Source organism: Petromyzon marinus, unplaced genomic scaffold, assembly GCF_048934315.1.
Source record: "Petromyzon marinus isolate PM22_M1 ecotype Great Lakes invasive population unplaced genomic scaffold, UKy_Petmar_22M1.pri1.0 PM_Scaffold_7, whole genome shotgun sequence".
NCBI classification, from domain to species: Eukaryota; Metazoa; Chordata; class Hyperoartia; order Petromyzontiformes; family Petromyzontidae; genus Petromyzon; species Petromyzon marinus.
The window spans coordinates 621634-909991 of record NW_027423677.1 but is presented as its reverse complement, the minus strand read 5'-3'; the positions used below and the strand labels follow the sequence as shown (position 1 = coordinate 909991).

Sequence of the window (288358 nt, the reverse complement as noted above, 5' to 3'; positions counted from 1 at the left end):
ATCACACATCCAGCGGCACGCACGTCACACACCGAGGAGCACGCACGTCACACACCGAGCAGGTTGCACAGGTCTCCTTTATCAAGACAAACGTGGAGCAGATTACAACTACAACTCTTCTATGCCTGTCACAATGCCCCCCTCTCCCCCCCCCCCAGTTTATGGGAGGCCGCGGGCCTCACTCCCCCCTTCGCATCAGGCCCCCCTAATAAATGGTCCGGTTGCATTGTGAATGCACCACTCGAATGACGTGCAGTACCGTGGCGCACTGTAACGGGCTCGTGATTTACTCACTAAAATTCAATGTAAAAAAATAAAAACGATCCCAAGACATTATTTAAAATAAAGTATGGCCATCGTGTGTCAGCATCACAGGCGAAAATTGGCATGTAAAAAAAAACTTCACTGCGAAACACTCAATTGGGATTGCTTGCAGCAAACAGCACCTGACCTGCGTGCAGGTTAGGTGCTGAATAACCGTGTGTCACACAGAGAACAGTTGCCACTGAGGGTGCCTTTTCAAATGCTTGAGATGAGATGTGATTATCGAGTGTAACTGTGCACACTTAAAAAAATTTATAAGCGAACTATTATCGTTTCAGGTGGCAGGGTTGTGCAGCGGTGATCTTTGACCCTCGCAACAAGAAGGGCCTTGGTTAATTATCCGACTGGCACTTTGCGGAGTTTTCTACGTTCTCCCCTTTGTTCTGTATGGGTTATCCAGTTTGCTCACGTAGCTAGAAAACACACTATCACAATGTAACTGGGTATTGGCCAAGCATCCCAATGCTAAAGTTACCTGCAAATTACTTCACTGGGATGACACTCGGCAGCAGAGCCGGATGATGGCATTGCTGGGGCCCTATGCCATTGTCAAGCTTAAGAGGCCCCTTCTATGAATGCCTGTATATTTTTGTCAGCAGAATGAAAATAACTGCTTTGGAAAGTCTTTTTTTCTCACCGATCTTAATTTTTTTTAACAATTATGTTAAAAATCGAAACCTCGTGTCCATTTCTTGTTTCGTATTTAGAGCCCCCCCCTCTCTTAATGCGAGGCCCTAAGCTGTAAGTGTAGCCAGTGTGAGCTCGCCTGTGATGAATCACACGTATAATTGTGCACTCTTATTTTCTATGGGTGGCCAGGATAATTTATTATTACTTAATTGAATGCAATGGTGATCAGGGGATTGGACCCAGAGCCCCACGTACACAGTAGAGTACAAGGGAACGCCCACAGTACAGATTTGAGCTGACCTCCGGATTGAGAAATTGAACTGTGTTGTGACGTGGAGGGTGTTTCTGAACGCTATTGTGACCGACCCGTCCCGACGCGAGGAGAGAGGACAGGGTGGACCGGCTGCATGAGCATACTCTCCGGCACTGCACAGCACAACATCGCCTCCCTACTGCAAAAAACTCGGCAGGACCCTCCTGAAAATGAAAGTCTTCGGAATCAGTGAGGCCTGTCCTTGGGGGGACAGGCGTAGTCTTGGTCGTCAGAAGCGAAGATTTGTTTCTCCATATTAAGTTGTATCCCCGGGTTACCATAAGGGCTGGGCGCTGCAAGCTTAGCTTCTGAGATCTGATGAGACTGGCCGTTTTTTAAAAGGTAATTTCGGCATCTGGAGCCCAAGCATGCAACAACTTTATGCAACTTTTTGGTTCTTTCGGTAAAGTCACGTATAATGGAAATAAAATAATAAAAATGAAACGTAATAAAAAATAATTCTCACGACGTTTCGGCCACAACACAAGTAGCCTTCTTCAGGTGAAGGAACAGAACTGTCGGGACGACAGCGCTTCAATAACTACTGCTAAAATTCGCAGCGTCTTTTAAGCTCGGTGGGAGAGGTAACGTGCCTTGATAAAGGAGTTTACACATCAAACAGGAGAATTTAGCATTGAAATAGCTGTGTTAAAGTGTTGGATCAGCATGGTGTTAAAGTCAGAAATTATCATGTAACTGGGATATTAGCATGATGTTAATGTGAGGGATTAGCATGCGACTGGTCACGGAAATAGCTATGTTAAAGTCAAAGTTTACATATCAGCAGAGGCATTTAGTATATGGACGCTAAAGGACTGCAACTACCCAACTATTATACAATAAAACTGATGTGAAAAAAACTAAGTATAAACTACATCAATACAATAAATGTACTCAATATATTCTTCAATAAGTTGAGCTATAAACATAAAGTAACTGGGTATACACTACACTATATAATGAATACCATATAGTAAACGAATTAATAAAACTAAAATATAAACTACATCAATGTTATCAATAAACTCTACACTCTCCAATCAGCTGAGCTACTAACAATAAGTCATTATACATTACAATGCCATATGGCGAAAAAATGGGTGGCGGTTTTTTCCTTCTTTCCAACGTTAGCACCACGGAGAGCGACGAGCCTCGTTCAGACGGACGAGTCCATCCATGCTCGGAACGGAGGAGGGGGGAGAAACAGCCACGATGCGCTGCTCTGTCCTGTGTTGCGTTACCACCATGCCATAAACTAGACTACTATACATTGTAATGTTATACCTTCCAATCTAAACTACATTGTATAATATCGTATACACAGCACAATGTAAGCTCGAACATTATGCAGTATATTATTATGTCTCCAACTAAACTTTTTCCTACATTACACGACTATACACCGTAATATACACTACCATAGACAAACCCACCCTTGAATTATACAATGCGTTACTTTACACTACCCTATACTTTAGACTGTAAAATGTTAGACTTGTAATATTACGCTATGTATTATTCTACCAACCCAACTGTATACCACACTGCTGTAAATTCACTATACAATTACGATACTACATATTGCCTTATGAATTATGTTAAACATTACAATGTTATACTATTTATTATTATATAACATGCTATAAACCATACCATTGACCGTCGTATGAAAGGTATTAAGAGGCAGTGCCAGCGAATGGACTGCGGTCTGAAAGTCACCATAAAATACAATCAATTAAGAACCAAAATGGTTTATAACGTCTTTCCAAAGGTAACTAAGCCAGAATCCATCTCCTCGGTTGAAATTGTCTCTGTGTTTGTATATGTAGATGGCCTCATGAACGAATCTCTCATGGTAGCCGGATGGCTTGAGAGAACCTCCGTCTTGGAGAAGTCAATGTCATGTGAGCCCACTGAATTATAACAGTGATCTGCCACGGCTGAGGTGTTCGTCCTACCGTGTTTCAAGTCTGCTTTATGTTCACGGATGCGGTCCGAGATATGTCGTTTGTTTTCTCCAATGTAACTGCTACCACAGAGGCAACTTAGTTTGTAGACGCCCGGGTACTGTATGTCTGGAACCACATCTTTTACAGACGGAACCAGATCACGGATTTTATGTACTGTGTTGAATTGGACCTGGATCTTGTGTTTATTCAGGATTTTGGAGATATTTTTTGTGACCCCCGCAATGTAGGGTAAGGTGATGGTTTTGAATGGCTCCTCAAGAGGATTCTTCTTCATGGCTGGGGTGATGGCTTTGCGGATTGTGTAGTCGGAGTAACCATTAGCCTTGAGAGCTTGGTGTACGTGCTTGAGTTCACTGACAATGTGTTCCTGGTCGGAAATGCATTGGGCACTATGGTATAGAGTCTTGATGAGGGAATTCTTCTGGGATGGATGGTGGTGGGAATCCGGTTTTAAGAAAGCATCTGTATGGGTAGCTTTCCTGTAGACAGAGTGGCTCATTGAACCATCAGGTCTCCTTTTAATTAGGACATACAAAAAGGGTAGCTTGCCATCTTTTTCGACTTCCATGGTAAATCTGATGGCTGGGTGTATGGAATTGATGTGGTCGAGGAATTGGTCTAGAGCAGGCCGGCCATGTGGCCAGATGATAAAAGTGTCATCCACGTACCTCTTCCATAACGTCGGGCGTAGAGTGGCAGTCTGGATGGCATCAGTTTCAAATTTCTCCATGAAAACGTTGGCCCCCGTGGTGCCTCACCACAAACGTGGGGCCCGGTCAGCCGCGTCGACTGTCATGATCGCGTACAGGTGGTGAAACTGCCACACATGAACCATGATACCTTGCTGATCTCGTGTCAAGGAGAATAAACCAGCAGCCCGTCGTTAGCAATGGGAATGATCGGTAAGGGAACACATTGGGCTCTACAGAGGCACTCCACTATTATAAACCACTACTATATAGTAAACATTGGGCTCTATGGAGGCCTGTCGTTAAGGGATTACTCGTTAACATGGGGTGGTCGGTAAGAAGGGTTCTATTGTATATAAAAAAGTTAAAATATTTAATAAGTTAATAGAGAGTACTCAACTGAGATGGCAGAGGAGTTTGCTAAACTCACAATACAAAGGCCACTGTCCCAGCCTCTGTGGTTGGACCATCTCTAGCTCCACCCACCTACCTTGATGCACCTATCTCAAGCCTTTATAAGACCTTGTCTCAGCAACTTTCTCTCTCACCTGACCTGAAGACGATTGCTTGTGTTGCGATCGAAACGTCGTGATATTTTTATTATTTTTTATCTAGGTGGCTTTACCAAAGGACCCATAGAATATAATCATAAACAGGTTACGTCCTCTACATGGACCCCCCCCCCCCTCATTATTAATCATGAGCAGGTGACGTCCTCCAAATGGACACCCCCCTCCATTGATAATAATTAGCGGGTAACATCACTCCACATTGGGGGGGGGGGGGGGGGGGGCGAAGTGCCTCCTCTCCCCTCCTAAGCGTCAACTTATAAACTCACTACAAAGGCAGAACCCTCACGTAACGCGATCTCCATAACGCTATTGAGACATCTAAGTAAAAAGAACGTCATGATGAACAAGGGATTATAACATTTAAATGAAATAGGTCTGTCACCGCGGCCTTACAAATTGCACACAAATGGATGCAATGAATATCACTTCGCGGTCTGCTTTGCGCTTGCAAGTTTCAGATTTACTGCAATACACCCATGCTTGGACGGGCAAAAGGCTAGTAAACAAATAAAATCCTCGCCCGCTCCCCACCACGATATCACACAATGATATAGTACTTCCTTGTACAGTATACCCAATAAAGACCAAATCTAATCCCCATGATAGGTAAATTGATATACAGAGCTTGCCGGCGATAGATCTAAACCACGAACTATGAACTCGTGATATTCAAGGGTCTCCCGTATTTGGAGTTTGCATGTTCTCCCCATGGTCACGTTGAGATAATGACTGCTATGAATTTTCACATAAGCCACCTCGTTGAGCAATCATATGTGGCCAGGCTGCTTCTGGAAAAGAGCTATATATCTCAGTGGGCCTTACCTGGTCAAATAAAAATAGGTTGCTTACAGAAGTTGAATGGATTGCCACATCACAGGGATGTGAGAAATCGCAGCATGGAGAGGGCTTCATCCAGCAGTGGATTGAGTGTTCTTGTTGAAACGTGTGTATTTAATATTTCTCTGATGTTCTTTTAGTCTCGTGCTGATCATTCGTCCTGTTTGCCCAACATAACATTTGCCACAAGTGCAGTTAATCCTGTACAAACCTTCTGTTGATAGCTTAGGTAATACATATTTTATACCAGAAGTCGAGTTCAAGAAACATAAGTACGTTTTTATTTCAACTGAAATGTATATATACATATATAAATATACATGTCCATACAACCACGTCTCAATGTCTATGTCTGGGAGAACACGCTAGTTTCTCCCTCTGTGGAGTCTCCACCACTTTTCTTTCTTCTTATTTCCCAGCTCCTCGTCTTGGTGCTCCTTCCCTCTGTCTCCTCCTCGTTCATTCTCCTCTTCATCTTTCTCCAGCTGCCGTGTGCAGCACATGAAGCTCCAAATTGCCCAACGCCAGAAACTGTTCTTTCTCTCTCCCTTAGAAGATGGGATGTGCTTAATCTCTTTCTTCTCTTCCTGAACACTCTCTGCCCTCCAAGGTTGCTCACATCTTCCTTCCTCATTCACCACTTCCTGCTTTGTATCGTCTTCAATCGTGTCGACCTCCTTCAGCTCTACCTCATTTGCCTCTAACTCAATAGCTCCTACTTCTTTTGCGTCTACCTCTATTGCCTCTACATCATTCGTCTCTACCGAAATCGCCTCACTCTCCTCCACCTCAATATCCCCTACCTCCACTTCTACCTCAATCACCTCTACGTCATTCGCCTCTAACTCATTCGGCTCTAACTCCATAACCACCTCCTGCTTGGCCTCTCCCTCAATCTCCTCTACCTCTTTTGCCACTTCCTGGATGGCATCTACTTCATATGCCTCAACCTCATTTGCCCCTTCCTGCTTTATCTCCTCCACCACGTTCTCAACTTTTTTTGCCATTTCCTGTTTGGCCTTTAGCTCATTCGTGTCTACCTCATTGATCAAGACCTGCATGGCCTTTTCTTCGATCGTGTCGACCTGAATTGCCTCGACCTGTTTCACCAATTCCTGCTTTGTATCTCTCTCAATCCCTTCTACGACATTGGCCACAACCTCTTTCACCACTTCCTGCTTGGCCACTGCATCTACCTCAATCACCGCTACCTCTACCTCACTCGCCACTTCCTTCTTGGGCTCTACATCATTCCCCTCTCCCTCAATCTCGTTTTCCTTCATCTCTTCTACTTCCCGAAATTTCATGTCAGTCCTTCGTAGCTTCCTATTCCTACGTTTCCTCTGAACACCATCCTCTCCTTCTTTCTTTTTCTCCACAACATTATCAACTTTCTTAGCCACTTCCTGTTTGGCTATTCCCTCATTCCCATCTACCTCACTTGCCTCTACCTCTTTCCCTAAGTCCTCCTTGGCATCTCTCTCAATCCCTTCTACGACATTGGCCACTACCTCTTTCACAAAATCCTGTGTGGCCACTGCATCTACCTCAATCACCGCTACCTCTACCTCATTTGCCTCTACCTCACTCGCCACTTCCTTCTTGGGTTCTCCATCATTCCCCTCTCTCTCAATCTCGTTTTCCTTCATCTCTTCTACTTCCCGAACTTTCATCTCAATCCTTCGTAGCTTCCTATTCCTACGTTTCCTCTGAACACCATCCTCTCCCTTTTTCTTTGTCTCCACAACATTATCAACTTTCTTAGCCACTTCCTGTTCGGCTATTCCCTCATTCCCATCTACCTCACTTGCCTCTACCTCTTTCCCTAAGTCCTCCTTGGCATCTCTCTCAATCCCTTCTATGACATTGGCCACTACCTCTTTCACAAATTCCTGTGTGGCCACTGCATCTACCTCAATCACCGCTACCTCTACCTCATTTGCCTCTACCTCACTCGCCACTTCCTTCTTGGGTTCTCCATCATTCCGCTCTCTCTCAATCTCGTTTTCCTTCATCTCTTCTACTTCCCGAACTTTCATCTCAATCTTTCGTAGCTTCCTATTCCTACGTTTCCTCTGAACACAATCCTCTCCCTCTTTCTTTGTCTCCACAATATTCTCAACTTTCTCCGCTACTTCCTGTTTGGCCATTCCCTCATTCCGATCGACCTCATTTGGCTCTACCTCTTCTGCTAATACCTGTTTTACATCTCTCTCAATACCCTCTATGACATTGCCTGCTATTTCTTTCACCACTTCCTGCTTGGCCACTGCTTCTACCTCAATCACCGCTACCTCTGCCTCATTCGCTAATTCCCGCTTGCCATCTCCTTCTAACACCTCTACCTTATTCAACTCTACCTCATTCATCACATCCTCCAAAGCCACTGCCTCAATCATCTCTACCTCAATCGTCCCAACCTCCACCACTTCCTGCATGGGCTCTCCCTCACTCCCCTCTCTCTCAGCCACCTCTTCTTTCACTGTCTCAAGAACTTTCTTCTTGTTCTTGTGTTTCTTCCTATTCCTACGTTTCCTCTGAACACCATCCTCTCCCTCTTTCTTTGTCTCCACAACATTATCAACTTTCTTAGCCACTTCCTGTTTGGCTATTCCCTCATTCCCATTTACCTCACTTGCCTCTACCTCTTTCCCTAAGTTCTCCTTGGCATCTCTCTCAATCACTTCTACGACATTGGCCACTACCTCTTTCACAAATTCCTGTGTGGCCACTGCATCTACCTCAATCACCGCTACCTCTACCTCACTCGCCACTTCCTTCTTGGGCTCTCCATCATTCCCCTCTCCCTCAATCTCGTTTTCCTTCATCTCTTCAACTTCCCGCACTTTCATCTCAGTCCTTCGTAGCTTCCTATTCCTACGTTTCCTCTGAACACCATCCTCTCCCTCTTTCTTTGTCTCCACAATATTCTCAACTTTCTCCGCTACTTCCTGTTTGGCCATTCCCTCATTCCGATCGACCTCATTTGGCTCTACCTCTTCTGCTAATACCTGTTTTACATCTCTCTCAATACCCTCTATGACATTGCCTGCTATATCTTTCACCACTTCCTGCTTGACCACTGCTTCTACCTCAATCACCGCTACCTCTGCCTCATTCGCTAATTCCCGCTTGCCATCTCCTTCTAACACCTCTACCTTATTCAACTCTACCTCATTCATCACATCCTCCAAAGCCACTGCCTCAATCATCTCTACCTCAATCGTCCCAACCTCCACCACTTCCTGCATGGGCTCTCCCTCACTCCCCTCTCTCTCAGCCACCTCTTCTTTCACTGTCTCAAGAACTTTCTTCTTGTTCTTGTGTTTCTTCCTATTCCTACGTTTCCTCTGAACACCATCCTCTCCCTCTTTCTTTGTCTCCACAACATTATCAACTTTCTTAGCCACTTCCTGTTTGGCTATTCCCTCATTCCCATTTACCTCACTTGCCTCTACCTCTTTCCCTAAGTTCTCCTTGGCATCTCTCTCAATCACTTCTACGACATTGGCCACTACCTCTTTCACAAATTCCTGTGTGGCCACTGCATCTACCTCAATCACCGCTACGTCTACCTCACTCGCCACTTCCTTCTTGGGCTCTCCATCATTCCCCTCTCCCTCAATCTCGTTTTCCTTCATCTCTTCTACTTCCCGCACTTTCATCTCAGTCCTTCGTAGCTTCCTATTCCTACGTTTCCTCTGAACACCATCCTCTCCCTCTTTCTTTGTCTCCACAACATTCTCAACTTTCTCCGCCACTTCCTGTTTGGCCATTCCCTCATTCCCATCGACCTCATTTGGCTCTACCTCTTCTGCTAATACCTGTTTTGCATCTCTCTCAATCCCCTCTATGACATTGGCCGCTATATCTTTCACCACTTCCTGCTTGGCCACTGCTTCTACCTCAATCACCGCTACCTCTGCCTCATTCGCTAATTCCCGCTTGCCATCTCCTTCTAACACCTCTACCTTATTCAACTCTACCTCATTCATCACATCCTCCAAAGCCACTGCCTCAATCATCTCTACCTCAATCGTCCCAACCTCCACCACTTCCTGCATGGGCTCTCCCTCACTCCCCTCTCTCTCAGCCAGCTCTTCTTTCACTGTCTCCTCCAGAATTTTCTTCTTGTTCTTATGTTTCTTCTTATTACTACGTTTCCTCTGAACACCATCCTCTCCCTTTTTCTTTGTCTCCACAACATTATCAACTTTCTTAGCCACTTCCTGTTTGGCTATTCCCTCATTCCCATCTACCTCACTTGCCTCTACCTCTTTCCCTAAGTCCTCCTTGGCATCTCTCTCAATCCCTTCTATGACACTGGCCACTATCTCTTTCACATATTCCTGTGTGACTACTGCATCTACCTCAATCACCGCTACCTCTACCTCATTCGCCTCTAGCTCACTCGCCACTTCGTTCTTGGGCTCTCCATCATTCCCCTCTCTCTCAATCTCGTTTACCTTCATCTCTTCTACTTCCCGAACTTTCATCTCAATCCTTCGTAGCTTCCTATTCCTACGTTTCCTCTTAACACAATCCTCTCCCTCTTTCTTTGTCTCCACAACATTCTCAACTTTCTCCGCCACTTCCTTTTTGGCCATTCCCTCATTCCCATCTACCTCACTTGCCTCTACCTCTTTCCATAAGTCCTCCTTGGCATCTCTCTCAATCCCTTCTATGACATTGGCCACTACCTCTTTCACAAATTCCTGTTTGGCCACTGCATCTACCTCAATCACCGCTACCTCTACCTCATTTGCCTCTACCTCACTCGCCACTTCCTTCTTGGGTTCTCCATCATTCCGCTCTCTCTCAATCTCGTTTTCCTTCATCTCTTCTACTTCCCGAACTTTCATCTCAATCCTTCGTAGCTTCCTATTCCTACGTTTCCTCTGAACACAATCCTCTCCCTCTGTCTTTGTCTCCACAATATTCTCAACTTTCTCCGCCACTCCCTGTTTGGCCATTCCCTCATTCCGATCGACCTCATTTGGCTCTACCTCTTCTGCTAATACCTGTTTTGCATCTCTCTCAATCCCCTCTATGACATTGTCTGCTATATCTTTCACCACTTCCTGCTTGGCCACTGCTTCTACCTCAATCACCACTACTTCTGCCTCATTCGCTAATTCCCACTTGCCATCTCCTTCTAACACCTCTACCTTATTCAACTCTACCTCATTCATCATATCCTCCAAAGCCACTGCCTCAATCATCTCTACCTCAATCGTCCCAACCTCCACCACTTCCTGCATGGGCTTTCCCTCACTCCCCTCTCTCTCAGCCACCTCTTCTTTCACTGTCTCCTCCAGAACTTTCTTCTTGTTCTTATGTTTCTTCCTATTCCCACGTTTTCTCTTCATACCATTTCTCTCCCCCACTTTCTCCATCTCTTCAATCTCGTTCTCAACCTTGTTGCTATTCTGATATGTCTGCTTCACATCCTCATTATTAGTGCTGACTCCTGCCTGCTGCTGCTCTTCTGCCTTTTGCTGCTGCTGCTGCTGGTGGTGGATGATGAAGCTCTTCAGCTCAGTGCTGTTCTGGAATTGCAGCAGCTCCCGCTGATATTTGGCCTGCTGCTGTGCACAATGATCCAGCAGGATCATCTCAAGCTCCAGAATCTGGCGCTTAGCTTCTAGTCTTGTGTCAACGAGGAACCTCTTTCGCTGCCCCTTCGAGCGACGGTCTGGGGAGTCACATGGGGAGGAGAGAGCAGCACCACAATTGATTCGTTAATGGGTATTCGAGTATTTCCTGTATGATAATAGGTTTTTCCCATTTTTACTGGCAACAAAACAGGTGTTAAGATGTTAAAACACCAAACTGAAACCTTTTACAAGGAATCATGTCTGCATTCACCATGATGCTTGTGGTCAGAATGCAAACAAAAAAACATACTCTGATAATATATGCATTGTCCTTGAAACTGATTGGTCCACACCAGGGACAGCTTTCTTTTGAGCCTCGTCTCAAACCGTGTTAGACCAGAGGACGCCAAAAGGCGTATTTCCTGTATGTTATTTTGGTAAAGAAACTTGGCACCATTGACAGGAATCTAACTTAACTTGAGACCGATGTAACAATGATAACACTGTAGGGAGGTCTGGAGGTTGACTCATGTGCCGGAGACACCTCCTCCTCCAAATAACTTCATTAGGATTATGGGCTGGTTGGGGAGGCCATATTAAGTTTGCGAGGTCTGGAAACTCCAGGGCAAACATAGATAAACTTCCGTTATCTCAGAAAAAGTAAGATGGATTGATGAGCAAGCTGTGGAGGTCTGGCTAAATTTATAAGATGTCCATTGTTTCACAAGAGAGAACATGAATTGGATAAGAAATACACTATTAATTCTTATACACTGGTCCATTCATACAATTAGTATATTAGTGGGCTACGTTAGAGAAGATAAAGGGAGGAGAGGAGAAGAGGAGGGTGCCCAAAGGGGCCAGAGAGCCAGGGGCAACCCTAATGTTTATGTTGGCTGGATAGCATGTGCTCCCGTGCATGTGAGGTTGCTCTCAACAGAAGTCATTCCTTGCACGAGAATGGCTGAAACGCTGAGTAACCACTCAGAGGTATAGTGGTTAAGCAGTGGAGACGGTATAGTGGTAAAACAGTGGAGATTTTAAAAGCAAAGTTTAAGATTTGCATTTGTCAATTTATATTGAGCCGATACATATGGCAAGTGAAATTAAGAAGACTTAAAGTGAGTTTTGCAGAAAGAGAGGATACATGTGTGTCTCTTGGAGAAGGAAAGGCATTGCTCAAAACTGTGCTGCAAGGTCATGTGCCATGAATCACATGAGTTTAGAAAAAAACGTGACTGTAAACCAACAAGCCTGTGAATAATTATCATGGTGAAGACACCTCTATACGTTGGATACTGAAGGAATTCCATCGTGCTACACATCGTCAAAGCCCGACAAAACCTGACATTCGAGAAAGAAGTACAATTGCATCGTTCTACACATCGTCAATACCCCACCACATCTGGAAAGTCACCAGCTGCATCAAGCACCTGACTGTTGTATTGTTCGAAAGACACTGTGTGTAACGACTTTACATCTGCCGGCACTGCGGGTTTCTAAATGCCTGCCATGTCACCTTCTCAACACTAGCGTCTGAGACCGTCTGATACAGACTGAAAGCTTATTTCCTTTGTTGCACTGTTTGTCTTTTCATGAATGTCATATTGTGCACTGGGTTATGCCTTATTAACCTAAATTCTGAATTTAGCTATTCATGTATTTCTATTACAGTATCACATATTCTTTGGACCAAGTGTCAATTGCCTATTTGATGACTGGTACTCTGATTCTTATTTTTACAAATCAGGGACTTGTTTTAATAAAAATGTGTCTGTGTGTGTGGTTGAACGGTGTAACAAATCCATGCGTTACATGTGTAGTGTTGCAGCGCCGACCTGGTCAAGGCCTATGATACAATCAGTAGGCCAGGGCTCTGGATTGTTACTCGTATTTCCGGAGTCCCTAACCCTCTGCTCACAATCATTAAGGACCTTCACGATGGTGGGCAGGCCCGGATAAAGTTGCGTGCCCGGGAGTCAGAGCAATTTCCTGTTTACAGTGGGGTGCGACAGGGATCTACTCTGGCTGACACATTATTTAACATCATCTTCGACCACATAGTTCGAGAAGTTTTTTTTATGGCTGTACCGGTGGATTTTTTAATATTTGCTACAGATACAATGGGAGGCTGATTGATGCCTGGGTGAGGTCAAGGGATGGCTCCCTACTGGTCAACCATGTTATGTACACTGATCATTTGGAAGTTGATGCTCACACTGAAAAATAGTTGGAGGTTCTGCTGCTAAGCCTGGAGCGTGTGACAAAGAGGTGGTGCCTTACCATCAGCCCCACCAAAACTAAGCACCCGCCTGAGTATTTTGTGTAATTTAATACTCCGCCCCCTCAACTACTCTTGAGTGATGGGGTAATTGTAGAGAGAAGTTTACGTACCTGGATAGTGTGCTTATGCAAAAATTCTGGTTTGGCAGCAGACGTCTCACTCCGAATAGGTCAAGTGGCATATTTTCATCAGCTTCGTAACACTTTGGGGTATCTACCTGGTCTGTCACTCGACACAAAACGCTGGGTCTTCTTGGCCAATGATAGAATAAATAAAAAATCTGAACCAGCTTTACACTTTCAGACTGGCCTGCCTACGATCCACCCTGGGTTTAACTAGGCTGGAATGTGTGAAGAGCTCACAGTGAGCTCCACTGGTGGGCAGGGCTGCATTGCCTGGGTCATGTAGCCTGCTTGCTCAGCCACCGCATGCCCAAGCAGCCTCTGTTTTTCCAGATAGAGGGGGCTAAATGGGCGTGGCACGGCCTGGAGAAGAGATGGACTGATGCAGTACAGAAGGATATGGAACTAAGTGGACTTGCCAAAGACTGGTACCACTGGTGTCAAGATCTGCCTCTATGGAGGAAGCTCGTGAAGGATGCTTATGGGAAGTTGGTGGCAGTTGCCGTCAAGCAAAAAAGGAGGGTGCGAGGAGCGACGCTCACAACAACAGACGGTGCACTGGATGACTAAAACGCAGCAAGTTGGCACAGTAGGATGCAAAGGTGGTGCGTCTGCCAGTCATCTCAGTCAGTCAACCCATCGCACTGGGGTCTGTCCCCTGATCTCCTGTCGGCAAGCCTTCGACACTTCAAGTGGCCTCGGAGTGCACCAGGCCTGGCACAAGCGCCATGGTGACGTCTCCGTCACCTAGTGGCGAATGAGGGCTGTTGTTGTTATCTGAGTCGGTTAGGGGCCTCCCCTAGGTCCACTCAGCCTCAAATAAGTATCTGATACGGTGTGTAAACATCGCCACTTGGGAGACAAAGACGGACAAGTGTGGTGCTGGCAACCCACCCCTCGTGTGCGGTGCCGGCCGTCATAGGTGCTCACTAACAGCACTTGCTCCTACAGTGTTTCAAGGCTATACACAAGATTTCTGTCTTTGTTTGTGTCTATGTGCAGTGTCTGTATGAGTGGTTGGGAGCAGTTGTGTCTGTGGGGATCGACCTGAGTTCGATTCCCATTCACAACCATCAGTGACTAATAAATAAAACCGGTCGTGTGCCTCCCCTACATCTACTCAAACTTAAAATAGTACCTCGTGCAACGTATAAACATCAACACTGGGGAGACAAAGGCATCCGGATGCGGTGCTGACCACCCACCCCATCATAGGTGCTAACTCGCTAACAACACTTGACTCAAGAGTCTGTTAAGGCTATACGGGGATCTGTCTTTGTATACAGGTGCATGTGGCTGTGTGTATGTCTGTGTGTGGAATTACAGTACTCACTTCCCGTCGGCTTACTCATCTCTCCACCCTGCAACAAAATCACAGCAGCGCACGTGAGACTCTAATCATATCACAGCTTACAACCACCACCACCATCATCATTACCGTCCTCATCATTAAACATTTCGAACAGACACACATTCACATATAGATGTTCTCTCAGATTAATGTTATCCTGATACAGCGCGCGTGTGGATGTACTCACGGAAGACATCGCCTTGAAGGCAGAACGAGAAGTCACGGATGGTCACGTTTTGTCAATAGATTTCGTTAACTGTGTTAATGAAGTGTTCAACCTCACAGATGTTTGTCAATGAGGTTTACCAAGTAATTTAACCGCGTTATCGATGTTCACTGACGACGTTGTCGAAGTGTGCTCCCGAATGCGATCTTTAAGCACACAGAGCGCGCGTCCACCTCCGTCTGTAACGATCGACCGTTGCTAAGGAAGTGACGTCACTTGTTAAGGTAGCAAACCCCGGAAACCACGTGGTCCACTGTATCCTCCAGGCCTGATTAGTTACACGACTGTCAAATTTTTACTTTAAACTTTCGTAACTTGCAGGAATTCATAATGTTTGGTTCTTTCGGTAAAGTCACGTAGATAGAAAATAACATTTTAAGTGAAGGCAAAAAACCCACGAGGTTTCGGTGGCAACACAAGCGGTCTTCATCACGTGTTGCGATCGAAACGTCGTGGGTTTTTTGCTTTTATTTTAATTTATTTGTATTTTATTGTTATTATTTTCTATCTACGTGACTTTACCTGAAAGAACCAAGAATATAGTAACGATTGTACCCTGGTCGCCACGGATGAAGAGGCCGAGCGGGCTCGGTTCAACTGTTGCCAGGTACCTCCACCACTTAGCTCGCAGCACACACACACACACACAGTGTCCACTATGTAAAAATCAGGCTAAACTAAACCTTTCTAGAAGTTACTAAAATAATGCTATAAAAACAATGCAACAGTGATCATAAGAAATGTGATTGAAAGTTAACAATAGCGACATATATAACATTACTAAACCTAGCATCCTCCGCTAGCTGCTTGAGTCAATCCATAATAGCAGGAGTAACAATTATGTATTAACTGCGAATAACCCAATCAATAACAGATATCCATTGTAATTTACATCAATACATTACCCCCCCTCCCCCCCGTCTTCGTATCGGATCTGCTTACAAGCGACGACGTCACATTTATCCCCCGTCTACGTCTATTAAAGACCGAAACAGGGGAAGGATTTCACCACAACTCTGGCTGCTGTCACCTGACGAGGCGGGTTGTTGTTGTAGTTACAGGCGAAACGTCACGGTACTTGAATTGTAAATGTTGTGGGTTTACTCTCCAACACACCGATGTGCTGAATTAGTCACTAATTGGCATGTTTTGTTTACGTGACAAACTTGACTAAGATTTACGCGATCTAACCCAAACAAACAAAAACACCCTCTAATAAGTAAATATTTGTATTAATTCCACGAATGGACCTTGGCCTGGGACTGTGCGGATTGAGAAGTTATGGATGCAGCTTCTGTTTGTGCTGCCATCAGAATGATCAATAAATAAATAAATAATACACACGGATTGGTGACTACAGTACTAGACCCCCAGTGCTTTTATATTTAAAAGTGTATGTGCTTTGTGGTTGCTTTATTGCGCGTGTGTACGTACTGTGTAACACTTGTTTGAACGCAGGTGATGGGGTTGTCCATGTTGGGTGTCATTACAGCCAAAAACAAGCAGCAGTACGAAGACCAGGACGCCGTGGCCGACCATGAGGACGGAAATTGGCCTCGCCCGGTCACAACGTACGACAGCAGTACAGGTTTCCCTCCACACATGCACACACCTACGAGTTTCCCACTACAGAGACGAAGATCCCCCATATGGTCTTAACAGACTGTTGTGGCAAGTGCTGTTCGCAAGCACCAATGAAGGTCGGCATGGTATACCAGGGGGTAGGTGACCAACACCACACCCGGCCGCCTTTGTCTCCCAAGTGGAGACGTATTACACACACCGCTCCAGGTATTCATTTGAGGTTGAGTCGACCCAGGACCAGTTCAGATAAATAATCGTTATTGGTGTTGGCCATGAGCGGAACTCTAACTCGCATGTTTGCAGGTTTCGGAGCGTAGCTTACTATCCACTGCGCCACTGCTACCCTCACATAACGCACACAGAAACAACACACACACACACAGGGACCCGCACGGACACACATGGACCTGCTCAACATTGAAATGTGCAGCCCTTGTGTGGCGGCCTGCGTTGAATTTGGGCGTTCATCTCGTCACCCATACAAAAGGTCTCGACACAATCAATGGCAGTCCCCCTTGCCCTGCCTGGCACGCACATCGGGCCAGTCACCCCACGCACAGCGCACACAACGTGCGCGTCGCGTATGCCAAATCAAGAGTCGTCCCCGAGTGTCCGGCAAATTGGACCGACTATCCCGGGCCCCGCGCTTCGGGGGAGGCCCCACGTGTAGACATCAGTGTCACATGTAATGCTTCCGGTTTAGTTTGAAGGCATCGGGGGGGGGGGGGGCCCACGCACCCCCTATGGACGGCCCTGGTCAAAGCACACGGCAGCGCGGAGCACGCGCGTCACGCGCACGGGCCACGTGCGTCACGGGTACGTGACATCTACAAGGCAAGCACCTGCATCGTGTGGTCATCACTTGTAAGGCATGCCCTTTGTGCATGGGACGTGCGTAGTGTGTGCAACACGTGGCACATGTATGTCACACATGCGCATCGCAATGTGATGTCATGTGTACGTGGACATTTGAATCGCATGTAGCTGTCTGGTGGGCAGGACGGATCTACGCGTGGGCAAGTAAGGGGGTGGCTGAGTAAGACTGATACGGAGACACGTCAAGCCACACACTCACCACACACTCACCGGCACACTCACACACACCACATTCACCGCACACTCACTTACTGGCACACTCGCACACTGGCACTCACTGCACACCCACACACACCACACTCACCACGCACTCACTTACCGGCACACTGACTGCACATTCACACACCGCTCTCACCACGCACTCACTTACCGGCACACTGACTGCACATTCACACACACTCACCGCACACTCACCGCACACTCACCACGCACTCACTTACCAGCACTCTGACTGCACTTTCACACACACCGCACACTCACCACGCACTCACTTACCGGCACTCTGACTGCACATTCACACACACTCACCACACACTCACCGCACACTCACCACGCACTCACTTACCGGCACTCTGACTGCACATTCACACACACTCACTGCACACTCACCACGCACTCACTTACCGGCACACTGACTGCACTTTCACACACACTCACCGCACACTCACCACGCCCTCACTTACCGGCACTCTGACTGCACATTCACACACACTCACCGCACACTCACTTACCAACACTCTGGCTGCACATTCACGCACACCGCACTCACACCGCATTCACACACACTCACACACACTCACACCGCACTCATTCACTCACACACACTCACTCACACACACTCACACACATTTACACACACTCACCGCACACTCACACACACTCACTTACACACACCGCACACACTCACACTCACCGGCACACTCGTGTGCAAGCACACTAGTGAGCTTCCACAAAATGTGCTACACATTAGTGAGGCCACACCAAAGAGCACACACCAGCAGGTTTACACATCAGTGAGCTTACACACTAGTGTGCACACACAGTCGTTAGCTTACAGATTAGATAGCGTACACACCAGCTCACCAGTGAGGTGAGCTACACATTGGTGAGTTAACACACCCACCTGTTTGCGTGTGCAAAGCTCTTAACCCTAAAACTATTTTACACACGCACGTGCATACACACGCACGTGCATACACGCATGCGCATATGAAGGCATGCATGCACACATACGTGCACACAAACACACATGCACGCACATGTTTAAACATATACAATTCCATGGCGTTGGACTTGAGACTCCCAGAAGTGGAATCAGGACTCCTGAGCATGCGATATAGCTCAGTGGGCCTTACTTGGTAAAATTGAAATAATTTAGTTTCAGGATGTAGGGTTCTGAAGATGTTTCATCTTTCAGTCCTTTCTGACCGTTTGAGTGTGGGTGAGTGAGTGACAACTACGTATGCATTTTTTGTTATTACAAATACAAGCATTTCCAGCTATTGACATGAAATATATTAACTCTGGAAGATGATGGTGATACAGGTGGTGGGTAGCGGTAGTGTAGCGTTTAGCACGCTGCGCTATGCACCCGGCGACCCGAGTTAAATTCTCGCTCATGCCCAACGCAGGTAACGACTCTCTGAACCGGTCATGGGCCTCCCCTAGGTCGACTCAGCCTCAAATGAGTACCTGGTGTGGTGTAAACATCACTACTGGGGAGACAAAGGCGGCCGGGCGTGGTGTTGGCCACCCACCCTTCGTGTGCCATGCTGGCCTTCACAGGTACTCGCTAACAGCACTTGCCCCAACAGTCTATTCGGGCTATAAGGGGGTCTTTGCTTTGGTGGTGATGATACAGATGGTGATTGATTATACAGATGGTTGGGATGATGATAATGATACTTTTGGTGATGATGGTGGTGATGATGGGACTGTAAGAGTGGTCCTTGAAGATATTTACTGTGTAATATTAAGACACACTAATATAAAATGTAATCATTAAAGCACAATATATAACATTTGTAATTTCTGTTGAAAGCATGTGCTTATAATGGTCACGTGTATTTGTACGTGGTTGTGCATGAATGCACGTGTTTTTTATTTTCTGTATTAGGTGCTTGACGACAGCACTTGGCCCAACAGTCTATATTGGTTGTACAGCAAATCTTTGTGTTTTGATTTACGAATGTTCCATTCACGAAATTTAGTGAAAACGAAATTGACAAATTAAGGATACTTTTCGACTTACGAAATAGAATTTCAGCGGAAACAATATATCACATGGCACGCGCCATGAGATCATCAAGCAAGAAGCTGTCATCCATCCACGACAGTGTCACGGTATCCCCATAGTGCAAAAGTAACGCCTCGTCACCTCTCCAGTCACTCCAACATGCAGATATTTTGGTGAGTTCCTTGAAGATGTTAATTATTTTTGTTTTAAATTGATTATTATTCAACCGTTGTAATATTTGTTCTCTATTATTTTTTGCATTGTGAAATATTGGTGTTTATTTTGGGTTTATAGTAGAAATGACTGTCTGAAACACATCGCAAGTTTTTCGTATTCAATTAATGGGAAAAGCCATTCCGATTTGCGATATTTTGTTTTACGGGCGTTTTTAGAAGAACGCATCCCTTTCGTAAGTAGAGGCATACATGTACAGGAATCCATTGCCAACCGCTAATTTACCAACCACGAAATTTTAGTAAACACGGATTGACTACTGGACACCTGTTTACTAACCACGAGCATCTCGCTTTGAGTATTCGCGAGTCGCGCCGAGTAGTGAAATCAAAACAACACGATGTACCTTATGGGGGGGGGGGGGGTTCTTGTATTTGTTCTTGTATTTGTACGAGCTGTTGTTTGTTTATGTTACCGATGTTTACGGGGAGCGTTAGTGCAGCGGGTTAGCGAGCTGTACTATAAAGCCATAAATCCTGGTATAATTTCTGCTCATGGCCAACACCAGTGGCAATTATCTGAACCATTCCTGGACCTACCCTCGGCCTCAAATGAGTACTTGGTGCATTGTGAAAACATCAGCACTGGCAGAGACAAACCCCATATGCTGTGCTGGCCTGCATAAGTGCTCATAACGGCACTTACCCAACAGTCTGTTACATGGGGGGATCTTAGTCTTGGCGTGTAAGTGAGAGTTTGTGGACTTTGCATGTTCTTCCCCTGTTGTGCACGCGTTTTCTCAGGGTTCTCAGCTTTCAAAAAAGAACAACCAATTCTAACTGTAAGATATTACCTGCAAATTACTTAAACAAGGATTACACACCGTGGCAACATCGCCCCCTTCTGTGAAAGCTGGACAGGACCCTCCTGCAAAAGAGTGAGACTTCTCTGAATAAACAAATGTAGCACGGCAATCTTTGAGATAATAAAAAAAAACTATTCACCCCTAGAGTGGACAAGGTAGCGAGGGCGATCCTAGCAAGCGAGGGAGCTGTACTCAGACGGAACGGACGACGGCTCCCAGCCGACCTCTTCGCCTTTGTCGATCTTGTCATCGTTGGAGGCCGGTCTCAGCTCTGCGAGGATCGCCTCAAACGTGGGTCGCTCTAACGGCGCGTGGCTCCAGCAGCGGTGCATCACCTTGCGGCTGTGGGGCGAGGGGAGGGTGCAGTGAGGGTGCGAGGAAGGCGAATCGCGCACAAGCTCGGACTGCGCTTTCACCTCTTCCAGTGTGCGTTCGTTCTCAGAATGGTTGAATGAGTGCCGATGATGTTAATGACGTCAGAGGGGGATGAAGGGGGTCAGGTGGCGAGGGGGGTGAGGGGGGGGTGAGTAGGTAGAGGGTCATGAAGGCATAAAATATCTACAGAATGGATTCACACAGCGGCGTCTAAATGCCACTGCATCTCCATACGTAGTGCAGAAACACTGATCATGTTTATCTTGTAGAGAGAAGCAGTCTGTGGGTCTCTACAGTGAGGGAAAAAAGTATTTCATCCCCTGCTGATTTTGTACGTTTGCCCACTGACAAAGAAATGATCAGTCTATCATTTTAATTGTAGGTTTATTTGAACAGTGAGAGACAGAATAACAACAAAAAATCCAGAAAAACGCATGTCAAAAATGTTATGAATTTATTTGCATTTTAATGAGGGAAATAAGTATTTGACCCCTCTGCAAAACATGACTTAGTACTTGGTGGCTAAACCCTTGTTGGAAATCACAGAGGTCAGACGTTTCTTGTAGTTGGCCACCAGGTTTGCACACATCTCAGGAGGGATTTTGTCCCACTCCTCTTTGCAGATCTTCTCCAAGTCATTAAGGTTTCGAGGCTGACGTTTGGCAACGCGAACCTTCAGCTCCCTCCACAGATTTTCTATGGGATTAAGGTCTGGAGACTGGCTAGGCCACTCCAGGACCTTAATGTGTTTCTTCTTGAGCCACTCCTTTGTTGCCTTGGCCGTGTGTTTTTGGTTATTGTCATGCTGGAATACCCATCCACGACCCATTTTCAATGCCCTGGCTGAGGGAAGGAGGTTCTCACCCAAGATTTGATGGTACATGGCCCCGTCCATCGTCCCTTTGATGCGGTGAAGTTGTCCTGTCCCCTTAGCAGAAAAACACCCCCAAAGCATAATGTTTCCACCTCCATGCTTGACGGTGGGGATTGTGTTCTTGGGGTCATAGGCAGCATTCCTCCTCCTCCAAACACGGCGAGTTGAGTTGATGCCAAAGAGCTCCATTTTGGTCTCATCTGACCACAACACTTTCACCCAGTTGTCCTCTGAATCATTCAGATGTTCATTGGCAGGGAAAAAAGTATTTGATCCCCTGCTGATTTTGTACGTTTGCCCACTGACAAAGAAATGATGAGTCTATATTTTTAATGGTAGGTTTATTTGAACAGTGAGAGACAGAATAACAACAAAAAAATCCAGAAAAATGCATGTCAAAAATGTTATAAATTAATTTGCATTTTAATGAGGGAAATAAGTATTTGACCCCCTCTCAATCAGAAAGATTTCTGGCTCCCAGGTGTATTTTATACAGGTAACGAGCCGAGGTTAGGAGCACACTCTTAAAGGGAGTGCTCCTAATCTCAGCTTGTTACCTGTATAAAAGACACCTGTCCACAGAAGCAATCAATCAATCAGATTCCAAACTCTCCACCATGGCCAAGACCAAAGAGCTCTTCAAGGATGTCGGACAAGATTGTAGACCTACACAAGGCTGGAATGGGCTACAAGACCATTGCCAAGCAGCTTGGTGAGAGGTGATAAGAGTTAAAGCGATTATTCGCAAATGGAAGAAACACAAAAGAACGGTCAATCTCCCTTGGTCTGGGGCTCCATGCAAGATCTCACCTCGTGGAGTTGCAATGATCATGAGAACGGTGAGGTCGTGGATGGGTATTCCAGCATGACAATGACCCAAAACACACGGCCAAGGCAACAAAGGAGGGGCTCAAGAAGAAGCACATTAAGGTCCTGGAGTAGCCTAGCCAGTCTCCAGACCTTAATCCCATGGAAAATCTGTGGAGGGAGCGGAAGGTTCGAGTTGCCAAACGTCAGCCTCGAAACCTTAATGACTTGGAGAAGATCTGCAAAGAGGAGTGGGACAAAATCCCTCCTGAGATGTGTGCAAACCTGGTGGCCAACTACAAGAAACGTCTGACCTCTGTGATTGCCAACAAGGGTTTTGCCACCAAGTGCAGAGGGGTCAAATACTTATTTCCCTCATTATAATGCAAATCAATTCATAACATTTTTGACATGCATTTTTCTGGATTTTGTTGTTATTCTGTCTCTCACTGTTCAAATAAACCTACCATTAAAAATATAGACTGATCATTTCTTTGTCAGTGGGCAAACGTACAAAATCAGCAGGGGATCAAATACTTTTTTCCCTCAATGTATATGTGCTTTCTTGAGCAGGAGGACCTTGCGTGCGCTGCAGGATTTCAGTCCTTAACGGCGTAGTGTGTTACCAATTGTTTTCTTGGTGACTATGGTCCCAGCTGCCTTGAGATCATTGACAAGATCCTCCCGTGTAGTTCTGGGCTGATTCCTCACCGTTCTCATGATCATTGCAATTCCACGAGGTGAGATCTTGCATGGAGCCCCAGGCCGAGGGAGATTGACAGTTCTTTTGTGTTTCTTCCATGATGCGCACCAACTGTTGTCACCTTCTCACCAAGCTGCTTGGCAATGGTCTTGTAGCCCATTCCAGCCTTGTGTAGGTCTATAATCTTGTCCCTGACATCCTTGGAGAGCTCTTTGGTCTTGGCCATGGTGGAGAGTTTGGAATCTGATTGATTGATTGCGTCTGTGGACAGGTGTCTTTTATACAGGTAGCAAGCTGAGATTAGGAGCACTCCCTTTAAGAGTGTGCTCCTAATCTCAGCTCGTTACCTGTATAAAAGACACCTGGGAGCCGCTTTCTGATTGAGAGGGGGTCAAATACTTATTTCCCTCATTAAAATGCAAATCAATTTATAACATTTTTGACATGCGTTTTTCCGGATTTTTTTGTTGTTTTTCTGTCTCTCACTGTTCAAATAAACCTACCATTAAAATTATAGACTGATAATTTCTTTGTCAGTGGGCAAACGTACAAAATCAGCAGGGGATCGAATACTTTTTTCCCTCATTGTATGTGAGGAGTCTGTGGGTCGCAACAGCACGTACGTCTGGAAGTAGGACATTCCAGACTAAGAGGGTTCATAATGGCCGTGTCAACGAGACTGAACCAGCCAGCACAACTCACTGCTAATAACACATCACATAATTCACCCTTAAGCAATTGTTCAATCAATTAATTAAATCACTACAATTAAAATCAAAGAATATCCCAGAACAAACACTTCGCACTCTCCTCCGTCAGCCACCTGCATCGACAATAGAAACGCATCAGTCCAGCAGTGGATAAAACCTGGTGTGGGAGGTATGGGGGGGCGGCTTACACTTGTGGTGGACAGCAGGGGGGTGGCTGCATGCAGTAGCCATCGCAGATCAAGCGGTAGAACTTGTCATCGACTGCCATGCACCAGGGTAAGGGGCCTCTCCTACACCCACACACATCACACATCCAGCAGCACGCACGTCACACCGAGGAGCACGCACGTCACACACCGAGCAGGTTGCACAGGTCTCCTTTATCAAGACAAACGTGGAGCAGATTACAACTACAACTCTTCTACGCCTGTCACAATGCCCCCCTCCCCCCCCCCCCAGTTTATGGGGGGGCGCGGGCCTCACTCCCCCCTTCGCGTCAGCCCCCCCTAATAAATGGTCCGGTTGCATTGTGAATGCACCACTCGAATGACGTGCAGTCCCGTGGCGCACTGTAACGGGCTCGTGATTTACTCAATAAAATTCAACGTAAAAAAATAAAAACGATCCCAAGACATTATTTAAAATAATGTATGGCCATCGTGTGTCAGCATCACAGGCGAAAATTGGCATGTAAAAAAAAACTTCACTGCGACTCACTCAATTGGGATTGCTCGCAGCAAACAGCACTTGACCTGCTTACAGGTTAGGTGCTGAATAACCGTGTGTCACACAGAGAACAGTTGCCACTGAGGCTGCCCTTTTCAAATGCTTGAGATGAGATGTGATTATCGCGTGTAAATGTACACACTAAAATAACGAAAAAATTCTAAGCGAACTATTATCGTTTCAGGTGGCAGGGTGGTGCAGCGGTGATCTTTGACCCTCGCAACAAGAAGGGCCTTGGTTAATGATCCGACTGGCACTTTGCGGAGTTTTCTATATACAGGCAAAATATACATGCCTGTATATTTTTGTCAGCAGAATGAAAATAACTGCTTTGGAGAGTCTTTTTTTCTCACCGATCTTTATTTATTAAGCAATTATGTTAAAACTCGAAACCTCGTGTCCATTTCTTGTTTCGTATTTAGAGATCCCCCCCCCCTCTCTTAATGCGAGGCCCTAAGCTGCAAGTGTGGCCGGTCTGAGCTCGCCTGTGATGAATCACACGTATAATTGTGCACTCTAATTTTCTATGGGTGGCCAGGAGAATTTATTATTATTTAAGTGAATGCAATGGTGATCAGGGGATTGGATCCAGAGCCCCACGTACACAGTAGAGTACAAGGGGACGCCCACAATACAGATTTGAGCTGACCTGCGGATTGAGAAATTGAACTGTTTTGTGACGTGGAGGGTGTTTCTGACCGCTATTATGACCGACCCGTCCCGACGGGAAGAGAGAGGACAGGGTGGACCGGCTGCATGAGCTTACTCTCCGGCACTGCACAGCACAACATCGCCTCCCTACTGCAAAAATACTCGGCAGGACCCTCCTGAAAATGAAAGTCTTCGGAATCAGTGAGGCCTGTCCTTGGGAGGACAGGCGTACTCTTGGTCGTCACAAGCGAACATTTGTTTCTCCACATGAATTTGTATCCCTGGGTTACCATCAGGGCTGGGCGCTGCAAGCTTAGCTTCTGAGATCTGATGAGACTGGCCGTTTTTTAAAAGGTAATTTCGGCATCTGGAGCCCAAGCATGCAACAACTTTATGCAACTTCTTGGTTATTTTGATAAAGTCACGTAGAATGGAAATAAAATAATAAAAATAAAACATAATAAAAAATTAAATTCTCACGACGTTTCTGCCAAAACACAAGTAGCCTTCTTCAGGTGAAGGAACAGAACTGTCGGGACAACAGCGCTTCAATAACTGCTGCTAAGATTCCCAGCGTCTTTTAAGCTAGGTGGGAGAGGTAAAGCGCCTTGACAAAGGAGTTTACATATCAAACAGGATAATTTAGCATTGAAATAGCTGTGTTAAAGTGTTGGATCATCAGGGTGTTAAAGTCAGAAATAAGCATGTAACTGGGAGATTAGCATGATGTTAATGTGAGGGATTAGCATGTGACTGGTCACGGAAATAGCTATGTTAAAGTCAAAGTTTACATCTCAACAGAGGCGTTTAGTATATGGACGCTAAAGGACTGCAACTACCCAACTATCATACAATAAACCGATGTGAAAAAAATAAGTATAAACAACATCAATATAATAAATGTACTCAATATGTTCTTCAATACGTTGAGCTATAAACATAAAGTAACTGAGTATACACTACACTATATAATGAATACCATATAGTAAACGAATTAATAAAACTAAAATATAAACTACATCAATGTTATTAATAAACTCTATATACTCTCCAATCAGCTGAGCTACTAACAATAAGTCATTATACATTACAATGCCATATGGCGAAAAAAAGGGTGGCGGTTTTTTCCTTCTTTCCAACGTTAGCACCACGGAGTGCGACGAGCCTCGTTCAGACGGACGAGTCCATCCATGCTCGGAACGGAGGAGGGGGGAGAAACAGCCACGATGTGCTGCTCTGTCCTGTGTTGCGTTACAACCATGCCATAAACTAGACTACTATACATTGAAACGTTATACCTTCCAATCTAAACTACATTGTATAATATCGTATACACAGCCCAATGTAAGCTCGAACATTATGCAGTATATTTATATGTCTTCAACTAAACTTTTTCCTACATTACACGACTATACACCGTAATATACACTACCATAGACAAACCCACCCTTGAATTATAAAATGCGTTACTTTACACTACCCTATACTTTAGACTGTAAAATGTTAGACTTGTAATATTACACTATGTATTATTCTACCAACCCTACTGTATACCACACTGCTGTATATTCACAATACAATTACGATACTATATATTGCCTTATGAATTATGTTAAACATTACAATGTTATACTATTTATTATTATGTAACATGCTATAAACCATACCATTGACCGTCGTGTGAAGAGGCAGTGCCAGCGAATGGACTGCAGTCTGAATGTCACCATAAAATACAATCAATTAAGAACTGAAATTGTTTATAACGTCTTTCCAATGAAATTTTGATTCAAAGCTTTCGTGACTGCAGTAATTAATATGCTTAGTTCTTTCGGTAAAGTCACGTTGAAGGGAAACAACAAAATAATAAAATATATATAAAACAATAAAAATTCTCACGACGTTTCGACCATAACACAAACCAATTCCTCAACCACATCAATTCCATACACCCAGCCATCAGATTCACCATGGAGGTCGAAAAAGATGGCAAGCTACCCTTTTTGGATGTCCTAATTAAAAGGAGACCTGATGGTTCAATGAGCCACTCTGTCCACAGGAAAGCTACGCATACGAATGCTTACTTAAAACTGGATTCCCACCACCATCCATGTCAGAAGAACTCCCTCATCAAGACTCTATAGCATAGAGCCCAATGCATTTCCGACCAGGAACACATTGCCAGTGAACTTAAGCACGTACACCAAGCTCTCAAGGCTAATGGTTACTCCGACTACACAATCCGCAAAGCCATCACTCCAGCCATGAAGAAGGATCCTCTTGAGGAGCCATTCAAAACCATCACCTTACCCTACATTGCGGGGGTCACAAAAAAGATCTCCAAAATCCTGAATAAACACAAGATCCAGGTCCGATTCAACACAGTACATAAAATCCGTGATCTGGTTCCGTCTGTAAAAGATGTGGTTCCAGACATACAGTACCCGGGCGTCTACAAACTAAGTTGCCTCTGTGGTAGCAGTTACATTGGAGAAACCAAACGACATATCTGGGACCGCATCCGTGAATATAAAGCAGACTTGAAACACGGTAGGACGAGCACCTCAGCCGTGGCAGATCACTGTTATAATTCAGTGGGCTCACATGACATTGACTTCTCCAAGACGGACGTTCTCTGCAAGCCATCCGGCTACCATGAGAGATTCGTTCATGAGGCCATCCACATATACAAACACAGAAACAATTTCAACCGAGAAGATGGATTCTGGCTTAGTAACCATTGGAAAGATGTTATAAACCATTTTGGTACTTAATTGATTGTATTTTATGGTGACTTTCAGATCGCAGCCCATTCGCTGCCACTGCCTCTTAATACCTTTCACACGACAGTCAATGGTATGGTTTATAGCAGGGGTGTCCAAACTTTTGTTTCCCGAGGGCCACATACAGAAAAATATACGAAGGATTGGGCCACTCACTAGACGTGAGGTATACTGCCTCACTTCTCATGCACTAATATTGTCAAAATCAATCAAATGCAGGTAAATTACGTTTGATTATTGAACATGTTTGAAGAAAAAAAGCCTCCATCATAGCTCTTCATTAGTAGATTTAATTTTATTTTTTACAAAAAGGTTGTCAGGTAATTCTCTCAGTGACAGCCTCAGATTGGTTCTTAGGGTGCTGATCCCCCTTCATTGTCCATATGAAGGGAGAGACAAGAAGACAAATAGCGGATGTGGATATGTCAAGCTTATTACACAAATAAATTATTGGGCTTGTTAACACATCAACTAACGTTTGTTAAAAACATTGTCATCAACTTTAATTGACTGAATTTATGAAGTAATTGGGCTTATTAACAAATGAAAACGGTGTGTATATTTTTAACTCACCTGTAATGGGAATAATGTTACACTCAGTGGGAGCAGTGATGCTGCGCTTTGGTCTGAAGGATAGCTGGCAGGTCAGGAGTAAGTTTGGTGGTTGAGATGCGAAGGACGTCACGGAGATGGCTGTCGGTCGTTCTGGTTCTCAGCCTGCTTTTGTTCAGCGTTAACAGAGAGAATGTCTGCTCACATATGTATGTTGAGCCGAACAGACTCATCATTCGTTTTGCATGGCGTCTCGTCAGAGGAAACTTGGCCTTTTCCAAACTCCGGTAGAAGTCAGGTAGGGAGAGAAGCTGATGCTGATTCTTCAGAGAATCATCACACTGAATTTCGATCAGTTCTAATTGCAGACTCTCCTCCACTTCTTTTGCATCCATTGAAAACGGAGCCGCAAACAGTGTGATTTCCTTCTCAATGACAGAAAAATCTTGGAAGCGCTGACTGAATTCTGTCATGAGAGATGTGATCACAGACACATATTCTCCCATTTTTGCAGAGAGCTTGGCATTTGGAAATGCGCATTGATTTCGGTCAGCGTGGGGAAGTGCGCTACATTGAAGTTGCGCAGTTGTGACTCGAAGAGACGGAGCTTCGCACGGAATGCTTTCATGTGCACATACAGCTGTGGTACCAGCTGCTCTTTGCCTTGTAGTCTCTTGTTCGGGGTGTTGAGATGATCAGTGAGATCAACTAAAAAAGCCAGGCCTGCCAACCATAAAGGGTCACTGATCTCATGGAGAGGTCTGCCCTTTTCTTTTAAAAACTTGTCGATATTTGATCTCAGGGAATAAAACCACTGCAGCACGGAGCCGCGACTGAGCCAGCGCACTTGAGAATGGTAGAGTAGGTCCCCGTATTCAGCATCGACATCAGAGAGGAACGCTTGCAATTCTCTGTGGTAAAGCCCTCGGGCCATATTTTTTGACATTTTTCACAACTGTGTTCATCACATCGCCAAGCTGGTTTATCTTGGCACAGAGGGCTTCTTGGTAGATGATACAGTGCATTTTAACAGTCTCACCTCCGCTCTCCTGCACCTTGGCACTCACCATAGAAGCCATTCCTTTGCGCTCGCCTGTCATTGCTGGAGCCCCATCCGTTGTAATTCCACACAGCTTGTCCCATTTAAGTCCAGCCTGGTTAATTGAATCTGACACAGCTTAAAACATGTCCTTCCCAGTTGTTGTCCCCTTTAGACTCTGAAGATCAAGCAGTTCCTCCATAATGCAAAAATTCTCATCAACTCCCCGCAAAAAAATTAACAGCCGTGCAGTGTCCGTGGCATCTGTGCTCTCATCACATGCAATCGAGTAAAAATCGAAAGCACAAGCTTTATCTGACACTTGCTATTTTAAGTTAGCCGACAAGTCTTCAATTCGCCGCACAACCTTATTTCTGGACAACACTAACATCGTTAAAATCCTGCAATTTCTCCAGGCACATTCCCACGACTTTAGTGAGGCACTGTTTGATGAAGTCACCGTCTGAGAAAGGTTTCCCGTGTAGGGCAATGAGTTGAGTTACTTCATTGCTGGCTATTGTTGCATTTTCTTGAGCTTTGTTAGCACGGAAAAAAAACCCTGCTGCTGCGTTAGCAGGCTAGCTTGCCATTTGCTTTACCTTCTCTCTCCGCTCGGCGCCAGTGTAGGACGTGAAGGTCTGATGTTTCGTTTCATAATGCCGTCGTACATTGTACTCTTTCATCACGGCAACACTCTCATTACAAATCAAACAAACACACTTCCCCTTGGTTTCTATGAAAAAAAAATCATTTTTCCACCGAGTCTGAAATTTTCTGCACTCGCTTGCAATCTTGCGTCTCTTCGGTTCCGGCATTTCTGGTGACCCTGAGCAAATGTTTTCTACGATTGCTTGCTTTGTGGAGACGCTGCCTTGTTCAAGACAATAGCGCTATCTAGTGTTTAAATTAAGAAATGCAATACAGTGGGCCATAGTCCATTATATTTTTAAACTTTGATACGGGCCAATTAAAAATGGATGGCGGGCCGCAGTTGGCCCGCGGGCCGTAGTTTGGACACCCCTGGTTTATAGCATGTTATATAATAATAAATAGTATAACATTGTAATGTTTAACATAATTCATAAGGCAATATATAGTATTGTAATTTTATAGTGAATATACAGCTGTGTGGTATACAGTAGGGTTGGTAGAATAATACATAGTGTAATATTACAAGTCTAATATTTTACAGTCTAAAGTATAGGGTAGTCTAAAGTAACGCATTGTATAATTCAAGGGTGGGTTTGTCTATGGTAGTGTATATTACGGTGTATAGTTGTGTAATGTAGGAAAAAGTTTAGTTGGAGACATATCAATATACTGCATAATGTTCGAGCTTACATTGGGCTGTGTATACGATATTATACAATGTAGTTTAGATTGGAAGGTATAACATTACAATGTATAGTAGTCTAGTTTATGGCATGGTTGTAACGCAACACAGGACAGAGCAGCGCATCGTGGCAGTTTCTCCCCCCTCCTCCGTCCCGAGCATGGATGGACTCGTCCGTCTGAACGAGGCTCGTCGCTCTCCGTGGTGCTAACGTTGGAAAGAAGGAAAAAACCGCCACCCATTTTTTTCGCCATATGGCATTGTAATGTATAACGACTTATTGTTAGTAGCTCAGCTGATGGAGAGTATATAGAGTTTTTCGATGACATTGATGTAGTTTGTATTTTAGTTTTTTTTATTAGTTTACTATATGGTATTCATTAGATAGTGTAGTGTATACCCAGTTACTTTATGTTTATAGCTCAATTTAATGAAGAATATATTGAGTACATTTATTATATTGATGAAGTTTCTACTTAGTTTTTTTTCACATCGGTTTATTGTATGATAGTTGGGTAGTTGCAGTCCTTTAGCGTCCATATACTAAATGCCTCTGTTGAGATGGAAACTTTGACTTTAACATAGCTATTTCCGTGACCAGTCACATGCTAATCCCTCACATTAACATCATGCTAATCTCCCAGTTACATGCTAATTTCTGACTTTAACACCCTGCTAATCCAACACTTTAACGCAGCTATTTCAATGCTAAATTATCCTGTTTGATATGTAAACTCCTTTGTCAAGGCGCTTTACCTCTCCCACCTAGTTTAAACGACACTGCGAATCTTAGCAGCAGTCATTGAAGTGCTGTCGTCCCGACAGTTCTGTTCCTTCACCTGAAGAAGGCTACTTGTGTTGTGGCCGAAACGTCGTGAAAATTTTATTTTTTATTACGTTTTTTTTTAATATCCATTCTACGTTACTTTACCGAAAGAACCAAGAAGATGAATCCCTGCAGTCACGAAAGCTTTAAATCTGAACTTTACGCAATTAATAATCATAGTGTAAGATAAGACTACAATCGTTGTCTGCTGTGAGGATCTTCTGTACTCAGGGCCCCGAATGTTTGTGGCAAGTGAAAGTTTGTCTCAGCAAAATATAAGATTTCTCACAGTAGCATACCGTATGACCACACGTCGCTCTGCACCTTGTAGAGCCCATGGAACATGCTTTCTGAAGACATCCACTTTACAGGCAGAGGCACCTAATGGACATGACCGCATGGCCACAAGCACAACAACAATACGTTCGGTAAATTCAGTTCAGGCCGATGCATCGCGATTCGTCATACGTTTTTTGCGTCAGGCCACATTCATCTGGCCAAATTAGCGTCATCTAGCCCTCCACTACCCTGAAGGGTTAAATGTGTAGTGACATCACGGGATGTCACTGTGTAGTGCCGGCCCTAGAGAGGCACGGCGTGCGGTGTATTGACATCGCGGATACCACTATGGTGTGGGTGTAGTACCGGCCCTAGAGGGGCTCGGTCAGCGCTGATTGATCCCGCTGGATGGCATCACGCTTGGCGTGCAGTGCCAACCCAACAGGATAGGGTGTGGGAGTGCCGGCCGTAGGAAACGGGTTACTAAATGCTATGGCACTCTGGTTGACCCGAGAGGACACGTGACCGGTTAAGTCTACAAAGGGGCCCCAAGTGGGGTCTAGGGGTGGTCACGTGGTCGGGGTCCAGATCCTGCTGCTCGATGATTCTTGAAGGTGGTCGTGGCCAAGGGCGGAGCCAGCCACGCCACAGAGAATATAAGCTGGGTCCCCCAGAGGGACCGGCGTTGTTGTTCATCCTGAAGAACCTTTGTCTACGTCTACGTTCTACCGAGTCTCCAACACATGGACTGGGACCCGAGCTGTGGTCCCGTTCTGTCGTAGCTAGTCATGTTGTAATTAGTGTAGTTAGCCTGGTGGTCACCACCACAGGTTCTTATTCTGGGCCAGTTACCCCGTGTACCACATGGGGTGGGGAGGAGGAAGGGGATTTGTGAAATTGCCCCATATTTTGAACTGTCGGCAGAGCAGGGAGATTGAATCCAATTGCCAACCTCTGGATTGCAAGTCCAGGGTGGGAGAGCCATTGCACCACCGTGTGTGGCAGCACCCCCGCTCTTTTTTTCTTAGGGGCTGTGCAAAATAAAATAAAAACATTGAGTACAATGAAAGTGATGGGCCTTCCATTCCGATGATGGTGATGACATTGGCGATACTGATAATGATGCTGATGATGCTAAGTAAGGTGAAGGACTCACTTTGCCCTTCACCACGTAGTTGGGGTCAGTCTGGACGTTCCGTGCCAGCCCAAAGTCGCAAATCTTGGCGATGTGTCCATGCGTTACCAGCAAATTCCTCGCAGCCAGGTCGCGGTGGATGCACTAAAAAAAAGAAAAAAATTCCCTGTGTGGCCTTCAACAAACTTGGGGCAACTTCTGTGAAGGTCGGCCACGGTAGACGACGGGGTGGGTGCCCAGCACCACGCCCGGCCGCCTTTGTCTCCCCAGTGTAGATGTTTATACACCGCACCAGGTACTCATTTGAGACTGAGTCCATCTGGGGAGGCCCATGACCGGTTCAGATAATTGTCACTGGTGTTGGCCGTGAGCGGGAATCGAACTCTGGCCATTGGGTTCGTAGTGCAGTGAACTAACCACTGAGCGACCACTCGCCACCCAGACAGACATATTAAGGGCAACAAAGACGTGCACCACAGACACAGTCACATACAAAGACACAGTTAAACACGCACAGTCACAGAGATACAGTTAAACATACTCTTTGGTTCTTTCGGTAAAGTAACATAGGTATAAAATGAAACAAATCACGACGTTTCGGGCGCAACACAAGTGTCCCTCATCAGGTGGGAAAGCATGATCTGCTGCTGAGGCAGACTGTTTTAAAAGGTTTGAAATAGGTGTAGCCTAAGGGTCATAAAGAAGTGGGCGGGGCTAGTGATGTTAATGTGAGAAATTAGCATGTAAATGTAAGATCGGAGAGCGGCCTCCTCGACGAGGGCTTCAAATCAAGACAGTTAAACACGCGCAGTCACACATGGTCAAATTGAAACACAGAGGTGAATTTCCGGAGGTTCTTAAAGATGGTCATGGCCCTGTAGGGATAGAGACAGACAGGCACGGAGATACATACAGAGAGACACAGAGACAGGTTAAAATCATCACGTATTTTCATCATTATGTTCCACCACTCTTTTAACCGAGGAGAGAGGCTCACTGCTGATTCACTCCTCTCGCGACTCACGTTCTTGTGAGCGAGGAAGGCCATACCGCTCACGACCTGCTCCGAGAAGCTCGGGAGGTTGTCCACCCCAGATGGAGTAGAGTCGCTCACGATCGCTTCTCTCTCCGACGACGACGCGTCCCAGCCTGCGGCGCACAAGGAAGCCCGGACGATTCAGAAATGCCCTAACTATAGAGTATCTATAGTAGATCATCGATTATTCGGCGGCTACGGGGGGAAGGGGACGCCAAATTTTTTAACAACGCCGGATATTCACTACATAATAATTTTAAAAAGCTAATTTTTTGCACATTCTTGCATAGCATTGTTTTTAAATGTTGTGAATGTTTTGTTGTCTTTTAAATTAGTTTACTATATGAAATTGGTGTGAATAAACATACAAATACACAGAAATAAATATCCTACTGTAAAATGTAACCTATTTACTGTACCGTACTTACCAATCCAATCTCGAAGACTCTGAATGGAGTGATGTATATACGTGCAGTATTGTCATTTTTTAAAGTTGTATTTAGTGTATAATGTACCGTCCGTAATATTTAACACTGAAATGAAGTCGGTGGCCGCTCTGGTTAATAACGCGGTCTTCTTCGCAGTAGACACAGTTAGAGCGAACACGTACATGATTAGAAAAAGAGAGTCGGCCAAGTGTTGTGTGGTGTAATTACCCAAATTTGAGAAATTTACTCGCAAATTATTCCATCGGGGAAGCTGCCTAATAACATCACAAACCCACTTTGCAGGGTAAAGCCCGCTTGCAAGGCTGTGGCTGCACAGGGGCAGCTGCCCCCAGTCCATGGAAACTGGTACTGATGTAGTTTACGAATTGCCATGGGCGGCATGGTGGCACATTGGTAAGTAACCCTTGCGCCTTGCAGCAAGAAAGCTGGGTTTGATTCCCGACTCGGGCGCGTTTCGGCGTGGAGTTGTCATCTTCTCTCCCCCTGTTCGTCAGAGTGTGTAAGTGCAATGAAGTGTTTGAGTGAGTGTGTGAGCGAGTGAGTTAGCGTGAATGTGTGAGTGTGTGAAGATTGTATGTTCTCCCCCTCTTCTGGGTCTCCTCCGTGTTCTCGAGTTTCCTCCCATAGTAAAAAAAATACCCAATACAACGAGTCTGGCATTGGGCAAAACATCCCAATACTGAAAAATCACCTGCAAATTACTCAATTGGGACTACACAGTGACAGCAAAAACTTCGCAGGACCCTCATGAAGAAGTCTTGAGTTTTTGCACAGTAAACAAATGTAATAATAAATCTTGACTTAAAGCTTTTGTAACTGCAGGAAGACATTCTTTGGGTCTTTCGGTAACGTCACGTAAATAGGTTCAAATGAAATAACCAAAAATAACAAAAAACTACGACGTTTCGATCACAACACAAGCTTTTGTCATCAGGAAGAAAAAAAGAGAGGGGGACAGCTGCTGAGGCAGACAGTCTGCCTTATCTCAACCGGTGTTGTCCCTATCCTAGGTAAACTCTGTCTTAAATGAGTACCTGGTGCAGTGTGTAGACATGAGCACTGGGGAGACAGAGGTGGCTGCATGCGCGTAGTGCTGGCCACCCACCTCCTCGTGGGCCACGCCGCCTAACAGCAGCACAGTCTGTTAAGGCTTATTTGGGTGATCTTCATCTTTGTTGTACGCTTGTGCCATCTTGTGTGTTCGCTGTCACAGATTCCAGGCTACAACCCTCCGGAGTCCACCCCATGGGGCTCCCCTTCTCCCCGGCCCAAAAAACCCAGACAGTACTCGTGCATCATGCATGCGGTGTCAGCAAGAGGTAAGAGGTGCATGAGTGGGCACACACTCTGGGTTTTACATCTGCAAAGTTAGTTAAGTGTACAGTGTGCTCGCAAGCAGAGGTGAACAATAAAAAAAAATCAGTGGCGGTTATGAGAAACGCTACCCTAAAGTAATGGGCGGTTTGCACTCTGAACTTGCAATCCAGAAATTACTGGTTCGTTTTCCCATCGCAGCGTTTGAAACAGTGGTGCAATTTTCTTAAATTTACAATTTTTACCTTGCCAACCAGTACAAACAGCCAGGTGAGGTGTATAAGCGTCACTATATATGAATAGTTTAGGATATCTTATGCTCACAAACTCACCCGTTCACGCACTCAACCACCAACTCAATCTCACTCAAATCACCAACTCACTCTCACTCAAACCACCAACTCACTCAACCATCAACTCACTCAACCCACCATCTCACTCAAACCACCAACTCACTCAACCATCAACTCACTCAACCCACCATCTCACTCAAACCACCAACTCACTCAAACCACCACCATCTCACTCAAACCACCAACTCACTCAAACCACTATCTCAAACCACCATCTCAAACCACCAACTCACTCAAACCACCATCTCACTCAAACCACCATCTCACTCAAACCACCATCTCACTGAAACCACCAACTCACTCAAACCACCAACTCACTCAAACCACCACCATCTCACTCAAACCACCATCTCACTCAAACCACCACCATCTCACACAAACCACCAACTCACTCAAACCACCATCTCACTCAAACCACCATCTCACTCAAACCACCATCTCACTCTAAAAGGTTGAAGGTTAAGGTGCAGGCAGCCCTGAAAATATATTGGCTCGTGCCACTGCAAGCTCCCTTCTGGAGGATATGTTGTTGAGCCAGACGTTTGGAAGAGGTGGGAGTAACCCACATTTTACCCCACCACACACGACCTGCCGATGGACTACCCATTGACAGTGCTGAGTGGACAACGGCAGGGCCAGTGAGGGGGGATTTAAGAAACGGTTCAATCACCTGCCGCGCTTGGAGGATGAACCGGCGGCATTTGGGTTGCCAAGCCCAGTGTGATAACCGTCACATTATGGCAGCATCATAATCTGAATATTTTTCCTGGATCAATCCGATGAGCTATAAAGCTCTTTTTCACAGGTGTCCAGCACCATTTCATCATATGGATGAGGGGTTCCTGAATCAGGTGAGAGACAGATTTGTCCTCCTCTACCAGGTGAGGTCAGGCAATTTTACTTCTCACTTCACTTCCTCACCTCAACTGGTAAGGTAGGAAAATCATTGCTCCTGAACTAGGTGAGAGCCCAATCAGGTGTGACCCGTGGTGCATAAGGGGACCACACCAATGATAAAAAAAATACTAAACTATTTTTTTATTTTCTTGGTTCTTTCGGTAAAGTCTCGTAGAAGATAAATAATAAAAATATAAAACAATACAATTCTCACGACGTTTCGACTGCAACACAAGCAATCATCATTCCTTCTACGTGACTTTACCGAAAGAACCAAGAATATGAATGCCTGCAGTCACGAAAGCTTTAAATCAAAATGTATTTTTTTATTTATTTACCAAGGTCACATCTATAACAGCAGCCACTATACCTGACCAGTGTTACTCATTTCTACTGTTACCTATTATTATGATTAGTGTGTGGACCCACCACAAAATTTCATACTTAACTTGCAGCTCATCAATCTTTGTAATAGCGTAATCAACCAGACTAGGCGTTAATTGTGTTTTGACCGACCGTCTGTGTTGCTTTATATGGTTTCCAAATTTTGCTAAATACTGTTTGTTTGGTATGCTTCTCTCTCTGTATCCCCTGTTGTATCTGTGTTAGTTTCCCCCTACTTGTGTGTCTGTATATACATATGGGGTTATGTGTTTCCTCTCTCTCGTAAATTTAGCTCTTCTGTACCTGATGATGGCTGCTTGTGTTGCAACCGAAACGTCGTACGCTATTATGTTATTTTATTATTTCTTATTTATACGTGACTTTACCGAAAAAAAACAAAGAGTAATTCCTGCAGTCACGAAAGCTTTGAATCAAGTCTGTAGTGCCTCTTGTTAAACAGTGCTTCAGTTAAACAGGAAAATTAATAAATCCAGCAGGCATGACTTGAAAAGTAACACATTTACATTTTGGGTGGCACTCTAAATCGTCCGGTAAATCGTGTCGCCAATTATAATTTCTGCGTTTATCTGCGCGTGTCTGTGTACCCCCAGTGGAGGAATACGTGCGCAGCTTGCTGGACAACCCTGAGTTGATTGACCGTCTGGCACTGGCCTCGGAGCAGGTGAGACTCCGTATGCGTGCATCAGCTCTGCCCCCCCCTCATATTTATGGTGCGGGCCTGTACCCTTGTCCGACCCCTCACTTCCGCGTTGCATCCAGCTGCCTCACTGAAGAAAGGGACACTTGCCTTGCGCTGAGTACGACGTTTCGCTGGTTGTAATCGCCAGGGAAACGATATACTCGATTTGTAAGTGTTGTGGGTTTACTCTCCAATACACTGGCGTGCTGCAGTAGTAACTAATTGACACGTTTTGTTTTACGTAACAAACCTTACTAATTGTCTGTGCCGGGTTAACTACGCACATTTACGCGCTCTTACCCAAAAAACCTTTATTATGGATAATATTGGTCGCAAAAGAACACGTGTTAAACAGCTCCCGTTTAGAACGTCTCATCCTCACCATCAATGGTCAATCAATCAAATAAATCCTAGATTTATAACGTGGCATATTTACCAAAAAGCAGAGACGGAAGGGTGAAACTCTAGAGGTAGCTCTATGATATCCGCTTTTGTGGAACGTTCTCTAACACGGATGGCCGTACTGCTCTGAGATAAATCAGACTGGATCCTTCGTCTCGTTACGTGATGGCGGTTGCAAAATTGTTGTTGACGCGTGCATGTGCCGTGCGTGTGCTGTGTACGTGTGCAGGATGTGGTGGAGTCCCGGGTAATCTTCCCCGAACATCTCCCGCTGTCCCAGCTGCAGCAAGGTGTGCGCTCCGGCCGGTTTGTCCAGGGAACCTTCCTTGCGAGTCGTGAGAATTACCTGGAGGGGACTCTGAGGGTGCGAGGGGACGGTGACAGTGATAAAGAGGTACACGTTTCACAAGCCTGCGTCTGGAAGGAACAATGCTGTCCGATCGTATCTGTGTGAGTTTTAAAAACAAATTTATAATTAAGCAGTGGCATAGCGTTCTTGGCATGAGCAGTAGCTCTTAACCTTTACTGCAAGGCTGCAGTAAAGGTTAAGAGCTACTGGGCTAAAATATTTGTATTTTGAACGTCTTTTGCACCCTACGTAGGTGTCATAGCCTGGCTCCTGCCCCCCCGGCCTGTGAGTCTTGGTGCAGTTGCACTGCCTGCACACTCGATAGCTACGCCACCACAACTACAGTATATACGTTAATTGTGACTACTTTAATAATAGGGGTTTTCCCTTTTTTTTCTGGCAACAAAACTGAAACCTTTTACAAGGAATCATGTGTGCATTAACCACAATACTTGTGGTCAAAATGCAAACAAAAAACACACTATGATAATATATGCATTGTCCTTGAGACTGATTGGTTCACACCAGGGACGGCTTTCTTTTGAGCCTCGACCCAATTGGTGCGAGACCAGAGGACGCCAAAAGGCGTACGCATATATTGCAAATATTATCAGTGTGTTTTTGTTTGCATTTTGACCACAAGTATTGTGGTTAATGCACACCTGATTCCTTGTAAGAGGTTTCAGTTTTGTTGCCAGAAAAAAGGGGAAAAACCCTATTATATTTTGGTACTGGCAAAGGAGGTCTAATGATGGTTGTGACTACTTTGTTAACAAAATGAATGGTCTATTTCCACCTCCAAAATGTAACGTTAAATAACAATTAGGTACATTGGCCCTTTGTTGGAAAAAAAAACCCAGTCTAGAAATTGCCCTACTTGAACATATGTTACTGAAAAACATTGGTTTCAGAAGATTCATGGGCTCATAGTCCTACATTTTAAATTGTTTATTCGTGGTATTAAAACTCTTGTACAGTAAAACCTTGGATTGCGAGCATAATTCGTTCCGGAAACGTGTTTGTAATCCAAAGCACTCGTATATCAAAGCACTCGTATATCAGTTGTGATCACGTGACGCTCGGCAGTACAAAGCTGCTCGTATTGCAAGACCCTCGCTCGTTTATCAAATTAATATTTATTAAAAATTTTGCTTGTCTTGTAAAACACTCGCAGACCAAGTTACTCGCAATCCAAGGTTTTACTGTATATGCTGCTCTCTAACAGCACTTGGCCCAGCGGTCTGTTAAGACTATACGGGGGATCTTTTTTGTCTGCGTGCAGGTGTTGATCCAGGGGCTGCAGCATTTAAACCGCGCGATGCACGACGACATCGTGTGCGTGGAGATGTTCCCCGAGGAGCGCTGGGTTGCCCCCTCCTCGCTGGTCCTGCACGATGAGGGCGTCGCAGGGGACGTTGCAGAAGAGAATGGAGAGGATGTGGTGAGTGGAGCGTCAACACTGCCGAACCAAAATCAAACCCAGACACCTGCAGTGTGCGTGTCTCTCTCCCCGTGGTCGCATGGATTTTTCTCAAGGTCCTCCGGCTTTTCCCTCCACAGTTACAATCTGACATGCACTTAGAGTATGTGGCTGCTATCAATTTCAAATGTGATAAGATACTTCACTGAACGATCATTTGTGGCCAGGTCACTTAAAAAGAGCTATAGAGCTCTCAGGGTCCTTACCTGGTAAAGTTATTTAGTTTATAGTTTTTAAATAGTTTTAATATAAATTTTGATTTAAAGCTTTCGTGACTGCAGTAATTCATATTCTTAGTTTTTTTTCGGTAAAGTCACGTTGAAGGGAAACAACAAAATAATAAAATATATAAAACAATAAAAAAATTCTCACGACGTTTCGACCATAACTCAAACGGTCGTCTTCAGGTGTGTTGGTTTGCATAAATGTATTTTTAACGGCGCATTTATTTATTTATAAAAACGTTAGCGCCACGCGCAACGATTTGGCAGTTTATTAAGGACTAGCCCATCTATATTCTGAAAAGAGGAGGGAGGATACGACATTTTTTATAATGTATGCTGTCTGAAAGCCACTGTAAGCGTGAACAATCAATTAAGACCTGAAATGGTTTATCAAATCTTTCCAATGATTGCTAAGATAGAATCCATCTTCTCGGTTGAAATTGTCTCTGTGCTTGTATATGTGGATAGCCTCATGAACGAATCTCTCATGGAAGCCAGATGGCTTACAAAGAACCTCTGTCTTGGAAAAGTCAATGGCATGTGAGCCTACTGAATTAGAACAATGATCTGCCACGGCCGAGGTGTTGGTCCTACCGTGTTTAAGGTCTGCTTTGTGTTCACGAATGCGGTCCGAGACATGGCGTTTGGTTTCTCCAATGTAACTACTACCACAGAGGCAACTTAGTTTGTAGACACCAGGGTATTGTATGTCCGGAATCACATCTTTTACAGACGGAACCAGATCACGGATTTTATGTAATGTGTTGAAACGGACCTGGATCTTGTGTTTATTCAGGATTTTGGAGATCTTTTTTGTGACCCCCGCAATGTAGGGTAAAGTGATGGTTTTGAAAGGCTCCTCAAGAGGGTTCTTCTTCATGGTTTGAGTGATAGCTTTGCGGATTGTATAGTCGGAGTAACCATTAGCCCTAAGAGCTTGGTGTATGTGCTTGAGTTCACTGGCAATGTGTTCCTGGTCGGATATGCATTGGGCTCTATGATACAGAGTCTTGATGAGAGAATTCTTCTGTGATGGATGGTGGTGGGAATCCGGTTTCAGATAAGCATCCGTATGGGTAGCTTTCCTGTAGACAGAGTGGCTCATTGAACCATCAGGTCTCTTTTTAATTAGGACATCCAAAAAAGGTATCTTGCCATCTATTTCGACTTCCATGGTAAATCTGATGGCTGGGTGTATGGAATTGATGTGGTCGAAGAATTGGTCTAGAGCAAGCCGGCCATGTGGCCAGATGACAAAAGTGTCATCCACGTACCTCTTCCATAAGGTTGGGCGCAGAGTGGCAGTCTGGATGGCGTCAGTCTCAAATTTCTCCATGAAAATGTTAGCTATAACTGGAGAAAGGGGGGAGCCCATTGGGGTGCCCTCAGTTTGTTTGTAGAAAGTTCCATTCCAAGTGAAGTATGTATTGGTTAAACAGTGTCTCACCAGGGGGGGTACCTCAGTGTTTAGTCCTTGATGAACCAAGTCTTCAATGATTGCAATGGTGTCAGGTACAGGAACCTTGGTGAATAAGGAAACTACATCAAAACTGATAAGCAGGTCGTCTGGGGACAGGGAAATACCCTTGATTGTCGATACCAGGTGAGTCGAATTTTGTACCACAGAGGTGGTCTTTCCAGTGAAAGGACGCAGGATTTCAGACAAAAAACGAGCTAGTTTGTAGGTGGGGGAGCCGATAGTAGAGACTATGGGACGAAGGGGTGTATCTACTTTATGTATTTTTGGTAAGCCGTATAATCTTGGTAGCCTGGCAGCAGAAGGTTTCAACGAAAACTGTTTAGATTGATCAATTAATGCGGTTGAATCAGAAATTATTTTGTTGGTTTGTGTGACGAGGCTGTTGGTGGGATCTCTTTTTATTTTTGTATAACTACCATCGTCGAGTAATTCTTTAATTTTGTTGTTGTATTCTATTTTATCCATGATGACAGTAGCATTGCCTTTGTCAGCTGAGAGGACTACAATATCATTCCTCTTTTTTAATTTATATAATTCAAAACGCTCATCTTTGCTGAGGTTGCTAGCTGGCATCTTAGCGTTTTTGAGGGTTGCAGCGATTTCAGATCTTGCTACGTCTGCAGCGATGTGACCCAGGCCCCTGAGAGCAACGTCTACTTGGGCAATTATATCATTAACTGGTATGTGTTTAGGTGTGACTGCAAAGTTTAGACCTTTAGCTAAAACGGATTTCAGACTATCGGAAATAGAACTGTTACTGCGATTAAATTACGACTTTGTTAACGTCTAACTGTAAATGCACCGTTTAAAAATAAATTTATGCAAACCAACACACCTGAAGACGACCGTTTGAGTTATGTTCGAAACGTCGTGAGAATTTTTTATTGTTTTATATATATTTTATTATTTTCTTGTTTCCCTTCAACGTGACTTTACCGAAAAAAAAAACTAAGATTATAGTTTTAATATAGTTTAAACAAAGAATAACAACAAAAACTCAACCACTTCAAGAGAGACCTTAAACATAATGAACACCGTGTGACTAGACAACAATCCACATTAGAGATGCTGTTAGCTTGATTTTGCGTTTATTAAATGACTTTACATTACATTACTTCAAAATCAAGTCAGGAGTGCTAATCATTTCATCCTATTTTTGTATGTACGTAGGGGTTATTTGACCATACTTCGATGCGGGTTGGTGAACGGGGGGGGCATAGATCAGGAGCATAGAAGGACAGGACAACAGTTCATTTTGCTGTACTGCGCTCTGCTGCCTGCCATTTTGGCGCAGAGCCTATACCACCTGTTATGCATATCCAGGCTCAACACGGTGGCGCTTCCACGGTCTGAGCTCCTTTTTAATGTTTATTTTAATTAACTTAATTAGAACTCAAGAGATCAGGACATGTATCATTTGCGAGAGTGACCTGGGTCACAGGGTGGCCTCTATATTGAAAGCTAATTTCTTTAGAACTGCTTTTTGTATTTAGATTGTTGTCCTTTCCGCGCACCTCCGATTAGCATGGTTGGCTGTGTACGGTGCGAAATAAGTTCTACATGCATACATACCACAGTGACAAAATGCAAAACATAATAAAGTACAGCAATGAAGTTAATTGAAATTGGCACGAAAACAACCGTGGTTTATGAAAAGTCGACAATATTGCACAAACATAAACAAGTGTTAGATATTAAATCGCATGTAGTGCAAGTTGGCTTGGGCAGATTATTTATAGGCTGATCATTGCACAGTTATACTTATTAAAACGTTATGTAAACATTAAACACATATAGGGTGACTGATGTGCTAAGCAGGTAAGAGAAAATGTCAATCAGTGAAATCATAAAGAATCGAGAGATTAAGCATCAAATTGTGAATTAGATGGGAGGGTAACCTTTGTTGTAGATAATATTGGTCGCAAAAGCTTACGCGTTTTTTTTTAAACGTGTGGTATCTGATGGGCGTGTTCCGGTTGATTCTATCAATCGCCAGAACTGTTTTAACTTATAAATATTTACGGAGGACTCCTCACTGTGATCTTTTGTCATTTTAACAAAGCGTCAGTCTCATTATTGACATTGATGAGACACAGCATGAAACCACATCCGCAGGTTAAGCGCTATTGTTTTGGATTGCTCCTTCCCCTTCAAGCCAAATTGTATTGTATTATGCAGTGAGTTGGTTAAAAAAATAGTTATTTCATTATTTCAGTGTGTGAGAGAGACGCTACTGTGGTGAGTGCTCATTTGAGTTTGCGTTGTCATCTCCCGGTGCTATCCCAGCTGCTGCTGCTGTCGTCGCTCTTGCTTAGATTACGCAACACGATGTTTGTCCTTTGTTTTGGTCTCCAGCTGAAAGCCGAAAGTGGGAAGATGCGTCGGCCCACTGGCAAAGTGGTCGGCATCATCAAGCGGAACTCGAGGCCGCTGTGCGGCATGCTCATGCCCAGCCCAATCAAGGAGGTGGGCTGATCTGCATGTGTGTGTGTACGTGTGGGGAGCGGTAATGTAGCGGTTAGCGCGCTGCGCTACGAATCCTGGGACCCGAGTTGGATTATATTTATCGCTCATAACCAATAAACAGCGCCAAATGTCTGAACCTGTCTTGGGCCCTTCCCTAGGTCGACTCGGCCATAAATGAGTCTCTGATGTGGCATGTAAACATCAGCTCTGTGGAGACAAAGGCGGTCGGGCATGGTGCTGGCCGTACCCACCCCGTCGTTTGCCGTACCAGCTTGAATAGGTGTGTGCTGACGGCACTTGCCCAAACAGTTTGTTGAATGCCTTACTGGGGGCTCTTTGGGCGTGTTGCAGGCCACCCGCCACCTGTTCACGCCCGCGGACCGCCGCATGCCACGAGTGCGGGTGGAGACAAGACAAGCAGCGTCCCTGCAGGCCCACCGCATCGTGGTGGCCATCGGTGGCTGGCTGCGACACTCCCGCTACCCGAACGTACGACTGCACCGTGACGCCCCGGACGCCGTGACACCTCACCCGTCTGTCCCGTGGTCGGCATCGTCGGGCTCATCCTTCTGTCACTTGACGCGCGGCCACGCGGCTCTGTATGCAATACAGCCGTCGAACCCAAAACACGAACGGTGACACGGTGAATTGGAAGTCAGAGTGGATGAAGTGGCACCACTGTGATATTTTTTTGTTTGAAAGCATGGCAAACTCACCTGTGATTCAACCTAGGTTATTAAGGTGTTGTAAGTTGATAGTCTCAGCCCAGTCACCAATAACTGCACCAAAAACGATATTAAATTTGGTCGTGCACTTCGATTGTTTGATTTCCATCTCTGAGAAAACTACTGCGTTTGACTGCCATGTGATGAACATTACTTTGATTGGCAGAGTGGTTGGATCTTAGAAGTAGCTCTGTTATGTCTGCTCCTGTGGGTCGTCCTTGACCACGAAGGGTTTGTATAGATTGCTTGTCTTGTGCGATACCATTAACACAATGAGAAACAAAATTGGTGAAAAGTTAAATATATTGTTAAGATGTATTCTTTGGGTTGTATCTTTGTTTAAACAGATGTCGGTTAATATTCTACATAATGTACGTTAGGTACAAGGTTGGCATTGTGGTTGTGCTTTTCATACCTATTTGCCACTGCACAACCGAGCGACACCATGGCTGGCACGGTTTAGTAGGCTGCAGGTTGTTTATCCACTGCAAAAGCGGATCCATGCCATGGACGGTCAATGCTTTGAACAAGGCTAGGCACGTGCAGATGACGCTGTGGTGCCACGTTCCCGCGGTGTACTGACTGCCGTCACACAATTAACGTGTCGCTAGCCCCGCCCCTGGCCCTGCTCGGCCCCCGGATATATTTGGATGCCTTGTGGGGCCAGCATACTACGGTTTGGTTCTGGTTCGACACGGCAAAAAGCCAGTGGGTGACCACAGACACTTCGAGAGATCTGCACTGTCTGGGTTCCAATGTACCAGTGGAAAAGGGATACCGGTGACGATTGGCCACGTATGTGCATATGCATGTTGAACTTCTTCCGTACCATACGTAGACAACCGTGCTAATCGTCGGTGTGCTTGTGCAGGGCCATTTTGTGCGCTCTCTGGGCGAATGTGGGGATAAGGAGACGGAGACGGAGGTGTTGCTGCTGGAGCACGACGTGCCACACCAGCCCTTCAGCCAGGCCGTACTTGCATGCCTGCCCCCTCCCACGTTCAGCATCACAGCAGAGGTACGCATGAGACGTGTGACGATATGTCAATTCATCGAATGAGTTCAATTCTTACGCCTGCGGTGTGTTGGTGTGTTCGGTCGTGCATGTGAGAATCCTTTACTTCAATGTTCTTTATTACAAGGCCCACGGGCCACTGGTGGCCCCTGGGTGGCCTTTGGTGTGGCCCATGACGTGTGGCCCCCGACGTATAGGCCCCCGACAATAGACAAATGCGAAAACACCCCCCATCATCATCATCGTGCTGTCAAACCGCAATAGTTTCAAGATGTTTGGCCTGCGTAGAATACCTTCTAGAGGACCTCTCTGGAGCTCTCCCTCCAGTCGAGGTCCTTCCGCTGCACTGTCATGAACGAGAAGCCACGGGGCTCTACACCTTTACCGCAGACCGTATATAGAAAAGCCGTCGACCTGAAAGAAAGTCGATGGCTCGGACACATCATCGTAAGAAGAGAGGAAATTCACATCGGAGGAAGGAAGGCGACGGACTTATGGAAGCACCAGGGCGGAGACCCGAGAGGCAGGCCTCGAGAGATGCGGATCAAAGTGGTGAGCCAGGATGTGGAGGACTCTGCAGTAGCCGTGGAGATGGTCCAGTACAGAAATGAATGGAGCAAGGGGACTACAAACTTTTTTCCTATAACGCTGTACTTGCGTTCCTGAAGAACACCGAATTGTGGAAAAATCGCATAATAAATAATATAGGGTAAAGCACAGTCCGCGATAACACGTGAGATGCGTACGCAGGCTTAACAAAGACTTTGGGTACGTGAGTAGCATCTAGAAGCATCCAGAAGCATCCCGCCTTGTGTGATGCTACACCGAGGCAACCGTACAACCGCTTATTCTGCCTCGCACAACGCAGTTCTGTTCACTCGATCGCCTTTTATCCAATTCGCATCCATGTTATGAAAAAAATGTGTTCCCTAATGCATTCATCGCATTATATCTAATTCACGATATGAAAACACGCAGAGTTATAGGAGAACGGACTGTACTTTGAAAATATTCAGTCGCCTATTGAGAAGATAGAACGCCATTAGAATGAAGTTGGTTTACCCATGTATGGCTCACCCTGTGTTTTGTTTGTTGTAAGGCAGCGTTTTGTTGAACCTGGTGCTGTGTGTGTCCCGTACAAGGACCAGGCTGGCAGGGAGGACCTCCGTGCGTTGTCCATCTGCAGTGTGGATCCTCCAGGCTGCACAGACATCGACGATGCCCTACACTGCAAACCGCTCGACAATGGGAACACCGAGGTATTCATTTGGTGGTGGTAATCGTGGTCACGGTCGCGGTAATTCGTGCCTATTCCTTTCATGGTTTTGTCAATGCTAGCGGAGGTGACAAGGGGAGTTTAGTGGCACAATGATAAGTGCACTGCACATTCATCCTGTCAAGCTGGTTTAGTTCCAGTCATGGCTAACACCAGTACAGAGTGATATCTCAAAAAACTGCCCAAGTTCTCCCCTTCACCACATGCATTGACCATCGTAATAAAGCAAGGTCAAATGACAATCGCGACCCATTACGGCATGGAGAAGCCCTCATCCTGCAGTGGATTGACAAAGGGGTGGACAATATTCCTGTTATTAAGTTTCCAAACATTGTTGCCTTAGTGCCCGTATTCTTGGTCTCTGCTCGGCTCAGGACTGACTTCAACATGGCTCGGTTCTGGCTTGATCTGCTCCGTTGCCTCCAAAGAAGCATAAGTGGCTCAGCTGTGCCTTGGCTCAGGCTTAGCTCACGGAAATTCTGAGCGTGGCTGGGAGCATGCAGAGATATACGAGGAGGCACAAGAGACACAGAGGCTCAGGGCTGGAACCATGCTCAGAGGCAGCTCGGGTTTTAAGCGTTGCTTTGATGTGGATTATTGAGAATTATAATCATAATATTTATACTGGAGGAATCCGATGAGCTATAAAGCTATTTTTCACATGTCCAGCAGAGGCGGGTAAGAACGTTACAACAACAAACAGTACAAAAACATAATAGTAGTGCAAAGTACAAGAAAGATAAACAAATAACCCAAACACAAACAAATACAACGAAACCATCCCCATCCTACCAGGCAAAGCCCACTGAGGTATTGATTTATTTTTGATTAGTGACCTGGCCACAAATGAATAGCTCAACAAAGTGGCCCATCATTTGGACATTTATAGCAGCCAAAATAATAGAAATAATCTCAATGCATGTTGCGCGAGAGCCAAGCCTGAGCCAAGCCATGGCTAAGACCCCACTGGCCTAAGTGTCCACGTCACTGGCCGAATGCCTGGTTCACAATGAATGCACCAGGTAGTAATGGGTGTGCATTTCATTTCACATTATTGTGCTTTGGTTGGAGTGGCTATGGTGGAGGTTATGCATGCATGTGGAGTGAGCGACTTCCGACAGACGTCTAGTAGAAGGCGTCTTATTTATTAAAAGCACACAGGGCGATACACTTCGTAACGCGGCTACACCTAGGCTGTACAAACACGCAGCCCATCTGCGTCCTGCGTAGCTACGCTGGCTGGTTAACGAGCGTAGCGGCGGAGACAGAGCTGCTCTTGCAGAAGAACCAGCCACGTGGTCGAAGACGAAGAGATGATGACGGTAGCGACGCAACCAGGACCCAGACCCCACGCTAACAGCCCCGAAGTTCTGATTCGGTGCTCTTTATATCTGCCTGGAGTGGCCAAGCTCCACCTCTGGCCACGCCCCCTTTCTAGAACCTTCTAGGCCCTTCGGGATGGTTCCCGGAGCTTCTCGACTGACTCCGCCGTTGACCTTTACCCCAGATACGCCCCTTCATAATAAGGCATTATGTAATGCAGCTATAACCTTAATTACCCTTACAGGCCGGCAGGTATCACCCTGTCATTACACATCCATGCATGTGAGGGTGGTGACGGTGTATTAATGTGTGTTCTAGGTTGGGGTACACATCGCCGATGTGAGCTACTTTATCCGGCCGGGGAATGCCTTGGATGAGGAGGCATCTCTGCGTGGTACCACAGTTTACCTGTGTGAGAAGGTGAGATGTGGATTTCTTCTTGCCACAATATCAAGTGTTTTACGACCTGCCGATTTCATCTTTTCATTCTTAACTTTACGACATGATGTAAAATATTATGATGTAACGATCATTGAGGTACCAGTTTCCCCACAACTGTAATTGTATTTGACATTTTCACCACATTTTTTTGTGTGCTTTTCAGTACTTCCCGTATGAATAACGATAACTTAAAAATGAATTACAATAAAAAAATGTGCAACAACAATGCTAAATATATCTCATGATGTTTTAAACGAGTTGATTTTTGCGGATTTCTTATCATATGATGTACCGTGACATCATGAGCGGCAGGCTATCGGCGCAGTGGTAACACTCGTGCCTTGCAGCAAGGAGACGCTGGGTTTGATTACTCAACTCTTGTGCCTTTTTGCTTGCAGTTTTGTTTGTTCTCCCCCCTGTTAGTGAATGGGTTTCCTCTGGATTAATCAGATTTCCTCTAAATAAAACCCATACAATCTTTACTGGCATTCGCGAAAACATCTCCTTGCTGAACAGTTACCTGCAGGTGACTTAATCATGTGTGGGTTTGCTTGCAAAACACTCGTTGAGTTGGTGCATATGTATTTGCCAGATTGTGTTTATTGACAGAGAAGTTGTTGCGTTTGTGTTTGTGCGCCTGCAGAGGATTGATATGGTGCCATAGTTATTGAGCTCAAACCTGTGTTCCTTGAGATCCAACGTCGACCGGTGAGATGCACCAACAACTGTTAACTCGCGAGTGCGCACATTGCAACCCATACTCAGCAGCTAACGTGCGTTGTTGCCAGGTGCACATGTAATCCCATGATGCGTGGCACTGTTAAAGTGTCATTGTACAGATCCACACTAGCATGTGTACATACATAAGCAGCCAAACCAGGATGGCACAATGGTAACACGTGTCTCACAGCAAGAATGGCTTAGGATTGATGCCCGACTTGGTTGCCTTTCCATGTAGCTTTTGTATGTTCTCCCCCTATTTAGCATGGGTTGACTCCAGGTTATCAGGTTTCCTCTCATCGCTAACATAAACGTGTTATTACTACTATGATCCTTAACCAAGAAAAGCCTCACTGAATCTCATAACTTCGGTAGGGTACTGCAAAGCTTTTGTAGTCGAACAATGGTTGCTACATATATATTTCAGTTGAGTAATTTGTAACAACCCAAACCGGTATTTGGTCAAACATCCCACTGCTGAAAGAATGACTCGACTACCAAAAACTTGGCAAGACCCTCCTGAAAAAGAGTCTCGAGACTTTGCGAGGCTTTCCTGAGTGAACACCCTGCACCACTCCAATGACGACGACTCCGCCACTCGACGGTGAATGGCGACGGTGCATGTGCTGTGCGCGTGCAGGCTGGCGTTCTCGTGCATATGGGAGATGACTCCAAAGGCTGAGATCGTGAGCACACGTTTTACCAAGAGCATCATCAATTCCAAGGTGATTTCCCCCCCACAGACGTTCAGTTTTTGTAAAACTCTCGTTTGCTTTCACGTGTATTGTATCGGTGCCTTGCTATGTTAGTGCAGTTGAGGTTTCCGGATGGCTGAGAGGTCAGAGCGTTGAGCTTGCACCTCTGGGTTCACAAGTGTAGCGAGATGAACCGGGTTCACAAGTGGTAGTATGTATGTTGAACTTCTTTTGCACCGTACGTAGCCAACTGTGCTAATCGGAGGTGCGAGGTAGGACATGAAAGTAGTGAGTTGATGGTCTCTGTCCAGTCAACAATCACTGCACAAAACACAGAACATACCAATTCGTCACGAGTACAGCACACCGGTGTGTTGTACCAGTGACGAATTGGCCACGTTCTGTTTATGTGACAACCCTTACTAGTCCACTGTGGGGTGGTGGCGGGTTTAACGACATATTTATGTATTTACACAATCTAACCCAAAAAAACCTGTATTATGGATGATATTGGTCACGAAAGCCTACGTGTTAAACTCACTGCACAAAAGACCACCAAATTACATTGCACTAAATTTGGTTAAATTCCAGCTTTGAGAATTCAAAAAATATCAATTTTGCTGTCTTTGGGTGAGCGTAACCCTCAGTGGTCATCGGGAGCCACGTAGACATCTGTTGAGTTCTGGCTTGGGCTTGGATCAGGCGTGGGCAATGTGTAATTGCGAGGACCCCATGGTTCACCCGTGGTGTGTTCATCGTATCCCCGCAGGCGTCTCTGACATACGCAGAGGCTCAGCTAATGATGGACGACGCCGGGCGGAAGGACCCGGTCACCAGCAGCTTGCGTGGCCTCCACTCCCTGGCCAAGATCCTCAAGCAGAGGCGCATTCAAAACGGGTAACTCATTGTCAAGATCCTCATCCCCTCCACCGCCTCTGGAGCGCTGAGCAGTATTAATGGGTGCACCACATTTAGTCGATCGGCAGGTCGCCTGTGGCGCGGTAAAGTGTGGTTACTCCCGTGTCTTCTAAGACATCCGGCCAGCGTGGAAGAGTAGGCTAAAATACATTGAGAGGGACTGTAAAAGGGTGTATCTCTAGAGGGGCCCCCTCTTATGGGAGCCCCCTTCTTCCAGCAGTGGCTTGAGCAAGCAATTGCAAGGCTGCACCTGTAGCTTTTTTTGACCCCATGATGCATGAGGCTTGGGTGAATACCATGCACAAAGAAGTGTTACAGGATTCATACTCTTTGTTTTTTTCAGTAAAGTCACGTATGTAAAACTATAAAATAAAATAACAACTAAATTAAATAACGACGTTTCGGGCGCAACACAAGCATCCTTCTTCAGGTGGGACAACCACAGCCAGAAACAATTGCTGAAGTGGGCAAAAAAGGGCTGTTGTAACAAGAGGCTATATAGGTAAGAGAGTGGGGGGGAGCAAGGGGGGAGAGATAGAGAGGGGGGGTGTGGGATAGGGGAAGTGGGGTGCTGCTAGAGGGATTAAAGGGGCGAGCACGGCAAAATGCCAGGGGGGGGGGGGGAAGTGAGCGGGGCTGGGAGTGGGAGGCTGAAGAAGCTGGAGATGCAGAAATGAAGGCAACAATAAAGAAGTTAAGGTTTTACCTGGTTAATAACATCCTTCTAGATTGGAGTGTTACAGGCTGCTGCGGGGCTACATTGTGGGCAATAGAGGACAATGCAGTGACATAAATTGTTTTACTCTACTTAATGCTCCCATGTCTGTGCTCCCCCACCTTTGCCAACGCGTACTGACCACCACGGTTAAGTACGGTAAAACCACCCCACGACCCGCATGACATGGGGCGGCCCTCATCCAGCAGTGGATTGACTTAACGAGCTGTGCATGTTCAACTCAAATATCTGAGTTTGTGAAGTGTCTTATATTAAGATTCTGTGTTGTTTTGGCTGGACATGATAATCGCTCATGTCCCTTCTCCACCCGTAGGCCATTGACTCTGGCATCCCCTTGAGGTCCGATTCCACATGGACAGCGAAACCCACGACCCGATCGACCTGCAGACCAAGGAACTCAAGTGAGTCTCGTCAACAAGACACCTCCCATGACTGCAATCCGACTGTTGTGCAGATCTCTCTATCAGAATCAAAATATATATTTCTACTGGAAGAATCCGATGAGCTATAAAGCTCTTTTTTCACAAATGTCCAGTTGGGGCAGGTCACAACGTTACAACAACAAACAATACAAGCACACGTTAGGATTGCAAAGTATTGGAAAGGTAAACAAATAACTTAAACAAATATACAAATACAACTAAACTATTTTTATCTTACCAAGTAAAACCCTGACCACAAATGATAGCTGAACAAAGTGGCTTATCACGTGGGAAATTTATTATCAGCAAAATAATCTAAGATAAAGATTCTTGACCCTTGTGATTGATGTGTTGTGTTGGCGGAAACTGGTGCGTGTACACAGGGAGACCAACTCGATGGTGGAGGAGTTCATGTTGCTCGCCAACATCTCCGTGGCGGAGCGCATCGTAGGCGAATTCCCCGAGTGTGCGCTGCTCCGACGCCACCCGGCACCTCCGCCTTCCAACTACGACATCTTGGTGAATGCGGCCAAATCAAAGGTAGAGTTAGAACCCCTTTTAACGACCACCCTTGTTAACTAATCGCTTAACAACGGGCCTCCATAGAGCTCAATGTGTAGGCTTAACCGACCATTTCCCTGTTAACGACGGGCTGTTGTAGGTACAGTAAATATGAATTAATGCCACGTAGAAGGGAAACAATAAAATAATAAAAATATAAAACAATAAAATTATCACGACGTTTCGACTGCAACACAAGCAATAATCATCAGGTGTGAAAACCACAACAAGAAAATTTGAAAAAAGTGGCAGTTATTTTTAATGTTAGCACCACGGAGAGAGATTTGACAGTTTGTTCAGATGGACGAGTCCATCTATGTTCGGAAAAGAGGAGGGGGGAGACGAAAAATAATGGATGCGGTCTGAAAGCCACCTTAAGCGTGATCAATCAATTAAGACCCGAAATGGTTTATGAAATCTCTCTCCGTGGTGCTAACGTTAAAATAACCGCCACTTTTTTCAAATTTTATTGTTGTGGTTTTCACACCTGATGATGATTACTTGTGTTGCAGTCGAAACGTCGTGAGAATTTTATTGTTTTAAATGTTTATTATTTTATTGTTTCCCTTCTACGTGAATTTACCGAAAGAACCAAGAATATGAATCCCTGCAGTCACGAAAGCTTTAAATCAAAATGAATTAATGCATTTATTAACAGTGTTTATTTTAATATGATGTGTTTATAATGTTAGTATCTTTATGTATTCATATCCATTGTTTAAATATTATAAAGTACGTTTTTTGGGTGAGCAAGGGAAACTTTTGATGCTATCGGAACGAATTAAGCTTTTAACACGTATTTCCTATACTCGCTTAATGACCAAATCCTTTAATGCTCGGGTTCGTGGAACCAATTACCGTCTTTAAGAGGGTTTCTACTGTCTCTAGATTGCTGTTAACCTTCCTTCAATATCATCCTCCTCGCAAGGAATTCAGAGGTCGCCGGGTGGCTCAAATTTTTGTTTGAGGTCTTTTGGTTTAACCGGGTGGGAACTCAAGAGACCATAATAGTCTCATTTGCAAGGGTCACCTGGGTCACCCTATGACCCAGAGATTACAGCTGGGACCCTGGCTTCAAAATCCAGCAGCCGCATTGAACATACTGTGTTATCAAGTGTAGGGAGTTGAAGGACTCGGCTCGTTTCCCAGCTACTCCACAGAAAGAAGCAACAAAAAACCATCACGATAAATGTAGTACTGTATTTAATTTTAGATAAATTCCAGCACTGAAATGTTGAAATATCAGGTCGACTTATTGTGATGAACATTATGCTCAAAATGGGTGGGAATGTGCTACCCCCTACTGTGAAGCAGAGGTGTCTTGAAACGATGTCAGTATTGGCCTGAGCAAGCAATTGCAGGGCTGCACCTTTTACCTTTATCTTGAGATGTAGCCGTATAGTTTCCACTCGCCCTTAGAGGCAGAACAACTCAAAAGGTGTGACGAACCACAGACAACGCTGGAAGGCAGCCAGGCACTGTGCCAGATGTACATTAATCCACTTGCCATACTGCCTTCTCCTGGCAAGCCAGGTTATGGAAACCTGAATGCCTACAGGAAGTGCGCTGAATAACGTTTTCTTTCCAATACACCACAACCCTTGCTGCTTCCCCAGCACTGAACTACAAGCCACGTGCGGGATAGTCACCTCACAAACGCCGGTGTGCCCGATTTTTTTGCGCAGAACATCGAGATCCAGGTGGACTTGGCTAAGGCGTTGGCCGAGTCCCTGGACCGGGCGGCGGTGCCGGGAGCGCCACCATACCTCAACACTCTGCTGCGCATCCTGGCCACGCGCTGCATGATGCAGGCCATCTACTTCTGCTCCAGCATGGATCCCGACACCCACCACTACGGGCTCGCCACCGCCATCTACACCCACTTCACGTTGCCCATTCGACGGTGACGTGCTCTGGCGTCAGGCACACGCGTGAAATCGACCTTCGCGATTATTGAGGGGACTATGTTGTTGTCTTGGTGTGGTCTGGGACTGTGCTGCCTTTCCCAAGTTTAGGAATGTATTCATTAATTGATGTACTTATGCAATGTTAATTTGTCATTATGGTACACCTCCGATTAGCACGATTGGCTACGTACTTGTATATCTTTTTTCTATTATTTACTTTTAGTGATTTGTTTACCTTTCCTATTCTTAGCACTCCTATCATCTACCTACTGGACATCTGTCAAAAAGAGCTTTTATCGCGAATCGGATTTCTCCAGGATAAAGATTCAGATTTTGACTTATTTTTCTAAAAGGTCCTATAAACGGGAAGTTTGGCCAATTCCTTAAATGGTTGTTTGGCTTGTGTTGGAGAAAAACTAGAGGATCCGGAGAACACCAACGCCTACAAGGAGGGTGACAGTGTTCCACGTGCAGAATCAAGAATCCATTGCCGTGTTGCAGCGGCGGCCAAAAGTGAATTGCAATTCTGCCATGGATCGCTAACGATTTTGTTGTGGATCTTAAATAAGAACACAGATATGAGCAGGCAGCAATTTGCGTTACATCTGATGACAAATAAAAAAAATCCTCAACAAAGAATTAAATTCATACATTAATAAAGCTAATTTCCACAAGCAGATGGTGCTAGAACGTGGTATGTCCAGAGTACAGTATTCTATCACAGCGTTAAATCCATCTGAGTCATTGTTTGAGTAGCTTTCTGGTGGATCGTGAAACCCGCTGAGATCCACCAGAATGAATCGCGGTGCTTGGTGGATTAATACCGCTGCTCCGTTGGCATCTCGTGGCCATACCGCAGCCTGTATCTACTGTAAATTTAATCTTCATATTAAATAGAGGCTACAACAAATGTGAATATTGTTGTTGTTGTCTCCCTGTACCGTTACAGATACTCGGATGTGATTGTGCACCGGCTGCTGGCCGTGTGCGTGGGCGCCGACCCCACGTACCCGGCGCTCACCGACAAGCAGAAGCAGCAGCAGCTCTGCAACAACCTCAACTACTGCCACAAGATGGCGCAGTACGCCCAACGCTCGTCTGTAGCTTTCCACACGCAGGTGGGAGGCGGAAGTGTGGGCCACGTGGAGCTTGCACGGCGTGTGCTTAGGCACCTGATAATGCGTCCATTCGTCTCTTGAAAACCATTTTTAAGGCCACGAAAGCAGGCATCGTATTGTGCGTGTAGTAAGAATCAATTGTTTTCTATTCACACGCTTACGTGTGGTGGTGCCGTGGCTGTACTGGTTGGCTACACTTGACATTGCTTTTCAGCATTCTTCTGTGTTTGCTGAAAAACCTAGTCACTTGGCACATTTGCCCATGATGTGACAACTTTATTTGATTGGCTCTGTCAGGTGATGGAGGATTATAGTCAATACAATTGACATTGTACCTTCACGATTGAACTCAAAATAATCCCCATAACATGATGCCAATAGCACAACTGGAATAAATTAGTGGGGGGATGCGGAAAATTACCTTAAATTTTGTTAACTAATTATGGGCTTGGTAAGTGATGCGCGTGTGTCTGCTCTTGGCCACGTAGCGGTGATTAACGGCTGTTGTTGTTGTGGTCTCAATTGTTCTTCAAGAGCAAGGGAGTGGTGAGCGAAGAGGGCTTTGTGCTGTTTGTGCGCAAGAACGCCGTGGTGGTGCTCATTCCCAAGTACGGCTTGGAGGGGACGGTTTTCTTTGACTCCAAAGATCTCAAGCTCAACGTTACCTTCGACGAGGAGGTAGGGCATGTGTTCACTTAACCGGGAGGCATTGGCATTTCCCGAACGGCTGAATTCTGCATTTAAACCCAGGACTGGCTTAATGCACTGGGACCCAAGCCCCCTGACCATCTCTCTACGATTAGGTTTCTATCAGACACACAGACACTTGGTTTAAGGTGAAAGAACGCAGTGAGATACGAAGCTCCGTTTTTTTTGCCATTTGGCAGTGTGGACTATTACAGAGGAAGTTACACCGGTGGATACATTAGAGCCGGATGGCTCACAGGGCTATACCAAAATAAACTGAAACTGAATTAAATGATGTAAATGCGTTTCAAATGTAAAACGGTCACAATTAAATATGCTTTGGAAATAACTGCCATGACTGAGCCCGTATTGTCACGGAGAGGACATCACATTAAAAATACAGTAAAATCCCTCAGGTCCGGAAGAATTAGAGAGAAAATCTAATGCTTTCTGTAAACAATGAGAAACTCGAAGGGCAGAAAAGTACTTATAGAATAAAAACAAATGAGGGAAATAGTAGTTGATGCAAAAAGTGATCTCTAGATGGCAAAAAGCACATTTGTGACCATTGGATCCAGTCCTTTCCAGCATGCCTTGCATGCCGCATTACATTGTCACTCTGCGTGGATAAGTGGATAATGCACACAGCCTAATTTGGACCAGAAGCTCAAAAGGGTCAACATTTGCAGCCATATTTTAGGTATGTTCTTAACTGCAATTGTACACTCCATATAACCTAAGGGGGGTTGCATCTACTCCTTAATGATGGCCAAATAAGGCTTTAAAATTCCTTGGCTGGCCCGCACATCACGATCCCTCAGTTGGTTTGGTCATTGCAGCCATCGGCTTCTCATGCCTGGTTTTCAGCTCGCGGTGAGGTGGCCCAAGCGGTATTGCATTCGCTGTGTGTTGTGGAGGTTTGCGTTTCAAACTCGGTGGCCTCTCCGGTTAATACTGTGGTGTGTATTAAGCGTAAAATATTTATAGGCTATCCGCTTTAACAGTGGACGTTAAAAGATCCTGTAACATTATTCGTGTGCCAGCATCATGGTCCAAGGTTGGCAAATTACATGCAAATTACTTATTTGGGGAGCACATATCAATCGTTCGCCTCCTTTTACAAAGACGTAGCAGTGACCTTGAATGCAAACGTTTTGAGAATCAGTGAGGCTTTTCTGAGTGACCCAGTAATAGTTCGAATAATAACGTTGGGTTTACGTCAATCCGTGCTTGTGTGCAGGGCACTTGGTAGAGAGCAGTCAGCGGTAGTGTAGCGGTTAGCGCTCTGCGCTACGATCCCAGCGACATGGGTTCGATTCCTTCGCACAGTCAACACCAGTGACGATTATCTGAACCAGTCCTGGGCCTCCCCTAGGTTGACTCGGAACTCAATTGAACGCCTGGTGCGGTGTGTAAACATCGCCACTGGGGAGACAAAGGCGGCCGGGCATGGCGCCAGCGACCCACCCCCTTGTGTGCCGTGCCGGCCTTCATCTGTGCTCCTCGCCAACAGCACTTGCCCCAACAGTCTGTTAAGGCTACATTGGAGATATGTCTTTGGGTTTTGTGTAGGGCCCCACGCTGTGCGTGGAGGGCATCGCGCTGAACATGTTCGACCGCGTGTGCGTGCGCGTGTCGCTGGATTCGTCCAACCTGCAGCACCAGCGGATCCGCATGCACCTCGTCCGCCCGGAGGTACTCACCGTGCGGCGCGACGCGAAACCTCGGAATACCACCGATTTGTATTGTGACCATGCTGCTGTTGCTGCTTGCTGCGCCAGCAGTAGTGCACAAAAAACAAACGCTCGCCGCATCGGAACGTCAGCGGGTCGAAAATTAATGACACAAGCCACAGCATAGCGCTTGTTGCCATGCAACCCAAACTGTGAAACCGTATCGGAAACCCATAGAGACACAGAGATACATAGGAGATACAGAGCGACCCATTATGATTCCTAGAGATTCATAGAGACTCCAGCAGATACATAGCAGTGCATTAAAAACAAGCTACTGTACGATTGTGGCCATGCAACCCAAACTATGGACCACATTTTACACCACTGTAGTCTGCGCTCCTTCAATGGAGGGGGTGGCAAGATGACACAAACTCTCTCCTGAGGCTCTCCCGTGGCTATCAGACCCATCCATTGGCATTTAGCCCCTGAACGTAATACCCTTATAACACAGGAATAAAATATAAACTCTGGTCTTGGATGGAAAAAATATATGTATAGCTAGCATTTTGAGCTGCAGTCTGTTGTCCTATACCTCCTGTAACTGGCAAATTGGATATAACGCGATGATGAATGTATGAAGGAACGCATTTTTTGTATAACGCGGATCCAAACTGGATATAACTCGGTTGAATGAATGGAACTACGTCGCGCGAGTAGGAATAAACGGTTGTAACGGCTGCCTCGGCGTAGCATCACACAAGGCGGGATGCTGCTGGATGCTGCTAGATGCTACCCAAGTTCCTTAGTCTTTGTTCAGCCTGTGTTACGCATCTCACGCGTTATTGCGGACTGCGCTTTACCCCATATAATATATATTATTTATTATAACACGATTTTTCCAAAACGCGGTGTTCTTGAGGTACGCAACTACCGTATTATAGAACAGACTGTATATCCAAAGACTATGGGACACTATCCCTACCTATATCAGTTGTGACTGTTCGTGTGTTTAAATCCAGCTTGAAAACGTCGTTATTAATTGGCTTTTCCTGGATTCTGATTGGTTATTACTGTGAGGGGAATCATTATGATTAGCTTTTATTGCATTTTGCATGCTGTGTAAAGTGTCAGTATCACTGTCATTATTGTTATTATCGGCTTTTACTTTATTTCTATTGGCTTATATCTATACTTGAGTAGTTTTTTAATGTCCAGTGCTTTTTTGAGATATTTCGATATGCAAGGTGTTGTATAAAATAGATTTTTATTATGGCCCTAGTTCATTGCACAAGAAGGGCCATTATCTGAAACGTGACCTATTTAAATGATCGTTAGGGGCAGTTGTTGATGAATGCGAGTTCTCAAGATACCAAGCTAAGTCAGGGTGTGGGAGCCTTGGTAGATATCAGATTTCTTAACAAAACTCCATGAGTCTGTTCTGCATGGGTTTCCTCCGGGTTCTCTGGTTTCCTCCCATATCTAAAAATAAGCATGCGTTGAAACTGGTATTAAGGTAGTTTACGTATCGCCATGGGCGGCAGGGTGGCACATTGGTAAACCCTTGCATCTTGCAGCAAGAAAACTGGGTTTGATTCCCAACTAGAGTGTGTTACTGTGTGGAGTTGTCATCTTCTCTCCCCCTGTTCCTCAAAAGTCTTCAGACTTGGCGAAGTTTTTCAGTGTTATTAAGTGTAATAATAACGTATCACTTGTGTTGGAAATACTCACATGTGTGTGTGTGAGAGCATTGGTGTAGTGGTTAGCACGCTGCGCTATGAACCCGGCAACCCAATTCCCACTCACCGCCAACACCAATGAGGATTATCTGAACTGCTGTTTTGCCTACCCAAGGTCAACTCTTTCTTAAATGAGTACCTGGTGCAGTGTGTAAATATCAGCACTGGGGAGAGGTGTTGGCCACTTACCCCCTCGTGGGCCATGCCGCCTAACAGCAGCACAGTCTGTTAAAGGCTTATTTGGGTGACTATCTTTGTTGTACGTTTGTGCCATTTGTGTGTCCGCTGTCACAGATTCCAGGCTACAACCCTACGGAGTCCACCCCATGGGGCTCGCCTTCTCCCCGGCCTAAGAAACCCAGACAGCACTAGTGTATCGTGGATGCGGTGTCAACAAGATGCCGGAGGAGGTGCATGAGTGGGCACACACTCTGGGTTTTACATCTGCAGAGTTAATTAAGTGTACATTGTGCTCGCAAGCAGAGGTGAACAATTGAAAAAAAAGCAGTGGCGGTTATGAGAAATGCTACCCTGAAGTAACAGACGGTTTGCACTCTGAACTTGCAATCCAGAGGTCACCGGTTCTTCGTTCTCGTGTCGCAGCGGTTCAAATGGTAGCGCAATTTTTTTTTTTAGAATTTTTACCTTACCAACCAGTACAATCAGCCAATTAAGGTGTATACGCGTCAAGATGTATGAAAGGTTTAGGATATTTTATGCCCCACTTCTTTGCCAGCCAAGACACTGACCCACTTGTGATGAAGGTGATTTCACAAAAATATTGGTTACTGAATCGGTGGTGTTTATTGACTAACGCAGCAGTGTCCAACCCACAAAGCACTGTGATCCATTCTGGTATATCTCAACATGTTCCGTGATCTACCAGCAATATATGACCAACAGTTACCCGGATGGATTTCACCGACTAATAGAACACTGTAGACATGCCAAGTGCTAGTGCGATCTATTGGTTTAAAATATATATTATTAATCCATTACTTCTTAGTCGAGGATTTTGTTTTGCCATCTATAACAAGAATTGCTTTATATTAGAGGTGTTTAATCCTATTTGTCCCGAGATCCACAATAAAAAATCTTTTGCGATCATCCACCCATGGATCGCGATTCACATATCGGCTACCACTGATCTAACAGTTGAAAACCAGTTTAACACGTAGGCTTTCGCGACCAATATCCATAACACGGGTTTTTTGGGTTAGATCGCGTAATAAATATTTAAATGTGTCGGTAAACCCGCCACCACCCGACACAGCCAATTCGAAAGGTTTGTCACATTAACAGAACGTGCCAATTCGTTACTAGTAACATCACACCGGTGTCTTGGAGAGCAAAGCCACAACATTTACAATCTGAGTACAATGTTTCACCAGTAATTACAACCAGCTTCATCAGGCGACAGCCAGATTCGTGGAGAATCATCGTCCCTTAATGCGCATGCATAATGTTTGTTGATTAACATATAAATAACCCAATCGGAAATGGATACCCATAGTCATATGCATTCATTGATTCCCCTCCCAATTCGCGAAAGAAGTGCTCACAAGTGATGGCTGTCGCCTGATGAAGCTAGTTAGTGCTGGCGAAATGTTGTACTTAGATTGTAAATGGTGTGGCTTTGCTCTCCAACACACTGGTGGACTGTACTAGTAACGAATTGACATGTTCTGTTTACGCGACAAACCTTACTAATTGACTGTCGGGTGGTGGTGGGTTTAACAACACATTTATATATTTAAATGATCTAACCCATAAAACGTGTATTATAGTTGAAAACCTACAATTGTGCCAGGTTTGGCCTGTCGGAGTGGGCCATTAGGGTGGCCACTCAGAGGGCAAAGCTCTGGGGAATCCGAGCAAGAGCTTCGAAGTATGATTGTGCACGGTGACACCCGCAGGGGTCTCGTGATGGATGGCAAATGGAAGATTTTTTATCGCGAGAGGATTCCCTGCAAGGGATGTTAGGTTACTTATTCTTGTGAGGATGCCATTTACTGTATGAAGGGGCAGCGGTCAGCTGCATAGAACAGAGTATAAAATTACCCGAGCTGTTGCTGTTTAAATCGTCGGTTTAACGGAGAATTTCACCTCAGGTTTTTTTTACACAGCTGCCCCACCCCTCATCGGACTCTGTGCAATCACACAAGGAATGTTTTTGGAAAAAATGTCGGTGTCAGAAAATTTTAAGGTTTAATCGTTTACAAATGCGCATTTCGTTACAGCTTCTCTTGTCCTTTAGACGTGCAAAGATAATTTCTGACAAAATATTGACACGTTTTCAAATTGTTTCGTAAATGGTTATAACTTTGTTCACGTATATACAGTACTTGGGCAATAATTCTAAGCTCCTGGAGTAGTGGTAAAGATTTAAGCGAGTTGATGTCTTTGCGACTTTGTGTAAATGTGTTTAACATTTTTTAGCTGAATCGTATATTTACAAGCATGTACACATGAGTTATATGCGTTTATATACAAAATTAGATCGATTTATTTTCCATGCATCTGTTATTTTGGTTACTTTAAGTTACGTTTTCCACTGCTGGATGAACATCTCGCCACGTGATGTTGGATGTCAGGTTTAGTTTGACCATACTTGACCATGCTGGTCACTGTTGGATGATAATAATGTCCACTTGCAATGCACCACCGCGCAGTATTCACTCGCCTTCGAATCGAGTCCTGCACCGCCGTTTCACATGCAAATTTGATTCTCAATCCCTGGGCCAACTTGCTCCTGATTAGCATGCAATTTGCCACATTTCGATCTCGGAGGTGATTAAATGCGCCGGCTTCCAGGCTTGTTGAGCCGCTCGGAGCCCAATTAACGAAAATTGTTGCCAAAGCAAAAGCGTGAGCTCGAATGTTTGTCCGTGTTCTTTTCAAACCACCAGTCGAACGCCGGCCTCTGCCCACTCCGACCGTGCGGAGGCCCTGGCCGTCGGGGAGGCCCTCATGGTGCCTCACGGCAAACGTGGGGCCCGGGTGGGCGCGTCGACGGTTGATCGCGTACAGGCGGTGCAACTCCCACAAATGAAACATCACACCTTGCTGATCTCGTGACCAGGAGCATAAACGATCATCACGCAAACTCCGGTCATCCTCGCAGCAGCAGCTCTTGGCCATCGAACAAAGACGATCACCGCTTCCTTCCGATATTAGAAGCCACGAGCTATGAACGACTCGGAGGTTCGAGCAACCACAGCCGAGTTGGAAGGCAGCAGCAGCCCAGGCGGTGAGCCAGCTCCAAAATCCCCCAAGCACTGAAGTTCTCGATTTAGTACATTGAAAAACACGACGGTAAGTGAAACGTAAATCGAAACCAATTTTTCCATTCACTTGAGGGGCCGTCCATAAATGACGTCACGCAATTTTTGACCTCTCGTCACTCGGCGTCACAAAAAGTCAGACCCCCCCCTCAAATATGACGTCACAAAGCTCTGCCAACCCCCCAAAACCATATTTCCATTTTGAAAATAAAACAATGCTTCAACTATTGTCATTGTAGTGCGTGGCGCTGCACTGATGTTGTAGGAGTGTTGTAACAATTAGTGTTATAACAATTCTATACTTAAAGTTGCGCATTTTGATGTGACGTCACATTTCTCAAACCCCCCCTCCCCCTCGTCACACATCATCGCAAATGTCTGACCCCCCCACCGAGGTGCATGACCGCATTACCGTGTTCATTCTGTGAAGGGATGAGGAAAAGGAAGAGGGAAAAGCATCCAGCGTCGCCGCACGCAGGCAACGTGTTTATCACAGTGGACAAAATATAAAAATACATATATATATGTAGTGGGTTCCACGGAGACTGGAGACGTCTTTAGAGGCAACACGGTTTATTTGTAACTATGAACAGAACTCCCCTTAACTCCCACTATCTAGGGAGGTACAGCCTCCGGGCTAGCGTGCCCTCGCACTGATCAAACCTGGCTCTCAGCCCTCTGGCTATCTGTGCCCTAGGGGAGGCTAACTGACCCGACCCAGCCAAGATACGGGTCCTGACCACTGGTCCAAGCTCGGCCCGGTCCTTACAAGGACGTCGGGCTCGAGGTCCCAGGGTCCTAGCTAGGGAGGCTACTCTGACCCGACCCAGCCAAGGTACGGGTCCTGACCACTGGTCCGAGCTCGGCCCGGTCCTTACAAGGACGTCGGGCTCGAGGTCCCAGGGTCCTAGCTAGGGAGGCTACTCTGACCCGACCCAGCCAAGGTGCGGGTCCTGACCACTGGTCCGCGCTCGGCCCCGACCCTTATAAGGATGTCGGGTCCCAGGGTCCTAGCTAGGCTGGTCTTCTGTTCTTCGTCTTCGGAGCACTGCCCCGAGCTGTCCAAGAGGTGCCCCTTTAATACACCTCTCAGGGGCTCTCCGCCCCCGGTACCGCTCCCTCTCTAGAACCTTCCAGGGGGCTCTGGAAGAACCCCCCAACCCCTCACCTGGGGCCTGGCTCTCTCTGTCCTTCCCCAGCTCAGGGTGGCACCCCCTATAGGCCTGTGCCCGCAACTGCAGGTAAGTATACCGACGGTATAGGATGTGCATTTATTACGCTACATCTATGCGGAAGTAGAGAGGAGTGCAGCTGCTAGGCTGAATCATATGAATAAACAATCAAATCTAGAAATATCCTTTATGTACCCAGGAGAGCCACATTGAGTCTCGAGACTCATTATTAGCTCCGAGCTGCATTAAGATGTTTGGACAATTTCAAGCATCAGGGTTCGGCACGTAGGAGGAAACCGGAGAAACGCGCAAATGTGAAGCTGGCTTGGTGGTAGAAGTCAGTCCAGAACATTTGGCCCCACACCTATCACTGTAACGAATCAGTGTTCTACGGGGGCATTCTAAGCGAGGACTGATTGTATTAAAATCTACTTTGATCTACGAATCGTAATGTATCAATAATGTTAACGTGTAACATGCCCCACGGTTTTTTTTAATCTGGAAGGAGAGAACAACGGATGATCTGTGTGCTGATGATGTTGGTGATGATCTCGTAATGACTGTTCACTTCGAGGAGTGGGAGAGTCTGATGGTGAACCTGGATCGTGCCAATAAGAGGTAGGGCCTTACCATTCGCCCTACCAAATAAAGCAGTACCTGCCTTGATATTTTGTATGTCTTCAAGGACTCCACCCCCTCAACTCCGCATGATAGGTAGTTGTGGAAAGAGTGGAGGTATTCCCATATCTGGGCAGTTGTTTATGACCAGCTCCGATTTCAGAGCGGAGGTCTTACTCTGAATTAGTTCAGTGGCATATCCTTTTTTTCAGCTGCATAGCGCTGTATAAAAGTTATATGGCCTATCACTTCATACAAAGCTCTGGTTCTTTTCTGCCAAACTTGTCCTCTCCCTCCCAGCTATAACCTCCCGAAAGCAACATGTGACCTTTGTTTTGGCGTGACAAACACCAGTGAAAGCAAAATACCGAAAGTGTAATGACTACACGTAATGCAAGAATCTCAGTTGTATTTCTCAACGGGTATTGCATATGAAGTCCCAGGAGTGGTGAAGGTGCATCAGCCTGCAGACCCACAGGTGGCAGCGGTGGATTGGCCTGCAGACGTTGGGGTGGTGGTGGATTGGCATGCAGACGTTGGGGTGGTGGTGGATTGGCCTGCAGACGCTGGGGTGGCGGCGGTAGATCGGCCTGCAGACGCAGGGGTGTCGGTGGTGGATCGGCCTACAGACCGAGGGGTGTCGGCGGTAGATCGGCCTACAGATGTAGGGGTAGCGGCGGTGGATCTTCCAGCAGTAGCCGACCAGTGAAGTTCTCGAATAAATTTACGCAATTTTCCGAACCTGGTGGCTTTGGCACAGGCGGTGGTGGTGGTGGATCTCCCAGCAAAAGCTGGGGAGGCAGTGGTGCATCTGCCAGCATGAGCTGGGTTGGGATGACAACGTTGGATCTCCCGGCAGCAGCCGGGGTGGTGGTGGCGGTGTTGGAGATGCCAGCTGCAGTCCAGGTGGGGGGGTCGATGCATCTCCCAACAGCATCCCTGGTGGTGGCGGCGGAACTGCATGTGGCTGCCAGGATGGCATTGGAGGCAGTGGTGGTGTTGGTGGAGACCGTGGCTGTGGCTTTCTCCAGCTCCTTGAGCTATCGACGCATCATTTCCAACTGCAGATGGCGCTCCACATTCTCCCGTTTGTATACTTGAGTGCAGGGAAATCATCGACAGTTTGGTCAACATTAGCCCCTACACGAGCCTTCTAATCATCGCAACTCTTAAAAGTATATCGCTCATATAATGCACATCATTTGAGTCACAACAAAAATTACATATAACACATCGGGCTGTGAAAATTACGGCTTCGTATTACCAATATCTTGCCTGTCCAGAGAAGCCCATGAACTAACGTTGTACATACAACTCATAGACTCAGAGGTCCATAGACTGAGTTACAAATAGCAGTGGATAGGGCCCGGAACGGTGTGGTGGTAGTGAAAATATGAACCCAACTGCGTCCTTTTCAATGGAACCAGGGACCCAAGTGTCATCATAGGCTTTCCCTCGCAATCGAGGATTGCCTTCCAGAGAAAGTTTTGATTTTCTGTGGGTCCAAAGATGGCCAATCTGGGATCGACAGATTCTGCCGCAACTCTGGCACATGTGTCCAGAAATAATGGTGGGTGGAACTCCATTAGTCGGGCTGCAGGTTGTTGTTTCCGCCATTCCCACTTTTTCTGTTTCTGCTGTTAAGTTTTAAAATGTTTGGCTTCTTGAAATAGACTGTCTCCATCTGAGGTGATCCTGGGAAAGATACTCCCTTGAGTTAGTGTCGATGGAGCACTTCTTCATGTTGGACTTGAGGACATCCTTTAAACACTTTCTCTGACGAACTACATTCTCCCACTTCTGGTTAATCAAGTTTGACAGTTTTTCATTGAGGCTTTGGCGGAAGAGGTATTGCTTAATGGAGTCCTATAAAGCTTTAATGTTAATCTTCTGTAGACATCTCTTCCGATGAAGCCGTCACTTGGGAGCCAGTTTTATGAGCATGGTTGAGCAGATGAGTCGATGATCAGTCCAGCCACCAGCAGCTACTAGAACAGCCTGGATGATGCAGACATCTTTGGGATCCTGGGCATGGACAATGACGTAATCGATCAAGTGGCAGTGCTTAGATCACGGATGATGCTATGATGTTTTGTATTTGTTATTCTGGTGTAACAGGGTGTTGATGATGATGACTCCATTTTCCGTGCATTTAGTCAAGGGAAGGATGCCGTTGGAATTGACTTTACCCACTCCTTCTTTCCCGATGGTTCCATTACAGAGGTTTATGTTTCTTCCAACTTTGGCATGAATATCACCGAGCAGAATAAGTGTGTCTCCCACAGGAACAGTAGAAAGGACCTGATCAAGGTTGACATAACATTCATAATCGGAGTGAAGAATCAGGGCATATACGCTGATGACAGTAGAATATTGGCTCCCCACCAATTTGAGACATAGAGTAATGAGGCGCTCAATCATCAAGTTAATTCTTGATGGAGAAACCAACTCTATGCAGCCGCCGCTGTTCTTCCTGTCTGCCTTTCCAGAAGAGGGTACAGCCAGCTCCTTGTTCCTTGAGCTGCCCCTCCTCTTCTCGTCGAGTATCATTGAGGGCAGCTACGTCAGTGTTGTGTCGTCTGAGTTTCCGGGCCACGATTAAGGTGCAGCATTCTGGGCGTTCACTTTTAGTGTTGTCCATAAGGGTCCTGACATTCCAGTTCCCAAAGGTAATTATCTGACTTAGTTTTTTTTCCACCACAGTAATGGGGATCCTTCTGAACGTGGTTATCCAGTCGAGAAGGAGTGAGACAGACTATGTTTAGGGCCACTTTCCTAGCTCCTTCCCCACGTGGGGTGAGGAGAGTGGATCATTGGAAAGGACTTCTTAGTCGCAGGTACAGCTGCAGAAACACACTCTTGTTTCTGCTGAGTGTTAGACGACCTTCTTGTAGCTGCCACTAGAAGCTTCCAGACTTCACAATCATGCTCCCGTCGTCACTAGCTGGTCACCAAAAACATTGTTTCGAATGGGCCACAAGATGTTGTTCCTTTAATGAAACACGCCTGTGCATGATTTATTTATTGTGGAGAAGCTGATAATTGTTTTTTTACCCTGTTATCTGGCAACAAAACTGACAGCTTTTTTTACAAGGAGTCATGTTTGCATTGACCACAATACCTGCGGTCGGAATGCAGACAAAAAACATAACTCTGATAATGTATGCACTGTCCTTGAAATTGATTGGTCCACACCCAAGACAGCTTTCCTTAGAGCCTAGTCTCACATGGTGTTGGACCAGATGACGCCAAAAAGCTGTTGTACAGTAGCTTCCACAGTTATTTAGAGAATGGGACCATGAATCCAATGGCAAGGAGACCAGTACGATTGGAGATATCGTTCTGCTACAGTCTTGGTCCGCCTTCACAGCTGTTGAGATGCTAACATCTTCTTCCTCCTGCTCTGCCGTTGAGGACTTGTTAACCCATGGCTGGTGGCAGACATGCTTATTATAATGGCGGCCTATACTCGCCATGTGGCAGCATCGTTAAAGGGTATATGTCGCTTTTCAAGAGGAAAACCATTGGCATTTTCAGTCCTAACCACACCCTGGTGGTGCTGTCACTGCTTGGTCCACAACTGCTTATCCGCCAGGGTTGCCGCTGCTTATTTTGCAGCTAACGTTCACAGAAGGTCGTTCCACTATCCACCACCTGCGGACGCGCTGGGTCCCTGATATACAATACCCTGGCGTCTACAAACTAAGCCGTGTCTGTTGCAGTAGTTACATTAGGGAAACTAACCGGCATGTCTCGGACTGTGTTCATGAGCATAAGGAAGATTTGAAACACGGTAGGACCAACACGGTAGCCTCGGCTGATCATTGTTTTAATGCGATTGGCTCACATGCCATTTGATTTCTCTAAGACAAAGGTACTTTGTAAGCCCACTGGCTCTCAAAAAAATTCGTTCATGAAGCCATCCACATATACAGACACAGTCACAATTTCAACCGAGAGGATGGGTACAAACTCAGCAATCATTGGAAGAACGTCATCAACCAGTTTAAGTCATAACTGGTGTTGTTCTCATCCTGCCACCTTCCGATGTTAGTTTTTATTTTCCCCGTAGGTTCGGCTCTCCGATCTTACATTAACAGGTGAAACAAATTTCACACCAACATAGCCCCTTCCGCGTGCTGACCTCGAGGTGGCAGCAGCTCTGCGATCTTACATTAACATGCCAATCTCTCACATTAACATAGCCACCTCCGTGCCCTCGTCATGGAGGCCGCTCTCTGATCTTACATTAATGTGCTAATTTCTCGCATTAACATCACTAGCCACGTCGTTTATGACCCTTGGGCTACACACATTTTCAACCTTTAAAACAGTCTGCCTCAGCAGCTTTCCTCCTCTTTCTTCTTCCTGATGACGATCACTTGTGTTGTGATTAAAACGTCAGAGTTTTTTGTATATTATATTTTTATTAATTTGAACCTATCTACGTGACTTCACCGAAAGACCCAAATAATATGAATTCCTGCAGTCACGAAAGCTTTAATTCAAGATTCATAGTAATGACTCTTCCTCAGATCTAATTAGATGAAATCATTACCAGATGTATTTGCACCATTCCTACAATGCAAGGCTCTCACGAAGGTGATATGTTTTACAGACGGGTAGAGTGTGCCATGGTTTCACATTAAGGGTAATGCTGCTCTGTGGTTTTAACCAATTGGATAATTGGAAAGTATTATTTAAAGTCTGGTAAATTTGGACTGTGGCACTGACGCAAATGGCCGGCTCTTTTTTGAATAACAACCACCATTAGTTTAACAAGCCTAACTGATGAAACCCAAATGGAAGCCGGTATAATTATATTGCTTAAAACAAATGCTGCTGGGGACTGTTGGTGGGAAAAGCCATTAGGCTGATGTATTTAAACATCGTATTCTGATTTATGTGGAGACACAAAAAGCGAGTTATGCTTCTACAGTATTTGCTTGTGCAAAGCATGGACAATCATTGCCACAGTGAAAGAATCAGCTCGGTGGCTAAGAGATGTTAACTACCTCACCTGGTATGGAGGAGGCCGAGGGTTTGATCCCGACCCTGATGCCTTTATAAGGAGTACCTTGGATATCGAGGTGGTTAAATTTTTGGAAAGTGTAGCAAAAGCCAAAAGCGTGATATTCAATACTTAAGCTTGACCTAAATAATGAGTTTACATACACGCAACCAAAAATAGACACATCACAATAGAAATGTGCTGTACTGAATGCCAAATTTACTACTATAATGAGCCAAGAATGTCTGTGTCCCGCACGTGACGTCACTCCACGTCGAGCAGGCCCCCTCATTAATACTCATGAATAGACTAATCTCTCACAATACAAAGGCCACTGCCCCAGCCTCTGTGGTTGGACCATCTCTAGCTCCACCCACCTACCTTGATGCACTCATCTCAGACCTATATAAGACCTTGTCTCAGCAACTTTCGAGTGACGTCACTCCACATGGGGGGGGGGGCGAGGTGCCTCCTTCCCCCTCCTCAGCGTCAACTTAGAAACTCACTACAAAGGCAGAACCCTCACGTCATGCGATCTCCCTAACGCTATTGAGACATCGAAGTAAAAAAGACGTCATGATGAACAGGGGATTATAACCTTTAAATGAAATAGGTCTGTCACCGCGGCCTTACAAATTGCACACAAATGGATGCAATGAAAATCACTTCGCTGTCTGATTTACTGCAATAGATTTACTGCAATACACCCATCCTTGGACGGGCAAAAGGCTAGTAAACAAATAATCCCCTCGCTCGCTCCCCACCACGATATCACACAATGATATAGTACTTCCTTGTACAGTATACCCGCTAAAGACCAAAACTAATCCCCATGATAGGTAAATTGATATACATAGAGCTTGCCGGCGATAGGTCTAAACCACGAACTATGAACTCGTGATATTCAAGGGTCTCCCGTTTTTGGAGTGTGCATGTTCTCCCCATGGTCACGTATCCTTTTCTCCAGGTCCTCCGGTTTTTTTCTCCACATCTAAAAACATGCGTTAAGATAATTACTGCTATAAATATTCACAAAAGCCACTACGTTGAGCAACCATATGTGGCTAGGCTGCTTCTGGAAAAGAGCTATATATCTCAGTGGGCCTTACCTGGTCAAATACAAATAGGTCGCTTACAGGAGATGAATGGATTGCCACATCACAGGGACGCAAGGAATCGCAGCATGGAGAGGGCTTCATCCAGCAGTGGATTGATCCTGGTTTATGTTTGCAAATAGTAAACTTCAGCGTGCACTTCCAAATGAAGGTGTTTAAAGTGTCTGTTTATCTTATTTGGTTCTTTCGGTAAAGTCACGTAGAATGAGAATAAAATAATAAAATAAAAATAAGACAATAAAATTCTCACGACGTTTCGGCCGCAACACAAGCGGCCTTCTTCAGGTGAAAGAACAGAACTGTCGGGACGACAGTGCTTCAATGAGTGCTGCTGAGATTCGTGGCGTCTTTTAAGCTCGGTGATAGGTGTGAATGACCTAGAAAGCAGGAGAATTTAGCATTGAAATAGCTAGGGATTAGCTTGTGACAAAAAATAGCTGTGTTAAAGTCAAAGTTTACATATCAACAGAGGCATTTAGTATATGGACGCTAAAGGGCCTTCAACTACCCAACTATCATACATTAAACCAATGTGAGAAAAAACTAAGTCTATATTACATCAGTATAATAATTGTACTTGATATGTTCTTCAATAAGCTGAGCTATTAATCACAAAGCAACTGGGTATAAACTACACTATATAAACAGGTCCCTGCAGGGTGGGCTGGTAGGAACATTGGAATTTTGTCTATTGCAGGCTGGTACACTCAGTTTACAACTTCGTTCCTTCCAGTATTAATACCATATAGTAAAACCAATGAAAACCCAAATATAAACTACCTCAATGTTATCAATAAACTCTATATACTCTCCAGTCAGCTGAGCCACCAACGATAAGTCGTTATATATCACAATGCCATCTTGCGAAAAATGGCGGTTTTTCTTCCCATCAACGACCAGCACCACGGACAACGAACGAGCTTCGTTCAGACGGACGACTCAATCCATGCTCGGGAACGGAAGAGGGAGAGAGACAGCCATAATGCGTTGTTATACTCCATGTTATAACCCATACCATTAACCGTGGTGTGAGAGGTATTAAGAGGCAATATCAGCGAAAGAGATGCGGTTTGACGGTAACCGTAAAATACAATTAATTAAGAACCATTGGAAAGATGTTTTAAACCATTTCGGAACTTCATTAAATTTATTGGCTGGTTGGGGAGGCCATATTAAGTTTGTGAGGTCTGAAACTCCAGGCCAAACATAAACTTCCGTTATCTCCGAAAAAGTAAGATGGATTGATGACCAAGCTGTGGAGGTCTGCCTAAATTTATAAGATGTCCATTGTTTCACGAGAGATAGCATGAATTAGATAAGAAATACACTATTAATTCTTATACACTGGTCCATTCATACAATTAGTATATTAGTGGGCTACATTAGAGAAGATAAAGGGAGGAGAGGAGAAGAGGAGGGCCGGGGTGCCCGGAGCCCAGAGAGTGCCCAGAGGGGCCAGAGAGCCAGGGGCAACCCTGATGTTTATGTTGGCTGGATAGCATGTGCTCCCGTGCATGTGAGGTTGCTCTCAACAGAAGTCGTTCCTTGCACGAGATTGGCTGAAACGCTGAGTAACCACTCAGAGGTATAGTGGTTAAGCAGTGGAGACGGTATAGTGGAAAAACAGTGGATATTTCTGAAGCAAAGTTTAAGATTTGCAGTTGTCAAATTATATTGAGCCGATCCATATGGCAAGTGAAAGAAAAAGACTTGAAGTGTGTTGCTAAAAAACATCTTGGAGGAAAGAGAGGATACATGTGTGCCTATTGGAGAAGGAAAGGCATTGCTAAAAACTGTGCTGCAAGGTCACGTGCCATGAATCACATGAGTTTAAAAAACGTGACTGTAAACCAACAAGCTTGTGAATAATATTCATGGTGAAGACACCTCTATACGTTGGATGCTGGACTTTGTCTTTTCATAAATGTCATATTGTGCACTGGGTTATGCCTTATTAACCTAAATTCTGAATTTAGCTATTCATGTATTTCTATTACAGTATCACATATTCTTTGGACCAAGTGTCAATTGCCTATTTGATGACTGGTACTCTGATGATTTTTTGCAAATAAGGGACTTGTTTTATTTAAAATGTGTCTGTGTGTGTAGTTGAACAGTGTAACAAATCCATGCGTTACGTGTGTAGTGTTGCAGCGCCGACCTGGGCAAGGCCTATGATACAATCAGTAGGCCAGGGCTCTGGATTGTTATTCGAGTTTTCAGAGTTCCTTACCCTCTGCTCACAATGATTAAGGAACTTCACGATGGTCGGCAGGCCCGGATAAAGTTGCGTGCCCGGGAGTCAGAGCAATTTCCTGTTTACAGTGGGGTGTGACAGGGATCTACAGTGAGGGGAAAAAGTATTTTACCCCCTGCTGATTTGTACGTTTGCCCACTGACAAATAAATCATCAGTGTATAATTTTAATGGTACGTTTATTTGAACAGTGAGAGACAGAATAACAACAACAAAATCCAGAAAAACGCATGTCAAAAATGTTATAAATTGATTTGCATTTTAATGAGGGAAGTAAGTATTCGACCCCCTCTCAATAAGAAAGATTTCTGGCTCCCAGATGTATTTTATACAGGTAATGAGCTGAGATTTTGAGCACACTCTTAAAGGGAGTGCTCTTAATCTCAGCTTGTTACCTGTATAAAAAAACACCTGTCCACAAAAGCAATCAATCAATAAGATTCCAAACTCTCCACCATGGCCAAGACCAAAGAGCTATCCAAGGATGTCAGGGACAAGATTGTAGACCTACACAAGGCTGGAATGGGCTACAAGACCATTGCCAAGCAGCTTGGTGCGAAGGTGACAACAGTTAGTGTGATTATTCGCAAATGGAAGAAACACAAAAGAACTGTCAATCTCCCTCGGCCTGGGGCTCCATGCAAGATCTCACCTCGTGGAGTTGCAATGATCATGAGAACGGTGAGGAATCAGCCCAGAACTACACGGGAAGACCTTGTCAATGATCTCAAGGCAGCTGGGACCATAGTCACCAAGAAAACAATTGGTAACACACTACGCCGTGAAGGACTGAAATCCTGCAGCGCCCGCAAGGTCCCCCTGCTCAAGAAAGCTCATATACATGCCCGCCTGAAGTTTGCCAATGAACATCTGAATGATTCAGAGGACAACTGGGTGAAAATGTTGTGGTCAGATGAGACCAAAATGGAGCTCTTTGGCATCAACTCAACTCACCGTGTTTGGAGGAGGAGGAATGCTGCCTATGACCCCAAGAACACCATCCCCACCGTCAAACATGGAGGTGTAAACATTATGCTTTGGGGGTGTTTTTCTGCCAAGGGGACAGGACAACTTCACCGCATCAAAAGTACGATGGACGGGGCCATGTACCATCAAATCTTGGGTGAGAACCTCCTTTCCTCAGCCAGGGCATTGAAAATTGGTCGTGGATGGGTATTCCAGCATGACAATGACCCAAAACACACGGCCAAGGCAACAAGGGAGTGGCTCAAGAAGAAGCACATTAAGGTCCTGGAGTGGCCTAGCCAGTCTCCAGACCTTAATCCCATAGAAAATCTGTGGAGGGAGCTGAAGGTTCGAGTTGCCAAACGTCAGCCTCGAAACCTTAATGACTTGGAGAAGATCTGCAAAGAGGAGTGGGACAAAATCCCTCCTGAGATGTGTGCAAACCTGGTGGTCCAACTACAAGAAACGTCTGACCTCTGTGATTGCCAACAAGGCTTTTGCCACCAAGTACTAAGTCATGTTTTGCAGAGGGATCAAATACTTATTTCCCTGATTAAAATGCAACCCAATTTATAACATTTTTGACATGCGTTTTTCTGGATTTTGTTGTTATTCTGTCTCTCACTGTTCAAATAAACCTACCATTAAAATTAAAGACTGATTATTTCTTCGTCAGTGGGCAAACGTACAAAATCAGCAGGGGATCAAATACTTTTTTCCCTCACTGTATGTGAGGAGTCTGTGGGTCGCAACATCACGTACGGCTGGAAGTAGGACATTCCAGACTAAGAGGGTTCATGATGGCAATGTCAACGACACTGAACCAGCCAGCACAACTCACTGCCAATAACACATATCCACATAATTCACTCTTAAGCAATTGTTTAATCAATTAAATGAATCACTACAATTAAAACCAAAGAATCTCCCAGAACAAACACTTCGCACTCTCCTCCGTCAGCCACCTGCATCGACAATTGAAACGCATCAGTCCAGCAGTGGATAAAGCCTGGCGTGGGAGGTATGGGGGGGGGGGGGCGGCTTACACTTGCGGTGGACAGCAGGGGGGTGGCTGGATGCAGTAGCCATCGCAGAACAAGCGGTAGAACTTGTCATCGACTGCCATGCGCCAGGGTAATTGGCCTCTCCTACACCCACACACATCACACTGAGCGGCACACACGTCACACCGAGGAGCACGCACGTCAAACCAAGGAGCACGCACATCACACATCCAGCGGCACGCACGTCACACACCGAGGAGCACGCACGTCACACACCGAGCAGGTTGCACAGGTCTCCTTTATCAAGACAAACGTGGAGCAGATTACAACTACAACTCTTCTATGCCTGTCACAATGCCCCCCTCTCCCCCCCCCCCAGTTTATGGGGGGCCGCGGGCCTCACTCCCCCCTTCGCGTCAGGCCCCCCTAATAAATGGTCCGGTTGCATTGTGAATGCACCACTCGAATGACGTGCAGTACCGTGGCACACTGTAACGGGCTCGTGATTTACTCACTAAAATTCAATGTAAAAAAATTAAAACGATCCCAAGACATTATTTAAAATAAAGTATGGCCATCGTGTGTCAGCATCACAGGCGAAAATTGGCATGTAAAAAAAAACTTCACTGCGAAACACTCAATTGGGATTGCTCGCAGCAAACAGCACCTGACCTGCGTGCAGGTTAGGTGCTGAATAACCGTGTGTCACACAGAGAACAGTTGCCACTGAGGGTGCCTTTTCAAATGCTTGAGATGAGATGTGATTATCGAGTGTAACTGTGCACACTTAAAAAAAAATATAAGCGAACTATTAACGTTTCAGGTGGCAGGGTTGTGCAGCGGTGATCTTTGACCCTCGCAACAAGAAGGGCCTTGGTTAATTATCCGACTGGCACTTTGCGGAGTTTTCTACGTTCTCCCCTTTGTTCTGTATGGGTTATCCAGTTTGCTCACGTAGCTAGAAAACACACTATCACAATGTAACTGGGTATTGGCCAAGCATCCCAATGCTAAAGTTACCTGCAAATTACTTCACTGGGATGACACTCGGCAGCAGAGCCGGATGATGGCATTGCTGGGGCCCTATGCCATTGTCAAGCTTAAGAGGCCCCTTCTATGAATGCCTGTATATTTTTGTCAGCAGAATGAAAATAACTGCTTTGGAGAGTCTTTTTTTCTCACCGATCTTAATTTTTTTTAACAATTATGTTAAAAATCGAAACCTCGTGTCCATTTCTTGTTTCGTATTTAGAGCCCCCCCCCCCTCTCTCTTAATGCGAGGCCCTAAGCTGTAAGTGTAGCCGGTGTGAGCTCGCCTGTGATGAATCACACGTATAATTGTGCACTCTTATCTTCTATGGGTGGCCAGGATAATTTATTATTACTTAAGTGAATGCAATGGTGATCAGGGGATTGGACCCAGAGCCCCACGTACACAGTAGAGTACAAGGGAACGCCCACAGTACAGATTTGAGCTGACCTCCGGATTGAGAAATTGAACTGTGTTGTGACGTGGAGGGTGTTTCTGAACGCTATTGTGACCGACCCGTCCCGATGCGAGGAGAGAGGACAGGGTGGATCGGCTGCATGAGCATACTCTCCGGCACTGCACAGCACAACATCGCCTCCCTACTGCAAAAAACTCGGCAGGACCCTCCTGAAAATAAAAGTCTTCGGAATCAGTGAGGCCTGTCCTTGGGGGGACAGGCGTAGTCTTGGTCGTCAGAAGCGAAGATTTGTTTCTCCATATTAAGTTGTATCCCCGGGTTACCATAAGGGCTGGGCGCTGCAAGCTTAGCTTCTGAGATCTGATGAGACTGGTAGCCGTTTTTTAAAAGGTAATTTCGGCATCTGGAGCCCAAGCATGCAACAACTTTAAGCAACTTTTTGGTTCTTTCGGTAAAGTCACGTATAATGGAAATAAAATAATAAAAATAAAACGTAATAAAAAATAATTCTCACGACGTTTCGGCCACAACACAAGTAGCCTTCTTCAGGTGAAGGAACAGAACTGTCGGGACGACAGCGCTTCAATAACTGCTGCTAAAATTCGCAGCGTCTTTTAAGCTCGGTGGGAGAGGTAACGTGCCTTGACAAAGGAGTTTACACATCAAACAGGAGAATTTAGCATTGAAATAGCTGTGTTAAAGTGTTGGATCAGCATGGTGTTAAAGTCAGAAATTATCATGTAACTGGGATATTAGCATGATGTTAATGTGAGGGATTAGCATGCGACTGGTCACGGAAATAGCTATGTTAAAGTCAAAGTTTACATATCAGCAGAGGCATTTAGTATATGGACGCTAAAGGACTGCAACTACCCAACTATTATACAATAAAACCGATGTGAAAAAAACTAAGTATAAACTACATCAATACAATAAATGTACTCAATATATTCTTCAATAAGTAGAGCTATGAACATAAAGTAACTGGGTATACACTACACTATATAATGAATACCATATAGTAAACGAATTAATAAAACTAAAATATAAACTACATCAATGTTATCAATAAACTCTACACTCTCCAATCAGCTGAGCTACTAACAATAAGTCATTATACATTACAATGCCATATGGCGAAAAAATGGGTGGCGGTTTTTTCCTTCTTTCCAACGTTAGCACCACGGAGAGCGACGAGCCTCGTTCAGACAGACGAGTCCATCCATGCTCGGAACGGAGGAGGGGGGAGAAACAGCCACGATGCGCTGCTCTGTCCTGTGTTGCGTTACCACCATGCCATAAACTAGACTACTATACATTGTAATGTTATACCTTCCAATCTAAACTACATTGTATAATATCGTATACACAGCACAATGTAAGCTCGAACATTATGCAGTATATTGATATGTCTCCAACTAAACTTTTTCCTACATTACACGACTATACACCGTAATATACACTACCATAGACAAACCCACCCTTGAATTATACAATGCGTTACTTTACACTACCCTATACTTTAGACTGTAAAATGTTAGACTTGTAATATTACGCTATGTATTATTCTACCAACCCTACTGTATACCACACTGCTGTAAATTCACTATACAATTACGATACTACATATTGCCTTATGAATTATGTTAAACATTACAATGTTATACTATTTATTATTATATAACATGCTATAAACCATACCATTGACCGTCGTATGAAAGGTATTAAGAGGCAGTGCCAGCGAATGGACTGCGGTCTGAAAGTCACCATAAAATACAATCAATTAAGAACCAAAATGGTTTATAACGTCTTTCCAAAGGTAACTAGGCCAGAATCCATCTCCTCGGTTGAAATTGTCTCTGTGTTTGTATATGTAGATGGCCTCATGAACGAATCTCTCATGGTAGCCGGATGGCTTGAGAGAACCTCCGTCTTGGAGAAGTCAATGTCATGTGAGCCCACTGAATTATAACAGTGATCTGCCACGGCTGAGGTGTTCGTCCTACCGTGTTTCAAGTCTGCTTTATGTTCACGGATGCGGTCCGAGATATGTCGTTTGTTTTCTCCAATGTAACTGCTACCACAGAGGCAACTTAGTTTGTAGACGCCCGGGTACTGTATGTCTGGAACCACATCTTTTACAGACGGAACCAGATCACGGATTTTATGTACTGTGTTGAATTGGACCTGGATCTTGTGTTTATTCAGGATTTTGGAGATATTTTTTGTGACCCCCGCAATGTAGGGTAAGGTGATGGTTTTGAATGGCTCCTCAAGAGGATTCTTCTTCATGGCTGGGGTGATGGCTTTGCGGATTGTGTAGTCGGAGTAACCATTAGCCTTGAGAGCTTGGTGTACGTGCTTGAGTTCACTGACAATGTGTTCCTGGTCGGAAATGCATTGGGCACTATGGTATAGAGTCTTGATGAGGGAGTTCTTCTGGGATGGATGGTGGTGGGAATCCGGTTTTAAGAAAGCATCTGTATGGGTAGCTTTCCTGTAGACAGAGTGGCTCATTGAACCATCAGGTCTCCTTTTAATTAGGACATACAAAAAGGGTAGCTTGCCATCTTTTTCGACTTCCATGGTAAATCTGATGGCTGGGTGTATGGAATTGATGTGGTCGAGGAATTGGTCTAGAGCAGGCCGGCCATGTGGCCAGATGATAAAAGTGTCATCCACGTACCTCTTCCATAACGTCGGGCGTAGAGTGGCAGTCTGGATGGCATCAGTTTCAAATTTCTCCATGAAAACATTGGCCCCCGTGGTGCCTCACCACAAACGTGGGGCCCGGTCAGCCGCGTCGACTGTCATGATCGCGTACAGGTGGTGAAACTGCCACACATGAACCATGATACCTTGCTGATCTCGTGTCAAGGAGAATAAACCAGCAGCCCGTCGTTAGCAATGGGAATGATCGGTAAGGGAACACATTGGGCTCTACAGAGGCACTCCACTATTATAAACCACTACTATATAGTAAACATTGGGCTCTATGGAGGCCTGTCGTTAAGGGATTACTCGTTAACATGGGGTGGTCGGTAAGAGGGGTTCTATTGTATATAACAAGTTTAAATATTTAATAAGTTAATAGAGAGTACTCAACTGAGATGGCAGAGGAGTTTGCTAAACTCACAATACAAAGGCCACTGTCCCAGCCTCTGTGGTTGGACCATCTCTAGCTCCACCCACCTACCTTGATGCACCTATCTCAGGCCTTTATAAGACCTTGTCTCAGCAACTTTCTCTCTCACCTGACCTGAAGACGATAGCTTGTGTTGCGATCGAAACGTCGTGATATTTTTATTATTTTTTATCTACGTGGCTTTACCAAAGGACCCATTAGATATAATCATAAACAGGTTACGTCCTCTACATGGACCCCCCCCCCCCCCCTCATTATTAATCATGAGCAGGTGACGTCCTCCAAATGGACACCCCCCTCCATTGATAATAATTAGCGGGTAACATCACTCCACATTGGGGGGGGGGGGGGGCGAGGTGCCTCCTCTCCCCTCCTAAGCGTCAACTTATAAACTCACTACAAAGGCAGAACCCTCACGTAACGCGATCTCCATAACGCTATTGAGACATCTAAGTAAAAAGAACGTCATGATGAACAAGGGATTATAACATTTAAATGAAATAGGTCTGTCACCACGGCCTTACAAATTGCACACAAATGGATGCAATGAATATCACTTCGCGGTCTGCTTTGCGCTTGCAAGTTTCAGATTTACTGCAATACACCCATGCTTGGACGGGCAAAAGGCTAGTAAACAAATAAAATCCTCGCCCGCTCCCCACCACGATATCACACAATGATATAGTACTTCCTTGTACAGTATACCCAATAAAGACCAAATCTAATCCCCATGATAGGTAAATTGATATACAGAGCTTGCCGGCGATAGATCTAAACCACGAACTATGAACTCGTAATATTCAAGGGTCTCCCGTATTTGGAGTTTGCATGTTCTCCCCATGGTCACGTTGAGATGACTGCTATGAATTTTCACATAAGCCACCTCGTTGAGCAATCATATGTGGCCAGGCTGCTTCTGGAAAAGAGCTATATATCTCAGTGGGCCTTACCTGGTCAAATAAAAATAGGTTGCTTACAGGAGTTGAATGGATTGCCACATCACAGGGATGTGAGAAATCGCAGCATGGAGAGGGCTTCCTCCAGCAGTGGATTGAGTGTTCTTGTTGAAACGTGTGTATTTAATATTTCTCTGATGTTCTTTTAGTCTCGTGCTGATCATTCGTCCTGTTTGCCCAACATAACATTTGCCACAAGTGCAGTTAATCCTGTACAAACCTTCTGTTGATAGCTTAGGTAATACATATTTTATACCAGAAGTCGAGTTCAAGAAACATAAGTAAGTTTTTATTTCAACTGAAATGTATATATACATATATAAATATACATGTCCATACAACCACGTCTCAATGTCTATGTCTGGGAGAACACGCTAGTTTCTCCCTCTGTGGAGTCTCCACCACTTTTCTTTCTTCTTGTTTCCCAGCTCCTCGTCTTGGTGCTCCTTCCCTCTGTCTCCTCCTCGTTCATTCACCTCTTCATCTTTCTCCAGCTGCCGTGTGCAGCACATGAAGCTCCAAATTGCCCAACGCCAGAAACTGTTCTTTCTCTCTCCCTTAGAAGATGGGATGTGCTTAATCTCTTTCTTCTCTTCCTGAACACTCTCTGCCCTCCAAGGTTGCTCACATCTTCCTTCCTCATTCACCACTTCCTGCTTTGTATCGTCTTCAATCGTGTCGACCTCCTTCAGCTCTACCTCATTTGCCTCTAACTCAATAGCTCCTACTTCTTTTGCGTCTACCTCTATTGCCTCTACATCATTCGCCTCTACCGAAATCGCCTCACTCTCCTCCACCTCAATATCCCCTACCTCCACTTCTACCTCAATCACCTCTACGTCATTCGCCTCTAACTCATTCGGCTCTAACTCCATAACCACCTCCTGCTTGGCCTCTCCCTCAATCTCCTCTACCTCTTTTGCCACTTCCTGGATGGCATCTACTTCATATGCCTCAACCTCATTTGCCCCTTCCTGCTTTATCTCCTCCACCACGTTCTCAACTTTTTTTGCCATTTCCTGTTTGGCCTTTAGCTCATTCGTGTCTACCTCATTGATCAAGACCTGCATGGCCTTTTCTTCGATCGTGTCGACCTGAATTGCCTCGACCTGTTTCACCAATTCCTGCTTTGTATCTCTCTCAATCCCTTCTACGATATTGGCCACAACCTCTTTCACCACTTCCTGCTTGGCCACTGCATCTACCTCAATCACCGCTACCTCTACCTCACTCGCCACTTCCTTCTTGGGCTCTACATCATTCCCCTCTCTCTCAATCTCGTTTTCCTTCATCTCTTCTACTTCCCGAACTTTCATCTCAATCCTTCGTAGCTTCCTATTCCTACGTTTCCTCTGAACACCATCCTCTCCCTTTTTCTTTGTCTCCACAACATTATCAACTTTCTTAGCCACTTCCTGTTCGGTTATTCCCTCATTCCCATCTACCTCACTTGCCTCTACCTCTTTCCCTAAGTCCTCCTTGGCATCTCTCTCAATCCCTTCTACGACATTGGCCACTACCTCTTTCACAAATTCCTGTGTGGCTACTGCATCTACCTCAATCACCGCTACCTCTACCTCATTCGCCTCTACCTCACTCGCCACTTCCTTCTTGAGCTCTACATCATTCCCCTCTCCCTCAATCTCGTTTTCCTTCATCTCTTCTACTTCCCGAACTTTCATCTCAGTACTTCGTAGCTTCCTATTCCTACGCTTCCTCTGAACACCATCCTCTCCCTCTTTCTTTGTCTCCACAACATTATCAACTTTCTTAGCCACTTCCAGTTTGGCTATTCCCTCATTCCCATCTACCTCACTTGCCTCTACCTCTTTCCCTAAGTCCTCCTTGGCATCTCTCTCAATCCCTTCTATGACATTGGCCACTACCTCTTTCACAAATTCCTGTGTGGCCACTACATCTACCTCAATCACCGCTACCTCTACCTCATTTGCCTCTACCTCACTCGCCACTTCCTTCTTGGGTTCTCCATCATTCCGCTCTCTCTCAATCTCGTTTTCCTTCATCTCTTCTACTTCCCGAACTTTCATCTCAATCTTTCGTAGCTTCCTATTCCTACGTTTCCTCTGAACACAATCCTCTCCCTCTTTCTTTGTCTCCACAATATTCTCAACTTTCTCCGCTACTTCCTGTTTGGCCATTCCCTCATTCCGATCGACCTCATTTGGCTCTACCTCTTCTGCTAATACCTGTTTTACATCTCTCTCAATACCCTCTATGACATTGCCTGCTATATCTTTCACCACTTCCTGCTTGGCCACTGCTTCTACCTCAATCACCGCTACCTCTGCCTCATTCGCTAATTCCCGCTTGCCATCTCCTTCTAACACCTCTACCTTATTCAACTCTACCTCATTCATCACATCCTCCAAAGCCACTGCCTCAATCATCTCTACCTCAATTGTCCCAACCTCCACCACTTCCTGCATGGGCTCTCCCTCACTCCCCTCTCTCTCAGCCACCTCTTCTTTCACTGTCTCAAGAACTTTCTTCTTGTTCTTGTGTTTCTTCCTATTCCTACGTTTCCTCTGAACACCATCCTCTCCCTCTTTCTTTGTCTCCACAACATTATCAACTTTCTTAGCCACTTCCTGTTTGGCTATTCCCTCATTCCCATTTACCTCACTTGCCTCTACCTCTTTCCCTAAGTTCTCCTTGGCATCTCTCTCAATCCTTTCTACGACATTGGCCACTACCTCTTTCACAAATTCCTGTGTGGCCACTGCATCTACCTCAATCACCGCTACCTCTACCTCACTCGCCACTTCCTTCTTGGGCTCTCGATCATTCCCCTCTCCCTCAATCTCGTTTTCCTTCATCTCTTCTACTTCCCGCACTTTCATCTCAGTCCTTCGTAGCTTCCTATTCCTACGTTTCCTCTGAACACCATCCTCTCCCTCTTTCTTTGTCTCCACAACATTCTCAACTTTCTCCGCCACTTCCTGTTTGGCCATTCCCTCATTCCCATCGACCTCATTTGGCTCTACCTCTTCTGCTAATACCTGTTTTGCATCTCTCTCAATCCCCTCTATGACATTGGCCGCTATATCTTTCACCACTTCCTGCTTGGCCACTGCTTCTACCTCAATCACCGCTACCTCTGCCTCATTCGCTAATTCCCGCTTGCCATCTCCTTCTAACACCTCTACCTTATTCAACTCTACCTCATTCATCACATCCTCCAAAGCCACTGCCTCAATCATCTCTACCTCAATCGTCCCAACCTCCACCACTTCCTGCATGGGCTCTCCCTCACTTCCCTCTCTCTCAGCCAGCTCTTCTTTCACTGTCTCCTCCAGAATTTTCTTCTTGTTCTTATGTTTCTTCCTATTACTACGTTTCCTCTGAACACCATCCTCTCCCTTTTTCTTTGTCTCCACAACATTATCAACTTTCTTAGCCACTTCCTGTTTGGCTATTCCCTCATTCCCATCTACCTCACTTGCCTCTACCTCTTTCCCTAAGTCCTCCTTGGCATCTCTCTCAATCCCTTCTACGACACTGGCCACTATCTCTTTCACATATTCCTGTGTGACTACTGCATCTACCTCAATCACCGCTACCTCTACCTCATTTGCCTCTAGCTCACTCGCCACTTCGTTCTTGGGCTCTCCATCATTCCCCTCTCTCTCAATCTCGTTTACCTTCATCTCTTCTACTTCCCGAACTTTCATCTCAATCCTTCGTAGCTTCCTATTCCTACGTTTCCTCTTAACACAATCCTCTCCCTCTTTCTTTGTCTCCACAACATTCTCAACTTTCTCCGCCACTTCCTTTTTGGCCATTCCCTCATTCCCATCTACCTCACTTGCCTCTACCTCTTTCCCTAAGTCCTCCTTGGCATCTCTCTCAATCCCTTCTATGACATTGGCCACTACCTCTTTCACAAATTCCTGTTTGGCCACTGCATCTACTTCAATCACCGCTACCTCTACCTCATTTGCCTCTACCTCACTCGCCACTTCCTTCTTGGGTTCTCCATCATTCCCCTCTCTCTCAATCTCGTTTTCCTTCATCTCTTCTACTTCCCGAACTTTCATCTCAATCCTTCGTAGCTTCCTATTCCTACGTTTCCTCTGAACACAATCCTCTCCCTCTGTCTTTGTCTCCACAATATTCTCAACTTTCTCCGCCACTTCCTGTTTGGCCATTTCCTCATTCCGATCGACCTCATTTGGCTCTACCTCTTCTGCTAATACCTGTTTTGCATCTCTCTCAATCCCCTCTATGACATTGTCTGCTATATCTTTTACCACTTCCTGCTTGGTCACTGCTTCTACCTCAATCCCCGCTACCTCTGCCTCATTCGCTAATTCCCGCTTGCCATCTCCTTCTAATACCTCTACCTTATTCAACTCTACCTCATTCATCACATCCTCCAAAGCCACTGCCTCAATCATCTCTACCTCAATCGTCTCAACCTCCACCACTTCCTGCATGGGCTCTCCCTCACCCCCCTCTCTCTCAGCCACCTCTTCTTTCACTGTCTCCAGAACTTTCTTCTTGTTCTTGTGTTTCTTCCTATTCCTACGTTTCCTCTGAACACCATCCTCTCCCTCTTTCTTTGTCTCTACAACATTATCAACTTTCTTAGCCACTTCCTGTTTGGCTATTCCCTCATTCCCATTTACCTCACTTGCCTCTACCTCTTTCCCTAGGTTCTCCTTGGCATCTCTCTCAATCCCTTCTACGACATTGGCCACTACCTCTTTCACAAATTCCTGTGTGGCCACTGCATCTACCTCAATCACCGCTACCTCTACCTCACTCGCCACTTCCTTCTTGGGCTCTCCATCATTCCCCTCTCCCTCAATCTCGTTTACCTTCATCTCTTCTACTTCCTGAACTTTCATCTCAGTCCTTCGTAGCTTCCTATTCCTATGTTTCCTCTTAACACAATCCTCTCCTTCTTTCTTTGTCTCCACAACATTCTCAACTTTCTCCGCCACTTCCTGTTTGACCATTCCCTCATTCCCATCGACCTCATTTGGCTCTACCTCTTCTGCTAATACCTTTTTTGCATCTCTCTCAATCCCCTCTATGACATTGGCCACTATATCTTTCACCACTTCCTGCTTGGCCACTGCTTCTACCTCAATCACCACTACTTCTGCCTCATTCGCTAATTCCCGCTTGCCATCTCCTTCTAACACCTCTACCTTATTCAACTCTACCTCATTCATCATATCCTCCAAAGCCACTGCCTCAATCATCTCTACCTCAATCGTCCCAACCTCCACCACTTCCTGCATGGGCTTTCCCTCACTCCCCTCTCTCTCAGCCACCTCTTCTTTCACTGTCTCCTCCAGAACTTTCTTCTTGTTCTTATGTTTCTTCCTATTCCCACGTTTTCTCTTCATACCATTTCTCTCCCCCACTTTCTCCATCTCTTCAATCTCGTTCTCAACCTTGTTGCTATTCTGATATGTCTGCTTCACATCCTCATTATTGGTGCTGACTCCTGCCTGCTGCTGCTCTTCTGCCTTTTGCTGCTGCTGCTGCTGCTGCTGGTGGATGATGAAGCTCTTCAGCTCAGTGCTGTTCTGGAATTGCAGCAGCTCCCGCTGATATTTGGCCTGCTGCTGTGCACAATGATCCAGCAGGATCATCTCAAGCTCCAGAATCTGGCGCTTAGCTTCTAGTCTTGTGTCAACGAGGAACCTCTTTCGCTGCCCCTTCGAGCGACGGTCTGGGGAGTCACATGGGGAGGAGAGAGCAGCACCACAATTGATTCGTTAATGGGTATTCGAGTATTTCCTGTATGATAATAGGTTTTTCCCGTTTTTACTGGCAACAAAACAGGTGTTAAGATGTTAAAACACCAAACTGAAACCTTTTACAAGGAATCATGTCTGCATTCACCATGATGCTTGTGGTCAGAATGCAAACAAAAAACATACTCTGATAATATATGCATTGTCCTTGAAACTGATTGGTCCACACCAGGGACAGCTTTCTTTTGAGCCTCGTCTCAAACGGTGTTAAACCAGAGGACGCCAAAAGGCGTATTTCCTGTATGTTATTTTGGTAAAGAAACTTGGCACCATTGCCAGGAATCTAACTTAACTTGAGACCGATGTAACAATGATAACACTGTAGGGAGGTCTGGAGGTTAACTCATGTGCCGGAGACACCTCCTCCTCCAAATAACTTCATTAGGATTATGGGCTGGTTGGGGAGGCCATATTAAGTTTGCGAGGTCTGGAAACTCCAGGGCAAACATAGATAAACTTCCGTTATCTCAGAAAAAGTAAGATGGATTGATGAGCAAGCTGTGGAGGTCTGGCTAAATTTATAAGATGTCCATTGTTTCACAAGAGAGAACATGAATTGGATAAGAAATACACTATTAATTCTTATACACTGGTCCATTCATACAATTAGTATATTAGTGGGCTACATTAGAGAAGATAAAGGGAGGAGAGGAGAAGAGGAGGGTGCCCAAAGGGGCCAGAGAGCCAGGGGCAACCCTAATGTTTATGTTGGCTGGATAGCATGTGCTCCCGTGCATGTGAGGTTGCTCTCAACAGAAGTCATTCCTTGCACGAGAATGGCTGAAACGCTGAGTAACCACTCAGAGGTATAGTGGTTAAGCAGTGGAGACGGTATAGTGGTAAAACAGTGGAGATTTTAAAAGCAAAGTTTAAGATTTGCATTTGTCAATTTATATTGAGCCGATACATATGGCAAGTGAAATTAAGAAGACTTAAAGTGAGTTTTGCAGAAAGAGAGGATACATGTGTGTCTCTTGGAGAAGGAAAGGCATTGCTCAAAACTGTGCTGCAAGGTCACGTGCCATGAATCACATGAGTTTAGAAAAAACGTCACTGTAAACCAACAAGCCTGTGAATAATTATCATGGTGAAGACACCTCTATACGTTGGATACTGAAGGAATTCCATCGTGCTACACATCGTCAAAGCCCGACAAAACCTGACATTCGAGAAAGAAGTACAATTGCATCGTTCTACACATCGTCAATACCCCACCACATCTGGAAAGTCACCAGCTGCATCAAGCACCTGACTGTTGTATTGTTCGAAAGACACTGTGTGTAACGACTTTACATCTGCCGGCACTGCGGGTTTCTAAACGCCTGCCATGTCACCTTCTCAACACTAGCGTCTGAGACCGTCTGATACAGACTGAAAGCTTATTTCCTTTGTTGCACTGTTTGTCTTTTCATGAATGTCATATTGTGCACTGGGTTATGCCTTATTAACCTAAATTCTGAATTTAGCTATTCATGTATTTCTATTACAGTATCACATATTCTTTGGACCAAGTGTCAATTGCCTATTTGATGACTGGTACTCTGATTCTTATTTTTACAAATCAGGGACTTGTTTTAATTAAAATGTGTCTGTGTGTGTGGTTGAACGGTGTAACAAATCCATGAGTTACATGTGTAGTGTTGCAGCGCCGACCTGGTCAAGGCCTATGATACAATCAGTAGGCCAGGGCTCTGGATTGTTACTCGTATTTCCGGAGTCCCTAACCCTCTGCTCACAATCATTAAGGACCTTCACGATGGTGGGCAGGCCCGGATAAAGTTGCGTGCCCGGGAGTCAGAGCAATTTCCTGTTTACAGTGGGGTGCGACAGGGATCGACTCTGGCTGACACATTATTTAGCATCATCTTCGACCACATAGTTCGAGAAGTTTTTTTATGGCTGTACTGGTGGATTTTTTTTATATTTGCTACAGATACAATGGGAGGCTGATTGATGCCTGGGTGAGGTCAAGGGATGGCTCCCTACTGGTCAACCATGTTATGTACACTGATCATTTGGAAGTTGATGCTCACACTGAAAAATAGTTGGAGGTTCTGCTGCTAAGCCTGGAGCGTGTGACAAAGAGGTGGTGCCTTACCATCAGCCCCACCAAAACTAAGCACCCGCCTGAGTATTTTGTGTAATTTAATACTCCGCCCCCTCAACTACTCTTGAGTGATGGGGTAATTGTAGAGAGAAGTTTACGTACCTGGATAGTGTGCTTATGCAAAAATTCTGGTTTGGCAGCAGAGGTCTCACTCCGAATAGGTCAAGTGGCATATTTTCATCAGCTTCGTAACACTTTGGGGTATCTACCTGGTCTGTCACTCGACACAAAACGCTGGGTCTTCTTGGCCAATGATAGAATAAATAAAAAATCTGAACCAGCTTTACACTTTCAGACTGGCCTGCCTACGATCCACCCTGGGTTTAACTAGGCTGGAATGTGTGAAGAGCTCACAGTGAGCTCCACTGGTGGGCAGGGCTGCATTGCCTGGGTCATGTAGCCTGCTTGCTCAGCCACCGCATGCCCAAGCAGCCTCTGTTTTTCCAGATAGAGGGGGCTAAATGGGCGTGGCACGGCCTGGAGAAGAGATGGACTGATGCAGTACAGGAGGATATGGAACTAAGTGGACTTGCCAAAGACTGGTACCACTGGTGTCAAGATCTGCCTCTATGGAGGAAGCTCGTGAAGGATGCTTATGGGAAGTTGGTGGCAGTTGCCGTCAAGCAAAAAAGGAGGGTGAGAGGAGCGACGCTCACAACAACAGACGGTGCACTGGATGACTAAAACGCAGCAAGTTGGCACAGTAGGATGCAAAGGTGGTGCGTCTGCCAGTCATCTCAGTCAGTCAACCCATCGCACTGGGGTCTGTCCCCTGATCTCCTGTCGGCAAGCCTTCGACACTTCAAGTGGCCTCGGAGTGCACCAGGCCTGGCACAAGCGCCATGGTGACGTCTCCGTCACCTAGTGGCGAATGAGGGCTGTTGTTGTTATCTGAGTCGGTTAGGGGCCTCCCCTAGGTCCACTCAGCCTCAAATAAGTATCTGATACGGTGTGTAAACATCGCCACTTGGGAGACAAAGACGGACAAGTGTGGTGCTGGCAACCCACCCCTCGTGTGCGGTGCCGGCCGTCATAGGTGCTCACTAACAGCACTTGCTCCTACAGTGTTTCAAGGCTATACACAAGATTTCTGTCTTTGTTTGTGTCTATGTGCAGTGTCTGTATGAGTGGTTGGGAGCAGTTGTGTCTGTGGGGATCGACCTCGATTCCCATTCACAACCATCAGTGACTAATAAATAAAACCGGTCGTGTGCCTCCCCTACATCTACTCAAACTTAAAATAGTACCTCGTGCAACGTATAAACATCAACACTGGGGAGACAAAGGCATCCGGATGCGGTGCTGACCACCCACCCCATCATAGGTGCTAACTCGCTAACAGCACTTGACTCAAGAGTCTGTTAAGGCTATACGGGGATCTGTCTTTGTATACAGGTGCATGTGGCTGTGTGTATGTCTGTGTGTGGAATTACAGTACTCACTTCCCGTCGGCTTACTCATCTCTCCACCCTGCAACAAAATCACAGCAGCGCACGTGAGACTCTAATCATATCACAGCTTACAACCACCACCACCATCATCATTACCGTCCTCATCATTAAACATTTCGAACAGACACACATTCACATATAGATGTTCTCTCAGATTAATGTTATCCTGATACAGCGCGCGTGTGGATGTACTCACGGAAGATATCGCCTTGAAGGCAGAACGAGAAGTCACGGATGGTCACGTTTTGTCAATAGATTTCGTTAACTGTGTTAATGAAGTGTTCAACCTCACGGATGTTTGTCAATGAGGTTTACCAAGTAATTTAACCGCGTTATCGATGTTCACTGACAACGTTGTTGAAGTGTGCTCCCGAATGCGATCTTTAAGCACACAGAGCGCGCGTCCACCTCCGTCTGTAACGATCGACCGTTGCTAAGGAAGTGACGTCACTTGTTAAGTTAACAAACCCCGGAAACCACGTGGTCCACTGTATCCTCCAGGCCTGATTAGTTACACGACTGTCAAATTTTTACTTTAAACTTTCGTAACTTGCAGGAATTCATATTTTTGGTTATTTCGGTAAAGTCACGTAGATAGAAAATAACATTGTAAGTGAAGGCAAAAAACCCACGAGGTTTCGGTGGCAACACAAGCGGTCTTCATCACGTGTTGCGATCGAAACGTCGTGAGTTTTTTGCTTTTAATTTAATTTATTTTTATTTTATTGTTATTTTCTATCTACGTGACTTTACCTGAAAGAACCAAGAATATAGTAACGATTGTACCCTGGTCGCCACGGATGAAGAGGCCGAGCGGGCTCGGTTCAACTGTTGCCAGGTACCTCCACCACTCAGCTCGCAGCACACACACACAGTGTCCACTATGTAAAAATCAGGCTAAACTAAACCTTTCTAGAAGTTAATAAAATAATGCTATAAAAACAATGCAACAGTGATCATAAGACATGTGATTGAAAGTTAACAATAGCGACATATATAACATATATTACTAAACCTAGCATCCTTCGCTAGCTGCTTGAGTCAATCCATAATAGCAGGAGTAACAATTATGTATGTTGATTAACTGCGAATAACCCAATCAATAACAGATATCCATTGTAATTTACATCAATACATTACCCCCCCCCGTCTTCGTATCGGATCTGCTTACAAGCGACGACGTCACATTTATCCCCCGTCTACGTCTATTAAAGACCGAAACAGGGGAAGGATTTCACCACAACTCTGGCTGTCACCTGACGAGGCGGATTGTTGTTGTAGTTACAGGCGAAACGTCACGGTACTTGAATTGTAAATGTTTTGGGTTTACTCTCCAACACACCGATGTGCTGAAATAGTCACTAATTGGCATGTTTTGTTTACGTGACAAACTTGACTAAGATTTACGCGATCTAACCCAAACAAACAAAAACACCCTCTAATCAGTAAATATTTGTATTAATTCCACGAATGGACCTTGGCCTGGGACTGTGCGGATTGAGAAGTTATGGATGCAGCTTCTGTTTGTGCTGCCATCAGAATGACCAACAAATAAATAAATAATACACACGGATTGGTGACTACAGTACTAGACCCCCAGTGCTTTTATATTTAAAAGTGTATGTGCTTTGTGGTTGCTTTATTGCGCAGTGTGTTCATACTGTGTAACACTTGTTTGAACGCAGGTGATGGGGTTGTCCATGTTGGGTGTCATTACAGCCAAAAACAAGCAGCAGTACGAAGACCAGGACGCCGTGGCCGACCATGAGGACGGAAATTGGCCTCGCCCGGTCACAACGTACGACAGCAGTACAGGTTTCCCTCCACACATGCACACACCTACGAGTTTCCCACTACAGAGACGAAGATCCCCCATATAGGCTTAACAGACTGTTGTGGCAAGTGCTGTTCGCAAGCACCAATGAAGGTCGGCATGGTATACCAGGGGGTAGGTGGCCAACACCAAACCCGGCCGCCTTTGTCTCCCAAGTGGTGACGTATTACACACACCGCTCCAGGTATTCATTTGAGGTTGAATCGACCCAGGACCAGTTCAGATAAATAATCGTTATTGGTGTTGGCCATGAGCGGGACTCCAACTCGCATGTTTGCGGGGTTCGGAGCGTAGCGTACTATCCACTGCGTCACTGCTACCCTCACATAACGCACACAGAAACAACACACAGGGACCCACACGCACGGACACACAGGGGCCTGCTCAACATTGAAATGTGCAGCCCTTGTGTGGCGGCCTGCGTTGAATTTTGGCGTTCATCTCGTCACCCATACAAAAGGTCTCGACACAATCAATGGCAGTCCCCCTTGCCCTGCCTGGCACGCACATCGGGCCAGTCACCCCACGCACAGCGCACACAACGTGCGCGTCGCGTATGCCAAATCAAGAGTCGTCCCCGAGTGTCCGGCAAATTGGACCGACTATCCCGGGCCCCGCGCTTCGGGGGAGGCCCCACGTGTAGACATCAGTGTCACATGTAATGCTTCCGGTTTAGTTTGAAGGCATCGGGGGGGGGCCCACGCACCCCCTATGGACGGCCCTGGTCAAAGCACACGGCAGCGCGGAGCACGCGCGTCACGCGCACGGGCCACGTGCGTCACGGGTACGTGACATCTACAAGGCAAGCACCTGCATCGCGTGGTCGTCACTTGTAAGGCATGCCCTTTGTGCATGGGACGTGCGTAGTGTGTGCAACACGTGGCACATGTATGTCACACATGCGCATCGCAACGTGATGTCATGTGTACGTGGACATTTGAATCGCATGTAGCTGTCTGGTGGGCAGGACGGATCTACGCGTGGGCAAGTAAGGGGGTGGCTGAGTAAGACTGATACGGAGACACGTCAAGCCACACACTCACCACACACTCACCGGCACACTCACACACACCACATTCACCGCACACTCACTTACCGGCACACTGACTGCACATTCACACACTCACTGGACCCTCACTGCACACTCACCACGCACTCACCGGCACACTTACTGCACATTCACACACACTCACCGCACACTCACTTACCAACACTCTGACTGCACACTCACACACACCGCACTCACACCGCATTCACACACACTCACACACACTCACACCGCACTCATTCACTCACACACACTCACACACGCACTCACACAAATTTACACACACTCACCACACACTCACACACAATCACACTCACCGGCACACTCGTGTGCAAGCACACTAGTGAGCTTCCACAAAATGTGCTGCACATTAGTGAGGCCACACACCAGCAGGTTTAGACATCAGTGAGCTTACACACTAGTGTGCACACACACAGTCGTAAGCTTACAGATTAGATAGCGTACACACCAGCTCACCGGTGAGGTGAGCTACACACTGGTGAGTTAACACACCCACCTGTTTACGTGCGCAAAGCTCTTAACCCTAAACCTAACATATCCCAAATGTCATGGCTAAAGTTATTTTACACACGCACGTGCATACACACGCACGTGCATACACGCATGCGCTTATGAAGGCACGCATGCACACATACATGCACACAATCACACATGCACGCACATGTTTAAACATATACAATTCCATGGCGTTGGACTTGAGACTCCCAGAAGTGGAATCAGGACTCCTGAGTGTGCGATATAGCTCAGTGGGCCTTTCTTGGTAAAATTGAAATAATTAGTTTAGTTTCAGGATGTAGGGTTCTGAAGATATTTCATCTTTCAGTCCTTTCTGACCGTTTGAGTGTGGGTGAGTGAGTGACAACTACTTATGCATTTTTTTTTATTACAAATACAAGCATTTCCAGCTATTGACATGAAATTTATTAACTCTGGAAGATGATGGTGATACAGGTGGTGGGTAGCGGTAGTGTAGCGTTTAGCACGCTGCACTACGAACCCGGCGACCCGAGTTAAATTCTCGCTCATGCCCAACGCTGGTAACGACTCTCTGAACCGGTCATGGACCTCCCCTAGGTCGACTCAGCCTCAAATGAGTACCTGGTGTGGTGTAAACATCACTACTGGGGAGACAAAGGCGGCCGGGCGTGGTGTTGGCCACCCACCCCTCGTGTGCCATGCTGACCTTCACAGGTACTCGCTAACAGCACTTGCCCCAACAGTCTATTCGGGCTATACAGGGAGTCTTTGCTTTGGTGGTGATGATACAGATGGTGATTTATTATACAGATGGTTAGGATGATGATAATGATACATTTGGTGATGATGGTGGTGATGATGGGACTGTAAGAGTCGTCCTTGAAGATATTTACTGTGTAATATTAAGACACACTAATATAAAATGTAATAATTAAAGCACAATATATAACATTTGTAATTTCTGTTGAAAGCATGTGCTTATAATTGTGACGTGTATTTGTACGTGGTTGTGCATGAATGCACGTGTTTTTTATTTTCTGTATTAGGTGCTTGACGACAGCACTTGGCCCAACAGTCTATATTGGTTGTACAGGAAATCTTTGTGTTTTGATTCATGAATGTTCCATTCACGAAATTTAGTGAAAACGAAATTGACAAATTAAGGATACTTTTCGACTTACGAAATAGGATTTCAGCGGAAACAATATATCACATGGCACACACCATGAGATCATCAAGCAAAAAGCTGTCATCCATCCACGACAGTGTCACGGTATCCCCATAGTGCAAAAGTAACGCCTCGTCACCTCTCCAGTCATTCCAACATGCAGATCTTTTGGTGAGTTCCTTGAAGATGTTAATTATTTTTGTTTTAAATTGATTATTATTCAACCGTTGTAATATTTGTTCTTTATTATTTTTTGCATTGTGAAATGTTGGTGTTTATTTTGGGTTTATAGTAGAAATGACTGTCTGAAACACATCGCAAGTTTTTCGTATTCAATTAATGGGAAAAGCCATTCCGATTTACGATATTTTGTTTTACGTGCGTTTTTCGAAGAACGCATCCCTTTCGTAAGTAGAGGCATACATGTACAGGAATCCATTGCCAACCGCTAATTTACCAACCACGAGATTTTAGTAAACACGGATTGACTACTGGATACCTGTTTACTAACCACGAGCATCTCGCTTTGAGTATTCGCGAGTCGCGCCGAGTCGTGAAATCAAAACAACACGATGTACCTTATGGGGGGGGGGGGGGGGGGGGGTTCTTGTATTTGTTCTTGTATTTGTACGAGCTGTTGTTTGTTTATGTTACTGATGTTTATGGGGAGCGTTAGTGCAGCGGGTTAGCGAGCTGTACTATGAATCCATTAATCCTGGTATAATTCCTGCTCATGGCCAACACCAGTGGCAATTATCTGAACCATTCCTGGACCTACCCTTGGCCTCAAATGAGTACTTGGTGCATTGTGAAAACATCAGCACTGGCAGAGACAAACCCCATATGCTGTGCTGGCCTGCATAAGTGCTCATAACGGCACTTACCCAACAGTCTGTTACATGGGGGGATCTTAGTCTTGGCGTGTAAGTGAGAGTTTGTGGACTTTGCATGTTCTTCCCCTGTTGTGCACGCGTTTTCTCAGGGTTCTCAGCTTTCAAAAAAGAACAACCAATACTAACAGTGAGATTTTACTTGCAAATTACTTAAACAGGGATTACACACCGTGGCAACATCGCCCCCTTCTGTGAAAGCTGGACAGGACCCTCCTGCAAAAGAGTGAGACTTCCCTGAATAAACAAGTGTAGCACGGTAATCTTTGAAATAATAAAATAACTATTCACCCCTAGAGTGGACAGGGTAACGAGGGCGATCCTAGCAAGTGAGGGAGGTGTACTCGGACGGAACGGACGACGGCTCCCAGCCGACCTCTTCGCCTTTGTAGATCTTGTCATCGTTGGAGGCCGGTCTCAGCTCTGCGAGGATCGCCTCAAACGTGGGGCGCTCTAACGGCGCGTGGCTCCAGCAGCGGTGCATCACCTTGCGGCTGTGGGGTGAGGGGAAGGTGCGGTAAGGGTGCGAGGAAGGCGAATCGTGCACAAGCTCGGACTGCGCTTTCACCTCTTCCAGTGCGCGTTCGTTCTTTAGAATGGTTGAATGAGTGCCGATGATGTTAATGACGTCACGGAGGGGGATGAAGGGGGTCAGGTGGCGAGGGGGGTGAGGGGGGGTGTGAGTAGGTAAAGGGTCATGAAGGCATAAAATATGTACAGTATGGATTCACACAGCGGCGTCTAAATGCCACTGCATCTCCATACGTAGTGCAGAAACACTGGTCATGTTTATCTTGTAGAGAGAGAAGAAGTATGTGGGTCTCTACAGTGAGGGAAAAAAGTATTTGATCCCCTGCTGATTTTGGACGTTTGCCCACTGACAAAGAAATGATCAGTCTATGATTTTAGTGGTAGGTTTATTTGAACAGTGAGAGACAGAATAACAACAAAAAAATCCAGAAAAACGCATGTCAAAAATGTTGTAAATTTATTTGCATTTAATGAGGGAAATAAGTATTTGACCCCTCTGCACTTGGTGGCAAAACCCTTGTTGGCAATCACAGAGGTCAGACGTTTCTTGTAGTTGGCCACCAGGTTTGCACACATCTCAGGAGGGATTTTGTCCCACTCCTCTTTGCAGATCTTCTCCAAGTCATTAAGGTTTCGAGGCTGACGTTTGGCAACTCGAACCTTCAGCTCCCTCCACAGATTTTCTATGGGATTAAGGTCTGGAGACTGGCTAGGCCACTCCAGGACCTTAATGTGCTTCTGCTTGAGCCACTCCTTTGTTGCCTTGGCCGTGTGTTTTTGGTTATTGTCATGCTGGAATACCCATCCACGACCCATTTGCAATGCCCTGGCTGAGGGAAGGAGGTTCTCACCCAAGATTTGACGGTACATGGCCCCGTCCATCGTCCCTTTGATGCGGTGAAGTTGTCCTGTCTCCTTAGCAGAAAAAACACCCCCAAAGCATAATGTTTCCACCTCCATGCTTGACGGTGGGGATGGTGTTTTTGGGGTCATAGGCAGCATTCCTCCTCCTCCAAACACGGCGAGTTGAATTGATGCCAAAGAGCTCCATTTTGGTCTCATCTGACCACAACACTTTCACCCAGTTGTCCTCTGAATCATTCAGATGTTCATTGGCAGGGAAAAAAGTATTTGATCCCCTGCTGATTTTGTACGTTTGCCCACTGACAAAGAAATGATCAGTCTATATTTTTAATGGTAGGTTTATTTGAACAGTGAGAGACAGAATAACAACAAAAAAATACCGAAAAATGCATGTCAAAAATGTTATAAATTGATTTGCATTTTAATGAGGGAAATAAGTATTTGACCCCCTCTCAATCAGAAAGATTTCTGGCTCCCAGGTGTCTTTTATACAGGTAACGAGCCGAGGTTAGGAGCACACTCTTAAAGGGAGTGCTCCTAATCTCAGCTTGTTACCTGTATAAAAGACACCTGTCCACAGAAGCAATCAATCAATCAGATTCCAAACTCTCCACCATGGCCAAGACCAAAGAGCTCTCCAAGGATGTCAGGGACAAGATTGTAGACCTACACAAGGCTGGAATGGGCTACAAGACCATTGCCAAGCAGCTTGGTGAGAAGGTGACAACAGTTAGTGCGATTATTCGCGAATGGAAGAAACACAAACGAACTGTTAATCTCCCTTGGCATGGGGCTCCATGCAAGATCTCACCTCGTGGAGTTGCAATGATCATGAGAACGGTGAGGAATCAGCCCAGAACTACACGGGAGGATCTTGTTAATGATCTCAAGGCAGCTGGGACCATAGTCACCAAGAAAACAATTGGAATACACTACGCCGTGAAGGACTGAAAGGTTCCCCTGCTCAAGAAAGCACATATACATGCCGGTCTGAAGTTTGCCAATAAACATCTGAATGGTTCAGAGGACAACTGGGTGAAAGTGTTGTGGTCAGATGAGACCAAAATGGAGCTCTTTGGCATCAACTCAACTCGCCGTGTTTGGAGGAGGAGGAATGCTGCCTATGACCCCAAGAACACCATCCCCACCGTCAAGCATGGAGGTGGAAACATTATGCTTTGGGGGTGTTTTTCTGCTAAGGGGACAGGACAACTTCACCACATCAAAGGGACGATGGACGGGGCCATGTACCGTCAAATCTTGGGTGAGAACCTCCTTCCCTTAGCCAGGGCATTGAAAATGGGTCGTGGATGGGTATTCCAGCATGACAATAACCAAAAACACACGGCCAAGGCAACAAACGAGTGGCTCAAGAAGAAGCACATTAAGGTCCTGGAGTAGCCTAGCCAGTCTCCAGACCTTAATCCCATAAAAAATCTGTGGAGGGAGCTGAAGGTTCGAGTTGCCAAACGTCAGCCTCGAAACCTTAATGACTGGAGAAGATCTGCAAAGAGGAGTGGGACAAAATCCCTCCTGAGATGTGTGCAAACCTGGTGGCCAACTACAAGAAACGTCTGACCTCTGTGATTGCCAACAAGGGTTTTGCCACCAAGTGCAGAGGGGTCAAATACTTATTTCCCTCATTATAATGCAAATCAATTCATAACATTTTTGACATGCATTTTTCTGGATTTTTTTGTTGTTATTCTGTTTCTCACTGTTCAAATAAACATACCATTAAAATTATAGACTGATCATTTCTTTGTCAGTGGGCAAACGTACAAAATCAGCAGGGGATCGAATACTTTTTTTTCCCTCATTGTATGTGAGGAGTCTGTGGGTCGCAACAGCACGTACGGCTGGAAGTAGGACATTCCAGACTAAGAGGGTTCATAATGGCCGTGTCAACGAGACTGAACCAGCCAGCACAACTCACTGCCAATAACACATCACGTAATTCACCCTTAAGCAATTGTTCAATCAATTAATTGAATCACTACAATTAAAATCAAAGAATATCCCAGAACAAACACTTCGCACTCTCCTCCGTCAGCCACCTGCATCCACAATAGAAACGCATCAGTCCAGCAGTGGATAAAACCTGGTGTGGGAGGTATGGGGGTCGGCTTACACTTGCGGTGGACAGCAGGGGGGTGGCTGCATGCAGTAGCCATCGCAGATCAAGCGGTAGAACTTGTCATCGACTGCCATGGGCCAGGGTAAGGGGCCTCTCCTACACCCACACACATCACACACCGAGCGGTACACACGTCACACCAAGGAGCACGCACATCACACCAAGGAGCACGCACATCACACACCGAGCAGCACGCACGTCACACACCGATGAGCACGCACGTCACACACCGAGCAGGTTGCACAGGGCTCCTTTATCAAGACAAACGTGGAGCAGATTACACCTACTACAATACGCCTGTCACAATGCCCCCCTCTCCCCCCCACCCCCCCAGTTTATGGGGGGGCGCAGGCCTCACTCCCCCCTTCCCATCAGCCCCCCCTAATAAATGGTCCGGTTGCATTGTGAATGCACCACTCGAATGACGTGCAGTCCCGTGGCGCACTGTAACGGGCTCGTGATTTACTCAATAAAATTCAACGTAAAAAAATAAAAACGAGCCCAAGACATTATTTAAAATAAAGTATGGCCATCGTGTGTCAGCATCACAGGCGACAATTGTCATGTAAAAAAAAAACTTCACTGCGAATCACTCAATTGGGATTGCTCGCAGCAAACAGCACTTGACCTCCTTACAGGTTAGGTGCTGAATAACCGTGTGTCACACAGAGAACAGTTGCCACTGAGGGTGCCCTTTTCAAATGCTTGAGATGAGATGTGATTATCGCGTGTAAATGTGCACACTAAAATAACCAAAAAATTATAAGCGAACTATTATCGTTTCAGGTGGCAGGGTGGTGCACCGGTGATCTTTGACCCTCGCAACAAGAAGGGCCTTGGTTAATTAATTATCCAGTTTGCTCACATAGCTAGAAAACACACAATCACAATGTAACTGGGTATTGGCCAAGCATCCCAATGCTAACGTTACCTGCAAATTACTTCATTGGGATGACACTCGGCAGCAGAGCCGGATGATGGCATTGCTGGCGCGCTATGCCATTGTCAAGCTTAAGAGGCCCCTTCTATGAATGCCTGTATATTTTTGTCAGCAGAATGAAAATAACTGCTTTGGAGAGTCTTTTTTTCTCACCGATCTTTATTTATTAAGCAATTATGTTAAAACTCGAAACCTCATGTCCATTTCTTGTTTCGTATTTAGAGATCCCCCCCCTCTCTTAATGCGAGGCCCTAAGCTGGAAGCGTGGCCGGTGTGAGCTCGCCTGTGATGAATCACACGTATAATTGTGCACTCTAATTTTCTATGGGTGGCCAGGAGAATTTATTATTATTTAAGTGAATGCAATGGTGATCAGGGGATTGGATCCAGAGCCCCTCGTACACAGTAGAGTACAAGGGAACGCCCACAATACAGATTTGAGCTGACCTGCGGATTGAGAAATTGAACTGTTTTGTGACGTGGAGGGTGTTTCTGAATGCTATTGTGACCGACCCGTCCCGACGGGAGGAGAGGGGACAGGGTGGACGGGCTGCATGAGCTTACTCTCCGGCACTGCACAGCACAACATCGCCTCCCTACTGCAAAAATACTCGGCAGGACCCTCCTGAAAATGAAAGTCTTCGGAATCAGTGAGGCCTGTCCTTGGGAGGACAGGCGTAGTCTTGGTCGTCACAAGCGAACATTTGTTTCTCCACATTAATTTGTATCCCCGGGTTACCATCAGGGCTGGGCGCTGCAAGCTTAGCTTCTGAGATCTGATGAGACTGGCCGTTTTTTAAAAGGTAATTTCGGCATCTGGAGCCCAAGCATGCAACAACTTTATGCAACTTCTTGGTTATTTTGGTAAAGTCACGTAGAATGGAAATAAAATAATAAAACATAATAAAAAATAAAATTCTCACGACAATTCTGCCAAAACACAAGTAGCCTTCTTCAGGTGAAGGAACAGAACTGTCGGGACGACAGCGCTTCAATAACTGCTGCTAAGATTCGCAGCGTCTTTTAAGCTAGGTGGGAGAGGTAAAGTGCCTTGACAAAGGAGTTTACATATCAAACAGGAGAATTTAGCATTGAAATCGCTGTGTTAAAGTGTTGGATCAGCAGGGTGTTAAAGTCAGAAATAAGCATGTACCTGGGAGATTAGCATGATGTTAATGTGAGGGATTAGCATGTGACTGGTCACGGAAATAGCTATGTTAAAGTCAAAGTTTACATCTCAACAGAGGCGTTTAGTATATGGACGCTAAAGGACTGCAGCTACCCAACTACCATACAATAAACCGATGTGAAAAAAACTAAGTATAAACTACATCAATGTTATCAATAAACTCTATATGCTCACCAATCAGCAGAGCGCTTCAATGAACGCTGCTAAGATTCGCAGCGTCTTTTAGGCTAGGTGGGAGAGGTAAAGCGCCTTGACAAAGGAGTTTACATATCAAACAGGATAATTTAGCATTGAAATAGCTGTGTTAAAGTGTTGGATCAGCAGGGTGTTAAAGTCAGAAATTAGCATGTAACTGGGAGATTAGCATGATGTTAATGTGAGGGATTAGCATGCGACTGGTCACGGAAATAGCTATGTTAAAGTTTCCATCTCAACAGAGGCATTTAGTATATGGACGCTAAAGGACTGCAACTACCCAACTATTATACAATTAACCGATGTGAAAAAAAACTAAGTATAAACTACATCAATATAATAAATGTACTCAATATGTTCTTCAATATGTTGAGCTATAAACATAAAGTAACTGTGTATACACTACACTATATAATGAATACCATATAGTAAACGAATTAATAAAACTAAAATATAAACTACATCAATGTTATTAATAAACTCTATATACTCTCCAATCAGCTGAGCTACTAACAATAACTCATTATACATTACAATGCCATATAGCGAAAAAATCGGTGGCGGTTTTTTCCTTCTTTCCAACGTTAGCACCACGGAGAGCGACGAGCCTCGTTCAGACGGACGAGTCCATCCATGCTCGGAACGGAGGAGGGGGGAGAAACAACCACGATGTGCTGCTCTGTCCTGTGTTGCATTACCACCATGCCATAAACTAGACTACTATACATTGTAACGTTATACCTTCCAATCTAAACTGCATTGTATAATATCGTATACACAGCCCAATGTAAGATCGAACATTATGCAGTATATTTATATGTCTTCAACTAAACTTTTTCATACATTACACGACTATACACCGTAATATACACTACCATAGACAAACCCACCCTTGAATTACACAATGCGTTACTTTACACTACCCTATACTTTAGACTGTAAAATGTTAGACTTGTAATATTACACTATGTATTATTCTACCAACCCTACTGTATACCACACTGCTGTATATTCACAATACAATTACGATACAATATATTGCCTTATGAATTATGTTAAACATTACAATGTTATACTATTTATTATTATAACATGCTATAAACCATACCATTGACCGTCGTGTGAAGAGGCAGTGCCAGCGAATGGACTGCAGTCTGAATGTCACCATAAAATACAATCAATTAAGAACTGAAATTGTTTATAACGTCTTTCCAATGAAATTTTCTTTTAAAGCTTTCGTGACTGCAGTAATTCATATTCTTAGTTCTTTCGGTAAAGTCACGTTGAAGGGAAACAACAAAATAATAAAATATATATAAAACAATAAAAATTCTCACGACGTTTCGACCATAACACAAACCAATTCCTCAACCACATCAATTCCATACACCCAGCCATCAGATTCACCATGGAGGTCGAAAAAGATGGCAAGCTACCCTTTTTGGATGTCCTAATTAAAAGGAGACCTGATGGTTCAATGAGCCACTCTGTCCACAGGAAAGCTACGCATACGAATGCTTACTTAAAACCGGATTCCCACCACCATCCATGCCAGAAGAACTCCCTCATCAAGACTCTATACCCCAGTGCCCAATGCATTTCCGACCAGGAACACATTGCCAGTGAACTTAAGCACGTACACCAAGCTCTCAAGGCTAATGGTTACTCCGACTACACAATCCGCAAAGCCATCACTCCAGCCATGAAGAAGGATCCTCTTGAGGAGCCATTCAAAACCATCACCTTACCCTACATTGCGGGGGTCACAAAAAAGATCTCCAAAATCCTGAATAAACACAAGATCCAAGTCCGATTCAACACAGTACATAAAATCCGTGATCTGGTTCCGTCTGTAAAAGATGTGGCTCCAGACATACAGTACCCAGGCGTCTACAAACTAAGTTGCCTCTGTGGTAGCAGTTACATTGGAGAAACCAAACGACATATCTGGGACCACATCCGTGAACATAAAGCAGACTTGAAACACGGTAGGACGAGCACCTCAGCCGTGGCAGATCACTGTTATAATTCAGTGGGCTCACATGACATTGACTTCTCCAAGACGGACATTCTCTGCAAGCCATCCGGCTACCATGAGAGATTCGTTCATGAGGCCATCCACATATACAAACACAGAAACAATTTCAACCGAGAAGATGGATTCTGGCTTAGTAACCATTGGAAAGACGTTATAAACCATTTTGGTACTTAATTGATTGTATTTTATGGTGACTTTCAGATCGCAGTCCATTCGCTGCCACTGCCTCTTAATACCTTTCACACGACAGTCAATGGTATGGTTTATAGCAGGGGTGTCCAAACTTTTTTTCCCGAGGGCCACATACAGAAAAATATACGAAGGATTGGGCCACTCATTAGACGTGAGGTATACTGCCTCACTTCTCATGCACTAATATTGTCAAAATCAATCAAATGCAGGTAAATTACGTTTGATTATTGAACATGTTTGAAGAAAAAAAGCCTCCATCATAGCTCTTCATTAGTAGATTTAAATTTTATTTTTTACAAAAAGGTTGGCAGGTAATTCTCTCAGTGACAGCCTCAGATTGGTTCTTAGGGTGCTGATCCCCCTTCATTGTCCACATGAAGGGAGAGCCAAGAAGACAAATAGGGGATGTGGATATTTCAAGCTTATTACACAAATACATTATTGGGCTTGTTAACACATCAACTAACGTTTGTTAAAAAAATTGTCATCAACTTTAATTGACTGAATTTATGAAGTAATTGGGCTTATTAACAAATGAAAACGGTGTGTATATTTTTAACTCACCTGTAATGGGAATAATGTTACGCTCAGTGGGAGCAGTGATGCTGCGCTTTGGTCTGAAGGATAGCTGGCAGGTCAGGAGTAAGTTTGGTGGTTGAGATGCGAAGGACGTCACGGAGATGGCTGTCGGTCGTTCTGGTTCTCAGCCTGCTTTTGTTCAGCGTTAACAGAGAGAATGTCTGCTCACATATGTATGTTGAGCCGAACAGACTCATGCTCACATATGTATGTTGAGCCGAACAGACTCATCATTCGTTTTGCATGGCGTCTCGTCAGAGGAAACTTGGCCTTTTCCAACCTCCGGTAGAAGTCAGGTAGGGAGAGAAGCTGATGCTGATTCTTCAGAGAATCATCACACTGAATTTCGATCAGTTCTAATTGCAGACTCTCCTCCACTTCTTTTGCATCCATTGAAAACGGAGCCGCAAACAGTGTGATTTCCTTCTCAATGACAGAAAAATCTTGGAAGCGCTGACTGAATTCTGTCATGAGAGATGTGGTCACAGACACATTCTCCCATTTTTGCAGAGAGCTTGGCATTTGGAAATGCGCATTGATTTCGGTCAGCGTGGGGAAGTGCGCTACATTGAAGTTGCGCAGTTGTGACTCGAAGAGACGGAGCTTCGCACAGAATGCTTTCATGTGCACATACAGCTGTGGTACCAGCTGCTCTTTGCCTTGTAGTCTCTTGTTCGGGGTGTTGAGATGATCAGTGAGATCAACTAAAAAAGCCAGGCCTGCCAACCATAAAGGGTCACTGATCTCATGGAGAGGTCTGCCCTTTTCTTTCAAAAACTTGTCGATATATGATCTCAGGGAATAAAACCACTGCAGCACGGAGCCGCGACTGAGCCAGCGCACTTGAGAATGGTAGAGTAGGTCCCCGTATTCAGCATCGACATCAGAGAGGAACGCTTGCAATTCTCTGTGGTAAAGCCCTCGGGCCATAATTTTTTTTGACATTTTTCACAACTGTGTTCATCACATCGCCAAGCTGGATTATCTTGGCACAGAGGGCTTCTTGGTAGATGATACAGTGCATTTTAACAGTCTCACCTCCGCTCTCCTGCACCTTGGCACTCACCATAGAAGCCATTCCTTTGCGCTCACCTGTCATTGCTGGAGCCCCATCCGTTGTAATTCCACACAGCTTGTCCCATTTAAGTCCAGCCTGGTTAATTGAATCTGACACAGCTTCAAACATGTCCTTCCCAGTTGTTGTCCCCTTTAGACTCCGAAGATCAAGCACTTCCTCCGTAATGCAAAAATTCTCATTAACTCCCCACAAAAAAATTAACAGCCGTGCAGTGTCCGTGGCATCTGTGCTCTCATCACATGCAATCGAGTAAAAATCGAAAGCACAAGCTTTATCTGACACTTGCTGTTTTAAGTTAGCCGACAAGTCTTCAATTCGCCGCACAACCTTATTTCTGGACATACTAACATCGTTAAAATCCTGCATTTTCTCCAGGCACATTCCCACGACTTTAGTGAGGCACTGTTTGATGAAGTCACCGTCTGAGAAAGGTTTCCCGTGTAGGGCAATGAGTTGAGCTACTTCATTGCTGGCTATTGTTGCATTTTCTTGAGCTTTGTTAGCACGGAAAAAAAACCCTGCTGCTGCGTTAGCAGGCTAGCTTGCCATTTGCTTTACCTTCTTTCTCCGCTCGGCGCCAGTGTAGGACGTGAAGGTCTGATGTTTCGTTTCATAATGCCGTCGTACATTGTACTCTTTCATCACGGCAACACTCTCATTACAAATCAAACAAACACACTTCCCCTTGGTTTCAATGAAAAAAAAATCATTTTTCCACCGAGTCTGAAATTTTCTGCACTCGCTTGCAATCTTGCGTCTCTTCGGTTCCGGCATTTCTGGTGACCCTGAGCAAATGTTTTCTTCGATTGCTTGCTTTGTGGAGACGCTTCCTTGTTCAAGACAATAGCGCCATCTAGTGCTTAAATTAAGAAATGCAATACAGTGGGCCATAGTCCATTATATTTTTAAACTTTGATACGGGCCAATTAAAAATGGATGGCGGGCCGCAGTTGGCCCGCGGGCCGTAGTTTGGACACCCCTGGTTTATAGCATGTTATATAATAATAAATAGTATAACATTGTAATGTTTAACATAATTCATAAGGCAATATATAGTATTGTAATTTTATAGTGAATATGTGTGGTATACAGTAGGGTTGGTAGAATAATACATAGTGTAATATTACAAGTCTAATATTTTACAGTCTAAAGTATAGGGTAGTCTAAAGTAACTCATTGTATAATTCAAGGGTGGGTTTGTCTGTGGTAGTGTATATTACGGTGTATAGTTGTGTAATGTAGGAAAAAGTTTATTTGGAGACATATCAATATAATGCATAATGTTAGAGCTTACATTGGGCTGTGTATACGATATTATACAATGTAGTTTAGATTGGAAGCTATAACGTTACAATGTATAGTAGTCTAGTTTATGGCATGGTTGTAATGCAACACAGGACAGAGCAGCACATCGTGGCTGTTTCTCCCCCCTCCTCCGTTCCGAGCATGGATGGACTCGTCAGTCTGAACGAGGCTCGTCGCTCTCCGTGGTGCTAACGTTGGAAAGAAGGAAAAAACCGCCACCCATTTTTTTCGCCATATGGCATTGTAATGTATAACGACTTATTGTTAGTAGCTCAGCTGATGGAGAGTATATAGAGTTTATTGATAACATTGATGTAGTTTGTATTTTAGTTTTTTTATTAGTTTACTATATGGTATTCATTAGATAGTGTAGTGTATACCCAGTTACTTTATGTTTATAGCTCAATTTATTGAAGAATATATTGAGTACATTTATTATATTGATGAAGTTTCTACTTAGTTTTTTTTTCACATCTGTTTATTGTATGATAGTTGGGTAGTTGCAGTCCTTTAACGTCCATATATTAAATGCCTCTGTTGAGATGGAAACTTTGACTTTAACATAGCTATTTCCGTGACCAGTCACATGCTAATCCCTCACATTAACATCATCCTAATCTCCCAGTTACATGCTAATTTCTGACTTTAACACCCTGCTGATCCAACACTTTAACGCAGCTATTTCAATGCTAAATTATCCTGTTTGATATGTAAACTCCTTTGTCAAGGCGCTTTACCTCTCCCACCTAGTTTAAACGACACTGCGAATCTTAGCAGCAGTCATTGAAGTGCTGTCGTCCCGACAGTTCTGTTCCTTCACCTGAAGAAGGCTACTTGTGTTGTGGCCGAAACGTCGTGAAAATTTAATTTTTTATTACGTTTTATTCTTTTTTATTTTATTTCCATTCTACGTTACTTTACCGAAAGAACCAAGAAGATGAATCCCTGCAGTCACGAAAGCTTTAAATCTGAACTTTACGCAATTAAAAATCATAGTGTAAGATAAGACTACAATCGTTGTCTGCTGTGAGGATCTTCAATACTCAGGGCCCCGAATGTTTGTGGCAAGTGAAAGTTTGTCTCAGCAAAATATAAGATTTCTCACAGTAGCATACTGTATGACCACACGTCGCTCTGCACCTTGTAGAGCCCATGGAACATGCTTTCTGAAGACATACACTTTACAGGCAGAGGCACCTAATGGACATGACCGCATGGCCACAAGCACAACAACAATACGTTCAGTAAATTCAGTTCAGGCCGATGCATCGCGATTCGTCATACGTTTTTTGCGTCAGGCCACATTCATCTGGCCAAATTAGCATCATCTAGCCCTCCACTACCCTGAAGGGTTAAATGTGTAGTGACATCACGGGATGTCACTGTGTAGTGCCGGCCCTAGAGAGGCACGGCGTGCGGTGTATTGACATCGCGGATACCACTATGGTGTGGGTGTAGTACTGGCCCTAGAGGGGCTCGGTCAGCGCTGATTGATCAGCTGGATGGCATCACGCTTGGCGTGCAGTGCCAGCCCGACAGGATAGGGTGTGGGAATGCCGGCCGTATGAAAGGGGTTACAAAAGGCCATGGCACTCTGGTTGACCCGAGAGGACACGTGACCGGTTAAGTCTACAAAGGGGCCCCAAGTGGGGGCTAGGGGTGGTCACGTGGTCGGGGTCCAGATCCTGCTGCTCGAGGATTCTAGAAGGTGGTCGTGGCCAAGGGCGGAGCCAGCCACGCCACAGAGAATATAAGCCGGGTCCCCCAGAGGGACCGGCGTTGTTGTTCATCTTGAAGAAACCTTTGTCTGCGTCTACGTTCTACCGAGTCTCCAACACGTGGACCTGGACCCGAGCTGTGGTCCCGGTCTGTCGTAGCTAGTCATGTTGTAATTAGTGTAGTTAGCCTGGTGGTCACCACCACAGGTTATTCTGGGCCAGAGTTACCCCGTGTACCACATGGTGGGGGGGGAGGAGGAAGGCGATTTGTGAAATTGCCCCATATTTTAAACTATCGGCAGAGCAGAGAGATTGAATCCAATTACCGACCTCTAGATTGCAAGTCTAGGGTGGGGGGGCCATTGCACCACCATGTGTGGCAGCACCCCCCACTCTTTTTTTTCTTAGGGGCTGTGCAAAATAAAATAAAAACATTGAGTACAATTAAAGTGATGGGCCTTCTATCCCGATGATGGTAATGACATTGGCGATACTGATAATGATGCTGATGATGCTAAGTAAGGTTAGGACTCACATTGCCCTTCAGGTATTTGGGGTCAGTGTGGACGTCCCGTTCCAGCCCAAAGTCGCAAATTTTGGTGATGTGTCGATGCGTTACCAGCAATTTCCTCGCAGCCAGGTCCCCTGTTGTATCTATGTTCCCCCCTACTTGGGTGTCTGTATATACATCTGGGGTTATGTGTTTCCTCTCTCTCGTAAATTTAGCTCTTCTGTACCTGATGATGGCTGCTTGTGTTGCAACCGAAACGTCGTACGCTATTTAGTTTTTTTATTATTTCTTATTTATACGTGACTTTACCGAAAAAAACTAAGAGTAATTCCTGCAGTCACGAAAGCTTCGAATCAAGTCTGAACTACCTCTACGGGGAGGTATGAGGTTTGTGTCTTTGTGTTGTCTCTGCTTGTGTATCTGCCTTTGTTTCTTGGCTTGGATTTGTGTCTCTGTGCTGTCTCTGCCTGTGTGTGGGCCTTGGTGTTTTCGAGTGTGTGCTGCTGCACCCCCTTTGCTCCATGCATACCTCATGCTAAATTGTCCCATTGTCTCTCAGCCTTACCTTCTCTGCCTATTTAAGGCGACTTCACTGTGTGCGTGTCTGTGCTGGTTCGCTCTACTTGGATGTCTATGTGTGTGTGCGCGGTCTGTATTTTAAATTTCATACTTAACTTGCAATTTAGCAATCTTTGAAATAGCGTAATCAACCAGACTATGCGTTAATTGTGTTTTGACCGACCGTCTGTGTTGCTTTATATGGTTTCCAAATGTTGCTAAACCCTGTTTGTTTGGTATGCTTCTCTCTCTGTGTCCCCTGTTGTATCTGTGTTAGTTCCACCCTACTTGTGCCTGTATATACATCTGGGGTTATGTTTCCTCTCGTAAATTTAGTTATTCTGTACCTGATGATGGCTGCTTGTGTTGCAACCGAAACGTCGTACGCTATTATGTTATTTTATTATTTCTTATTTTTACGTGACTTTACCGAAAAAAACAAAGAGTAATTCCTGCAGTCACGAAAGCTTTGAATCAAGTCTGTAGTGCCTCTTGTTAAACAGTGCTTCAGTTAAACAGGAATATTAATAAATCTAGCAGCCATGACTTGAAAAGTAACAAATTTACATTTTGGGTGGCACTCTAAATCGTCCGGTAAATCGTGTCGCCAATTATAATGTCTGCGTTTATCTGCGCGTGTCTGTGTACCCCCAGTGGAGGAATACGTGCGCAGCTTGCTGGACAACCCTGAGTTGATTGACCGTCTGGCACTGGCCTCGGAGCAGGTGAGACTCCGTATGCGTGCATCAGCTCTGCCCCCCCTCATATTTTTGGTGCGGGCCTGTACCCTTGTCCGACCCCTCACTTCCGCGTTGCATCCAGCTGCCTCACTGAAGAAAGGGACACTTGCCTTGCGCTGAGTACGACGTTTCGCTGGTTGTAATCGCCAGGGAAACGATATACTCGATTTGTAAGTGTTGTGGGTTTACTCTCCAATACACTGGCGTGCTGCAGTAGTAACTAATTGACACGTTTTGTTTTACGTAGCAAACCTTACTAATTGGCTGTACCGGGTTAACTACACACATTTACGCGCTCTTACCCAAAAAACCTTTATTATGGATAATATTGGTCGCGAAAGAATACGTGTTAAACAGCTCCCTTTTAGAACGTCTCATCCTCACCAGCAATGGTCAATCAATCAAATAAATCCTAGATTTATAACGTGGCATATTTAGCAAAAAGCAGAGACGGAAGGGTGAAACTCTAGAGGTAGCTCTATGATATCCGCTTTTGTGGAACGTTCTCTAACACGGATGGCCATACTGCTCTGAGATAAATCAGACTGGATCCTTCGTCTCGTTACGTGATGGCGGTTGCAAAATTGTTGTTGACGCGTGCATGTGCCGTGCGTGTGCTGTGTACGTGTGCAGGATGTGGTGGAGTCCCGGGTAATCTTCCCCGAACATCTCCCGCTGTCCCAGCTGCAGCAAGGTGTGCGCTCCGGCCGGTTTGTCCAGGGAACCTTCCTTGCGAGTCGTGAGAATTACCTGGAGGGGACTCTGAGGGTGCGAGGGGACGGTGACAGTGATAAAGAGGTACACGTTTCACAAGCCTGTGTCTGGAAGGAACAATGCTGTTAGATCGTATCTGTGTGAGTTTTAAAAACAAATTTATAATGAAGCAGTGGCATAGCCTTCTTGGCATGAGCAGTAGCTCTTAACCTTTACTGCAAGGCTGCAGTAAAGGTTAAGAGCTACTGGGCTAAAATATTTGTATTTTGAACATCTTTTGCACCCTACGTAGGTGTCGTAGCCTGGCTCCTGCCCCCCCGGCCTGTGGGTCCTGGTGCAGTTGCACTGCCTGCACACTCGATAGCTACGCCACCACAACCACAGTATATATGTTAATTGTGACTACTTTAATAATAGGGTTTTTCCCTTTTTTTCTGGCAACAAAACTGAAACCTTTTACAAGGAATCATGTGTGCATTAACCACAATACTTGTGGTCAAAATGCAAACAAAAAACACTATGATAATATATACATTGTCCTTGAGACTGATTGGTCCACACCAGGGACGGCTTTCTTTTGAGCCTCGACCCAATTGGTGCGAGACCAGAGGACGCCAAAAGGCATACGCATATATTGCAAATATTATCAGTGTGTTTTTGTTTGCATTTTCACCACAAGTATTGTGGTTAATGCACACATGATTCCTCGTAAAAGGTTTCAGTTTTGTTGCCAGAAAAAAGGGGAAAATCCTATTATATTTTGGTACTGGCAAAGGAGGTCTAATGATGGTTGTGACTACTTTGTTAACAAAATGAATGGTTCTAGATTTAAAGCTTTCGTGACTGCTAGGATCCATACTCTTTGGTTCTATTGGGTAAAGTCACGTAGGTGAAAATAAAATAACAAAAAATCACGACGTTTCGGCCACAACACAAGCGGCCTTCATCAGGTGAAGGGACGAGCCTGTCTGGAGAACAGCGCTGGAGTGGAAGTAGCCACGCTTAGATCACGACATTTAAGCTGTGTGAGAAGAAGAAAAAGACCACGCGCTTTGACAAAGGAATTAGCATATAATTTAGCATTGAAATGGCTCATTCAAATAGCTAAGTTAAAGTATACACATCCGCAGAGGTGCCCGTTGACAAAGGAATTAGCATCGAATTTAGCATTGAAATAGCTGAGTGATTAGCTAGTAACTGGTCACAGAAATAGCTATGTTAAAGTTAGAGTATATACATTCACCGAGGCACCTAGTACTCATCAAACAGGAGAATTTAGCGAAACACAACCACGCTCAGACATCGGACCTGTGTGCGAGCCTACAAGGTGTTCTGACAAAGAGATTAGCATAAAAATTAGCATTTGATTGGCGGATTTTAGGAAAGAGGTGGTGTACGTGCCGGTGGACTTGCAGTTTGGCGCGGGGGGGGGGGGGGGGAAGGGGGGAGGGGGATGTTCTGTTTGAGAGGAGACCTGATGGCTCATTGGGGCATTCTGTCTACAGGAAACCCACCCACACAGATTCCTACTTGAAACCTGATTCCCACCACCACCCAGCCCAAAATAATTCTCTCATCAAAACTTTATTCCATAGGGCTCATTGCATTTCGGACCAACACCACCTGACCAATGCATTAAAACATGTACACCTGGCCCTCAAAAGGAATGGTTACTCTGACCGTACCATCCGCCAAGCTGTCTCTCCCTCCATACAGAAACAACCACTTGATACTCCGGTCAAACCATCACACTTCCATATATCGCAGGCGTTACTAAAAAGATTTCCAAAATTCTAAACAAACACAAGATCCAGGTCCGGTTCAATACAGTACACAAAATTCGTGATCTTAATTAATTGTATTTTTACGATGACTTTTTTCGATTTAAAGCTTTCGTGACTGCAATGATTCATCTTCTTTGGTTCTTTCGGTAAAGTCACGTAGAATGATAATAAAATAATAAATTGATAAAATAAAATAACACAATAATATTCTCGAGACTGTCCTGTCTGGTAGGACAGTCTCGCCCCCTTCACCTGATGAAGGCCGCTTGTGTTGTGGCCGAAACGTCGTGAGAATATTATTGTGTTATTTTATTTTATCAATTTATTATTTTATTATCATTCTACGTGACTTTACCGAAAGAACCAAAGAAGATTTTACGATGACCTTCAGACCGCAGCTCTTTCGCCAGCATTGCCTCTTAATACCTCTCACACCACGGTTAATGGTATGGTTTTACAACATGGAGTATACTAGGGCCTCGCAGCTGTCTCTCTCCCCCTCCTCTGTTCCGACCATGGACGAACTCGTCCGTCTGAACGGGGCCCGTAGCTATCCGTGGTGCTAAAGTTGAGGGTAAGAATCCACCCATTTTTTCGCCATATAGCATTGTGATATATAACGACTTATTGTTGGTAGCTTAGCTGATTGGAGAATATAGAGTTTATTGATAACATTAAGGTAATTTATATTTTAGTTTTTATTGGTTCACTATATAGTACTGTGAATAGCTCAGATGTGTAGGCCTTGACTTCAACATAGTCATTTCTGTGACCAGTCACTAGCCAATCACTCAGTTATTTCAATGCTAAATTCGCCTAGTTATTTCAATGCTAAATTCTCCTGTTTGATTTGTACTAAGTGCCTCGGTGAATGTGTATGGTCTGACTTTAACGTAGCTATTTCTGTGAGCAGTTACAAGCTAATCACTCAGCTATTTCAATGCTAAATTCTATGCTAATTCCATTGTCAAGGGGTGCCTCTGCGGATGTGTATGCTTTAACTTTTAACATAACTATTTCTGTGACCAGTCACAAGCTAATCATTCAGCCATTTCAATGCTAAACTATATGCTAATTCCTTTGTCAAGGCGCTTTGTTCCTCTCACACAGCTTAAAGGCCGTGATCTGAACGTGGCTCTTTCACTTCAGCGCTGTCCTACCAGACAGTCTCGTCCCTTCACCTGATGAAGGCCGCTTGTGTTGTGGCCGAAACGTCGTGAGAATATTATTGTGTTATTTTATCAATTTATTATTTTATTCTCATTCTACGTGACTTTACCGAAAGAACCAAAGAAGCTGATCCCATCCGTGAAGGATGTCATTCCTGATTTACAGTACCCCGGGGTTTACAAATTGAGTTGTACCTGCGGTGATTGCTACATCGGTGAGACAAGGCGACATGTCTCTGACCGAATTCGCGAGCACAAAGCAGATTTGAAACACGGCAAAACGAATTCTTCATCCGTGGCTGATCACTGTTACAACGCTGTGGGGGATCACGATATATATTTTTTCCGATACCAAGGTTCTTTGCAAACCCACGGGCTTTTATCAGAGATTTGTTCATGAAGCTATTTAGATCTACAAACACAGACACAATTTCAACCGAGAGGATGGTTTCAAAATTAAGCAACCATTGGAAAGATGTTCTAAATCGAACTAAACATTAAACTAATTTGAATGGTACAGTATATTTTTGGAGTAGTGGTACCCCAAACTTTCGCAGCTCTTATAAATTCCCATTTTCACACCATCAATAGGTAAAATCCCCCTCCCCCCTTTCCCCCCCCCCCCCCGCGCCAAACTGCAAGTCCACCGGCACGTACACCACCTCTTTCCTAAAATCCGCCAATCAAATGCTAATTTTTATGCTAATCTCTTTGTCAGAACACCTTGTAGGCTCGCACACAGGTCCGATGTCTGAGCGTGGTTGTGTTTCGCTAAATTCTCCTGTTTGATGAGTACTAGGTGCCTCGGTGAATGTATATACTCTAACTTTAACATAGCTATTTCTGTGACCAGTTACTAACTAATCACTCAGCTATTTCAATGCTAAATTCGATGCTAATTCCTTTGTCAACGGGCACCTCTGCGGATGTGTATACTTTAACTTAGCTATTTGAATGAGCCATTTCAATGCTAAATTATATGCTAATTCCTTTGTCAAAGCGCGTGGTCTTTTTCTTCTTCTCACACAGCTTAAATGTCGTGATCTAAGCGTGGCTTCTTCCACTCCAGCGCTGTTCTACAGACAGGCTCGTCCCTTCACCTGATGAAGGCCGCTTGTGTTGTGGCCGAAACGTCGTGATTTTTTGTTATTTTATTTTAACCTACGTGACTTTACCCAATAGAACCAAAGAGTATAAAATGAATGGTCTATTTCCACCTCCAAAATGTAACGTTAAATAACAATTAGGTACATTGGCCCTTTGTTGGAAAAAAAACCCAGTCCAGAAATTGCCCTGCTTGAACATATGTTACTGAAAAACATTGGTTTCAGAAGATTCATGGGCTAATAGTCCTACATTTTAAATTGTTTATTCGTGGTATTAAAACTCTCGTACAGTAAAACCTTGGATTGCGAGCATAATTCGTTCTGGAAACGTGTTTGTAATCCAAAGCACTCGTATATCAAAGCACTCGTATATCAGTTGTGATCACGTGACGTTCGGCAGTACAAAGCTGCTCGTATTGCAAGACCCTCGCTCGTTTATCAAATTAATATTTATTATATATTTTGCTCGTCTTGTAAAACACTCGCAGACCAAGTTATTCGCAATCCAAGGTTTTACTGTATATGCTGCTCTCTAACAGCACTTGGCCCAGCGGTCTGTTAAGGCTATACGGGGGATCTTTTTTGTCTCCGTGCAGGTGTTGATCCAGGGGCTGCAGCATTTAAACCGCGCGATGCACGACGACATCGTGTGCGTGGAGATGTTCCCCGAGGAGCGCTGGGTTGCCCCCTCCTCGCTGGTCCTGCACGATGAGGGCGTCGCAGGGGACGTTGCAGAAGAGAATGAGGAGGATGTGGTGAGTGGAGCGTCAACACTGCCGAACCAAAATCAAACCCAGACACCTGCAGTGTGCGTGTCTCTCTCCCCGTGGTCGCATGGATTTTTCTCCAGGTCCTCCGACTTTTCCTTGCACAGTTACAATCTGACATGCACTTAGAGTATTTGGCTGCTATCAATTTCAAATGTGATAAGATACTTCATTGAACGATCATTTGTGGCCAGGTCACTTAAAAAGAGCTATATAGCTCTCAGGGTCCTTACCTGGTAAAGTTATTTAGTTTATAGTTTTTAAATAGTTTTAATATAGTTTAAACAAAGAATAACAACAAAGACTCAACCACTTCAAGAGAGACCTTAAACATAATGAACACCGTGTGACCAGACAACAATCCACATTAGAGATGCTGTTAGCTTGATTTTGCGTTTATTAAATGACTTTACATTACATTACTTCAAAATCAAGTCAGGAGTGCTAATCATTTCGTACTATTTTTGTATGTACGTAGGGGTTATTTGACCATACTTCGGTGCGGGTTGGTGAAGGGGGGGGGGGGCATAGATCAGGAGCATAGAAGGACAGGACAACAGTTCATTTTGCTGTACTGCGCTTTGCTGCCAGCCATTTTGGCGCAGAGCCTATACCACCTGTTATGCATATCCAGGCTCAACACGGCGTCGCTTCCACGGTCTGAGCTGGGTCACAGGGTGGCCTCTATATTGAAAACTAATTTCTTTAGTACTGCTTTTTGTATTTAGATTGTAGTCCTTGCCACGCACCTCTTTTTAGCATGGTTGGCTGTGTACGGTGCGAAATAAGTTTTACATGCATACATACCACAGTGACAAAATGCAAAACATAATAAAGTACAGCAAGAAGTTAATTGAAATTGGCACAAAAACAACCGTGGTTTATGAAAAGTCGACAATATTTCACAAACATAAATAAGTGTTAGATATTAAATCGCATGTAGTGCAAGTTGGCTTGGGCAGATTATTTATAGACTGATCATTGCACGGTTATACTTAGAAAAAACGTTACGTAAACATTAAACACATATAGGGTGACTGATGTGCTAAGCAGGTAAGAGAAAATGTCAATCACAATTGCAAGTGAAATCATAAAGAATCGAGAGATTAAGCATCAAATTGTGAATTAGATGGGAGGGTAACCTTTGTTGTAGATAATATTGGTCGCAAAAGCCTACGCGGTTTTTTTTTAAACATGTGGTGTCTGATGGGCGTGTTCCGGTTGATTCTATCAATCGCCAGAACTGTTTTAACTTATCAATATTTACGGAGGACTCCTCACTGTGATCTTTTGTCATTTTAACAAAGCGTCAGTCTCATTATTGGCATTGATGAGACACAGCATGAAACCACATCCGCAGGTTAAGCGCTATTGTTTTGGATTGCTCCTTCCCCTTCAAGCCAAATTGTATTGTGTTATGCAGTGAGCTGGTAAAAAAATAGTTATTTCATTATTTCAGTGTGTGAGAGAGACGCTACTGTGGTGAGTGCTCATTTGAGTTTGCGTTGTCATCTCCCAGTGCTATCCCAGCTGCTGCTGCTGCTGTCGTCGCTCTTGCTTAGATTACGCAACACGATGTTTGTCCTTTGTTTTGGTCTCCAGCTGAAAGCCGAAAGTGGAAAGATGCGTCGGCCCACTGGCAAAGTGGTCGGCATCATCAAGCGGAACTCGAGGCCGCTGTGCGGCATGCTCATGCCCAGCCCAATCAAGGAGGTGGGCTGATCTGCATGTGTGTGTGTACGTGTGGGGAGCGGTGATGTAGCGGTTAGCGCGCTGCGCTACGAATCCTGGGACCCGAGTTGGATTATATTTATCGCTCATAACCAATAAACAGCGGCAAATGTCTGAACCTGTCTTGGGCCCTTCCCTAGGTCGACTCGGCCATAAATGAGTATCTGATGTGGCATGTAAACATCAGCGCTGTGGAGACAAAGGCGGTCGGGCATGGTGCTGGCCGTACCCACCCCGTCGTTTGCCGTACCAGCTTGAATAGGTGTGTGCTGACGGCACTCGCCCAAACAGTTTGTTGAATGCCTTACTGGGGGCTCTTTGTGCGTGTTGCAGGCCACCCGCCACCTGTTCACGCCCGCGGACCGCCGCATGCCACGAGTGCGGGTGGAGACAAGACAAGCAGCGTCCCTGCAGGCCCACCGCATCGTGGTGGCCATCGATGGCTGGCTGCGACACTCCCGCTACCCGAACGTACGACTGCACCGTGACGCCCCGCACGCCGTGACACCTCACCCGTCCGTCCCGTGGTCGGCATCGTCGGGCTCATCCTTCTGTCACTTGACGCGCGGCCACGCGGCTCTGTATGCAGTACAGCCGTCGAACCCAAAACACGAACGGTGACACGGTGAATTGGAAGTCAGGGTGGATGAGATGGCACCACTGTGATTTTTTTGTTTGAAAGCATGGCAAACTCACCTGTGATTCAACCTAGGTTATTAAGGTGTTGTAAGTTGATAGTCTCAGCCCAGTCACCAATAACTGCACCAAAAACGATATTAAATTTGGTCGTGCACTTCGATTGTTTAATTTCCATCTCTGAGAAAACTACTGCGTTTGACTGCCATGTGATGAACATTGCTTTGATTGGCAGAGTGGTTGGAAAAGCACTGCCCCCCTACAATTTGGACTGCATTTCACTTCAATGGATCTTAGAAGTAGCTCTGTTATGTCTGCTCCTGTGGGTCGTCCTTGACCACGGAGGGTTTGTATAGATTCCTCGTCTTGTGTGATACCATTAACACAATGAGAAACAAAATTGGTGAAAAGTTAAATATATTGTTAAGATGTATTCTTTGGGTTGTATCTTTGTTTAAACAGATGCCGGTTAATATTCTACATAATGTACGTTAGCTACAAGGTTGGCATTGTGGTTGTGCTTTTCATACCTATTTGCCACTGCACAACCGAGCGGCACCATGGCTGGCACGGTTTAGTAGGCTGCAGGTTGTTTATCCACTGCAAAAGCAGATCCATGCCATGGACGGTCAATGCTTTGAACAAGTTCATGGCACATGCAGATGACGCTGTGGTGCCACGTCCCCGTGGTGTACCGACTGCCGTCACACAATTAACATGTCGCTAGCCCCGCCCCTGGCCCTGCTCGGCCCCCGGATAGATTTGGATGCCTTGTGGGGCCAGCATATCACGGTTTGGTTCTGGTTCGACACGGCAAAAAGCCAGTGGGTGACCACAGACACCTCGAGAGCTCTGCGCTGTCTGGGTTCCAATGTACCAGTGGAAATGGGATACCGGTGACGATTGGCCACGTATGTGCATATGCATGTTGAACTTCTTCCGTACCATACGTAGACAACCGTGCTAATCGTCGGTGTGCTTATGCAGGGCCATTTTGTGCGCTCTCTGGGCGAATGTGGGGATAAGGAGACGGAGACGGAGGTGCTGCTGCTGGAGCACGACGTGCCACACCAGCCCTTCAGCCAGGCCGTACTTGCATGCCTGCCCCCTCCCACGTTCAGCATCACAGCAGAGCTACGCATGAGACGTGTGACGATATGTCAATTCCTCGATTGAGTTCAATTCTTACGCCTGCAGTGTGTTGGTGTGCTTGGTCGTGCATGTGAGAATCCTTTACTTCAATGTTCTTTATTACAAGGCCCACGGGCCACTGGTGGCCCCTGGGTGGCCTTTGGTGTGGCCCACGACGTGTGGCCCCCGACGTATAGGCCCCCGACAATAGACAAATGCGAAAACACCCCCCATCATCATCGTGCTGTCAAACCTCAATAGTTTCAAGATGTTTGGCCTGCGTAGAATACCTTCTAGAGGGCCTCTCTGGAGCTCTCCCTCCAGTCGAGGTCCTTCCGCTGCACTGGCATGAACGAGACGCCACGGGGCTCTACACCTTTACCGCAGACCGTATATAGAAAAGCCGTCGACCTGAAAGAAAGTCGATGGCTCGGACACATCATCGTAAGAAGAGAGGAAATTCACATCGGAGGAAGGAAGGCAACGGACTTATGGAAGCACCAGGGCGGAGACCCAAGAGGCAGGCCTCGAGAGATGCGGATCAAAGTGGTGAGCCAGGATGTGGAGGACTCTGCAGTGGCTGTGGAGATGGTCCAGTACAGAAATGAATGGAGCAAGGGGACTACAGACTTTTCTCCTATAACGCTGTACTTGCGTTCCTGAAGAACACCGAATTGTGGAAAAATCGCATAATTAATAATATAGGGTAAAGGACAGTCCGCAAATACGTGAGATGCGTACGCAGGCTTAACAAAGACTTTGGGTACGTGAGTAGCATCTAGAAGCATCCAGCATCATCCCGCTGTGTGATGCTACACCGAGGCAACCGTACAACCGCTTATTCTGCCTCGCACAACGCAGTTCTGTTCACTCGATCGCCTTTTATCCAATTCACATCCATGTTATGAAAAAAATGTGTTCCCTAATGCATTCATCGCATTATATCTAATTCACGATATGAAAACACGCAGAGTCATAGGAGAACGGACTGTACTTTCAAAATATTCAGTGACGAATTGGCCACGTTCTGTTTATGTTACAACCCTTACTAGTTGGCTGTGTCGGGTGGTGGCGGGTTTAACGACACATTTACGTATTTACACAATCTAACCCAAAAAACCTGTATTATGGATGATATTGGTCACGAAAGCCTATGTGTTAAACTCACTGCACAAAAGACCACCAAATTACATTGCACTAAATTTGGTTAAATTCCAGCTTTGAGAATTAAAAAAATATAAATTTTGCTGTCTTTGGGTGAGCGTAACCCTCAGTGGTCATCGGGCGCCACGTAGACATCTGTTGAGTTCTGGCTTGGGCTTGGATCAGGCGTGGGCATTGTGTAATTGCGAGGACCCCATGGTTCACCCGTAGTGTGTTCATCGTATCCCCGCAGGCGTCTCTGACGTACGCAGAGGCTCAGCTAATGATGGACGACGCCGGGCGGAAGGACCCGGTCACCAGCAGCTTGCGTGGCCTCAACTCCCTGGCCAAGATCCTCAAGCAGAGGCGCATTCAAAACGGGTAACTCATTGTCAAGATCCTCATCCCCTCCACCGCCACTGGAGCGATGAGCAGTATTAATGGGTGCACCACATTTAGTCGATCGGCAGGTCGCCTGTGGCGCGGTAAAGTGTGGTTACTCCCGTGTCTTCTAAGACATCCGGCCAGCGTGGAAGAGTAGGCTAAAATACATTGAAAGGGACTGTAGAAGGGTGTATCTCTAGAGGGGCCGCCTCTTATGGGAGCACCCTTCTTCCAGCAGTGGCTTGAGCAAGCAATTGCAAGGCTGCACCTGTTGCTTTTTTGACCCCATGATGCATGAGGCTTGGGTGAATACCATGCACAAACAAGTGTTACAGGATTCATACTCGGGTTTTTTTTCGGTAAAGTCACGTAGGTAAAACTATAAAATAAAATAACAAGTAAATTAAATCACGACGTTTCGGGCGCAACACAAGCGTCCTTCTTCAGGTGGGACAACCACAGCCAGAAACAATTGCTGAAGTGGGCAAAAAAGGGCTGTTGTAACAAGAGGCTATATAGGTAAGAGAGTGGGGGGGAGCAAGGGGGGAGAGATAGAGAGGGGGGTGTGGGGTAGGGGAAATGGGGTGCTGCTAGAGGGATTAAAGGGGCGAGCACGGCAAAATGCCGGGGGGGGGGTGGAAAGTGAGCGGGGCTGGGAGTGGGAGGCTGAAGAAGCTGGAGATGCGGAAATGAAGGCAATAATAAAGAAGTTAAGGTTTTACCTAGTTAATAACATCCTTCTAGATTGGAGTGTTACAGGCTGCTGCTGGGCTACATTGTGGGCAAGAGGACAATGCAGTGGCATAAATTGTTTTACTCTACTTAATGCTCCCATGTCTGTGCTCCCCCACCTTTGCCAACGCGTACTGACCACCACGGTTAAGTACGGTAAAACCACCCCACGACCCGCATGGCATGGGGTGGCCCTCATCCAGCAGTGGATTGACTTAACGAGCTGTGCATGTTCAACTCAAATATCTGAGTTTGTGAAGTGTCTTATATTAAGATTCTGTGTTGTTTTGGCTGGACATGATAATCGCTCATGTCCCTTCTTCACCCGTAGGGCATTGACTCTGGCATCCCCTGAGGTCCGATTCCACATGGACAGCGAAACCCACGACCCGATCGACCTGCAGACCAAGGAACTCAAGTGAGTCTCGTCAACAAGACACCTCCCATGACTGCAATCCGACTGTTGTGCAGATCTCTCTATCAGAATCAAAATATATATTTCTACTGGAAGAATCCGATGAGCTATAAAGCTCTTTTTTCACAGATGTCCAGTTGGGGCAGGTCACAACGTTACAACAACAAACAATACAAGCACACGTTAGGATTGCAAAGTATTGGAAAGGTAAACAAATAACTTAAACAAATATACAAATACAACTAAACTATTTTTATCTTACCAAGTAAAACCCTGACCACAAATGATAGCTGAACAAAGTGGCTTATCACGTGGGATATTTATTATCAGCAAAATAATCTAAGATAAAGATTCTTGACCCTTGTGGTTGATGTGTTGTGGTGGCGGAAACTGGTGCGTGTACACAGGGAGACCAACTCGATGGTGGAGGAGTTCATGTTGCTCGCCAACATCTCCGTGGCGGAGCGCATCGTAGACGAAATCCCCGAGTGTGCGCTGCTCCGACGCCATCCAGCGCCTCCGCCTTCCAACTACGACATCTTGGTGAAGGCGGCGAAATCAAAGGTAGAGTTAGAACCCCTTTTAACGACTACCCTTGTTAACTAATCGCTTAACAACGGGCCTCCAATGTGTAGGCTTAACCGACCATTTCTCTGTTAACGACGGGCTGTTGTAGGTACAGTAAATATGAATTAATGCCACATAGCAAGGAAAAATAAAATAATAAAAATATAAAACAATAAAATTCTCACGACGTTTCGACTGCAACACAAGCAATCATCATCAGGTGTGAAAACCACAACAAGAAAATTTGAAAAAAGTGGCAGTTATTTTTAACGTTAGCACCACGGAGAGAGATTTGACAGTTTGTTCAGATGGACGAGTCCATCTATGTTCGGAAAAGAGGAAGGGGGAGACGAAAAATAATGGATGCGGTCTGAAAGCCACCTTAAGCGTGATCAATCAATTAAGACCCGAAATGGTTTATGAAATCTCTCTCCGTGGTGCTAACGTTAAAATAACCGCCACTTTTTTCAAATTTTCTTGTTGTGGTTTTCACACCTGATGATGATTACTTTTGTTGCAGTCGAAACGTCGTGAGAATTTTATTGTTTTATACTTTTTATTATTTTATTGTTTCCCTTCTACGTGAATTTACCGAAAGAACCAAGAATATGAATCCCTGCAGTCACGGAAACTTTAAATCAAAATGAATGAATGCATTTATTAACAGTGTTTATTTTAATATGATGTGGTTATAATGTTAGTATCTTTATGTATTAATATCCATTGTTTAAATATTATAAAGTACGTTTTTTGGGTGAACAAGGGAAACTTTCGATGCTATCGGAACGAATTAAGCTTTTAACACGTATTTCCTTTACTCGCTTAATGACCAAATCCTTTAATGCTCTTTAAGAGGGATTCTACTGTCTCTAGATTGCTGTTAACCTTCCTTCAATATCATCCTCCTCGCAAGGAATTCAGAGGTCGCCGGGTGGCTCAAATTTTTGTTTGAGGTCTTTTGGTTTAACCGGGTGATAACTCAAGAGACCATAATAGTCTCATTTGCAAGGGTCACCTGGGTCACCCTATGACCCAGAGATTACAGCTGGGACCCTGGCTTCAAAATCCAGCAGTCGCATTGAACATACTGTGTTATCAAGTGTAGGGAGTTGAAGGACTCAGCTCGTTTCCCAGCTACTCCACAGAAATAAGCAACAACAAAAAACATCACGATAAATGTAGTACTGTATTTAATTTTAGATAAATTCCAGCACTGAAATGTTGAAATATCAGGTCGACTTATTGTGATGAACATTATGCTCAAAATGGGTGGGAATGTGCTACCCCCTACTGTGAAGCAGAGGTGTCTTTAAACGATGTCAGTATTGGCCTGAGCGAGCAATTGCAGGGCTGCACTTTTTACCTTTATCTTGAGATGTAGCCGTATAGTTTCCACTCGCCCTTAGAGGCAGAACAACTCAAAAGGTGTGACGAACCACAGACAACGCTGGAAGGCAGCCAGGCACTGTGCCAGATGTAGATTAATCCACTTGCTGTACTGCCTTCTCCTGGCAAGCCAGGTTATGGAAACCTGAATGCCCACAGGAAGTGCGCTGAATAACGTTTTCTTTCCAATACACCACAACCCTTGCTGCTTCCCCAGCACTGAACTACAAGCCACGTGCGGGATAGTCACCTCACAAACGCCGGTGTGCCCGATTTTTTTGCGCAGAACATCGAGATCCAGGTGGACTCGGCTAAGGCGTTGGCCGAGTCTCTGGACCGGGCGGCGGTGCCGGGAGCGCCACCATACCTCAACACTCTGCTGCGCATCCTGGCCACGCGCTGCATGATGCAGGCCATCTACTTCTGCTCCGGCATGGAGCCCGACACCCACCACTACGGGCTCGCCACCGCCATCTACACCCACTTCACGTCGCCCATTCGACGGTGACGTGCTCTGGCGTCAGGCACACGAGTGAAATCGACCTTCGCGATTATTGAGGAGACTATGTTGTTGTCTTGGTGTGGTCTGGGATTGTGCTGCCTTTCCCAAGTTTAAGAATGTATTTATTAATTGATGTACTTATGCAATGTTAACTTGTCATTATGGCACACCTCCGATTAGCACGATTGGCTACGTACGGTGCGAATGAAGTTCAACATACAACTTGTATATCTTTTTTCTATTATTTACTTTTAGTGATTTGTTTACCTTTCCTATTCTTAGCACTCCTATCATCTACCTACTGGACATCTGTCAAAAATAGCTTTTATCGCGAATCGGATTTCTCCAGGATAAAGATTCAGATTTTGACTTATTTTTCTAAAAGGTCCTATAAACGGGAAGTTTGGCCAATTCCTTAAATGGTTATTTGGCTTGTGTTGGAGAAAAACTAGAGGATCCGGAGAACACCAACGCCTACAAGGAGGGTGACAGTGTTCCACGTGCAGAATCAAGAATCCATTGCCGTGTTGCAGCGGCGGCCAAAAGTGAATTGCAATTCTGCCATGGATCGCTAACGATTTTGTTGTGGATCTTAAATAAGAACACAGATATGAGCAGGCAGCAATTTGCGTTACATCTGATGACAAATAAAAAATCCTCAACAAAGAATTAAATTCATACATTAACAAAGATAATTTCCACCAGCAGATGGTGCTAGGACGTGGTATGTCCTGAGTACAGTATTCTATCACAGCGTTAAATCCATCTGAGTCATTGTTTGCGTAGCTTTCTGGTGGATCGTGAAACCCGCTGAGATCCACCAGAATGAATCGCGGTGCTTGGTGGATTAATACCGCTGCTCCGTTGGCATCTCGTGGCCATACCGCAGCCTGTATCTACTGTAAATGTAATCTTCATATTAAATAGAGGCTACAACAAATGTGAATATTGTTGTTGTTGTTGTCTCCCTGTACCGTTACAGATACTCGGATGTGATTGTGCACCGGCTGCTGGCCGTGTGCGTGGGCGCCGACCCCACGTACCCGGCGCTCACCGACAAGCAGAAGCAGCAGCAGCTCTGCAACAACCTCAACTACCGCCACAAGATGGCGCAGTACGCCCAACGCTCGTATGTAGCTTTCCACACGCAGGTGGGAGGCGGAAGTGTGGGCCACGTGGAGCTTGCACGGCGTGTGCTTAGGCACCTGATAATGCGTCCATTCGTCTCTTGAAAACCATTTTTAAGGTCACGAAAGCAGGCATCGTATTGTGCGTGTAGTAAGAATCAATTGTTTTCTATTCGCACGCTTACGTGTGGTGGTGCCGTGGCTGTACTGGTTGGCTACACTTGACATTGCTTTTCAGCATTCTTCTGTGTTTGCTGAAAAACCTAGTCACTTGGCACATTTGCCCATGATGTGACAACTTTATTTGATTGGCTCTGTCAGGTGATGGAGGATTATAGTCAATACAATTGACATTGTACCTTCACGATTGAACTCAAAATAATCCCCATGACATGATGCCAATAGCACAACTGGAATAAATTAGCGGGGGGATGCAGGAAAATTACCTTAAATTTTGTTAAATAATTATGGGCTTGGTAAGTGATGCGCGTGTGTCTGCTCTTTGCCACGTAGCGGTGATTAACGGCTGTTGTTGTTGTGGTCTCAGTTGTTCTTCAAGACTAAGAGAGTGGTGAGCGAAGAGGGCTTCGTGCTGTTTGCGCGCAAAAACGCCGTGGTGGTGCTCATTCCCAAGTACGGCTTGGAGGGGACGGTTTTCTTTGACTCCAAAGATCTCAAGCTCAACGTTACCTTCGACGAGGAGGTAGGGCATGTGTTCACTTAACCGGGAGACATTGGCATTTCCTGAACGGCTGAATTCTGCATTTAAACCCAGGACTGGCTTAATGCACTGGGACCCAAGCCCCCTGACCATCTCTCTACGATTAGGTTTCTATCAGACACACAGACACTTGGTTTAAGGTGGAAGAACGCAGTGAGATACGAAGCTCCGTTTTTTTTGCCATTTGGCAGTGTGGACTATTACAGAGGAAGTTACACCGGTGGATACATTAGAGCCGGATGGCTCACAGGGCTATACCAAAATAAACTGAAACTGAATTAAATGATGTAAATGCGTTTCAAATATAAAACTGTCACAATTAAATTTGCTTTGGAAATAACTGCCATGACGGAGCCCGTATTGTCACGGAGAGGACATCACATTAAAAATACAGTAAAATCCTTCAGATCCGGAAGAATTATAGAGAAAATCTAATGCTTTCTGTAAACAATGAGAAACTTGAAGGGCAGAAAAGTACTTGTAGAATAAAAACAAATGAGGGAAATAGTAGTTGATGCAAAAAGTGATCTCTAGATGGCAAAAAGCACATTTGTCATCAGTGGATCCGGTCCTTTCCAGCATGCCTTGCATGCCGCATTACATTGTCACTCTGCGTGGATAATGCACACAGCCTAATTTGGACCAGAAGCTCAAAAGGGTCAACATTTGCAGCCATATTTTAGGTATGTTCTTAACTGCAATTGTGCACTCCATATAACCTAAGGGGGGTTGCATCTACTCCTTAATGATGGCCAAATAAGGCTTTAAAATTCCTTGGCTGGCCCGCACATCACGATCCCTCGGTTGGTTTGGTCATTGCAGCCATCGGCTTCTCATGCCTGATTTTCAGCTCGCGGTGAGGTGGCCCAAGCGGTATTGCATTCGCTGTGTGTTGTGGAGATTTGTGTTTCAAACTCGGTGGCCACTCCGGTTAATACTGTGGTGTGTCTTCTTTGGTTCTTTCGGTAAAGTCACGTAGAATGAGAATAAAATAATAAATTGATAAAATAAAATAGCACAATAATATTATCACGACGTTTCGGCCACAACACAAGCAGCCTTCATCAGGTGAAGGGACGAGACTGTGTTGTGGCCGAAACGTCGTGAGAATATTATTGTGTTATTTTATTTTATCAATTTATTATTTTATTCTCATTCTACGTGACTTTACCGAAAGAACCAAAGAAGATGAATCCTTGCAGTCACGAAATCTTTAAATCGAAACTGTGGTGTGTATTAAGCGTAAAATATTTACAGGCTATCCGCTTTAACAGTGGACGTTAAAAGATCCTGTAACGTTATTCGTGTGCCAGCATCATGGTCCAAGGTTGGCAAATTACATGCAAATTACTTATTTGGGGAGCACATATCAATCGTTCGCCTCCTTTTACAAAGACGTAGCAGTGACCTTGAATGCAAACGTTTTGAGAATCAGTGAGGCTTTTCTGAGTGACCCATGTAATAGTATGAATAATAACGTTGGGTTTACGTCAATCCGTGCTTGTGTGCAGGGCACTTGGCAGAGAGCAGTCAGCGGTAGTGTAGCGGTTAGCGCTCTGCGCTACGATCCCGGCGACTTGGGTTCGATTCCTTCGCACGGTCAACACCAGTGATGATTATCAGAACCGGTCCTGGGCCTCGCCTAGGTTGACTCGGAACTCAATTGAATGCCTGCTGCGGTGTGTAAACATCGCCACTGGGGAGACAAAGGCGGCCGGGCATGGCGCTGGCAACCCACCCCCTTGTGTGCCGTGCCGGCCTTCATCTGTGCTCCTCGCCAACAGCACTTGCCCCAACAGTCTGTTAAGGCTACATTGGAGATATGTCTTTGTGTTTTGTGTAGGGCCCCACGCTGTGCGTGGAGGGCATCGCGCTGAACATGTTCGACCGCGTGTGCGTGCGCGTGTCGCTGGATTCGTCCAACCTGCAGCACCAGCGGATCCGCATGCACCTCGTCCGCCCGGAGGTACTCACCGTGCGGCGCGACGCGCAACCTCGGAATACCACCGATTTGTATTGTGACCATGCTGCTGTTGCTGTTTGCTGCGCCAGCAGTAGTGCACAAAAAACAAACGCTCGCCGCATCGGAACGTCAGCGGGCCGAAAATTAATGGCACAAGCCACAGCATAGCGCTTGTTGCCATGCAACCCAAACTGTGGGACCGTATAGTAAACCCATAGAGACACAGAGATACATAGGAGATACAGAGAGACCCATTATGATTCATAGAGATTCATAGAGACTCATACAGATACATAGCAGTGCATTAAAAACAAGCTCCTGTACGATTGTGGACATGCAACCCAAACTATGGACTACATTTTACACCACTGTAGTCTGCGCTCCTTGAATGGAGGGGTGGCAAGATGACACAAACTCTCTCCTGAGGCTCTCCCGTAGCTATCAGACCCATACATTGGCATTTAGCCCCTGAACGTAATACCCTTATAACACAAGAATAAAATATAAACTCCGGTCTTGGATGGAAAAAATATATGTATAGCTAGCATTTTGAGCCGCAGTCTGTTGTCCTATACCTCCTGTAACTGGCAAATTGGATATAACGTGATGATGAATGTATGAAGGAACGCATTTTTTGTATAACGCGGATCCAAACTGGATATAGCTCGGTTGAATGAATGGAACTACGTCGCGCGAGTAGGAATAAGCGGTCGTAACGGCTGCCTCGGCGTAGCATCACACAAGGCGGGATGCTGCTGGATGCTTCTAGATGCTACCCACGTTCCTTAGTCTTTGTTCAGCCTGTGTTACGCATCTCACGCGTTATTGCGGACTGCGCTTTACCCCATATAATATATTATTTATTATAACACGATTTTTCCAAAACGTGGTGTTCTTGAGGTACGCAACTACCGTATTATAGAACAGACTGTATATCCAAAGACTATGGGACACTATCCCTACCTATATCAGTTGTGACTGTCCGTGTGTTTAAATCCAGCTTGAAAACATCGTTATTAATTGGCTTTTCCTGGATTCTGATTGGTTATTACTGTGAGAGGAATCATTATGATTAGCTTTTATTGCATTTTGCATGCTGTGTAAAGTGTCAGTATCACTGTCATTATTGTTATTATCGGCTTTTACTTTATTTCTATTGGCTTGTATCTATACTTGAGTAGTTTTTTTAATGTCCAGTGCTTTTTTGAGATATTTCGATATGCAAGGTGCTGTATAAAATAGATTTTTATTATGGCCCTAGTTCATTGCACAAGAAGGGCCATTATCTGAAACGTGACCTATTTAAATGATGAATGCGAGTTCTCAAGATACCAAGCTAAGTCAGGGTGTGGGAGCCTTGGTAGATATCAGATTTCTTAACAAAACTCCATGAGTCTGTTCTGCATGGGTTTCCTCCGGGTTCTCTGGTTTCCTCCCATATCTAAAAATAAGCATGCGTTGAAACTGGTATTAAGGTAGTTTACGTATCGCCATGGGCGGCAGGGTGGCACATTGGTAAACCCTTGTGTCTTGCAGCAAGAAAACTGGGTTTGATTCCCAACTAGAGTGTGTTACTGTGTGGAGTTGTCATCTTCTCTCTCCGTGTTCCTCAAAAGTCTTCAGACTTGGCGAAGTTTTTCAGTGTTAATAAGTGTAATGATAACGTATCACATTTGTTGGAAATACTCGCATATGTGTGTGTGAGAGCATTGGTTTAGTGGTTAGCACGCTGCGCTATGAACCCGGCAACCCAATTCCCACTCACCGCCAACACCAATGAGGATTATCTGAACTGCTGTTTTGCATACCCAAGGTCAACTCTTTCTTAAATGAGTACCTGGTGCAGTGTGTAAACATCAGCACTGGGGAGAGGTGTTGGCCACTTACCCCCTCGTGGGCCATGCCGCCTAATAGCAGCACAGTCTGTTAAAGGCTTATTTGGGTGACTATCTTTGTTGTACGTTTGTGCCATTTGTGTGTCCGCTGTCACAGATTCCAGGCTACAACCCTGCGGAGTCCACCCCATGGGGCTCGCCTTCTCCCCGGCCTAAGAAACCCAGACAGCACTAGTGTATCGTGGATGCGGTGTCAACAAGATGTCGGAGGAGGTGCATGAGTGGGCACACACTCTGGGTTTTACATCTGCAGAGTTAATTAAGTGTACATTGTGCTCGCAAGCAGAGGTGAACAATTGAAAAAAAAAAGCAGTGGCGGTTATGAGAAATGTTTCCCTGAAGTAACAGACGGTTTGCACTCTGAACTTGCAATCCAGAGTTCACCGGTTCTTCGTTCTCCTGGCGCAGCGGTTCAAATGGTAGTGCATTTTTTTTTTGAATTTTTACCTTGCCAACCAGTACAATCAGCCAATTAAGGTGTATACGCGTCAAGATGTATGAAAGGTTTAGGATATCTTATGCCCCACTTCTTTGCCAGCCAAGACACTGACCCCCTTGTGATGAAGGTGATTTCACAAAAATATTGGTTACTGAATCGGTGGTGTGTATTGACTAACGCAGCAGTGTCCAACCCACAAAGCACTGTGATCCATTCTGGTATATCTCAACATGTTCCGTGATCTACCAGCAATATATGACCAACAGTTACCCGGATGGATTTAACCGACTAATAGAACACTGTAGACATGCCAAGTGCTAGTGCGATCTATTGGTTTAAAATATATATTATTAATCCATTAATTCTTAGTCGGGGATTTTGTTTTGCCATCTGCTATAACAAGAATTGCTTTATATTAGAGGTGTTTATTCCTATTTGTCCTGAGATCCACAATCAAAATCTTTTGCGATCATCCACCCATGGATCGCGATTCACATATCGGCTACCACTGATCTAACAGTTGAAAACCAGTTTAACACGTAGGCTTTCGCGACCAATATCCATAACACTGGTTTTTTGGGTTAGATCGCGTAATAAATATTTAAATGTGTCAGTAAACCCGCCACCACCCGACACAGCCAATTCGAAAGGTTTGTCACATTAACAGAACGTGCCAATTCGTTATTAGTAACATCACACCGGTGTCTTGGAGAGCAAAGCCACAACATTTACAATCTGAGTACAATGTTTCACCAGTATTTACAACCAGCTTCATCAGGCGACAGCCAGATTCGTGGAGAATCCTCGTTCCTTAATGCGCATGCATAATGTGTGTTGATTAACATATAAATAACCCAATCGGCAATGGATACCCATAGTCATATGCATTCATTGATTCCCCTCCCAATTCGCGAAAGAAGTGCTCACAAGTGATGGCTGTCGCCTGATGAAGCTAGTTAGTGCTGGCGAAATGTTGTACTTAGATTGTAAATGGTGTGGCTTTGCTCTCCAACACACTGGTGGACTGTATTAGTAACGAATTGACATGTTTTGTTTACGTGACAAACCTTACTAATTGGCTGTCGGGTGGTGGTGGGTTTAACAACACATTTATATATTTAAACGATCTAACCCATAAAACGTGTATTATAGTTGAAAACCTACAATTGTGCCAGGTTTGGCCTGTCGGAGTGGGCCATTAGGGTGGCCACTCGGAGGGCAAAGCTCTGGGGAATCCGAGCAAGAGCTTTGAAGTATGATTGTGCACGGTGACACCCGCAGGGGTCTCGTGATGGATGCCAAATGGAATATTTTTTATCGCGAGAGGATTCCCTGCAAGGGATGTTAGTTTACTTATTCTTGTGAGGATGCCATTTACTGTATGAAGGGGCAGCGGTCAGCTGCATAGAACAGAGTATAAAATTCCCCGAGCTGTTGCTGTTTAAATCGTCGGTTTAACGGAGAATTTCACCTCAGGTTTTTTTACACTGCTGCCCCATCCCTCATCGGACTCTGTGCAATCACACATGGAATGTTTTTGGAAAAAATGTCGGTGTCAGAAAATTTTAAGGTTTAATCGTTTACAAATGCGCATTTCGTTACAGCTTCTCTTGTCCTTGAGACGTGCAAAGATAATTTATGACAAAATATTGACACGTTTTCACATTGTTTCGTAATTGGTTATAACTTTGCTCACGTATATACAGTACTTGGGCAATAATTCTAAGCTCCTGGAGTAGTGGTAAAGATTTAAGCGAGTTGATGTCTTTGCGACTTTGTGTAAATGTGTTTAACATTTTTTAGCTGAATCGTATATTTACAAGCATGTACACATGAGTAATACGCGTTTATATACAAAATTAAACCGATTTATTTTCCATGCATCTTCTGTTATTTTGGTTACTTTAAGTTACGTTTTCCACTGCTGGATGAACATCTCGCCACGTGATGTTGGATGTCAGGTTTAGTTTGACCATACTTCACCATGCTGGTCACTGTTGGATGATAATAATGTCCACTTGCAATGCACCACCACGCAGTATTCACTCGCCTTCGAATCGAGTCCTGCACCGCCGTTTCACATGCAAATTTGATTCTCAATCCCTGGGCCAACTTGCTCCTAATTAGCATGCGATTTGCCACATTTCGATCTCGGAGGTGATTAAATGCGCCGGCTTCCAGGCTTGTTGAGCCGCTCGGAGCCCAATTAACGAAAATTGTTGCCAAAGCAAAAGCGTGAGCTCGAATGTTGTCCGTGTTCTTTTCAAACCACCAGTCGAACGCCGGCCTCTGCCCACTCCGACCGTGTGGAGGCCCTGGCCGTCGGGGAGGCCCTCATGGTGCCTCACGGCAAACGTGGGGCCCGGGTGGGCGCGTCGACGGTTGATCGCGTACAGGCGGTGCAACTCCCACAAATGAAACATCACACCTTGCTGATCTCGTGTCCAGGAGCATAAACGATCATCACGCAAACTCCGGTCATCCTCGCAGCAGCAGCTCTTGGCCATCGAACAAAGACGATCACCGCTTCCTTCCGATATTAGAAGCCACGAGCTATGAACGACTCGGAGGTTCGAGCAACCACAGCCGAGTGGGAAGGCAGCAGCAGCCCAGGCGGTGAGCCAGCTCCAAAATCCCCCAAGCACTGAAGTTCTCGATTTAGTACATTGAAAAACACGACGGTAAGTGAAACAACGTAAATCGAAACCAATTTTGCCATTCACTTGAGGGGCCATCCATAAATGACGTCACGCAATTTTTGACCTCTCTTCACTCGGCGTCACAAAAAGTCAGACCCCCCCCTCAAATATGACGTCACAAAGCTCTGCCCCCCCCCCCCCGAAAACCATATTTCCATTTTGAAAATAAAACATGCTTCAACTATTGTCATTGTAGTGCGTGGCGCTGCACTGATTTTGTAAGAGTGTTATAACAATTAGTGTTATAACAATTCTATACTTAAAGTTGCGCATTTTGATGTGACGTCACATTTCTCAAACCCTCCCTCCCCCTCGTCACACATCGTCACAAATGTCTGACCCCCCCCCCCCCCCCCCAAGGTGCATGACCGCGTTACCGTGTTCATTCTGTGGTGAAGGGATGAGGAAAAGGAAGAGAGGAAAGCATCCAGCGTCGCCGCACGCAGGCAACGTGTATATCACACAGTGGTAAAAATATACAAATACATATATATGTAGTGGGTTCCACGGAGACTGGAGACGTCTTTATAGGCAACACGGTTTATTTGTAACTATGAACAGAACTCCCCTTAACTCCCACTATCTAGGGAGGTACAGCCTCCGGGCTAGCGTGCCCTCGCACTGATCAAACCTGGCTCTCAGCCCTCTGGCTATCTGTGCCCTAGGGGAGGCTAACTGACCCGACCCAGCCAAGGTGCGGGTCCTGACCACTGGTCCGAGCTCGGCCCGGCCCTTACAAGGACGTCGGACTCGAGGTCCCAGGGTCCTAGCTAGGGAGGCTACTCTGACCCGACCCAGCCAAGGTGCGGGTCCTGACCACTGGTCCGCGCTCGGCCCCGACCCTTATAAGGATGTCGGGTCCCAGGGTCCTAGCTAGGCTGGTCTTCTGTTCTTCGTCTTCGGAGCACTGCCCCGAACTGTCCCAGAGGTGCCCCTTTAATACACCTCTCGGGGGCTCTCCGCCCCCGGTACCGCCCCCTCTCTAGAACCTTCCAGGGGGCTCTGGAAGAACCCCCCAACCCCTCACCTGGGGCATGGCTCTCTCTGTCCTTCCCCAGCTCAGGGTGGCACCCCCTATGGGCTTGTGCCCGCAACTGCAGGTAAGTATACCGACGGTATAGGATGTGCATTTATTACGCTACATCTATGCGAGAGAGGTTGTGGACAAGAGTCTGCTCTGCGGGAAGCAAGCATTGCCATACAAATGAGTTGAGCTCGCGTTCGATGCGGGCAGTCTTGAGGACGACCGTCGACAGGCACGCGTGGAGGCACGCCGTGGTCACAGCGCAGTGCCGACTCGTGTAGGTGGTGATGGCCCAGTTGTAGAGAGGAATGCCGGAGCTTCGAGCAGATGTAGCCGAATGTAGGATAGAGCATCTTGAGGAGCGTTGCCCTCGACCCCCTCCGGGAGGCCGTATGGTATACTTGGCACTCCCGTCCCTTAGAGTCCAGTCTGATGTAAGCCTCCTCAGGTTCCAGCAGCCTGGCTTCGTAGGTCTTCATTGCACCGCTCTGCTCGTCTAGCATAGTCTGAAGGGTCATATGTGGCTGCCTCCTGAATCTTCACCCTCCAGCAAACCTTACTCGAGATCTCGTTGAGGACCCGAAGAAGGGCAGTATTCTCTTTGGTTTTTTTTTACAAAAGGGCTTGTAAGAGCTCTTGTTCCTCCCACCGGGATTTCTGGTGTCAACTTGAACGGGGGGGGGGGGGGAGACAAAGCTATGGCTTTTTTCCCAGGGAATCTGTCTTCCATGGAGCACAAAGATACAGGCGGAAGGTCCCCTTGGCCTAGCCATGAGGTCAGGCTCGAGTTGTTTACTGAGGACCCTACACCTAAGGAGGCTGTGGATCGCCCTAGGAAGCTCGAAAGTAGAAAACCAGCTTTCCGAGGCCCCCTATAAAGTGCCTGAGGCCAGGTAGAAAAATAAGAAAACTATCAAACGGGAAAGCGCGTGGTTATGTTGGGTCGAAAAAGGTAATGTTCTAATGTAGGGGTTGGAGCGGTCATTGCTGCTTACTCGGCCTTGACGTCACTGCAACTCGTTTGATTAACACTTTTAAAATAAAAAATCACAACGCGTACTGAACATATTATTCCGAATCGGTTTTAGCACCACTACCACCATGACACAGTGGCAAGGCTGGCAGATCGCAGTGCAGCTGCTAGGCTGAATCAAATGAATAATTATTATCAAATCTAGAAAATCCTTTATGTACCCAGGAGAGCCACATTGAGTCTCGAGACTCATTATTAGCTCCGTGCTGCATTAAGATGTTTGGACAATTTCAAGCATCAGGGTTCGGCACGTAGGAGGAAACCGGAGAAACGCGCAAATGTTGTGAAGCTGGCTTGGTGGTAGAAGTCAGTCCAGAACATTTGGCCCCACACCTATCACTGTAACGAATCAGTGTTCTACGGGGGCATTCTAAGCGAGGACTGATTGTATTAAAATCTACTTTGATCTACGAATCGTAATGTATCAATAATGTTAACGTGTAACATGCCCCACGGTTTTTCTTAATCTGGAAGGAGAGAACTACGGATGATCTGTGTGCTGATGATGTTGGTGATGATCTCGTAATGGCTGTTCACTTCGGGGAGTGGGAGAGTCTGATGGTGAACCTGGATCGTGCCAATAAGAGGTAGGGCCTTACCATTCGCCCTACCAAACAAATCAAAGCAGTACCTGCCTTGATATTTTGTATGTCTTCAAGGACTCCACCCCCTCAACTCCGCATGATAGGTAGTTGTGGAAAGAGTGGAGGTATTCCCATATCTGGGCAGTTGTTTATGACCAGCTCCGATTTCAGAGCGGAGGTTTTACTCTGAATTAGTTCAGTGGCATATCCTTTTTTCAGCTGCATAGCACTGTATAAAAGTTACATGGCCTATCACTTCATACAAAGCTCTGGTTCTTTTCTGCCAAGCTTGTCCTCTCCCTCCCAGCTATAACCTCCCGAAAGCAACACGTGACCTTTGTTTTGGCGTGACAAACACCATTGAAAGCAAAACACTGAAAGTGTAATGACTACACGTAATGCAAGAATCTCAGTTCTATTTCTCAACGGGTATTGAATATGAAGTCCCAGGAGTGGTGAAGGTGCATCAGCCTGCAGACCCACAGGTGACAGCGGTGGATTGGCCTGCAGACGTTGGGGTGGTGGTGGATTGGCCTGCAGACGTTGGGGTGTTGGTGGATTGGCCTGCAGACGCTGGGGTGGCGGCGGTAGATCGGCCTGCAGACGCAGGGGTGTCGGTGGTGAATCGGCCTACAGATCGAGGGGTGTCGGTGGTGGATCAGCCTGCAGATGTAGGGGTAGCGGCGGTGGATCTTCCAGCAGTAGCCGGCCAGTGAAGTTCTCGAATAAATTTACGCAATTTGCCGAACCTGGTGGTTTTGGCACAGGCGGTGGTGGTGGATCTCCCAGCAAAAGCTGGGGAGGCAGTGGTGCATCTGCCAGCATGAGCTGGGTTGGGATGACAGCGTTGGATCTCCCGGCAGCAGCCGGGGTGGTGGTGGCGGTGTTGGAGATGCCAGCAGCAGCCAGGGTGGCAGCGCTGAATCTGCCAACATCAAGCGCCATGGCGGTGGGGGTGAATAATATGCCAGAAGCAGTCGGGGTGGGGGTGTCGATGCATCTCCCAACAGCATCCCTGGTGGTGGCGGCGGAACTGCATGTGGCTGCCAGGATGGCGTTGGAGGCAGTAGTGGTGTTGGTGGAGACCGTGGCCGTGGCTTTCTCCAGCTCCTTGAGCTATCGATGCATCATTTCCAACTGCAGATGGCGCTCCACATTCTCCCGTTTGTATACTTGAGTGCAGGGAAATCATCGACAGTTTGGTCAACATTAGCCCCTACACGAGCCTTCAAATCATCGCAACTCTTCAAACTATATCGCTTATATAATGTACATCATTTCAGTCACAACAAAAATTACATATAACACATCGGGGCTGTGAAAATTACGGCTTTGTATTACCAATATCTTGCCTGTCCAGAGAAGCCCATGAACTAACGTTGTACATACAAACTCATAGACTCAGAGACCCATAGACTGAGTCACAAATAGCAGTGGATAGGGCCCGGAACGGTGTGGTGGTAGTGAAAATATGAACCCAACTGCGTCCTTTTCAATGGAACCAGGGACCCAAGTGTCATCATAGGCTTTCCCTCGCAATCGAGGATTGCCTTCCAGAGAAAATTTGGATTTTCTATGGGTCCAAAGATGGCTGAAGAGACCAATCTGGGATCGACAGATTCTGCCGCAACTTTGGCACATGTGTCCAGAAATAGTGGTGGGTGGAACTGCATTAGTAAGTCGGGCTGCAGGCTGTTGTTCCCGCCATTCCCACTTTTTCTGTTTCTGCTGTTAAGTTTTCAAATCTTTGGCTTCTTGAAATAGACTCTGTCTCCATCTGAGGTGATCCTGGGAAAGATACTCCCTTGAGTTAGTGTCGATGGAGCACTTATTCATGTTGGACTTGAGGACATGCTTGAAGCACTTTCTCTGACGAACTACATTCTCCCACTTTTGGTTAATCAAGTTTGACAGTTTTTCATTGAGGCATTGGTGGAAGAGGTCTTGCTTAATGGAGTCCTATAAAGCTTCAATGTGAATCTTGTGTAGACATCTCTTCCGATGAAGCCGTCACTTGGGAGCCAGTTTTATGAGCATGGTTGAGCAGATGAGTCGATGATCAGTCCAGCCACCAGCAGCTACTAGAACAGCCTGGATGATGCAGACATCTTTGGGATCCTGGGCATGGACAATGACGTAATCGATCAAGTGGCGGTGCTAAGATCAAGGATGCTATGATGTTTTGTATTTGTTTTTCTGGCGTAACAGGGTGTTGATGATGATGACTCCATTTTTCGTGCATTTAGTCAAGGGAAGGATGCCGTTGGAATTGACTTTACCCACTCCTTCTTTCCTGATGGTTCCATTACAGAGGTTTATGTTTCTTCCAACTCTGGCATGCATATCACCGAGCAGAATAAGTTTTTCTCCGACAGGAACAGTAGAAAGGACCTGATCAAGGTTGACGTAACATTCATAATCGGAGTGAAGAATCAGGGCATATACGCTGATGACAGTAGAATATTGGCTCCTCACCAGTTTGAGACATAGAGTCATGAGGTGCTCACTCATCAAGTTAATTCTTGATGGAGAAACCAACTCTGTGCAGCCGCCGCTGTTCTTCCTGTCTGCCTTTCCAGAAGAGGGTACAGCCAGATCCTTGTTCCTTGAGCTGCCCCTCCTCTTCTCGTCGAGTATCATTGAGTGCAGCTACGTCAGTGTTGTGTCGTCTGAGTTTCCGGGCCACGATTAAGGTGCAGCATTCTGGGCGTTCACTTTTAGTGTTGTCCATAAGGGTCCTGACATTCCAGTCCCCAAAGGTAATTATCTGACTTTTAGTTTTGTTTCCACCACAGTAATGGGGATCCTTGTGAACGTGGTTATCCAGTCGGGAAGGAGTGAGACAGACTATGTTTAGGGCCACTTTCCTAGCTCCTTCCCCACGTGGGGTGAGCAGAGTGGATCATTTGAAAGGACTTCTTAGTCGCAGGAACAGCTGCAGAAACACACTCTTGTTTCTGCTGAGTGTTAGACGACCTTCTTGTAGCTGCCACTAGAAGCTTCCAGACTTCACAATCATGCTCTCGTCGTCACTAGCTGGTCACCAAAAACATTGTATTTAATGGGCCAGAAGATGTTGTTCCTTTAATGAAACACGCCTGTGCATGATTTATTTTATTGTGGAGAAGCTGATAATTGTTTTTTTACCCTGTTATCTGGCAACAAAACTGACACCTTTTTTTACAAGGAGTCATATTTGCATTGACCACAATACCTGCGGTCGGAATGCAAACAAAAAACATAACTCTGATAATGTATGCACTGTCCTTGAAATTGATTGGTCCACACCCGAGACAGCTTTCCTTAGAGCCTAGTCTCACATGGTGTTGGACCAGATGACGCCAAAAGCTGTTGTACAGTAGCTTCCACACAGTTCTTGAGAGAATGGGACCATGAATCCAATGGCAAGGAGACCAGTACGATTGGAGATATCGTTCTGCTGCAGTCTTGGTCCGCCTTCACAGCTGTTGAGATGTTAACATCTTCTTCCTCCTGCTCTGCCGTTGAGGACTTGTTAACCCATGGCTGGTGGCAGACATGCTTATTATAATGGCGGCCTATACTCGCCATGTGGCAGCATCGTTAAAGGGTATATGTCGCTTTTCAAGAGGAAAACCATTGGCATGTTCAGTCCTAACCACACCCTGGTGGTGCTGTCACTGCTTGGTCCACAACTGCTTATCCGCCAGGGTTGCCGCTGCTTATTTTGCAGCTAACGTTCACAGAAGGTCGTTCCACTATCCACCACCTGCGGACGCGCTGGGTCCGTGATATACAATACCCTGGCGTCTACAAACTAAGCCGTGTCTGTGGCAGTAGTTACATTGGGGAAACTAACCGACATGTCTCGGACTGTGTTCATGAGCATAAGGAAGATTTGAAACACGGTAGGACCAACACGGTAGCCTTGGCTGATCATTGTTTTAATGCGGTTGGCTCACACGCCAATTGATTTCTCTAAGACGAAGGTACTTTGTAAGCCCACTGGCTATCAAAAAAATTCGTTCATGAAGCCATCCACATATACAGACACAGTCACAATTTCAACCGAGAGGATGGGTACAAACTCAGCAATCATTGGAAAAACGTCATCAACCAGTTTAAGTCATAACTGGTGTTGTTCTCATCCTGCCACCTTACGATGTTAGTTTTTATTTTCCCCATAGGTTCGACTCTCCGATCTTACATTAACAGGTGAAACAAATTTCACACCAACATAGCCCCTTCCGCGTGCTGACCTCGACGTGGCGGCAGCTCTGCGATCTTACATTAACATGCCAATCTCTCACATTAACATAGCCACCTCCGCGCCCTCATCATGGAGGCCGCTCTCTGATCTTACATTAATGTGCTAATTTCTCGCGTTAACATCACTAGCTACGTCGTTTATGACCCTTGGGCTACACCCATTTTCAACCTTTAAAACAGTCTGCCTCAGCAGCTTCCCCCCTCTTTCTTCTTCCTGATGACGATCACTTGTGTTGTGATTAAAACGTCAGAGTTTTTTGTTTATTTTATCTTTATTAATTTGAACCTATCTACGTGACTTTACCGAAAGACCCAAATAATAGGAATTCCTGCAGTCACGAAAGCTTTAAGTCAAGATTTATAGTAATGACTCTTCCTCAGATCTAATTAGATGAAATCATTACCAGATGTATTTGCACAATGCAAGGCTCTCACGAAGGTGATATGTTTTACAGACGGGTAGAGTGTGCCATGGTTTCACATTAAGGGCAATGCTGCTCTGTGGTTTTAACCAATTGGATAATTGGAAAGTATTATTTAAAGTCTGGTAAATTTGGACTGTGGCACTGACGCATATGGCCGGCTCTTTTTTGAATAACAACCACCATTAGTTTAACAAGCCTAACTGATGAAACCCAAATGGAAGCCGGTATAATTATATTGCTTAAAACAAATGCTGCTGGGGAATGTTGGTGGGAAAAGCCATTAGGCTGATGTATTTAAACATCGTATTCTGATTTATGTGGAGACACAAAAAGCGAGTTATGCTTCTACAGTATTTGCTTGTGCAAAGCATGAACAATCATTGCCACAGTGAAAGAATCAGCTCGGTGGCTAGGAGATGTTAACTACCTCACCTGGTATGGAGGAGGCCGAGGGTTTGATCCCGACCCTGATGCCTTTATAAGGAGTACCTTGGATATCGAGGTGGTTAAATTTTTGGAAAGTGCAGCAAAATCCAAAAGCGTGATATTCAATACTTAAGCTTGACCTAAATAATGAGCTTACATACACGGCAACCAAAAATAGACACATCACAATAGAAATGTGCTGTACTGAATGCCAAATTTACTACTATAATGAGTAAAGAATGTCTGTGTCCTGCGCGTGACGTCACTCACGTCGAGCAGGCCCCCTCATTAATACTCACAATACAAAGGCCACTGCCCCAGCCTCTGTGGTTGGACCATCTCTAGCTCCACCCACCTACCTTGATGAACTCATCTCAGGCCTTTATAAGACCTTGTCTCAGCAACTTTCGGGTGACGTCACTCCACATGGGGGGGGGGGCGAGGTGCCTCCTCCCCCCTCCTCAGCGTCAACTTAGAAACTCACTACAAAGGCAGAACCCTCACGTCACGCGATCTCCCTAACGCTATTGAGACATCGAAGTAAAAAGGACGTCATGATGAACAAGGGATTATAACCTTTAAATGAAATAGGTCTGTCACCGCGGCTTTACAAATTGCACACAAATGGATGCAATGAATATCACTTCGCGGTCTGATTTACTGCAATAGATTTACTGCAATACACCCATCCTTGGATGGGCAAAAAGCTAGTAAACAAATAATCCCCTCGCCCGCTCCCCACCACGATATCACACAATGATACAGTACTTGTACAGTATACCCGCTAAAGACCAAAACTAATCCCCAAGATAGGTAAATTGATATTCATAGAGCTTGCCGGCGATAGGTCTAAACCACGAACTATGAACTCGTGATATTCAAGGGTCTCCCGTATTTGGAGTTTGCATGTTCTCCCCATGGTCACGTATCCTTTTCTCCAGGTCCTCCGTTTTTTTTCTCCACATCTAAAAACATGCGTTAAGATTATTGCTGCTATCAATATTCACATAAGCCACTTCATTGAGCAATCAAATGTGGCCAGGCTGCTTCTGGAAAAGAGCTATATATCTAAGTGGGCCTTACCTGGTCAAATAAAAATAGGTCACTTACAGGAGCTGAATGGATTGCCACATCACAGGGACGCAAGGAATCGCAGCATGGAGAGGGCTTCATCCAGCAGTGGATTGATCCTGGTTTATGTTTTGCAAATAGTAAACTGCAGTGTGCACTTCCAAATGAAGGTGTTTAAAGTGTCTGTTTAGCTTCTTTGGTTCTTTCGGTAAAGTCACGTAGAATGAGAATAAAATAATAAAATAAAAATAAGACAATACAATTCTCACGACGTTTCGACCGCAACACAAGCGGCCTTCTTCAGGTGAAAGAACAGAACTGTCGGGACGATAGTGCTTCAATGAGTGCTGCTGAGATTCGTGGCATCTTTAAAGCTCGGTGATAGGTGTGAATGACCTAGAAAGCAGGAGAATTTAGCATTGAAATAGCAAGGGATTAGCTTGTGACAAAAAATAGCTGTGTTAAAGTCAAAGTTTACATATCAACAGAGGCATTTAGTATATGGACGCTAAAGGGCCTCCAACTACCCAACTATCATACAGTAAACCAATGTGAGAAAAAACTAAGTCTATATTACATCAGTATAATATTTGTACTTGATATATTCTTCAATAAGCTGAGCTGTTAATCACAAAGCAACTGGGTATACACTATACTATATAATGAATACCATATAGTAAAACCAATGAAAACCACATATAAAGTACCTCAATGTTATCAATAATCTCTATATACTCTCCAATCAGCTGAGCCACCAACAATAAGTCGTTATATATCACAACGCCATATTGCAAAAAATGGCGTTTTTTCTTCCCATCAACGACCAGCACCAAGGACAACGAACGAGCTTCGTTCAGACGGACGACTCAATCCATGCTCGGGAACGGAAGAGGGAGAGAGACAGCCATAATGCTTTGTTATACTCCATGTTATAAACCATACCATTAACCGTGGTGTGAGAGGTATTAAGAGGCAATATCAGCGAAAGAGCTGCGGTCTGACAGTAACCGTAAAATACAATTAATTAAGAACCATTGGAAAGATGTTTTAAACCATTTCGGAACTTCATTAAATTTATTGGCTGGTTGGGGAGGCCATATTAAGTTTGCGAGGTCTGAAACTCCAGGCCAAACATAAATAAACTTCCGTTATCTCCGAAAAAGTAAGATGGATTGATGACCAAGCTGTGGAGGTCTGCCTAAATTTATAAGATGTCCATTGTTTCACAAGAGATAGCATGAATCGGATAAGAAATACACTATTAATTCTTATACACTGGTCCATTCATACAATTAGTATATTAGTGGGCTACATTAGAGAAGATAAAGGGAGGAGAGGAGAAGAGGAGGGCTGGGGTGCCCGGAGCCCAGAGAGTGCCGAAGGGGCCAGAGAGCCAGGGGCAACCCTGATGTTTATGTTGGCTGGATAGCATGTGCTCCCGTGCATGTGAGGTTGCTCTCAACAGAAGTCGTTCCTTGCACGAGAATGGCTGAAACGCTGAGTAACCACTCAGAGGTATAGTGGTTAAGCAGTGGAGACAGTATAGTGGAAAAACAGTGGAGATTTCTGAAGCAAAGTTTAAGATTTGCAGTTGTCAAATTATATTGAGCCGATCCATATGGCAAGTGAAATAAAGAAGACTTAAAGTGTGTTGCTAAAACAATCTTGGAGGAAAGAGGATGCATGTGTGCCTCTTGGAGAAGGAAAGGCATTGCTCAAAACTGTGCTGCAAGGTCACGTGCCATGAATCACATGAGTTTAAAAAATGTGACTGTAAACCAACAAGCTTGTGAATAATATTCCTGGTGAAGACACCTCTATACTTTGGATACTGCACTTTGTCTTTTCATAAATGTCATATTGGCACTGGGTTTTGCCTTATTAACCTAAATTCTGAATTCAACTATTCATGTATTTCTATTACAGTATCACATATTCTTTGGACCAAGTGTCAATTGCCTATTTGATGACTGGTACTCTGATTATTTTTTGCAAATAAGGGACTTGTTTTATTTAAAATGTGTCTGTGTGTGTGGTTGAACAGTGTAACAAATCCATGCGTTACATGTGTAGTGTTGCAGCGCCGACCTGGGCAAGGCCTATGATACAATCAGTAGGCCAGGGCTCTGGATTGTTATTCGTGTTTTCAGAGTTCCTTACCCTCTGCTCACAATGATTAAGGACCTTCACGATGGTGGGCAGGCCGGGATAAAGTTGCGTGCCCGGGAGTCAGAGCAATTTCCTCTTTACAGTGGGGTGTGACAGGGATCTACAGTGAGGGAAAAAAGTATTTGATCCCCTGCTGATTTGTACGTTTGCCCACTGACAAATAAATCATCAGTCTATAATTTTAATGGTAGGTTTATTTGAACAGTGAGAGACAGAATAACAACAACAAAATCCAGAAAAACGCATGTCAAAAATGTTATAAATTGATTTGCATTTTAATGAGGGAAGTAAGTATTCGACCCCCTCTCAATAAGAAAGATTTCTGGCTCCCAGATGTATTTTATACAGGTAATGAGCTGAGATTTTGAGCCCACTCTTAAAGGGAGTGCTCCTAATCTCAGCTTGTTACCTGTATAAAAAAACACCTGTCCACAGAAGCAATCAATCAATCAGATTCAAAACTCTCCACCATGGCCAAGACCAAAGAGCTCTCCAAGGATGTCAGGGACAAGATTGTAGACCTACACAAGGCTGGAATGGGCTACAAGACCATTGCCAAGCAGCTTGGTGCGAAGGTGACAACAGTTGGTGTTATTATTCGCAAATGGAAGAAACACAAAAGAACTGTCAATCTCCCTCGGCCTGGGGCTCCATGCAAGATCTCACCTCGTGGAGTTGCAATGATCATGAGAACGGTGAGGAATCAGCCCAGAACTACACGGGAGGACCTTGTCAATGATCTCAAGGCAGCTGGGACCATAGTCACCAAGAAAACAATTGGTAACACACTACGCCGTGAAGGACTGAAATCCTGCAGCGCCCGGAAGGTCCCCCTGCTCAAGAAAGCTCATACATGCCCGCCTGAAGTTTGCCAATGAACATCTGAATGATTCAGAGGACAACTGGGTGAAAGTGTTGTGGTCAGATGAGACCAAAATGGAGCTCTTTGGCATCAACTCAACTCACCGTGTTTGGAGGAGGAGGAATGCTGCCTATGACCCCAAGAACACCATTCCCACCGTCAAACATGGAGGTGGAAACATTATGCTTTGGGGGTGTTTTTCTGCCAAGGGGACAGGACAACTTCACCGCATCAAAAGGACGATGGACGGGGCCATGTACCATCAAATCTTGGGTGAGAACCTCCTTCCCTCAGCCAGGGCATTGAAAATGGGTCGTGGATGGGTATTCCAGCATGACAATGACCCAAAACACACGGCCAAGGCAACAAGGGAGTGGCTCAAGAAGAAGCACATTAAGGTCCTGGAGTGGCCTAGCCAGTCTCCAGACCTTAATCCCATAGAAAATCTGTGGAGGGAGCTGAAGGTTCGAGTTGCCAAACGTCAGCCTCGAAACCTTAATGACTTGGAGAAGATCTGCAAAGAGGAGTGTGACAAAATCCCTCCTGAGATGTGTGCAAACCTGGTGGTCCAACTACAAGAAACGTCTGACCTCTGTGATTGCCAACAAGGCTTTTGCCACAAAGTACTAAGTCATGTTTTGCAGAGGGGCCAAATACTTATTTCCCTGATTAAAATGCAACTCAATTTATAACATTTTTTACATGCGTTTTTCTGGATTTTGTTGTTATTCTGTCTCTCACTGTTCAAATAAACCTACCATTAAAATTATAGACTGATCATTTCTTCGTCAGTGGGCAAACGTACAAAATCAGCAGGGGATCAAATACTTTTTTTCCCTCACTGTATGTGAGGAGTCTGTGGGTCGCAACATCACGTACGGCTGGAAGTAGGACATTCCAGACTAAGAGGGTTCATGATGGCAATGTCAACGGCACTGAACCAGCCAGCACAACTCACTGCCAATAACACATATCACATAATTCACTCTTAAGCAATTGTTCAATCAATTAATTGAATCACTACAATTAAAACCAAAGAATCTCCCAGAACAAACACTTCGCACTCTCCTCCGTCAGTCACCTGCATCGACAATAGAAACGCATCAGTCCAGCAGTGGATAAAACCTGGCGTGGGAGGTATGGGGGGGGGGGGGGGCGGCTTACACTTGCGGTGGACAGCAGGGGGGGTGGCTGCATGCAGTAGCCATCGCAGATCAAGCAGTAGAACTTGTCATCGACTGCCATGCGCCGGGGTAATGGGCCTCTCCTACACCCACAGACATCACACTGAGCGGTACACACGTCACACCGAGGAGCACGCACGTCACACACCGAGCAGGTTGCACAGGTCTCCTTTATCAAGACAAACGTGGAGCAGATTACAACTACAACTCTTCTACGCCTGTCACAATGCCCCCCTCTCCCCCCCCCCCCCAGTTTATGGGGGGCCGCGGTCCTCACTCCCCCCTTCGCGTCAGCCCCCCCTAATAAATGGTCCGGTTGCATTGTGAATGCACCACTCGAATGACGTGCAGTCCCATGGCGCACTGTAACGGGCTCGTGATTTACTCAATAAAATTCAACGTAAAAAATAAAAACGATCCCAAGACATTATTTAAAATAAAGTATGGCCATCGTGTGTCAACATCACAGGCGAAAATTGTCATGTAAAAAAAACTTCACTGCGAAACACTCAATTGGGATTGCTCGCAGCAGACAGCACTTGACCTGCTTGCAGGTTAGGTGCTGAATAACCGTGTGTCACACAGAGAACAGTTGCCACTTAGGGTGCCCTTTTCAAATGCTTGAGATGAGATGTGATTATCGCGTGTAAATGTGCACACTAAAATAAAAAAAATCATAATTATAAGCGAACTATTATCGTTTCAGGTGACAGGGTTGTGCAGCGGTGATCTTTGACCCTCGCAACAAGAAGGGCCTTCTTCTTTGGTTCTGTCGGTAAAGTCACGTAGAATGAGAATAAAACAATAAATTAATAAAATAAAATAACACAATAAACTTCTCACGACGTTTTGGCCACAACCCAAGTGGCCTTCATCAGGTGAAGGGACGAGACTGTCTGGAGGACAGCGCTGGAGCGAACACAGCCAAGCTCAGACCGCGACCTTTAAGCTGTGTGATTAGAAACAGAGCGCCTTGACAAAGGAATAAGCATACAAAGTTAGCATTTAATTGGCGGACTTAGCATGATGAACGGTGTAGAAGGGGTGAACATGTGCGGACAGGCGAGGGGGGGAGGGGTAGTTTACATATTGATGGTGTGAAAAGGGAATTTAAGCTGCTGCGAAAGTTTGCGATACCATCACTTGAAAAATATATTGTACCATTGAAAATTAGTTTAATGTTTGGTTCGGATAATTGAGCATTGAAATAGCTGCGTGATTAGCTTGTGACTGGTCACAGAGATGACTATGTTAAAGTCAAAGCCTACACATCCACAGAGGCACCTAGTACAAATCAAACAGGATAATTTAGCATTGAAATAACTGAGGGATTAGCTTGTGACTGGTCATAGAAATAGCTATGTTAAAGTCAAAGCCTACACATCTACAGAGGCACCTAGTACATAGACGCCAAAGGGGGCTGCATCCAATCGACTATCATATAGTAAACCAATGTGAAAAAAACCTAAGTCTAAATTACGTCAATATAGTAAATGTACTCAATATATTCTTCAATTAGCTGAGCTATTAACAGTAACTGGATATACACTACACTATATAATGAATACTATATAGTAAACCAATAAAAAACTAAAATATAAACTACCTCAATGTTTTGATTTAAAGCTTTCGTGACTGCAGTAATTCATATTCTTAGTTTTTTCGGTAAAGTCACGTTGAAGAGAAACAACAAAATATATATAAAACAATAAAAATTCTCACGACGTTTCGACCATAACTCAAACGGTCATCATCAGGTGTGTCGGTTTGCATAAATTTATTTTGAAAACGGCATATCTATTTATTTATTTATATAAAAATAACGTTTGCGTCACGCGCAACGATTGGCTGTTTGCCAGGACTAGTCCATCTATTTTTTGAAAAGAGGAGGGGGGAGACGAAATTTGTTTTTATGTATGCTGTCTGAAAGCCACTGTAAGCGTGAACAATCAATCAAGAACTGAAATGATTAATCAAATCTTAGCAATCATTGGAAAGATTTGATTAATCATTTCAGTTCTTGATTGATTGTTCACGCTTACAGTGGCTTTCAGACAGCATACATAAAAACAAATTTCGTCTCCCCCCTCCTCTTTTCAAAAAATAGATGGACTAGTCCTGGCAAACAGCCAATCGTTGCGCGTGACGCAAACGTTATTTTTATATAAATAAATAAATAGATATGCCGTTTTCAAAATAAATTTATGCAAACCGACACACCTGATGATGACCGTTTGAGTTATGGTCGAAACGTCGTGAGAATTTTTATTGTTTTATATATATTTTGTTGTTTCTCTTCAACGTGACTTTACCGAAAAAACTAAGAATATGAATATACCTCAATGTTATCAATAAACTCTATATATTCTCCAATCAGCTAAGCTACCAACAATAAGTCGTTATATGTCACAATGCTATATGGCGAAAAAATGGGTGGATTCTTACCCTCAACTTTAGCACCACGGATAGCTACGAGCCCCGTTCAGACGGACGAGTTCATCCATGGTCGGAACGGAGGAAGGGGAGAGAGACAGCTGCGACGCGCTGTTATACTCCATGATGTAAACCATACCATTAACCGTGGTGTGAGAGGTATTAAGAGTCAATGCCAGCGAAAGAGCTGTGGTCTGAAGCTCATCGTAAAATACAATTAATTAAGAACCTAAATGGTTTAAAACATCTTTCCAATGGTTACTAAGCCAGAATCCATCTTCTCGGTTGAAATTGGCTCTGTGCTTGTATATGTGAATGGCCTCATGAACGAATCTCTCATGGTAGCCGGTTGGTTTGCAAAGAACCTCCGTCTTGGAGAAGTCAATGTCATGTGAGCCCACTGAATTATAACAGTGAGCTACCACGGCAAAGGAGTTCGTTCTACCGTGTTTCAAGTCTGCTTTATGTTCGCGGATGAGGTCTGAGATATGTCGTTTGGTTTCTCAAATGTAGCTACTACCACAGAGGCACTTTAGTTTGTAAACCCCCGTGTACTGTATGTCTGGAACAGCATCAAGAAGGGCCTTGGTTAATTATCCGACTGGCACTTTGCGGAGTTTTCTACGATCTCCCTTTTGTTCTGTATGGGTTATCCAGTTTGCTGACATAGCTTCAAAACACACAATCACAATGTGACTGGGTATTGGCCAAGCATCCCAATGCTAAAGTTACCTGCAAATTACTTCATTGGATGACACTCGGCAGCAGAGGCGGATGATGGCATTGCTGGGGCCCTATGCCATTGTCAAGCTTAAGAGGCCCCATCTATGAATGCCTGTATATTTTTGTCATCAGAATGAAAATAACTGCTTTGGAGAGTCTTTTTTCTCACCGATCTTTATTTATTAAACAATTATGTTAAAACTCTAATCCTCGTGTCCATTTCTTGTTTCGTATTTAGAGCCCCCCCCCCCCCCCCAGTGTGAGCTCGACTGTGATGGATCACACGTATAATTGTGCACTCATATTTTCTCTGGGGAGCCAGGATCATTTATTATTTAAGTGAATGCAATGGTGATCAGGGGATTGGACCCAGAGCCCCACGTACACAGTAGAGTACAAGGGAACGCCCACAGTACAGATTTGAACTGACCTCCGGATTGAGAAATTGAACTGTGTTGTGACGTGGAGGGTGTTTCTGAACGCTATTGTGACCGACCCGTCCCAACGGGAGGAGAGAGGACAAGGTGAACCGGCTGCATGAGCTTACTCTCCGGCACTGCACAGCACAACATCGCCTCCCTACTGCAAAAAACTCGGCAGGACCCTCCTGAAAATAAAAGTCTTCGGAATCAGTGAGGCCTGACCTTGGGAGGACAGGCGAAGTCTTGGTCGTCACAAGCGAACATTTGTTTCTCCACATTAATTTGTATCCCCGGGTTACCATCAGGGCTGGGCGCTGCAAGCTTAGCTTCTGAGATCTGATGAGACTGGTAGAAGTTTTTTAAAAGGTAATTTCGGTGTCTGCAGCCCAAGCATGCAACAACTTTATGCAACTTCATGGTTCTTTCGGTAAAGTCACATAGAATGGAAATAAAATAATAAAAATAAAACATAATATAAAATAAAATTCTCACGACGTTTCGGCCACAACACAAGTAGCCTTCTTCAGGTGAAGGAACAGAACTGTCGGGACGACAGCGCTTCAATAACTGCTGCTAAAATTCGCAGCGTCTTTTAAGCTAGGTGGGAGAGGTAAAGCGCCTTGACAAAGGAGTTTACATATTAAACAGGATAATTTCGCATTGAAATTGCTGTGTTAAAGTGTTGGATCAGCAGGGTGTTAAAGTTAGAAATTAGCATGTAACTGGGAGATTAGCATGATGTTAATGTGAGGGATTAGCATGTGACTGGTCACGGAAATAGCTATGTTAAAGTCAAAGTTTACATCTCAACAGAGGCATTTAGTATATGGACGCTAAAGGACTGCAACTACCCAACTATTATACAATAAAACCGATGTGAAAAAAACTAAGTATAAACTACATCAATATAATAAATGTACTCAACATATTCTTCAATAAGTTGAGCTATAAACATAAAGTAACTGGGTATACACTACACTATAAAATGAATACCATATAGTAAACGAATTAATAAAACTGAAATATAAACTACATCAATGTTCATATTCTTAGTTTTTTCGGTAAAGTCACGTTGAAGAGAAACAACAAAATAACAAAATATATATAAAACAATGAAAAATTCTCACGACGTTTCGACCATAACTCAAACGGTCATCATCAGGTGTGTCGGTTTGCATAAATTTATTTTGAAAACGTCATATTTATTTATATATATAAAAATAACGTTTGCGTCACGCGCAACGATTGGCTGTTTGCCAGGACTAGTCCATCTATTTTTTGAAAAGAGGAGGGGGGAGACGAAATTTGTTTTTATGTATGCTGTCTGAAAGGCACTGTAAGCGTGAACAATCAATCAAGAACTGAAATGATTTATCAAATCTTTCCAATGATTGCTAAGATAGAATCCATCTTCTCGGTTGAAATTGTCTCTGTGTTTGTATATGTGGATAGCCTCATGAACGAATCTCTCATGGAAGCCAGATGGCTTACAAAGAACCTCCATCTTGGAAAAGTCAATGGCATGTGAGCCTACTGAATTAGAACAATGATCTGCTACGGCCGAGGTGTTGGTCCTACCGTGTTTAATTCAGTAGGCTCACATGCCATTGACTTTTCCAAGATGGAGGTTCTTTGTAAGCCATCTGGCTTCCATGAGAGATTCGTTCATGAGGCTATCCACATATACAAACACAGAGACAATTTCAACCGAGAAGATGGATTCTATCTTAGCAATCATTGGAAAGATTTGATAAATCATTTCAGTTCTTGATTGATTGTTCACGCTTACAGTGCCTTTCAGACAGCATACATAAAAACAAATTTCGTCTCCCCCCTCCTCTTTTCAAAAAATAGATGGACTAGTCCTGGCAAACAGCCAATCGTTGCGCGTGACGCAAACGTTATTTTTATATATATAAATAAATATGACGTTTTCAAAATAAATTTATGCAAACCGACACACCTGATGATGACCGTTTGAGTTATGGTCGAAACGTCGTGAGAATTTTTCATTGTTTTATATATATTTTGTTATTTTGTTGTTTCTCTTCAACGTGACTTTACCGAAAAAACTAAGAATATGAATTACTGCAGTCACGAAAGCTTTAAATCAAAATTTACATCAATGTTATCAATAAACTCTATATACTCTCCAGTCAGCTGAGCTACTAACAATAAGTCGTTATACATTACAATGCCATATGGCGAAAAAATGGGTGGCGGTTTTTTCCTTCTTTCCAACGTTAGCACCACGGAGAGCGACGAGCCTCGTTCAGACGGACGAGTCCTTCCATGCTCGGAACGGAGGAGGGGGGAGAAACAGCCACGATGCGCTGCTCTGTCCTGTGTTGCGTTACAACCATGCCATAAACTAGACTACTATACATTGTAATGTTATACCTTCCAATCTAAACTACATTGTATAATATCGTATACACAGCCCAATGCAAGCTTGAACATTATGCAGTATATTGATATGTCTCCAACTAAACTTTTTTCCTACATTACACGACTATACACCGTAATATACACTACCATAGACAAACTCACCCTTGAATTATACAATGCGTTGCTTTACATTACCCTATACTTTAGACTGTAAAATGTTAGACTTGTAATATTACACTATGTATTATTCTACCAACCCTACTGTATACCACACTGCTGTATATTCACTATACAATTACGATACTATATATTGCCTTATGAATTATGTTAAACATTGCAATGTTAAACTATTTATTATTATTATATAACATGCTTAAACCATACCATTGACCGTCGTGTGAAAGCTATTAAGAGGCAGTGCCAGCGAATGGACTGCGGTCTGAAAGTCACCATAAAATACAATCAATTAAGAACCGAAATGGTGTATAATGTCTTTCCAATGGTTACTAAGCCAGAATCCATCTTCTCGGTTGAAATTGTCTCTGTGTTTGTATATGTGGATGGCCTCATGAACGAATCTCTCATGGTAGCCGGATGGCTTGCAGAGAACCTCCGACTTGGAGAAGTCAATGTCATGTGAGCCCACTGAATTATAACAGTGATCTGCCACGGCTGAGGTGTTCGTCCTACCGTGTTTCAAGTCTGCTTTATGTTCATGGATGCGGTCCGAGATATGTCGTTTGTTTTCTCCAATGTAACTGCTACCACAGAGGCAACTTAGTTTGTAGACGCCCGGGTACTGTATGTCTGGAACCACATCTTTTACAAACGGAACCAGATCACGGATTTTATGTACTGTGTTGAATCGGACCTGGATCTTGTGTTTATTCAGGATTTTGGAGATGTTTTGTGACCCCCGCAATGTAGGGTAAGGTGATGGTTTTGAATGGCTCCTCAAGAGGATCCTTCTTCATGGCTGGAGTGATGGCTTTGCGGATTGTGTAGTCGGAGTAACCATTAGCCTTGAGAGCTTGGTGTACGTGCTTGAGTTCACTGGCAATGTGTTCCTGGTCGGAAATGCATTGGGCTCTGTGGTATAGAGTCTTGATGAAGGAGTTCTTCTGGGATGGATGGTGGTGGGAATCCGGTTTTAAGTAAGCATCCGTATGGGTAGCTTTCCTGTAGACAGAGTGGCCCATTGAACCATCAGGTCTCCTTTTAATTAGGACATACAAAAAGGGTAGGTTGCCATCTATTTCGACTTCCATGGTAAATCTGATGGCTGGGTGTATGGAATTGATGTGGTCGAGGAATTGGTCTAGAGCAGGCCGGCCATGTGGCCAGATGATAAAAGTGTCATCCACGTACCTCTTCCATAACGTCGGGCGTAGAGTGGCAGTCTGGATGGCGTCCGTTTCAAATTTCTCCATGAAAACGTTGGCCTCCATGGTGCCTCACCACAAACGTGGGGCCTGGTCAGCCACGTCGACTGTTGTGATCGCGTACAGGTGGTGAAACTGCCACACATGAACCATGATACCTTGCTGATCTCGTGTCAAGGAGAATTAACCAGCAGCCCTTCGTTAACAATGGGAATGATCGGTAAGGGAACACATTGGGCTCTACAGAGGCACTCCACTATTATACACCACTACTCTACAGTACACATTGGGCTCTATGGAGGCCTGTCGTTAAGGAATTACTCGTTAACATGGGGTGGTCGTTAAGAGGGGTTCTATTGTATATAACAAGTTTAAATATTTAATAAGTTAATAGAGAGTACTCAACTGAGATGGCGGAGGAGTTTGCTAAACTCACAATACAAAGGCCACTGTCCCAGCCTCTGTGGTTGGACCATCTCTAGCTCCACCCACCTACCTTGATGCACCTATCTCAGGCCTATATAAGACCTTGTCTCAGCAACTTTATCTCTCACCTGAAGACGATTGCTTGTGTTGCGATCGAAACGTCGTGATATTTTTATTATTTTTTTATCTACGTGGCTTTACCAAAAGACCTATAGAATATAATCATGAATAGGTTACGTCCTCTACATGGACCCCCCCCCCCCTCATTATTAATCATGAACAGGTGACGTCCTCCAAATGGACACCCCCCTCCATTGATAATAATTAGCGGGTGACATCACTCCACATGGGGGGGGGGGCGAGGTGCCTCCTCTCCCCTCCTAAGCGTCAACTTATAAACTCACTACAAAGGCAGAACCCTCACGTCACGTGATCTCCATAACGCTATTGAGACATCTAAGTAAAAAGGACGCCATGATGAACAAGGGATTATAACCTTTAAATGAAATAGGTCTGTCACCGCGGCCTTACAAATTGCACACAAATGGATGCAATGAATATCACTTCGCGGTCAGCTTTGCGCTTGCAAGTTTCAGATTTACTGCAATACACCCATGCTTGGAAGGGCAAAAGGCTAGTAAACAAATAATCCCCTCGCCCGCTCCCCACCACAATATCACACAATGATATAGTACTTCCTTGTACAGTATACCCACTAAAGACCAAATATAATCCCCATGATAGGTAAATTGATATACATAGAGCTTGCCGGCGATAGGTCTAAATCACGAACTATGAACTCGTGATATTCAAGGGTCTCCCGTATTTGGAGTTTGCATGTTCTCCCCATGGTCACGTATCCTTTTCTCCAGGTCATCCGGTTTTTTTCTCCACATCTAAAAACATGCGTTGAGATAATGACTGCTAAAAATTTTCACATAATCCACCTCGTTGAGCAATCATATGTGGCCAGGCTGCTTCTGGAAATAAAAATAGGTCGCTTACAGGAGCTGAATGGATTGCCACATCACAGGGATGCGAGGAATCGCAGCATGGAGAGGGCTTCATCCAGCAGTGGATTGATCCTGGTTTGCTTTGCAAATAGGTGCATTTCAGCGTGCACTTCCAAATGGTGTCTAAAGTGTCTGTTTAGTCAAGTACACTTTTTTTTTACATACGAGAGAAAATAATGTGTGTACTCGTGTGTCACGAAGCACCTCTCTTACTCCCCAAATGCATTAAAATTTTATAAAAAGCCTACTTGAGCAATTTTCAATCCACAGCTGGACGAAGGCCTCTCCACATGATGTCATCCATAGGTGTTTAATAACCATGTATCACCACGCTGCTCAGTGCAGATTAGTGGAGGGAAGGGAGGACACGATATCACTCTCCACTGATGTTAGCCATTGCTTGGAACAGCCACCCCTGGTAATGGCGAATCGGGTCAACTTCCCTGGGCCTCAGGCTGTGGGTGGACCCTGTGCTTTGACGTTGCGGTATCAGATGTAAAACTTCTGGTTTAAATTTTGACTTAAAGCTTGTGACTGCAGGAATTCATATTATTTGGGTCTTTCGGCAAAGTTACGTAGATAGGTTCAAAGAAAACAAAAAAACTATGACATTTCGATCACAACACAAGCGATCGTCATCAGGAGGAAAAAGGAAAGCTGCTGAATGCAGACTGTTTTATAGGGTGTCGTCCTAGGGTCTTAAACGAAGTGGGCGGGGCTAGTGATGTTAATGTGAGACATTAGCATGTTGATGTAGATCGGAGAGCGGCGTCCACGACGAGTGCATGGGTGGCGATGATAATGTGAGAGATTAGCGTGTTAATGTAAGATCGCAGAGCCACCACGACGTAGAGGTCGGCATCCGTAGTTGGCCACGTTGGCGCGAGAAATTCAACCTGTTAATGTGAAATTGGAGAGCCGAAGCCACGGGAATTTTTTAAAATTTACATCGAAAGGTGGCATGAAGCATCACAGCCAGTTATGCCTTAAACTGGTTGATAACGTCCTTCCAATGATTTCTAAGTTTGTACCCATCTTCTCGGTTGAAATTGTGTCCGTCTGTATATATGGATGGCTTCATGAACGAATATTTGTTGATAGCCAGTGGGTTTGCAAGTACCTTCATCTTAGAGAAATCAATTTTGTGAGCCCACCGCATTAAAACAATGATCAGCCATGACCGAGGTATTGGTCCTTCCGTATTTCAGATCTGCCTCATGTTCACGAACACGGTTCGAGACATGTCGCTTAGTTTCCCCAATGTAACTACTGCCACAGACACAGATTAGTTTGTAGACGCCGGGGGTATTGCATGTCAGGGATCACATCCTTCACAGATTGGATCAGATCACGAATTTTATGTACTGTGTTAAATCGAACCTGGATCTTTCGTTTGTTCATGATTTTGAAAATCTTTTTGGTGACCCTTGCTATGTATGAACCTATCTACGTGACTTCCAGTTTAGTTTGAAGGCTTCAGGAATCCCACACGGTGAGATTTGCACCAGGCCCCACACTCCCTATGGATGGCTGACTGGTTTATAGTGCAGTGCACCAAATCAATATTCCACCACCGTGGACGACATTGTTTCGTGTGTAGAGCTGCCGTGACGTCACCTGTATAGCTGAACACGAATGGGAATGGAGCTGTGACTTCACGTACGACTTGATGCATGGAAGGAGACTGAGAGAAGCGATCAATGATTTTCTGAATGAGTAAATGGATTAAGTGCCTAATTAAATAATTAACAAATACCTCATTTAATGAACCTATGAATTGAAGAATGAACAGATGAAAGACGAAATGAACGAACCAGTGAGTTACTCAATTAATGCTGGTGACGCGCTCCCTTTTGCGCTGTCACTATCTGCTGGGAGTGCACAGACTGCATGAGTCTCGGGTTCAATATGAGACTGGGGACCATGGTGCATCATCATCAATACATCGATTACAAGCATTTCTTGAGGCGACCCCATACCTGAGCGATAAGTGTAACTTGGTTGCATGCAACTGAATAGGGTTAGATCGCGTAAATATGTCATTAAAACCCGGCACCACTTGACACAGCCAACTAGTAAGGGTTGTCACGTAAACAGAACATGCCAATTCGTCACTAGTACACACCGGTGTGTTGGAGAGCCAAGCCACAAGATTTACAATCTGAGTACGACGTTTCGCCAGTAATTACAACCAGCTTCATCAGGCGACGGCCAGATTTGTGGAGAAGTCCACGTGTTTCGTTCCTTATATAGAGGCATAGATGTGGTGACCACACTTCTGCGAGCCCTTTGATCTTGTCCTTCCTGTCCATTGTGTGTGTTAAAATAGCCGTACCAACAGTAATCCCTCTTGTAGTATGGTACTCTGTATAGGCATGCATTAAAAACAATGTATTATTTGATGATTTGCTTCCACTCAGCACTAAGTTCGTAGCTATCGAAACAGTTAAAATTATTTTTATTTATTTAAATTTCGATAGATTCTCTAATTAGTCTTGGGCAGTCATAGCTAGTTTTGCAAATAACTTCAACATTATCAAAATCAATTGAGTGTTCTTGTTGACACGTGTGTATTTAATATTTCTCTGATGTTCTTTTAGTCTCGTGCTGATAATTCGTCCTGTTTGCCCAACATAACATTTGCCACAAGTGCAGTTAATCCTGTACAAACCTTCTGTTGATAGCTTCAGTAATACATATTTTGTACCAGAAGTAGAGTTCAAGAAACATAAGTACGTTTTTATTACAATTGAAATATATATAAATATCCATGTCCATCCAACCACGTCTCAATGTCTATGTCTGGGAGAACACGCTAGTTTCTCCCTCTGCGGAGTCTCCACCACTTTTCTTTCTTCTTGTTTCCCGGCTCCTGGTCTTGGTGCTCCTTCCCTCCGTCTCCTCCTCGTTCATTCTCCTCTTCCTCATCTTTCTCCAGCTGCCGTGTGCAGCCCATGAAGCTCCAAATTGCCCAACGCCAGAAACTGTTCTTTCTCTCTCCCTTAGAAGATGGGATGTGCTTAATCTCTTTCTTCTCTTCCTGAACACTCTCTGCCCTCCAAGGTTGCTCACATCTTCCTTCCTCATTCACCACTTGCTGCTTTGCATCGTCTTCAATCGTGTCGACCTCCTTCAGCTCTACTTCATTTGCCTTTAACTCAATAGCTCCTACTTCTTTTGCCTCTACATCATTCTCCTCTACCAAAATCCCCTCACTCTCCTCCACCTCAATAGCCCCTACCTCCACTTCTACCTCAATCACCTCTACATCATTCGCCTCTAACTCATTCGGCTCTACCTCCATAACCACTTCCTGCTTGGCCTCTCCCTCAATCTCCTCTACCTCTTTTGCCACTTCCTGGATGGCATCTACTTCATATGCCTCAACCTCATTTGCCCCTTCCTGCTTTATCTCCTCCACCACGTTCTCAACTTTTTTTGCCATTTCCTGTTTGGCCTTTACCTCATTCGTATCTACCTCATTGATCAAGACCTGCATGGCCTTTTCTTCGATCGTGTCGACCTGAATTGCCTCGACCTGTTTCACCAATTCCTGCTTTGTATCTCTCTGAATCCCTTCTACGACATTGGCCACTACCTCTTTCACCACTTCCTGCTTGGCCACTGCATCAACCTCAATCACCACTACCTCTACCTCACTCGCCACTTCCTTCTTGGGCTCTCCATCATTCCTCTCTCCCTCAATCTCATTTTCCTTCATCTCTTCTACTTCCCGAACTTTCATCTCAGTCCTGCGTAGCTTCCTATTCCTACGTTTCCTCTGAACACCATCCTCTCCCTCTTTCTTTGTCTCCACAACATTATCAACTTTCTTAGCCACTTCCTGTTTGGCTAGTCCCTCATTCCCATCTACCTCACTTGCCTCTACCTCTTCCCCTAAGTTCTCCTTGCCATCTCTCTCAATCCCATCTACGACATTGGCCACTACCTCTTTCACAAATTCCTGTGTGGCCACTGCATCTACCTCAATCACCGCTACCTCTACCTCACTCGCCACTGCCTTCTTGGGCTCTCCATCATTCCCCTCTCTCTCAATCTCGTTTACCTTCATCTCTTCTACTTCCCGAACTTTCATCTCAATCCTTCGTAGCTTCCTATTCCTACGTTTCCTCTGAACACCATCCTCTCCCTCTTTCTTTGTCTCCACAACATTCTCAACTTGCTCCACCACTTCCTGTTTGGCCATTCCCTCATTCGAATCGACCTCATTTGGCTCTATCTCTTCTGCTAATACCTGTTGTGCATCTCTCTCAATCCCCTCTATGACATTGGCCGCTATATCTGTCACCACTTCCTGCTTGGCCACTGCTTCTACCTTAATCACCGCTACCTCTGCCTCATTTGCTAATTCCCGCTTGCCATCTCCTTCTAACACCTCTACCTTATTCAACTCTACCTCATTCATCACATCCTCCAAAGCCACTGCCTCAATCATCTCTACCTCAATCGTCCCAACCTCCACCACTTCCTGCATGGGCTCTCCCTCACTCCCCTCTCTCTCAGCCACCTCTTCTTTCACTGTCTCCTCCAGAACTTTCTTCTTGTTCTTATGTTTCTTCCTACTCGCACGTTTTCTCTTCATACCATTTCTCTCCCCCACTTTCTCCATCTCTTCCATCTTGTTCTCAACCTTGTTGCTATTTTGACATGTCTGCTGCACATCCTCATTATTAGTGTTGACGTTTGCCTCCTGCTGCTCTTCTGCCTTTTGCTGCTGCTGCTGGTGGTGGATGATGAAGTTCTTCAACTCGGTGCTGTTCTGGAATTCCAGCAGCTCCCGCTGATACTTGGCCTGCTGCTGTGCACAATGATCCATCAGGATCATCTCAAGCTCCCGAATCTGGCGCTCAGCTTCTCGTTTTGTAGCACAGAGCATCCTCTTGTGCTGCCTCTTCGAGCGACGGTCTGGGGAGTCACATGGGGAGGAGAGAGCAGCACCACAATTGATTCGTTAATGGGTGTTTGAGTATTTCCAGTATGATAATAGGTTTTTCCCATTTTTTCTAGCAACAAAACAGGTATTAAGATGTTAAAACACCAAACTGAAACCTTTTACAAGGAATCATGTCTGCATTAACCACGATGCTTGTGGTCAGAATGCAAACAAAAAACATACTCTGATAATATATGCATTGTCCTTGAAACTGATTGTTCCACACCAGGGACAGCTTTCTTTTGAGCCTCGTCTCAAACGGTGTTAGACCAGAGGATGCCAAAAGGCATATTTCCTGTATGTTATTTTGGTAAAGAAACTTGGCACCATTGACAGGAATCTAACTTAACTTGAGACCGATGTAACAATGATAACACTGTAGGGAGGTCTGGAGGTTGACTCATATGCCAGAGACACCTCCTCCTCCAAAGAACTTTATTAGATTAATGGGCTGGCTGGGGAGGCCATATTAAGCTTGCGAGGTCTGGAAACTCCAGGCCAAAATATAGATAAACTTCCGTTATCTCCGAAAAAGTAATATGGATTGATGACCAAGCTGTGGAGGTCTGGCTAAATTTATAAGATGTCCATTGTTTCACAAGAGAGAGCATGAATCGGATAAGAAATCCACTTTTAATTCTTATACACTGGTCCATTCATACAATTAGTATATTAGTGGGCTACGTTAGAGAAGATAAAGGGAGGAGAGGAGAAGAGGAGGGCCGGGGTGCCCGGAGCACAGAGAGTGCCCAGAGGGGCCAGAGAGCCAGGGGCAACCCTGATGTTTATGTTGGTTGGATAGCATGTGCTCCCGTGCATGTGAGGTTGCTCTCAACAGAAGTCATTCCTTGCACGAGAATGGCTGAAATGCTGAGTAACCACTCAGAGGTATAGTGGTTAAGTAGTGGAGACGGTATAGTGGTAAAAGAGTGGAAATTTTAAAAGCAAAGTTTAAGATTTGCAGTTGTCAATTTATATTGAGCCGATACATATGGCAAGTGAAATTAAGAAGAGTTAAAGTGAGTTTTGCAGAAGAAATCTTGGAAGAAAGAGAGGATACATGTGTGCCTCTTGGAGAAGGAAAGGCATTGCTCAAAACTGCTGCAAGGTCACGTGCCATGAATCGGATGAGTTTAGAAAAACCTGACTGTAAACCAACAAGCCTGTGAATAATTATCATGGTAAAGACACCTCTGTACGTTGGATACTGAAGGAAATCCATCGTGCTACACATCGTCAAAGCCCGACAACAACTGACATTCGAGAAAGAAGTACAATTTCATCGTTCTGCACATCCTCAATACCCCACCACATCTGGAAAGTCACCAGCTGCATCAAGCACCTGACTGTTGTATTGTTCGAAAGACACTGTGTGTAACGACTTTACATCCACTGGCACAGCGGGTTTCTAAACGCTTGCCATGTCACCTTCTCAACACTAGCGTCAGAGACCGTCTGATACAGACTGAAAGCTGATTTCCTTTGTTGCACTGTTTGCCTTTTCATGAATGTCATATTGTGCACTGGGTTATGCCTTATTAACCAAAATTCTGAATTTAGCTATTCATGTATTTCTATTACAGTATCACATATTCTTTGGACCAAGTGTCAATTGCCTATTTGATGACTAGTACTCTGATTCTTTTTTTACAAATCAGGGACATGTTTTAATTAAAATGTGTCTGTGTGTGTGGTTGAAAAGTGTAACAATTCCATGCGTTACATGTGTAATGTTGCAGCGCCGACCTGGTGAAGGCCTATGATACAATCAGTAGGCCAGGGCTCTGGATTGTTATTCGTATTTTCGGAGTCCCTAATCCTCTGCTCACAATCATTAAGGACCTTCACGATGGTGGGCAGGCCCGGATAAAGTTGCATGCCTGGGAGTCAGAGCAATTTCCTGTTTACAGTGGGGTGCGACAGGGATCTACTCTGGCTGACACATTATTTAGCATCATCTTCGACCACATAGTTGTAGAAGCTTTTTATGGCTGTACCGGTGGATTTTTTTCTATTTGCTACAGATACAATGGGAGGCTGATTGATGCCTGGGTGAGGTCAAGGGATTGCTCCCTACTGGTCAACCATGTTATGTATACTGATAATTTGGAAGTTGATGCTCACACTGAAAAATAGTTGGAGGTTCTGCTGCTAAGCCTGGAGCGTGCGACAAAGAGGTGGGGCCTTACCATCAGCACCACCAAAACTAAGCACCCGGCTGAGTATGTTGTGTAATTTAATACTCCGCCCCCTCAACTACTCTTCAGTGATGGGGTAGTTGTCGAGAGAAGAAGTTTACGTACCTGGATAGTGTGCTTATGCAAAAATTCCAGTTTGGCAGCAGAGGTGTCACTCCGAATCGGCATATTTTCATCAGCTTCGTAACACTTTGGGGTATCTACCTGGTCTGTCACTCGACACAAAGCGCTGGGTCTTCTTGGCCAATGATGGAATAAATAAAAAATCTGAACCAGCTTTAAACTTTCAGACTGGCCTGCCTACGATCCACCCTGGGTTTAACTAGGCTGGAATGTGTGAAGAGCTCACAGTGAGCTCCACTGGTGGGCAGGGCTGCATTGCCTGGGTCATGTAGCCTGCTTGCTCAGCCACCGCATGCCCAAGCAGCCTCTGTTTTCTAGATAGAGGGGGCTAAATGGGCGTAGCACGGCCTGGAGAAGAGATGGACTGATGCAGTACAGGAGGATACAGAACTAAGTGGACTTGCCAAAGACTGGTACCACTGGTGTCAAGATCTGCCTCTATGGAGGAAGCTCGTGAAGGATGCTTATGGGAAGTTGGTGGCAGTTGCCCTCAAGCAAAAAAGGAGGGTGAGAGGAGCGACGCTCACAACAACAGACGGTGCACTGGATGACTAAAACGCAGCAAGTTGGCACAGTAGGATGCAAAGGTGGTGCGTCTGCCAGTCATCTCAGTCAGTCAACCCATCGCACTGGGGTCTGTCCCCTGATCTCCTGTCGGCAAGCCTTCGACACTTCAAGTGGCCTCACAGTGTACCAGGCCTGGCACAAGCGCCATGGTGACGTTTCCGTCACTTAGTGGCGAATGAGGGCTGTTGTTATTATCTGAGTCGGTTAGGGGCCTCCCCTAGGTCCACTCAGCCTCAAAAAAGTATCTGATGCGGTGTGTAAACATCGCAACTTGGGAGACAAAGACGGACAAGTGTGGTGTTGGCAAACCACCCCTCGTGTGCGGTGCCGGCCGTCATAGGTGCTCACTAACAGCACTACACAAGATTTCTGTCTTTGTTTGTGTCTATGTGCAGTGTCTGTATGAGTGGTTGGGAGCAGTTGTGTCTGTGGGGATCGACCTGAGTTCGATTCCCAATCACAACCATCAGTGACTAATAAATAAAACCGGTTATGTGCCTCCCCTACATCTACTCAAACTTAAAATAGTACCTCGTGCAACGTATAAACATCAACACTGGGGAGACAAAGGCATCCGGATGCGGTGCTGACCACCCACCCCATCATAGGTGCTAACTCGCTAACAGCACTTGACTCAATAGTCTGTATACAGGTGCATGTGTCTGTGTGTATGTCTGTGTGTGGAATTACAGTACTCACTTCCCGTCGGCTTGCTCTTCTCTCCACCCTGCAACAAAATCACAGCAGCGCACGTGAGACTCTAATCACATCACAGCTTACAACCACCACCACCATCATCATTACCGTCCTCATCATAACCACCATAACGATCACCATGGTAACCATCATCTTATTTCTCACTCCCCGTGCCCCTCCCCACGTGTGTCACTCCCCATACCTAACTTCACGTGTATGGATACCGCTTCGACCAATTACTGCAAAGTATTGCAAGTCTACGGAAAATAGCACAATGGGACGCCCCCCCACTTGCCCTCTGCCCCCCCACGTGGATCCCACATCCCCTCCCGTGCCCCCACCCCTATCCCGCCCGGGCAGGGGGGGGGCGGCTGTAGGGGGCCACGTGGGGGTGAGGGAATAGAGAAAGGTCGACTAAGCTTTCACTGATGACCCAGTGCGGTGTATAAACATCAACACTGGGGAGGGAAAGGCAGCATGGTGCGGACCAAAAGGATCACTCGTTAGCTGCCTCAGTCTAAATAGAAGCACACTAACGATGCTTTCCCCAGCGGTCCATATGAATCTAGGGTGACATTCATCTGTGTGTTTGTTTGTGTGAAGGCGACACGGGGGTGTGTGTAACATATGTGCATGTGTGTCGACGAATGCGAGGGGCAAATGTACTCACGGGAGACATGGTCTTGACGGTACAAGAGATGTCGTGGATCTTCACCTTGTCAACGACTTTGTTAACGATGTTACGGACGTGTTCAACCTCGTTAATGTTAGTCAACGAAATTTACCAAGTCAGTTAACTGTCAACGATGTTTTTTGGCAATGTTGTCAAAGTGTGGTCCCGTATGCGATGTTGAAGTGCACAGCGAGTACGTCGGATCCTCAAGGTGAACTGAAGTCACTACTTGTCAAGACCGCGTACCCACAGCACCTAGACGCCACAGATAATGAAGCAGAGTGAGCTCGGGTCCAATGTTGCCAACTAACTCCACAACTCACATCTTATGGCACCTATGCGTATACGTACAGTGTCCACCATGTACGGGTCAGTACCGAAAGAACCAAGAATATAGTGATCAAGCTATGACATTTTAATATGTATGTCGAAATTACTGATCATTGATTCAGCAGTGATCCAGATATGACATTTTTAGTACAGGTGTCTATGTGTTCGAGCTATGACATTTCGAATACACGTGTCTATATGATTGAGCATTGATTGAGCAGTGATCGAGCATGTGTCTATTTGTTCGAGCAGTGATCAAGCCATGACATTTTTAACATGTGTCTATCTGATCGAGTAGTGATCGAGCTTTGACATTTTGAATAAGTATGTTTATGTTTTCGAGCAGTAATTGAGCTGATATTTTGACAATGAACTAAAAACTATAAGTATTTTTTTATTTTACCAGGTAAGGCCAACTGAGCTATATTGTGCTTCTTGGGAAGCAACCTGATCCAAAAATGATAGCCTGGCCATAAATGATAGTGCAACTAATTGTTTTATCGTGTGGAACTGTAGAGCAGACAATTAATCAAAATGCACGTTTCAAAATTTGCAAAAATAATGGAGGACCTGAGAAAAACCCACACGACCAGGGTGAGAACATGCAAAGTCTGAATATGCAGGGGTCAGGGTTAGGATCAAAACCGCAACCTCCTGTATACCAGCCGAAGTCGTGAACATCTAGCCTCTGTGGCACCCCATTTCTTGTGTCTGTGTGATGAAGCATTGATCGAGCAGTGATCGAGCTATGATATTTAATACTTGTGTATACGTGATTAATCAGTGATTAAGCAAAGGTGATTTTTTTGATCGGTAAAGTGATTTCTGTAAGACGATTTACGTATCGTAAAAAAGACGATTTGTAGATCAATAAAGCCCAATGGTGGATTTTTTTGGCTGTCAGCCCTCCCATTGTACCTGATTGGCTTCCCTAAGCATGAACATAATGTATCATTAATTTTGTCGTATATTAATTTAATTATGTTACAGCGCCTATGTGCATGAATGCGAGGGGAGAATGTACTCACTGAAGATATCGCCGTGACGGTACAAGAGATGTCGTGGATCTTCACCTTGTCAACGACTTTGTTAACGATGTTATGGACGTGGTAAACCTCGTTAATGTTAGTCAACGAAGTTTACCAAGTCAGTTAACTGTGTCAACGATGTTTCTTAGCGATGTTGACAAAGTGGGTCCCGTATGCGATGCTGAAGTGCACAGCGAGCACGTCGGACCCCCACGGAGAACTCAAGTGACTACTTGTCGAGCCGCTTGTGGAGATCACGTACCCACAGCACCTAGACGTCACAGATAATGAAGCCGAGTGATCTCGGGTCAAATGTTGCCAACTAACTCCATGACTCACAACTTGTGGCACCTACCGTATACTTAGTGTCCACCATTTATGGGTCAGTCGAGAAGGAGCTATGACATTTTGAATACATCTGTCTATGTGTTAAAGCAGTGATCGAGCTATGACATTTTGAATACATCTGTCTATGTGATCGAGCAGTGATCAACCTAAGACATTTTGAATACGTGTCTATGTGATCGAGCATTGATTGAGCAGTGATCACGGTGTGACATTTTGAATACATGCGTCTATATGATCGAGCAGTGATCGAGCAATTCAATTTTGAATATTTGTTTCTATGTGATCGAGCATTGGTCGAGCGTTGACAAATTAGATAATAAAAAACGATTAATTCTTAATTTACCAGGTTAGGCCCACTGAACGACATAGCTCTTTTTCAGACGTGTCCTGGCCACAAATGATAGCTCATTGAAGTGGCTTATCACGTGGAAATTTATCTCAGCCAGGGCTCAAACCCCCAACCTTCTGTACACCAGACGAGGTCGTTAACATCTCGCCACCATGGCACCACATTACATGTGTCTATGTGATCAAGCATTGATCGAGCAGTGATCGAACTATGATTCTTAATACTTGTGTTTACGTGACCAAGCAGTGATCAAGCAGAGGCATTTTATTTAAATCGGCAGTGATTCCTGTCACACGATTTGTGGATCAAAAAAGCACACTGGTGAAATTCCTTGGCTGTTAGCCCTCCCATTGATGCTGATTGGCTTCCCTGAGGATTAACATAATTGATCAGAGATTAGCTTTACTACCCGGCTTCGCCTGGGACTTGGATTCTTGTCTTGGATTAATACACGGCCTACGCGGAGGGTGGGGGGGGATGCGTGACGTCAGCAGGCACACTGCGTAACGTTGCCGCATGCCGGTGACATGACAGATGTGACGTCACTTGTGCAATATATTATATACATTATTCACCCCCCCCCCAAATTAAAAAAGTATATTTTTATACTTTTTACATTGCGTACAGTATGGAAGCTAGCCACATGCCAAATTTAAAGTTTGTAGCCTAGTATATTATAGCCATTATTTCCCGCCGCCCCAGCCGCGCATTTGTGCGGGATACACGGCATACAAGAAGGGTTGGGGGCGGGGGATGCGTGACGTCAGTAGGCACACTGCGTGACGCTACTGGATGCGGGTGACGTGAACGTGGCACATGTATGTCACACATGCGCATCGCAATGTGATGTCATGTGTACGTGGACATTTGAATCGCATGTAGCTGTCTGGTGGGCAGGACGGATCTACGCGTGGGCAAGTAAGGGGGTGGCTGAGTAACACTGATACGGAGACACGTCAAGCCACACACTCACCACACACTCACCGGCACACTCACACACACCACATTCACCGCACACTCACTTACCGGCACACTAGCACACTGGCACTCACTGCACACTCACACACCGCACACTCACCACGCACTCGCTTACCGGCACACTTACTGCACATTCACACACACTCACCGCACACTCACTTACCAACACTCTGACTGCACATTCACACACACCGCACTCACACCGCATTCACACACACTCACACACACTCACACCGCACTCATTCACTCACACACACTCACACACACACAAATTTACACACACTCACCGCACACACACTCACACTCACCGGCACACTCGTGTGCAAGCACACTAGTGAGCTTCGACAAAATGTGCTGCACATTAGTGAGGCCACACACCAGCAGGTTTACACATCAGTGAGCTTACACACTAGTGTGCACACACACAGTCGTAAGCTTACAGATTAGATAGCGTACACATCAGCTCACCGGTGAGGTGAGCTACACACTGGTGAGTTAACACACCCACCTGTTTACGTGCGCAAAGCTCTTAACCCTAAACCTAACATATCCCAAATGTCATGGCTAAAGTTATTTTACACACGCACGTGCATACACACGCACGTGCACACACGTATGCGCATATGAAGGCACGCATGCACACATACGTGCACACAAACACACATGCACGCACATGTTTAAACATATACAATTCCATGGCGTTGGACTTGAGACTCCCAGAAGTGGAATCAGGACTCCTGAGTGTGCGATATAGCTCAGTGGGCCTTACTTGGTAAAATTGAAATAATTAATTTAGTTTCAGGATGTAGGGTTCTGAAGATATTTAATCTTTCAGTCCTTTCTGACCGTTTGAGTGTGGGTGAGTGAGTGACAACTACTTATGCATTTTTTATTACAAATACAAGCATTTCCAGCTATTGACATGAAATGTATTAACTCTGGAAGATGATGGTGATACAGGTCGTGGGTAGCGGTAGTGTAGCGTTTAGCACGCTGCACTACGAACCCGGCGACCCGAGTTAAATTCTCGCTCATGCGCAACGCAGGTAACGACTCTCTGAACCGGTCATGGGCCTCCCCTAGGTCGACTCAGCCTCAAATGAGTATTTGGTGTGGTGTAAACATCACTACTGGGGAGACAAAGGCGGCCGGGCGTGGTGTAGGCCACCCACCCCTCGTGGGCCATGCTGGCCTTCACAGGTACTCGCTTACAGCACTTGCCCCAACAGTCTATTCGGGCTATACGGGGAGTCTTTGCTTTGGTGGTGATGATACAGATGGTGATTGATTATACAGATGGTTAGGATGATGATAATGATACATTTGGTGATGATGGTGGTGATGATGGGACTATAAGAGTGGTCCTTGAAGATATTTACTGTGGAATATTAAGACACACTAATATAAAATGTAATCATTAAAGCACAATATATAACATTTGTAATTTCTGTTGAAAGCATGTGCTTATAATGGTCACGTGTATTTGCACGTGGTTGTGCATGAATGCACGTGTTTTTTATTTTCTGTATTAGGTGCTTGACGACAGCACTTGGCCCAACAGTCTATATGGGTTGTACAGGAAATCTTTGTGTTTTGATTTACGAATGTTCCATTCACGAAATTTAGTGAAATGAAATTGACAAATTAAGGATACTTTTCGACTTACAAAATAGAATTTCAGCGGAAACAATATATCACATGGCACGTGCCATGAGATCATCAAGCAAAAAACTGTCATCCATCCACGACAGTGTAACGGTATCCCCATAGTACAAAAGTAACGCCTCGTCACCTCTCCAGTCATTCCAACATGCAGATCTTTTGGTGAATTCCTTGAAGGTGTTAATTATTTTTGTTTTAAATTGATTATTCAACCGTTGTAATATTTGCGCTTTATAATTTTTTGCATTGTGAAATATTGGTGTTTATTTTGGGTTTATAGTAGAAATGACTGTCTGAAACTCATCGCTAGTTTTTCGTATTCAATTAATGGGAAAAGCCCTTCCGATTTACGATATTTTGTTTTGCGTGCGTTTTTCGAAGAATGCATCCCTTTCGTAAGTAGAGGCATACATGTACAGGAATTCATTGCCAACCGCGAATTTACCAATCACGAGATTTTAGTAAACACGGATTGACTACTGGACACCTGTTTACTAACCACGAGCATCTCGCTTTGAGTATTCGCGAGTCGCGCCGAGTCGTGAAATCAAAACAACACGATGTACCTTATGGGGGGGGGGTTCTTGTGTTTGTTCTTGTATTTGTACGAGCTGTTGTTTGTTTATGTTACCGATGTTTACGGGGAGCCTTAGTGCAGCGGGTTAGCGAGCTGTAATATGAAGCCATAAATCCTGGTTTAATTCCTGCTCATGGCCAACACCAGTGGCAATTATCTGAACCATTCCTGGACCTACCCTCGGCCTCAAATGAGTACTTGGTGCATTGTGAAAACATCAGCACTGGCAGAGACAAACCCCATATGCTGTGCTGGCCTGCATAAGTGCTCATAACGGCACTTACCCAACAGTCTGTTACATGGGGGGATCTTAGTCTTGGCGTGTAAGTGAGAGTTTGTGGACTTTGCATGTTCTTCCCCTGTTGTGCACGCGTTTTCTCAGGGTTCTCAGCTTTCAAAAAAGAACAACCAATTCTAACTGTAAGATATTACCTGCAAATTACTTAAACAAGGATTACACACCGTGGCAACATCGCCCCCTTCTGTGAAAGCTGGACAGGACCCTCCTGCAAAAGAGTGAGACTTCTCTGAATAAACAAATGTAGCACGGCAATCTTTGAGATAATAAAAAAAAAACTATTCACCCCTAGAGTGGACAAGGTAGCGAGGGCGATCCTAGCAAGCGAGGGAGCTGTACTCAGACGGAACGGACGACGGCTCCCAGCCGACCTCTTCGCCTTTGTCGATCTTGTCATCGTTGGAGGCCGGTCTCAGCTCTGCGAGGATCGCCTCAAACGTGGGTCGCTCTAACGGCGCGTGGCTCCAGCAGCGGTGCATCACCTTGCGGCTGTGGGGCGAGGGGAGGGTGCAGTGAGGGTGCGAGGAAGGCGAATCGCGCACAAGCTCGGACTGCGCTTTCACCTCTTCCAGTGTGCGTTCGTTCTCAGAATGGTTGAATGAGTGCCGATGATGTTAATGACGTCAGAGGGGGATGAAGGGGGTCAGGTGGCGAGGGGGGTGAGGGGGGGGTGAGTAGGTAGAGTAGGTAGAGGGTCATGAAGGCATAAAATATCTACAGAATGGATTCACACAGCGGCGTCTAAATGCCACTGCATCTCCATACGTAGTGCAGAAACACTGATCATGTTTATCTTGTAGAGAGAGAAGCAGTCTGTGGGTCTCTACAGTGAGGGAAAAAAGTATTTCATCCCCTGCTGATTTTGTACGTTTGCCCACTGACAAAGAAATTATCAGTCTATCATTTTAATTGTAGGTTTATTTGAACAGTGAGAGACAGAATAACAACAAAAAATCCAGAAAAACGCATGTCAAAAATGTTATGAATTTATTTGCATTTTAATGAGGGAAATAAGTATTTGACCCCTCTGCAAAACATGACTTAGTACTTGGTGGCTAAACCCTTGTTGGAAATCACAGAGGTCAGACGTTTCTTGTAGTTGGCCACCAGGTTTGCACACATCTCAGGAGGGATTTTGTCCCACTCCTCTTTGCAGATCTTCAAGTCATTAAGGTTTCGAGGCTGACGTTTGGCAACGCGAACCTTCAGCTCCCTCCACAGATTTTCTATGGGATTAAGGTCTGGAGACTGGCTAGGCCACTCCAGGACCTTAATGTGTTTCTTCTTGAGCCACTCCTTTGTTGCCTTGGCCGTGTGTTTTTGGTTATTGTCATGCTGGAATACCCATCCACGACCCATTTTCAATGCCCTGGCTGAGGGAAGGAGGTTCTCACCCAAGATTTGATGGTACATGGCCCCGTCCATCGTCCCTTTGATGCGGTGAAGTTGTCCTGTCCCCTTAGCAGAAAAACACCCCCAAAGCATAATGTTTCCACCTCCATGCTTGACGGTGGGGATTGTGTTCTTGGGGTCATAGGCAGCATTCCTCCTCCTCCAAACACGGCGAGTCGAGTTGATGCCAAAGAGCTCCATTTCGGTCTCATCTGACCACAACACTTTCACCCAGTTGTCCTCTGAATCATTCAGATGTTCATTGGCAGGGAAAAAAGTATTTGATCCCCTGCTGATTTTGTACGTTTGCCCACTGACAAAGAAATGATGAGTCTATATTTTTAATGGTAGGTTTATTTGAACAGTGAGAGACAGAATAACAACAAAAAAATCCAGAAAAATGCATGTCAAAAATGTTATAAATTAATTTGCATTTTAATGAGGGAAATAAGTATTTGACCCCCTCTCAATCAGAAAGATTTCTGGCTCCCAGGTGTCTTTTATACAGGTAACGAGCCGAGGTTAGGAGCACACTCTTAAAGGGAGTGCTCCTAATCTCAGCTTGTTACCTGTATAAAAGACACCTGTCCACAGAAGCAATCAATCAATCAGATTCCAAACTCTCCACCATGGCCAAGACCAAAGAGCTCTTCAAGGATGTCGGACAAGATTGTAGACCTACACAAGGCTGGAATGGGCTACAAGACCATTGCCAAGCAGCTTGGTGAGAGGTGAGAAGAGTTAAAGCGATTATTCGCAAATGGAAGAAACACAAAAGAACGGTCAATCTCCCTTGGTCTGGGGCTCCATGCAAGATCTCACCTCGTGGAGTTGCAATGATCATGAGAACGGTGAGGTCGTGGATGGGTATTCCAGCATGACAATGACCCAAAACACACGGCCAAGGCAACAAAGGAGGGGCTCAAGAAGAAGCACATTAAGGTCCTGGAGTAGCCTAGCCAGTCTCCAGACCTTAATCCCATGGAAAATCTGTGGAGGGAGCGGAAGGTTCGAGTTGCCAAACGTCAGCCTCGAAACCTTAATGACTTGGAGAAGATCTGCAAAGAGGAGTGGGACAAAATCCCTCCTGAGATGTGTGAAAACCTGGTGGCCAACTACAAGAAACGTCTGACCTCTGTGATTGCCAACAAGGGTTTTGCCACCAAGTGCAGAGGGGTCAAATACTTATTTCCCTCATTATAATGCAAATCAATTCATAACATTTTTGACATGCATTTTTCTGGATTTTGTTGTTATTCTGTCTCTCACTGTTCAAATAAACCTACCATTAAAAATATAGACTGCTCATTTCTTTGTCAGTGGGCAAACGTACAAAATCAGCAGGGGATCAAATACTTTTTTCCCTCAATGTATATGTGCTTTCTTGAGCAGGGGGACCTTGCGTGCGCTGCAGGATTTCAGTCCTTAACGGCGTAGTGTGTTACCAATTGTTTTCTTGGTGACTATGGTCCCAGCTGCCTTGAGATCATTGACAAGATCCTCCCGTGTAGTTCTGGGCTGATTCCTCACCGTTCTCATGATCATTGCAATTCCACGAGGTGAGATCTTGCATGGAGCCCCAGGCCGAGGGAGATTGACAGTTCTTTTGTGTTTCTTCCATGATGCGCACCAACTGTTGTCACCTTCTCACCAAGCTGCTTGGCAATGGTCTTGTAGCCCATTCCAGCCTTGTGTAGGTCTATAATCTTGTCCCTGACATCCTTGGAGAGCTCTTTGGTCTTGGCCATGGTGGAGAGTTTGGAATCTGATTGATTGATTGCGTCTGTGGACAGGTGTCTTTTATACAGGTAGCAAGCTGAGATTAGGAGCACTCCCTTTAAGAGTGTGCTCCTAATCTCAGCTCGTTACCTGTATAAAAGACACCTGGGAGCCGCTTTCTGATTGAGAGGGGGTCAAATACTTATTTCCCTCATTAAAATGCAAATCAATTTATAACATTTTTGACATGCGTTTTTCCGGATTTTTTTGTTGTTTTTCTGTCTCTCACTGTTCAAATAAACCTACCATTAAAATTATAGACTGATAATTTCTTTGTCAGTGGGCAAACGTACAAAATCAGCAGGGGATCGAATACTTTTTTCCCTCATTGTATGTGAGGAGTCTGTGGGTCGCAACAGCACGTACGTCTGGAAGTAGGACATTCCAGACTAAGAGGGTTCATAATGGCCGTGTCAACGAGACTGAACCAGCCAGCACAACTCACTGCTAATAACACATCACATAATTCACCCTTAAGCAATTGTTCAATCAATTAATTAAATCACTACAATTAAAATCAAAGAATATCCCAGAACAAACACTTCGCACTCTCCTCCGTCAGCCACCTGCATCGACAATAGAAACGCATCAGTCCAGCAGTGGATAAAACCTGGTGTGGGAGGTATGGGGGGGCGGCTTACACTTGTGGTGGACAGCAGGGGGGTGGCTGCATGCAGTAGCCATCGCAGATCAAGCGGTAGAACTTGTCATCGACTGCCATGCACCAGGGTAAGGGGCCTCTCCTACACCCACACATATCACACACCGAGCGGTACACACGTCACACCGAGGAGCACGCAGGTCACACACCGAGCAGGTTGCACAGGTCTCCTTTATCAAGACAAACGTGGAGCAGATTACAACTACAACTCTTCTACGCCTGTCACAATGCCCCCCTCTCCCCCCCCCCCCCCAGTTTATGGGTGGGCGCGGGCCTCACTCCCCCCTTCGCGTCACCCCCCCTAATAAATGGTCCGGTTGCATTGTGAATGCACCACTCGAATGACGTGCAGTCCCGTGGCGCACTGTAACGGGCTCGTGATTTACTCAATAAAATTCAACGTAAAAAAATAAAAGCGATCCCAAGACATTATTTAAAATAATGTATGGCCATCGTGTGTCAGCATCACAGGCGAAAATTGGCATGTAAAAAAAAACTTCACTGCGACTCACTCAATTGGGATTGCTCGCAGCAAACAGCACTTGACTTGCTTACAGGTTAGGTGCTGAATAACCGTGTCTCACACAGAGAACAGTTGCCACTGAGGCTGCCCTTTTCAAATGCTTGAGATGAGATGTGATTATCGCGTGTAAATGTACACACTAAAATAACGAAAAAATTATAAGCGAACTATTATCGTTTCAGGTGGCAGGGTGGTGCAGCGGTGATCTTTGACCCTCGCAACAAGAAGGGCCTTGGTTAATGATCCGACTGGCACTTTGCGGAGTTTTCTACGTTCTCACCTTTGTTCTGTATGGGTTATCCAGTTTGCTCACATAGCTAGAAAACACACAATCACAATGTAACTGGGTATTGGCCAAGCATCCCAATGCTAAAGTTACCTGCAAATTACTTCATTGGGATGACACTCGGCAGCAGAGCCGGATGATGGCATTGCTGGGGCCCTATGCCATTGTCAAGTTTAAGAGGCCCCTTCTATGAATGCCTGTATATTTTTGTCAGCAGAATGAAAATAACTGCTTTGGAGAGTCTTTTTTTCTCACCGATCTTTATTTATTAAGCAATTATGTTAAAACTCGAAACCTCGTGTCCATTTCTTGTTTCGTATTTAGAGATCCCCCCCCTCTCTTAATGCGAGGCCCTAAGCTGCAAGTGTGGCCGGTCTGAGCTCGCCTGTGATGAATCACACGTATAATTGTGCACTCTAATTTTCTATGGGTGGCCAGGAGAATTTATTATTATTTAAGTGAATGCAATGGTGATCAGGGGATTGGATCCAGAGCCCCACGTACACAGTAGAGTACAAGGGAACGCCCACAATTTGAGCTGACCTGCGGATTGAGAAATTGAACTGTTTTGTGACGTGGAGGGTGTTTCTGACCGCTATTATGACCGACCCGTCCCGACGGGAGGAGAGAGGACAGGGTGGACCGGCTGCATGAGCTTACTCTCCGGCACTGCACAGCACAACATCGCCTCCCTACTGCAAAAATACTCGGCAGGACCCTCCTGAAAATGAAAGTATTCGGAATCAGTGAGGCCTGTCCTTGGGAGGACAGGCGTAGTCTTGGTCGTCACAAGCGAACATTTGTTTCTCCACATGAATTTGTATCCCCGGGTTACCATCAGGGCTGGGCGCTGCAAGCTTAGCTTCTGAGATCTGATGAGACTGGCCGTTTTTTAAAAGGTAATTTCGGCATCTGGAGCCCAAGCATGCAACAACTTTATGCAACTTCTTGGTAATTTTGATAAAGTCACGTAGAATGGAAATAAAATAATAAAAATAAAACATAATAAAAAATAAAATTCTCACGACGTTTCTGCCAAAACACAAGTAGCCTTCTTCAGGTGAAGGAACAGAACTGTCGGGACAACAGCGCTTCAATAACTGCTGCTAAGATTCCCAGCGTCTTTTAAGCTAGGTGGGAGAGGTAAAGCGCCTTGACAAAGGAGTTTACATATCAAACAGGAGAATTTAGCATTGAAATCGCTGTGTTAAAGTGTTGGATCATCAGGGTGTTAAAGTCAGAAATAAGCATATAACTGGGAGATTAGCATGATGTTAATGTGAGGGATTAGCATGTGACTGGTCACGGAAATAGCTACGTTAAAGTCAAAGTTTCCATCTCAACAGAGGCGTTTAGTATATGGACGCTAAAGGACTGCAACTACCCAACTATCATACAATAAACCGATGTGAAAAAAATAAGTATAAACAACATCAATATAATAAATGTACTCAATATGTTCTTCAATACGTTGAGCTATAAACATAAAGTAACTGAGTATACACTACACTATATAATGAATACCATATAGTAAACAAATTAATAAAACTAAAATATAAACTACATCAATGTTATTAATAAACTCTATATACTCTCCAATCAGCTGAGCTACTAACAATAAGTCATTATACATTACAATGCCATATGGCGAAAAAAAGGGTGGCGGTTTTTTCCTTATTTCCAACGTTAGCACCACGGAGAGCGACGAGCCTCGTTCAGACGGACGAGTCCATCCATGCTCGGAACGGAGGAGGGGGGAGAAACAGCCACGATTTGCTGCTCTGTCCTGTGTTGCGTTACAACCATGCCATAAACTAGACTACTATACATTGTAACGTTATACCTTCCAATCTAAACTACATTGTATAATATCGTATACACAGCCCAATGTAAGCTCGAACATTATGCAGTATATTTATATGTCTTCAACTAAACTTTTTCCTACATTACACGACTATACACCGTAATATACACTACCATAGACAAACCCACCCTTGAATTATAAAATGCGTTACTTTACACTACCCTATACTTTAGACTGTAAAATGTTAGACTTGTAATATTACGCTATGTATTATTCTACCAACCCTACTGTATACCACACTGCTGTATATTCACAATACAATTACGATACTATATATTGCCTTATGAATTATGTTAAACATTACAATGTTATACTATTTATTATTATGTAACATGCTATAAACCATACCATTGACCGTCGAAGAGGCAGTGCCAGCGAATGGACTGCAGTCTGAATGTCACTATAAAATACAATCAATTAAGAACTGAAATTGTTTATAACGTCTTTCCAATGAAATTGTGATTTAAAGCTTTCGTGACTGCAGTAATTAATATGCTTAGTTCTTTCGGTAAAGTCACGTTGAAGGGAAACAACAAAATAATAAAATATATATAAAACAATAAAAATTCTCACGACGTTTCGACCATAACACAAACCAATTCCTCAACCACATCAATTCCATACACCCAGCCATCAGATTCACCATGGAGGTCGAAAAAGATGGCAAGCTACCCTTTATGGATGTCCTAATTAAAAGGAGACCTGATGGTTCAATGAGCCACTCTGTCCACAGGAAAGCTACGCATACGAATGCTTACTTAAAACTGGATTCCCACCACCATCCATGTCAGAAGAACTCCCTCATCAAGACTCTATAGCATAGAGCCCAATGCATTTCCGACCAGGAACACATTGCCAGTGAACTTAAGCACGTACACCAAGCTCTCAAGGCTAATGGTTACTCCGACTACACAATCCGCAAAGCCATCACTCCAGCCATGAAGAAGGATCCTCTTGAGGAGCCATTCAAAACCATCACCTTACCCTACATTGCGGGGGTCACAAAAAAGATCTCCAAAATCCTGAATAAACACAAGATCCAGGTCCGATTCAACACAGTACATAAAATCCGTGATCCGGTTCCGTCTGTAAAAGATGTGGTTCCAGACATACAGTACCCGGGCGTCTACAAACTAAGTTGCCTCTGTGGTAGCAGTTACATTGGAGAAACCAAACGACATATCTGGGACCACATCCGTGAATATAAAGCAGACTTGAAACACGGTAGGACGAGCACCTCAGCCGTGGCAGATCACTGTTATAATTCAGTGGGCTCACATGACATTGACTTCTCCAAGACGGACGTTCTCTGCAAGCCATCCGGCTACCATGAGAGATTCGTTCATGAGGCCATCCACATATACAAACACAGAAACAATTTCAACCGAGAAGATGGATTCTGGCTTAGTAACCATTGGAAAGATGTTATAAACCATTTTGGTACTTAATTGATTGTATTTTATGGTGACTTTCAGATCGCAGCCCATTCGCTGCCACTGCCTCTTAATACCTTTCACACGACGGTCAATGGTATGGTTTATAGCAGGGGTGTCCAAACTTTTGTTTCCCGAGGGCCACATACAGAAAAATATACGAAGGATTGGGCCACTCACTAGACGTGAGGTATACTGCCTCACTTCTCATGCACTAATATTGTCAAAATCAATCAAATGCAGGTAAATTACGTTTGATTATTGAACATGTTTGAAGAAAAAAAGCCTCCATCATAGCTCTTCATTAGTAGATTTTAATTTTATTTTTTACAAAAAGGTTGGCAGGTAATTCTCTCAGTGACAGCCTCAGATTGGTTCTTAGGGTGCTGATCCCCCTTCATTGTCCATATGAAGGGAGAGACAAGAAGACAAATAGGGGATGTGGATATTTCAAGCTTATTATACAAATAAATTATTGGGCTTGTTAACACATCAACTAACGTTTGTTAAAAAAATTGTCATCAACTTTAATTGACTGAATTTATGAAGTAATTGGGCTTATTAACAAATGAAAACGGTGTGTATATTTTTAACTCACCTGTAATGGGAATAATGTTACGCTCAGTGGGAGCAGTGATGCTGCGCTTTGGTCTGAAGGATAGCTGGCAGGTCAGGAGTAAGTTTGGTGGTTGAGATGCGAAGGACGTCACGGAGATGGCTGTCCGTCGTTCTGGTTCTCAGCCTGCTTTTGTTCAGCGTTAACAGAGAGAATGTCTGCTCACATATGTATGTTGAGCCGAACAGACTCATTATTCGTTTTGCATGGCGTCTCGTCAGAGGAAACTTGGCCTTTTCCAAACTCCGGTAGAAGTCAGGTAGGGAGAGAAGCTGATGCTCATTCTTCAGAGAATCATCACACTGAATTTCGATCAGTTCTAATTGCAGACTCTCCTCCACTTCGTTTGCATCCATTGAAAACGGAGCCGCAAACAGTGTGATTTCCTTCTCAATGACAGAAAAATCTTGGAAGCGCTGACTGAATTCTGTCATGAGAGATGTGATCACAGACACATATTCTCCCATTTTTGCAGAGAGCTTGGCATTTGGAAATGCGCATTGATTTCGGTCAGCGTGGGGAAGTGCGCTACATTGAAGTTGCGCAGTTGTGACTCGAAGAGATGGAGCTTCGCACGGAATGCTTTCATGTGCACATACAGCTGTGGTACCAGCTGCTCTTTGCCTTGTAGTCTCTTGTTCAGGATGTTGAGATGATCAGTGAGATCAACTAAAAAAGCCAGGCCTGCCAACCATAAAGGGTCACTGATCTCATGGAGAGGTCTGCCCTTTTCTTTCAAAAACTTGTCGATATTTGATCTCAGGGAATAAAACCACTGCAGCACGGAGCTGCGACTGAGCCAGCGCACTTGAGAATGGTAAAGTAGGTCCCCGTATTCAGCATCGACATCAGAGAGGAACGCTTGCAATTCTCTGGTAAAGCCCTCGTGCCCGAATTATGTTGACAGTTTTCACAACTGTGTTCATCACATCGTCAAGCTGGATTATCTTGGCACAGAGGGCTTCTTGGTAGATGATACAGTGCATTTTAACAGTCTCACCTCCGCTCTCCTGCACCTTGGCACTCACCATAGAAGCCATTCCTTTGCGCTCGCCTGTCATTGCTGGAGCCCCATCCGTTGTAATTCCACACAGCTTGTCCCATTTAAGAACAGCCTGGTTAATTGAATCTGACACAGCTTCAAAACATATCCTTCCCAGTTGTTGCCCCCTTTAGACTCCGAAGATCAAGCAGTTCCTCCGTAATGCAAAAATTCTCATCAACTCCCCGCAAAAAAATTAACAGCCGTGCAGTGTCCGTGGCATCTGTGCTCTCATCACATGCAATCGAGTAAAAATCGAAAGCACAAGCTTTATCTGACACTTGCTGTTTTAAGTTAGCCGACAAGTCTTCAATTCGCCGCACAACCTTATTTCTGGACATACTAACATCGTTAAAATCCTGCATTTTCTCCAGGCACATTCCCACGACTTTAGTGAGGCACTGTTTGATGAAGTCACCGTCTGAGAAAGGTTTCCCGTGTAGGGCAATGAGTTGAGTTACTTCATTGCTGGCTATTGTTGCATTTTCTTGAGCTTTGTTAGCACGGAAAAAAAAACCCTGCTGCTGCGTTAGCAGGCTAGCTTGCCATTTGCTTTACCATCTCTCTCCGCTCGGCGCCCGTGTAGGACGTGAAGGTCTGATGTTTCGTTTCATAATGCCGTCGTACATTGTACTCTTTCATCACGGCAACACTCTCATTACAAATGAAACAAACACACTTCCCCTTGGTTTCTATGAAAAAAAGATCATTTTTCCACCGAGTCTGAAATTTTCTGCACTCGCTTGCAATCTTGCGTCTCTTCGGTTCCGGCATTTCTGGTGACCCTGAGCAAATGTTTTCTTCGATTGCTTGCTTTGTGGAGACGCTGCCTTGTTCAAGACAATACCGCCATCTAGTGCTTAAATTAAGAAATGCAATACAGTGGGCCATAGTCCATTATATTTTTAAACTTTGATACGGGCCAATTAAAAATGGATGGCGGGCCGCAATTGGCCCGCGGGCCGTAGTTTGGACACCCCTGGTTTATAGCATGTTATATAATAATAAATAGTATAACATTGTAATGTTTAACATAATTCATAAGGCAATATATAGTATTGTAATTTTATAGTGAATATACAGCTGTGTGGTATACAGTAGGGTTGGTAGAATAATACATAGTGTAATATTACAAGTCTAATATTTTACAGTCTAAAGTATAGGGTAGTCTAAAGTAACGCATTGTATAATTCAAGGGTGGGTTTGTCTATGGTAGTGTATATTACGGTGTATAGTTGTGTAATGTAGGAAACAGTTTAGTTGGAGACATATCAATATACTGCATAATGTTAGAGCTTACATTGGGCTGTGTATACGATATTATACAATGTAGTTTAGATTGGAAGGTATAACATTACAATGTATAGTAGTCTAGTTTATGGCATGGTTGTAACGCAACACAGGACAGAGCAGCGCATCGTGGCAGTTTCTCCCCCCTCCTCCGTCCCGAGCATGGATGGACTCGTCCGTCTGAACGAGGCTCGTCGCTCTCCGTGGTGCTAACGTTGGAAAGAAGGAAAAAACCGCCACCCATTTTTTTCGCCATATGGCATTGTAATGTATAACGACTTATTGTTAGTAGCTCAGCTGATGGAGAGTATATAGAGTTTATTGATAACATTGATGTAGTTTGTATTTTAGTTTTTTTTATTAGTTTACTATATGGTATTCATTAGATAGTGTAGTGTATACCCAGTTACTTTATGTTTATAGCTCAATTTATTGAAGAATATATTGAGTACATTTATTATATTGATGAAGTTTCTACTTAGTTTTTTTTTCACATCGGTTTATTGTATGATAGTTGGGTAGTTGCAGTCCTTTAGCGTCCATATACTAAATGCCTCTGTTGAGATGGAAACTTTAACATAGCTATTTCCGTGACCAGTCACATGCTAATCCCTCACATTAACATCATGCTAATCTCCCAGTTACATGCTAATTTCTGACTTTAACACCCTGCTGATCCAACACTTTAACGCAGCTATTTCAATGCTAAATTATCCTGTTTGATATGTAAACTCCTTTGTCAAGGCGCTTTACCTCTCCCACCTAGTTTAAACGACACTGCGAATCTTAGCAGCAGTCATTGAAGTGCTGTCGTCCCGACAGTTCTGTTCCTTAACCTGAAGAAGGCTACTTGTGTTGTGGCCGAAACGTCGTGAAAATTTTATTTTTTATTACGTTTTTTTTATTATTTTATATCCATTCTACGTTACTTTACCGAAAGAACCAAGAAGATGAATCCCTGCAGTCACGAAAGCTTTAAATCTGAACTTTACGCAATTAAAAATCATAGTGTAAGATAAGACTACAATCGTTGTCTGCTGTGAGGATCTTCTGTACTCAGGGCCCCGAATGTTTGTGGCAAGTGAAAGTTTGTCTCAGCAAAATATAAGATTTCTCACAGTAGCATACCGTATGACCACACGTCGCTCTGCACCTTGTAGAGCCCATGGAACATGCTTTCTGAAGACATCCACTTTACAGGCAGAGGCACCTAATGGACATGACCGCATGGCCACAAGCACAACAACAATACGTTCAGTAAATTCAGTTCAGGCCGATGCATCGCGATTCGTCATACGTTTTTTGCGTCAGGCCACATTCATCTGGCCAAATTAGCGTCATCTAGCCCTCCACTACCCTGAAGGGTTAAATGTGTAGTGACATCACGGGATGTCACTGTGTAGTGCCGGCCCTAGAGAGGCACGGCGTGCGGTGTATTGACATCGCGGATACCACTCTGGTGTGGGTGTAGTACCGGCCCTAGAGGGGCTCGGTCAGCGCTGATTGATCCCGCTGGATGGCATCACGCTTGGCGTGCAGTGCCAACCCAACAGGATAGGGTGTGGGAGTGCCGGCCGTAGGAAACGGGTTACTAAATGCTATGGCACTCTGGTTGACCCGAGAGGACACGTGACCGGTTAAGTCTGCAAAGGGGCCCCAAGTGGGGTCTAGGGGTGGTCACGTGGTCGGGGTCCAGATCCTGCTGCTCGATGATTCTTGAAGGTGGTCGTGGCCAAGGGCGGAGCCAGCCACGCCACAGAGAATATAAGCTGGGTCCCCCAGAGGGACCGGCGTTGTTGTTCATCCTGAAGAACCTTTGTCTACGTCTACGTTCTACCGAGTCTCCAACACATGGACTGGGACCCGAGCTGTGGTCCCGTTCTGTCGTAGCTAGTCATGTTGTAATTAGTGTAGTTAGCCTGGTGGTCACCACCACAGGTTCTTATTCTGGGCCAGTTACCCCGTGTACCACATGGGGTGGGGAGGAGGAAGGGGATTTGTGAAATTGCCCCATATTTTGAACTGTCGGCAGAGCAGGGAGATTGAATCCAATTGCCGACCTCTGGATTGCAAGTCCAGGGTGGGAGAGCCATTGCACCACCGTGTGTGGCAGCACCCCCGCTCTTTTTTTCTTAGGGGCTGTGCAAAATAAAATAAAAACATTGAGTACAATGAAAGTGATGGGCCTTCCATTCCGATGATGGTGATGACATTGGCGATACTGATAATGATGCTGATGATGCTAAGTAAGGTGAAGGACTCACTTTGCCCTTCACCACGTAGTTGGGGTCAGTCTGGACGTTCCGTGCCAGCCCAAAGTCGCAAATCTTGGCGATGTGTCCATGCGTTACCAGCAAATTCCTCGCAGCCAGGTCGCGGTGGATGCACTAAAAAAAAGAAAAAAATTCCCTGTGTGGCCTTCAACAAACTTGGGGCAACTTCTGTGAAGGTCGGCCACGGTACACGACGGGGTGGGTGCCCAGCACCACGCCCGGCCGCCTTTGTCTCCCCAGTGTAGATGTTTATACACCGCACCAGGTACTCATTTGAGACTGAGTCCATCTGGGGAGGCCCATGACCGGTTCAGATAATTGTCACTGGTGTTGGCCGTGAGCGGGAATCGAACTCTGGCCATTGGGTTCGTAGTGCAGTGAACTAACCACTGAGCGACCACTCGCCACCCAGACAGACATATTAAGGGCAACAAAGACGTGCACCACAGACACAGTCACATACAAAGACACAGTTAAACACGCACAGTCACAGAGATACAGTTAAACATACTCTTTGGTTCTTTCGGTAAAGTAACATAGGTATAAAATAAAACAAATCACGACGTTTCGGGCGCAACACAAGTGTCCCTCATCAGGTGGGAAAGCATGATCTGCTGCTGAGGCAGACTGTTTTAAAAGGTTTGAAATAGGTGTAGCCTAAGGGTCATAAAGAAGTGGGCGGGGCTAGTGATGTTAATGTGAGAAATTAGCATGTAAATGTAAGATCGGAGAGCGGCCTCCTCGACGAGGGCTTCAAATCAAGACAGTTAAACACGCGCAGTCACACATGGTCAAATTGAAACACAGAGGTGAATTTCCGAAGGTTCTTAAAGATGGTCATGGCCCTGTAGGGATAGAGACAGACAGGCACGGAGATACATACAGAGAGACACAGAGACAGGTTAAAATCATCACGTATTTTCATCATTATGTTCCACCACTCTTTTAACCGAGGAGAGAGGCTCACTGCTGATTCACTCCTCTCGCGACTCACGTTCTTGTGAGCGAGGAAGGCCATACCGCTCGCGACCTGCTCCGAGAAGCTCGGGAGGTTGTCCACCCCGGATGGAGTAGAGTCGCTCACGATCGCTTCTCTCTCCGACGACGACGCGTCCCAGCCTGCGGCGCACAAGGAAGCCCGGACGATTCAGAAATGCCCTAACTATAGAGTATCTATAGTAGATCATCGATTATACGGGGGGGAAGGGGACGCCAAATTTTTTAACAACGCCGGATATTCACTACATAATAATTTTAAAAAGCTAATTTTTTGCACATTCTTGCATAGCATTGTTTTTAAATGTTGTGAATGTTTTGTTGTCTTTTAAATTAGTTTACTATATGGAATTGGTGTGAATAAACATACAAATACACAGAAATAAATATCCTACTGTAAAATGTAACCTATTTACTGTACTGTACTTACCAATCCAATCTCGAAGACTCTGAATGGAGTGATGTATATACGTGCAGTATTGTCATTTTTTAAAGTTGTATTTAGTGTATAATGTACCATCTATAATATTTAACACTGAAATGAAGTCGGTGGCTGCTCTGGTTAATACCGCGGTCTACTTCGCAGTAGACACAGTTAGAGCGAACACGTACATGATTAGAAAAAGAGAGTCGGCCAAGTGTTGTGTGGTGTAATTACCCAAATTTGAGAAATTTACTCGCAAATTATTCCATCGGGGAAGCTGCCTAATAACATCACAAACCCACTTGGCAGGGTAAAGCCCGCTTGCAAGGCTGTGGCTGCACAGGGGCAGCTGCCCCCAGTCCATGGAAACTGGTACTGATGTAGTTTACGAATCGCCATGGGCGGCATGGTGGCACATTGGTAAGTAACCCTTGCGCCTTGCAGCAAGAAAGCTGGGTTTGATTCCCGACTCGGGCGCGTTTCGGCGTGGAGTTGTCATCTTCTCTCCCCCTGTTCGTCAGAGTGTGTAAGTGCAATGAAGTGTTTGAGTGAGTGTGTGAGCGAGTGAGTTAGCGTGAATGTGTGAGTGTGTGAAGATTGTATGTTCTCCCCCTCTTCTGGGTCTCCTCCGTGTTCTCGAGTTTCCTCCCATAGTAAAAAAAAATACCCAATACAACGAGTCTGGCATTGGGCAAAACATCCCAATACTGAAAAATCACCTGCAAATTACTCAATTGGGACTACACAGTGACGGCAAAAACTTCGCAGGACCCTCATGAAGAAGTCTTGAGTTTTTGCACAGTAAACAAATGTAATAATAAATCTTGACTTAAAGCTTTTGTAACTGCAGGAAGACATTCTTTGGGTCTTTCGGTAACGTCACGTAAATAGGTTCAAATGAAATAACCAAAAATAACAAAAAACTACGACGTTTCGATCACAACACAAGCTTTTGTCATTAGGAAGAAAAAAAGAGAGGGGGACAGCTGCTGAGGCAGACAGTCTGCCTTATCTCAACCGGTGTTGTGCCTATCCTAGGTAAACTCTGTCTTAAATGAGTACCTGGTGCAGTGTGTAGACATGAGCACTGGGGAGACAGAGGTGGCTCCATGCGCGTGGTGCTGGCCACCCACCTCCTCGTGGGCCATGCCGCCTAACAGCAGCACAGTCCGTTAAGGCTTATTTGGGTGATCTTCATCTTTGTTGTACGCTTGTGCCATCTTGTGTGTCCGCTGTCACAGATTCCAGGCTACAACCCTCCGGAGTCCACCCCATGCGGCTCCCCTTCTCCCCGGCCCAAAAAACCCAGACAGTACTCGTGCATCATGTATGCGGTGTCAGCAAGAGGTGCATGAGTGGGCGCACACTCTGGGTTTTACATCTGCAGAGTTAGTTAAGTGTACATTGTGCTCGCAAGCAGAGGTGAACAATACAAAAATCAGTGGCGGTTATGAGAAACGCTACCCTGAAGTAACGGGCGGTTTGCACTCTGAACTTGCAATCCAGAAGTTACTGGTTCGTTTTCCCATCGCAGCATTTGAAACAGTATCGCAATTTTCTTAAATTTACAATTTTTACCTTTCCAACCAGTACAAACAGCCAGGTGAGGTGTATAAGCGTCACTATGTATGAATAGTTTAGGACATCTTATGCTCACAAACTCACCCATTCACGCACTCAACCACCAACTCAATCTCACTCAAACCACCAACTCACTCTCACTCAAACCACCAACTCACTCAACCATCAACTCACTCAACCCATCATCTCACTCAAACCACCAACTCACTCAAACTACCAACTCACTCAAACCACCATCTCATTCAAACCACCATCTAACTCAAACCACCAACTCACTCAAACCACCAACTCACTCAAACCACCAACTCACTCAAACCACCAACTCACTCAAACCACCATCTCACTCAAACCACCAACTCACTCAACCATCAACTCACTCAACCCACCAACTCACTCAACCATCAACTTACTCAAACCACCATCTCACTCAAACCACCATCTCAAACCACCATCTCACTCAAACCACCAACTCACTCAAACCACCAACTCACTCAAACCACCAACTCACTCAAACCACCAACTCACTCAAACCATCAACTCACTCAACCACCAACTCACTCAAACCATCAACTCACTCAACCACCATCTCACTCAAACCACCAACTCACTCAAACCATCAACTCACTCAAACCACCATCTCACTCAAACCAGCATCTCACTCAAACCACCACCTCACTCAACCACCAACTCACTCAAACCACCATCTCACTCAAACCAGCATCTCACTCAACCATCAACTCACTCAACCCACCAACTCACTCAACCATCAACTCACTCAAACCACCATCTCACTCAAACCACCATCTCACTCAAACCACCATCTCACTCAAACCACCAACTCACTCAAACCACCAACTCACTCAAACCACCAACTCACTCAAACCACCAACTCACTCAAACCATCAACTCACTCAACCACTATCTCACTCAAACCACCAACTCACTCAAACCACCATCTCACTCAAACCACCAACTCACTCAAACCATCAACTCACTCAAACCACCAACTCACTCAAACCACCATCTCACTCAAACCACCAACTCACTCAACCACCAACTCACTCAAACCACCATCTCACTCAAACCAGCATCTCACTCAAACCACCATCTCACTCAACCACCAACTCACTCAAACCACCATCTCACTCAAACCACCATCTCACTCAAACCACCAACTCACTCAAACCACCAACTCACTCAACCACCATCTCACTCAAACCACCATCTCACTCAAACCACCATCTCACTCGAACCATTAACTCACTCAAACCACCATCTCACTCAAACCACCAACTCACTCAAACCACCATTTCACTCAAACCACAAACTCACTCAAACCACCAACTCACTCAAACCACCAACTCACTCAAACCACCACCATCTCACTCAAACCACCATCTCATTCAAACCACCATCTCACTCAAACCACCAACTCACTCAAACCACCAAACTCACTCAAACCACCAACTCACTCAAACCACCAAACTCACTCAACCACCAACTCACTCAAACCACCAAACTCACTCAAACCACCATCTCACTCAAACCACCATCTCACTCTAAAAGATTGAAGGTTAAGGTGCAGGCAGCCCTGAAAATATATTGGCTCGCGCCACTGCAAGCTCCCTTCTGGAGGATATGTTGTTGAGCCAGACGTTTAGAAGAGGTGGGAGTAACCCACATTTTACCCCACCACACACGAACTGCCGATGGACTACCCATTGACAGTGCTGAGTGGACAACGGCAGGGCCAGTGAGGGGGGATTTAAGAAACAGTTCAATCACCTGCCGCGCTTGGAGGACGAACTGGCAGCATTTGGGTTGCCAAGCCCAGTGTGATAACCGTCACATTATGGCAGCATCATAATCTGAATATTTTTCCTGGATCAATCCGATGAGCTATAAAGCTCTTTTTCACAGGTGTCCAGCACCACTTCATCATTTGGATGAGGGGTTCCTGAATCAGGTGAGAGACAGATTTGTCCTCCTCTACCAGGTGAGGTCGGGCAATTTTACTTCTCACTTCACCTTCCTCACCTCAACTGGTAAGGTAGGAAAATCATTGCTCCTGAACTAGGTGAAAGCCCAATCAGGTGTGACCTGTGGTGCATAAGGGGACCACACCAATGATAAAAAAATACTAAACTAATTTTTTATTTTCTTGGTTCTTTCGGTAAAGTCTCGTAGAAGGGAAATAATAAAAATATAAAACAATACAATTCTCACGACGTTTCGACTGCAACACAAGCAATCATCATCGCTTCTACGTGACTTTACCGAAAGAACCAAGAATATGAATCCCTGCAGTCACGAAAGCTTTAAATCAAAATATTTTTTTATTTATTTATTTACCAAGGTCACATCTATAACAGCAGCCACTATACCTGACCAGTGTTACTCATTTCTACTGTTACCTATTATTATTATGATTCGTGTGTGGACCCACCACAATGCGTTATACCCCTGCTACAACTTTATCACCTTAGTTCTCATCTGATCTCCGATGCTAAGCAGAGTTAAGCCTGGGCTTGCCCTGAGCTACAGACGTGTGACTGTCAGGTGACCAGGGGATGGCAGTGCTGAGTGTTTTCTTCAGCTGCAAGCCGAATGTGGGGAGTTGTGTCGACTGACAGGCAAAGCTGTACCAGCTCAGCGCTCAGACCTCTTGAGACACACACCCACATTACGATCATATGATATAATAATGTTTAGTTTTAGGTGGAGCGCCGTTCATGCAAATTGCATGAACAATGTCACTGCAGCCAAGCGGTGAGCCAGCACCAACAATTGCCCAAGCTCTATATACCAATATATTCCAGCCAATGTATGCGTGTTTATTCACGTGGGGGGGGGGGGGGGGGCAACACTTTATCCCATACAGAAGGGACAGATAATATTAGTCCACAGTTTGCTCTGCTGCCTTTTGGCATATCCAGGGTATGGCACTTCCTGCATGCTCACGGGAAAGAAGTTTCGCAACATTTGCGTGATCCATGAATCCTCGCCTCAACGGTGCTGGATTACAGGCATGCACCACCGCCGCCCCGCTAATGAATGCTCCCCTCGTGTGTACGTTTGCGTGTGTGCTTGCTTCTCAGATTGACCTGCTGGAGGACCCGTGCCTGCTTAACGTGGTGATTCTATAGACGGTGATGCAGGAGATCCGCCATCGCTCCGCTCCTGTCTACAAGAGACTTCGCGACATCATCTCCACTCCGCAGAAACACTTCTACGCCTTCACCAATGAGCACCATCGGTAGGCGCAGCTCTCCAAACGGTCCTAGCCATCTCGCCAATCCAGTGTGCACGGCACACGAATTGACGCCTCTTTACTTCTGAACTGTGGCACACGGTGGCGGTTGGTGGCGCAAAGTCTCGTTGGGACTGTTTCCCAGTGCCATGAGGGCCAGCAGAGTTGGTGGCGTAGTGGCGTTGTGCATAAGGCTGCCCCTGTCCAGATGGCCAAGGATTGGTAGCTGATTTTTTCGCCAGGGCTGAAATTAATTGCACTCCCTTTATTGAATTTTGGCACTCTGTGGGGTGGGGTTTGAATTGTATGTATGTTGAACTTCCTTCACACAGTACATAGCCAACTGTGCTACGTACAGTTGAGATAATAAACTGTGCATCTGATTCGGCTCGTGGGACTGAACGCCCCCGTGGCTTGAGTTACTGAGCAGAAAGACGTTTTATAAATGTAATTCATGATTATTAAATAAATTTCTTGTCATTAAAACTGGATTCCTGAAGGCGTTTGCAGCACTCGGAGGGAAACCTCTGACATTATGCCTAACAACTCACAGGACTACATGATTTACACTTCTCGCAGAGCTGTGCTGATTTTACTGCCCCAGAAGAGGTACAAATTTCCTAGTCGACCTCTTAAGCACCATTTCAACTCCACAACTTTGTTACTGTGACTCGCGTGCAAGTGATTACACAGCAACGCCCAGTGTGATTGTCTAACAGCGCCGTAACTTGATTGTCGTGTGTTTCAGAGACACGTATGTGGAGCAGAAGAAGGGGGATCCTTCCAATGACCGTAACGACCGAGCCATCCGATATTCTGCGTTGACTATTCCACCTGAAGACGGAAGCTTGTGTTGCCTCCAAAACGTCGTGATTGAATTGTTTTCTTTTATTTTTTATTTTATCTACGTGACTTTACCGAATAAAACCAAAGAGTATGAATCCTTGCAGTCACGAAAGCTTCAAATCTTGTCACACTGCTTTTCACATGTAACAGCCCTCTTTTTGAATCCACTGCTGGGTGTGGGCCTCGTTCTGTGCGAGGTTGTGCAAGGTTGTTTGACCGTACGGTAGATCCCCGTTGAATGCGCGTTCACACTACGCGTTTTGGCTTTAACACGGTTTTACCTTTTTATGGAAAGTTTCTAGATTTTAACGCTCAACCGCGCTCGCTACATTGCAAGTATAGCGCGTGGTCACGGACTACTTTTCTGAGCAGCGTCGGTGTTAGCAGTGTTGTTGGATGATGCTGGAAGCTGTAGTACTGATGTATGCTGTGATACCCAGCGTACCTTCCTCTTCCTCGGTCTTTGTTCCAGCAGGATCTTTGTGCGCGGAGCGTCATCTTGCTCCATTATATTTTTCACTCACCATATCTCTCACTTGAGATTTAATTAAAGGAGTGTCATACTTAGCATATTGATAGAGATACTATATAAACACAACACATTTTAAAATAAACATGTAAAACAGTGTACTGTGCTATCAAAAACAATTAAATTGCGGGCTGGAACGGCACCCCCACCTTTACCGTTATTTGTTATGGGAACATTACTCCCGCTGAACGCAGATTAGTTTCACTTAGCAATTGTCAGGAACGCAACCCCCGTGTTAAGCGAGGACTTGCTGTATCTCACAACTTTGGTCAGTGCGGGTTGGTGACGACGATAGCGCGGAACAAAACAATGGACATTGCTTCACCGCCATATGCTGCCCACCACAGCCTATAACAATCTGCTGCGGTCGACTTTACCGAAGGCTGCTTTATAATACTCCAATGGCATGACAACAATACGATGATAATATCCGAGTAGATGGGAGCCTCGGAAAGAACGATTTGCCCCCCAGCTTCACGATTAAATGAATACCACGGCTCGGGGCCGTGATCCCATTTAAGGATCCCTCTCTTTAACAGTGGTAAATGTAGTGCCTCTTACTCTTTGTTTTTTTTCGGTAAAGTCACGTATAAATAAGAAATAATAAAATAACATAATAGCGTACGACGTTTCGGTTGCAACACAAGCAGCCATCATCAGGTACAGAAGAGCTAAATTTACGAGAGAGAAGAAACACATAACCCCAGATGTATATACAGACACCCAAGTAGGGGGGAACTAACACAGATACAACAGGGGACACAGAGAGAAGCATACCAAACAAACAGGGTTTAGCAAAATCGCTGGTTGTAATCGCCAGGGAAACGATATACAGTCCTAGAATAAATGACTGTGCATTTGATAAGGCCACGTGAAGGTGTTGTGATCCCCGCTCTCTATTAGGGTGAGGGCTATCTCTTTGCAAACACCCATGACCTCACGACCACAACGAAGAGCATGTAAGAGATTTGTGGCTGGCCAGATGGTGTCGTACACACGTGTCATTTGGCATTGTGGTGAAACAAATTCAGCTCGATTATAATGTGACTGGACATGCTCGGGAACAATGCCCCATATAAACGTGGATGTCCAGCCAGATGAGCTGGCACGCAGCTGTAGGCTGACCCCATAGCCAGGTGATATCACACTCCTCCATGCTTCTGTCTCTGTGTCCCCTGTTGTATCTGTGTTAGTTCCCCCCTACTTGGGTGTCTGTATATACATCTGGGGTTATGTGTTTCCTCTCTCTCGTAAATTTAGCTCTTCTGTACCTGATGATGGCTGCTTGTGTTGCAACCGAAACGTCGTACACTATTATGTTATTTTATTATTTCTTATTTATACGTGACTTTACCGAAAAAAAACAAAGAGTAATTCCTGCTGTCACGAAAGCTTTGAATCAAGTCTGAACCACTTCTACGGGGAGGTATGAGGTTTCTGTCTTTGTGTTGTCTCTGCTTGTGTGTGGGCCTTGGTGTTTCCGAGTGTGTGCTGCTGCGCCCCCTTTGCTCCATGCATACCTCATGCTAAATTGTCCCATTGTCTCTCAGCCTTACCTTCTCTGCCTATTTAAGGCGACTTCACTGTGTGCGTGTCTGTGCTGGTTCACTCTACTTGGATGTCTATGTGTGTGTGCGCGGTCTGTATTTTAAATTTCATACTTATCTTGCAATTTAGCAATCTTTGAAATAGCGTAATCAACCAGACTATGCGTTAATTGTGTTTTGACCCACCGTCTGTGTTGCTTTATATGGTTTCCAAATTTTGCTAAACCCTGTTTGTTTGGTATGCTTCTCTATCTGTGTCCCCTGTTGTATCTGTGTTAGTTCCCCCCTACTTGTGTGTATGTATATACATCTGGGGTTATGTGTTTCCTCTCTCTCGTAAATTTAGCTCTTCTGTACCTGATGATGGCTGCTTGTGTTGCAACCGAAACATCGTACGCTATTATGTTATTTTATTATTTCTTATTTATACGTGACTTTACCGAAAAAAAACAAAGAGTAATTCCTGCAGTCACGAAAGCTTTGAATCAAGTCTGTAGTGCCTCTTGTTAAACAGTGCTTCAGTTAAACAGGAAAATTAATAAATCCAGCAGGCATGACTTGAAAAGTAACAAATTTACATTTTGGGTGGCACTCTAAATCGTCCGGTAAATCGTGTCGCCAATTATAATTTCTGCGTTTATCTGCGCGTGTCTGTGTACCCCCAGTGGAGGAATACGTGCGCAGCTTGCTGGACAACCCTGAGTTGATTGACCGTCTGGCACTGGCCTCAGAGCAGGTGAGACTCTGTATGCGTGCATCAGCTCTGCCCCCCCCCCTCATATTTATGGTGCGGGCCTGTACCCTTGTCCGACCCCTCACTTCCGCGTTGCATCCAGCTGCCTCACTGAAGAAAGGGACACTTGCCTTGCGCTGAGTACGACGTTTCGCTGGTTGTAATCGCCAGGGAAACGATATACTCGATTTGTAAGTGTTGTGGGTTTCTCTCCAATACACTGGCGTGCTGCAGTAGTAACTAATTGACACGTTTTGTTTTACGTAACAAACCTTACTAATTGGCTGTACCGGGTTAACTACACACATTTACGCGCTCTTACCCAATAAACCTTTATTATGTATAATATTGGTCGCAAAAGAATACGTGTTAAACAGCTCCCTTTTAGAACATCTCATCCTCACGAGCAATGGTCAATCAATCAAATAAATCCTAGATATATGACGTGGCATATTTAGCAAAAAGCAGAGACGGAAGGGTGAAACTCTAGAGGTAGCTCTATGATATCCGCTTTTGTGGAACGTTCTCTTACACGGATGGCCGTACTGATCTGAGATAAATCAGACTGGATCCTTCGTCTCGTTACGTGATGGCGGTTGCAAAATTGTTGTTGACGCGTGCATGTGCCGTGCGTGTGCTGTGTACGTGTGCAGGATGTGGTGGAGTCCCGGGTAATCTTCCCCGAACATCTCCCGCTGTCCCAGCTGCAGCAAGGTGTGCGCTCCGGCCGGTTTGTCCAGGGAACCTTCCTTGCGAGTCGTGAGAATTACCTGGAGGGGACTCTGAGGGTGCGAGGGGACGGTGACAGTGATAAAGAGGTACACGTTTCACAAGCCTGCGTCTGGAAGGAACAATGCTGTTCGATCGTATCTGTGTGAGTTTTAAAAACAAATTTATAATGAAGCAGTGGCATAGCCTTCTTGGCATGAGCAGTAGCTCTTAACCTTTACTGCAAGGCTGCAGTAAAGGTTAAGAGCTACTGGGCTAAAATATTTGTATTTTGAACGTATTTTGCACCCTACGTAGGTGTCGTAGCCTGGCACCTGCCCCCCCGGCCTTTGGGTCCTGGTGCAGTTGCACTGCCTGCACACTCGATAGCTACGCCACCACAACCACAGTATATACGTTAATTGTGACTACTTTAATAATAGGGTTTTTCCCTTTTTTTCTGGCAACAAAACTGAAACCTTTTACAAGGAATCATGTGTGCATTAACCACAATACTTGTGGTCAAAATGCAAACAAAAACACACTATGATAATATATGCATTGTCCTTGAGACTGATTGGTCCACACCAGGGACGGCTTTCTTTTGAGCCTCGACCCAATTGGTGCGAGACCAGAGGACGCCAAAAGGCGTACGCATATATTGCAAATATTATCAGTGTGTTTTTGTTTGCATTTTCACCACAAGTATTGTGGTTAATGCACACATGATTCCTTGTAAAAGGTTTCAGTTTTGTTGCCAGAAAAAAGGGGAAAAACCCTATTATTTTTCGGTACTGGCAAAGGAGGTCTAATGATAGTTGTGACTACTTTGTAAAAAAAATGAATGGTCTATTTCCACCTCCAAAATGTAACGTTAAATAACAATTAGGTACATTGGCCCTTTGTTGGAAAAAAAACCCAGTCCAGAAATTGCCCTGCTTGAACATATGTTACTGAAAAACATTGGTTTCAGAAGATTCATGGGCTCATAGTCCTACATTTTGAATTGTTTATTCGTGATATTAAAACTCTTGTACAGTAAAACCTTGGATTGCGAGCATAATCCGTTCCGGAAACGTGTTTGTAACCAAAGCACTCGTATATCAAAGCACTCGTATATCAGTTGTGATCACGTGACGCTCGGCAGTACAAAGCTGCTCGTATTGCAAGACCCTCGCTCGTTTATCAAATTAATATTTATTAAAAATTTTGCTCGTCTTGTAAAACACTCGCAGACCAAGTTACTCGCAATCCAAGGTTTTACTGTATATGCTGCTCTCTAACAGCACTTGGCCCAGCGGTCTGTTCAGGCTATACGGGGGATCTTTTTTGTCTCCGTGCAGGTGTTGATCCAGGGGCTGCAGCATTTAAACCGCGCGATGCACGACGACATCGTGTGCGTGGAGATGTTCCCCGAGGAGCGCTGGGTTGCCCCCTCCTCGCTGGTCCTGCACGATGAGGGCGTCGCAGGGGACGTTGCAGAAGAGAATGAGGAGGATGTGGTGAGTGGAGCGTCAACACTGCCGAACCAAAATCAAACCCAGACACCTGCAGTGTGCGTGTCTCTCTCCCCGTGGTCGCATGGATTTTTCTCCAGGTCCTCCGGCTTTTCCCTCCACAGTTACAATCTGACATGCACTTAGAGTATTTGGCTTCTATCAATTTCAAATGTGATAAGATACTTCACTGAACGATCATTTGTGGCCAGGTCACTTAAAAAGAGCTATATAGCTCTCAGGGTCCTTACCTGGTAAAGTTATTTAGTTTATAGTTTTTAAATAGTTTTAATATAGTTTAAACAAAGAATAACAACAAAGACTCAACCACTTCAAGAGAGACCTTAAACATAATGAACACCGTGTGACCAGACAACAATCCACATTAGAGATGCTGTTAGCTTGATTTTGCGTTTATTAAATGACTTTACATTACATTACTTCAAAATCAAGTCAGGAGTGCTAATTATTTCGTACTATTTTTCTATGTACGTAGGGGTTATTTGACCATACTTCGGTGCGGGTTGGTGAAGGGGGGGGGCATAGATCAGGAGCATAGAAGGACAGGACAACAGTTCATTTTGCTGTACTGCCCTCTGCTGCCAGCCATTTTGGCGCAGAGCCTATACCACCTGTTATGCATATCCAGGCTCAACACGGCGTCGCTTCCACGGTCTGAGCTCCTTTTTAATGTTTCTTTTAATTAACTTAATTAGAACTCAAGAGATCAGGACACGTATCATTTGCGAGAGTGACTTGGGTCACAGGGTGGCCTCTATATTGAAAACTAATTTCTTTAGTACTGCTTTTTGTATTTAGATTGTTGTCCTTTCCGCGCACCTCTGATTAGCATGGTTGGCTGTGTAGGGTGCGAAATAAGTTCTACATGCATACATACCACAGTGACAAAATGCAAAACATAATAAAGTACAGCAATGAAGTTAATTGAAATTGGCACGAAAACAACCGTGGTTTATGAAAAGTCGATAATATTGCACAAACATAAACAAGTGTTAGATATTAAATCGCATGTAGTGCAAGTTGGCTTGGGCAGATTATTTATAGACTGATCATTGCACAGTTATACTTATAAAAACGTTACGTAAACATTAAACACATAGAGGGTGACTGATGTGCTAAGCAGGTAAGAGAAAATGTCAATCAGTGAAATCAAAAAGAATCGAGAGATTATGCATCAGTTGTGAATTAGATGGGAGGGTAACCTTTGTTGTAGATAATATTGGTCGCAAAAGCCTACGCGGTTTTTTTAAACGTGTGGTATCTGATGGGCGTGTTCTGGTTGATTCTATCAATCGCCAGAACTGTTTTAACGTATCAATATTTACAGAGGACTCCTCACTGTGATCTTTTGTCATTTTAACAAAGCGTCAGTCTCATTATTGACATTGATGAGACACAGCATGAAACCACATCCGCAGGTTAAGCGCTATTGTTTGGATTGCTCCTTCCTCTTCAAGCCAAATTGTACTGTGTTATGCAGTGAGCTGGTAAAAAAATAGTTATTTCATTATTTTAGTGTGTGAGAGAGACGCTACTGTGGTGAGTGCTCATTTGAGTTTGCGTTGTCATCTCCCGGTGCTATCCCAGCTGCTGCTGCTGCTGTCGTCGCTCTTGCTTAGATTACCCAACACGATGTTTGTCCTTTGTTTTGGTCTCCAGCTGAAAGCCGAAAGTGGGAAGATGCGTCGGCCCACTGGCAAAGTGGTCGGCATCATCAAGCGGAACTCGAGGCCGCTGTGCGGCATGCTCATGCCCAGCCTAATCAAGGAGGTGGGCTGATCTGCATGTGTGTGTGTACGTGTGGGGAGCGGTGATGTAGCGGTTAGCGCGCTGCGCTACGAATCCTGGGACCCGAGTTGGATTATATTTATCGCTCATAACCAATAAACAGCGCCAAATGTCTGAACCTGTCTTGGGCCCTTCCCTAGGTCGACTCGGCCATAAATGAGTATCTGATGTGGCATGTAAACATCAGCGCTGTGGAGACAAAGGCGGTCGGGCATGGTGCTGGCCGTACCCACCCCGTCGTTTGCCGTACCAGCTTGAATAGGTGTGTGCTGACGGCACTCGCCCAAACAGTTTGTTGAATGCCTTACTGGGGGCTCTTTGTGCGTGTTGCAGGCCACCTGCCACCTGTTCACGCCCGCGGACCGCCGCATGCCACGAGTGCGGGTGGAGACAAGACAAGCAGCGTCCCTGCAGGCCCACCGCATCATGGTGGCCATCGGTGGCTGGCTGCGACACTCCCGCTACCCGAACGTACGACTGCACCGTGATGCCCCGCACGCCGAGACACCTCACCCGTCTGTCCCGTGGTCGGCATCGTCGGGCTCATCCTTCTGTCACTTGACGCGCGGCCACGCGGCTCTGTATGCAATACAGCCGTCGAACCCAAAACACGAACGGTGACACGGTGAATTGGAAGTCAGGGTGGATGAAGTGGCACCACTGTGATTTTTATTTGTTTGAAAGCATGGCAAACTCACCTGTGATTCAACCAAGGTTATTAAGGTGTTGTAAGTTGATAGTCTCAGCCCAGTCACCAATAACTGCACCAAAAACGATATTAAATTTGGTCGTGCACTTCGATTGTTTAATTTCCATCTCTGAGACAACTACTGCTTTTGACTGCCATGTGATGAACATTACTTTGATTGGCAGAGTGGTTGGAAAAGCACTGCCCCCCTACAATTCGGTCCGCATTTCACTTAATTTGATCTTAGAAGTAGCTCTGTTATGTCTGCTCCTGTGGGTCGTCCTTGACCACGAAGGGTGGTATAGATTGCTTGTCTTGTGTGATACCATTAACACAGTGAGAAAAAAAATTGGTGAAAAGCTAAATATATTGTTAAGATGTATTATTTGGGTTGTATCTTTGTTTAAACAGATGCCGGTTAATATTCTACATCATGAACGTTAGGTACAAGGTTGGCATTGTGGTTGTGCTTTTCATACCTATTTGCCACTGCACAACCGAGCGGCACCATGGCTGGCACGGTTTAGTAGGCTGCAGGTTGTTTATCCACTGCAAAAGCGGATCCATGCCATGGACGGTCAATGCTTTGAACAAGTCTAGGCACATGCAGATGACGCTGTGGTGCCACGTCCCCGTGGTGTACCGACTGCCGTCACACAACGTGTCGCTAGCCCCGCCCCTGGCCCTGCTCAGCCCCCGGATAGATTTGGATGCCTTGTGAGGCCAGCATTCTACGGTTTGGTTCCGGTTCGACACGGCAAAAAGCCAGTGGGTGACCACAGACACCTTGAGAGATCTGCGCCGTCGGGGTTCCAATGTACCAGTGGAAAAGGGATACCGGTGACGATTGGCCACGTATGTGCATATGCATGTTGAACTTCTTCCGTACCATACGTAGACAACCGTGCTAATCGTCGGTGTGCTTGTGCAGGGCCATTTTGTGCGCTCTCTGGGCGAATGTGGGGATAAGGAGATGGAGACAGAGGTGCTGCTGCTGGAGCACGACGTGCCACACCAGCCCTTCAGCCAGGCCGTACTTGCATGCCTGCCCCCTCCCACGTTCAGCATCAGCAGAGGTACGCATGAGACGTGTGTCGATATGTCAATTCATCGATTGAGTTCAATTCTTACGACTGCGGTGTGTTGGTGTGTTTGGTCGTGCATGTGAGAATCCTTTACGTCAATGTTCTTTATTACAAGGCCCACGGGCCACTGGTGGCCCCTGGGTGGCCTTTGGTGTGGCCCCCGACGTATAGGCCCCTGACAATAGACAAATGCGAAAACACCCCGCATCATCATCATCATCGTGCTGTCAAACCTCAATAGTTTCAAGATGTTTGGCCTGCGTAGAATACCTTCTAGAGGGCCTCTCTGGAGCTCTCCCTCCAGTCGAGGTCCTTCCGCTGCACTGGCATGAACGAGAAGCCACGGGGCTCTACACCTTTACCGCAGACCGTATATAGAAAAGCCGTCGACCTGAAAGAAAGTCGATGGCTCGGACATATCATCGTAAGAAGAGAGGAAATTCACATCGGAGGAAGGAAGGCGACGGACTTATGGAAGCACCAGGGCGGAGACCCGAGAGGCAGGCCTCGAGAGATGCGGATCAAAGTGGTGAGCGAGGATGTGGAGGACTCTGCAGTAGCCGTGAAGATGGTCCAGTACAGAAATGAAAGGAGCAAGGGGACTACAGACTTTTTTCCTATAACGCTGTACTTGCGTTCCTGAAGAACACCGAATTGTGGAAAAATCGCATAATAAATAATATAGGGTAAAGCACAGTCCGTGATAACACGTGAGATGCGTACGCAGGCTTAACAAAGACTTCGGGTACGTGAGTAGCATCTAGAAGCATCCAGAAGCATCCCACCTTGTGTTATGCTACACCGAGGCAACCGTACAACCGCTTATTCTGCCTCGCACAACGCAGTTCTGTTCACTCGATCGCCTTTTATCCAATTCGCATCCATGTTATGAAAAAAATGTGTTCCCTAATGCATTCATCGCATTATATCTAATTCACGATATGAAAACACGCAGAGTTATAGGAGAACGGACTGTACTTTCAAAATATTCAGTCGCCTATTGAGAAGATAGAACGCCATTAGAATGAAGTTGGTTTACCCATGTATGGCTCACCCTGTGTTTTGTTTGTTGTAAGGCAGCGTTTTGTTGAACCTGGTGCTGTGTGTGTCCCGTACAAGGACCAGGCTGGCAGGGAGGACCTCCGTGCGTTGTCCATCTGCAGTGTGGATCCTCCAGGCTGCACAGACATCGACGATGCCCTACACTGCAAACCGCTCGACAATGGGAACACCGAGGTATTCATTTGGTGGTGGTAATCGTGGTCACGGTCGCGGTAATTCGTGCCTATTCCTTTCATGGTTTTGTCAATGCTAGCGGAGGTGACAAGGGGAGTCTAGTGGCACAATGATAAGTGCACTGCACATTCATCCTGTCAAGCTGGTTTAGTTCCAGTCATGGCTAACACCGGTACAGAGTGATATCTAAAAAAACTGCCCAAGTTCTCCCCTTCACCACCTGCATTGACCATCGTAATAAAGCAAGGTCAAATGACAATCGCGACCCATTATGGCATGGAGAAGCCCTCATCCTGCAGTGGATTGACAAAGGGGTGGACAATATTCCTGTTATTAAGTTTCCAAACATTGTTGCCTTAGTGCCCGTATTCTTGGTCTCTGCTCGGCTCAGGACTGACTTCAACATGGCTCGGTTCTGGCTTGATCTGCTCCGTTGCCTCCAAAGAAGTATGAGTGGCTCAGCTGTGCCTTGGCTCAGGCTCAGCTCACAGAAATTCTGAGCGTGGCTGGGAGCATGCAGAGATATACGAGGAGGCACAAGAGACACAGAGGCTCAGGGCTGGAACCATGCTTAGAGGCAGCTCGGGTTTTAAGCCTTGCTTTGATGTGGATTATTGAGAATTATAATCATAATATTTATACTGGAGGAATCCGATGAGCTATAAAGCTATTTTGCACATGTCCAGCAGAGGCGAGTAAGAACATTACAACAACAAACAGTACAAAAACATCATAGTAGTGCAAAGTACAAGAAAGATAAACAAATAACCCAAACACAAACAAATACAATGAAACCATCCCCATCCTACCAGGCAAAGCCCACTGAGGTATTGATTTATTTTTGATTAGTGACCTGGCCACAAATGAATAGCTCAACAAAGTGGCCCATCATTTGGACATTTATAGCAGCCAAAATAATAGAAATAATCTCAATGCATTTTGCGCGAGAGCCAAGCCTGAGCCAAGCCATGGCTAAGACCCCACTGGCCTAAGTGTCCACGTCACTGGCCGAATGCCTGGTTCACAATGAATGCACCAGGTAGTAATGGATGTGCATTTCATTTCACATTATTGTGCTTTGGTTGGAGTGGCTATGGTGGAGGTTATGCATGCATGTGGAGTGAGTGACTTCCGACAGACGTCTAGTAGAAGGCGTCTTATTTATTAAAAGCACACAGGGCGATACAGTTCGTAACGCGGCTACACCTAGGCTGTACAAACACGCAGCCCATCTCCGTCCTGCGTAGCTACGCTGGCTGGTTGACGAGCGTAGCGGCGGAGACAGAGCTGCTCTTGCAGAAGAACCAGCCACGTGGTCGAAGACAAAGAGATGACGACGGTAGCGACGCAACCAGGACCCATACCCCACGCTAACAGCCCCGAAGTTCTGATTCGGTGCTCTTTATATCTGCCTGGAGTGGCCAAGCTCCACCTCTGGCCACGCCCCGTTTCTAGAACCTTCTAGGCCCTTCGGGATGGTTCCCGGAGCTTCTCGACTGACTCCGCCGTTGACCTTTACCCCAGATACGCCCCTTCATAATAAGGCATTATGTAATGCAGCTATAACCTTAATTACCCTTACAGGCCGGCAGGTATCACCCTGTCATTACACATCCATGCATGTGAGGGTGGTGACGGTGTATTAATGTGTGTTCTAGGTTGGGGTACACATCGCCGATGTGAGCTACTTTATCCGGCCGGGGAATGCCTTGGATGAGGAGGCATCTCTGCGTGGTACCACAGTTTACCTGTGTGAGAAGGTGAGATGTGGATTTCTTCTTGCAACAATATCAAGTGTTTTATGACCCGCCGATTTCATCCTTTCATTCTTAACTTTACGACATGATGTAAAATATTACGATGTAATGATCATCGCGGTACCAGTTTCCCCACAACTGTAATTGTATTTGACATTTTCACCACATTTTTTGCGTGCTTTTCAGTACTTCCTGTATGAATAACGATAACTTAAAATTAATTAGAATAAAAAAATGTGCAACAACAATGCTATATATCTCTCATGATGTTTTAAACAAGGTGATTTTTGTGGATTTCTTATCATATGATGTACCGTGACATCATGAGCGGCAGGCTATCGGCGCAGTGGTAACACTCGTGCCTTGCAGCAAGGAGACGCTGGGTTTGATTACTCAACTCTTGTGCCTTTTCGCTTGCAGTTTTGTTTGTTCTCCCCCCTGTTAGTGAATGGGTTTCCTCTGGATTCATCAGATTTCCTCTAAATAAAACCCATACAATCTTAACTGGCATTCACGAAAACATCCCCTTGCTGAACAGTTACCTACAGGTGACTTAATCATGTGTGGGTTTGCTTGCAAAACACTCGTTGAGTTGGTGCATATGTATATGCCAGATTGTGTTTATTGACAGAGAAGTGGTTGCATTTTGATTTAAAGCTTTCGTGACTGCAGTAATTCATATTCTTAGTTTTTTCGGTAAAGTCATGTTGAAGAGAAACAACAAAATAATAAAATATATATAAAACAATAAAAAATTCTCACGACGTTTCGACCATAACTCAAACGGTCATCTTCAGGTGTGTTGGTTTGCATAAATTTATTTTTAAACGGCACATTTATTTATTTATAAAAAACGTTAGCGTCACGCGCAGCGATTTGGCAGTTTACCCAGGACTAGTCCATCTATATTTTGAAAAGACGAGGGGGGAGACGAAATTTTTTTTTTTATATGTATAGTATATGCTGTCTGAAAGCCAATGTAAGCGTGAACAATCAATTAAGAACTGAAATGGTTTATCAAATCTTTCCAATTATTGCTAAGATAGAATCCATCTTCTCGGTTGAAATTGTCTCTGTGCTTGTATATGTGCATAGCCTCATGAACGAATCTCTCATGGAAGCCAGATGGCTTACAAAGAACCTCTGTCTTGGAAAAGTCAATGGCATGTGAGCCTACTGAATTAGAACAATGATCTGCTACGGCCGAGGTGTTGGTCCTACCGTGTTTAAGGTCTGCTTTGTGTTCACGAATGCGGTCCGAGACATGGCGTTTGGTTTCTCCAATGTAACTACTACCACAGAGGCAACTTAGTTTGTAGACACCAGGGTATTGTATGTCCGGAATCACATCTTTTACAGACGGAACCAGATCACGGATTTTATGTAATGTGTTGAAACGGACCTGGATCTTGTGTTTATTCAAGATTTTAGAGATCTTTTTTGTGATCCCAGCAATGTAGGGTAAAGTGATGGTTTTGAAAGGCTCCTCAAGAGGGTTCTTCTTCATGGTTTGAGTGATAGCTTTGCGGATTGTATAGTCGGAGTAACCATTAGCCCTAAGAGCTTGGTGTACGTGCTTGAGTTCACTGCTCATGTGTTCCTGGTCGGATATGCATTGGGCTCTATGATACAGAGTCTTGATGAGAGAATTCTTCTGTGATGGATGGTGGTGGGAATCCGGTTTCAGATAAGCATCCATATGGGTAGCTTTCCTGTAGACAGAGTGGCTCATTGAACCATCAGGTCTCTTTTTAATTAGGACATCCAAAAAAGGTATCTTGCCAGAAGTGGTTGCGTTTATGTGTTTGTGCGCCTGCAGAGGATTGATATGGTGCCAGAGTTATTGAGCTCAAACCGGTGTTCCTTGAGATCCAACGTCGACCGGTGAGATGCACCAACAACTGTGAACTCGCGAGTGCGCATATTGCAACCCATACTCAGCAGCTAACGTGCGTTGTTGCCAGGTGCACATGTAATCCCATGATGCGTGGCACTGTTAAAATGTCATGGTACGGATCCACACAAGCATGTGTACATACATAAGCAGCCAAACCAGGATGGCACAATGGTAACACGTGTCTCACAGCAAGAATGGCCTAGGATTGATGCCCGACTTGGTTGCCTTTCCATGTAGATTTTCTATGTTCTCCCCCTATTTAGCATGGGTTGACTCCAGGTTATCAGGTTTCCTCTCATCGCTAACATAAACGTGTTATTACTACTATGATCCTTAACCAAGAAAAGCCTCACTGAATCTCATCGAACAATGGTTGCTACGTATATATTCCAGTTGAGTAATTTGTAACAACCCAAACTGGTATTTGGCCAAATATCCCGATGCTGAAAGAATGACTCGACTCACAAAAACTTGGCAAGACCCTCCTGAAAAAGAGTCTCGAGACTTTGCGAAGCTTTCCTGAGTGAACACCCTGCACCACTCCAATGACGACGACTCCGCCACTCGACGGTGAATGGCCACGATGCATGTGCTGTGCGCGTGCAGGCTGGCGTTCTCGTGCATATGGGAGATGACTCCAAAGGCTGAGATCGTGAGCACACGTTTTACCAAGAGCATCATCAATTCCAAGGTGATTTCCCCCCCCCTCCCCCACAGACGTTCAGTTTTTGTAAAACTCTCGTTTGCTTTCACGTGTATTGTATCGGTGCCTTGCTATGTTAGTGCAGTTGAGGTTTCCGGATGGCTGAGAGGTCAGAGCGTTGAGCTTGCACCTCTGGGTTCACAAGTGGAGCGAGATGAACCGGGTTCACAAGTGGTAGTATGTATGTTGAACTTCTTTTGCACCGTACGTAGCCAACTGTGCTAATCGGAGGTGCGAGGTAGAACATGAAAGTAGTTAGTTGATGGTCTCTGTCCAGTCAACAATCACTGCACAAAACACAGGTTTTTTTTTAGGTCGATCGTGTAAATATGTAAATGTGTCATTAAACCCACCCCCACCCGACACAGCCAACTAATAAGGGTTGTCACGTAAACAGAACATGCCAATTCGTCACGAGTACAGCACACCGCTGTGTTGTACCAGTGACGAATTGACCACGTTCTGTTTATGTGACAACCCTTACCTGTCGGCTGTGTCGGGTGGTGGCGGGTTTAACGACATATTCATGTATTTACACAATCTAACCCAAAAAACCTGTATTATGGATGATATTGGTCACGAAAGCCTACGTGTTAAACTCACTGCACAACCCTCAGTGGTCATCGGGAGCCACGTAGACATCTGTTGAGTTCTGGCTTGGGCTTGGATCAGGCGTGGGCATTGTGTAATTGCGAGGACCCCATGGTTCACCCGTGGTGTGTTCATCGTATCCCCGCAGGCGTCTCTGACGTACGCAGAGGCTCAGCTAATGATGGACGACGCCGGGCGGAAGGACCCGGTCACCAGCAGCTTGCGTGGCCTCAACTCCCTGACCAAGATCCTCAAGCAGAGGCGCATTCAAAACGGGTAACTCACTGTCAAGATCCTCATCCCCTCCACCGCCTCTGGAGCGCTGAGCAGTATTAATGGGTGCACCACATTTAGTCGATCGGCAGGTCGCCTGTGGCGCGGTAAAGTGTGGTTACTCCCGTGTCTTCTAAGACATCCGGCCAGCGTGAAAGAGTTGGCTAAAATACATTGAGAGGGACTGTAAAAGGGTGTATCTCTAGAGGGGCCCCCTCTTATGGGAGCCCCCTTCTTCCAGCAGTGGCTTGAGCAAGCAATTGCAAGGCTGCACCTGTAGCTTTTTTTGACCCCATGATGCATGAGGCTTGGGTGAATACCATGCACAAACAAGTGTTACAGGATTCATACTCTTTGTTTTTTTTCAGTAAAGTCACGTAGGTAAAACTATAAAATAAAATAACAACTAAATTAAATCACGACGTTTCGGGCGCAACACAAGCGTCCTTCTTCAGGTGGGACAACCACAGCCAGAAACAATTGCTGAAGTGGGCAAAAAAGGGCTGTTGTAACAAGAGGCTATATAGGTAAGAGAGTGGGGGGGAGCAAGGGGGGAGAGATAGAGAGGGGGGGTGTGGGGTAGGGGAAGTGGGGTGCTGCTAGAGGGATTAAAGGGGCGAGCACGGCAAAATGCCGGGGGGGGGGGGGGGGGGGGTAAGTGAGCGGGGCTGGGAGTGGGAGGCTGAAGAAGCTGGAGATGTGGAAATGAAGGCAACAATAAAGAAGTTAAGGTTTTACCTGGTTAATAACATCCTTCTAGATTGGAGTGTTACAGGCTGCTGCGGGGCTACATTGTGGGCAATAGAGGACAATGCAGTGACATAAATTGTTTTACTCTACTTAATGCTCCCATGTCTGTGCTCCCCCACCTTTGCCAATGCGTACTGACCACCACGGTTAAGTACGGTAAAACCACCCCACGACCCGCATGACATGGGGTGGCCCTCTTCCAGCAGTGGATTGACTTAACGAGCTGTGCATGTTCAACTCAAATATCTGAGTTTGTGAAGTGTCTTATATTAAGATTCTGTGTTGTTTTGGCTGGACATGATAATCGCTCATGTCCCTTCTCCACCCGTAGGGCATTGACTCTGGCATCCCCTGAGGTCCGATTCCACATGGACAGCGAAACCCATGACCCGATCGACCTGCAGACCAAGGAACTCAAGTGAGTCTCGTCAAGAAGACACCTCCCATGACTGCAATCCGACTGTTGTGCAGACCTCTCTATCAGAATCAAAATATATATTTCTACTGGAAGAATCCGATGAGCTATAAAGCTCTTTTTTCACACATGTCCAGTTGGGGCAGGTCACAACGTTACAACAACAACAACAATACAAGCACACGTTAGGATTGCAAAGTATTGGAAAGGTAAACAAATAACTTAAACAAATATACAAATAAAACTAAACTATTTTTATCTTTCCAAGTAAAACCCTGACCACAAATGATAGCTGAACAAAGTGGCTTATCACGTGGGAAATTTATTATCAGCAAAATAATCTAAGATAAAGATTCTTGACCCTTGTGATTGATGAGTTGTGGTGGCGGAAACTGGTGCGTGTACACAGGGAGACCAACTCGATGGTGGAGGAGTTCATGTTGCTCGCCAACATCTCCGTGGCGGAGCGCATCGTAGACGAATTCCCCGAGTGTGCGCTGCTCCGAAGCCACCCGGCGCCTCCGCCTTCCAACTACGACATCTTGGTGAAGGCGGCGAAATCAAAGGTAGAGTTAGAACCCCTTTTAACGACCACCCTTGTTAACTAATCGCTTAACAACAGGCCTCCAATGTGTAGGCTTAACCGACCATTTCCCTGTTAACGACGGGCTGTTGTAGGTACAGTAAATATGAATTAATGCCACGTAGAAGGGAAACAATAAAATAATAAAAATATAAAACAATAAAATTCTCACAACGTTTCGACTGCAACACAAGCAATCATCATCAGGTGTGAAAACCACAACAAGAAAATTTGAAAAAAAGTGCCAGTTATTTTTAACGTTAGCACCACGGAGAGAGATTTGACAGTTTGTTCAGATGGACGAGTCCATCTATGTTCGGAAAAGAGGAGGGGGGAGACGAAAAATAATGGATGCGTTCTGAAAGCCACCTTAAGCGTGATCAATCAATTAAGACCCGAAATGGTTTATCAAATCTCTCTCCGTGGTGCTAACGTTAAAATAACCACCACTTTTTTCACATTTTCTTGTTGTGGTTTTCAAACCTGATGATGATTGCTTGTGTTGCAGTCGAAACTTCGTGAGAATTTTATTGTTTTATATTTTTATTATTTTGTTGTTTCCCTTCAACGTGAATTTACCGAAAGAACCAAGAATATGAATCCCTGCAGTCACGAAAGCTTTAAATCAAAATGAATTAATGCATTTATTAACAGTGTTTATTTTAATATGATGTGTTTATAATGTTTAGTATCTTTATGTATTAATATCCATTGTTTAAATATTATAAAGTACGTTTTTTGGGTGAACAAGGGAAACTTTCGATGCTATCGGAACGAATTAAGCTTTTAACACGTCTTTCCTATACTCACTTAATGACCAAATCATTTAATGCTCGTGTTCGTGGAACCAATTACCATCTTTAAGAGGGGTTCTACTGTCTCTAGATTGCTGTTAACCTTCCTTCAATATCATCCTCCTCGCAAGGAATTCAGAGGTCGCCGGGTGGCTCAAATTTTAGTTTGAGGTCTTTTGGTTTAACCGGGTGAGAACTCAAGAGACCATAATAGTCTCATTTGCAAGGGTCACCTGGGTCACCCTATGACCCAAAGATTACAGCTGGATCCTGGCTTCTAAATCCAGCACCCGCATTGAACATACTGTGTTATCAAGTGTAGGGAGTTGAAGGACTCGGCTCGTTTCCCAGCTACTCCACAGAAATAAGCAACAAAAAACCATCACGATAAATGTAGTACTGTATTTAATTTTAGATAAATTCCAGCACTGAAATGTTGAAATATCAGGTCGACTTATTGTGATGAACATTATGCTCAAAATGGGTGGGAATGTGCTACCCCCTACTGTGAAGCAGAGGTGTCTTGAAACGATGTCAGTATTGGCCTGAGCGAGCAGTTGCAGGGCTGCACTTTTACCTTCATCTTGAGATGTAGCCGTATAGTTTCCACTCGCCCTTAGAGGCAGAACAACTCAAAAGCTGTGATGAACCACAGACAACGCTGGAAGGCAGCCAGGCACTGTGCCAGATGTAGATTAATCCACTTGCTGTACTGCCTTCTCCTGGCAAGCCAGGTTATGGAAACCTGAATGCCTACAGGAAGTGCGCTGAATAACGTTTTCTTTCCAATACACCACAACCCTTGCTGCTTCCCCAGCACTGATCTACAAGCCACGTGCGGGATAGTCACCTCACAAACGCCGGTGTGCCCGATTTTTTTGCGCAGAACATCGAGATCCAGGTGGACTCGGCTAAGGCGTTGGCCGAGTCCCTGGACCGGGCGGCGGTGCCGGGAGCGCCACCATACCTCAACACTCTGCTGCGCATCCTGGCCACGCGCTGCATGATGCAGGCCATCTACTTCTGCTCCAGCATGGATCCCGACACCCACCACTACGGGCTCGCCACCGCCATCTACACCCACTTCACGTCGCCCATTCGACGGTGACGTGCTCTGGCGTCAGGCACACGCGTGAAATCGACCTTCGCGATTATTGAGGGGACTATGTTGTTGTCTTGGTGTGGTCTGGGACTGTGCTGCCTTTCCCAAGTTTAGGAATTTATTCATTAATTGATGTACTTATGCAATGTTAACTTGTCATTATGGCACACCTCCGATTAGCACGGTTGGCTACGTACGGTGCGAATAAAGTTCAACATACAACTTGTATATCTTTTTTCTATTATTTACTTTTAGTGATTTGTTTACCTTTCCTATACTTAGCACTCCTATCATCTACCTACTGGACATCTGTCAAAAAGAGCTTTTATCGCGAATCGGATTTCTCCAGGATAAAGATTCAGATTTTGACTTATTTTTCTAAAAGGTCCTATAAACGGGAAGTTTGGCCAATTCCTTAAATGGTTGTTTGGCTTGTGTTGGAGAAAAACTAGAGGATCCGGAGAACACCAACGCCTACAAGGAGGGTGACAGTGTTCCACGTGCAGAATCAAGAATCCATTGCCGTGTTGCAGCGGCGGCCAAAAGTGAATTGCAATTCTGCCATGGATCGCTAACGATTTTGTTGTGGATCTTAAATAAGAACACAGATATGAGCAGGCAGCAATTTGCGTTACATCTGATGACAAATAAAAAATCCTCAACAAAGAATTAAATTCATACATTAACAAAGATAATTTCCACCAGCAGATGGTGCTAGAACGTGGTATGTCCAGAGTACAGTATTCTATCACAGCGTTAAATCCATCTGAGTCATTGTTTGCGTAGCTTTCTGGTGGATCGTGAAACCCGCTGAGATCCACCAGAATGAATCGCGGTGCTTGGTGGATTAATACCGCTGCTCCGTTGGCATCTCGTGGCCATACCGCAGCCTGTATCTACTGTAAATTTAATCTTCATATTAAATAGAGGCTACAACAAATGTGAATATTGTTGTTGTTGTCTCCCTGTACCGTTACAGATACTCGGATGTGATTGTGCACCGGCTGCTGGCCGTGTACGTGGGCGCCGACCCCACGTACCCGGCGCTCACCGACAAGCTGGGAGTGCACAGACTGCGTGATTCTCGGGATCAGTATGAGACTGGGGACCATGGTGCATCATCATCAATCCATCGATTACAAGCATTTCTTGAGGCGGCCCCATACCTGCGCGATAAGTGTAACTTGGTTGCATGCAACTGAATCGGGTTAGATCGTGTAAATATATAAATGTCGTTAAAACCCGGCACCACTTGACACAGCCATCTAGTAAGGGTTGTCACGTAAACAGAACATGCCAATTCGTCACTAGTACACACCGGTGTGTTGGAGAGCCAAGCCACAAGATTTACAATCTGAGTACGACGTTTCGCCAGTAATTACAACCAGCTTCATCAGGCGACAGCCAGATTTGTGGAGAAGTCCACGTGTTTCGTTCCTTATATAGAGGCATAGATGTGGTGATCACACTTCTGCGAGCCCTTTGATCTTGTCCTTCCTGTCCATTGTGTATTAAAATAGTCGTATCAACAGTAATCCCTATTGAAGTATGGTACTCTGTATAGACATGCATTTACGCAATGTATTGGCCAGTCGTAGCTAGTTTTGCTCAGAACTTCAACATTATCAAAATTAATTGAGTGTTCTTGTTGGCACGCGTGTATTTAATATTTATCTGATATTCTTTTAGTCCCGTGCTGATCATTCGTCCTGTTTGCCCGACATAACATTGGCCATAAGTGCAGTTAATCCTGTACAAACCTTCTGTTGATAGCTTCGGTAATACATATTTTGTACCAGAAGTCGAGTTCAAGAAACATAAGTACGTTTTATTACAACTTAAATATATACATATATAAATATACATGTCCATCCAACCACATCTCAATGTCTATGTCTGGGAGAACACGCTAGTTTATCCCTCTGCGGAGTCTCCACCACTTTTATTTCTTTTTGTTTCCCAGCTGCTGGTCTTGGCGCTCCTTCCCTCTGTCTCCTCCTCGTTCATTCTCCTCTTCCTCATCTTTCTCCAGCTGCCGTGTGCAGCACAGGAAGCTCCAAGTCCAACGCCAGAAACTGTACTTTCTCTCTCTCTTAGAAGATGGGATGTGCTTAATCTCTTTCTTTTCTTCCTGAACACTCTCTGACCTCCAAGGTTGCTCACATCTTCCTTCCTCATTCACCACTTCCTGCTTTGTATCGTCTTCAATCGTGTCGACCTCCTTCAGCTCTTCCTCATTTGCCTCTAACTCAATAGCTCCTACTTCTTTTGCCTCTACCTCTATTGCCTCTACATCATTCGCCTCTACCAAAATCGCCTCACTCTCCTCCACCTCAATAGCCCCTACCTCCACTTCTACCTCAATTACCTCTACGCCATTCGCCTCTAACTCATTCGGCTCTACCTCCATAACCACCTCCTGCTTGGCCTCTCCCTCAATCTCCTCTACCTCTTTTGCCACTTCCTGGATGGCATCTACTTCATATGCTTCAACCTCATTTGCCCCTTCCTGCTTTATCTCCTCCACCACGTTCTCAATTTTTTTTGCCATTTCCTGTTTGGCCTTTACCTCATTCGTATCTACCTCATTGATCAAGACCTGCATGGCCTTTTCTTCGATCGTGTCGACCTGAATTGCCTCGACCTGTTTCACCAATTCCTGCTTTGTATCTCTCTCAATCCCTTCTACGACATTGGACACTAACTCGTTCACCACTTCCTGCTTGGCCACTGCATCTACCTCAATCACCGCTACCTCTACCTCACTCGCCACTTCCTTCTTGGGCTCTCCATCATTCCCCTCTTCCTCAATCTCGTTTTCCTTCATCTCTTCTACTTCCTGAACTTTCATCTCAGTCCTTCGTAGCTTCCTATTCCTACGTTTCCTCTGAACACCATCCTCTCCTTTCTTTGTCTCCACAACATTATCAACTTTCTTAGCCACTTCCTGTTTGGCTATTCCCTCATTCCTATTTACGTCACTTGCCTCTACCTCTTTCGCTAAATCCTCCTTGGCATCTCTCTCAATCCCTTCTATGACATTGGCCAATACCTTTTTCACAAATTCCTGTGTGGCCACTGCATCTATCTCAATCACCGCTACCTCTACCTCATTTGCCTCTACCTCACTCGCCACTTCCTTATTGGGTTCTCCATCATTCCCCTCTCTCTCAATCTCGTTTTCCTTCATCTCTTCTACTTCCCGAACTTTCATCTCAGTCCTTCGTACCTTCCTATTCCTACGTTTCCTCTGAACACAATCCTCTCCCTCTTTCTTTAGCTCCACAACATTATCAACTTTCTCCGCCACTTCCTGTTTGGCCATTCCCTCATTCCGATCGACCTCATTTGGCTCTACCTCTTCTGCTAATACCTGTTTTGCATCTCTCTCAATCCCCTCTATGACATTGGCCGCTATATCTTTCACCACTTCCTGCTTGGCCACTGCTTCTACCTCAGTCACCGCTACCTCTGCCTCATTCGCTAATTCCCGCTTGCCATCTCCTTCTAATACCTCTTCCTTATTCAACTCTACCTCATTAATCACATCCTCCAAAGCCACTACCTCCATCATCTCTACCTCAATCGTCCCAACCTCCTCCACTTCCTGCATGGGCTCTCCCTCACTCCCCTCTCTCTCAGCCACCTCTTCTTTCACTGTCTCCTCCAGAACTTTCTTCTTGTTCTTATGTTTCTTCCTACTCCCACGTTTTCTCTTCATACCATTTCTATCCCCCACTTTCTCTATCTCTTCCATCTCGTTCTCAGCCTTCTTGCTATTCTGACATGTCTGCTACACATCCTCATTACTAGTGTTGACTTCCACCTGCTGCTGCTCTTCTGCCTTTTGCTGCTGCTGGTGGTGGATGATGAAGTTCTTCAGCTCGGTGCTGTTCTGGAATTCCAGCAGCTCCCGCTGATACTTGGCCTGCTGCTGTGCACAATGATCCAGCAGGATCATCTCAAGCTCTCCAATCTGGCGCTCAGCTTCTAGTTTTGTGGCACAAAGCATCCTCTTGTGCTGCCCCTTCGAGCGACGGTCTGGGGAGTAACATGGGAAGGAGAGCAGCACCACAATTGATTTTTTAATGGGTATTTGAGTATTTCCTGTATGATAATAGGTTTTTCCCATTTTTTCTGGCAACAAAACAGGTGTTAAGATGTTAAAACACCAAACTGAAACCTTTTACAAGGAATCATGTCTGCATTAACCATGATGCTTGTGGTCAGAATGCAAACAAAAAACATACTCTGATAATATATGCATTGTCCTTGAAACTGATTGGTCCACACTAGGGACAGCTTTCTTTTGAGCCTCGTCTCAAACGGTGTTAGACCAGAGGATGCCAAAAGGCATATTTCCTGTATGTTATTTTGGTAAAGAACCTTGGCACCATTGACAGGAATCTAACTTAACTTGAGATCGATGTAACAATGATAACACTGTAGGGAGGTCTGGAGCTTGACTCATGTGCCGGAGACACCTCCTCCTCCAAAGAACTTCATTAGATTTATGGGCTGGCTGGGGAGGCTGTATTAAGTTTGCGAGGTCTAGAAACTCCAGGCCAAACATAGATAAACTTCTGTTATCTCCGAAAAAGTAAGATGGATTGATGACCAAGCTGTGGAGGTCTGGCTAAATTTATAAGATGTCCATTGTTTCATAAGAGAGAGCATGAATCGGATAAGAAATACACTATTCATTCTTATACACTGGTCCATTCATACAATTAGTATATTAGTGGGCTACGTTAGAGAAGATAAAGGGAGGAGAGTAGAAGAGGAAGGCCGGGGTGCCCGGAGGACAGAGAGTGCCCAGAGGGGCCAGAGAGCCAGGGGCAACCCTGATGTTTATGCTGGTTGGATAGCATGTGCTCCCGTGCATTTGAGGTTGCTCTCAACAGAAGTCATTCCTTGCACGAGAATGGCTGAAATGCTGAGTAACCACTCAGAGGTAGTGGAGACGGTATAGTGGTAAAACAGTGGAGATTTAAAAAGCAAAGTTTAAGATTTGCAGTTGTCAATTTATATTGAGCCGATACATACGGCAAGTCAAATTAAGAAGACTTAAAGTGAGTTTTGCAGAAGAAATCTTGGAGGAAAGAGAAGATACATGTGTGTCTCTTGGAGAAGGAAAGGCATTGCTCAAAACTGTGCTGCAAGGTCACGTGCCATGAATCACACGAGTTTAGAAAAACGTGACTGTAAACCAACAAGCCTGTGAATAATTATCATGGTGAAGACACCTCTATACGTTGGATACTGAATGAAATCCATCGTGCTACACATCGTCAAAGCCCGACAACACCTGACATTCGAGTAAAAAGTACAATTGCATCGTTCTACACATCGTCAATACCCCACCACATCTGGAAAGTCACCAGCTGCATCAAGCACCTGACTGTTGTAATGTTCGAAAGACACTGTGTGTAACGACTTTACATCCGCCGGCACAGCGGGTTTCTAAACGCCTGCCATGTCACCTTCTCAACACTAGCGTCTGAGACCGTCTGATACAGACTGAAAGCTGATTTCCTTTGTTGCACTGTTTGTCTTTTCATGAATGTCATATTGTGCACTGGGTTATGCCTTATTAACCTAAATTCTGAATTTAGCTATTCATGTATTTCTATTACAGTATCACATATTCTTTGGACCAAGTGTCAATTGCCTATTTGATGACTGGTACTCTGATTCTTTTTTTACAAATCAGGGACTTGTTTTAATTAAAATGTCTCTGTGTGTGTGGTTGAACAGTGTAACAAATCCATACCTTACATGTGTAGTGTTCTAGATTTAAAGTTTTCGTGACTGCAAGGATCCATACGCTTTGAACTCGCGAATTTAAAAACAGAAGTGATATAGTCATCCTCTCAGCCGATAAAGGCAACGCTACTGTAATTATGGATAAAGATTCATACAACAACAAAATCCAGAATCTGCTCAACGATGGAAGTTACTCAAAAATTAAAAATGACCCTACCAATAGCCTAGCGATAAAAACCAACAAGATCATCACAAGTTCGACCTCCCCAATCGACCCAACTAAACGTCCCTCCCTAAAACCTTCTGCTGCAAGACCCCCTAGATTCTATGGTCTTCCCAAGATTCATAAAGAAGGCACCCCACTACGACCCATCATATCCACGATCAACTCCCCTACCTATAGACTAGCCCGTTTTCTGTCAGATACCTTGCTGCCTTTCACTGGCAAGACCGCCTCAGCAGTACTTAACTCAGCCCAATTGGTCTCTATGGTCAAAGACGTTGTACTGTCCCCTGACGATATCCTTGTCAGCTTCGTTGTGGTCTCTTTGTTCACCAAGGTCCCAGTACCTGATACCATTGAAATAATTGAAAATTTGGTCCAACATGGACTAGACCCCGATACACCTGCACTGGTTAGGCACTGCCTCAACAATACATACTTTACTTGGAATGGCTCCTTCTACAAACAAAATGAGGGTACCCCCATGGGATCCCCCTTGTCACCAGTGATAGCCAATATTTTCATGGAGAAATTTGAATCAGACGCCATCCAGACTTCCACCCTCAGACCTTCCCTGTGGAAGAGATATGTGGATGACACTTTCGTCATTTGGCCACATGGCCTCCCAGCTCTGAACCTTTTCCTACACCACATCAATTCCAGACATCCCGCCATCAAATTCACCATGGAAGTGGAGAAAGATGGCAAGCTACCATTCTTAGATGTTCTGTTTGAGAGGAGACCTGATGGCTCATTGGGGCATTCTGTCTACACGAAACCCACCCACACAGATTCCTACTTGAAACCTGATTCCCACCACCACCCAGCCCAAAATAATTCTCTCATCAAAACGTTATACCATAGGGCTCATTGCATTTCGGACCAACACCACCTGACCAGTGAATTAAAACATGTACACCTGGCCCTCAAAAGGAATGGATACTTTGGCCGTACCATCCGCCAAGCTATTTCTCCCTCCATACAGAAACAACCACTTGATACTCCGGTCAAAACCATCACACTACCATATATAGCAGGCGTTACTAAATAGATTTCCAAAATTCTAAACAAACACAAGATCCAGGTCCGGTTCAATACAGTACACAAAATTCGTGATCTGATCCCATCCGTGAAGGATGTCATTCCTGACTTACAGTACCCCGGGGTTTACAAATTGAGTTGTACCTGCAGTGATTGCTATATCGGGGAGACAAAGCGACATCTCTCTGACCGAATTCGCGAGCACAAATCAGATTTGAAACACGGCAGAACGAATTATTCTGCCGTAGCTGATCACTGTTACAACGCTGTGGGTGATCACGATACAATTTTCTCCGATACCAAGGTTCTTTGCAAACCCTCGGGTTTTTATCAGAGATTTGTTCACGAGGCAATTCAGATCTACAAACACAGACACAATTTCAACCGAGAAGATGGTTTCAAATTAAGCAACCATTGGAAAGATGTTTTAAATCGAACCAAACAAACTAATTTTCAATGGTACAGTATATTTTTCAAGTAGTGGTACCCCAAACTTTCGCAGCTCTTAAAAATGCCCTTTTCACACCATCAATAGGTAAACTCCCCCTTCCCCCCCCCCCCCCGCGCCAACCGGCATGTGCACCCGCATGTACACCACCTCTACACCGTTCATCATGCTAAGTCGGCCAATCAAATGCTAATTTTTATGCAAATTCCTTTATCAAGGCACCTTGTTTCCTCGCACACAGCTTAAAGGTCGCGGTCTGAGCGTGGCTCTGTTTCACTCCAGCTCTGTCCTCGAGACAGCCTGGTCTCTTCACCTGATGAAGGCCGCTTGTGTTGTGGCCAAAACGTCGTGATTTTTGTTTTATTTTTTACCTACGTGACTTTACCGAATAGAACCAAAGAGTATGTGTAGTGTTGCAGCGCCGACCTGGTCAAGACCTATGATACAATCAGTAGGCCAGGGCTCTGGATTGTTATTCGTGTTTTTGGAGTCCCTAACCCTCTGCTCACAATCATTAAGGACCTTCACGATGGTGGGCAGGCCCGGATAAAGTTGCGTGCCCGGGAGTCAGAGAAATTTCCTGTTTACAGTGGGGTGCGACAGGGATCTACTCTGGCTGACACATTATTTAGCATCATCTTCGACCACATAGTTCGAGAAGTTTTTTTATGGCTGTACCGGTGGATTTTTTAATATTTGCTACAGATACAATGGGAGGCTGATTGATGCCTGGGTGAGGTCAAGGGATGGCTCCCTACTGGTCAACCATGTTATGTACACTGATCATTTGGAAGTTGATGCTCACACTGAAAAATAGTTGGAGGTTCTGCTGCAAAGCCTGGAGCGTGTGACAAAGAGGTGGTGCCTTACCATCAGCCCCACCAAAACTAAGCACCCGCCTGAGTATTTTGTGTAATTTAATACTCCGCCCCCTCAACTACTCTTGAGTGATGGGGTAATTGTAGAGAGAAGTTTACGTACCTGGGTAGTGTGCTTATGTAAAAATTCCGGTTTGGCAGCAAAGGTGTCACTCCGAATCGGTCAAGTGGCATATTTTCATCAGCTTCGTAACACTGTTGGGTATCTACCTGGTCTGTCACTCGACACAAAGCGCTGGGTCTTCTTGGCCAATGATAGAATAAATGAAAAATCTGAACCAGCTTTAAACTTTCAGACTGGCCTGCCTACGATCCACCCTGGGTTTAACTAGGCTGGAATGTGTGAAGAGCTCACAAATCCTTGAAAGATCTGGACACATTCCCATCAGTGAGCTCCACTGGGGGGCAGGGCTGCATTACCTGGATCATGTAGCCCGCATGCTCAGCCACCACATGCCCAAGCAGCTTCTGTTTTTCCAGATAGAGGGGGCTAAATGGGCGTGGCACGGCCTGGAGAAGAGATGGACTGATGCAGTACAGGAGGTTACGGAGCTGAGTGGACTTGCCACAGTTGTTTGACGGTGGGGATGGTGTTCTTGGGGTCATAGGCAGCATTCCTCCTCCAAACACGGCGAGTTGAGTTGATGCCATAGAGCTCCATTTTGGTCTCATCTGACCACAACACTTTCACCCAATTGTCCTCTGAATCATGCAGATGTTCATTGGCAGGGAAAAAAGTATTTGATCCCCTGCTGATTTTGTACGTTTGCCCACTGACAAAGAAATGATGAGTCTATATTTTTAATGGTAGGTTTATTTGAACAGTGAGAGACAGAATAACAACAACAAAATCCAGAAAAATGCATGTCAAAAATGTTATAAATTGATTTGCATTTTAATGAGGGAAATAAGTATTTGACCCCCTCTCAATCAGAAAGATTTCTGGCTCCCAGGTGTCTTTTATACAGGTAACGAGCCGAGGTTAGGAGCACACTCTTAAAGGGAGTGCTCCTAATCTCAGCTTGTTACCTGTATAAAAGACACCTGTCCACAGAAGCAATCAATCAATCAGATTCCAAACTCTCCACCATGGCCAAGACCAAAGAGCTCTCCAAGGATGTCGGACAAGATTGTAGACCTACACAAGGCTGGAATGGGCTACAAGACCATTGCCAAGCAGCTTTGTGAGAAGGTGACAACAGTTGGTGCGATTATTCGCAAATGGAAGAAACACAAAAGAACTGTCAATCTCTTTTGGCCTGGGGCTCCATGCAAGATCTCACCTCGTGGAGTTGCAATGATCATGAGAACGGTGAGGAATCAGCCCAGAACTACACGGGAGGATCTTGTCAATGATCTCAAGGCAGCTGGGACCATAGTCACCAAGAAAACAATTGGAATACACTACGCCGTGAAGGACTGAAATCCTGCAGCGCCCGCAAGGTTCCCCTGCTCAAGAAAGCACATATACATGCCGGTCTGAAGTTTGCCAATAAACATCTGAATGATTCAGAGGACAAATGGGTGAAAGTGTTGTGGTCAGATGAGACCAAAATGGAGCTCTTTGGCATCAACTCAACTCGCCGTGTTTGGAGGAGGAATGCTGCCTATGACCCCAAGAACACCATCCCCACCGTCAAACATGGAGGTGGAAATATGCTTTTGAGGTGTTTTTCTGCTAAGGGGACAGGTCACCCCATCAAAGGGACGATGGACGGGGCCATGTACCGTCAAATCCTGGGTGAGAACCTCCTTCCCTCAGCCAGGGCATTGAAAATGGGTCGTGGATGGGTATTCCAGCATGACAATGACCCAAAACACACGGCCAAGGCAACAAAGGAGTGGCTCAAGAAGAAGCACATTAAGGTCCTAGAGCAGCCTAGCCAGTCTCCAGACCTTAATCCCATAGAAAATCTGTGGAGGGAGCTGAAGGTTCGAGTTGCCACACGTCAGCCTCGAAACCTTAATGACTTGGAGAAGATCTGCAAAGAGGAGTGGGACAAAATCCCTCCTGAGATGTGTGCAAACCTGGTGGCCAACTACAAGAAACGTCTGACCTCTGTGATTGCCAACAAGGGTTTTGCCACCAAGTGCAGAGGGTTCAAATACGTATTTCCCTCATTATAATGCAAATCAATTCATAACATTTTTGACATGCATTTTTCTGGATTTTTTTGTTGTTATTCTGTCTCTCACTGTTCAAATAAACCTACCATTAAAAATATAGACTGATCATTTCTTTGTCAGTGGGCAAACGTACAAAATCAGCAGGGGATAAAATACTTGTTTCCCTCACTGTATATGTGCTTTCTTGAGCAGGGGAACCTTGCGTGCGCTGCAGGATTTCAGTCCTTCACGGCGTAGTGTGTTACCAATTGTTTTCTTGGTGACTATGGTCCCAGCTGCCTTGAGATCATTGACAAGATCCTCCCGTGTAGTTCTGGGCTGATTCCTCACCGTTCTCATGATCATTGCAACTCCACGAGGTGAGATCTTGCATGGAGCCCCAGGCCGAGGGAGATTGACAGTTCTTTTGTGTTTCTTCCATTTGCGAATAATCGCACCAACTGTTGTCACCTTCTAACCAAGCTGCTTGGCAATGGTCTTGTAGCCCATTCCAGCCTCGTGTAGGTCTACAATCTTGTCCCTGACATCCTTGGAGAGCTCTTTGGTCTTGGCCATGGTGAAGAGTTTGGAATCTGATTGATTGCTTCTGTGGACAGGTGTCTTTTATACAGGTAGCAAGCTGAGATTAGGAGCACTCCCTTTAAGAGTGTGCTCCTAATCTCAGCTCGTTACCTGTATCAAAGACACCTGGGAGCCAGAAATCTTTCTGATTGAGAGGGGGTCAAATACTTATTTCCCTCATTAAAATGCAAATCAATTTATAACATTTTTGACATGCGTTTTTCTGGATTTTGTTGTTATTATTCTGTCTCTCACTGTTCAAATAAACCTACCATTAAAATTATAGACTGATCATTTCTTTGTCAGTGGGCAAACGTACAAAATCAGCAGGGGATCGAATACTTTTTTCCCTCATTGTATGTGAGGAGTCTGTGGGTCGCAACAGCACGTACGGCTGGAAGTAGGACATTCCAGACTAAGAGGGTTCATAATGGCCGTGTCAACGAGACTGAACCAGCCAGCACAACTCACTGCCAATAACAGATCACGTAATTCACCCTTAAGCAATTGTTCAATCAATTAATTGAATCACTACAATTAAAATCAAAGAATATCCCAGAACAAACACTTCGCACTCTCCTCCGTCAGCCACCTGCATCCACAATAGAAACGCATCAGTCCAGCATTGGATAAAACCTGGTGTGGGAGGTATGGGGGGGGCGGCTTACACTTGCGGTGGACAGCAGGGGGGTGGCTGCATGCAGTAGCAATCGCAGATCAAGCGGTAGAACTTGTCATCGACTGCCATGCGCCAGGGTAAGGGGCCTCTCCTACACCCACACACATCACACACCGAGCGGTACACACGTCACACCGAGGAGCACGCACGTCACACACCGAGCAGGTTGCACAGGTCTCCTTTATCAAGACAAACGTGGAGCAGATTACACCTACTACAATACGCCTTTCACAATGCCCCCCTCTCCCCCCCCCTCCAGTTTATGGGGGGGCACGGGCCTCACTCCCCCCTTCGCGTCAGCCCCTACTAATAAATGGTCCGGTTGCATTGTGAATGCACCACTCGAATGACGTGCAGTCCCGTGGCGCACTGTAACGGGCTCATGATTTACTCAATACAATTCAACGTAAAAAAATAAAAACGATCCCAAGACATTATTTAAAATAAAGTATGGCCATCGTGTGTCAGCATCACAGGCGAAAATTGGCATGTAAAAAAAAACTTCACTGCGAATCACTCAATTGGGATTGCTCGCAGCAAACAGCACTTGACCTGCTTGCAGGTTAGGTGCTGAATAACCGTGTGTCACACAGAGAACAGTTGCCACTGAGGGTGCCCTTTTCAAATGCTTGATGAGATGTGATTATCGCGTGTAAATGTGCACACTAAAATAACCAAAAAATTATAAGCGAACTATTATCGTTTCAGGTGGCAGGGTGGTGCACCGGTGATCTTTGACCCTCGCAACAAGAAGGGCCTTGGTTAATTAATTATCCAGTTTGCTCACATAGCTAGAAAACACACAATCACAATGTAACTGGGTATTGGCCAAGCATCCCAATGCTAAAGTTACCTGCAAATTACTTCATTGGGATGACACTCGGCAGCAGAGCCGGATGATGGCATTGCTGGGGCCCTATGCCATTGTCAAGTTTAAGAGGCCCCTTCTATGAATGCCTGTATATTTTTGTCAGCAGAATGAAAATAACTGCTTTGGAGAGTCTTTTTTTCTCACCGATCTTTATTTATTAAGCAATTATGTTAAAACTCGAAACCTCGTGTCCATTTCTTGTTTCGTATTTAGAGATCCCCCCCCCTCTCTTAATGCGAGGCCCTAAGCTGCAAGTGTGGCCGGTGTGAGCTCGCCTGTGATGAATCACACATATAATTGTGCACTCTAATTTTCTATGGGTGGCCAGGAGAATTTATTATTATTTAAGTGAATGCAATGGTGATCAGGGGATTGGATCCAGAGCCCCACCTACACAGTAGAGTACAATGGAACGCCCACAATACAGATTTGATCTGACCTGCGGATTGAGAAATTGAACTGTTTTGTGACGTGGAGGGTGTTTCTGAACGCTATTATGACCGACCCGTCCCGACGGGAGGAGAGAGGACAGGGTGGACCGGCTGCATGAGCTTACTCTCCGGCACTGCACAGCACAACATCGCCTCCCTACTGCCAAAATACTCGGCAGGACCCTCCTGAAAATGAAAGTCTTCAGAATCAGTGAGGCCTGTCCTTGGGAGGACAGGCGTAGTCTTGGTCGTCACAAGCGAACATTTGTTTCTCCACATTAATTTGTATCCCCGGGTTACCATCAGGGCTGGGCGCTGTAAGCTTAGCTTCTGAGATCTGATGAGACTGGCCGTTTTTTAAAAGGTAATTTCGGCATCTGGAGCCCAAGCATGCAACAACTTTATGCAACGTCTTGGTTATTTTGGTAAAGTCACGTAGAATGGAAATAAAATTATAAAAATAAAACATAATAAAAAATAAAATTCTCACGACGTTTCTGCCAAAACACAAGTAGCCTTCTTCAGGCGAAGGAACAGAACTGTCGGGACGACAGCGCTTCAATAACTGCTGCTAAGATTCGCAGCGTCTTTTAAGCTTGGTGGGAGAGGTAAAGTGCCTTGACAAAGGAGTTTACATATCAAACAGGAGAATTTACCATTGAAATCGCTGTGTTAAAGTGTTGGATCAGCAGGGTGTTAATGTCAGAAATAAGCATGTATCTGGGAGATTAGCATGATGTTAATGTGAGGGATTAGCATGTGACTGGTCACGGAAATAGCTATGTTAAAGTCAAAGTTTCCATCTCAACAGAGGCGTTTAGTATATGGACGCTAAAGGACTGCAACTACCCAACTATAATACAATTAACCGATGTGAAAAAAACTAAGTATAAACTACGTCAATATAATAAATGTGCTCAATATGTTCTTCAATATGTTGATCTATAAACATAAAGTAACTGTGTATACACTACACTATATAATGAATACCATATAGTAAACGAATTAATAAAACTAAAATATAAACTACATCAATGTTATTCTTAGTTTTTTCGGTAAAGTCACGTTGAAGAGAAACAACAAAATAATAAAACATATATAAAACAATAAAAAAATTCTCACGACGTTTCGACCATAACTCAAACGGTCGTCTTCAGGTGTGTTTGGTTCGCATAAATTTATTTTTAAACGGCGCATTTATTTATTTATAAAAAAACGTTAGCGCCACGCGCAGCGATTTGGCAGTTTACCCAGGACTAGTCCATCTATATTCTGAAAAGAGGAGGGGGGAGACGAATTTTTTTTATAATGTATGCTGTCTGAAAGCCACTGTAAGCGTGAACAATCAATTAAGAACTGAAATGGTTTATCAAATCTTTCCAATGATTGCTAAGATAGAATCCATCTTCTCAGTTGAAATTGTCTCTGTGCTTGTATATGTGGATAGCCTCATGAACGAATCTCTCATGGAAGCCAGATGGCTTACAAAGAACCTCTGTCTTGGAAAAGTCAATGGCATGTGACTAATGAATACCATATAGTAAACTAATAAAAAAAACTAAAATACAAACTACATCAATGTTATCAATGAACTCTATATACTCTCCATCAGCTGAGCTACTAACAATAAGTCATTATACATTACAATGCCATATGGCGAAAAAATGGGTGGCGGTTTTTTCCTTCTTTCCAACGTTAGCACCACGGAGAGCGACGAGCCTCGTTCAGACGGACGAGTCCATCCATGCTCGGAACGGAGGAGGGGGGAGAAACAGCCACGATGTGCTGCTCTGTCCTGTGTTGCGTTACAACCATGCCATAAACTAGACTACTATACATTGTAACGTTATACCTTCCAATCTAAACTACATTGTATAATATCGTATACACAGCCCAATGTAAGCTCGAACATTATGCATTATATTTATATGTCTTCAACTAAACTTTTTCCTACATTACACGACTATACACCGTAATATACACTACCATAGACAAACCCACCCTTGAATTACACAATGCGTTACTTTACACTACCCTATACTTTAGACTGTAAAATGTTAGACTTGTAATATTACACTATGTATTATTCTACCAACCCTACTGTATACCACACTGCTGTATATTCACAATACAATTACGATACTATATATTACCTTATTAATTATGTTAAACATTACAATGTTATACTATTTATTATTATATAACATGCTATAAACCATACCATTGACCGTCGTGTGAAGAGGCAGTGCCAGCGAATGGACTGCAGTCTGAATGTCACCATAAAATACAATCAATTAAGAACTGAAATTGTTTATAACGTCTTTCCAATGAAATTTTGATTTAAAGCTTTCGTGACTGCAGTAATTCATATTCTTAGTTCTTTCGGTAAAGTCACGTTGAAGGGAAACAACAAAATAATAAAATATATATATAAAACAATAAAAATTCTCACGACGTTTCGACCGTAACACAAACCAATTCCTCGACCACATCAATTCCATACACCCAGCCATCAGATTCACCATGGAGGTCGAAAAGATGGCAAGCTACCCTTTTTGGATGTCCTAATTAAAAGGAGACCTGATGGTTCAATGAGCCACTCTGTCGACAGGAAAGCTACGCATACGAATGCTTACTTAAAACCGGATTCCCACCACCATCCATGCCAGAAGAACTCCCTCATCAAGACTCTATAGCATAGAGCCCAATGCATTTCCGACCAGTAACACATTGCCAGTGAACTTAAGCACGTACACCAAGCTCTCAAGGCTAATGGTTACTCCGACTACACAATCCGCAAAGCCATCACTCCAGCCATGAAGAAGGATCCTCTTGAGGAGCCATTCAAAACCATCACCTTACCCTACATTGCGGGGGTCACAAAAAAGATCTCCAAAATCCTGAATAAACACAAGATCCAGGTCCGATTCAACACAGTACATAAAATCCGTGATCTGGTTCCGTCTGTAAAAGTGGTTCCAGACATACAGTACCCGGGCATCTACAAACTAAGTTGCCTCTGTGGTAGCAGTTACATTGGAGAAACCAAACGACATATCTGGGACCGCATCCGTGAACATAAAGCAGACTTGAAACACGGTAGGACGAGCACCTCAGCCGTGGCAGATCACTGTTATAATTCAGTGGGCTCACATGACATTGACTTCTCCAAGACGGACGTTCTCTGCAAGTCATCCGGCTACCATGAGAGATTCGTTCATGAGGCCATCCACATATACAAACACAGAAACAATTTCAACCGAGAAGATGGATTATGGCTTAGTAACCATTGGAAAGACGTTATAAACCATTTTGGTACTTAATTGATTGTATTTTATGGTGACTTTCAGATCGCAGTCCATTCGCTGCCACTACCTCTTAATACCTTTCACACGACGGTCAATGGTATCGTTTATAGCAGGGGTGTCCAAACTTTTTTTCCCGAGGGCCACATACAGAAAAATATACGAAGGATTGGGCCTCTCACTAGACGTGAGGTATACTGCCTCACTTCTCATGCACTAATATTGTCAAAATCAATCAAATGCAGGTAAATTACGTTTGATTATTGAACATGTTTGAAGAAAAAAAGCCTCCATCATAGCTCTTCATTAGTAGATTTTAATTTTATTATTTACAAAAAGGTTGGCAGGTAATTCTCTCAGTGACAGCCTCAGATTGGTTCTTAGGGTGCTGATCCCCCTTCATTGTCCATATGAATGGAGAGACAAGAAGACAAATAGGGGATGTGGATATTTCAAGCTTATTACACAAATAAATTATTGGGCTTGTTAACACATCAACTAACGTTTGTTAAAAAAATTGTCATCAACTTTAATTGACTGAATTTATGAAGTAATTGGGCTTATTAACAAATGAAAACGGTGTGTATATTTTAACTCACCTGTAATGGGAATAATGTTACGCTCAGTGGGAGCAGTGATGCTGCGCTTTGGTCTGAAGGATAGCTGGCAGGTCAGGAGTAAGTTTGGTGGTTGAGATGCGAAGGACGTCACGGAGATGGCTGTCGGTCGTTCTGGTTCTCAGCCTGCTTTTGTTCAGCGTTAACAGAGAGAATGTCTGCTCACATATGTTGAGCCGAACAGACTCATCATTCGTTTTGCATGGCGTCTCGTCAGAGGAAACTTGGCCTTTTCCAAACTCCGGTAGAAGTCAGGTAGGGAGAGAAGCTGATGCTGATTCTTCAGAGAATCATCACACTGAATTTCGATCAGTTCTAATTGCAGACTCTCCTCCACTTCTTTTGCATCCATTGAAAACGGAGCTGCAAACAGTGTGATTTCCTTCTCAATGACAGAAAAATCTTGGAAGTGCTGACTGAATTCTGTCATGAGAGATGTGATCACAGACACATATTCTCCCATTTTTGCAGAGAGCTTGGCATTTGGAAATGCGCATTGATTTCGGTCAGCGTTGGGAAGTGCGCTACATTGAAGTTGCGCAGTTGTGACTCGAAGAGACGGAGCTTCGCACGGAATGCTTTCATGTGCACATACAGCTGTGGTACCAGCTGCTCTTTGCCTTGTAGTCTCTTGTTCGGGGTGTTGAGATGATCAGTGAGATCAACTAAAAAAGCCAGGCCTGCCAACCATAAAGGGTCAATGATCTCATGGAGAGGTCTGCCCTTTTCTTTCAAAAACTTGTCGATATTTGATCTCAGGGAATAACACCACTGCAGCACGGAGCCGCGACTGAGCCAGCGCACTTGAGAATGGTAGAGTAGGTCCCCGTATTCAGCATCGACATCAGAGAGGAACGCTTGCAATTCTCTGTGGTAAAGCCCTCGGGCCATAATTTTTTTGACATTTTTCACAACTGTGTTCATCACATCGCCAAGCTGGATTATCTTGGCACAGAGGGCTTCTTGGTAGATGAATAAGTGCATTTTAACAGTCTCACCTCCGCTCTCCTGCACCTTGGCACTCACTATAGAAGCCATTCCTTTGCGCTCGCCTGTCATTGCTGGAGCCCCATCCGTTGTAATTCCACTTAGCTTGTCCCATTTAAGTCCAGCCTGGTTAATTGAATCTGACACAGCTTCAAAACATATCCTTCCCAGCTGTTGTCCCCTTTAGACTCCGAAGATCAAGCAGTTCCTCCGTAATGCAAAAATTCTCATCAACTCCCTGCAAAAAAATTAACATCCGTGCAGTGTCCGTGGCATCTGTGCTCTCATCACATGCAATCGAGTAAAAATCGAAAGCACAAGCTTTATCTGACACTTGCTGTTTTAAGTTAGCCGACAAGTCTTCAATTCGCCGCACAACCTTATTTCTGGACATACTAACATCGTTAAAATCCTGCATTTTCTCCAGGCACATTCCCACGACTTTAGTGAGGCACTGTTTGATGAAGTCACCGTCTGAGAAAGGTTTCCCGTGTAGGGCAATGAGTTGAGCTACTTCATTGCTGGCTATTGTTGCATTTTCTTGAGCTTTGTTAGCATGGAAAAAAAAAACCCTGCTGCTGCGTTAGCAGGCTAGCTTGCCATTTGCTTTACCTTCTCTCTCCGCTCGGCGCCAGTGTAGGACGTGAAGGTCTGATGTTTCGTTTCATAATGCCGTCGTACATTGTACTCTTTCATCACGGCAACACTCTTATTACAAATCAAAGAAACACACTTCCCCTTGGTTTCTATGAAAAAAAAATTCATTTTTCCACCGAGTCTGAAATTTTCTGCACTCGCTTGCAACCTTGCGTCTCTTCGGTTCCGGCATTTCTGGTGACCCTGAGCAAATGTTTTTTTCGATTGCTTGCTTTGTGGAGACGCTGCCTTGTTCAAGACAATAGCGCCATCTAGTGTTTAAATTAAGAAATGCAATACAGTGGGCCATAGTCCATTATATTTTTAAACTTTGATACGGGCCAATTAAAAATGGATGGCGGGCCGCAGTTGGCCCGCGGGCCGTAGTTTGGACACCCCTGGTTTATAGCATGTCATATAATAATAAATAGTATAACATTGTAATGTTTAACATAATTCATAAGGCAATATATAGTATTGTAATTTTATAGTGAATATACAGCTGTGTGGTATACAGTAGGGTTGGTAGAATAATACATAGTGTAATATTACAAGTCTAATATTTTACAGTCTAAAGTATAGGGTAGTCTAAAGTAACGCATTGTATAATTCAAGGGTGGGTTTGTCTATGGTAGTGTATATTACGGTATATAGTTGTGTAATGTAGGAAAAAGTTTATTTGGAGACATATCAATATAATGCATAATGTTAGAGCTTACATTGGGCTGTGTATACGATATTATACAATGTAGTTTAGATTGGAAGGTATAACATTACAATGTATAGTAGTCTAGTTTATGGCATGGTTGTAATGCAACACAGGACAGAGCAGCGCATCGTGGCAGTTTCTCCCCCCTCCTCCGTCCCGAGCATGGATGGACTCGTCCGTCTGAACGAGGCTCGTCGCTCTCCGTGGTGCTAACGTTGGAAAGAAGGAAAAAACCGCCACCCATTTTTTCGCCATATGTCATTGTAATGTATAATGACTTATTGTTAGTAGCTCAGCTGATGGAGAGTATATAGAGTTCATTGATAACATTGATGTAGTTTGTATTTTAGTTTTTTTATTAGTTTACTATATGGTATTCATTAGATAGTGTAGTGTATACCCAGTTACTTTATGTTTATAGCTCAATTTATTGAAGAATATATTGAGTACATTTATTATATTGATGAAGTTTCTACTTAGTTTTTTTCACATCGGTTTATTGTATGATAGTTGGGTAGTTGCAGTCCTTTAGCGTCCATATACTAAATGCCTCTGTTGAGATGGAAACTTTGACTTTAACATAGCTATTTCCGTGACCAGTCACATGCTAATCCCTCACATTAACATAATGCTAATCTCCCAGTTACATGCTAATTTCTGACTTTAACACCCTGCTGATCCAACACTTTAACGCAGCTATTTCAATGCTAAATTATCCTGTTTGATATGTAAACTCCTTTGTCAAGGCGCTTTACCTCTCCCACCTAGTTTAAACGACACTGCGAATCTTAGCAGCAGTCATTGAAGTGCTGTCGTCCCGACAGTTCTGTTCCTTCACCTGAAGAAGGCTACTTGTGTTGTGGCCGAAACGTCGTGAAAATTTTATTTTTTATTACGTTTTTTTTTTCCATTCTACGTTACTTTACCGAAAGAACCAAGAGGATGAATCCCTGCAGTCACGAAAGCTTTAAATCTGAACTTTATGCAATTAAAAATCATAGTGTAAGATAAGACTACAATCGTTGCCTGCTGTGAGGATCTTCTGTACTCAGGGCCCCGAATGTTTGTGGCAAGTGAAAGTTTGTCTCAGCAAAATATAAGATTTCTCACAGTAGCATACCGTATGACCACACGTCGCTCTGCACCTTGTAGAGCCCATGGAACATGCTTTCTGAAGACATCCACTTTACAGGCAGAGGCACCTAATGGACATGACCGCATGGCCACAAGCACAACAACAATACGTTCAGTAAATTCAGTTCAGGCCGATGCATCGCAATTCGTCATACGTTTTTTGCGTCAGGCCACATTCATCTGGCCAAATTAGCGTCATCTAGCCCTCCACTACTCTGAAGGGTTAAATGTGTAGTGACATCACGGGATGTCACTGTGTAGTGCCGGCCCTAGAGAGGCACGGCGTGCGGTGTATTGACATCGCGGATACCACTCTGGTGTGGGTGTAGTACCGGCCCTAGAGGGGCTCGGTCAGCGCTGATTGATCCCGCTGGATGGCATCACGCTTGGCGTGCAGTGCCAACCCAACAGGATAGGGTGTGGGAGTGCCGGCCGTAGGAAACGGGTTACTAAATGCTATGGCACTCTAGTTGACCCGAGAGGACACGTGACCGGTTAAGTCTACAAAGGGGCCCCAAGTGGGGGCTAGGGGTGGTCACGTGGTCGGGGTCCAGATCCTGCTGTTCGATGATTCTAGAAGGTGGTCGTGGCCAAGGGCGGAGCCAGCCACGCCACAGAGAATATAAGCCGGGTCCCCCAGAGGGACCGGCGTTGTTGTTCATCCTGAAGAACCTTTGTCTACGTCTACGTTCTACCGAGTCTCCAACACATGGACTGGGACCCGAGCTGTGGTCCCGTTCTGTCGTAGCTTGTCATGTTGTAATTAGTGTAGTTAGCCTGGTGGTCGCCACCACAGGTTGTTATTCTGGGTCAGTTACCCCGTGTACCACATGGGGGGGGGGGGGAGGAAGGGGATTTGTGAAATTGCCCCATATTTTGAACTGTCGGCAGAGCAGGGAGATTGAATCCAATTGCCGACCTCTGGATTGCAAGTCCAGGGTGGGAGAGCCATTGCACCACCGTGTGTGGCAGCACCCCCCACTCTTTTTTTCTTAGGGACTGTGCAAAATAAAATAAAAACATTGAGTACAATTAAAGTGATGGGCCTTCCATTCCGATGATGGTGATGACATTGGCGATACTGATAATGATGCTGATGATGCTAAGTAAGGTGAAGGACTCACTTTGCCCTTCACCACGTAGTTGGGGTCAGTCTGGACGTTCCGTGCCAGCCCAAAGTCGCAAATCTTGGCGATGTGTCCATGCGTTTCCAGCAAATTCCTCGCGGTGGATGCACTAAAAAAAGAAAAAAAATCCCTGTGTGGCCTTCAACAAACTTGGGGCAACTTCTGTGAAGGTCGGCCACGGTACACGACGGGGTGGGTGCCCAGCACCACGCTCGGCCGCCTTTGTCTCCCCAGTGTAGATGTTTACACACCGCACCAGGTACTCATTTGAGACTGAGTCCATCTGGGGAGGCCCAAGACCGGTTCAGATAATTGTCACTGGTGTTGGCCGTGAGCGGGAATCGAACTCTGGACATTGGGTTCGTAGTGCAGTGAACTAACCACTGAGCGACCACTCGCCACCCAGACAGACATATTAAGGGCAACAAAGACGTGCACCACAGACACAGTCACATACAAAGACACAGTTAAACACGCACAGTCACAGAGACACAGTTAAACATACTCTTTGGTTCTTTCGGTAAAGTAACATAGGTATAAAATAAAACAAATCACGACGTTTCGGGCGCAACACAAGTGTCCCTCATCAGGTGGGAAAGCATGATCTGCTGCTGAGGCAGACTGTTTTAAAAGGTTTGAAATAGGTGTAGCCCAAGGGTCATAAAGAAGTGGGCGGGGCTAGTGATGTTAATGTGAGAAATTAGCATGTAAATGTAAGATCGGAGAGCGGCCTCCTCGACGAGGGCTTCAAATCAAGACAGTTAAACATGCGCAGTCACACATGGTCAAATTGAAACACAGAGGTGAATTTCCGGAGGTTCTTAAAGATGGTCAAGGCCCTGTAGGGATAGAGACAGACAGGCACGGAGATACATACAGAGAGACAAAGAGACAGGTTAAAATCATCACGTATTTTTATCATTATGTTCCACCACTCTTTTAACCGAGGAGAGAGGCTCACTGCTGATTCACTCCTCTCGCGACTCACGTTCTTGTGAGCGAGGAAGGCCATACCGCTCGCGACCTGCTCCGAGAAGCTCGGGAGGTTGTCCACCCCGGATGGAGTAGAGTCGCTCACGATCGCTTCTCTCTCCGACGACGACGCGTCCCAGCCTGCGGCGCACAAGGAAGCCCGGACGATTCAGAAATGCCCTAACTATAGAGTATCTATAGTAGATCATCGATTATTCGGCGGCTACAGGGGGGAAGGGGACGCCAAATTTTTTAACAACGCCGGATATTCACTACATAATAATTTTAAAAAGCTAATTTTTAGCACATTCTTGCATAGCATTGTTTTTAAATGTTGTGAATGTTTTGTTGTCTTTTAAATTAGTTTACTATATGAAATTGGTGTGAATAAACATACAAATACACAGAAATAAATATCCTACTGTAAAATGTAACCTATTTACTGTACCATACTTACCAATCCAATCTCGAAGACTCTGAATGGAGTGATGTATATACGTGCAGTATTGTCATTTTTTTAAGTTGTATTTAGTGTATAATGTACCGTCTGTAATATTTAACACTGAAATGAAGTCGGTGGCCGCTCTGGTTAATACCGCGGTCTACTTTGCAGTAGACACAGTTAGAGCGAACACGTACATGATTAGAAAAAGAGAGTCGGCCAAGTGTTGTGTGGTGTAATTACCCAAATTTGAGAAATTTACTCGCAAATTATTCCATCGGGGAAGCTGCCTAATAACATCACAAACCCACTTGGCAGGGTAAAGCCCGCTTGCAAGGCTGTGGCTGCACAGGGGCAGCTGCCCCCAGTCCATGGAAACTGGTACTGATGTAGTTTACGAATCGCCATGGGCGGCATGGTGGCACATTGGTAAGTAACCCTTGCGCCTTGCAGCAAGAAAGCTGGGTTTGATTCCCGACTCGGGCGCGTTTCGGCGTGGAGTTGTCATCTTCTCTCCCCCTGTTCGTCAGAGTGTGTAAGTGCAATGAAGTGTTTGAGTGAGTGTGTGAGCGAGTGAGTTAGCGTGAATGTGTGAGTGTGTGAAGATTGTATGTTCTCCCCCTCTTCTGGGTCTCCTCCGTGTTCTCGAGTTTCCTCCCATAAGTAAAAAAAAAATACCCAATACAACGAGTCTGGCATTGGGCAAAACATCCCAATACTGAAAAATCACCTGCAAATTACTCAATTGGGACTACACAGTGACGGCAAAAACTTCGCAGGACCCTCATGAAGAAGTCTTGAGTTTTTGCACAGTAAACAAATGTAATAATAAATCTTGACTTAAAGCTTTTGTAACTGCAGGAAGACATTCTTTGGGTCTTTCGGTAACGTCACGTAAATAGGTTCAAATGAAATAACCAAAAATAACAAAAAACTACACGTTTCGATCACAACACAAGCTTTTGTCATCAGGAAGAAAAAAAGAGAGGGGGACAGCTGCTGAGGCAGACAGTCTGCCTTATCTCAACCGGTGTTGTGCCTATCCTAGGTAAACTCTGTCTTAAATGAGTACCTGGTGCAGTGTGTAGACATGAGCACTGGGGAGACAGAGGTGGCTGCATGCGCGTGGTGCTGGCCACCCACCTCCTCGTGGGCCATGCCGCCTAACAGCAGCACAGTCTGTTAAGGCTTATTTGGGTGATCTTCATCTTTGTTGTACGCTTGTGCCATCTTGTGTGTCCGCTGTCACAGATTCCAGGCTACAACCCTCCGGAGTCCACCCCATGGGGCTCCCCTTCTCCCCGGCCCAAAAAACCCAGACAGTACTCGTGCATCATGCATGCGGTGTCAGCAAGAGGTAAGAGGTGCATGAGTGGGCACACACTCTGGATTTTACATCTGCAGAGTTAGTTAAGTGTACATTGTGCTCGCAAGCAGAGGTGAACAATAAAAAAAAATCAGTGGCGGTTATGAGAAACACTACCCTGAAGTAACGGGCGGTTTGCACTCTGAACTTGCAATCCAGAAGTTACTGGTTCGTTTTCCCATCGCAGCGTTTGAAACAGTATCGCAATTTTCTTAAATTTACAATTTTTACCTTTCCAACCAGTACAAACAGCCAGGTGAGGTGTATAAGCGTCACTATGTATGAATAGTTTAGGACATCTTATGCCCACTTCTTAACCAGCCAAAACACTGACCCCCTTGTGACGAAGGTGATTTCACAAAAATATTGGTTACTGACTCGATGGTGTTTATTGACTAACCACAAAACACTGTGATCCATTCTGGTATATCTCAAGATGTTCCGTGATCCACCAGAAAGCTATGAACAACAGTTACCCGGATGGATTTAACCGAGTAATACAACACGACAGACATGCCAAGTGCTAGTGCGATCTATTGGTAGAAAAGTTATGTTTTTAATCCATGAATTCTTAGTCAGGGATTCTTATTTGCCATCGACTATGAGGATTATTACTTTATATTAGAGGTGTTTGTTCTTATTTGTCCTGAGATCCACAACCACCATTTTTTGCGATCATCCACCTCTGAATCGCGATCAACATATCGGCCACCACTTATCTAAAGTTCAAAACCTGCAATTCTGCCAGACTTGGCCTGCAGGAATGGGCCTTTAGGGCGGCCACTCAGAGGGCAAAACTCTGTGGGGAATACAAGCAACAGCTTCGTAGGCTGTGTCTCCACTCTCACAGTCACAAAGCGTAATTGTACATGGTGATACCTGCACGGGTCACGTGATGGATAGCCAATTGAATGTTTACATCGCGAGAGGATTTCCTGCAAGGCATGTTAGGTTTACTTATTCTTGTGAGGAGCCGTTTACGTTATGAAGGGGTAGGGATGAGCTGCATAGAGCAAAGTGAATATGAAATTCCCCGAGCTGTTGCTGTTTAAACCGTGGTGGGTTTAAAGGAGACACGAGGTGTTTTACGCAGCAGACCCCCATCGGCCTCTGTGTGAACACACAAGGAGTGTTTTTGTTAAGAAAAATGTCGGGTTGTCAGAAAATTGAAAGGTTTGTTTTCAAATGCGCAGTTCAATTTCGTTAGAGCTACTATTTTCCTTTAGACGTGCAAAGATAATTTATGACAAAAACATTGACACGTTTGCAAATTGTTTTGTAAATGGTCGTAACTTTGCTCACGTATATACTTGGGCAATAATTCTCAACAGTGGTAAAAATTTAAGCGAGTTGACGTCTTCGACACTTTGTAAATGTCTTTCAACTTTTTTAGCTGAATCGTATATGTACAAGCATAAACACGTAATTAGTTCTACGCATTTATATACAAAATTAAACCGATTTATTTTCCATGCATGCTCTGTTGTCTTGGTTACTGTAAGTCGTTACGTGTACCACTGCTGGATGAACATCTCGCCACGTTGTGTTGTTGGACGTCAGGTTTAGCTTGACCATACTTCACCATGCTGGTCATTGTTGGATGATAATAATATCCACTTGTAACGCGCCACCGCATGGTATTCGCTTGCTCTCGAATAGAGAGTTATGTACCGCCGTTTCACATGCAAAATCGATTCTCAATCCCTGGGCCAACTTGCTCCTGATTAACATTCGATTTGCCACGTTTAGATCTCGGAGGTGATTGAATCCGCGGGCTTCCAGGCTTGTTGAGCCACTCAGAGGAGGAATTAAAGCAAATTGTTTCCAAAGCAAAGCGTGAGCTCGAATGTTTGTCCGTGTTCTCTTCAAACCACCAGTTGAAGGCTGGCCTCTGCCCACTTCGACCGTGCGGAGGCCCTGGCCATCGGGGAGGCCCCCTGGCCCCCGTGGTGCCTCACCACAAACGTGGGGCCCGGTGGGCCGCGTCGACTGCCGTGACCGCGTACAGGCGGTGAAACTGCCACACATGAACCATAATACCTTGCTGATCTCGTGTCAAGGAGAATAAACCAGCAGACCTTCGTTAACAATGGGAATGATCGGTAAGGGAACACATTGGGCTCTACAGAGGCACTCCACTATTATACACCACTACTCTACAGTACACATTGGGCTCTATGGAGGCCTGTCGTTAATGAATTACTCGTTAACATGGGGTGGTCGTTAAGAGGGGTTCTATTATATATAACAAGTTTAAATATTTAATAAGTTAATAGAGAGTACTCAACTGAGATGGCGGATGAGTTTGCTAAACTCACAATACAAAGGCCACTGTCCCAGCCTCTGTGGTTGGACCATCTCTAGCTCCACCCACCTACCTTGATGCACCTATCTCAGGCCTATATAAGACCTTGTCTCAGCAACTTTCTCTCTCACCTGACCTGAAGACGATTGCTTGTGTTGCGATCGAAACGTCGTGATATTTGTATTATTTTTTATCTACGTGGCTTTACCAAAGGACCCATAGAATAGAATCATAAACAGGTTACGTCCTCTACATGGACCCCCCCCCCTCATTATTAATAATGAGCAGGTGACGTCCTCCAAATGGACACCCCCCTCCATTGATAATAATTAGCGGGTGACATCACTCCACATGGGAGGGGCGAGGTGCCTCCTCTCCCCTCCTAAGCGTCAACTTATAAACTCACTACAAAGGCAGAACCCTCACGTAACGCGATCTCCATAACGCTATTGTAAAAAGGACGTCATGATGAACAAGGGATTATAACCTTTAAATGAAATAGGTCTGTCACCGCGGCCTTACAAATTGCACACAAATGGATGCAATGAATATCACTTCGCGGTCTGCTTTGCGCTTGCAAGTTTCAGATTTACTGCAATACACCCATGCTTGGACGGGCAAAAGGCTAGTAAACAAATAATCCCCTCGCCCGCTCCCCACCACGATATCACACAATGATATAGTACTTCCTTGTACAGTATACCCAATAACGACCAAATCTAATCCCCATGATAGGTAAATTGATATACAGAGCTTGCCGGCGATAGGTCTAAACCACGAACTATGAACTCGTGATATTCAAGGGTCTCCCGTATTTGGAGTTTGCATGTTCTCCCCATGGTCACGTTGAGATAATGACTGCTATGAATTTTCACATAAGCCACCTCGTTGAGCAATCATATGTGGCCAGGCTGCTTCTGGAAAAGAGCTATATATCTCAGTGGGCCTTACCTGGTCAAATAAAAATAGGTTGCTTACAGGAGTTGAATGGATTGCCACATCACAGGGATGTGAGGAATCGCAGCATGGAGAGGGCTTCATCCAGCAGTGGATTGAGTGTTCTTGTTGAAACGTGTGTATTTAATATTTCTTTGATGTTCTTTTAGTCTCGTGCTGATCATTCGTCCTGTTTGCCCAACATAACATTTGCCACAAGTGCAGTTAATCCTGTACAAACCTTCTGTTGATAGCTTAGGTAATACATATTTTATACCAGAAGTCGAGTTCAAGAAACATAAGTACGTTTTTATTTCAACTGAAATATATATACATATATAAATATACATGTCCATACAACCACGTCTCAATGTCTATGTCTGGGAGAACACGCTAGTTTCTCCCTCTGCGGAGTCTCCACCACTTTTCTTTCTTCTTGTTTCCCAGCTCCTGGTCTTGGTGCTCCTTCCCTCTGTCTCCTCCTCGTTCCTTCTCTTCTTCCTCATCTTTCTCCAGCTGCCGTGTGCAGCACATGAAGCTCCAAATTGCCCAACGCCAGAAACTGTTCTTTCTCTCTCCCTTAGAAGATGGGATGTGCTTAATCTCTTTCTTCTCTTCCTGAACACTCTCTGCCCTCCAAGGTTGCTCACATCTTCCTTCCTCATTCACCACTTCCTGCTTTGTATCGTCTTCAATCGTGTCGACCTCCTTCAGCTCTACCTCATTTGCCTCTAACTCAATAGCTCCTACTTCTTTTGCGTCTACCTCTATTGCCTCTACATCATTCGCCTCTACCAAAATCGCCTCACTCTCCTCCACCTCAATAGCCCCTACCTCCACTTCTACCTCAATCACCTCTACGTCATTCACCTCTAACTCATTCGGCTCTACCTCCATAACCACCTCCTGCTTGGCCTCTCCCTCAATCTCCTCTACCTCTTTTGCCACTTCCTGGATGGCATCTACTTCATATGCCTCAACCTCATTTGCCCCTTCCTGCTTTATCTCCTCCACCATGTTCTCAACTTTTTTTGCCATTTCCTGTTTGGCCTTTAGCTCATTTGTGTCTACCTCATTGATCAAGACCTGCATGGCCTTTTCTTCGATCGTGTCGACCTGAATTGCCTTGACCTGTTTCACCAATTCCTGCTTTGTATCTCTCTCAATCCCTTCTACGACATTGGCCACAACCTCTTTCACCACTTCCTGCTTGGCCACTGCATCTACCTCAATCACCGCTACCTCTACCTCACTCGCCTCTAGCTCACTCGCCACTTCCTTCTTGGGCTCTCCATCATTCCCCTCTCTCTCAATCTCGTTTACCTTCATCTCTTCTACTTCCCGAACTTTCATCTCAATCCTTCGTAGCTTCCTATTCCTATGTTTCCTCTTAACACAATCCTCTCCCTCTTTCTTTGTCTCCACAACATTCTCAACTTTCTCCGCCACTTCCTGTTTGGCCATTCCCTCATTCCCATCTACCTCACTTGCCTCTACCTCTTTCCCTAAGTCCTCCTTGGCATCTCTCTCAATCCCTTCTATGACATTGGCCACTACCTCTTTCACAAATTCCTGTGTGGCCACTGCATCTACCTCAATCACCGCTACCTCTACCTCATTTGCCTCTACCTCACTCGCCACTTCCTTCTTGGGTTCTCCATCATTCCCCTCTCTCTCAATCTCGTTTTCCTTCATCTCTTCTACTTCCCGAACTTTCATCTCAATCCTTCGTAGCTTCCTATTCCTACGTTTCCTCTGAACACAATCCTCTCCCTTTTTCTTTGTCTCTACAATATTCTCAACTTTCTCCGCCACTTCCTGTTTGGCCATTCCCTCATTCTGATCGACCTCATTTGGCTCTACCTCTTCTGCTAATTCCTGTTTTGCATCTCTCTCAATACCCTCTATGACATTGGCTGCTATATCTTTTACCACTTCCTGCTTGGCCACTGCTTCTACCTCAATCCCCGCTACCTCTGCCTCATTCGCTAATTCCCGCTTGCCATCTCCTTCTAATACCTCTACCTTATTCAACTCTACCTCATTCATCACATCCTCCAAAGCCACTGCCTCAATCATCTCTACCTCAATTGTCCCAACCTCCACCACTTCCTGCATGGGCTCTCCCTCACTCCCCTCTCTCTCAGCCACCTCTTCTTTCACTGTCTCCAGAACTTTCTTCTTGTTCTTGTGTTTCTTCCTATTCCTACGTTTCCTCTGAACACCATCCTCTCCCTCTTTCTTTGTCTCCACAACATTATCAACTTTCTTAGCCACTTCCTGTTTGGCTATTCCCTCATTCCCATTTACCTCACTTGCCTCTACCTCTTTCCCTAAGTTCTCCTTGACATCTCTCTCAATCCCTTCTACGCCATTGGCCACTACCTCTTTCACAAATTCCTGTGTGGCCACTGCATCTACCTCAATCACCGCTACCTCTACCTCACTCGCCACTTCCTTCTTGGGCTCTCCATCCTTCCCCTCTCCCTCAATCTCGTTTTCCTTCATCTCTTCTACTTCCCGCACTTTCATCTCAGTCCTTCGTAGCTTCCTATTCCTACGTTTCCTCTGAACACCATCCTCTCCCTCTTTCTTTGTCTCCACAACATTCTCAACTTTCTCCGCCACTTCCTGTTTGGCCATTCCCTCATTCCCATCGACCTCATTTGGCTCTACCTCTTCTGCTAATACCTGTTTTGCATCTCTCTCAATCCCCTCTATGACATTGGCCGCTATATCTTTCACCACTTCCTGCTTGGCCACTGCTTCTACCTCAATCACCGCTACCTCTGCCTCATTCGCTAATTCCCGCTTGCCATCTCCTTCCAACACCTCTACCTTATTCAACTCTACCTCATTCATCACATCCTCCAAAGCCACTGCCTCAATCATCTCTACCTCAATCGTCCCAACCTCCACCACTTCCTGCATGGGCTCTCCCTCACTCCCCTCTCTCTCAGCCACCTCTTCTTTCACTGTCTCCTCCAGAACTTTCTCCTTGTTCTTATGTTTCTTGCTATTACTACGTTTCCTCTGAACACCACCCTCTCCCTCTTTCTTTGTCTCCACAACATCAACTTTCTTAGCCACTTCCTGTTTGGCTATTCCCTCATTCCCATCTACCTCACTTGCCTCTACCTCTTTCCCTAAGTCCTCCTTGGCATCTCTCTCAATCCCTTCTACGACACTGGCCACTATCTCTTTCACATATTCCTGTGTGACTACTGCATCTACCTCAATCACCGCTACCTCTACCTCATTCGCCTCTAGCTCACTCGCCACTTCGTTCTTGGGCTCTCCATCATTCCCCTCTCTCTCAATCTCGTTTACCTTCATCTCTTCTACTTCCCGAACTTTCATCTCAATCCTTCGTAGCTTCCTATTCCTACGTTTCCTCTTAACACAATCATCTCCCTCTTTCTTTGTCTCCACAACATTCTCAACTTTCTCCGCCACTTCCTTTTTGGCCATTCCCTCATTCCCATCTACCTCACTTGCCTCTACCTCTTTCCCTAAGTCCTCCTTGGCATCTCTCTCAATCCCTTCTATGACATTGGCCACTACCTCTTTCACAAATTCCTGTTTGGCCACTGCATCTACCTCAATCACCGCTACCTCTACCTCATTTTCCTCTACCTCACTCGCCACTTCCTTCTTGGGTTCTCCATCATTCCCCTCTCTCTCAATCTCGTTTTCCTTCATCTCTTCTACTTCCCGAACTTTCATCTCAATCCTTCGTAGCTTCCTATTCCTACGTTTCCTCTGAACACAATCCTCTCCCTCTGTCTTTGTCTCCACAATATTCTCAACTTTCTCCGCCACTTCCTGTTTGGCCATTCCCTCATTCCCATCTACCTCACTTGCCTTTACCTCTTTCCCTAAGTCCTCCTTGGCATCTCTCTCAATCCCTTCTACGACACTGGCCACTATCTCTTTCACATATTCCTGTGTGACTACTGCATCTACCTCAATCACCGCTACCTCTACCTCATTCGCCTCTAGCTCACTCGCCACTTCGTTCTTGGGCTCTCCATCATTCCCCTCTCTCTCAATCTCGTTTACCTTCATCTCTTCTACTTCCCGAACTTTCATCTCAATCCTTCGTAGCTTCCTATTCCTACGTTTCCTCTGAACACAATCCTCTCCCTCTTTCTTTGTCTCTACAATATTCTCAACTTTCTCCGCCACTTCCTGTTTGGCCATTCCCTCATTCCGATCGACCTCATTTGGCTCTACCTCTTCTGCTAATTCCTGTTTTGCATCTCTCTCAATACCCTCTATGACATTGGCTGCTATATCTTTTACCACTTCCTGCTTGGCCACTGCTTCTACTTCAATCCCCGCTACCTCTGCCTCATTCGCTAATTCCCGCTTGCCATCTCCTTCTAATACCTCTACCTTATTCAACTCTACCTCATTCATCACATCCTCCAAAGCCACTGCCTCAATCATCTCTACCTCAATCGTCCCAACCTCCACCACTTCCTGCATGGGCTCTCCCTCACTCCCCTCTCTCTCAGCCACCTCTTCTTTCACTGTCTCCAGAACTTTCTTCTTGTTCTTGTGTTTCTTCTTATTCCTACGTTTCCTCTGAACACCATCCTCTCCCTCTTTCTTTGTCTCCACAACATTATCAACTTTCTTAGCCACTTCCTGTTTGGCTATTCCCTCATTCCCATTTACCTCACTTGCCTCTACCTCTTTCCCTAAGTTCTCCTTGACATCTCTCTCAATCCCTTCTACGCCATTGGCCACTACCTCTTTCACAAATTCCTGTGTGGCCACTGCATCTACCTCAATCACCGCTACCTCTACCTCACTCGCCACTTCCTTCTTGGGCTCTCCATCCTTCCCCTCTCCCTCAATCTCGTTTTCCTTCATCTCTTCTACTTCCCGCACTTTCATCTCAGTCCTTCGTAGCTTCCTATTCCTACGTTTCCTCTGAACACCATCCTCTCCCTCTTTCTTTGTCTCCACAACATTCTCAACTTTCTCCGCCACTTCCTGTTTGGCCATTCCCTCATTCCCATCGACCTCATTTGGCTCTACCTCTTCTGCTAATACCTGTTTTGCATCTCTCTCAATCCCCTCTATGACATTGGCCGCTATATCTTTCACCACTTCCTGCTTGGCCACTGCTTCTACCTCAATCACCGCTACCTCTGCCTCATTCGCTAATTCCCGCTTGCCATCTCCTTCCAACACCTCTACCTTATTCAACTCTACCTCATTCATCACATCCTCCAAAGCCACTGCCTCAATCATCTCTACCTCAATCATCCCAACCTCCACCACTTCCTGCATGGGCTCTCCCTCACTCCCCTCTCTCTCAGCCACCTCTTCTTTCACTGTATCCTCCAGAACTTTCTCCTTGTTCTTATGTTTCTTGCTATTACTACGTTTCCTCTGAACACCACCCTCTCCCTCTTTCTTTGTCTCCACAACATCAACTTTCTTAGCCACTTCCTGTTTGGCTATTCCCTCATTCCCATCTACCTCACTTGCCTCTACCTCTTTCCCTAAGTCCTCCTTGGCATCTCTCTCAATCCCTTCTACGACACTGGCCACTATCTCTTTCACATATTCCTGTGTGACTACTGCATCTACCTCAATCACCGCTACCTCTACCTCATTCGCCTCTAGCTCACTCGCCACTTCGTTCTTGGGCTCTCCATCATTCCCCTCTCTCTCAATCTCGTTTACCTTCATCTCTTCTACTTCCCGAACTTTCATCTCAATCCTTCGTAGCTTCCTATTCCTACGTTTCCTCTTAACACAATCCTCTCCCTCTTTCTTTGTCTCCACAACATTCTCAACTTTCTCCGCCACTTCCTTTTTGGCCATTCCCTCATTCCCATCTACCTCACTTGCCTCTACCTCTTTCCCTAAGTCCTCCTTGGCATCTCTCTCAATCCCTTCTATGACATTGGCCACTACCTCTTTCACAAATTCCTGTTTGGCCACTGCATCTACCTCAATCACCGCTACCTCTACCTCATTTGCCTCTACCTCACTCGCCACTTCCTTCTTGGGTTCTCCATCATTCCCCTCTCTCTCAATCTCGTTTTCCTTCATCTCTTCTACTTCCCGAACTTTCATCTCAATCCTTCGTAGCTTCCTATTCCTACGTTTCCTCTGAACACAATCCTCTCCCTCTGTCTTTGTCTTCACAATATTCTCAACTTTCTCCACCACTTCCTGTTTGGCCATTCCCTCATTCCGATCGACCTCATTTGGCTCTACCTCTTCTGCTAATACCTGTTTTGCATCTCTCTCAATCCCCTCTATGACATTGTCTGCTATATCTTTTACCACTTCCTGCTTGGCCACTGCTTCTACCTCAATCCCCGCTACCTCTGCCTCATTCGCTAATTCCCGCTTGCCATCTCCTTCTAATACCTCCACCTTATTCAACTCTACCTCATTCATCACATCCTCCAAAGCCACTGCCTCAATCATCTCTACCTCAATCGTCTCAACCTCCACTACTTCCTGCATGGGCTCTCCCTCACTCCCCTCTCTCTCAGCCACCTCTTCTTTCACTGTCTCCTCCAGAACTTTCTTCTTGTTCTTATGTTTCTTCCTATTCCCACGTTTTCTCTTCATACCATTTCTCTCCCCTACTTTCTCCATCTCTTCAATCTCGTTCTCAACCTTGTTGCTATTCTGATATGTCTGCTTCACATCCTCATTATTGGTGCTGACTCCTGCCTGCTGCTGCTCTTCTGCCTTTTGCTGCTGCTGCTGCTGGTGGTGGATGATGAAGCTCTTCAGCTCAGTGCTGTTCTGGAATTGCAGCAGCTCCCGCTGATATTTGGCCTGCTGCTGTGCACAATGATCCAGCAGGATCATCTCAAGCTCCAGAATCTGGCGCTTAGCTTCTAGTCTTGTGTCAACGAGGAACCTCTTTCGCTGCCCCTTCGAGCGACGGTCTGGGGAGTCACATGGGGAGGAGAGAGCAGCACCACAATTGATTCGTTAATGGGTATTCGAGTATTTCCTGTATGATAATAGGTTTTTCCCGTTTTTACTGGCAACAAAACAGGTGTTAAGATGTTAAAACACCAAACTGAAACCTTTTACAAGGAATCATGTCTGCATTCACCATGATGCTTGTGGTCAGAATGCAAACAAAAAACATACTCTGATAATATATGCATTGTCCTTGAAACTGATTGGTCCACACCAGAGACAGCTTTCTTTTGAGCCTCGTCTCAAACGGTGTTAGACCAGAGGACGCCAAAAGGCGTATTTCCTGTATGTTATTTTGGTAAAGAAACTTGGCACCATTGACAGGAATCTAACTTAACTTGAGACCGATGTAACAATGATAACACTGTAGGGAGGTCTGGAGATTGACTCATGTGCCGGAGACACCTCCTCCTCCAAATAACTTCATTAGGATTATGGGCTGGTTGGGGAGGCCATATTAAGTTTGCGAGGTCTGGAAACTCCAGGGCAAACATAGATAAACTTCCGTTATCTCAGAAAAAGTAAGATGGATTGATGAGCAAGCTGTGGAGGTCCGGCTAAATTTATAAGATGTCCATTGTTTCACAAGAGAGAACATGAATTGGATAAGAAATACACTATTAATTCTTATACACTGGTCCATTCATACAATTAGTATATTAGTGGGCTACGTTAGAGAAGATAAAGGGAGGAGAGGAGAAGAGGAGGGTGCCCAAAGGGGCCAGAGAGCCAGGGGCAACCCTAATGTTTATGTTGGCTGGATAGCATGTGCTCCCGTGCATGTGAGGTTGCTCTCAACAGAAGTCATTCCTTGCACGAGAATGGCTGAAACGCTGAGTAACCACTCAGAGGTATAGTGGTTAAGCAGTGGAGACGGTATAGTGGTAAAACAGTGGAGATTTTAAAAGCAAAGTTTAAGATTTGCATTTGTCAATTTATATTGAGCCGATACATATGGCAAGTGAAATTAAGAAGACTTAAAGTGAGTTTTGCAGAAAGAGAGGATACATGTGTGTCTCTTGGAGAAGGAAAGTCATTGCTCAAAACTGTGCTGCAAGGTCACGTGCCATGAATCACATGAGTTTAGAAAAAACGTGACTGTAAACCAACAAGCCTGTGAATAATTATCATGGTGAAGACACCTCTATACGTTGGATACTGAAGGAATTCCATCGTGCTACACATCGTCAAAGCCCGACAAAACCTGACATTCGAGAAAGAAGTACAATTGCATTGTTCTACACATCGTCAATACCCCACCACATCTGGAAAGTCACCAGCTGCATCAAGCACCTGACTGTTGTATTGTTCGAAAGACACTGTGTATAACGACTTTACATCTGCCGGCACTGCGGGTTTCTAAACGCCTGCCATGTCACCTTCTCAACACTAGCGTCTGAGACCGTCTGATACAGACTGAAAGCTTATTTCCTTTGTTGCACTGTTTGTCTTTTCATGAATGTCATATTGTGCACTGGGTTATGCCTTATTAACCTAAATTCTGAATTTAGCTATTCATGTATTTCTATTACAGTATCACATATTCTTTGGACCAAGTGTCAATTGCCTATTTGATGACTGGTACTCTGATTCTTATTTTTACAAATCAGGGACTTGTTTTAATTAAAATGTGTCTGTGTGTGTGGTTGAACGGTGTAACAAATCCATGCGTTACATGTGTAGTGTTGCAGCGCCGACCTGGTCAAGGCCTATGATACAATCAGTAGGCCAGGGCTCTGGATTGTTACTCGTATTTCCGGAGTCCCTAACCCTCTGCTCACAATCATTAAGGACCTTCACGATGGTGGGCAGGCCCGGATAAAGTTGCGTGCCCGGGAGTCAGAGAAATTTCCTGTTTACAGTGGGGTGCGACAGGGATCTACTCTGGCTGACACATTATTTAGCATCATCTTCGACCACATAGTTCGAGAAGTTTTTTTATGGCTGTACCGGTGGATTTTTTAATATTTGCTACAGATACAATGGGAGGCTGATTGATGCCTGGGTGAGGTCAAGGGATGGCTCCCTACTGGTCAACCATGTTATGTACACTGATCATTTGGAAGTTGATGCTCACACTGAAAAATAGTTGGAGGTTCTGCTGCAAAGCCTGGAGCGTGTGACAAAGAGGTGGTGCCTTACCATCAGCCCCACCAAAACTAAGCACCCGCCTGAGTATTTTGTGTAATTTAATACTCCGCCCCCTCAACTACTCTTGAGTGATGGGGTAATTGTAGAGAGAAGTTTACGTACCTGGATAGTGTGCTTATGCAAAAATTCTGGTTTGGCAGCAGAGGTCTCACTCCGAATAGGTCAAGTGGCATATTTTCATCAGCTTCGTAACACTTTGGGGTATCTACCTGGTCTGTCACTCGACACAAAACGCTGGGTCTTCTTGGCCAATGATAGAATAAATAAAAAATCTGAACCAGCTTTACACTTTCAGACTGGCCTGCCTACGATCCACCCTGGGTTTAACTAGGCTGGAATGTGTGAAGAGCTCACAGTGAGCTCCACTGGTGGGCAGGGCTGCATTGCCTGGGTCATGTAGCCTGCTTGCTCAGCCACCGCATGCCCAAGCAGCCTCTGTTTTTCCAGATAGAGGGGGCTAAATGGGCGTGGCACGGCCTGGAGAAGAGATGGACTGATGCAGTACAGGAGGATATGGAACTAAGTGGACTTGCCAAAGACTGGTACCACTGGTGTCAAGATCTGCCTCTATGGAGGAAGCTCGTGAAGGATGCTTATGGGAAGTTGGTGGCAGTTGCCGTCAAGCAAAAAGGAGGGTGAGAGGAGCGACGCTCACAACAACAGACGGTGCACTGGATGACTAAAACGCAGCAAGTTGGCACAGTAGGATGCAAAGGTGGTGCGTCTGCCAGTCATCTCAGTCAGTCAACCCATCGCACTGGGGTCTGTCCCCTGATCTCCTGTCGGCAAGCCTTCGACACTTCAAGTGGCCTCGGAGTGCACCAGGCCTGGCACAAGCGCCATGGTGACGTCTCCGTCACTTAGTGGCGAATGAGGGCTGTTGTTGTTATCTGAGTCGGTTAGGGGCCTCCCCTAGGTCCACTCAGCCTCAAATAAGTATCTGATACGGTGTGTAAACATCGCCACTTGGGAGACAAAGACGGACAAGTGTGGTGCTGGCAACCCACCCCTCGTGTGCGGTGCCAGCCGTCATAGGTGCTCACTAACAGCACTTGCTCCTACAGTGTTTCAAGGCTATACACAAGATTTCTGTCTTTGTTTGTGTCTATGTGCAGTGTCTGTATGAGTGGTTGGGAGCAGTTGTGTCTGTGGGGATCGTCCTGAGTTCGATTCCCATTCACAACCATCAGTGACTAATAAATAAAACCGGTCGTGTGCCTCCCCTACATCTACTCAAACTTAAAATAGTACCTCGTGCAACGTATAAACATCAACACTGGGGAGACAAAGGCATCCGGATGCGGTGCTGACCACCCACCCCATCATAGGTGCTAACTCGCTAACAGCACTTGACTCAATAGTCTGTTAAGGCTATACGGGGATCTGTCTTTGTATACAGGTGCATGTGTCTGTGTGTATGTCTGTGTGTGGAATTACAGTACTCACTTCCCGTCGGCTTGCTCATCTCTCCACCCTGCAACAAAATCACAGCAGCGGACGTGAGACTCTAATCATATCAAAGCTTACAACCACCACCACCATCATCATTACCGTCCTCATCATTAAACATTTCGAACAGACACACATTCACATATAGATGTTCTCTCAGATTAATGTTATCCTGATACAGCGCGCGTGTGGATGTACTCACGGAAGACATCGCCTTGAAGGCAGAACGAGAAGTCACGGATGGTCACGTTTTGTCAATAGATTTCGTTAACTGTGTTAATGAAGTGTTCAACCTCACGGATGTTTGTCAATGAGGTTTACCAAGTAATTTAACCGCGTTATCGATGTTCACTGACGACGTTGTCGAAGTGTGCTCCCGAATGCGATCTTTAAGCACACAGAGCGCGCGTCCACCTCCGTCTGTAACGATCGACCGTTGCTAGGGAAGTGACGTCACTTGTTAAGGTAACGAACCCCGGAAACCACGTGGTCCACTGTATCCTCCAGGCCTGATTAGTTACACGACTGTCAAATTTTTACTTTAAACTTTCGTAACTTGCAGGAATTCATATTTTTGGTTCTTTCGGTAAAGTCACGTAGATAGAAAATAACATTTTAAGTGAAGGCAAAAAACCCACGAGGTTTCGGTGGCAACACAAGCGGTCTTCATCACGTGTTGCGATCGAAACGTCGTGGGTTTTTTTCTTTTATTTTAATTTATTTTTATTGTTATTATTTTCTATCTACGTGACTTTACCTGAAAGAACCAAGAATATAGTAAGGATTGTACCCTGGTCGCCACGGATGAAGAGGCCGAGCGGGCTCGGTTCAACTGTTGCCAGGTACCTCCACCACTCAGCTCGCAGCACACACACACAGTGTCCACTATGTAAAAATCAGGCTAAACTAAACCTTTCTAGAAGTTACTAAAATAATGCTATAAAAACAATGCAACAGTGATCATAAGAAATGTGATTGAAAGTTAACAATAGCGACATATATAACATATATTACTAAACCTAGCATCCTTCGCTAGCTGTTTGAGTCAATCCATAATAGCAGGAGTAACAATTATGTATGTTGATTAACTGCGAATAACCCAATCAATAACAGATATCCATTGTAATTTACATCAATACATTACCCCCCCCCGTCTTCGTATCGGATCTGCTTACAAGCGACGACGTCACATTTATCCCCCGTCTACGTCTATTAAAGACCGAAACAGGGGAAGGATTTCACCACAACTCTGGCTGTCACCTGACGAGGCGGGTTGTTGTTGTAGTTACAGGCGAAACGTCACGGTACTTGAATTGTAAATGTTGTGGGTTTACTCTCCAACTCACCGATGTGCTGAAATAGTCACTAATTGGCATGTTTTGTTTACGTGACAAACTTGACTAAGATTTACGCGAGCTAACCCAATCAAACAAAAACACCCTCTAATAAGTAAATATTTGTATTAATTCCATGAATGGACCTTGGCCTGGGACTGTGCGGATTGAGAAGTTATGGATGCAGCTTCTGTTTGTCCTGCCATCAGAATGACCAACAAATAAATAAATAATACACACGGATTGGTGACTACAGTACTAGACCCCCAGTGCTTTTATATTTAAAAGTGTATGTGCTTTGTGGTTGCTTTATTGCGCGTGTGTACGTACTGTGTAACACTTGTTTGAACGCAGGTGATGGGGTTGTCCATGTTGGGTGTCATTACAGCCAAAAACAAGCAGCAGTACGAAGACCAGGACGCCGTGGCCGACCATGAGGACGGAAATTGGCCTCGCCCGGTCACAACATACGACAGCAGTACAGGTTTCCCTCCACACATGCACACACCTACGAGTTTCCCACTACAGAGACGAAGGTCCCCCATATAGCCTTAACAGACTGTTGTGGCAAGTGCTGTTCGCAAGCACCAATGAAGGTCGGCATGGTATATCAGGGGGTAGGTGGCCAACACCACACCCGGCCGCCTTTGTCTCCCAAGTGGTGACGTATACACACACCGCTCCAGGTATTTATTTGAGGTTGAGTCGACCCAGGACCGGTTCAGATAAATAATCGTCACTGGCGTTGGCCATGAGCGGGACTCCAACTCGCATGTTTGCGGGGTTTGGAGCGTAGCATACTATCCACTGCGCCACTGCTACCTTCACATAACGCACACAGAAACAACACACAGGGACCCACACGCACGGACACACAGGGACCTGCTCAACATTGAAATGTGCAGCCCTTGTGTGGCGGCCTGCGTTGAATTTGGGCGTTCATCTCGTCACCCATACAAAAGGTCTCGACAATCAATGGCAGTCCCCCTTGCCCTGCCTGGCACGCACATCGGGCCAGTCACCCCACGCACAGCGCACACAACGTGCGCGTCGCGTATGCCAAATCAAGAGTCGTCCCCGAGTGTCCGGCAAATTGGACCGACTATCCCGGGCCCCGCGCTTCGGGGGAGGCCCCACGTGTAGACATCAGTGTCACATGTAATGCTTCCGGTTTAGTTTGAAGGCATCGGGGGGGGGCCCACGCACCCCCTATGGACGGCCCTGGTCAAAGCACACGGCAGCGCGGAGCACGCGCGTCACGCGCACGGGCCACGTGTGTCACGGGTACGTGACATCTACAAGGCAAGCACCTGCATCGCGTGGTCATCACTTGTAAGGCATGCCCTTTGTGCATGTGACGTGCGTAGTGTGTGCAACACGTGGCACATGTATGTCACACATGCGCATCGCAATGTGATGTCATGTGTACGTGGACATTTGAATCGCATGTAGCTGTCTGGTGGGCAGGACGGATCTACGCGTGGGCAAGTAAGGGGGTGGCTGAGTAAGACTGATACGGAGACACGTCAAGCCACACACTCACCACACACTCACCGGTACACTCACACACACCACATTCACCGCACACTCACTTACCGGCACACTCGCACACTGGCACTCACTGCACACTCACACACCGCACACTCACCACGCACTCGCTTACCGGCACACTGACTGCACATTCACACACACTCACCGCTCTCACCACGCACTCACTTACCGGCACACTGACTGCACATTCACACTCACACACCGCACACTCACCACGCACTCACCGGCACACTGACTGCACATTCACACACACTCAGCGCTCTCACCACGCACTCACTTACCGGCACACTGACTGCACATTCACACACACTCACCGCACACTCACTTACCAACACTCTGACTGCACATTCACACACACCGCACTCACACCGCATTCACACACACTCACACACACTCACACCGCACTCATTCACTCACACACACTCACTCACACACACTCACACAAATTTACACACACTCACCACACACTCACACACACTCACACTCACCGGCACACTCGTGTGCAAGCACACTAGTGAGCTTCCACAAGATGTGCTGCACATTAGTGAGGCCACACACCAGCAGGTTTACACATCAGTGAGCTTACACACTAGTGTGCACACACACAGTCGTAAGCTTACAGATTAGATAGCGTACACACCAGCTCACCGGTGAGGTGAGCTACACACTGGTGAGTTAACACACCCACCTGTTCACGTGCGCAAAGCTCTTAACCCTAAACCTAACATATCCCAAATGCCATGGCTAAAGTTATTTTACACACGCACGTCCATACACGCATGCGCATATGAAGGCACGCATGCACACATACGTGCACACAAACACACATGCACGCACATGTTTAAACATATACAATTCCATGGCGTTGGACTTGAGACTCCCAGAAGTGGAATCAGGACTCCTGAGTGTGCGATATAGCTCAGTGGGCCTTACTTGGTAAAATTTAAATAATTAATTTAGTTTCAGGATGTAGGGTTCTGAAGATATTTCATCTTTCAGTCCTTTCTGACCGTTTGAGTGTGGGTGAGTGAGTGACAACTACTTATGCATTTTTTGTTATTACAAATACAAGCATTTCCAGCTATTGACATGAAATGTATTAACTCTGGAAGATGATGGTGATACAGGTGGTGGGTAGTGGTAGTGTAGCGTTTAGCACGCTGCGCTACGAACCCGGCGACCCGAGTTAAATTCTCGCTCATGCGCAACGCAGGTAACGACTCTCTGAACCGGTCATGGGCCTCCCCTAGGTCGACTCAGCCTCAAATGAGTACTTGGTGTGGTGTAAACATCACTACTGGGGAGACAAAGGCGGCCGGGCGTGGTGTTGGCCACCCACCCCTCGTGGGCCATGCTGGCCTTCACAGGTACTTGCTTACAGCACTTGCCCCAATAGTCTATTCGGGCTATACGGGGAGTCTTTGCTTTGGTGGTGATAATACAGATGGTGATTGATTATACAGATGGTTAGGATGATGATAATGATACATTTGGTGATGATGGTGGTGATGATGGGACTGTAAGAGTGGTCCTTGAAGATATTTACTGTGTAATATTAAGACACACTAATATAAATGTAATCATTAAAGCACAATATATAACACTTGTAATTTCTGTTGAAAGCATGTGCTTTTAATGGTCACGTGTATTTGTACGTGGTTGTGCATGAATGCACGTGTTTTTATTTTCTGTATTAGGTGCTTGACGACAGCCCTTGGCCCAACAGTCTATATTGGTTGTACAGGAAATCTTTGTGTTTTGATTTACGAATGTTCCATTCACGAAATGTAGTGAAAACGAAATTGACAAATTAAGGATACTTTTCGACTTACAAAATAGAATTTCAGCGGAAACAATATATCACATGGCACGCGCCATGAGATCATCAAGCAAGAAGCTGTCATCCATTCACGACAGTGTCACGGTATCCCCATAGTGCAAAAGTAACGCCTCGTCACCTCTCCAGTCATTCCAACATGCAGATCTTTTGGTGAGTTCCTTGAAGATGTTAATTATTTTTGTTTTAAATTGATTATTATTCAACCGTTGTAATATTTGTTCTCTATTATTTTTTGCATTGTGAAATATTGGTGTTTATTTTGGGTTTATAGTAGAAATGACTGTCTGAAACACATCACAAGTTTTTTGTATTCAATAAATGGGAAAAGCCATTCCGATTTGCGATATTTTGTTTTACGGGCGTTTTTAGAAGAACGCATCCCTTTCGTAAGTAGAGGCATACATGTACAGGAATCCATTGCCAACCGCTAATTTACCAACCACGAAATTTTAGTAAACACGGATTGACTACTGGACACCTGTTTACTAACCACGAGCATCTCGCTTTGAGTATTCGCGAGTCGCGCCGAGTAGTGAAATCAAAACAACACGATGTACCTTATGGGGGGGGGGGGGTTCTTGTATTTGTTCTCGTATTTGTACGAGCTGTTGTTTGTTTATGTTACCGATGTTTACGGGGAGCGTTAGTGCAGCGGGTTAGCGAGCTGTACTATGAATCCATTAATCCTGGTATAATTTCTGCTCATGGCCAACACCAGTGGCAATTATCTGAACCATTCCTGGACCTACCCTCGGCCTCAAATGAGTACTTGGTGCATTGTGAAAACATCAGCACTGGCAGAGACAAACCCCATATGCTGTGCTGGCCTGCATAAGTGCTCATAACGGCACTTACCCAACAGTCTGTTACATGGGGGGATCTTAGTCTTGGCGTGTAAGTGAGAGTTTGTGGACTTTGCATGTTCTTCCCCTGTTGTGCACGCGTTTTCTCAGGGTTCTCAGCTTTCAAAAAAGAACAACCAATTCTAACTGTAAGATATTACCTGCAAATTACTTAAACAAGGATTACACACTGTGGCAACATCGCCCCCTTCTGTGAAAGCTGGACAGGACCCTCCTGCAAAAGAGTGAGACTTCTCTGAATAAACAAATGTAGCACGGCAATCTTTGAGATAATAAAAAAAAACTATTCACCCCTAGAGTGGACAAGGTAGCGAGGGCGATCCTAGCAAGCGAGGGAGCTATACTCAGACGGAACGGACGACGGCTCCCAGCCGACCTCTTCGCCTTTGTCGATCTTGTCATCGTTGGAGGCCGGTCTCAGCTCTGCGAGGATCGCCTCAAACTTGGGGCGCTCTAACGGCGCGTGGCTCCAGCAGCGGTGCATCACCTTGCGGCTGTGGGGCGAGGGGAGGGTGCAGTGAGGGTGCGAGGAAGGCGAATCGTGCACAAGCTCGGACTGCGCTTTCACCTCTTCCAGTGTGCGTTCGTTCTCAGAATGGTTGAATGAGTGCCGATGATGTTAATGACGTCACAGAGGGGGATGAAGGGGGTCAGGTGGCGAGGGGGGTGAGGGGGGGGTGAGTAGGTAGAGGGTCATGAAGGCATAAAATATCTACAGAATGGATTCACACAGCGGCGTCTAAATGCCACTGCATCTCCATACGTAGTGCAGAAACACTGATCATGTTTATCTTGTAGAGAGAAGCAGTCTGTGGGTCTCTACAGTGAGTGAAAAAAGTATTTGATCCCCTGCTGATTTTGTACGTTTGCCCACTGACAAAGAAATGATCAGTCTATCATTTTAATTGTAGGTTTATTTGAACAGTGAGAGACAGAATAACAACAAAAAATCCAGAAAAACGCATGTCAAAAATGTTATGAATTTATTTGCATTTTAATGAGGGAAATAAGTATTTGACCCCTCTGCAAAACATGACTTAGTACTTGGTGGCTAAACCCTTGTTGGAAATCACAGAGGTCAGACGTTTCTTGTAGTTGGCCACCAGGTTTGCACACATCTCAGGAGGGATTTTGTCCCACTCCTCTTTGCAGATCTTCTCCAAGTCATTAAGGTTTCGAGGCTGACGTTTGGCAACGCGAACCTTCAGCTCCCTCCACAGATTTTCTATGGGATTAAGGTCTGGAGACTGGCTAGGCCACTCCAGGACCTTAATGTGTTTCTTCTTGAGCCACTCCTTTGTTGCCTTGGCCGTGTGTTTTTGGTTATTGTCATGCTGGAATACCCATCCACGACCCATTTTCAATGCCCTGGCTGAGGGAAGGAGGTTCTCACCCAAGATTTGATGGTACATGGCCCCGTCCATCGTCCCTTTGATGCGGTGAAGTTGTCCTGTCCCCTTAGCAGAAAAACACCCCCAAAGCATAATGTTTCCACCTCCATGCTTGACGGTGGGGATTGTGTTCTTGGGGTCATAGGCAGCATTCCTCCTCCTCCAAACACGGCGAGTTGAGTTGATGCCAAAGAGCTCCATTTTGGTCTCATCTGACCACAACACTTTCGCCCAGCCGTGTCAACGAAACTGAACCAGCCAGCACAACTCACTGCTAATAACACATCACATAATTCACCCTTAAGCAATTGTTCAATCAATTAATTAAATCACTACAATTAAAATCAAAGAATATCCCAGAACAAACACTTCGCACTCTCCTCCGTCAGCCACCTGCATCCACAATAGAAACGCATCAGTCCAGCAGTGGATAAAACCTGGTGTGGGAGGTATGGGGGGGCGGCTTACACTTGTGGTGGACAGCAGGGGGGTGGCTGCATGCAGTAGCCATCGCAGATCAAGCGGTAGAACTTGTCATCGACTGCCATGCACCAGGGTAAGGGGCCTCTCCTACACCCACACATATCACACACCGAGCGGTACACACGTCACACCGAGGAGCACGCACGTCACACACCGAGCAGGTTGCACAGGTCTCCTTTATCAAGACAAACGTGGAGCAGATTACAACTACAACTCTACGCCTGTCACAATGCCCCCCTCTCCCCCCCCCCCCAGTTTATGGGGGGGCGCGGGCCTCACTCCCCCATTCGCGTCAGCCCCCCCTAATAAATGGTCCGGTTGCATTGTGAATGCACCACTCGAATGACGTGCAGTCCCGTGGCGCACTGTAACGGGCTCGTGATTTACTCAATAAAATTCAACGTAAAAAAATAAAAACGATCCCAAGACATTATTTAAAATAATGTATGGCCATCGTGTGTCAGCATCACAGGCGAAAATTGGCATGTAAAAAAAAACTTCACTGCGAATCACTCAATTGGGATTGCTCGCAGCAAACAGCACTTGACCTGCTTACAGGTTAGGTGCTGAATAACCGTGTGTCACACAGAGAACAGTTGCCACTGAGGCTGCCCTTTTCAAATGCTTGAGATGAGATGTGATTATCGCGTGTAAATGTACACACTAAAATAACGAAAAAATTATAAGCGAACTATTATCGTTTCAGGTGTCAGGGTGGTGCAGCGGTGATCTTTGACCCTCGCAACAAGAAGGGCCTTGGTTAATTATCCGACTGGCACTTTGCGGAGTTTTCTACGTTCTCCCCTTTGTTCTGTATGGGTTATCCAGTTTGCTCACATAGCTAGAAAACACACAATCACAATGTAACTGGGTATTGGCCAAGCATCCCAATGCTAAAGTTACCTGCAAATTACTTCATTGGGATGACACTCGGCAGCAGAGCCGGATGATGGCATTGCTGGGGCCCTATGCCATTGTCAAGTTTAAGAGGCCCCTTCTATGAATGCCTGTATATTTTTGTCAGCAGAATGAAAATAACTGCTTTGGAGAGTCTTTTTTTCTCACCGATCTTTATTTATTAAGCAATTATGTTAAAACTCGAAACCTCGTGTCCATTTCTTGTTTCGTATTTAGAGATCCCCCCCTCTCTTAATGCGAGGCCCTAAGCTGCAAGTGTGGCCGGTCTGAGCTCGCCTGTGATGAATCACACGTATAATTGTGCACTCTAATTTTCTATGGGTGGCCAGGAGAATTTATTATTATTTAAGTGAATGCAATGGTGATCAGGGGATTGGATCCAGAGCCCCACGTACACAGTAGAGTACAAGGGGACGCCCACAATACAGATTTGAGCTGACCTGCGGATTGAGAAATTGAACTGTTTTGTGACGTGGAGGGTGTTTCTGACCGCTATTATGACCGACCCGTCCCTACGGGAGGAGAGAGGACAGGGTGGACCGGCTGCATGAGCTTACTCTCCGGCACTGCACAGCACAACATCGCCTCCCTACTGCAAAAATACTCGGCAGGACCCTCCTGAAAATGAAAGTCTTCGGAATCAGTGAGGCCTGTCCTTGGGAGGACAGGCGTAGTCTTGGTCGTCACAAGCGAACATTTGTTTCTCCACATGAATTTGTATCCCCGGGTTACCATCAGGGCTGGGCGCTGCAAGCTTAGCTTCTGAGATCTGATGAGACTGGCCGTTTTTTAAAAGGTAATTTCGGCATCTGGAGCCCAAGCATGCAACAACTTTATGCAACTTCTTGGTTATTTTGATAAAGTCACGTAGAATGGAAATAAAATAATAAAAATAAAACATAATAAAAAATTAAATTCTCACGACGTTTCTGCCAAAACACAAGTAGCCTTCTTCAGGTGAAGGAACAGAACTGTCGGGACAACAGTGCTTCAATAACTGCTGCTAAGATTCCCAGCGTCTTTTAAGCTAGGTGGGAGAGGTAAAGCGCCTTGACAAAGGAGTTTACATATCAAACAGGAGAATTTAGCATTGAAATAGCTGTGTTAAAGTGTTGGATCATCAGGGTGTTAAAGTCAGAAATAAGCATGTAACTGGGAGATTAGCATGATGTTAATGTGAGGGATTAGCATGTGACTGGTCACGGAAATAGCTATGTTAAAGTCAAAGTTTACATCTCAACAGAGGCGTTTAGTATATGGACGCTAAAGGACTGCAACTACCCAACTATCATACAATAAACCGATGTGAAAAAAATAAGTATAAACAACATCAATATAATAAATGTACTCAATATGTTCTTCAATACGTTGAGCTATAAACATAAAGTAACTGAGTATACACTACACTATATAATGAATACCATATAGTAAACGAATTAATAAAACTAAAATATAAACTACATCAATGTTATTAATAAACTCTATATACTCTCCAATCAGCTGAGCTACTAACAATAAGTCATTATACATTACAATGCCATATGGCGAAAAAAAGGGTGGCGGTTTTTTCCTTCTTTCCAACGTTAGCACCACGGAGAGCGACGAGCCTCGTTCAGACGGACGAGTCCATCCATGCTCGGAACGGAGGAGGGGGGAGAAACAGCCACGATGTGCTGCTCTGTCCTGTGTTGCGTTACAACCATGCCATAAACTAGACTACTATACATTGTAACGGTATACCTTCCAATCTAAACTACATTGTATAATATCGTATACACAGCCCAATGTAAGCTCGAACATTATGCAGTATATTTATATGTCTTCAACTAAACTTTTTCCTACATTACACGACTATACACCGTAATATACACTACCATAGACAAACCCACCCTTGAATTATAAAATGCGTTACTTTACACTACCCTATACTTTAGACTGTAAAATGTTAGACTTGTAATATTACACTATGTATTATTCTACCAACCCTACTGTATACCACACTGCTGTATATTCACAATACAATTACGATACTATATATTGCCTTATGAATTATGTTAAACATTACAATGTTATACTATTTATTATTATGTAACATGCTATAAACCATACCATTGACCGTCGTGTGAAGAGGCAGTGCCAGCGAATGGACTGCAGTCTGAATGTCACCATAAAATACAATCAATTAAGAACTGAAATTGTTTATAACGTCTTTCCAATGAAATTTTGATTTAAAGCTTTCGTGACTGCAGTAATTAATATGCTTAGTTCTTTCGGTAAAGTCACGTTGAAGGGAAACAACAAAATAATAAAATATATATAAAACAATAAAAATTCTCACGACGTTTCGACCATAACACAAACCAATTCCTCAACCACATCAATTCCATACACCCAGCCATCAGATTCACCATGGAGGTCGAAAAAGATGGCAAGCTACCCTTTTTGGATGTCCTAATTAAAAGGAGACCTGATGGTTCAATGAGCCACTCTGTCCACAGGAAAGCTACGCATACGAATGCTTACTTAAAACTGGATTCCCACCACCATCCATGTCAGAAGAACTCCCTCATCAAGACTCTATAGCATAGAGCCCAATGCATTTCCGACCAGGAACACATTGCCAGTGAACTTAAGCACGTACACCAAGCTCTCAAGGCTAATGATTACTCCGACTACACAATCCGCAAAGCCATCACTCCAGCCATGAAGAAGGATCCTCTTGAGGAGCCATTCAAAACCATCACCTTACCCTACATTGCGGGGGTCACAAAAAAGATCTCCAAAATCCTGAATAAACACAAGATCCAGGTCCGATTCAACACAGTACATAAAATCCGTGATCTGGTTCCGTCTGTAAAAGATGTGGTTCCAGACATACAGTACCCGGGCGTCTACAAACTAAGTTGCCTCTGTGGTAGCAGTTACATTGGAGAAACCAAACGACATATCTGGGACCGCATCCGTGAATATAAAGCAGACTTGAAACACGGTAGGACGAGCACCTCAGCCGTGGCAGATCACTGTTATAATTCAGTGGGCTCACATGACATTGACTTCTCCAAGACGGACGTTCTCTGCAAGCCATCCGGCTACCATGAGAGATTCGTTCATGAGGCTATCCACATATACAAACACAGAAACAATTTCAACCGAGAAGATGGATTCTGGCTTAGTAACCATTGGAAAGATGTTATAAACCATTTTGGTACTTAATTGATTGTATTTTATGGTGACTTTCAGATCGCAGCCCATTCGCTGCCACTGCCTCTTAATACCTTTCACACGACGGTCAATGGTATGGTTTATAGCAGGGGTGTCCAAACTTTTGTTTCCCGAGGGCCACATACAGAAAAATATACGAAGGATTGGGCCACTCACTAGACGTGAGGTATACTGCCTCACTTCTCATGCACTAATATTGTCAAAATCAATCAAATGCAGGTAAATTACGTTTGATTATTGAACATGTTTGAAGAAAAAAAGCCTCCATCATAGCTCTTCATTAGTAGATTTTAATTTTATTTTTTACAAAAAGGTTGGCAGGTAATTCTCTCAGTGACAGCCTCAGATTGGTTCTTAGGGTGCTGATCCCCCTTCATTGTCCATATGAAGGGAGAGACAAGAAGACAAATAGGGGATGTGGATATTTCAAGCTTATTACACAAATAAATTATTGGGCTTGTTAACACATCAACTAACGTTTGTTAAAAAAATTGTCATCAACTTTAATTGACTGAATTTATGAAGTAATTGGGCTTATTAACAAATGAAAACGGTGTGTATATTTTAACTCACCTGTAATGGGAATAATGTTACGCTCAGTGGGAGCAGTGATGCTGCGCTTTGGTCTGAAGGATAGCTGGCAGGTCAGGAGTAAGTTTGGTGGTTGAGATGCGAAGGACGTCACGGAGATGGCTGTCGGTCGTTCTGGTTCTCAGCCTGCTTTTGTTCAGCGTTAACAGAGAGAATGTCTGCTCACATATGTATGTTGAGCCGAACAGACTCATCATTCGTTTTGCATGGCGTCTCGTCAGAGGAAACTTGGCCTTTTCCAAACTCCGGTAGAAGTCAGGTAGGGAGAGAAGCTGATGCTGATTCTTCAGAGAATCATCACACTGAATTTCGATCAGTTCTAATTGCAGACTCTCCTCCACTTCTTTTGCATCCATTGAAAACGGAGCCGCAAACAGTGTGATTTCCTTCTCAATGACAGAAAAATCTTGGAAGCGCTGACTAAATTCTGTCATGAGAGATGTGATCACAGACACATATTCTCCCATTTTTGCAGAGAGCTTGGCATTTGGAAATGCGCATTGATTTCGTTCAGCGTGGGGAAGTGCGCTACATTGAAGTTGCGCAGTTGTGACTCGAAGAGACGGAGCTTCGCACGGAATGCTTTCATGTGCACATACAGCTGTGGTACCAGCTGCTCTTTGCCTTGTAGTCTCTTGTTTGGGGTGTTGAGATGATCAGTGAGATCAACTAAAAAAGCCAGGTCTGCCAACCATAAAGGGTCACTGATCTCATGGAGAGGTCTGCCCTTTTCTTTCAAAACTTGTCGATATTTGATCTCAGGGAATAAAACCACTGCAGCACGGAGCCGCGACTGAGCCAGCGCACTTGAGAATGGTAGAGTAGGTCCCCGTATTCAGCATCGACATCAGAGAGGAACGCTTGCAATTCTCTGTGGTAAAGCCCTCGGGCCATACTTTTTTTTGATATTTTTCACAACTGTGTTCATCACATCGCCAAGCTGGATTATCTTGGCACAGAGGGCTTCTTGGTAGATGATACAGTGCATTTTAACAGTCTCACCTCCGCTCTCCTGCACCTTGGCACTCACCATAGAAGCCATTCCTTTGCGCTCGCCTGTCATTGCTGGAGCCCCATCCGTTGTAATTCCACACAGCTTGTCCCATTTAAGTCCAGCCTGGTTAATTGAATCTGACACAGCTTCAAAACATGTCCTTCCCAGTTGTTGTCCCCTTTATACTCCGAAGATCAAGCAGTTCCTCCGTAATGCAAAAATTCTCATCAACTCCCCGCAAAAAAATTAACAGCCGTGCAGTGTCCGTGGCATCTGTGCTCTCATCACATGCAATCGAGTAAAAATCGAAAGCACAAGCTTTATCTGACACTTGCTGTTTTAAGTTAGCCGACAAGTCTTCAATTCGCCGCACAACCTTATTTCTGGACATACTAACATCGTTAAAATCCTGCATTTTCTCCAGGCACATTCCCACGACTTTAGTGAGGCACTGTTTGATGAAGTCACCGTCTGAGAAAGGTTTCCCGTGTAGGGCAATGAGTTGAGCTACTTCATTGCTGGCTATTGTTGCATTTTCTTGAGCTTTGTTAGCACCGAAAAAAACCCTGCTGCTGCGTTAGCAGGCTAGCTTGCCATTTGCTTTACCTTCTCTCTCCGCTCGGCGCCAGTGTAGGACGTGAAGGTCTGATGTTTCGTTTCATAATGCCGTCGTACATTGTACTCTTTCATCACGGCAACACTCTCATTACAAATCAAACAAACACACTTCCCCTTGGTTTCTATGAAAAAAATCATTTTTCCACTGAGTCTGAAATTTTCTGCACTCGCTTGCAATCTTGCGTCTCTTCGGTTCCGGCATTTCTGGTGACCCTGAGCAAATGTTTTCTACGATTGCTTGCTTTGTGGAGACGCTGCCTTGTTCAAGACAATAGCGCTATCTAGTGTTTAAATTAAGAAATGCAATACAGTGGGCCATAGTCCATTATATTTTTAAACTTTGATACGGGCCAATTAAAAATGGATGGCGGGCCGCAGTTGGCCCGCGGGCCGTAGTTTGGACACCCCTGGTTTATAGCATGTTATATAATAATAAATAGTATAACATTGTAATGTTTAACATAATTCATAAGGCAATATATAGTATTGTAATTTTATAGTGAATATACAGCTGTGTGGTATACAGTAGGGTTGGTAGAATAATACATAGTGTAATATTACAAGTCTAATATTTTACAGTCTAAAGTATAGAGTAGTCTAAAGTAACGCATTGTATAATTCAAGGGTGGGTTTGTCTATGGTAGTGTATATTACGGTGTATAGTTGTGTAATGTAGGAAAAAGTTTAGTTGGAGACATATCAATATACTGCATAATGTTCGAGCTTACATTGGGCTGTGTATACGATATTATACAATGTAGTTTAGATTGGAAGGTATAACATTACAATGTATAGTAGTCTAGTTTATGGCATGGTTGTAACGCAACACAGGACAGAGCAGCGCATCGTGGCAGTTTCTCCCCCCTCCTCCGTTCCGAGCATGGATGGACTCGTCCGTCTGAACGAGGCTCGTCGCTCTCCGTGGTGCTAACGTTGGAAAGAAGGAAAAAACCGCCACCCATTTTTTTCGCCATATGGCATTGTAATGTATAACGACTTATTGTTAGTAGCTCAGCTGATGGAGAGTATATAGAGTTTATTGATGACATTGATGTAGTTTGTATTTTAGTTTTTTTATTAGTTTACTATATGGTATTCATTAGATAGTGTAGTGTATACCCAGTTACTTTATGTTTATAGCTCAATTTATTGAAGAATATATTGAGTACATTTATTATATTGATGAAGTTTCTACTTAGTTTTTTTTCACATCGGTGTATTGTATGATAGTTGGGTAGTTGCAGTCCTTTAGCGTCCATATACTAAATGCCTCTGTTGAGATGGAAACTTTGACTTTAACATAGCTATTTCCGTGACCAGTCACATGCTAATCCCTCACATTAACATCATGCTAATCTCCCAGTTACATGCTAATTTCTGACTTTAACACCCTGCTGATCCAACACTTTAACGCAGCTATTTCAATGCTAAATTATCCTGTTTGATATGTAAACTCCTTTGTCAAGGCGCTTTACCTCTCCCACCTAGTTTAAACGACACTGCGAATCTTAGCAGCAGTCATTGAAGTGCTGTCGTCCCGACAGTTCTGTTCCTTCACCTGAAGAAGGCTACTTGTGTTGTGGCCGAAACGTCGTGAAAATTTTATTTTTTATTACGTTTTTATTTTTTTATTTTATATCCATTCTACGTTACTTTACCGAAAGAACCAAGAAGATGAATCCCTGCAGTCACGAAAGCTTTAAATCTGAACTTTACGCAATTAATAATCATAGTGTAAGATAAGACTACAATCGTTGTCTGCTGTGAGGATCTTCTGTACTCAGGGCCCCGAATGTTTGTGGCAAGTGAAAGTTTGTCTCAGCAAAATATAAGATTTCTCACAGTAGCATACCGTATGACCACACGTCGCTCTGCACCTTGTAGAGCCCATGGAACATGCTTTCTGAAGACATCCACTTTACAGGCAGAGGCACCTAATGGACATGACCGCATGGCCACAAGCACAACAACAATACGTTCAGTAAATTCAGTTCAGGCCGATGCATCGCGATTCGTCATACGTTTTTTGCGTCAGGCCACATTCATCTGGCCAAATTAGCGTCATCTAGCCCTCCACTACCCTGAAGGGTTAAATGTGTAGTGACATCACGGGATGTCACTGTGTAGTACCGGCCCTAGAGGGGCTCGGTCAGCGCTGATTGATCCCGCTGGATGGCATCACGCTTGGCGTGCAGTGCCAACCCAACAGGATAGGGTGTGGGAGTGCCGGCCGTAGGAAACGGGTTACTAAATGCTATGGCACTCTGGTTGACCCGAGAGGACACGTGACCGGTTAAGTCTACAAAGGGGCCCCAAGTGGGGTCTAGGGGTGGTCACGTGGTCGGGGTCCAGATCCTGCTGCTCGATGATTCTTGAAGGTGGTCGTGGCCAAGGGCGGAGCCAGCCACGCCACAGAGAATATAAGCTGGGTCCCCCAGAGGGACCGGCGTTGTTGTTCATCCTTAAGAACCTTTGTCTACGTCTACGTTCTACCGAGTCTCCAACACATGGACTGGGACCCGAGCTGTGGTCCCGTTCTGTCGTAGCTAGTCATGTTGTAATTAGTGTAGTTAGCCTGGTGGTCACCACCACAGGTTCTTATTCTGGGCCAGTTACCCCGTGTACCACATGGGGTGGGGAGGAGGAAGGGGATTTGTGAAATTGCCCCATATTGTGAACTGTCGGCAGAGCAGGGAGATTGAATCCAATTGCCGACCTCTGGATTGCAAGTCCAGGGTGGGAGAGCCATTGCACCACCGTGTGTGGCAGCACCCCCGCTCTTTTTTTCTTAGGGGCTGTGCAAAATAAAATAAAAACATTGAGTACAATGAAAGTGATGGGCCTTCCATTCCGATGATGGTGATGACATTGGCGATACTGATAATGATGCTGATGATGCTAAGTAAGGTGCAGGACTCACTTTGCCCTTCACCACGTAGTTGGGGTCAGTCTGGACGTTCCGTGCCAGCCCAAAGTCGCAAATCTTGGCGATGTGTCCATGCGTTACCAGCAAATTCCTCGCAGCCAGGTCGCGGTGGATGCACTAAAAAAAAGAAAAAAATTCCCTGTGTGGCCTTCAACAAACTTGGGGCAACTTCTGTGAAGGTCGGCCACGGTACACGACGGGGTGGGTGCCCAGCACCACGCCCGGCCGCCTTTGTCTCCCCAGTGTAGATGTTTATACACCGCACCAGGTACTCATTTGAGACTGAGTCCATCTGGGGAGGCCCATGACCGGTTCAGATAATTGTCACTGGTGTTGGCCGTGAGCGGGAATCGAACTCTGGCCATTGGGTTCGTAGTGCAGTGAACTAACCACTGAGCGACCACTCGCCACCCAGACAGACATATTAAGGGCAACAAAGACGTGCACCACAGACACAGTCACATACAAAGACACAGTTAAACACGCACAGTCACAGAGATACAGTTAAACATACTCTTTGGTTCTTTCGGTAAAGTAACATAGGTATAAAATAAAACAAATCACGACGTTTCGGGCGCAACACAAGTGTCCCTCATCAGGTGGGAAAGCATGATCTGCTGCTGAGGCAGACTGTTTTAAAAGGTTTGAAATAGGTGTAGCCTAAGGGTCATAAAGAAGTGGGCGGGGCTAGTGATGTTAATGTGAGAAATTAGCATGTAAATGTAAGATCGTAGAGCGGCCTCCTCGACGAGGGCTTCAAATCAAGACAGTTAAACACGCGCAGTCACACATGGTCAAATTGAAACACAGAGGTGAATTTCCGGAGGTTCTTAAAGATGGTCATGGCCCTGTAGGGATAGAGACAGACAGGCACGGAGATACATACAGAGAGACACAGAGACAGGTTAAAATCATCACGTATTTTCATCATTATGTTCCACCACTCTTTTAACCGAGGAGAGAGGCTCACTGCTGATTCACTCCTCTCGCGACTCACGTTCTTGTGAGCGAGGAAGGCCATACCGCTCGCGACCTGCTCCGAGAAGCTCGGGAAGTTGTCCACCCCGGATGGAGTAGAGTCGCTCACGATCGCTTCTCTCTCCGACGACGACGCGTCCCAGCCTGCGGTGCACAAGGAAGCCCGGACGATTCAGAAATGCCCTAACTATAGAGTATCTATAGTAGATCATCGATTATTCGGCGGCTACGGGGGGGAAGGGGACGCCAAATTTTTTAACAACGCCGGATATTCACTACATAATAATTTTAAAAAGCTATTTTTTTGCACATTCTTGCATAGCATTGTTTTTAAATGTTGTGAATGTTTTGTTGTCTTTTAAATTAGTTTACTATATGAAATTGGTGTGAATAAACATACAAATACACAGAAATAAATATCCTACTGTAAAATGTAACCTATTTACTGTACCGTACTTACCAATCCAATCTCGAAGACTCTGAATGGAGTGATGTATATACGTGCAGTATTGTCATTTTTTAAAGTTGTATTTAGTGTATAATGTACCGTCCGTAATATTTAACACTGAAATGAAGTCGGTGGCCGCTCTGGTTAATAACGCGGTCTACTTCGCAGTAGACACAGTTAGAGCGAACACGTACATGATTAGAAAAAGAGAGTCGGCCAAGTGTTGTGTGGTGTAATTACCCAAATTTGAGAAATTTACTCGCAAATTATTCCATCGGGGAAGCTGCCTAATAACATCACAAACCCACTTGGCAGGGTAAAGCCCGCTTGCAAGGCTGTGGCTGCACAGGGGCAGCTGCCCCCAGTCCATGGAAACTGGTACTGATGTAGTTTACGAATCGCCATGGGCGGCATGGTGGCACATTGGTAAGTAACCCTTGCGCCTTGCAGCAAGAAAGTTGGGTTTGATTCCCGACTCGGGCGCGTTTCGGCGTGGAGTTGTCATCTTCTCTCCCCTTGTTCGTCAGAGTGTGTAAGTGCAATGAAGTGTTTGAGTGAGTGTGTGAGCGAGTGAGTTAACGTGAATTGTGAGTGTGTGAAGATTGTATGTTCTCCCCCTCTTCTGGGTCTCCTCCGTGTTCTCGAGTTTCCTCCCATAGTAAAAAAAATACCCAATACAACGAGTCTGGCATTGGGCAAAACATCCCAATACTGAAAAATCACCTGCAAATTACTCAATTGGGACTACACAGTGACAGCAAAAACTTCGCAGGACCCTCATGAAGAAGTCTTGAGTTTTTGCACAGTAAACAAATGTAATAATAAATCTTGACTTAAAGCTTTTGTAACTGCAGGAAGACATTCTTTGGGTCTTTCGGTAACGTCACGTAAATAGGTTCAAATGAAATAACCAAAAATAACAAAAAACTACGACGTTTCGATCACAACACAAGCTTTTGTCATCAGGAAGAAAAAAAGAGAGGGGGACAGCTGCTGAGGCAGACAGTCTGCCTTATCTCAACCGGTGTTGTCCCTATCCTAGGTAAACTCTGTCTTAAATGAGTACCTGGTGCAGTGTGTAGACATGAGCACTGGGGAGACAGAGGTGGCTGCATGCGCGTAGTGCTGGCCACCCACCTCCTCGTGGGCCACGCCGCCTAACAGCAGCACAGTCTGTTAAGGCTTATTTGGGTGATCTTCATCTTTGTTGTACGCTTGTGCCATCTTGTGTGTCCGCTGTCACAGATTCCAGGCTACAACCCTCCGGAGTCCACCCCATGGGGCTCCCCTTCTCCCCGGCCCAAAAAACCCAGACAGTACTCGTGCATCATGCATGCGGTGTCAGCAAGAGGTAAGAGGTGCATGAGTGGGCACACACTCTGGGTTTTACATCTGCAGAGTTAGTTAAGTGTACAGTGTGCTCGCAAGCAGAGGTGAACAATAAAAAAAAATCAGTGGCGGTTATGAGAAACGCTACCCTGAAGTAACGGGCGGTTTGCACTCTGAACTTGCAATCCAGAAGTTACTGGTTCGTTTTCCCATCGCAGCGTTTGAAACAGTGGCGCAATTTTCTTAAATTTACAATTTTTACCTTGCCAACCAGTACAAACAGCCAGGTGAGGTGTATAAGCGTCACTATATATGAATAGATTAGGACATCTTATGCTCACAAACTCACCCGTTCACGCACTCAACCACCAACTCAATCTCACTCAAATCACCAACTCACTCTCACTCAAACCACCAACTCACTCAACCATCAACTCACTCAACCCATCATCTCACTCAAACCACCAACTCACTCAACCATCAACTCACTCAACCCACCATCTCACTCAAACCACCAACTCACTCAAACCACCACCATCTCACTCAAACCACCAACTCACTCAAACCACTATCTCAAACAACCATCTCAAACCACCAACTCACTCAAACCACCATCTCACTCAAACCACCATCTCACTCAAACCACCATCTCACTGAAACCACCAACTCACTCAAACCACCAACTCACTCAAACCACCACCATCTCACTCAAACCACCATCTCACTCAAACCACCACCATCTCACACAAACCACCAACTCACTCAAACCACCACCATCTCACTCAAACCACCAACTCACTCAAACCACCACCATCTCACACAAACCACCAACTCACTCAAACCACCATCTCACTCAAACCACCACCAACTCACTCAAACCACCATCTCACTCAAACCACCATCTCACTCAAACCACCATCTCACTCTAAAAGGTTGAAGGTTAAGGTGCAGGCAGCCCTGAAAATATATTGGCTCGTGCCACTGCAAGCTCCCTTCTGGAGGATATGTTGTTGAGCCAGACGTTTGGAAGAGGTGGGAGTAACCCACATGTTACCCCACCACACACGACCTGCCGATGGACTACCCATTGACAGTGCTGAGTGGACAACGGCAGGGCCAGTGAGGGGGGATTTAAGAAACGGTTCAATCACCTGCCGCGCTTGGAGGATGAACCGGCGGCATTTGGGTTGCCAAGCCCAGTGTGATAACCGTCACATTATGGCAGCATCATAATCTGAATATTTTTCCTGGATCAATCCGATGAGCTATAAAGCTCTTTTTCACAGGTGTCCAGCACCACTTCATCATATGGATGAGGGGTTCCTGAATCAGGTGAGAGACAGATTTGTCCTCCTCTACCAGGTGAGGTCAGGCAATTTTACTTCTCACTTCACCTTCCTCACCTCAACTGGTAAGGTAGGAAAATCATTGCTCCTGAATTAGGTGAGAGCCCAATCAGGTGTGACCCGTGGTGCATAAGGGGACCACACCAATGATAAAAAAAAATACTAAACTATTTTTTATTTTCTTGGTTCTTTCGGTAAAGTCTCGTAGAAGATAAATAATAAAAATATAAAACAATACAATTCTCACGACGTTTCGACTGCAACACAAGCAATCATCATTCCTTCTACGTGACTTTACCGAAAGAACCAAGAATATGAATGCCTGCAGTCACGAAAGCTTTAAATAAAAATGTATTTTTTATTTATTTACCAAGGTCACATCTATAACAGCAGCCACTATACCTGACCAGTGTTACTCATTTCTACTGTTACCTATTATTATGATTAGTGTGTGGACCCACCACAAAATTTCATACTTAACTTGCAGTTCATCAATCTTTGTAATAGCGTAATCAACCAGACTATGCTTAATTGTGTTTTGACCGACCGTCTGTGTTGCTTTATATGGTTTCCAAATTTTGCTAAATACTGTTTGTTTGGTATGCTTCTCTCTCTGTGTCCCCTGTTGTATCTGTGTTAGTTTCCCCCTACTTGTGTGTCTGTATATACATATGGGGTTATGTGTTTCCTCTCTCTCGTAAATTTAGCTCTTCTGTACCTGATGATGGCTGCTTGTGTTGCAACCGAAACGTCGTACGCTATTATGTTATTTTATTATTTCTTATTTATACGTGACTTTACCGAAAAAAAACAAAGAGTAATTCCTGCAGTCACGAAAGCTTTGAATCAAGTCTGTAGTGCCTCTTGTTAAACAGTGCTTCAGTTAAACAGGAAAATTAATAAATCCAGCAGGCATGACTTGAAAAGTAACACATTTACATTTTGGGTGCCACTCTAAATCGTCCGGTAAATCGTGTCGCCAATTATAATTTCTGCGTTTATCTGCGCGTGTCTGTGTACCCCCAGTGGAGGAATACGTGCGCAGCTTGCTGGACAACCCTGAGTTGATTGACCGTCTGGCACTGGCCTCGGAGCAGGTGAGACTCCGTATGCGTGCATCAGCTCTGCCCCCCCCTCATATTTATGGTGCGGGCCTGTACCCTTGTCCAACCCCTCACTTCCGCGTTGCATCCAGCTGCCTCACTGAAGAAAGGGACACTTGCCTTGCGCTGAGTACGACGTTTCGCTGGTTGTAATCGCCAGGGAAACGATATACTCGATTTGTAAATGTTGTGGGTTTACTCTCCAATACACTGGCGTGCTGCAGTAGTAACTAATTGACACGTTTTGTTTTACGTAACAAACCTTACTAATTGTCTGTGCCGGGTTAACTACGCACATTTACGCGCTCTTACCCAAAAAACCTTTATTATGGATAATATTGGTCGCAAAAGAACACGTGTTAAACAGCTCCCGTTTAGAACGTCTCATCCTCACCATCAATGGTCAATCAATCAAATAAATCCTAGATTTATAACGTGGCATATTTACCAAAAAGCAGAGACGGAAGGGTGAAACTCTAGAGGTAGCTCTATGATATCCGCTTTTGTGGAACGTTCTCTAACACGGATGGCCGTACTGCTCTGAGATAAATCAGACTGGATCCTTCGTCTCGTTACGTGATGGCGGTTGCAAAATTGTTGTTGACGCGTGCATGTGCCGTGCGTGTGCTGTGTACGTGTGCAGGATGTGGTGGAGTCCCGGGTAATCTTCCCCGAACATCTCCCGCTGTCCCAGCTGCAGCAAGGTGTGCGCTCCAGCCGGTTTGTCCAGGGAACCTTCCTTGCGAGTCGTGAGAATTACCTGGAGGGGACTCTGAGGGTGCGAGGGGACGGTGACAGTGATAAAGAGGTACACGTTTCACAAGCCTGCGTCTGGAAGGAACAATGCTGTCCGATCGTATCTGTGTTCTTGGCATGAGCAGTAGCTCTTAACCTTTACTGCAAGGCTGCAGTAAAGGTTAAGAGCTACTGGGCTAAAATATTTGTATTTTGAACGTCTTTTGCACCCTACGTAGGTGTCATAGCCTGGCTCCTGCCCCCCCGGCCTGTGAGTCTTGGTGCAGTTGCACTGCCTGCACACTCGATAGCTACGCCACCACAACTACAGTATATACGTTAATTGTGACTACTTTAATAATAGGGTTTTTCCCTTTTTTTCTGGCAACAAAACTGAAACCTTTTACAAGGAATCATGTGTGCATTAACCACAATACTTGTGGTCAAAATGCAAACAAAAAACACACTATGATAATATATGCATTGTCCTTGAGACTGATTGGTTCACACCAGGGACGGCTTTCTTTTGAGCCTCGACCCAATTGGTGCGAGACCAGAGGACGCCAAAAGGCGTACGCATATATTGCAAATATTATCAGTGTGTTTTTGTTTGCATTTTGACCACAAGTATTGTGGTTAATGCACACCTGATTCCTTGTAAGAGGTTTTAGTTTTGTTGCCAGAAAAAAGGGGAAAAACCCTATTATATTTTGGTACTGGCAAAGGAGGTCTAATGATGGTTGTGACTACTTTGTTAACAAAATGAATGGTCTATTTCCACCTCCAAAATGTAACGTTAAATAACAATTAGGTACATTGGCCCTTTGTTGGAAAAAAAAAACCCAGTCTAGAAATTGCCCTACTTGAACATATGTTACTGAAAAACATTGGTTTCAGAAGATTCATGGGCTCATAGTCCTACATTTTAAATTGTGTATTCGTGGTATTAAAACTCTTGTACAGTAAAACCTTGGATTGCGAGCATAATTCGTTCCGGAAACGTGTTTGTAATCCAAAGCACTCGTATATCAAAGCACTCGTATATCAGTTGTGATCACGTGACGCTCGGCAGTACAAAGCTGCTCGTATTGCAAGACCCTCGCTCGTTTATCAAATTAATATGTATTAAAAATTTTGCTTGTCTTGTAAAACACTCGCAGACCAAGTTACTCGCAATCCAAGGTTTTACTGTATATGCTGCTCTCTAACAGCACTTGGCCCAGCGGTCTGTTAAGACTATACGGGGGATCTTTTTTGTCTGCGTGCAGGTGTTGATCCAGGGGCTGCAGCATTTAAACCGCGCGATGCACGACGACATCGTGTGCGTGGAGATGTTCCCCGAGGAGCGCTGGGTTGCCCCCTCCTCGCTGGTCCTGCACGATGAGGGCGTCGCAGGGGACGTTGCAGAAGAGAATGAAGAGGATGTGGTGAGTGGAGCGTCAACACTGCCGAACCAAAATCAAACCCAGACACCTGCAGTGTGCGTGTCTCTCTCCCCGTGGTCGCATGGATTTTTCTCCAGGTCCTCCGGCTTTTCCCTCCACAGTTACAATCTGACATGCACTTAGAGTATGTGGCTGCTATCAATTTCAAATGTGATAAGATACTTCACTGAACGATCATTTGTGGCCAGGTCACTTAAAAAGAGCTATAGAGCTCTCAGGGTCCTTACCTGGTAAAGTTATTTAGTTTATAGTTTTTAAATAGTTTTAATATAAATTTTGATTTAAAGCTTTCGTGACTGCAGTAATTCATATTCTTAGTTTTTTTTTCGGTAAAGTCACGTTGAAGGGAAACAACAAAATAATAAAATATATAAAACAATAAAAAAATTCTCACGACGTTTCGACCATAACTCAAACGGTCGTCTTCAGGTGTGTTGGTTTGCATAAATTTATTTTTAAACGGCGCATTTATTTATTTATAAAAACGTTAGCGCCACGCGCAACGATTTGGCAGTTTATTTAGGACTAGCCCATCTATATTCTGAAACGAGGAGGGGGGAGACGAAATTTTTTATAATGTATGCTGTCTGAAAGCCACTGTAAGCGTGAACAATCAATTAAGACCTGAAATGGTTTATCAAATCTTTCCAATGATTGCTAAGATAGAATCCATCTTCTCGGTTGAAATTGTCTCTGTGCTTGTATATGTGGATAGCCTCATGAACGAATCTCTCATGGAAGCCAGATGGCTTACAAAGAACCTTTGTCTTGGAAAAGTCAATGGCATGTGAGCCTACTGAATTAGAACAATGATCTGCCACGGCCGAGGTGTTGGTCCTACCGTGTTTAAGGTCTGCTTTGTGTTCACGAATGCGGTCCGAGACATGGCGTTTGATTTCTCCAATGTAACTACTACCACAGAGGCAACTTAGTTTGTAGACACCAGGGTATTGTATGTCCGGAATCACATCTTTTACAGACGGAACCAGATCACGGATTTTATGTAATGTGTTGAAACGGACCTGGATCTTGTGTTTATTCAGGATTTTGGAGATCTTTTTTGTGACCCCCGCAATGTAGGGTAAAGTGATGGTTTTGAAAGGCTCCCCAAGAGGGTTCTTCTTCATGGTTTGAGTGATAGCTTTGCGGATTGTATAGTCGGAGTAACCATTAGCCCTAAGAGCTTGGTGTACGTGCTTGAGTTCACTGCTTATGTGTTCCTGGTCGGATATGCATTGGGCTCTATGATACAGAGTCTTGATGAGAGAATTCTTCTGTGATGGATGGTGGTGGGAATCCGGTTTCAGATAAGCATCCGTATGGGTAGCTTTCCTGTAGACAGAGTGGCTCATTGAACCATCAGGTCTCTTTTTAATTAGGACATCCAAAAAAGGTATCTTGCCATCTATTTCGACTTCCATGGTAAATCTGATGGCTGGGTGTATGGAATTGATGTGGTCGAAGAATTGGTCTAGAGCAAGCCGGCCATGTGGCCAGATGACAAAAGTGTCATCCACGTACCTCTTCCATAAGGTTGGGCGCAGAGTGGCAGTCTGGATGGCGTCAGTCTCAAATTTCTCCATGAAAATGTTAGCTATAACTGGAGAAAGGGGGGAGCCCATTGGGGTGCCCTCAGTTTGTTTGTAGAAAGTTCCATTCCAGGTGAAGTATGTATTGGTTAAACAGTGTTTCACCAGGGGGGGTACCTCAGTGTTTAGTCCTTGATGAACCAAGTCTTCAATGATTGCAATGGTGTCAGGTACAGGAACCTTGGTGAATAAGAAAACTACATCAAAACTGATAAGCAGGTCGTCTGGGGACAGGGAAATACCCTTGATTGCCGATACCAGGTGAGTCGAATTTTGTACCACAGAGGTGGTCTTTCCAGTGAAAGGACGCAGGATTTCAGACAAAAAACGAGCTAGTTTGTAGGTGGGGGAGCCGATAGTAGAGACTATGGGACGAAGGGGTGTATCTGCTTTATGTATTTTTGGTAAGCCGTATAATCTTGGTGGCCTGGCAGCAGAAGGTTTCAACGAAAACTGTTTAGATTGATCAATTAATGCGGTTGAATCAGAAATTATTTTGTTGGTTTGTGTGACGAGGCTGTTGGTGGGATCTCTTTTTATTTTTGTATAACTACCATCGTCGAGTAATTCTTTAATTTTGTTGTTGTATTCTATTTTATCCATGATGACAGTAGCATTGCCTTTGTCAGCTGAGAGGACTACAATATCATTCCTCTTTTTTAATTTATATAATTCAAAACGCTCATCTTTGCTGAGGCTGCTAGCTGGCATCTTAGCGTTTTTGAGGGTTGCAGAGATTTCAGATCTTGCTACGTCTGCAGCAATGTGACCCAGGCCCCTGAGAGCAACGTCTACTTGGGCAATTATATCATTAACTGGTATGTGTTTAGGTGTGACTGCAAAGTTTAGACCTTTAGCTAAAACGGATTTCAGACTATCGGAAATAGAACTGTTACTGCGATTAATTACGACTTTGTTAACGTCTAACTATAAATGCACCGTTTAAAAATAAATTTATGCAAACCAACACACCTGAAGACGACCGTTCGAGTTATGTTCGAAACGTCGTGAGAATTTTTTTATTGTTTTATATATATTTTATTATTTTTTTGTTTCTCTTCAACGTGACTTTACCGAAAAAAAACTAAGATTATAGTTTTAATATAGTTTAAACAAAGAATAACAACACAAACTCAACCACTTCAAGAGAGACCTTAAACATAATGAACACCGTGTGACCAGACAACAATCCACATTAGAGATGCTGTTAGCTTGATTTTGCGTTTATTAAATGACTTTACATTACATTACTTCAAAATCAAGTCAGGAGTGCTAATCATTTCGTACAATTTTTGTATGTACGTAGGGGTTATTTGACCATACTTCGGTGCGGGTTGGTGAACGGGGGGGGGGGCATAGATCAGGAGCATAGAAGGACAGGACAACAGTTCATTTTGCTGTACTGCGCTCTGCTGCCTGCCATTTTGGCGCAGAGCCTATACCACCTGTTATGCATATCCAGGCTCAACACGGTGGCGCTTCCACGGTCTGAGCTCCTTTTTAATGTTTATTTTAATTAACTTAATTAGAACTCAAGAGATCAGGACACGTATCATTTGCGAGAGTGACCTGGGTCACAGGGTGGCCTCTATATTGAAAACTAATTTCTTTAGAACTGCTTTTTGTATTTAGATTGTTGTCCTTTCCGCGCACCTCCGATTAGCATGGTTGGCTGTGTACGGTGCGAAATAAGTTCTACATGCATACATACCACAGTGATAAAATGCAAAACATAATAAAGTACAGCAATGAAGTTAATTGAAATTGGCACGAAAACAACTGTGGTTTATGAAAAGTCGACAATATTGCACAAACATAAACAAGTGTTAGATATTAAATCGCATGTAGTGCAAGTTGGCTTGGGCAGATTATTTATAGGCTGATCATTGCACAGTTATACTTATTAAAACGTTACGTAAACATTAAACACATATAGGGTGACTGATGTGCTAAGCAGGTAAGAGAAAATGTCAATCAGTGAAATCATAAAGAATCGAGAGATTAAGCATCAAATTGTGAATTAGATGGGAGGGTAACCTTTGTTGTAGATAATATTGGTCGCAAAAGCTTACGCGTTTTTTTTTAAACGTGTGGTATCTGATGGGCGTGTTCCGGTTGATTCTATCAATCGCCAGAACTGTTTTAACTTATCAATATTTACGGAGGACTCCTCACTGTGATCTTTTGTCATTTTAACAAAGCGTCAGTCTCATTATTGGCATTGATGAGACACAGCATGAAACCACATCCGCAGGTTAAGCGCTATTGTTTTGGATTGCTCCTTCCCCTTCAAGCCAAATTGTATTGTGTTATGCAGTGAGCTGGTAAAAAAATAGTTATTTCATTATTTCAGTGTGTGAGAGAGACGCTACTGTGATGAGTGCTCATTTGAGTTTGCGTTGTCATCTCCCGGTGCTATCCCAGCTGCTGCTGCTGCTGTCGTCGCTCTTGCTTAGATTACGCAACACGATGTTTGTCCTTTGTTTTGGTCTCCAGCTGAAAGCCGAAAGTGGGAAGATGCGTCGGCCCACTGGCAAAGTGGTCGGCATCATCAAGCGGAACTCGAGGCCGCTGTGCGGCATGCTCATGCCCAGCCCAATCAAGGAGGTGGGCTGATCTGCATGTGTGTGTGTACGTGTGGGGAGCGGTGATGTAGCGGTTAGCGCGCTGCGCTACGAATCCTGGGACCCGAGTTGGATTATATTTATCGCTCATAACCAATAAACAGCGGCAAATGTCTGAACCTGTCTTGGGCCCTTCCCTAGGTCGACTCGGCCATAAATGAGTATCTGATGTGGCATGTAAACATCAGCGCTGTGGAGACAAAGGCGGTCGGGCATGGTGCTGGCCGTACCCACCCCGTCGTTTGCCGTACCAGCTTGAATAGGTGTGTGCTGACGGCACTCGCCCAAACAGTTTGTTGAATGCCTTACTGGGGGCTCTTTGTGCGTGTTGCAGGCCACCTGCCACCTGTTCACGCCCGCGGACCGCCGCATGCCACGAGTGCGGGTGGAGACAAGACAAGCAGCGTCCCTGCAGGCCCACCGCATCGTGGTGGCCATCGATGGCTGGCTGCGACACTCCCGCTACCCGAACGTACGACTGCACCGTGACGCCCCGCACGCCGTGACACCTCACCCGTCCGTCCCGTGGTCGGCATCGTCGGGCTCATCCTTCTGTCACTTGACGCGCGGCCACGCGGCTCTGTATGCAATACAGCCGTCGAACCCAAAACACGAACGGTGACACGGTGAATTGGAAGTCAGGGTGGATGAGATGGCACCACTGTGATTTTTTTGTTTGAAAGCATGGCAAACTCACCTGTGATTCAACCTAGGTTATTAAGGTGTTGTAAGTTGATAGTCTCAGCCCAGTCACCAATAACTGCACCAAAAACGATATTAAATTTGGTCGTGCACTTCGATTGTTTAATTTCCATCTCTGAGAAAACGACTGCGTTTGACTGCCATGTGATGAACATTACTTTGATTGGCAGAGTGGTTGGAAAAGCACTGCCCCCCTACAATTTGGACTGCATTTCACTTCAATGGATCTTAGAAGTAGCTCTGTTATGTCTGCTCCTGTGGGTCGTCCTTGACCACGAAGGGTGGTATAGATTGCTTGTCTTGTGTGATACCATTAACACAATGAGAAAAAAAATTGGTGAAAAGCTAAATATATTGTTAAGATGTATTATTTGGGTTGTATCTTTGTTTAAACAGATGCCGGTTAATATTCTACATCATGAACGTTAGGTACAAGGTTGGGATTGTGGTTGTGCTTTTCATACCTATTTGCCACTGCACAACCGAGCGGCACCATGGCTGGCACGGTTTAGTAGGCTGCAGGTTGTTTATCCACTGCAAAAGCGGATCCATGCCATGGACGGTCAATGCTTTGAACAAGTCTAGGCACGTGCAGATGACGCTGTGGTGCCACGTCCCCGTGGTGTACCGACTGCCGTCACACAATTAACATGTCGCTAACCCCGCCCCTGGCCCTGCTCGGCCCCCGGATAGATTTGGATGCCTTGTGGGGCCAGCATATCACGGTTTGGTTCTGGTTCGACACGGCAAAAAGCCAGTGGGTGACCACAGACACCTCGAGAGCTCTGCGCTGTCTGGGTTCCAATGTACCAGTGGAAATGGGATACCGGTGACGATTGGCCACGTATGTGCATATGCATGTTGAACTTCTTCCGTACCATACGTAGACAACCGTGCTAATCGTCGGTGTGCTTATGCAGGGCCATTTTGTGCGCTCTCTGGGCGAATGTGGGGATAAGGAGACGGAGACAGAGGTGCTGCTGCTGGAGCACGACGTGCCACACCAGCCCTTCAGCCAGGCCGTACTTGCATGCCTGCCCCCTCCCACGTTCAGCATCACAGCAGAGGTACGCATGAGACGTGTGACGATATGTCAATTCCTCGATTGAGTTCAATTCTTACGCCTGCAGTGTGTTGGTGTGCTTGGTCGTGCATGTGAGAATCCTTTACTTCAATGTTCTTTATTACAAGGCCCACGGGCCACTGGTGGCCCCTGGGTGGCCTTTGGTGTGGCCCATGACGTGTGGCCCCCGACGTATAGGCCCCCGACAATAGACAAATGCGAAAACACCCCCCATCATCATCGTGCTGTCAAACCTCAATAGTTTCAAGATGTTTGGCCTGCGTAGAATACCTTCTAGAGGGCCTCTCTGGAGCTCTCCCTCCAGTCGAGGTCCTTCCGCTGCACTGTCATGAACGAGACGCCACGGGGCTCTACACCTTTACCGCAGACCGTATATAGAAAAGCCGTCGACCTGAAAGAAAGTCGATGGCTCGGACACATCATCGTAAGAAGAGAGGAAATTCACATCGGAGGAAGGAAGGCAACGGACTTATGGAAGCACCAGGGCGGAGACCCAAGAGGCAGGCCTCGAGAGATGCGGATCAAAGTGGTGAGCCAGGATGTGGAGGACTCTGCAGTGGCCGTGGAGATGGTCCAGTACAGAAATGAATGGAGCAAGGGGACTACAGACTTTTCTCCTATAACGCTGTACTTGCGTTCCTGAAGAACACCGAATTGTGGAAAAATCGCATAATTAATAATATAGGGTAAAGGACAGTCCGCAAATACGTGAGATGCGTACGCAGGCTTAACAAAGACTTTGGGTACGTGAGTAGCATCTAGAAACATCCAGCATCATCCCGCTGTGTGATGCTACACCGAGGCAACCGTACAACCGCTTATTCTGCCTCGCACAACGCAGTTCTGTTCACTCGATCGCCTTTTATCCAATTCACATCCATGTTATGAAAAAAATGTGTTCCCTAATGCATTCATCGCATTATATCTAATTCACGATATGAAAACATGCAGAGTCATAGGAGAACGGACTGTACTTTCAAAATATTCAGTCGCCTATTGAGAAGATAGAACGCCATTAGAATGAAGTTGGTTTACCCATGTATGGCTCACCCTGTGTTTTGGTTGTTGGAAGGCAGCGTTTTGTTGAACCTGGTGCTGTGTGTGTCCCGTACAAGGACCAGGCTGGCAGGGAGGACCTCCGTGCATTGTCCATCTGCAGCGTGGATCCTCCAGGCTGCACAGACATCGACGATGCCCTACACTGCAAACCGCTCGACAATGGGAACACCGAGGTATTCATTTGGTGGTGGTAATCGTGGTCACGGTCGCGGTAATTCGTGCCTATTCCTTTCATGGTTTTGTCAATGCTAGCGGAGATGACAAGGGGAGTTTAGTGGCACAATGATAAGTGCACTGCACATTCATCCTGTCAAGCTGGTTTAGATTCCCAGTCATGGCTAACACCGGTACAGAGTGATATCTAAAAAAACTGCCCAAGTTCTCCCCTTCACCAGCTGTATTGACCATCGTAATAAAGCAAGGTCAAATGACAATCGCGACCTATTATGGCATGGAGAAGCCCTCATCCTGCAGTGGATTGACAAAGGGGTGGACAATATTCCTGTTTTTAAGTTTCCAAACATTGTTGCCTTAGTGCCCGTATTCTTGGTCTCTGCTCAGCTCAGGACTGACTTCAACATGGCTCGGTTCTGGCTTGATCTGCTCCGTTGCCTCCAAAGAAGCATGAGTGGCTCAGCTGTGCCTTGGCTCACGCTCAGCTCACGGAAATTCTGAGCGTGGCTGGGAGCATGCAGAGATATACGAGGAGGCACAAGGGACACAGAGGCTCAGGGCTGGAACCATGCTTAGAGGCAGCTCTGGTTTTAAGCGTTGCTTTGATGTGGCTTATTGAGAATTAGAATATTTATACTGGAGGAATCCGATGAGCTATAAAGCTATTTTTCACATGTCCAGTAGAGGCGGGTAAGAACGTTACAACAACAAACAGTACAAAAACATAATAGTAGTGCAAAGTACAAGAAAGATAAACAAATAACCCAAACACAAACAAATACAACGAAACCATCCCCATCCTACCAGGCAAAGCCCACTGAGGTATTGATTTATTTTTGATTAGTGAACTAGCCACAAATGAATAGCTCAACAAAGTGGCCCATCATTTGGACATTTATAGCAGCCAAAATAATAGAAATAATCTCAATGCATGTTGCGCGAGAGCCAAGCCTGAGCCAAGCCATGGCTAAGACCCCACTGGCCTAAGTGTCCACGTCACTGGCCGAATGCCTGGTTCACAATGAATGCACCAGGTAGTAATGGATGTGCATTTCATTTCATATTATTGTGCTTTGGTTGGAGTGGCTATGGTGGAGGTTATGCATGCATGTGGAGTGAGCGACTTCCGACAGACGTCTAGTAGAAGGCTTCTTATTTATTAAAAGCACACAGGGCGATACACTTTGTAATGCGGCTACACCTAGGCTGTAGAAGCACGCAGCCCATCTCCATCCTGCGTAGCTACGCTGGCTGGTTGACGAGCGTAGCGGCGGAGACAGAGCTGCTCTTGCAGAAGAACCAGCCACGTGGTCGAAGACGAAGAGATGACGACGGTAGCGACGCAACCAGGACCCAGACCCCACGCTAACAGCCCCGAAGCTCTGATTCGGTGCTCTTTATATCTGCCTGGAGTGGCCAAGCTCCACCTCTGGCCACGCCCCCTTTCTAGAACCTTCTAGGCCCTTCGGGATGGTTCCCGGAGCTTCTCGACTGACTCCGCCGTTGACCTTTACCCCAGATACGCCCCTTCATAATAAGGCGTTATGTAATGCAGCTATAACCTTAATTACCCTTACAGGCCGGCAGGTATCACCCTGTCATTACACATCCATGCATGTCAGGGTGGTGACGGTGTATTAATGTGTGTTCTAGGTTGGGGTACACATCGCCGATGTGAGCTACTTTATCCGGCCGGGGAATGCCTTGGATGAGGAGGCATCTCTGCGTGGTACCACAGTTTACCTGTGTGAGAAGGTAAGATGTGGATTTCTTCTTGCCACAATATCAAGTGTTTTACGACCCGCCGATTTCATCCTTTCATTCTTAACTTTACGACATGATGTAAAATATTATGATGTAACGATCATCGCGGTACCAGTTTCCCCACAACTGTAATTGTATTTGACATTTTCACCACATTTTTTTGCGTGCTTTTCAGTACTTCCCGTGTGAATAACGATAACTTAAAAATGAATTAGAATTAAAAAATGTGCAACAACAATGCTGAATATCTCTCATGATGTTTTAAACGAGGTGATTTTTGCGGATTTCTTATCATATGATGTACCGTGACATCATGAGCGGCAGGCTATCGGCGCAGTGGTAACACTCGTGCCTTGCAGCAAGGAGACGCTGGGTTTGATTACTCAACTCTTGTGCCTTTTTGCTTGCAGTTTTGTTTGTCCTCCCCCCTGTTAGTGAATGGGTTTCCTCTGGATTCATCAGATTTCCTCTAAATAAAACCCATACAATCTTAAGTGGCATTCGCGAAAACATCCCTTTGCTGAACACTTACCTGCAGGTGACTTAATCATGTGTGGGTTTGCTTGCAAAACACTCGTTGAGTTGGTGCATATGTATTTGCCAGATTGTGTTTATTGACAGAGAAGTGGTTGCGTTTATGTGTTTGTGCGCCTGCAGAGGATTGATATGGTGCCAGAGTTATTGAGCTCAAACCTGTGTTCCTTGAGATCCAACGTCGACCGGTGAGATGCACCAACAACTGTGAACTCGCAAGTGCGCACATTGCAACCCATACTCAGCAGCTAACGTGCGTTGTTGCCAGGTGCACATGTAATCCCATGATGCGTGGCACTGTTAAAGTGTAATTGTACAGATCCACACAAGCATGTGTACATACATAAGCAGCCAAACCAGGATGGCACAATGGTAACACGTGTCTCACAGCAAGAATGGCCTAGGATTGATGCCCGACTTGGTTGCCTTTCCATGTAGATTTTGTATGTTCTCCCCCTATTTAGCATGGGTTGACTCCAGGTTATCAGGTTTCCTCTCATCGCTAACATAAACGTGTTATTACTACTATGATCCTTAACCAAGGAAAGCCTCACTGAATCTCATAACTTCGGGAGGGTACTGCAAAGCTTTTGCAGTCGAACAATGGTTGCTACGTATATATTCCAGTTGAGTCATTTGTAACAACCCAAACCGGTATTTGGCCAAACATCCCGCTGCTGAAAGAATGACTCGACTACCAAAAACTTGGCAAGACCCTCCTGAAAAAGAGTCTCGAGACTTTGCGAGGCTTTCCTGAGTGAACACCCTGCACCAGTCCAATGTCGACGACTCCGCCACTCGACGGTGAATGGCCACGATGCATGTGCTGTGCGCGTGCAGGCTGGCGTTCTCGTGCATATGGGAGATGACTCCAAAGGCTGAGATCGTGAGTACACGTTTTACCAAGAGCATCATCAATTCCAAGGTGAGTTCCCCCCCCCCCACAGACGTTCAGTTTTTGTAAAACTCTCGTTTGCTTTCACGTGTATTGTATCGGTGCCTTGCTATGTTAGTGCAGTTGAGGTTTCCGGATGGCTGAGAGGTCAGAGCGTTGAGCTTGCACCTCTGGGTTCACAAGTGTAGCGAGATGAACCGGGTTCACAAGTGGTAGTATGTATGTTGAACTTCTTTTGCACCATACGTAGCCAACTGTGCTAATCGGAGGTGCGAGGTAGGACATGAAAGTAGTGAGTTGATGGTCTCTGTCCAGTCAACAATCACTGCACAAAACACAGAACATGCCAATTCGTCACGAGTACAGCACACCGGTGTATTGTACCAGTGACGAATTGGCCACGTTCTGTTTATGTTACAACCCTTACTAGTTGGCTGTGTCGGGTGGTGGCGGGTTTAACGACACATTTACGTATTTACACAATCTAACCCAAAAAACCTGTATTATGGATGATATTGGTCACGAAAGCCTATGTGTTAAACTCACTGCACAAAAGACCACCAAATTACATAAAACTAAATTTGGTTAAATTCCAGCTTTGAGAATTAAAAAAATATAAATTTTGCTGTCTTTGGGTGAGCGTAACCCTCAGTGGTCATCGGGCGCCACGTAGACATCTGTTGAGTTCTGGCTTGGGCTTGGATCAGGCGTGGGCATTGTGTAATTGCGAGGATCCCATGGTTCACCCGTGGTGTGTTCATCGTATCCCCGCAGGCGTCTTTGACGTACGCAGAGGCTCAGCTAATGATGGACGACGCCGGGCGGAAGGACCCGGTCACCAGCAGCTTGCGTGGCCTCAACTCCCTGGCCAAGATCCTCAAGCAGAGGCGCATTCAAAACGGGTAACTCATTGTCAAGATCCTCATCCCCTCCACCGCCACTGGAGCGATGAGCAGTATTAATGGGTGCACCACATTTAGTCGATCGGCAGGTCGCCTGTGGCGCGGTAAAGTGTGGTTACTCCCGTGTCTTCTAAGACATCCGGCCAGCGTGGAAGAGTAGGCTAAAATACATTGAAAGGGACTGTAGAAGGGTGTATCTCTAGAGGGGCCGCCTCTTATGGGAGCACCCTTCTTCCAGCAGTGGCTTGAGCAAGCAATTGCAAGGCTGCACCTGTTGCTTTTTTGACCCCATGATGCATGAGGCTTGGGTGAATACCATGCACAAACAAGTGTTACAGGATTCATACTCAGGTTTTTTTTCGGTAAAGTCACGTAGGTAAAACTATAAAATAAAATAACAAGTAAATTAAATCACGACGTTTCGGGCGCAACACAAGCGTCCTTCTTCAGGTGGGACAACCACAGCCAGAAACAATTGCTGAAGTGGGCAAAAAAGGGCTGTTGTAACAAGAGGCTATATAGGTAAGAGAGTGGGGGGGAGCAAGGGGGGAGAGATAGAGAGGGGGGGTGTGGGGTAGGGGAAGTGGGGTGCTGCTAGAGGGATTAAAGGGGCGAGCACGGCAAAATGCCGGGGGGGGGGTGGAAAGTGAGCGGGGCTGGGAGTGGGAGGCTGAAGAAGCTGGAGATGCGGAAATGAAGGCAATAATAAAGAAGTTAAGGTTTTACCTAGTTAATAACATCCTTCTAGATTGGAGTGTTACAGGCTGCTGCGGGGCTACATTGTGGGCAAGAGGACAATGCAGTGACATAAATAGTTTTACTCTACTTAATGCTCCCATGTCTGTGCTCCCCCACCTTTGCCAACGCGTACTGACCACCACGGTTAAGTACGGTAAAACCACCCCACGACCCGCATGGCATGGGGTGGCCCTCATCCAGCAGTGGATTGACTTAACGAGCTGTGCATGTTCAACTCAAATATCTGAGTTTGTGAAGTGTCTTATATTAAGATTCTGTGTTGTTTTGGCTGGACATGATAATCGCTCATGTCCCTTCTTCACCCGTAGGGCATTGACTCTGGCATCCCCTGAGGTCCGATTCCACATGGACAGCGAAACCCACGACCCGATCGACCTGCAGACCAAGGAACTCAAGTGAGTCTCGTCAACAAGACACCTCCCATGACTGCAATCCGACTGTTGTGCAGATCTCTCTATCAGAATCAAAATATATATTTCTACTGGAAGAATCCGATGAGCTATAAAGCTCTTTTTTCACAGATGTCCAGTTGGGGCAGGTCACAACGTTACAACAACAAACAATACAAGCACACGTTAGGATTGCAAAGTATTGGAAAGGTAAACAAATAACTTAAACAAATATACAAATACAACTAAACTATTTTTATCTTACCAAGTAAAACCCTGACCACAAATGATAGCTGAACAAAGTGGCTTATCACGTGGGATATTTATTATCAGCAAAATAATCTAAGATAAAGATTCTTGACCCTTGTGGTTGATGTGTTGTGGTGGCGGAAACTGGTGCGTGTACACAGGGAGACCAACTCGATGGTGGAGGAGTTCATGTTGCTCGCCAACATCTCCGTGGCGGAGCGCATCGTAGACGAATTCCCCGAGTGTGCGCTGCTCCGACGCCATCCAGCGCCTCCGCCTTCCAACTACGACATCTTGGTGAAGGCGGCGAAATCAAAGGTAGAGTTAGAACCCCTTTTAACGACTACCCTTGTTAACTAATCGCTTAACAACGGGCCTCCAATGTGTAGGCTTAACCGACCATTTCTCTGTTAACGACGGGCTGTTGTAGGTACAGTAAATATGAATTAATGCCACATAGCAAGGAAAAAATAAAATAATAAAAATATAAAACAATAAAATTCTCACGACGTTTCGACTGCAACACAAGCAATCATCATCAGGTGTGAAAACCACAACAAGAAAATTTGAAAAAAGTGGCAGTTATTTTTAACGTTAGCACCACGGAGAGAGATTTGACAGTTTGTTCAGATGGACGAGTCCATCTATGTTCGGAAAAGAGGAGGGGGGAGACGAAAAATAATGGATGCGGTCTGAAAGCCACCTTAAGCGTGATCAATCAATTAAGACCCGAAATGGTTTATGAAATCTCTCTCCGTGGTGCTAACGTTAAAATAACCGCCACTTTTTTCAAATTTTCTTGTTGTGGTTTTCACACCTGATGATGATTACTTGTGTTGCAGTCGAAACGTCGTGAGAATTTTATTGTTTTATACTTTTTATTATTTTATTGTTTCCCTTCTACGTGAATTTACCGAAAGAACCAAGAATATGAATCCCTGCAGTCGCGAAAACTTTAAATAAAAATGAATGAATGCATTTATTAACAGTGTTTATTTTAATATGATGTGGTTATAATGTTAGTATCTTTATGTATTAATATCCATTGTTTAAATATTATAAAGTACGTTTTTTGGGTGAACAAGGGAAACTTTCGATGCTATCGGAACGAATTAAGCTTTTAACACGTATTTCCTATACTCGCTTAATGACCAAATCCTTTAATGCTCTTTAAGAGGGATTCTACTGTCTCTAGATTGCTGTTAACCTTCCATCAATATCATCCTCCTCGCAAGGAATTCAGAGGTCGCCGGGTGGCTCAAATTTTTGTTTGAGGTCTTTTGGTTTAACCGGGTGATAACTCAAGAGACCATAATAGTCTCATTTGCAAGGGTCACCTGGGTCACCCTATGACCCAGAGATTACAGCTGGGACCCTGGCTTCAAAATCCAGCAGCCGCATTGAACATACTGTGTTATCAAGTGTAGGGAGTTGAAGGACTCAGCTCGTTTCCCAGCTACTCCACAGAAATAAGCAACAAAAAACCATCACGATAAATGTAGTACTGTATTTAATTTTAGATAAATTCCAGCACTGAAATGTTGAAATATCAGGTCGACTTATTGTGATGAACATTATGCTCAAAATGGGTGGGAATGTGCTACCCCCTACTGTGAAGCAGAGGTGTCTTGAAACGATGTCAGTATTGGCCTGAGCGAGCAATTGCAGGGCTGCACTTTTTACCTTTATCTTGAGATGTAGCCGTATAGTTTCCACTCGCCCTTAGAGGCAGAACAACTCAAAAGGTGTGACGAACCACAGACAACGCTGGAAGGCAGCCAGGCACTGTGCCAGATGTAGATTAATCCACTTGCTGTACTGCCTTCTCCTGGCAAGCCAGGTTATGGAAACCTGAATGCCCACAGGAAGTGCGCTGAATAACGTTTTCTTTCCAATACACCACAACCCTTGCTGCTTCCCCAGCACTGAACTACAAGCCACGTGCGGGATAGTCACCTCACAAACGCCGGTGTGCCCGATTTTTTTGCGCAGAACATCGAGATCCAGGTGGACTCGGCTAAGGCGTTGGCCGAGTCCCTGGACCGGGCGGCGGTGCCGGGAGCGCCACCATACCTCAACACTCTGCTGCGCATCCTGGCCACACGCTGCATAATGCAGGCCATCTACTTCTGCTCCGGCATGGAGCCCGACACCCACCACTACGGGCTCGCCACCGCCATCTACACCCACTTCACGTCGCCCATTCGACGGTGACGTGCTCTGGCGTCAGGCACACGCGTGAAATCGACCTTCGCGATTATTGAGGAGACTATGTTGTTGTCTTGGTGTGGTCTGGGATTGTGCTGCCTTTCCCAAGTTTAAGAATGTATTTAATAATTGATGTACTTATGCAATGTTAACTTGTCATTATGGCACACCTCCGATTAGCACGATTGGCTACGTACGGTGCGAATGAAGTTCAACATACAACTTGTATATCTTTTTTCTATTATTTACTTTTAGTGATTTGTTTACCTTTCCTATTCTTAGCACTCCTATCATCTACCTACTGGACATCTGTCAAAAAGAGCTTTTATCGCGAATCGGATTTCTCCAGGATAAAGATTCAGATTTTGACTTATTTTTCTAAAAGGTCCTATAAACGGGAAGTTTGGCCAATTCCTTAAATGGTTATTTGGCTTGTGTTGGAGAAAAACTAGAGGATCCGGAGAACACCAACGCCTACAAGGAGGGTGACAGTGTTCGACGTGCAGAATCAAGAATCCATTGCCGTGTTGCAGCGGCGGCCAAAAGTGAATTGCAATTCTGCCATGGATCGCTAACGATTTTGTTGTGGATCTTAAATAAGAACACAGATATGAGCAGGCAGCAATTTGCGTTACATCTGATGACAAATAAAAAATCCTCAACAAAGAATTAAATTCATACATTAACAAAGATAATTTCCACCAGCAGATGGTGCTAGAACGTGGTATGTCCAGAGTACAGTATTCTATCACAGCGTTAAATCCATCTGAGTCATTGTTTGCGTAGCTTTCTGGTGGATCGTGAAACCCGCTGAGATCCACCAGAATGAATCGCGGTGCTTGGTGGATTAATACCGCTGCTCCGTTGGCATCTCGTGGCCATACCGCAGCCTGTATCTACTGTAAATGTAATCATCATATTAAATAGAGGCTACAACAAATGTGAATATTGTTGTTGTTGTCTCCCTGTACCGTTACAGATACTCGGATGTGATTGTGCACCGGCTGCTGGCCGTGTGCGTGGGCGCCGACCCCACGTACCCGGCGCTCACCGACAAGCAGAATCAGCAGCAGCTCTGCAACAACCTCAACTACCGCCACAAGATGGCGCAGTACGCCCAACGCTCGTATGTAGCTTTCCACACGCAGGTGGGAGGCGGAAGTGTGGGCCACGTGGAGCTTGCACGGCGTGTGCTTAGGCACCTGATAATGAGTCCATTCGTCTCTTGAAAACCATTTTTAAGGTCACGAAAGCAGGCATCGTATTGTGCGTGTAGTAAGAATCAATTGTTTTCTATTCACACGCTTACGTGTGGTGGTGCCGTGGCTGTACTGGTTGGCTACACTTGACATT

The 288358-nt window shown here is 45.1% G+C and overlaps 1 protein-coding gene and 3 long non-coding RNA genes across 5 annotated transcripts; all 4 read left to right on the top strand.

Annotated features, from left to right (window-relative positions):
- Positions 1–15408: 15408 nt before the first annotated feature.
- On the top strand, positions 15409–36238 carry LOC142923799 (uncharacterized). The gene is made up of 3 exons (XR_012940841.1): positions 15409–15522; positions 16408–16486; positions 36139–36238. It is a non-coding gene; the product is annotated as an uncharacterized LOC142923799 (long non-coding RNA).
- Positions 36239–91738: 55500 nt separating this feature from the next.
- On the top strand, positions 91739–234130 carry LOC142923758 (uncharacterized). 2 transcript variants are annotated; one of them, XR_012940825.1, is made up of 5 exons: positions 91739–92093; positions 92975–93053; positions 186694–186799; positions 190132–190892; positions 191032–191229. It is a non-coding gene; the product is annotated as an uncharacterized LOC142923758 (long non-coding RNA). The 2 variants fall into 2 exon arrangements; XR_012940824.1 differs by lacking the exons at positions 186694–186799; positions 190132–190892; positions 191032–191229 and adding an exon at positions 234031–234130 and having other exon boundaries at positions 91740–92093.
- A 14283-nt stretch (positions 234131–248413) lies between these two features.
- Positions 248414–267460, top strand: LOC142923781 (uncharacterized). The gene is made up of 3 exons (XR_012940835.1): positions 248414–248800; positions 249681–249776; positions 267361–267460. It is a non-coding gene; the product is annotated as an uncharacterized LOC142923781 (long non-coding RNA).
- Positions 267461–276163: 8703 nt separating this feature from the next.
- Positions 276164–276908, top strand: LOC142923785 (exosome complex exonuclease RRP44-like). Its single transcript, XM_076064764.1, has 2 exons — positions 276164–276269; positions 276621–276908. The coding sequence occupies exons 1-2, from the start codon at positions 276180–276182 to the stop codon at positions 276906–276908; spliced, it is 378 nt and encodes a 125-aa protein (XP_075920879.1). The 5' UTR covers positions 276164–276179.
- Positions 276909–288358: the final 11450 nt, after the last annotated feature.

What these genes read in the sequence shown, in the direction of transcription:
- LOC142923785 (XM_076064764.1), top strand. Translation starts at nt 276,180, where the DNA reads ATGCGTCGGCCCACTGGCAAAGTGGTCGGCATCATCAAGCGGAACTCG. An exon ending in TGCCCAGCCCAATCAAGGAG is followed by an intron (nt 276,270 to 276,620) that starts GTGGGCTGATCT and finishes TGCGTGTTGCAG; the next exon opens with GCCACCTGCCACCTGTTCAC.